At 43.9% G+C, this 211,901-nt stretch overlaps 3 protein-coding genes, 1 long non-coding RNA gene and 1 pseudogene across 18 annotated transcripts; 4 read left to right on the top strand and 1 right to left on the bottom strand.

The window, feature by feature from the left end:
* Nucleotides 1-16,548: 16,548 nt before the first annotated feature.
* On the top strand, nt 16,549-72,675 carry ABCA5 (ATP binding cassette subfamily A member 5). 6 transcript variants are annotated; one of them, XM_043448758.1, is made up of 40 exons: nt 16,638-16,656; nt 21,125-21,228; nt 27,604-27,723; nt 28,763-28,967; nt 29,723-29,884; nt 31,138-31,226; nt 32,722-32,951; nt 34,525-34,666; nt 36,239-36,427; nt 37,825-37,972; nt 39,320-39,488; nt 40,818-40,876; nt 41,504-41,614; nt 42,990-43,165; nt 43,906-44,025; nt 45,057-45,195; nt 45,711-45,801; nt 46,222-46,361; nt 47,522-47,641; nt 50,261-50,462; nt 51,011-51,180; nt 54,565-54,692; nt 55,098-55,235; nt 55,995-56,108; nt 57,493-57,663; nt 58,667-58,780; nt 59,735-59,869; nt 61,255-61,329; nt 61,836-61,927; nt 62,806-62,932; nt 63,358-63,475; nt 63,578-63,669; nt 65,191-65,366; nt 65,777-65,852; nt 65,948-66,042; nt 66,723-66,842; nt 67,436-67,585; nt 67,957-68,036; nt 69,675-69,730; nt 70,244-72,675. In XM_043448758.1, exons 3-40 carry the CDS (start codon nt 27,622-27,624, stop codon nt 70,349-70,351), a joined length of 4,929 nt encoding a protein of 1,642 aa, XP_043304693.1. In that variant the 5' UTR covers nt 16,638-16,656; nt 21,125-21,228; nt 27,604-27,621; the 3' UTR covers nt 70,352-72,675. The 6 variants fall into 6 exon arrangements, with proteins under 6 accessions (XP_043304619.1, XP_043304693.1, XP_043304845.1 ...); XM_043448626.1 differs by lacking the exon at nt 16,638-16,656 and adding an exon at nt 17,285-17,327; XM_043448841.1 differs by lacking the exon at nt 16,638-16,656 and adding an exon at nt 22,754-22,966 and having other exon boundaries at nt 21,128-21,228.
* A 6,001-nt stretch (nt 72,676-78,676) lies between these two features.
* On the top strand, nt 78,677-135,737 carry ABCA10 (ATP binding cassette subfamily A member 10). Of its 2 annotated transcripts, none has more exons than XM_043448498.1 (39): nt 78,677-79,080; nt 80,991-81,092; nt 83,709-83,916; nt 86,238-86,402; nt 86,739-86,842; nt 88,499-88,725; nt 89,296-89,437; nt 89,643-89,828; nt 90,908-91,055; nt 93,371-93,539; nt 95,407-95,465; nt 96,507-96,617; nt 96,981-97,156; nt 97,357-97,476; nt 97,715-97,853; nt 99,523-99,613; nt 100,096-100,235; nt 100,977-101,096; nt 102,444-102,642; nt 104,823-104,989; nt 105,754-105,887; nt 111,257-111,394; nt 113,019-113,120; nt 114,264-114,431; nt 114,634-114,747; nt 120,183-120,299; nt 121,388-121,465; nt 123,540-123,631; nt 124,326-124,446; nt 125,087-125,204; nt 125,574-125,665; nt 128,109-128,287; nt 128,552-128,627; nt 128,737-128,831; nt 129,555-129,674; nt 129,758-129,898; nt 132,372-132,451; nt 134,446-134,501; nt 134,619-135,737. In XM_043448498.1, the coding sequence occupies exons 2-39, from the start codon at nt 80,997-80,999 to the stop codon at nt 134,715-134,717; spliced, it is 4,887 nt and encodes a 1,628-aa protein (XP_043304433.1). In that variant the 5' UTR covers nt 78,677-79,080; nt 80,991-80,996; the 3' UTR covers nt 134,718-135,737. The 2 variants fall into 2 exon arrangements, with proteins under 2 accessions (XP_043304433.1, XP_043304360.1); XM_043448425.1 differs by having other exon boundaries at nt 121,385-121,465.
* On the bottom strand, nt 106,837-111,041 carry LOC122441434 (annotated as a pseudogene).
* A 5,605-nt stretch (nt 135,738-141,342) lies between the features above and the next one.
* Nucleotides 141,343-142,308, top strand: LOC122428500. The gene is made up of 3 exons (XR_006265746.1): nt 141,343-141,732; nt 141,966-142,078; nt 142,182-142,308. It is a non-coding gene; the product is annotated as an uncharacterized LOC122428500 (long non-coding RNA).
* Nucleotides 142,309-146,465: 4,157 nt separating this feature from the next.
* Nucleotides 146,466-207,344, top strand: ABCA6 (ATP binding cassette subfamily A member 6). Of its 9 annotated transcripts, none has more exons than XM_043447874.1 (41): nt 146,468-146,625; nt 147,075-147,158; nt 147,668-147,768; nt 149,845-150,049; nt 151,696-151,857; nt 154,458-154,564; nt 154,941-155,167; nt 162,377-162,518; nt 163,499-163,684; nt 163,963-164,110; nt 165,426-165,594; nt 167,955-168,013; nt 171,247-171,357; nt 171,765-171,940; nt 172,272-172,391; nt 174,174-174,312; nt 175,572-175,662; nt 176,565-176,704; nt 178,483-178,599; nt 180,077-180,260; nt 181,266-181,432; nt 182,131-182,264; nt 183,780-183,917; nt 187,070-187,177; nt 188,515-188,688; nt 188,915-189,028; nt 192,060-192,179; nt 193,829-193,906; nt 195,086-195,177; nt 196,776-196,893; nt 197,943-198,060; nt 199,616-199,707; nt 199,935-200,113; nt 200,928-201,003; nt 201,077-201,171; nt 202,292-202,411; nt 202,809-202,949; nt 203,804-203,911; nt 204,975-205,054; nt 206,599-206,654; nt 206,787-207,344. In XM_043447874.1, exons 3-41 carry the CDS (start codon nt 147,673-147,675, stop codon nt 206,886-206,888), a joined length of 4,989 nt encoding a protein of 1,662 aa, XP_043303809.1. In that variant the 5' UTR covers nt 146,468-146,625; nt 147,075-147,158; nt 147,668-147,672; the 3' UTR covers nt 206,889-207,344. The 9 variants fall into 9 exon arrangements, 8 of the variants coding, with proteins under 8 accessions (XP_043303727.1, XP_043303809.1, XP_043303635.1 ...); XM_043447700.1 differs by having other exon boundaries at nt 206,584-206,654; XM_043447792.1 differs by lacking the exon at nt 147,075-147,158 and having other exon boundaries at nt 146,467-146,625; nt 206,584-206,654.
* Nucleotides 207,345-211,901: the final 4,557 nt, after the last annotated feature.

The following is a 211,901-nucleotide window of genomic DNA, read 5'->3' as shown; positions in this document are numbered from 1 at the left end:
CTGGTGCTGGGAAAGATTGAGGGCAGGAGGAGAAGGGGACAACAGATGATGAGATGGCTGGATAGCATCACCGACTCAGTGGACATGGGTTTGGGTGGACTCCGGGAGTTGGTGATGGACAGGGAGGCCTGGCACGCTGCAGTTCATGGGATCGCAAAGAGTCGGACACGACTGAGCAACTGAACTGAACTGAAGCATAATATTATAATGAAAAGTACTGGATTTCTCTATCAGGGAACATTAAATTATTATTTCTTGAGAACTTTGATTGTCTGTTTTCACTCTCTGTGTAAAACATGATCAGCAAAGGCGTTAACAAATTTCCAGGCCCTTTTTTTTGTTTTAACCATAAACCATTTGATTTCAGAAATATTTATAAGAATATACTTAGACATATTTAACCTAGGCTAGGCTCTGCGCACTTCTACTTTGAGAAATATTCCTGTGCAACTCTTCCTATTGTAACACATCAAACAAACTTAATGGAATTATTTCTAGCATCTGTTTTCATAAAGTAATAGACCTTTGTGCTTTTCCAGAGGCCCTGTAGGAAATGTCAAAGATAATTTTATTATAAAAGATAGCCTGAAGTTTTTTTAAAAAGAATCTATATATTTCATATCCAGGTGTGGGAAGGCCGTTAAAAATGTTGTCAAAAGAAATTTGAGGATTTAATTAAGATAGAATAATGGGAGCCTGAGAAGCTAGTTAATCAATGGGACAATATAACATTTAAAAATAAGCACAGATGGGAATTCCCTGGCCGTCCATTGGTTAGGACTGTGCGCTTTCTCTGCATGTCCCAGGTTCAATTCCTGGTTGGGGAACTAAGATCCTGCAAGGTGAAAAAAAAAAAAAAGAAAGAAAAGCAATAAAAAAATGGCCATCTCTGAACCAGGAAGTGGCCTTTCAAAAACACAGTATGTGGGAAATTCATTTCTGTTTTTTATTAAATAACTAAATACATTTTTAAAAAGCATGGACGTAGCATTATGTATAGAACCTTAGCTCTTTTGTAATCGAGGATCTCTGTGTTTCTTTTTCTTGAATGATGAGTCCATAATAAAGTCAATAAAAATGAAGAAAAGCATTTCTGTTAGACACAGACTCTGCTTTGTAGGCAGATTGCGTGTGTACCAAGTGTGTTTAGCTGCTCAGTCGTGTCCGACTCTTCGCGAACCAGTGGACTGTAGCCCACCAGGCTCAGTCCATGGCAGACTACACAATAGGTAAACAAAAACTCTGATATTGTAGGTGAAGGTGATGGGTAACCCAGAGAAGCTGGCCCATCAGAACTGAGACAATGTTGTTATAATTTTTAACATTTTGTAGCTTTTATCGAGACTCAGGTATAATAAAGCAGATAAATTCACTTTCAAAGTTTAGTGCTTAACTATACTCTGGAACAAAATGACATTTTCAGATAGTAGTTTCTTGTTGTTCAGTCACTAACTCGTGTCTGACTCTGTGACCCCGTGGACTGCAGCACGCCAGGCTTCCCAGTCCCTCAGCATCTCCCGGAGCTTGCTCAGACTAATGTCCATTGAGTTGGTGATGCCATCCAACCATCTCATCCTCTGCCACCCCCTTCTCCTCCAGCTCTCAACTTTCCCAGCATCAGCGTCTTTTCCAATGAGTCAGCTCTACATTTCTTAGGGTATAATATCAAAATAATACTCATTAAACTAGCATGATGTTAATGTTAATATGCAATGTGTTCATTATTGCTATCTTTAAGCCAATCAAATAACTTTTCAGTATTTCAGTTTCCAAAACATTAAGACTTGATTGTTATAACTCAAAGAGACAGAAGTTCTTTAGGGTACCCACGCAGTCCTAAAAGTGTAAAGTAACTCAGAGACCAAAAAGCCTACAGATTATTGCTTCAGAACAAAACCACCCTTTTCTTGAAAAATGCAAGCATGATGGTATTTATTATGCAAGGGTAAAACATAAAATAATTTTGGAGTATTTGCAATTATCACTTGCCAATGCAAATACGTAAAACTTATTTCTGAATGTGCTTCTATAGGAAGAGATGAGGAACAGAGGCCTCAGATCAAAGAGAGACCAGTGCAGGAGAGCAGACGTCACATTTTAGTTTCATGCCGAATTTTTCGTCATCCTGATGAAACTTTAATTTCAGAAGGGACCGCGTCCAGCTTAAGGATAGGAGCAGGAAGAGTTTCCTCCAGCTGTAGTAAATCAGGTGCGTTTTTATTTCCACTGAAGCCTGAAATTCAACCGTGTTTAGAAAATTGGAGGATCCCAATGTCAGAAATAAGGCAAAGCATAACATGTTAGATGTGACCCAAAAAAAAAACAAAAAAAACGGCTGGTTGTGTGTTCCATTCAGCAGCCCCAGCTGAATAAATTAGATTTATGTAGACACAGGTTCAATCCCTGGGTCGGGAAGATCCCCTGGAGAAGGGAATGGCAACCCCCTCCAGTATTCCTGCCTGGAGAATCCCATGGACAGAGGAGCCTGGGGGCCTGCGGTCCACAGGGTCACAAAGAGTCGGATACGACTGAGCACACACGTGCACACACACATAGGCTTTCTTCAGTGTAAAGCCTTGACCTATTTTGCAAGAAAAGATGTCTTTGTGTTAGTAAAGAGTAACATAGAAGGACTGTCACACAGAAACTACACTCTTCCTCAGTCACTTTTTATCAGCTTTTAAACAAAGCCCTGACTAGCAGAGCGCTCTCTTCTTCAGGTGTTAATGTTCCCTGTACAATAATTGCCTTTCCTGCGGCTTACAGTGAAAATCAGTAACTTAAGAGAGGGGAACTGAGAACTAAATTCGCTCTTCGCCTACTTCTATGCTGAGAACATCATACCATACTCCGCATGGAATGCAGGCCTTCACAGCCTAAGTTAGTTTACTGTTAAATAGTTTGCTATTAAATAGGAGCAGAAAGTTGCCAGTGCTTGCCACGGACAGTTTTTCTTGAGGATGGATTCACGATGGTGTGACTTGAGTCTGACTCACTTTTCCATTCTGCATTTGTAACTCACCTGTTCCACCCAGGATTACCTTACAGTACACTGTGCCCTGTTTCCCTGACTTTGCCTGGAGTTGGCACCAAGTGAGTGCAGATGAAAATATCTTTCACGTCAGTGGAGCTTCATAACATTCTCAAGCTGTTTTCCCCATTTTAGCATTTCAAGGGCAGTTCTGCCCCGCTGGGCCCTCTCGAAGCTGTTTGCATCTCTGTGGAAGGGTGGCCTGTGGAGCTGATAATCCAACAAAGAAAAGAGAAAATCACATTCACTCTCACATTCACTCAGGTTGACCAACCGAGTGAAAGAGAGTGATCCAATATCAAAGGATATTTCGAAAGTCAATCTTAAGGGACTTTTGTATAGAAAACCCAGCTAGAGATGCCCTCAGCTCAGAAGGATTTTTTTAAGAGCTTTGTATTTGTATCTTAGTGGTTCAGATAGTAAGGAATCTGCTTACAATGCAGGAGACCTGGGTTCGATCCCTGGGTGGGGAAGATCTCCTGAGAAGGGAATGACAACCCACTCCAGTATTCTTGCCTGGAGAATCCCACGGACAGAGGAACCTGGTGGGCTGCAGTCCATGGGGGTCTCAAAAAGTCAGACACAACTTAAGCAGCTAAGTACACACAGAAAGTTTTTCTTATGAGCTTTGAGTTTGTATCTTAATGTTATTTTTATACCATCAGTACTGGTTTTCATATGCCATAAATAGAAACAACAATAACAGCAAACCTCTGAGTTGAGGATGCTAATTTGAGCAGAGTGATGAGCGGGCAGGGTATAGAGTAAAAATTCCAGTTCTTCATATAGAAGAATGTGCTATTTCAGGAAAAAAAAAAAAAAACACTCTTGTGGTTCTTTAAAAAAGTCAATTCAGTGATGCTTGTTTTGTTCAATTTAGAAGTGTAGGTATAGCAATTCTAATTTCTTAAATGTCAAATGCTGTTTAGATTGAACAGGAAAATATATAATTAAGTATGTAATGTACTTGGAATTAAATTAGGCTCAAATTTAATTCTTCCTCTGTGCCCACTGCAGTGTGAGAAATGCCAGTTTTTTTTAACAGTCATAACAGTCATATATATATATATATATGGGCTTCCCTGGTGGCTCAGACCGGAAAGAATCCGCCTGCAATGCAGGAGACCTGGGTTCAATCCATGGGTGGGGAAGATCCCCTGGAGAAGGAAATGGCAACCCACTCCAGTATTGTTGCCTGGAGAATCCCATGGACAGAGGAGCCCGGCGGGCTGGTCCAGGGTCACAGAGAGTCGGACAGGACTGAACACACGCACATACACATGTTTCTCTCTCCTTAGTGGCATGCCAGTAGGGAATTCTCCTGATGCAATGGAAGCTTCCAAGGTCACTACCAAGGGGTTTGCTCAGAAAGGCTCACAGAGCAAATTAAGATGTTGGAAGCCCATGGCTTGCTGAATCCATTTAAAGCCAACAGCAAGAGGCAAGGGAAAAGAGACAGTATGTCCAGGGTGTCCTTAGGGAGGGCTGCAGTCGAGATGGAAGGACCAGGTTAGGAATCCTGTGTTAGGAAATGTTCGTGCGGCCCACCTCCCATTTTTCTGCATCATCTTTCTCTGCTAACGTTGTGGCTGGGAGGACCAGTGTTGAGGAAGAGCAGATGGAACGTGTCTGGAGCCAATTCATACTTTCTCTACCAGACTTAGCAACTGGGATGTCTAGCTACAGTTGTAACCCAACGCTGATAACTTGCTGAGCATCCATGGATTTTTATCCAACTGGCTTGAGCAGAGAACCCATGGGACCAAAGTAAATCTTCATGGATTTTTGGTGTCTTGTGTGTCTCATGAATCTACTTTCCTTGTCGTTCCATCCCTTTCTGTTTCTGTGTTCAGTATCCATATATTCTGTGGCAACACATCTTTGTATCTATTAACTGTGTCTTTCATTTTCTATTAAAGAATTGAATGCTCTTAAATGTTGCAACAAACACACATAACAGGCAACTATAAATTTTTAACTTGCATACTTGGTTTTACAATATCCGAAATTAATCAGTGATTGAACCTCCTCTCAGAAAAACCAGAATTGAGAAACACAGAATGTTTCAACTGCAACCTCCCTTTTTTTCATGTCACAACATTTTAATTTTATTCGTTAGAATGCATTATTTCTTAAATCAATATTCTCTTGCATCAGTGATCAAAGTTATAATGTATGATCAAAGTTGGTTGAATCAATATATTCATTTATTATAGTTTCCCCCAACATGTAAAATTGGACCTCCTAAGACTGGGACTTGGAATTTTCATGGGAACAATTACTTTCCCGACCCAACCGAGACTACTAGACAGAGAATGAGCTTGGCAACATCCCGAGCCTTCAAACACTGAAAGTCTCTTTTGGGTCCTAATTTATACAGGAATTTCATCTCCAGCTTCTCGTTAAGTGGCTCAAGGGGCACATCGACATGGAGTTAAAACCTCAATGCCTGGACCTTTTTACTACTGTGACTTTGAATTTCTTCATTTCTAGCATCTGAAGCTATTGCTTTGTCTCTTTTGAGCTCAGCTTTATGTTTTAAAATAGTTACACTGCTCCTGTCATTTCTAACACATTGGTATCTCATGTCATGACTGTCATTTCTAGATGGAAAGATGATTCGGCTCCTCATGTCCTGCTAATGAACTTTATCCAAATTATTCAAGAGACTGTCACGAAGAATCATCATCTCACTTTGATTCTTAGAGTTCTGGGCAATGAAATGTATGGATATTGTTCAAATCAACTCAGTAAATAAAACTGTGCTAAATACTTCATGAGGGCTTCCCAGGTGGCTCAGTGGTAAAGAACCCGCCCGCCTGCCAGTGCAGGAGATGCAGGTTCGATCCCTGGGTCGGGAAGATCCAGAGGAAATGGCAACCCCCTCTAGTGTTCTTGCCTGGAAAATCCCCTGGAAAGAGGAGCCTGGCGGGCTGCAGTCCATAGCACCGAGCAACTGAGCATGCACATAAATACTTAAGGAATATAAAGATGACTGAGAGAGTCTCCACTTGCAAGAGGCAAATATTTTATAGCCCAGAGATGAAAAACTGTTCATAAATAATCGTAAGGCAGAAAATCTTTACGTAAGGCAGAGAAGTGCATATCACGGTGCAGTGATGCGTGCTACATTTATTATTAAACAAAACAGTAAGCTTGCTAAAAGAGGGGAAACGGAACCCAAAGAAAGCATCTTCTGGCAGTAGTGGCAGGATAGCGTCCTGGAAGAGAGGCCACTTGAAGTGTGTCTGGAAGAAGGAGTGGGGTTTCTAAAAGTATAACAGAGATGGGGGATTAAGAGGGAGGGAGTGGGGGTTCTGGATGGACAGAAAAGCCTCCTTTTAGACAAGAAGATGGGAGGGAGGGAGGGGGCACACAAACAGAGATCAGCAAGTTGTGCCATTTGCCAGGTGGCTCATTCGTGTCCAACTCTGTGACCCCATGGACTGCAGCCCGCCAGGCTCCTCTGTCCCTGGGATTCTCCAGCAAGAATACTGGAGTGGGTTACCATGCCCTCCTCCAGAAGAATCTTCCCAGCCCAGGGATCAAACCCAAGTCTCTCGCCTTGCAGGTGGATTCTTTACCGGCTGAGCTACTGGGGAAGCCCACTTGCCAGGTTGGGATGTTACAAAACGGCATATTACTAGAATGTCAAAATAAAAGAAATGAAAATACAGCTTGGGTCAGGAGGAGGTGATACAAGATGGGCATGTATTTTAATTTAAAATTTCTTACTGTCCTTACTTTCCTGAAGGAAAGGAATATGCTTGCTTTACTTTCTTTTTAATTTAGTTTTTCGGCCAAACGGCAAGGCACACCGAATCTTAGCTTCCTGACCAGGGGTGGAACCTGTGCCCCCTGCAGTGGAAGTGTGGAGTATTAACCACTGGACTGACTGGGGCGTGTCCAGGTTTACTTTTTAAGGATGAATTTAACAGCCAGGGTCACCTACAATTCAGTTCGGGCTGTTGCCTCTTCTTGCAGTCCTGATGGCTCGGTTTCCAAGGTAAACGGAATCAGCACTTTTGTCTCTCAGGCATGCAAGCGCCATCTAGTGGCCAAAGAAGATAACGGCCGGAACGAAACTCCAAAACAGAGAATGTGTTTATTTTTCACTTGTTAATGGAGAAGACTCTTGAGAGAGTCCCTTGGACTGCAAGGAGATCCAGCCAGTCCATCCTAAAGGAGATCAGTCCTGGGTGTTCATTGGAGGGACTAATGCTGAAGCTGAAACTCCAATACTTTGGCCACCTGATGCGAAGACCTGACTCAAATTGGAAAAGACCCCGATGCTGGGAAAGATTGGGGGCAGGAGGAGAAGGGGACCACAGAGGATGAGATGGCTGGATGGCATCACCGAGTCGATGGACATGAGTTTGAGTAAACTCCGGGAGTTAGTGATGGACAGGGAGGCCTGGCGTGCTGTAGTTCATGGGGTGGCAAAGAGTCGGACACGACTGAGCGACTGAACTGTATAATGAGTGAAGTGAAGTCGCTCAGTCCTGTCCGACTCTTTGCCACCCCGTGGACTGTAGCCCGCCAGGCTCCTCTGTCCATGGGATTCTCCAGGCAAGAATGCTGGAGTGGGTTGCCATTTCCTTCTCCAGAGGATCTTTCCAACCCAGGTCTCCCACATTGCAGGCAGATGCTTTATCCTGTGAGCCACCAGGGAAGCTAATGAAAGTGCCTAACTAGATAGGGAAGTCAAGTATTCAGAAATAACTTTGATCGTTGATTTAAGAGAATGCGGGGTTGGAGAAACACGGATGATTGACAAAGGGCTTCTCAAGTAGGAAAACTTTGAAAATTTCACATCAGGGAGTTGACATCAGATTGTCTTTTGGAAGGAACTTTGAAGCAGGATCTAGCTGAGCTTGTAGAGAGAGTCGAGGGAAGGAAAAATGTAAAGAAGGAACAGGCTGAAATACTGAAGGTACCGGTATTCTAGAATGTTCTCTCTTTCCCTGAGCCTAACTCCATCTTTACCTTCAGATCTTATTAATAATGTACAGTGACATCTTCTGGACCAAGATCCTTGACTTCTCAGGTCTGCACTAGATGAATCCCTGAAGGTCCTCTCACCACCGCCCTCTCCTCCATGCTCTGACCACACTGCCCTGCCACTTCCCGTGTTTGTCGATAGACCTCGTTACAGTTTAAACTCCTGAACAGGTGGTCCACGCTATCGGTGTTAACTTTGCTATCCCTAGCGCTTAGGGATATATGATATGTACGTGCTATATAATAGGCACCCCACATGTATTATTGACAAAATGAAGGGACGGATTCATGAAAAGAAGAACGTGGTGGAAATGTTCAAGGAACAGATATTGAAAGTTAATATCAGTAAAGCTTAAATGAAAAAAGAATATTTTCAGGAAAATTACTAGCAGAGGGACTTCCCCGGCGGTCCGGTGGTTGGGACTTTGACTTCCACGCCGCCGGGTTCGAGTTCCATCCCTGGTCCAGAGCTCAGAGCACACACATGCCTCTCAGCTAAAAACAAAAAAACAGAAAGCAATATTGTGACAAATTCAATAAAGACTTTAAAAAAATAGTCCACATTAAAAAACATCTTAAAAAAAAAAAACAGTGCTAGTAGGATAAAAAAAGCTTTTTGTGGAGGGGGAGGGGGGCTGTGGAATCTGGTTCCCTGATCAGGGATCGCTCCTTGCAGAGGAAAGTGCAACGTCCTAACCCTGGACCACCAGGGGAGTCCCCCTGCTTCAAACACTTTTCTTTCTTTTTTTTTTTTTTTTCAATTTCTCCTTTATTTATTTATTTATTTTTTTTCCCCAGTGGGTTTTGTCGTACATTGACATGAATCAGCCATAGAGTTACATGTATTCCCCATCCCGATCCCCCCTCCCACCTCCCTCTCCACCCGATTCCTCTGGGTCTTCCCAGTGCACCAGGCCCGAGCACTTGTCTCATGCATCCCACCTGGGCTGGTGATCTGTTTCACCATAGATAATATACATGCTGTTCCTTCGAAACATCCCACCCTCACCTTCTTCCACAGAGTTCAAAAGTCTGTTCTGTACTTCTGTGTCTCTTTTTCTGTTTTGCATATAGGGTTGTCGTTACCATCTTTCTAAATTCTATATATATGTGTTAGTATGCTGTAATGTTCTTTATCTTTCTGGCTTACTTCACTCTGTATAATGGGCTCCAGTTTCATCCATCTCATTAGAACTGATTCAAATGAATTCTTTTTAACAGCTGAGTAATATTCCATGGTTTTTATGTACCACAGCTTCCTTGTCCATTCATCTGCTGATGGGCATCTAGGTTGCTTCCATGTCCTGGCTATTATAAACAGTGCTGCGATGAACATTGGGGTGCACGTGTCTCTTTCAGATCTGGTTTCCTCGGTGTGTATGCCCAGAAGTGGGATTGCTGGGTCATATGGCAGTTCTATTTCCAGTTTTTTAAGAAATCTCCACACTGTTCTCTATAGAGGCTGTACTAGTCTGCATTCCCACCAACAGTGTAAGAGGGTTCCCTTTTCTCCACACCCTCTCCAGCATTTATTGCTTGTAGACTTTTGGATAGCAGCCATCCTGACTGGCGTGTAATGCTACCTCATTGTGGTTTTGATTTGCATTTCTCTAATAATGAGTGATGTTGAGCATCTTTTCATGTCAAACATTTTTCTTCGTTGTATGTTGACTCCACCCGTGAAGTCCATTTACTTGTCATCTCTGGTGCGTTAGCATTTGCAAGTCCTTAGCTACTTTCTACCTTAGTGGAGGAAAAATACTAAGTCTTTGAAATAGTAAATGTCTAGGTATTTTTAAAATATTTAAACAGTAAGTATTTTAAAAATAGAGGAAAATAACTCAACATGTTGTTATAGAGATTAAAAAAAGACTGCATGTAAAGCACATCAACCAGGGTTAACACATTGTATGTGTTTAATAGCTGACTTTTTTTTCAAACTCACCTCATCCCATAAGCTCCTTGAAGCTACCCAAGAGAGTCAAAGAAGGTAGGTATTTTAAAATTCTTTTCAAGGGATGAGAAAACCGGTGATTAGAGATATGCGTATGTGATCATGGACCCCCTCAGTTATGAAGTTTCTGAATCCACACTAAGTAATATTCATCGTCTCTTCTTTGTCACCGTGATGCTTATCTGCAGCGACAGAGAAGAAAATAAAAGACTTTTGGTTGCTAAGTAATCACAGGGTAGAGAATGAAAATAAGTTGTAAGGGGTGTTATCTTCCTCCTGCTGCTCTAACAAATTACCTCAAACTTAATCACCTTAAGTGATTCTTCCAGGTGGCGCTAGTGACCCTGAATATTCATTGGAAGGACTGATGCTGAAGTTGAAGCTCCAATACTTGGGCCACCTGATGGGAAGAACCTACTCACTGGAAAAGACCCTGATGCTGGGAAAGATTGAGGGCAGGAGGAGAAGGGGACGACAGAGGATGAGATGGTTGGATGGCATCAGCGACTCGATGGACATGAGTTTGAGCAAGCTCTGGGAGATTGTGAAGGACAGTGGAATCTGGTGTGCTGCAGTCTATGGGTTCTCAGAGTTCGACACAACTTAGCGACTGAATAACAACATTTTTTCCAGTTGGGAAAAAAATAGCTGCAGAAACACAAAATAGGCTGGACGCTGGTGTAGCCTCGTCAACACCACCCAGAGGTGTCAGTATCTGCCCAGTGGGTGTTTACTAGTCCACTCGGGGAGATGACCGTCACATCTCTTAACACTTCCCTTGCTTCACCTGAGGATCCTTTCCCCAGGCTCCCCCTTTAAATTCACCTGCCCCTGGAATAGGCAGAATAATGCCCCTGTCCACCCAAAGACATATGCGTCCTGATCCCCCGGAACCTGTGAATAGATTACTTTATGTGGAAAAAGAGGATTCTGTTTGCTAATCAGCCTGCCTTAAAATAGGGAGATTATCCTGGATCATCCGGGTGGGCCCAGTGTAATCTCAAGGATCCTTAAAAGTAGAAGGGGAAGACGGAGTGCTGTCAGCAGGCTGTGCCCTGAGGACCCGACCCCCCACTGCTGGCCGTGAAGATGCAGGAAGGAACACAGGAGATGGGACACAGACTGCCCAAGAGCCTCGAGCAGGGCGTGCAGCCGGGCCAGCACCTCAGGGTTCGCCCAGAGGGACTGTGTGCTGGGCTTCTCACCGGCAGGACGACAAGCTGTCACACTCGTGTCACACTGTTCGTCGCTATTGTTCAGTCATTCAGTCGTGTCCCTCTGCAGCCCACCAGGCCTCCCTGTCCATCACCATCTCCCCGAGCTTGCTCAAACCCATGTCCACTGAGTCGGTGATGCCATCCAGCCATCTCATCCTCTGTCGTCCCCTTCTCCTCCCGCCTTCAATCTTTCCCAGCATCAGGGTCTTTTCCAATGAGTCAGTTCTTCACATCAGGTGACCAAAGTATTAGAGCTTCAGCATCTGTCCTTCCAATGGATATTCAAAGTTGATTTCCTTTGGATTGACTGGTTTGATCTCCTTGCAGTCCAAGGGACTCTCAAGAGTCTTCTGTATTTCTGTTACATGTTATATTTTAGGTTTTGGCTCAGTGTTAAAATTGTTAAAATAATTTTGTTCCCCAGTACTGCCTTCAGTCTGGTTTTTTATGCTATATAGGTTTTGTTTCATACTGTGATTTGACCAGAAAGTGATTTTCTGTATCCTAACCTATTTAAGTTATAAAAAATTATCAACAAAAATTGGTTACAGTTATCCAACAGACTTTGAGTTTACCTAATCATAATTATGTTGAGTCCTAATTATAATTACGTTGAGTCCTTATTTTGGCTCAGATGGCTCAGTGGTAAAGAATCCGCCTGTCAATGCAGAAGTCGAAAGTTCGATCCCTAGGTAGAAGATCCAGAAGGAAATGGCAACCCACTCCAGTATTCTTGCCTGGAGAATTCCATGAACAGAGGAGCCTGGTGAGCTACAGTCCACGGCGTTGCAAAAGAGTCAGGTATGACTTAGCAAATACACAACAACAACCTTATTTTAGAGTCTCATCCACAGATATCATGAAGGAACAGATTAAATGCTTTGAAATTCACTTACGTCATAACTATATCATCCCCATTTTTAATGTGAGGGTCAAAAAAGAAGAATAGTATGACTTAGCTTTAATTTAGTTATTCTGATTCTTAGTGACCACTCTCTTCTAAACATTCATAAAATATATTTAGTGAAGGACTCTGGAGTTTTACTTTTCTGTTTTCAAGTTTTCAGTGTCTTTTAACCTTTTTTTTTTAGATAGCTGATGATCTATTATTTTTTCATTTTTTACAGTTTCACTGAGCTTATCAGCAATGCAGTAAGTCTCAGGTTACCTATAAGCAGCTGTGGGATGTAATTTGTGCCCAGAAACATGAACTTGTTTGAAATAGATAGGTGCTCGCTGTCTCCTCAGCCGTCTGGAGTTTCAGCTGTCTTCCTGTACTGTTTTGCCTTCACCGCTCAAGTCCGTTTTTCTTACTGTAGAGGGAGAGAACACACAGATTGAGTCATCTCTTCTTCAGCGTATGTAGTATTCTTTGGGTAAACTGATAATTCGGAGCTTATAAAAACCTATGCAGGCTTATTTCTCTGTGCCCTCTGCTGTATTCTCCACTCTGGTTAAATTTATCTGCCCATCTTCCCCTCCGGAGGCACCCGGTAACCCTAGCTCTCATTGACTTTTTTCTGTGGTACTTTATCGTTTGCACCACATGGTTTAACAATGGAGCAGATGCTCCTCTTTTATTATTATTATTATTTGGTCATAGAATAATTGTTGATTTGTTGACATTTTTTGTTCCCCTGCAAAGTTAGGATTCTTGCTAAGCAAGACAATGAGCCACTCCAAAGTTAACTGTTGGTTGACTGAGGTTTTACGTATCAAATTTGGCTAGGTCTTCAAATATTTATCTTCTTGAGTAATTTTCCCATTAGGAAAAACACAGAGAAAGATTATAATACTTGAAATCCTTCTCAAGGTAACAAAAACAATGATAGTAATTGGTGATAATAGCAAGTATTTAAAAGCCAAATGATCTAAAACTACCTTTGGAAGTCATTCCCTTGTCTGACCTTCCACCAATCATTAGTCACTTCCCTAAGCCATGTATTAACAATCTCAGCCCCATTTCAGATGGCAGTTTGGGGACTTCCCTGGTGGCCCAGTGGTTAACGCTTTGCTTTCCAACTCAGGGGGTGTGGGTTCAGTGCCTGGTCTGGGAGCTAAGATCCTGCACGCATCATGGTCAAAAAAACACCAAAACAGAAAACAGACAATATTGTACAAATTCAATAAAGATGTAGTTTGGAAGTCTATCATTCAAGACTATCGTTAAATCTATTGTTAAAGAGATTCTCTTTCAACTTCGTTGGTCAAAGCTGTGTGTCTTGATTTGTCTTGCTGTACTCTAGAAAAAACTACCAATTTGAAATTCTTCGAAGTTACACCTAATTTAAACCCTAACTTTAGAAACCACATCACTGTCTTGGCACTCTTTTTAGCTTGTAGAAATGGTAAGTGCTTAAAAACAAATAATAATAATAAATTGTGTTTCATAGTAATAGATTTAAATAATGGTTTGTGTAATTTTCAGTGTACTGATACCATGCAAAATAATGTGCTGATTTTATGTCAGAAAAAAAATGCCCTAACAACTTAGCAGTTCTGTCCTTAAATTTGAATAAAAGAGCATGAAAAAGCCATGAAGTAAGGCTTTGGTCTCTAGCAAGTAAAAAGGCAACATAAATAGAATCCTTTGTTCAGCACTAGCAGGTCTGGTGTTCAGCAAGCAAAACAAATTCTTTTTCTCTACATTAAATGCACGAAAATTGTGCATGTCCTCATTTATTTTCTTTCACCAGCAACCTGTTACATCTCGGTCTCCGACTTCTACGCTCTGTGTGTTCCCATGGGACTTATTTGTCTAGAAATCTATTAATGAGATATGGGCATTTGGGTTGCCACCATGACAACCAAGCAGTATAGCTTGTTTGCTATTTCCTAGACACAGAGTCTCAGAAAGGAACAGCATCCCTGCAGTTACTGATTGAGTCCTGGGACCTGGTAACCATGGAAATGTAGATCAAGATGATGTGAATAAATTGTTTACAAGGTACACGCAGGCTGATAAGCAGCTGGCTCAAAGAGACAGTGGAACATGTCATGACCAGTGCATTACTTTGCAGTCGTGTTTTTATTAAAAAGGTCTTATTTAGTATTCTCTCTGTTATAGGATTCCACAAACCATATTATCATCATAACTTTTCAACCATCCCTGAGAGGAGTTTAATGTCTTGCTTTTATTAGGTGGATTTTGTGCAGTGCATGGTGACCTTTTGTGGAAATACTAATGGCAATGTTTGCATGCTGTTGGACGTGTTTTCTCATCAGCAGGGTTAGCCACAACATTTACTGCCCACTGTTACCATGCACAAGACCTGGGGATTTACGTTGGCACGAGAAACAGCTGTTAAATGTAAACCTGTGGCTGATCCATGTTGATGTATGGCAGAAACCAACACAATACTGTTATCATCCTTCAATTAAAAGTAAATCAAGAAAAAGAAAGCTGGAAAAAAAGCTGTTAATCTCAGACTGTATCGATACAATTGAAGGGACAGTATATAAGTAAAACGACGTGAACAAGATGGTAGCATGTGTCTAGTAGAGGAAAGTGAGATCATTTTGTCTAGGGTGATGAGATTTTTAGGGTTTTGGCTGTGTTATCTTGAAGCAAGAGTAGAAGTAAGAGCAGACTCAATGACAGAGAACATTGCAAGGATAAGAAACTAGGAAACAAATGTCTAGAATAGTGGTAGAAACGATGCCTAGACTTCTGACGTTAAAGCTGGTTGAAGCTACTAATGAGAAGTACAATTAGAGAATTGGTGTGAATATATATTTTCAGTAGTACATTTTCAGAAGTAGGTTTATTTGTTTATTTAATAGATTTATTTTTGACCTCCATTTATTCACTTGCCCACAAATCCTGGGCCATTAAGAATGTACTCTTCTGAATTTGCAACTAGAATGTCTTAGATATTTCAAGAAAAAAAAAAAACATATCACGTATAGTTTTCACTACTTGTCCTCTTCAGTTCTCTGATGTCCTAGATCCTAGGACATTCTATCTCCCTTCTCCCATCTCTCACTGCCAGGTTTTTAATCAACATGGATTTCACTATAGTTTTTTGAATTTCCTATTTAATGCATATTAAATAGGGGAAATAACATTTGTTTTCTTGACATATACATATGCACACATATATTTATGTATTTTTTGGGTAGAACTTAATAGAGTGGCTGTGGTGGAGATTTGGTTTAAATTCAAGAAGCAGAAAAACTAAGATAAGATTTTTAAAAATTACTCGATGTATACAGGATCAAGGGAACTTTTTAGAACTCACATTCCCCAAAAGTGAAAAACTGTGCCAAGAAATGTGACCCTACAGAAATCTGGGGGGACAAAGTCTTGTGAGCTTTTCTATCCTTTGCAATAATTTTGACCAGCATTTAGGTCACTTTGGGCAATAAAACTCAGAACACTAGTTTACACTTTCAGCAAAAATAACTGCAGTGGAGAACCTCCCACAGATGCCATATGTCTCAGGCCATTTGGAAGAGTCAGGATCCGCCACATGCCAGACTCTCAGGAGGATACATCCTTAGCGTCCAGATGTCCTAGGTCTGGGTCTGGTGGGGCCAGGGGGACCCTGCACCCCACGCGGGCGGCGGGAGGGAGAAACGGGCTGCTGGACGCAGATCTGGGAGCATGGGTGAGTTCTCAGTCCTGTCCGACTCTTTGTGACCCCGTGGACTGGAGCCCTTCAGGCTCCTCTGTCCATGGGATCCTCCAGGTGAGAATACTGGAGTGATTGCCATTTCCTCCTCCAGGGGATCTATTCCACCCAGGGATCGAACCAGCGTCTCCAGCGTCTCCTGCATTGACAGGTGGATTCTTTACCACTGAGCCTCCTGGGAAAACCTAAGAGAGGACCATTCAAAAGCCGGGAAGCACAAAATAAAAGAGTCTTGAAGTAGATGTGATTGGGGAGGTAGATAAGAAGAGGGCAGTGTGGACCAAAGTCACCCGCCAGGAGGCTGCAGGGTTTGGGCTCAAACCGGAGGCCCTGACCTCAAGCCCGTGGTTTCTGCCTGAGCCTCCAGGGGAAACGGAGCGAGTTCTCCGCGGAGGAGGCACAGCCCAGGAGCAGAGACCCCGGGGACGCGCAGCCGGGCGGGCCCACTGGCCCTGCCTCTTAACCCCGCCTCCTCATGGTCCCGCCCCGTAACCCCGCCTCCTCGTAGCCCCGCCCACACGCCGCTAGGAGAGGAACCCACTCGCCCCGCCCCCGTAACCCCGCCTCTTCGTAGCCCCGCCCATACACTGCGCGGGGCCGAGCGGCGGGAGCGCGCGCGTCCCCGGGCGGTGTCCTCGGGCAGCCCCGCCCCCAGGTGCGTCCGGCGCGGGGCGGAGCGCGACTTCCGGCGCCGCGCCCGCCCCGCCCCGCCCAGCCCCGCCCCTCGCGGGCCTGCGGCGTCGGGGGCGCGCGCGCGGCCGCGCTCTCGGATCCAGTTGGGAGCTGAGGTGCTCGCGAACCCAGCGGCCCGACCCTGAGGTGAGGCGGGCGCCAGGGGCTGTGGCATGGGAGGTCCCGCCCGGGAGCTGTCACCCCTCGGGGAGGCGTGAGGGCTCGAGGAGGGGCGGCGGGCGAGCCGGGGGTCCGCGGCGCGGGGCGGCGGAGCGGGCGCTTGGGGGCAGGATGGGCCCCGAGGCTCGAGGGTGCGTCCTGTGGGGGTGCCGCTCGCTCCCCTCCAGGGCTCGGGGCGTCCGGCCGCGGAACGGCCCCCGGGCTCGGCCGGACGGTCTCCATCCTCCGGCGTCGTGAGGAGGGGACGTGTGGAGAAGGACGGTCCTCTGACCCGGCCCCGAGCGGGGTCCCCTGGGGGCTTGGCTGCCCCCCACCCCCACCCCGCGCCTCAGGAGTACTGCGGAGAGTTGCGCAGAGCCCGTGCGCGTTCAGGGGAGAAACACCCGATTCTCATTCCGAAAGCGCCAAGACGGGCTCCAGGTGTGAAAGTACTAAAAATGCGAACGCTCAGGAGGCTGGGGGCTCTCGGAGCTGCAGTAAGGTTGCTCCTGGCTCCCAAGGCGTGGATAGGCGTTTCTAAATAAATAAGTCTGGAAGAATAAAGAGAATCATGTTTACTTTCCAGGGAGGACGTCCTGGTTCTGCAGGAGCAGAAGGGGAGTCAGAGAGTGTATGTTGGACTCCCGGCCGCAGGCGAGGTTCGGTATTATCTCTCTCAGTCTCGCCTGCATCCTTCTGAGGTCGATGGGGTTTTATTCTACGGGGCAGATGTGGAAAACGATCCCCGCAAAAGGTTAAGTCACTTATTTAGGTCCCAACTAGCAAGAATGGCTGAGATTCCAACCCAGGGATGCCAGACTGTAAATTTTCATGCTTGACCCACTGTATTTTGCTTCCATCCAGGAGAGCAGTAGTACATGTTTTTAGGGAAGACTCCATACAAAAGGACATTATTAAGGCAGTTAGGGCTTTTGGGGTATTTGGGTTAAACGCTAACTTGTAAGGCATTATTGTTGTTGTTCAGCCGTTAAGTCGTGTCCGGGCTCTTTGCACCCCATGGACTGCAGCAAGTCAGGCTTCCTTGCCCTTCACCACCTCCCGGAGTTTGCTGAAACTCATTTCTGTTTAGTCAGTGATGCCATCCAACCATCTCATTCTCTGTCGTCCTCTTCTCCTCCTGCCCTCAAACTTTCCCAGGCTCAGGGTCTTTTCCAGTGAGTCGGCTCTTTGCATCAGGTAGCCAAAGTATTGGAACTTCAGCTTCAGCATCAGTCCTTCCAATGGATATTCAAGGTTGACTTCTTTCAGGAAATCAATTAATCCTGGAATATATGCTGTTTAAGTGTATTTTCCTTCAGACAGGATTTAGCATAGGGAAATCTCACATTCAGGGCAAGAGCAAGTTTATTAATACAGGTTTAATTGAGTGTCTTTTATATTCCAGATACTAAACTATGTGCCAGAAATACCAAGATGAATACAATTTGTAACCTCTGCCCTTGAGTTTGAGAGGATGATTGTATAAAAGAATTTCATAGTATTCTAATAAATTGGAATCTTTGCTAGTATGTGAATTAATCAGTTTAGAATAGTTTTAAGCACAAGTTTTTAGGAACGTGTTATGTATAAGAAAGGGCTTCCCTGGTGCCTCAGATGGTAAAGAATCTGCCTGCAGTGTGGGAGACCCAGGTTCAATCCCTGAGTCGGGAAGATCCCCTGGAGAAGGAAATGGCAACCGACTCCAGTATTCTTGCCTGGAGAATTCGAAGGACAGTCCATGGGGTTGCAGAGTCGGACACAACTGAGCAGCTAACACTATGTATAAGAACACTATGTATGTGACTTATCATGTGGGTCAATTCATGTGGGGACCTTGGCATTATTTTCCCACTCACTGAGAAATACTGTCAAAAAATTTAGGTTAAATCATATCGATGGTTATTATTTTCTTTTATCATTACACTATCTTCAGTAAATTTTAAAATGCTAGAGAAGAGAACATTTATAATTTATCCCCTATTAAGAGGCTTGATTTCAGTAGTGCTTTTATTTTATTAGTTGAGAAGCCAGTGATATGTGTAGCGGGGCAGGAATTTCTTTCAAGTCATCTGCCAAAGATGTTCTTAACCTCTTCTTCCAAAATTTAAATCTTAAAGGTACCATTAATACCAGATTCCATTTAGCCTTTATTGCTCAGAGACCTAGTGGAAACAGAGTCTCTAGTTTAGGCAGAAATAGCACCTCACTGAAATGGGTTACATTGCCTCTGGCATGGCTGTAGGTGGGTGGATAGAAGGGGTTGTGGGGCATTTAGGAAATTTCTGCCAATGGCTTCAGTTGCTCAATGAAGTAGCAGTCAAGGTCATAATCTGCGGGTGGTGCCGTGGGTGGAAGTTTGAGGTCTGGAGGTTAGAGGGAAAGGGCTAGTGAAATATGGGATATTGCGGTAATTAAACAGTTGTAACTCAGATATGAAAAGTGAAGTCAAGGAAGTAGCAATGAGCAAAATAAAAGTATTTAACTTTGCACACAGGGTTCTTGACCATCCGTGTCCTGGGCAGCGTAGCAGCAGCATCTAAAGGGCACACCTGCCCCTTTGACCCCAGTTCACTTTGCCCGGCTTCTGCCTTCTTGGCAGTTCCTCCTGTTCTTTACACGGGGCTTCCCTCGTGGCTCAGATGGTAAAGAATCCACCTGCAGTGCAGGAGACCTAGGTTTGGTCTTTGGGTGGGGAAGAGCCCCTGGAGAAGGGAGTGGCTACCCACTCCAGGATTCTTGCCTGGAGAATCCCATGGACACAGGAGCCTGGTGGGCTGAGCGACTAACACTTCCACTGTTCTTTACACAGGTCAAGCCACTTTGCTAGGCCAACTTTTTCATTCTTTTTTCTCCGCCTGGAATTTGCATTCCACTCTTTCCCAAGCTCTTTCCCCAGTTGCACTTATCACATTATATTAAATTTTGTCTGCAAAGTCAGTAACAGTGTCTAACAGTCCTTTTTTTTTTTTCAGATGTTTGCTGAGTAAATCCCTCAGTAAATGTTTAATGAGTATGCCACTTTTCTTCCTCCTTTAATCTGTAAACAGCGGTCAGCAGACTTTTCCTGTAAAGAGGCAGCTAGTAAATACTGTAGATCTTGTGGACTGTACCGTCTCTCTCTTCACTACCTGACTTTGCCATTATCACACAAAAGCAGGGGTAGGCAGCATAGAAACAAGTGAGTGTGGCTCCGTTCCAAGAACCCTTTATTTATAGACTCGAGATTTGAATTTCATATAATTTTAACATGTCACAAAATATTACTGTTCTTTGATTCCCTCCCACTCCAACCCCATACATGTAAACAAGTGAAATGCAGGCTTAGCTCCCAGGCTGTACACACGCAGGCTTTGGGCTGCATTTCACTCCCGCATCCTCCACTGTACTTTGCAGACCTTTGATCTGTAGAGACTCAGGGAATCTTGATAGAGGGATTTGCAGTGAGATGATACTGGTTTTAGTATTATCGTTAGTGGTAGAGAAGCAAAGATAGAGAAGGCAGTCTTCTTTGTCAAGGATTTCATGGTCAAATTCAAGATTAAAATGTAGACAGATAAGGATGACACAGTATGGTAACTGCAATTACAGTTTATTGATTGGAATGAAGGGGTCATAACTAATTCTGCTTGGTTGGATCAGAAGTCACATCTAGTGGTCCTCTGTTGGGGACTTGGGAACATTTTCAGCTAAGATCCTTTCTAAGAATCTTTGCAAACTTCCTGAGAAGGTAACTGACCACTTCTTTTGCCAGGATGGCTATGAACTTCAGGATGACTGAATTCCTCTGTTTTGTAGGATATAATCTTCATTTGTTCTTCTCAGAAATAAAATTAATACATTCCAAATGATTTTTTTTCCTAAGGTCATGCACATTTTTTATTGCTTTATTTCCAAAGTTATTTCTAAAGGTCATGTACTTTTTTTATTGCTTTATTTCCAAAGTTATTTCCAAAGGTCATGCACATTTTTTCTTGCTTTGGAAAAGGTGAAATACATTTCATAGCACATCTAATGTAGTAATCAATGTTTGTTTAATACATTAATGAATTTCTGATACTGAATTTTGGGCCTTGTAACATTTAGTCCTTAAGTCAATTATTAATGCATTAGAAAAGGAAGATGGCTTTAGTTGGCTTTCAGTTTCCTTGCTACTTATTAGATTTACTCTGAGTCATTTCTCTCTGGGAGAAATATATGGCTTTTAGCATCATTGATGTCATCTTGTGCCACTATAGTCGATCCCGTGCTATCCCCTCCCCGACCCAGGACTGAACTGTGCAGAGGGTCACTTCTCTGCTGTTAAGGGCTTTGCAGTTACTAGAAAGTGTTTAATAATCAGGAGGATCAGGTGCCCTGTGCGGTCTATTAGTCCATGAGCCTTGTTACTGATTCTTGAATCTTGACTTAGAAATGCTTGTTTCATTATCTGAGCACCTACCTCCGTTCTCTTCCCCAGGAGATCTTCCCCATCCAGGGACCAAACCTGAGTCTCCTGCATCTCAGGCAGATTCTTTACTGACTGGGCCGCCAAGGAAGTCCCACCTACCACCATACTCTAGGGTAACTATAATATTGTCCCTGTAGCCCCAGGAGTGCAGATTGCAACTGCAAATGCTTCCAAGTTGTCGCCCCCCACTCCTGATCCCAGAGCCACCCTGTGAGGAAGTTACCCTGAAACAAACGGATCCACTACGACCCAGAGCTTCCTGCCTCGTTTCTTGGCCTCAAGACAGCTTTCTCAGTTCTGCAAGCACTTTTCATCCCCTCCAGCCTTCAACAGGAAGTTGAATGTTTGATTATATCTTCAGGGATACTAGGTGTTTGAAACATGAACTATCATTTCATGCTCTATAACAAATCAATACATTCCCCAGACATACTGTGGAGCAATGGAAAGTAACTTCAGAGGTTTTTAAAAATAATTTTGTGCCCTTATTTTCTTGTCTTTGTCGTAGTTCTTTTAGCCAGTTCTTTTTTAGTTGAGAATTTGCCTTTGTTAGAGTTCTCAAGGTACTGTATTGGAAAGACTTGGAAACTGGATCAAGTATTATGAGTTTTCCAAAAAAGTACAATTTGTTAAAAACATGCCAGGAGAAGCCTTACTGTCCTTTAATTGTCAACTTATGCTTCTAAGGATCATCTTGTAACATATGTTGCAAAAGAGAAGGTCTTAAGTGTGTTGTCTACTCAAAAAGCTGTGTTCTGTGGTTGTCTGGTTCTCACTTTAGGACGTCTGGGGCTTGTGGGAACTGTGTTCCTAGTTGGGGGACTTCTGGATGTTGGCTGTCTGATTCTCTTCCACTTACAGCCAGTGAAAAATGGGGGAGAGGCCAGGCATCTGTCACTCCCTGTCTCTTTTGTCCTTTTAAAGGCCACCACATAGACTGTGGGCTTCCAAGGTGGCTCAGTGGTAAAGAATCCACCTGACCAATGCAGAAGACTCAGGTTCCTGGAGAAGGGAATGGCAGCCCACTCTAGTACTCTTGCCTGGAGAATCCCATGGACAGAGGAGCCTGGCGGGCTACAGTCCACGGGGTTGCAAATGAGTCAGACGTGGCTGAGTACACACACACACACACACACACACACACACACGTAGGCTATAATGTTTTAAATAATCAAGGTGCATCATAGTGTAGAAAGAGGAGGAGCTTAGAACTTGATGCTAAACACAGGTTTTCTTTGGGACCAAGAACAGGCGCAGCACAAGTTTTAAAGCTTTTACAGACATCCCCTCGCCGGCCACGCCTCGTTGTAGCTTTGCAGCCCCCTTTCCAGCTGTGCCCTCCTGTCAGAAGAACCACTTTCATGTCCTCTCTGCGGGGAGGATCCCCAGCTTTCAGGAAACCTCCCTGCCCCACCCACCTGTAGGGCTTGGTTTCAGCTCAGACAGGTCTCTTTATCTTTGGCCCAGATCTTCAGTGTAGACAGCCCTGCCTTCCCACACCCCACCCCCACCCCGAACCCTCTTTCCTAGCCCTGCTAAACAGTGGGGACAAGGGGGCACCCTGGGGACTTGTGATGATCCTGCCAGTGTAGCATAGGCTCCCCTCTTCTGTTGTTTTTCCTTCTGTCCTCTTGACAGAAGGAAACCCCCAGAGATAGAGTGGGCCTCAGACTTGAAGCAGCGGCACAGCGTCTCCCCACAGCTGTGACCGTGGCTGTCACGGTCCTTTGGTGCTTCGCATCCTGATGCAGAGCCGCCCGCCCGGGTTGACCGCCCTCCCCACCCCGGCCCTTTTCACGGTGCACCTGATTAGACCGGCATGGCCTTGCGTGTGGGCACAGGGGCGGGCAGGTAAGATCAGAGCTGTGTCAGCTCTCAAAAACCCGACTCCAGCTCTGAAGTTCCCGGTTAGATGCACATGAAAAGTTAGTTGCCATTAAGAATATTTCTTTTGGGTTTTCGAACAGCCCAGCCAGCCATTTCATATCTCAAAGAAAACAAGCAGTCAGTTGATTTTCCTTCTTTAAGAGTTTTGTTTTCATTCTCAGAGTAGTGGGTCTTTTTTCAGGCTGCTACAAAGAAAGTAATGTCAGCTGGTTTATAAACCACCAAAAAAAAAAGTTTTATTTTATTTTTGTTTGTTTTTGATGTTTCCTTTTAATAACTTGAGTAGGTAGAAGGTCAAAGTTATTGACATTCAACATTTTTCACTCGATTAGAGTTTTAGAATATGAGAACCATGGGTTTTTCTTGTTGTTGTTCAGTCACTAAGTCATATCTGACTCTCTGCGACCCTGTGGACTATAGCCCATCAGGCTCCACTGTCCGTGGGATTTCCCAGACAAGAATACTGAAGTGGGTAGCCTTTCCCTTCTCCAAGGGATCTTCCCGACCCAGGGATCGAACCCAGGGCTCCTGCATTGGAGGCGGATTCTTTACCACTGAGCTACCTGGGAAGTCTCGCTCCCTGAGAGACCCGAGCCCAAAGCAGGGAAGGGCGTTCTGGCTGAGGAAGAATGATGAGGAAGGAAAGTCCACTTGGAATGGAGCTCGGGGCACAAGGACAACAGGATGAAAGCACCTTCTGCTGAAGAAGGGACTCTGTGTGTGTGTGTGTGTGTGTGTGTGTGTGTGTGTGTGTCTGGGTCTGTGGGATGACAGGATGAAAGCACCTTCTGCTGAAGAAGGGACTCTGTGTGTGTGTGTGTGTGTGTGTGTGTGTGTGTGTCTGTGTGTCTGTGTGTGTGTGTTTGGCTGCATCAGGTCTTAGTTGTGGCATGCAGGATCTTGTTCCCCAACCAGGGAGGGAACCCGGGCCCCCGGCACTGGGAGCACACAGTCTTAGCCACCCAACCGCCAGGGAAGTCCTGGGACTTCGTCCTCTGGAAGAAAGGAGGAAATAGGCTGAACAGACACCAGCATGACTTCTCTGCTTAGTCCTGTGTCATCTTCTGCAGAGATGCTTCCCTGTTAACCTTACTTTCTAAGCCACTTGAAAACCTTTGCATCAGCAGTCCTCAGCTTTCTGCCGCCCTGCGCGCTCACACCCGTCAGTACCCATGGGACCCTGCCCTTCGTGGGTGAGGAGGCAGGCAGGCGTGGAGCATCTCACTGGGTTCCCGCCGTGCTTCACTTGGACAATCTCGGTTACCCTTGGGAGCGTCCTAACCACGGAGTTAGGAGCACATTATCCTGTTACGCTGGTTGAGTCCATTGATACCAGAGACAGGAACTATCTGGTCTGGCTGCCTTCAGGGAAAATGAATACTTTAGGTGGGTATCAGGGCATTTCACGTACTCCAAGGAAGAAGAATCAAGTTTTGGGCACAGTAGGTACCAAACCTTAGGGTAAAACTTGGTACCAAGAATGTATGAACTCTCTTAGATGTTCCTATTACTCTGTTTCCATGACCCCAAGCCCTGGGTCTCTTAGGTAAAACTTCCATGCTGCCAGAAGATTTAATTGGTACAGTTCAGTGGCAGTAGGGATGATAGTGATGGTTTAAGAAGCCCTGACTGGGGTGGGCAGGTGCAGAGGTTCCTGGACTTCAGGCAAGGCCATCAACTCTAATTGAGTTCAGGGAGCACTTCTCAAAGGAGGAAAGATCCTGGGAGTCCATCCGCTGCCTTACGAGGGGCCCGTTCTCTAAAACCGAAGAGCTAAGTGTGCAGCGTTCAATTCAAATGAATAATTGAGGGGCACCCACTACACTAAATCAATGTGTTTTGCAGAGAACTTGAGGCTGTTCTTGCTGCTCCGCTGGTTAGTGTTTCTGTTTGTTTTGTAGGAAGTCATCCTTGGACAAGTGTGATCCGTCTGCCTGTCCCCCTCCCAGCCCCCTCCTTCCTGTCTTCCTTTCTTTCATCAGCCTTGAAAAGATTACCAGTTCTTTACAGAATCTGATATGACATCCATGAGGCTGTTAGAAGAATTTATTTTTAGTGTATCCTTTCCTGACTGCTTTAAGTTTGTGTTTTTTAATTTACTCATTTCATATTTTTATAGTATGTCTAATTGTGTAATTTGTTTTTCCCCCCACTGTCTAAAGAACACATATTGATGGGAAAATAGAAAAAAACACAAAAGTTGTCTGTAATCCAGTCGTTAACTTAAAAAAATAACCCTTTTGTTTTTCTTCTGTACCTGTAAAGAGGATGTTTATTTGATCCCAACTTTAGTTATGTATATTGACATTTGGGAGTTAAGACAAGCTGCCTCTAAAAAGTCACCTCCTTTTTCATCTAGGAGGAGATGGCCAGGCAGCCTGGAATAGATGGTGTTTGTTGTGGACAGGAGTCACCCAGGGGCTCCCGTCAGACGCCTTTATATAAAACAAGGCAGTGAATTCTGCCCCGGAAGGAGGCTCAGCAGAACCGTTTTGGTGTCTCCCCCAAGCTACCTGCTCAGTGCCTTCCGGTTTGCAGGCATTCTGGGTTCCTGGGGCAAGCAGATGGGAATAGGGCCCCTGGAGGGTGCCGGTGGGACCCCGGCCACTCTGATTGCTGCTTTCCCATAGCCTCTTTGAAGAGCGGAGATAGTTCCAAAAGAGGTCCACTCCCAGAAGGGCCCCCAGAGGGTTAGCTTACCCTGGGAGAGGGATACTGCACCTGTGATGCAGTGGTTTAGGTCATACAGCTCAAAAAAAAAAAAAAAAGAGGTGAGGTTTGTTTCTGTCATGCCAGAGTAAAACCCCTGACTCATTAAGCACTTTCACCCATTCTGCTCTAGCAAGCAGCCGTCCACATTCCACTTCTGTGGATTTGTGTGTTCTGGAAATGTCTTGTGGGTGGACTCAGGTTTGACCTTCTTACATGCTCCCCGTGGTCTTCTGGAGACCATTCCGTGTTGTAGCCCGTGTTGGTGCTGCCCTCCTGGTTGTGGCTCAACAGGGAGTCCCCGCGTGTGTCCACCCCCTCCGTTTGTCCCTCCCTCTGTGTCTGTGTTGACAGACATTCAGGCTGTTTCCGTGTCTTGGCAGTTCTGATCCCGTGTGCACACGCATTTATCTGTGCCCCTGTTTGCAGTTCTTTTGGGTGAATACCTACAAGCGGACTAGTGGAGTCACACAGGAATTCTGGTTTCACCTCGGGGACCAGCCACAGTGTTTGTCTCAGCAGCTGGACCTCTCTGAGCCCCGCCAGCTCTATATGAGGACCCCCCTGCCCCTGCCCCCCGTTAGCCCCGGATTTTCTTAGGAGAAATTTGCTCTCATTCGGAGCATTACTGCCCTGTAGGAAAGCACATGGTTAATATCTAACTGCTTTCAGGATTTCTCTATCACTTTTAGCAGTTGGATTATGCTGTGTCTCAGTGTGGATTTCCTTTGGTCTATCCTGTATGGGCTTCATCAAGCTTCTTGAAACTCTTAGGCTTTTCATCTCTGGCCAAATCGGGGAAATTTTTAGCCATTAATTCTTTAAGTATTTGTCCAGCATTAACACACTTCTCTCTCTCTGGTCATTTGAGTGTTAGACTGTTACTTTCTCAGTTCTCTGAGAAACAATACTGTTAATTGTTTTGAAAAACAAAACAAAACACAACTTTTTCTTTTTTTAAGATTGAATAGCTTCTCTTGTTATGTCAAGTTTACTGACTGTTTTCCTCTTGTCTCCGTTCTGCTGTTGAGCCCCTTCTGTGAGTTTTCTTTGTTACTATGTTTTCCTGTTGTGAAATTACTATTTGGTGCTGCTTTAAAAGTGTTGTTTCTTTGCTGACACTTGGGTTGTTTCCGAGAGTGAAATGAGTGTTTTCTTTCATTGTCTTCTTAACACTGTTTGCTGGAGCACCTTTTAAACAGCTGCTGTAGAGTTTTTGTCAGATAATTTCAAAATTTGCATCACCTTGCTATTGGCATCCATGGGTTTTCTTGCCCTAATGGAGTTGGTGTTTTCCACACGCCTCCTGAGTGGAATGATGCTGGGTGTGTGAGACCTCGAGTTTTGTTTTCATCCTGCAGACAGCATTGGTGTCTTCTGTGAACATGCTGTCCACCTGATTAGGTTCGGGTCTTAAGTTTCTACCCACATTCTGTGAGCTGCGGGTCTAATTTCAGTTTAGTTTTCAGAAGCCTCTGCAGTGCAGCTGGGATCTGCCCACATGTGCCCCCCAGCCACCTGTCTGCGTCTGGGCAGTGGTCTGCGTGTCAGCTCAGCTGCTCAGGTCTGTGTGTCCAGACTGGGGCTCAGTCCAGGGCTAATGAACAACCGCACCGCGCTGCTTCCCTGAGCTCTTCTGTCCATTTGCCCTCCCTGCCGCTTCAGATTCCCGGCGGGCCCCTCGCTGGTTTCATGTGCTGCAGTTTACCTTTCAGAATCTTCTCATCTCCATTCAGTGCATCCTGTCCAGGTAGGAGAGACAGCATGGAGTAAGCTTAACTATCTGATCTGCGACTCAGACATCTGTCTGTCTGTCTGTTTTTAGCATTAAAAATGGCCTAGACTTGACTGTGTGGCTCCACGTGATTTTTCCTCTACTCTCCCTTCTCTAGTAAACTAACCTAGAAAACATGGCAACTACGGTTCGGGAAGACGGGGTCTGGAGGCAGACGAGAACGCTGCTCCTCAAGAATTACCTGGTGAAATGCAGGACCAAGAAGGGCAGTGTTCAGGTGAGCCCGCGGCTGTCGCGTGTTACCTCAGTGTACTTTGCCTTCATACGTCCCATCTCCAAGAGAGGCTTTGTTCTGCCGGATGCATTTTTGTTATAATTTTGCTTGCGAAGTGAAAACTTATTGTGTTAGCCTCAGAAAAAAATACTTAAATTATCCAGTGTTTTCTAAATGTCAAAAATGTTGATAAGTTTCCAAATTTAGTTAATTTTTCATATCAGTGCTTGATTTTTGAACCTCAAGGCATGTATTTCCTGTTTCATGAGGTGAAAAATAAATTCTGCAAATAATTTTCTGGAACATTGTTCCACATTTCCTCCCCATGGCCTCCCATCTTTCGACTCTGTGTTGAGTTGGCCAGGATTGCTACAATTATGTCACATATCTGTCCCTGCAAGCATACATCACTGTATTATATATTTATTTGTTTAGCATACATTGGTCTAAGAGATAAAAGGAAGTAAGAACTCTGGCCGACCAGTCAATAATGATTTTAAAGGATGGAATGGTATTATTCTTTTGAAACCAGCAGACCAAGTAAACAGCAAGATGAAACAGTAAATAGTTCATCCCCATTAAAGTCAACTATTGAATGTAACAGTATAGTTTTAGAAGTAGAAATTTAGGTATAATTAAACATAAGTTTTAATTCACACTCAAAGAGATTTTTATGGTGTCTTTGAGTTACAGATAATTAGTAAGTTACTTTAAAGTCATATATGAATAAATTTATTATTATATTTTATATTAGTAATCTCAGATGTTTAAATACTAGCTTTTATGTCATTTAAATATATTATGGTGACTTGAATTTTAAAATATTTTAGTGAAATTGAATGTAAAGGAAAAATTATTGCTGTTGAGTTTGGTTCAGCACAGTATTTCTTTTAGGATAGAATTGCTTTTACTTTGTGTGCTTAAGAAAGGAGACCCAAGTTCTTCATGTTTTTTCTTAGTATTAGTTATATTCATAGAAAGCTTGATTATTTTTGCTGCCTTTGTTATGCTTTGTAATCATTTTGTTTTCCCTTTGTTGCAGGAAATTCTTTTTCCACTGTTTTTTTTGTTTTGGTTAATATTAATTAGCATGATGCATCCAAATAAGAAATATGAAGAAGTGCCTGATGTAGAACTCAGTGCCCTGGACGTGTCCATCCTTACCAACGCGGTTCTTGGATTCACGCCCGTGACTAACGTCACGAGGAGCGTCATGCAGAAGGCATCTGTGGATCACCTTCATGACGGTACTGTGAGCTGGTGTGGGTCCTGTCTGTTACAGCAGCCTCTTCTGTGTTGTGCTGTTTGCTTTATTGAGTACATACCGTTGTTAACATTTAGGTATATATCCTTTAACCGTAACAGAGTTTTATAAAAATGTTAATGTCATTTGATTCTGCTGGCCTTATGTTTCTTGTGAAACTTTCATTTATAGCATACTTTATGTTTTAATATTTTATATTTAATTTGTGGGTCATTTATAAAATAAGCATATTTGTATAGGATAAAAGAAGCAATATTAGGTTTAAATGTCAATTTTTATTCAAAGAAGAGTTGTGTCATAGTTACTAAAATACGTACTTATTTTCTGACAAGGATTGTGGAGTTTTCTTCCTAAGAAGGAATATTTGAAAATAAAATATCCATTTATTTATCAAGGAGTTATTTCATGGTTTCACTTTGAGATAGGTAAATGAACTACATATACTACATGTAAAGTATATGCTCTAATTTGTCATGTTAATAGCTTATGTGTTACACTGACACATAACTTATGTATCGTCAAGTGAGAGCTAAGAAATAGTGTCTGTAAAATTGCACCACTTTAATACCTGTTACTTTTTAGTTTGGTTTTTAGAAGAGCTGTATTCATTTTCTAAGAAGTTAGAGCATTCAACAAATGCTTATAAAATACTACATCAAGTATAATGGTAAATTTGGTCTGTTGTATTATAATAAACTATTCATGTATTTGAGCTAATTTTGTTGTAATATTTTATAGTTGTAACTATTGAAGAATATGCAGATGAAAAAGAATTGGTAGCATCCAGTCTTTCCAAGTCCAGCACCTTTGTAGGCATTGTGTTCAAAGACTTCATGTCCTATGAGCTCCGGTTTTTTCCTGATACAATTCCAGTATCTTCTGTTTATATGGATTCAAGAGGCAAGTAGCCCTAAATAGTCAATGAAAATCAATTAAATGCATGTTTTTATTGCTCTTAGTTCAAATGCAAAATCTGATGGTGTCCTACATTGACATTTTCGACTATAATTATTCAGATCAGAAGACTGCCAACTCTAGTCTCAGAACATGTGTGTCTGTCCACGGCTCATGTATAATGTGAAGTGTAATTTACACTGTGCTTCCCCACTGGCTCGGTGGTTGAGAGTCCACCTGCAGTTCGATCCCCGGATTGGCAAGAGCCTCGGAGAAGGGCATGGCAGCCCGCTCCGGCATTCTTGTCTGAATTTTACCACGGACAGAGGAGCCTGGCAGGCTACAGTCTATGAGGTTGCAAAGAGCCTGATACTACTGAAGTGACTCAGCAGTCATGCACGCGTAATTTATATTAAACAATTTTATCTTGAGTTATATGACTTTCTAAGTCTATGTTCTTTTCTCCACATAATTGTTTTTGTACATGATATGGTACATATTTTAAAATCTCAAGTTCTTCCACCAATAAACTTTATTAATTCTATGTTTGAAACATGGAAAACAGCCTTCAATGCCTAAGCCTCTGAACAAATAATTATCAACCAAAAACATTTATTGAAACAATGTTACAGTCACTATATTAAGTATTATATTTGTGACTTGATTCCAAAAAGCCTTCAGATAATTTTTCTTTTTTTCTGTGGACCTGCCTTTGCATCTGGAAAGCTTTTAAAGCTGATAATTCATTGTAGAATGACTTACCTTAAGCCAGAAAAGTGGTTTATTTTAAAAAACCTCATTGGAAGAGACCCTGATGCCGGGAAAGATTGAAGGCAAAAGGCGAAGGGGGCAGCAGAGTATGAGATGGTTGGATGGCATCACTGACTCACTCAATGGACACGAGTTTGAGCAAGCTCCAGGAGATAGTAGAGGGCAAAGGAGCCTGGCGTGCTGCAGTCCATGGGGTCGCAGAGTGAGACACAACTTAGCGACTAAACAGCAACCATTAATTTCTCTACTTCCATTTGTGTGCATTTACTACTCAGTATCCTAACACATGTAACTCTTTGATTTCAAAAATTTCAAATGAACAGTAAGGGATGTGATAGACTTTGCCTTTGGAGGGCAATTGCTTCTTTTCTTTGCTTCTGTTAGAGATGGATCAGTTGAATCACTCTGGTAACCCTCTGGGTGCTGTCTCTAAGGAAAGCACTCGTGTATCGTGCTGAACCTTACCTCTCACGTTGTTTCCTCCGTAGCTGGCTGTTCCCCATCCTGTGACGCTGTCCAGTTCTGGACCTCAGGGTTCACGGTTCTGCAGGCCTCGATAGACGCAGCCATCATACAGGTAACGGTGCTGAAGGAGGGCAAGGGTTCATACCGTGCCCTGAGTCTTTACCATCAGAGTTCATTTCACTGCTGTCCCATGTACCGAATTATATCACTCAGGTCAGCTCCTTTACAAAACAAGAGACGGAAGAAGTCATATTTTCTGATTTAATTCTTTTGAAAGCCGCTTTTGTTTCATGGTCTCAGGCACGCTGTTCAGTGCTCTGTGCCCCTGTGTGATCCTGTCTGTGCTGTCTGCAGGCAGTATTTATGGAAGGTCTGTGTTTGCCGACTTTTCCCCTTGAATAAGAATAACTTAGTTTAAAGACGTTACCTATATTATCTTAATCATAGTGATAGATTTTATTTTTTAACAGATATTTATCACTTGTCTGCAAAACACTTTCTCCATTGTGTACTAGTATCAGCCTGTTTAGTCTTAACACTTGGTGCTGTTGTTGCCTGCATTTTATTCATGCACGTGAAACACAGGAAGATGAAGTGACTTTCCAGACCTCAGTTGATTAGCGGCAAAGCTAATTCAGACTGTGGCTTTTGGGCTCTCATTTCTGTGTTTTAGTAACATACTGCCACTAACATTGTGTATAAATGTTGTATTTGCACTCTGAAGACCTGACCCAGTGTGTCTCCTTTCAGTAGAAACGAACAGCAGACCTTGGGTGGGAGCCCTGTTGCTGTTGGTTGTCAGAGCGCTGTGCACACAGTGACTGCAGAGTGATGCTCACTTGACAGGGTCGTTGTTAGAACCACAGGAGGTGATGCGCAGAAGCGTCCTACAGGCTCTCACAGCGTGGTGTAAACGTATCGTAGACACAGTATTCAGTCACACACAAGCTCAGGCTAATGCCGGTGAAACAAATACAGGGCATATTGCATTGGTGGTGCTGAAGTACCTATTTGTGTTTTGGCCAAAGACCTTAGCTGTCCACAGCCCAGACCTCACCACATGACCAGGCGGAGCAGAGCTCCTGGTAGCCGTTCATGTGAGCATTAGGTGGAGTGTGTCATGTGCATACATGGTTCTATGATCCTGTCTCTAAACACGCTGCATGTGTATATTTTTTTTAAACAGTAGAAGAACCTACTACCTAAAAGAACATTTTTAAAAAAGAGAGTTATTCTTTCATGGCACTTGTCATCATCCTTTAACTCCTCAATTTTATAAACAGATATTTTTATTAAGATGCATATAGCTGTCACTAAAGATAGTTATTGTACAGTTTTATTTTCTTTAACAAATTATTTAATAAAAATGTGTGTACTTCCCAGTTTCAAACTTGAAACTTTCTGACATGCTTCCAGAAGGAGTGAAAGCAGTGTTCTGTGCAGTACCATGATACTGGGGTCGGCCACTTTATTTCTGGTGTGTAGTGTTTTGAGGGTTCTGTTTGCAGTGGGCTGTGGACTAACTTTGGGGATGTGATTGTCTCAATATTTCAGGGACTGCTCTCAGAGCTAAGTTAACTGAATGTGTTTACATTTTCTGATTGTAGATGAAGACCAATGTTTCTTTTTGGAAAGAGCTGGAGTCAACTAAAGCTGTTCTTATGGGAGAAACGGCTATTGTAGAAATAGACACCTTTCCCCGAGGAGTAATTTTAATATACCTAGTTATAGCGTTTTCACCTTTTGGATACTTTTTGGCAATTCATATCGTAGCAGAAAAAGAGAAGAAGTTAAAAGAGTTTTTAAAGATAATGGGACTTCACGACACAGCCTTTTGGTATGTTACTAAAACTTTGTTATTTAGTGTGGCTAATAATTGTGTAAGTTCTGCAGATCTTCAGTACTGCAGTCTTGTTGCTCACCAGACTCGATGAGGTCCTGAACCTCTCTTTTTGCAGTTCCCACCTTTGTCATGGAGTTTGAGACTTGTCACAAAGCTCCAGCAGTTGATTGGCTTGTTCAAACATAAGGGAGGTGGGATTTGGGAAGCCCGTGTCAATATTATATATTTAAGTTTTATTTTGTATTTTGTTTGATGAGGCATGCTCCATGTATTTCAGTATATTTCCGTGTATAGAAAAACAGGAGATTGTAGAAAGTTAGAAATTAATCTCTGTTACAGTCCTCCTCAAATACCGTAGCACGTTCATGTTGTTATGTTCATATACACAAACTGAAGTTTGTGTATATGGGCTTTTCCCCCCCTGGGAAAAGTTACTTTTGTGAATTTTTTAGGATGAAAATATGCAAATGATTGTTTCCAGAGAAACAAATGAAAGAATTTCAGCAATGAGCATGTTAACATTTTTGTACAATGATAATTCTATAGAGGCACGCGGTTTTATAAACAATTCCGAGTATGTTTTCTCTACTTGCCCCCCTATGCAGTAAGAACATTTATTTTGACCTCACTTTGGGGGAGACGTTAGTACTGTCAAATGTGAGTTGTTATTATCAACCATTTTATTCCATTTAGCTCAGTGCAGCAACTAAACCACTTCACATAGTGGGGTTATTCCGTGTGACTTCACCTTTGCTCACCTCTTCCTCCGAGGGTTTTGCTGGCAGTTGGCCCTGAGCCACGCGGGACATTAGATGTTTGGGGGAGACAGAGCTGGGGATTTAGGCAGGCCAGTTTCTCAGTGCCTCATTGCTGCCTCTGGAAAAGGATGGCTTTACTTTTGGTAGTTTAGGTATCTTTTAGTCCTCTTTTGGTGGTTTTTATGATGCCGTACATTAAGTTACCTGCTAACTGGAAAAATAAAAGCAAAATAATAAACTGTGGGGCAATTCCCCTGAGCTCCGATTTGAGGAGAAACGTTGAGTCCTGTGATGAATCTGTTGTTGATCTTGGTCTCACGTAGAGTTGAATAGTAATAACATTGTTGCCTCGCAGGGTGGCCTTTACAACCATCTAAAGTACCAAAAGCCATCACAGTTTAACTGTCGTGTGTACCATAGAGAAAATCACCAGTCATTAAACTCTTTTGTATTTTAAGAAAATCAGAGTTGTGCATTTGTTGAACTTCTGAAAGTACTAGATTTAAATGAATCGTGATTTGCTATAAATCTGTAAGTTTTTTTTGACTCCTGGAAAGATAATCACCATTTTATCTCTATATGAGATGATAACTGGATAATTTTATCTACAGCTTAACCAGTACTATACTTTTCATTACGTACAAGAGCTTTAATTTTCAGTACATGAGCATACATAGAAATGAAGCGATTGGCTTAATTTTAAGAATGAAACAGCTAAAATAAAGCTGAAGTTTTGTTTAAAATGATTTTTTTTTTAATTGTTAAGGCCTGTGTATTTAGCCATAACTGTGTCTGTGTTCCCCTTTTAGGCTTTCCTGGGTTCTTCTCTACGCAAGTTTCATTTTTCTCATGTCCCTTCTCATGGCAGTCATCGCAACAGCATCTTCCTTATTCCCCCAGAGTAGCTGCTTTGTGATATTTCTCCTTTTTTTCCTCTATGGCTTATCATCTGTAAGTACTTTTACTTGAAATGGGAATAAAGAACTGTTAAAATATTTGATTAGTACAGTAAAGTCTTATTTTTTGGTTTACTTGCAGTCGACTTCCCATGCAAGACAGGATTGTTCCTTGGTTAATTCTGATGCATGAGTTGTATCATTGTACCTCCTCATTTTTAGGAAAGTTACAAAATATTCTCAAGTTTAAATTTAACTAGTTTTCACATGATGTATTCCACACATATTTCCTCTGAGTCTGTCTTTTATGATCTTCATATAACTGCTTATACACCATTAAGATGGTCTTGTACTAGACTCTATTTTTTTTTGTTTTCGTGAAATCCTAAACATTTCCAGGTAATATTTTTTACAGGATGATGCTGCGTAAAGATGTGTCTTTGTAAATTTAATTCTTTGACAGTGTTGATACAGGTTGGGTATTTGGTTGAATGCTGGTTGTTCACGACCAGCTTTTGTTTGTTTTCTTTAAATATGTATTTGGCTGTGCTGGATCTTATTGCAGCCTGTGGGGTCTAGTTCCCTGACCAGGGATCACACCTGGGCCCCCTGCATTGGAAACATGGAGTCTTAGTCACTGGACCACCAGGAGAAGCCCCCAACCTGTTTCCTGTGGTCCTAGTTCCCATTCTGATTGGCTCACGTGCCCATGCTGTATCAGTTGTGAAATATTTTGACTATCATCTCTGCTCTTTAACATGATAATTTGTAAATAACTTGTATGTTAAAATGAATGTTGCTCAGTTGTGTCTGGCTCTTTGTGACCCCATGGACTATACAGTCCATGGAATTCTCCAGGCCAGAATACTGGAGTGGGTAGCCTTTCCCTTCTCCAGGGGATCTTCCCAACCCAGGGATCAAACCCAGGTCTCCCGCATTGTAGGTGGATTCTATACCAGCTAAGCCACCAAGGAAGCCTGCCTCAAATAATGTGTATGCTTCTCTATATAGTTGCGTGGTTTTTAACGGACTGTTTCTTATCAACACATTAAAAGATGGATTCTCTATTTAAAAGCTTGTTGAGTTATTGTTTTGTTCATATTCAAACATATCTAACTGCAGAAACACCTAGTAGTTTTTGGTTTCTGTGGGGTTGAGATGATCATGTTTGCCTATTACATAGATAAAGAGCAGTTTTAAATCTTTGTCAGTTTATATTGTTAACGTATAGCATTGTTTGTATGAAAATTAAATATCTCAGCATGACCTTTAGAAATTTGTTCTTTTTTAGTTACTAAGACATGTGTGTCTAACTCTGTGGGACCCCAGGGACTATAGCTCACCAGGCTCCTTTGTCCTTGGTATTTCCCAAGCAGGGATATTGGAGTGGGTGGCCACTTTCTCCTCCAGGGGATCTTCCCAACCCAGAGATCGAACCCGTGTCTCCTGCATTGGCAGACGGATTCTTTACCACTAAGCCACCAAGGAATTAATTAGAAATTAATTGAATTTTAGGGACTGTAGTTTCTAATGAAAATAGCTTGCTCTTTCACAAGCAAAAATTTAATCTTCTTTTCACATCAGTGTATATGAACAATGCATTAACATTAACATTTGTATCTTACAGGTATTTTTTGCTTTAATGCTGACGCCTCTTTTTAAAAAATCAAAGCATGTGGGAATAGTTGAATTTTTGGTCACGGTGGCGTTTGGATTTGTTGGCCTCTTGGTGGTCCTCATGGAAAGCTTCCCCCGCTCGTTAGTGTGGCTCCTCAGTCCCTTCTGTCAGTGCACCTTCCTCATTGGCGTCTCACAGGTACGTGAAGTGTGTATCTTGCTTTCCCCAGATGCTTTCTTTCTCTCCACTTCGATGCAGCGCGTTTACTACCATGAATCCTACCTTTGGTTTGCAAAAGTTATTTTACAATAAGCAAAAGGATGCTATTTGAAAACCGAAGTACTTTTATATTGATTTCATTTATATTTTCTCCATTTTTAGACTTTTCATTGTATGACCTTTTTAATCAACAAGCTCTCCACTTTTTGCTTTAGTGAAATTCAGTAGTCTGTTTTATTGGAGCAACTCAGCTTGTTAGAAGTGACTGCTTAAAGCACCAGGTGGCTCAGTTGTCCAGAATTCACCTGCCAACACAGGAGACACAGGTTTGATCTCTGGGTTGGAAAGATCCCCTGGAGGAGGAAATGACAACCCCCTTCCATCCAGTATTCTTGCCTGGGAAATCCCATGGACAGAAGAGCCTGGCGGACTACAGTCCATGGGGTTGCAAAGAGCAGGACACGATTGAGCGACTTTCTTTTTCACTTTCATTGGTGTTTATAATGTGGTTTTTCTTAGTTTTTATAGAGCAGTGAGGTTCTAAGAGGAAAATTCTTACAAGAAACTGCTTTATATATTAGAACATAAATTTGGTTAATGTGTAAAGAAGAAAAAAGTGTGATTACTTCATATAAGAGATTACTCACACTGGCTGGATAGACTTCTGATTTGCAGGACTCGAATTGTTTGTGAATTTCAAGTCTAACGGATGTGAATTATTTGAGACCCAAAAGCCGGTGTTGCATGTTCTTAGTGTCCACTGTGTCCCCCTTCATTGAGGAAGACAGGATTATAGATTCAGGGGTTTGTGTTGAGTGGGAGGGACTTTCAGTGCCACTTGACCCACCTTTGTTTCACGGGTGGGGATGCTGAACTCTCCGAAGTGCAGTTAGAGTCTTCCCCTCGTGGCGGGCCTGAGACAGGGCGAGACCTCAGTGCTGCTGTCCTTGCCCCACTCTGTCAATACATGTGCTTTGCATAATTCAGTAGCGGTGTTAATTAGTTACAGCATCTTCTCCCTTTTCAGGATTGAAAGGTGCTGACCATAAGTTTATCCTCTGATAACTTGTTTGACTTCTCTGGACCGTAAACCCTTTTGCTAACATCAGTTTTCATTTCATTTGATAGCCATAGCACTAAAAAGACATGCTGCAAGAACTGACACACAGCTTTAAAAACATGATCAGAAAGGGTTGTCGTGATAAACTCGTATTTTGGTCAAGTTTTTATTGTTTTCTTTATAAGTTCATATTACTCATTTGGCTAGACCATTTAATCTCCTAAGCAGCCCAGTTTCTTGACTCTGGACATTACTGTTGGCTTTTGCTTGTTTTTGACCACTTTTGTATTATCGGGTGGGCATTTCTGTTTTTCAGGTCATGCATTTAGAAGACGTTGATGAAGGTGCTTTATTTTCTAATTTGACTGAAGGCCCATATCCTCTAATTATCACTCTTATGATGCTGATACTTAACAGCATTTTCTACATCCTCTTGGCTGTTTATCTTGATCAAGTCATTCCAGGTATGCAGATAGTTATTGAATTTTACTTGAAAGATTTTTCAGGTTTTTGTCCACATAAAGTTACCTTAATATTTTTTTCTTACAAGATTAATGGTTTATTGTTTTTGAGTTTTTTAACTCAGTTAGATTATGTTTACTCACTCATGTAACAGAGGACCTTTTTAATTGTCTTAAACGAGAAGGAAATCAATGGCTTCATTCAGAGTCCGGAGTGAGGGTGGGCTCCCAGTTGGTTGCCTGGCTTGGCTGTGTCATCAGGGTCCCACCTCTCCATGTGGCGGCTCCTGTCTCAGAGTCTGGTGGATTTACCTCCTGCTGCCGCATGGGGTTGTGCTTCTTCATTCATGTCCAGTGGGAGAGGGACAGGGGCCTGTGCCCAGCAAGCCCTTCGCTTCTCTCTAGTTGGTACCTGTGCATGGCTGGAGCAGAGGGGTCACCAGAGCCTGCACGGTGCCCATCGGGTCCACTGGACTCTCTCTAGTTGGGAGCAGATCCCTCTGAAACATGGTCATGGGTGGGGGGGCGTGTTAGAAGGGATGGGGAATGTTGATTCCTTGGGGAGAACGGGAGAAAGTCCATCCGTGCCGTGGGCAGCCAGACCGGAGTCTCCTGTTCGTCCTGCCCTGTTACTCTCCTGCTGCTAAAAAGTCCTCTCTGTGAGCTGTAGCAGCCTTTCCGAATACTGCCTGCTCCCAAAAGCCTGAGGTGATGCTGACTGAAGCTTCAGACACCCCAGTGTGCTCCCTTCACCCTCTGAGCCCTGGTGAGCACTCATGCCTCACGTTGTACGCGGCATGTTAGCCTCAGGTACGTACAAGTCCTCGTAATGAGGGAAGTCTCTAAGGCGGAACATGTGCTTGGCTCACCTGTTACATTCCGCGGACTCGCAGCAACCCTGAAACTTTATGGACAGGAGTTGTCTGTCAGTAAGACTTCTATTTTTCCCACATTGTTGAGTTAGTAATTTATGTCTAAATTTTAGGCAGTCGTGTCCCACCCTTGGTGCCCCCATGGACTGTAGCCCGCCAGGCTCCTCTGTCCAGGGGATTCTCCAGGCCAGAATACTGGAGTGGACAGCCATGCCCTCCTCCAGGGATCTTCCCGACCCAGGGGTTGAACCCAGGTCTCCTGCACTGCCAGCAGATTCTTTAGTGTCTGAGCCCCCAGGAGGCAGCGCCGGCACCTGCCACCGGATCAGTCGCTGCGCCTGGTCACTAGTCACAGCGCAGACGGGGTCTTGTCCGCTGTGGCAGAGTCACAGACTGCCTTTCCGATTTAAACACTAGTTTTCAGAAATAATTTGTTAGGATAACTCAGTTTTTGTTTTTTTCTCTCTCTGTTTTTCAGGAGAATTTGGCTTACGGAGATCATCATTTTATTTTCTGAAGCCATCATATTGGTCAAAGAGCAAAAGGAATTATAAGGAGTTATCGGAGGGCAACATGAATGGGAATGTCAGTTTTAGTGAAATTGTTGAGCCTGTTTCTTCAGAATTTATAGGAAAAGAAGCCATCAGGTATGATTTCATCTCTGGCAGTTTAGGTCTTAAGAACTGCTCATGGGACATGCCACATGTAAATCCTGTCTTTTATGTAATATATGTAAGCATGGTATCTTAGCAGATTTGGTACACATTTTGTGATTTTTAAAACAGTACCAAGGGCTAATTCTCTTTTAAGTTTTTATGTTCTTTGTAACCATTGAGAATAAATTTGCTGCTAGGTTTGACACTTTACATTTGAATAGAAAATTTTTTAAGTAATAAAATCTAGTATTTATAAAATTAAGCCATTTTAAAATTTCTTCATTATGTAAATTAAGAGGGATTCCCTCATAGCTCGGTTGGTAAAGAATCTGCCTGCAGTGCAGGAGACCTGGGTTCAGTTCCTGGGTTGAAAAGATCCCCTGGAGAAGGAAATGGCAACCCACTCCAATATGCTTGTCTGGAAAATGCCATGGACAGAGGAGCCTGGTAGGCTATAGTCCATGGGGTCGCAAGAGTTGGACACTACTTAGCTACTAAAACCATGTAAATTGAAGCAATAGATACTAGTTTTCTATTTTTATTCGAGCTACATTGTCTGAGACGTGCCAGACATTAAATTGTACTGTTAATTTGATAGACCCTTAGAAACTGTGACATAATTAACTTGTCACACCAGCTTAATTTCAGAGAACCAGAGAAATTCATAACTATTCCTTACTAGTTCAGTCAAAACCAAATTTAAAAAAAGGAGAAAGGGAAAAGAGAGAAAAGTGAAAGAAAAACTGGAGTATAGTTTGTGTTTTTTAAATTCAAGAAAAACATACACATGCAGAGGAGAGTTAGGTATTTAAGATGCAATCAGTGAACTGGTGGTAGACCTTCTTAAGAGTAAAAGTTAAACTAATGAGCAAGACCATTAATTCTTTAAAAAATAATGTAAAACATTTAAAGTGCAAGAAGAAAATCACTTCAAGACAGTTTGAAACGTGTACCGATGTGAAAAAGCATCTGATTTTTAATCTCCCTTAACTGATATGATAAGTATTAATTACAAATCGAAAAGAATCAAATATGAAATAAAAATTTGCTTGAGTCAAATGTTTCAGTTTCTTTTTATAGGTTGGCTTATCATGAAAAATGAATGAATTACACTTAAAATGGAGAGAAGTAATATACTCTTTTCTTGTAGTTTCTTTAAAATACTTTTACTATTGTTGCCAGGTTTCTTTGGTTTATTGTTTTAGTAGGAAGATACTTTATTCCCATTAAATATGACAGCTTTGATTAAAAATATCATGCACAGGGACACACACTTGGAGATTGCTTGAAATACTTAAAGTAGTAACTGGTGTTTTTCAGAATCAGTGGTATCCAGAAGACCCACAGAAAGAAAGGTGAAAATGTGGAGGCTTTGAGAAGTGAGTAACTCCTAGTGTTCAGTCTGTAGGATTAGGGTACAAATGGGAAATTTAAACCCCTTTACCACAATTTTCTATCTTTCCTCTAGAGATACTTTCTTTATGTGATTAATGTTCAGAATAAAAGTTAACAATGTCAAGGTAGTAAAAGAAAAAAGTAATATCTACTAAGATGAAAAGTTGTCAATTCTTAAAACAAATCCATGTCCTTTCTAATTTTTTTGTCATGCATGTGTATGCAGGGCTTCCCAGGTGGCGCTAGTGGTAAAGAACCTGCCTGCCAATGCAGGAGGCATAAGAGACTGGTTCTTAATACCCTCGGGAGTTCCCAAAAGTGGGTACATGGAAACCCCCCTCCCAATATTTTGTGCCCCCTCTAACTCTGTCAGTGTGACAAAAAAATAAAAGTTTATTTTGTGTTACCTTTTCTTACTATTCATACTGTTGACTATAAGAAAGAATTATTGTTGTGTTACAATATTAAATCTTACATTATTAAATATGCTGGTAACTTCTGTCTTTAAATTTATTGACTTATTTCAAGATTGCTCAAGTATTATGATTTATCTTATTGTGCAAGACTCAGCAAATGAAGATCAATTTGAGCGTCCTTTTTTCCCGCACCAGGTCTGTCCTTTGACATATACGAGGGCCAGATCACTGCCCTGCTTGGCCACAGCGGCACAGGGAAGAGCACCCTGATGAATATTCTGTGTGGGCTGTGCCCGCCCTCGGATGGTAAGAGTTTTCTGACTTAAGGATCTGTTAATTCGTTTTATTAGGGTTAGTAACTAAGGTACCATGGTCATTTACTTATCCTTGAAATGTGTACTGATTGATTTTTGTCAGTGATTTGGTATTAACTTCTGTGTTCGTTTTTTCTCCTTTTTATTACACTCATTTATTCTTCAGCAGAAAATAAAGATGATTCAGTCATATTTAAGTAAAAATGATCTAATTTTGTACCTGTTTTATCAGCTATTTTACTTGTGTTTATATTTATTGTTCATTTTCAAGGAAGGATAAACCAATTAATTGGAAATTAAATGAGGCCTATAGACGTTTTGGTTGAGAAAATGAAGATTTCTAAGTGAGCACCAGTAAGTTCAGAAGGAAAGAATGACAGATGTCAGTACACTCTCCTTAGAATTTTTAGAGCGATCCCTCAAACGTGTAACTGCTATATGTGGTTGCCGTATGTGGTTGTAGGTGAGAATTCAGTACAGCAGCTCCCGTTTTCCAGAACCACGTGGAGCTGCAGGGCAGCAAATATTTCACTTTAGGAAAGGGCTGAGTTTCCGTGTATCGGTTCTGCATCTTTTTAGATGTGGTTTAACTTTGTTTCTAACTGGAGGATAACTGCTCCACAGTATCGTGCTGTCCTCTGCCACATATCAGCAGTGGTTTAACTTTTAAAATTAGTTTGATTTTGTCGCTTATCTCTGTGTTACTCTCTGATGGTAATTATAATATCTTTCATTCATGTAAGGATTTATTATTTTTGGTACAATTTTCCACACTATCACATTGATTTAATAGTTCTTAAGTAAAGTGGTATATATTAATATTCAGCTTATAGGATAAGAAAGCTCAAATTTAGATCAAGTGATTTTCCCAAAGTTACGCAGCTGGTCAAGGGTAAATTTTAACTTCTTTGTTCTCTTTGCCACTGCATAGTGCCTAGAAATAGGGGAAAATTGTTGCTGGAATATTATTAATAGTGTAATTCATGCATCAGTGGATAATTATACTTAATGTTAAACCTCTGATTCCTTGCTCTCTCTGCTCTGTAATACGCCCTGAAAATGAAGGACAATTATAGGGAATATAAATGAGGCTGGAATATAAGTGGAAGCAGATCACCATTCGTATAGAAATTAGGGTGTGTTGTGTTTTCCAGATGTATACTAACTCTTATTTTATGTCTGTTATTAATACATACAAATAACTAAATTGTTAAATTATCATACGTATTGGTATTTATACTTGTTAGTATTTAAATAAATATCAATAAGTATGTGATATTGATATTTATTGATATTTAATATATTTAATGTAAATATACTTATTGATATTTAATGTATTTAATGTAAATGTATATTTTGCTTTTTAGGGTTCGCATCCATATATGGACACAGAGTCTCAGAAATAGATGAAATGTTTGAAGCCAGGAAAATGATTGGCATTTGTCCACAGCTAGACATACACTTTGATGTCCTGACGGTAGAGGAAAACCTGTCCATTTTGGCGTCTGTCAAAGGAATACCAGCCAACGCTGTCATACAGGAAGTGTGTTATCTGTGTAGAAACCTTTACTCTTATTCACTATAAATTAGTAACCTTTTGCAGTAATCTGTGTAATGAAAATATGCTTGAAAATGTAAATATAAAAACCTCCTCTGAGCCAGTGAGCAGAAAGTCATCTTAAAGAATCAGATGGAACTTGGAGCAAAAGTTGCAGCACATAGAAAAGTCCTCATTCCGTCTGGAGGACTCGAGTCTCTCCATGTGGGTGATTCTTTTCTTTTCACTTCCACCCGCTTCCCCTGCCCGACAGACACATACACACGGAGCCTTTGCACTGGCCCCCTTTTCCCCACCAGCCAGGGGTCACCGAAGTAAAACAGGCCCTCCCATCAGCAATCTTTTTTATTTCAAAATTATTGGTGGGTATGCGTCAAAACTGGGCTTCTCCTAGTGGCTCAGCAGCAGAGAATCCGCCTGCCAATGCAGGAGACACGGGTTCCATCCCTGGGTTGAGAAGATCCCCTGGAGGAGGAAATGGCAACCAACTCCAGTATTCTTGCCTGGAGAATCCCATGGACTGTGGCCCACCAGGCTCCTCTGTCCGTGGGATTGCAGAGTCAGACGTGCCTTAGTGACTAAACAACAGCAATATGTCAAAATTAAAGTCTGTACCAGGAGAACATTTTAAAGGTTGATATTAAATTGGAGCACTTAAAAACTAGTGTTGATAATTATGTACATGATGAGATGTAAAAAACGTTTATTCACACTTTTCTTCATAGGTGCAGAGAGTCTTACTGGATTTAGACATGCAGGCTATCAAAGATAATCAGGCTAAAAAGTTAAGTGGTGGCCAAAAAAGAAAACTGTCTTTAGGAATTGCTGTTCTCGGGAACCCAAAGGTGAGCAGATAATAGTGTTGTTGATGAGATAGTTTTAAATTAATTTGAATAAAAAAGCAAGTTGTAGAAATATATACATAGACACAGTATATGAAACATACATAAAATGCTATACATTATTATGAATGTAATTATAATAATAAAGTTTTAAAACTGAAGTCAGAAAGATACACAACCTCTTGAAGACAGTGGTCATCTCTCAGAAGGGGAAGGGGTCAGATGGACTCCACTTACGTCTGCAGTGTTTTATTTCTCTAAAAAAAGATCTGAAGTAAAATAACATGTGTTAAATTTCAGTGGTGGCTGTAAAAGTACTGTTCTATTACTCACTGCAGTCTTCTGTACATTTGTTACAGTTATAGTGATACTCTAATAATAAAGACAGAACAAAGGAATCGCTGTCTCTCACTGTTCTGTGGACTTGCTTTGTCTGTGTCTGTTCTGCACTGTTCTCAGTCCTGTGGAAGCTGAGCAGGGCTGGGCCCTGTGTCAGAAGGCTGCCAGGTGCTTGCCTGCAGCCAGGAGTCCCGGGGTCCCCCGCCCGGCCCTGTTAACCCCGCCGCTGTGGCCCGGGGGGAACCCGGGGTCCCAGCTGATGGCAGTCGCTCTTCCAGTCCCCACCACCATGTTTCTGAAGTGAAAGATAGTCCTGAACTGCTTTCCTTGAGCTAATGTGGAACATAATTCTCTAATGAGCAGTTGTCACCTCTACAAAATTTACCTGTCTAGCCAAAAGCAATACACCCAGTGTTGTTTTTCAGTGTTTTGTTTCTGTTTATTTATCTGATTGTTATTATACTTAGGACTTATATATTACAGACACTAGTCTTTTAAAATTAAAACCTAAGAAAGGAGTCACATGCCAAACTGATCACTTTTTAAGTTGATGCTAAGTCAGGTGTGAGTGGAAAACTCAGACCTAGTGCATTTTAATACAGTGACTAAATGGGGAGGCATTTCGGGGCCCACATAGATTGTACATACCTTGGTTTTCCTGAGGCTTCCCCATCTCCCCACCCCTTTGCATGCAGGTGCTCCTGTTGGATGAGCCAACAGCTGGGATGGACCCGTGCTCTCGTCATATTGTCTGGAATCTTCTGAGATACAGAAAAGCGAACCGGGTGACAGTGTTTAGTACTCACTTCATGGATGAAGCCGACATTCTCGCTGGTGAGATTTTTTAACTTGGTTTTTTAAAGGATGAGGTCTTGGGCCCAAATGGGAATTAGACATAGAAATGCTAAATTCTGAGGAATAAATACATTGTGCTTTCTTCACCAAAAAGGTATTATTATACTGCTTTTAAAATCACATGTTTTTGTGTTGGGGGCGAGCCCCTGACCCTCCAGGTTCGGTAATCGCCACGAAAGCTCACAGGCCCCCTCACAGTCCCACTCCTGGCATGAGTGACTGCGGACCCGGCGCAGGGCAGGGTCGGCAACGCGCAGAGGCTTTGCCCGCCCAGCGTGGGAGCCAGACGCACTTCCGGGGGCCCCTCCCACAGAATCGCCCAGGGTGCACTCAGTTGTTCCCACGTGTGGGAAGTTGTTGTAATAATGTAGTGATAATTAATGTGATAATTTACTGTATTAACATTGGTGTCTCATAGGATAATCCAGAAAATGTAAACACGTTATTAATGCTGTCACAGATGGTAAAATTGAAACGCCAATCTCTTTTTGCAGATAGGAAAGCTGTCATATCACAAGGAATGTTAAAATGTGTTGGTTCTTCAATTTTTCTCAAAAGCAAATGGGGAATTGGCTACCGGCTGAGGTATTGTTCCTTTTTTTTTTTTTTTAAATTATTTTTATTTGTTTATTTAATTTTTGCTGCAGGGTCTTCCCTGCTGTGCGGGCTTTCCCTATTTGCGGCAAGCAGGGGCTACTCTTCACTGCGGTGAGCAGGCTTCTCATTGCCGTGGCCTCTCTTTTGCAGAGCGCAGGCTCTAGGGTGCTCAGGCTTCAGGAGTTGCGGCTCCCAGCCTCAGTGCAGGCGCCTTAGTTGTGACGTACGTGGCTTAGTTGCTCCCGGGCATGTGGGATCTTCTCGGATCAGGGATCGAACCCGTGTCTCCTGCTTTACCACTGAGCCAGCAGGGAAGCCCTATGGCACTTGTTTTGCTTAAAGCATTCAGCATTTACTTTGGGCTGTTCAGAGTCATTGTGAGAAATCATGGTTTTGGGTTTTCTCCAGCATGTACGTAGACAGATGCTGTGCCGCAGAATCTCTCTCTTCTCTGGTCGAACAACACGTCCCTGCGGCCACCGTGTTACAACAGAGCGAGCAGCAGATAGTGTACAGCTTGCCTTTCAAGGACATGGACAAGTTTTCAGGTATTCCCTCTTCTGGCTTCATGGTCACTGAACTCGGGTCCCGCTTGGGGGACCAGCTCTCTGAATCTACTTGGTGTTTTACTTGGTTTATTTTCTGTGTAACATTTACACGCTTCCAGGTACCCAGAGTTAATATTCTGTTTCTGCTTTATTTTACTTTTAGAAACCAGAAATGCTGTAAGCCAGCGTTTCTTTTTTTTTTTGTATAAATGTCGTGTAAGAAATTCCTAACTAGTATGTTAACTTACATAAATAATTGTTTGCGTTGTCAGGAAAGAAACTGCCCCCTTTGTTTGTAGGTCCCCTGGGAATAAGAATATAAATACACACACATATATATATACACACATGCACACAAATACGTACACACATACATACACACATGCACACAAGTGTATACACACATATACACACATGCACACAAATCTGGACACACATATACACACATGCAAATGTGTATGCACACAGATGTATACACACATACCCACACACACACACAAATGTGTACACACATATACGCACATGCACGTGTGTATATACACAAATGTGTACACATACAGATATACACACAACACACACACATACATGGTTGTGTAAACCCTCAAGTGCCTTTCCAGTTTCATGATTTCATAATGAATTACATTATTATACAGTAAATCCTTGAATTATCTTATTTGTAGCCTTAATTTTCTGCATTCTGATGAGGAACTCAAACTCAGTCTCCTTTATCTGTTGAGGGATCTCTTAATAACCATAAGGATATTACTGCTGAAGATAAGTTATACAGAAATCCCATAGCATTCCTATAATTATATAGAAACTTTCTATGTTAGCTGAATTAGGTTGAAGAAAAGGAATCACTAATTAACTGAAGTATACATGTCAACTTAGTGTACTCTGCCTATCATTCTGTCTGTAAAACATTCCTTAGTTTAAATTTATGTCATGGTTCACATCTAATAGGTACATGTCCCCAACAAGCATTCTGTGGGGTCGTCAGCAATTTCTAGGAATGTTGAAGGGGTTCTGAGACCAGAAAGTTTGGGAACCACAGTGGCAGCACAGTAAATTCAGTCGTTTTCTACTTTTAAAGGACGTTTTAGAATCATTCGTGACAGTATGCTTAGCTATACAAAGTTCTTTCATTTTTTTCCTTTTAGGCTTATTTTCTGCTCTAGACACTCATTCAAACTTAGGTGTTATTTCTTATGGTGTCTCCATGACGACTTTGGAAGATGTATTCTTAAAGCTAGAAGTTGAAGCGGAAATTGACCAAGCAGGTAAAAACAAATAGAACAAAACATTTTAGGCGGTGATCCCGACAGTGACTGTGTAAGCATGTGGGGTGTATGTTTGGGGAAGGAAAGGGCAGGAGTAAACAGGTAAATAAGTAGCTCAGATGTTTGTGGACAGTGGTAGGCGCTGTGAAGGAAACAGTGGGGCAGTCTGGGGAGGCAGGTAACTTAAATTGTATCTCAGGGGAACATGAGGAGATGATACTTAAAGTGAGATCCAGAGGCAGGAAAGATAAGGTTTTACTGAAGAGTCTTCTAGGAAGAGGGAGTTGCTGCCCTAGCGATCTTGACTGAGGACTGGGTTGGATGTTTTTGGTGACAGAGGAGGGCTGCCAGAGAGCCAGGGCGAGCATGGCCGTGAGGAGCTTGGAAGTGCAGGCCAGGGAAGGACATGTGTAGTCTCCAAAGGTCTGCAGGAGCATTCCGTTTGTCTCTGTACTGTGTAATGTGAAGCATGCAGAGAGTTCTAGAGCAAAGGGGTGACATGATCTGATGCATATTTTCAACAAGCGCGTTCTGGCTGTTGGATGACTGATGGATTGTGAAAGAGGTCTGGAAGCAGAAAGAGTGGTCGGGAAGCTGTTACCGCTGATCCTTGTTTGAACTTGGATGGCTGTGAAAACTGGGAAATACGAACAGATTTGGGTCGTGTTAGGGGCACTGGTGGTGACCTGCTGCTGGGCTCGTGTCTGGGGTTGGGGGAGGGCAGAGTCAGGAAAGCATCTAACCTTTGAGCCTGAGAACTGGAAATGGAATCGCTGTTTCCTGACAAAAGGGGAACAGCCAGTTCCTGGAAGGAAGGATTCCAGGTGTGATTTCTGTTGTGTTGTTTGAGATGCTTGGTAGACATCCCCGTGGAGCTGCCCGTGGGCTGTGATGCACATGCTTAGAGCTAAGAGAGGGTGTTAGGGCTGAGGACACACACTCTGTGGTCACTTGTGTACACACGGCCCTGGGGGGTCAGGTGTGGCGCCTTAGACACAGTAGAGGGGCCGCCCGAGGGTGCGCGGTGAAGGGCAGGAAGCGCTGGCCAGGAAGGCACCATTATTGCGCTTTCTTTCTTCACGAGAGGAGAGGCGGGAGCCAGGACCACATGGTGTTTAAGGAAAGAAGGCGGTCACTTCTTGCGGATCGCTGTGAGAATTGGGTGATAACAGGAGGGGTGATTTTGGTAACATAGAAGACAGAGAAACCTGGAAGTGTGGAAGCCAGTCATGACCTTGAGGTACCGTCAGTGGCGTGGCTGAGATGAGTGTGTCTCAAGGTGAGGCTGAGAGTGGAGGGTTGATGGGCTGCAGGGCGGGCGTGTGGTGGTCCCCGGAGTGAAGGAGACAGGCGTGGTCCTCTTGGTCATGGAGGAAAGTCACTTTATGAAGAGAACATGGTGTCAGACTGTAATCTTGTTTATTTTTTAGTTGGAGGAAAATTGCATTACGGTATTGTTTGTCTCTGCTCTACGCGAGGTAGATCGGCTGTGAGCGCATGTGTACCCTCCCTGCCTCTGCGTCCCACCCTCTCGGTCGTCACGGAGCCCTGAGCCGGGCCTCTGTGCTGTGAGCGTCTCCCACTCGCTGCCTGTTTACACATGGCAGCGTGTACACGTCCACGCTGCTTTCTCATTCGTCCCTCTCTCTCCTCCCCCCACTGTGTCTGTAAGTCCGTTCTTTACACTAGATTGTGATTAGGGAAGGAAAGCGCACAGGAAATCTCAGATCTCAGACACTTGGAGGGGTGCGGGTATGCGTCGTGTGATGGAGTGGAGTGGAGACACAGGTGTGGGAGCAGAGGAGACAGGGACGTCAGGATGCGGTGCGTTGTCGTGAGCAGGTGTGGGCCTGAGGCTGACAGCGTGATGGGGAAGGCGCTTGTGTGTGTGGCGCTCAACATCTTGAGGGACACGACACAGCTTCCAGAGAACGTCTGTGTCGTGGGAATGAAGCTGAGGCCTGTGCCCTGCTCAGGTATCAGTGGCTTTTTCTACAGCGCCTTTAACTCCTTCTTCATGCGGAAGCCAGTTTTCATCTCCTTTTATTATTTTTCACCTCTTTTAAGTGGAATCACTCTTTAGAAAGTCACATATCTTGATTTTTATCCCCATCAAGTCGTTTCACCTGGTTTCAGTCTATTGGCATCAACCATATAACGTGTCTCTTAATTATATATATTCTGGTTTCTTTTACTTAATATGATGCTGTAAGATCAAGCTATTATAGTTATACAATAGTTTGTTCACTTCCATAGCTTTACACTGTTCTGTTACAGGTAAGCTTCATGGCTTTTTATTCTTTGACCTGTTGACAGACATTTGGGTTCTGTCCCACGTGTGGCTGCTGGATAGGGCACTGGCTACGGATGTTCTTGTCCGTGTGTTTCTGTGAACCTTTGCACCTCGTTCTGTTGGGCTCCTACCAGAGAGGGCACGTCCTGGTCATGAGCTGTGCACACGTTCAGTTTCGATCATGTTGACAAAGTCCGTGACAGCCCCTCCGTCCCGTGTCGCTGCCCGCCAGCTGTGTGCTTCTGTGAAGTTTACATGCTTCAGGAAGGTTTCCATCTTCCTAAGGGCGATGACGTAACTTTCCATCCTTCTGTTTCGGCACATAGATTACAGCGTGTTTTCTCAGCAGCCGCAGGAGGAAGAGTTGGATTCAAAATCCTTCGACGAGATGGAGCAGAGCTTGCTTATTCTCTCCGAAAGCAAGGCTGCCCTGGTGAGCACCAAGGGCCTCTGGAGGCAGCAGGTGTCCACCGTCGCCAGGCTTCACCTCCTCAACTTGAGACGCGAAAGCAAGTCCCTGAGATCTGTGTAAGCCAGTCACTCTCCTGCCTGAGGAGCTGGAGTGTTTATTTTTTTTCTTTTTTATTTTTTTAATTGGAGGAACATTGCTTTACAGTGTTGTACTGGCTTCTGCTGTACAACAGCCCGAGGCAGCCCTAAGTGCACATAAGTCCCCTCCCTCCAGGCCGCCCCTGCATCAGCCGTAAAAAAGAGCACAGTCACTTCTAGTGAGGCGGGTGAGCCTGCAGCCTGTCACGCAGAGCGAAGGAAGCCTGAAAGAGAAAAGCAAGTAACGCTACTAACACATGTCTGTGGAATGCAGAGACATGGGACAGATGGACCTACTTACAAGGAGGGGATAGAGACACAGACGCAGAGGACGGGCCTGTGGACACAGGGGGACGGGGGGCGAGGGGAGAGATTAGCCTCGACATCACGCGCTCCCGTGGGAAACTGAGAGCTGTGAGAAGTGTCTTTTTTAAATGAGTACCTTTTAACCGTCACGGGAAGGAAGATTATTTTGTAGATTTACATGTTAATATGCCTTCAACTGTATATTTTTTTTTTCCTTTCAGGTTGCTTCTACTTTTAATTTTTTTCACAGTTCAGATTTTCATGTTTTTGGTGCATCACTCTTTGAAAAGTGCCGTGGTTCCCATCAGACTTGTTCCAGACTTATACTTCCTTAAACCCGGAGATCAACCTGATAAATACAGAACCAGTCTGCTCCTTCAGAACTCCACTGGTGAGAGTGTGTGCAGGCTTGTGAGCCTGTGCTTGTCGGGTCCGGGGTGAGGGGTGGACATAGGTCGGAGGTTTGGGTTTTAGAAATGTACCAAGATAAAGGCATGGTCTGTCTGCACAAACCTACGTTAAATAAAACCCCTCACTGATGCTGAGTAATAGATTAATGAAATTCTGGTTTAAGTGTTCAGTTCAGATCAGTCGCTCAGTCGTGTCCAACTCTTTGTGACCCCATGAATCACAGCATGCCAGGCCTCCCTGTCCGTCACCAACTCCCGGAGTTTAGTCAAACTCATGTCCATTGAGTCAGTGATGCCATCCAACCATCTCATCCTCAGTTATCCCCTTCTCCTCCTGCCCTCAATCTTTCCCAGCATCAGGGTGTTTTCAAATGAGTCAGCTCTTTGCATCAAGTGACCAAAGTATTGGAGTTTCAGCTTTAACATCAGTCTTTCCAGTGATAAAATATTTTGATTTATGTTGTTTATACTCATAAAATTTCCTTTTTTAAGAGTAGTGGCATTATTCTCAGAGCAGTGTAATTCATCTCAAAAGTTTATAATGAGCAAAACAAACTTCAGAACTTGAAAACTCTTTACAAAGAGTTACGGCATATAATATTTAATGCAGTTACATATCTACAAAGAAGTGTTTAAACAGTTTTTAAGGACTATCTGAAAAATTAGAATAAAGGACAATTGTCATGGAAATCTCTATAATCAAATACATTATTTGTAGTGGATATTTTTGGATTTGTTATTGATTATTTTTAATCACATAAGTGTCAAATATGAAAGAAAACTTAAAAGCCATGGCTTTGAGCAAAGCTCAGAATAAAACTTTTAAAACCTGATAATAAGACTTTGGTTTTCAAAATGTTAAAACCGAATTCAGAATTTGACATGAATTAGATGTTTCTACAACATCTCCTATCTGTGTAGATGGTTTATAGTCCCAGGGTTCTTGAGGAGGAAGTTAAAGTGAGCTAACAAAACAAATTTTCAGTAAAACACAGGCCGCTTCATTGCTTATCTTGCTGAAACACGCTGGAGAGTTGCATTTCTTGTATCCCTCCTACACTCGCAGATCCTCTGTAGTTTAACACTTCCCAGCACTTCACCTATATTCTAATATCTTTTCTTTTTGATTCACTATCAGCTGAAAACTTATGCCCTGCATTATAATCACAGTTTGGAATGATTACAGATGACTGTTAAAATCCTCACTCCTAAATTCTAGCTCTCTGTTTATGATGTAACCTCTCTTCTTTTGGAGGAAGAAGGTCTGTAGTGATAGAAAACACACTTGAGTAGAAAACGTTATGTTTTTTCATTTCTTTTATTAAAATTCTTATTTTGGTTTTAATATCCATTTCGTGTTGCTGAAATGCAGTACCACATGGAGCCTTATACTCTGACGTTGTGACCATTTTTTGGTATTTGAGGAATCATGTGTCATCTCAACTATTTCTGGCTGGATTTCACTCTTACTGATCTCCAAAAATTATAGTATTTTCAAGGTTTTGTCCCATTTGATATTTTAAATATATCTAGAATTACTTACTCCTGTCTTATCAGTCTACCTATCTGTCTGTCCACGTATCTGTCCCTCCACCCAGCCATCTATCTGTTGGTCTATCTCGCTGTCGATCTCACATCTCCCAGGCCTTGCCGTTGGTCCTAAAGTTTCATTTCCTCTAGGAATCACGGCCTCTGAGTCTGTGTATTGAGGGGTACCCTACCTTCCTCACGAGGCTTTCTATATCACAGGTGATGCAGTGCTGTCTCGAGAAGACAGAACCGCTCTAGCACTCAGAGATGGGAGGTGGTTAACACACTGGAGTAGAGACCGTGTCCCTGGAAGCACCCATCTCTGACACTAAAATGCGTGTGATTAATGCAGTGGATTAGAGAAGAGAACATATCCCTGGAATTGCCTGTCTCTGTGACACTGAAATGCGTGTTGTTAACACACTGGATTAGGAGTAGAGAGTATATCCCTGGACGTGTCTGTGTCTCTGACACTAGAACACTTACTATTAACACACTGGATTAGGAGTAGAGACCGTGTCACAGGAAGCGCCCATCTTCCTGACATTGAAATGCATGTTGTTAACACACTGGATTCGGAGTAGAGATCGTATCACAGGAAGGGCCCTTCTGTCTGACTCTGAATCACGTGTTAACGCATTGAATCAGTAGAGACCGTGTCCCTGGAAGCACCCATCTCTCTGACACTAAAATGCGTGTGATTAATGCAGTGGATTAGAGAAGAGAACATATCCCTGGAAGTGCCTGTCTCTGTGACACTAAAATGCGTGTTGTTAACACACTGGATTAGGAGTAGAGAGTATATCCCTGGAAGTGTCTGTGTCTCTGACACTAGAACACTTATTATTAACACACTGGATTAGGAGTAGAGACCGTGTCACAGGAAACGCCCGTCTTGCTGACACTGAAACGCATGTTGTTAACACACTGGATTCGGAGTAGAGATCGTATCACAGGAAGGGCCCTTCTGTCTGACTCTGAATCACGTGTTAACACACTGAATCAGTAGAGACCATATCCCTGGAAGCGCCCGTCTCTGACACTAAAGCGCGTGCTGTTAACACACTGGATTAGGAGTGGAGACTGTATCCCTGGAAGCACCCGTCTCTGACACTAAAACACTGAGTCTGAGTGGCTGAGTCTGAGCCACCAGCCAGACCGCTCAGTCACCCATAGCGTTTTCCTTTGTTTGGTTTTGGTTCTTCTCAAATTCACACTCATTTTCCTTGAATCCTGGCCTTTCCGGTGATGGACAGAGAACTGTTCCCATTCCCCAGGTGTTATGGTACAGGCTAGGCTTCGGGTGGGACTCAGCATCTCCCTTTGGCTCCCGGCATCCTGAAGACTGTAGATGGAGACCTGCGTCTGAGGTCACTGTCTGAAGGCCATTGACGTCCGTACAGTCTGTTCAGAACACACAGCAGCCCCCAGGTGGGGTGTTACTAACCCCGCCCCTGGCTTCTGCGTCTCTGAGCTGGCAGGTTACCTTGTTACATAAAATCACCAGGTGGGTTTTTGTTCTCACAGAAGTCTGGTTGGAGCAGTCATCAGCCGGATTGCTTGCATGATGGGGCCACTTGCAGCGTGAGTCACGGCAGCAGCAGCAGCAGCTGAACGTGGCCCCGTTGCTGTGTTGGCCTCTGCTCTGAGGTCTGTGCACATCTGTGCAGGTTTGAATTCAGCAGCCAGGCTGCAGAGCCAGTGTTCTTACTCACGTCTTAGCTAACTGAGGAAGAGGAGGTCTTCAGAAAGAGCGCTCTTCACCATTATTAAAAGCCCATGTCTGTTTCTCATTTAAGCTAATTGTTTATCATTTGCTTCTTTTCTGATACCAGACTCGGACATCAGTGACCTTCTTAGCTTTTTCACAAATCAGAACATAATGGTGACGATGTTTAATGACAGTGACTACATGTCCGCCGCGCCCCACAGCGCAGCTCTGAACGTGGTGCGGTCAGAAAAGGTGAGAGCAATGCACGTGATTGAAATCTTTCCTCTAAAATTAATCATTTGCTGATTGACCTTATGAGTTGGAGATTAAAATTTACTTTTGGAAATAGCTTGCTGTGTTTACTTGTAATATATTTTATGCCATGATGGAAAACCAATATATAAAGCTATGACGAATGTAATTATATTTATCGTATTTTTTTTTGTTTAAAATATCAAAATATCTAGATTCCAAACTAGGTTATTTTTATCTCTTATTAAGTATTATTTCTATGATTTGTTGCATCAGTTTTCAATATATATATTGTGAGAATTAGTTGGTGAGAAAAGCAATCATATATTCATATGCTTGGTACATAGCAACCATATATTCATTTACATATATACTATGTATAATAACTCTTTTTTTTAATTGTAGGACTATGTTTTTACTGCTGTTTTCAACAGTACTATGGTTTACTCTTTACCCGTGTTGATGAATATCATTAGTAACTACTATCTTTATCATTCAAACGTCACTGAAAGCATCCAGGTCTGGAATACCCCATTCTTTCAGGTAAGCAAAGTTGGAAGTGTGTGTGTGTGTAAAATAACTATTAAAAGCCAATGATAACGACAAATGAAACCTACAGACGTTCATCCTGTCTCCTCTTCTTAAAACTTGAGCTGGGGATGTTCACGTCCTGCGTCTAGGTTCTGCCGTGGGACCAGCTCAGGTCGGAAGATGGCCTTGCTGAGAGTGGTTCTGGGTAGTTTGTTTGGGGCACCAGGTGGTTACCAGGTTGTCTGAAGCATCTGCTGTCTGCACCTAGATCCCTGGGCCTGAGGGAGCCACAATCCACCCTGCTGGGAATAAGAAGCGCCTGGCTCCATAGGTAGCTGAGCTTGGGCATGACTGTTGCTAGTGGAGGAGAGGAGTCTCCAAGATGCCTGCTGGCTTATAGTCCAGGCGTCAGTGACGGCATCAAGATCTTCCTGAGAGTCACGTTCATTGCTGGAACCACTCATGCACAGGTTAACTGCACTTCATGTGCAATATCATTTTTAAGTAAATGGTGAATGTTAATTAACATGCCATATTATCCTGCGTACCTCTGTAAGAACACAAAAGCACAGTCGTTTGCCCAGGATCACAGCGCCGAGCTGGCACTGTGGCCACTGCATGTTAACTGCTGGGCACCCGTCTCTTCACAGGCGTTGTCCAGGGCCGTGCCCCGATGCATTTCTTCAGCTCTGCTGGGCTGTTAGAAAGCGTTAAGTGACTTGATATGAAGTGATCCTCCGTTCTGTTTCTCACTCTGAGCTTGTCTTTCAGGAAATCACGGACATCGTTTTCAAAATCGAGCTGTACTTCCAAGCAGCTTTACTTGGGGTTATTGTTACCGCAATGCCTCCTTACTTCGCCATGGAAAATGCAGAGAATCACAAGGTAATGACTCAGTTAAAAATCACAGGTGCAGTTGACTGTTAAGAATTCTGAGACAAAAAAAAAAAAAAAGAATTCTGAGACAAGAAACTGAACTTTTCTGTGTGAGCACAAGACTTACGTGCAGCTGTTATTTCGAGAGTAAGTAAATGGAGCATAAATATATTTATTACAGTAAGAGTAACACCTGTCACTTATTATTTGAGTGCTTGTCGTGCGGTTTAAAAGTGTTCCAGGGTGTGTATCTGAATTCTTTCAGCTTTGACTGTTGTGACTTAAGCTGCTCTGGACATTCGCTGCGGGTTTCTGTGTGAACATGAGTTTTCTTTTTTCTGGCGTAAACACCCATGAGTACACTTGCTATGTTGGATGGTGATTGCTTGTTTAGTTTTATAAGACACTGTTGATCTGTTTTTCAGGGTGGATAAAACCCTTTTACACTCCGACCAGCAGTGTATGAGTGACAATAACATGAATTTTCAAAAAATGATTGTATTTGGCATGCTTTATGTTTTTATGTGTATACTGGAATTGATATTTTTGTTCTTGTGTTCATTGAACACAAATGTTGTCCAATTATGAAATCATTTCTTCTTCTTAACTGATCTTTATATCCCTCTTTCATCCTCTGTGGCCAGCTCTTTCATATCAGACATTGAATTACTAGGAGTAGATTTTTTTTTTATTATGAGTAGATGTTTTTATAGATGACAAAAATCACCTGAATAAGATGGGTAGGTATTTGCATTTATGGAAGATCTTAAAATTTCAAATTATATAATGAGAATATTAGGAAAACAATGATTGTTTAAATTTTCACCTGTTCACATGGGTGAAAATGGTATTCCCTTGTGGTAATAATCACAATTAACACTCTTGTTCTATACACGAATGCATAAGAGGTTTTCAAATGCATCCAAGTACAAGTTTTGCACTTAAGCTGAAAGCCCTCTGTAAGTCCGATGATACTTAGCCATTTATTAGTGTTTCCATGAAAGGTCAATGTTTAAAAGTAAGCATCCTTTTTTCCTAAACATAATTTTTCTGTTCACAGAATTTCAGAAACAGTTACGTTTCGGCGGCTTATGTTGCACAGCTACAAGCCCCACGGCCCTGTTACTTTATTTTAGTTTTGCGTTTCTTAGCAGCACTGCTGTGTTTTGATGCTGAAAAATACTGTTGAAATTGGTATGCCTCAGAAATAATGAACCAGATTAAAGGCCAAATGGAATTTATATTTAGCTGTCAGAGGGCTTTTTTTACCTACTGATGGAATGTGACCCTTCTTGTTGATGTAAAATTAGGAGTTCTGCAATCATTTGCTAGAGATTTTTGTTTGTAGTATGTTTAAAATTATAATCAATTTTTCCTTTTTTTTTTTTTTTAGATCAAAGCTTATACTCAGCTTAAACTCTCAGGTCTCTTGCCTTCTGCATATTGGCTCGGACAGGCTATTGTTGACATCCCCTTATTTTTTGTGGTCCTTACTTTGATGTTAGGCAGTTTGTTTGCATTTCATTATGGATTATATTTTTATGCTGTCAAGTTTCTTTCTGTGGTAAGTTAACATCAGTTGTGCTCATGCTATTTATAAATAAAATGTTATCTTAAAAAGCTAAATGTTTATAAATGTGGCAGTCATCTGATTAAGTAATTATGATGTCCCAGAAAATAGAACCAGTGTTTATTTAATTATTGTATATGGTACCTATAACCAGTGCAGCTCATATTGCTCTAAGTGGCTTTTAAAAACAATGATTTCACCATTATAAAATAATTCCTTGGAGCTGAGGTGATCCTTCATGTAGAAGGCCTACTAGTATGTCATCAGGAATACGTAAAGTTTTTTCTTTAAATATCTCCTTTGTCTCTGTGCCTGAGAATAATTTCATGAAGAGGAAGCTCTTTTATCCCATAATTTAAAATATGGCTTAAAATACTACGGAAGAGAATGATTTGGATTCATATTTGTATGTCAGTGAATGACTGATCCTAGATAATTTACTGTGAATTATATTAGGAAAAAGGGAAGACAGAGGTTGGTAGGTTAGATTTGCTGAAAATAAACATGGCAGCTTTAACCAGAGAGCATACTGACCTTGCATGTTAATTTCTACCTTATAAATTAATAAGGTAGAAATTTGTAAGCTTTTCTTACAAATTTATAAAATGCATTAAGGTGCTGTACATTAAAATAGAACCTAATAGTTTATTTGAGATAAATAAACTTGTAACTCATTATGCTTGCTTTTTATAATAAAATGATGAAATAGTATTTTACTTGGTATAAAAAAGAACGACAAATAGTATTTGTTTTAAATGACTTATTTAAGTTTGTGTGAACAGTTGAAAACATGAGGTTTATTGATTTAGGAGAACTGTGGATGGGTGGATGGTAACACCTTAGGTTACCACAATTTCAATTATTTTTTGAGCAATTTGTAGAGCAGTAAAACTTGAAAAATAGTTATTCTTTGATATTTTAATGTGATTGGTATTTTACATCATATGTATGGTTAGCTACTCATTTTTAAATAAAAATACAAATTTCTGTTTTCCAGGTTTTTTGCCTTATTGGTTACATTCCATCAGTTATTCTGTTTACCTACATTACTTCTTTCACCTTTAAAAAAATTGTAAATACCAAAGAATTTTGGTCATTTATCTATTCTGTGGTAAGTCACATTTTATACTATTTTGTCTCAGCTTTTCACAGCACATAATTTGAGAGTCACAAACTCTTTTCCTTTTTGTGATTATACTCATAAAGCTTACTGTGTCTTTTCTAAGCACAGAACTTAGATAGCTAGCGGCAGTGTCTGTCTGTGTCTGTGTCCGTCTTCAGCCCCGTCCATTCCAGGACAGGCTGGTGTTTTGTTGCATTCAACACCTAGCGTGCCCAGGGTCGCCCGGTGTGAAGAGCCAGCTTGTTAGAAAAGACGCTGATGCTGGGAAAGATTGACGGCAAAAGGAGAAGGGGATGACAGAGGATGAGATGGTTAGTCAGCATCACAGACTTAACGGCTATGAATCTGAGCACCAGGCTCCCCTGTCGTCCACTATCTCCCAGAGTTTGCTCAGATTGACCATAATGGCTGGTTTCTAATAAGGAAAATAGGATTTTAAAAGAGAGTTATAAATCAAGTATCTATCACTAAATGAAAGGCAGTATACACCTCATATTCATGTCATAAGAACTATATTTCCTAATGAGGGGTACTGTACAAATAAATATCCCATTTATGGCTGAAATAATGGCTTACTCAAAAGTGTGTGTTGGCACTCAGTTGTGTCCGACTCTTTGTGACCTCATGGACTGTAGCCAACCAGGCTCCACTGTCCATGGGATTTTCCAGGAAAGAGTACTGGAGTGGGTTGCCATTAGGTGGGGATCGCAGAGAGTCAACAATACAGACTTATACAGACAGATTTAGCAATTGAGCAACAGAATGGCCAAGGTGCCAGCCACAAACAGCTGGTACCAGCTAACTGGTGCTTCCTGGCTAAGCATCTCCTACGGTTCCTTGTTTTATTTGAGGAATAAAGGCTCAGTTAACGCTGAGGCACACAGGAAGTTTGTGTGAAATTTCTGAACATCTGTTCACCTGTTCTCTCTTCGTTCTCTCCAGACAGCATTGGCTTGCATTGCAGTCACTGAAATAACTTACTTCATGGGAAACACAGCTACAATTATTCTTCATTATATCTTTTGCATTACCATTCCAATCTATCCGCTTCTCGGTTGCCTGATTGGTTTCATAAAGGTAGGTCTCTTAGATGTTTGAATATTTTTAGAAAAGCATAAATAAATACTGCCTAAATCTTTGGGATCTTAATTCTTGTACTGAAATAATTAAAAAAAAAATCAAGTTAGCTGCTACTACTTGATTTAAATGTTATTAATGCAGCAGTTTAAAATGACTAGAATCTTTTCAAGCATGTATTTTAGGCTTTCAGTTCTCAAAGGAGAAGGATTGTATTCATTATTATGAGGTCTTTCATGCCTCAGACAATGTACCTAAATTAGAATGATGATCTGACTGCAGTCAGTATTTGTCTGGGATGTGTTTTTCAAAGATTAAACATTGTATTAAAGGGGTGAGAGAGAATTTTTCTTGAGGAAAAATATATAAAAATTTTATTAAGCCTAGTTAATTGAATACAATTACTATGTGATTAGAAAAAAATTAAGTGATGAGTTCTTAGTTTAGGATGATTGCTGATTAATTCTGCCCATGTATCTACTTCCCTCCTCTCCCCTTTTTTAGCTTCAGTTTATAGGTTTAATTTATATATGCCCTGACAGGCATATTTTGGGGTGAGGAAGATTTTAATCTAACTACAAAACATGGCTGTTAATATGAACAGCTAGCTAGTTTATAGAGGAGACATGTTTGCTATGAAATACATTTTAAAAAAAATTTCAGTCCAACTGTTTCTACACATTGCAGCAAAGAAAATGGTGTCCTCCACTCACAAGGCTCTGACACCAAACGTGGGCTTTTCCCGGGCATGCTGCAGTTCTGACACTGAGCAGTTAGTGCAGACTCGGGGGTCGAGGGGTCAGTCCTACAGGCGGCCCCCATTTCAGGTTCCAGACACAGGTTGTGGGTGCCCCCGTCACCCCGCTTCTGTCTGACTTGGACCCCTTCTTGGAGGTTCGGTAATTTGCCCCAGCGGCTCCCAGAACTCGGGAGCACTGGATTCCCGTCCCAGCGTGTCACAGTGGACCCCCAGGAGACACCAGGGACCGAGGCCGCAGGGCAAGGGTCCTGCCGCCGTGCCGCTCACGGTGAGCCGCCCCCGCCGGGGGTGCTCCCCGCGCCCTGGCTCAGAAACTGAGCCCCGTCCCTTGGCGAGGAGGCGGTGATGAGTCTCCGGGCCCTCCTCCCTCTGCGGCGGTGGCCTGGACTGGCTGTGCCAGCTCTGGGGTCTGGCTGGCTCCTCTGGCAGTCAGCCTGCGTCCCCTGAGGGTCCCGTCAGGAGCAGAGACTCCAGAGCGGGAGGGGGCTGGTTCCCCTCACCGGTCACTCAGGAAACCCCAAGGGCTCTTCTAGAAGTTTTGTGCCAGAGACTGTGGACAGAGACCAAATCGCATTGTATCACGGTGTTACAGCTGCATACAAATTTCCAAACATTCTCGTCTCAGATTACTTGGAAGAATCTTCAGAGAAATGAGGACACCTACGATCCGTGGGATAGCCTTCTGGTGGCTGTTATATCGGTAAGAAGTCACTTGACCGTAGTTTGGTCAAGAGGTTTGTAACCCTCTGTTTAGTTGTTATCCCGTTGCATAAAAACAAAGGCACGTGAGAAGTCAGGTGTGTGAGTTACTGCTACCGAATGTGTGTTTTGTGTATTGCATACATCCATTTTAATATACTGGCTTTTTGACATGTCACTAATTCTATTTAACAATAATTCTGGCTTCCATAGAAGTAAAAAACAAAGCTTTTTAAAAAAAATTTATATAATTTACGAAGCTGACAACAAATGAACTTTACAGCAGTAGAAAAATATGCAGAGATCATTACTAAAAGTCTGTCTTGGCTTATATTAACATTTATTTCTACCTCATTGTATGACATGCAAAAAAATAAAAAAAGATGATGAGTTTTTTCAGTGATGGTGAGGAACCTGATGTATTGATAGTGATTTTTTGGTTTGGTTGGTACAGGCAGGGGAAAAAATAACCAAAAATGTTCTAGTCATGAGCTGTTTTTCTTTCAGCCTTACCTGCACTGCGTGCTGTGGGTTTTTCTCCTGCGGTACTATGAGAAAAAATATGGTGGCAGATCGTTAAGGAAGGATCCCTTTTTCAGGTCAGTTTTTAATTTTCATGTTTTTTTTAGTACATTGACAGAGTTGTGCAACCACACCATCATCTAATTCCCTGATAGCTCAGTTGGTAAAAAATCCGCCTGCAATGCAGGAGACCCTGCTTCGATTCCTGGGTCGGGAAGATCCGCTGGAGAAGGGATAGGCTACCCACTCCAGTTTTCTTGGGCTTCCCTTGTGGCTCAGCTAGTAAAGAATCTGCCTGCAATGTGAGAGAGACCTGGGTTTGATCCCTGGGTTGGGAAGATCCCCTGGAGAAGGGAAAGGCTACCCACTCCAGTATTCTGGCCTGGAGAATTCCATGGACTGTATAGTCCGTGGGGTCACAAAGAGTCGGACACCACTGAGCGACTTCCACTTCACTTTCTCATTTCCATCACCCCCCAAAAGAAACCTTGTACACATTAGTAGTCACTTCCTTTCCCCCCTCAGCTCTCTATAAGCACTAATCTGCTTCTTGTCTATACATCTGCCAGTTTCACAGTCATATAAATAGAATTACACAAGACGTGGCCTTTTCTTGTCTGGCTTCTTATACTTAGCAAAATGTCCTGAATGCTGAAGCAGGTGGCAGGACCTCATTACCTGTTTGTTTTTGCCAAGAGGTACTCCTTTGTAGAGGCTTCCCAGGAGGCTCAGCAGAATAGAATGCAGGAGACACAAGAAATGCAGGTTCGATCCCTGAATCAGGAAGATCTGCTGGAGGAGGAAATGGCAACCCACTCCAGTTTCCTTACCTGGTTCACAGAACTCTCTCTTAACATCAGAGCTCAGGTTGATGTGTTTTTTTTTTCTCCTGTTCTTTTCTGTACTTAGTGCTTGAATTTCTTACTATTACCTGAAAATCTGTTTATACTTTTAGGACTCTATCAACAAAGTCCAAACACAGAAAGTTCTCAGAACCACCCAACAATGAGGATGAAGATGAAGACGTCAAAGCTGAAAGGCTAAAGGTCAAAGAGCTGATGAGCTGTCAGTGTTGCGAGGAGGTGAGTTAGTCTTTATTGCTGGGTCGTCTGCAATGGTCAGCAATGGTTAGCTCCTCGCGCACAAGAATTAACCTGGAAAATAGTCCTCTTTCATATGAACCAATCTGGAAAAAGTCCTGTCTTTGAAAAACTATTTTTGTCCACCTAATGGCAACCCACTCCAGTACTCTTGCCTGGAAAATCCCATGGACAGAGGAGCCTGGTCCGCTACAGTCCATGAAGTCACAAAGAGTCGGACACGACTGAGTGACAACACACACTTTTGAGTAAGCCATTATTTCAGCCATAAATGGGATATTTATTTGTACAGTACCCCTCATTAGGAAATATAGTTCTTATGACATGGACATGAGGTATATACTGACTTTCATTTAGTGATAGATATTTGATTTATAACTCTCTTAAAATCCTATTTTCCTTATTAGAAACCAGCCATTTTGGTCAATAATCTGCATAAAGAATATGAAGACAAGAAAGATTTTCTTCCTACAAGAAAAGTAAAGAAAGTGGCAAATAAATATGTCTCCTTCTGTGTGAAAAAAGGCTGGTATTTAATTATTTTTCTCTTAAATAACTTTCCCAGAAGAGTAATTGTCATTTTTCAGTTTGATTTGCATTTGATGACTTTTCTTCTCATTCCCTCAGGAGAGATCTTGGGACTGTTGGGTCCGAATGGTGCGGGCAAAAGCACGATTATTAACATCCTGGTTGGTGACATTGAGCCGACTTCAGGCCAGGTATGGTCTAGGATGTGGCCTATACTGAATATGGTTTGCGTTTTTTTCCCAGTAGTCATGCATGGCTGTGAGAGTTGGACTATAAAAAACGCAGAGCATCAGAGAACTGATGCTTTTGAATTGGTGCTGGAAAAGACTATTGAGAGTCCCTTGGACTGCAAGGAGACCCAACCAGTCCATCCTAAAGGAGATCAGTCCTGAGTGTTCATTGGAAGGACTGATGCTGAAGCTGAAGCTCCAGTACTTTGGCCATTTGATCGGAAGAGCCGACTCATTGGAAAAGACCCTGATGTTGGGAAAGGTTGAGGGCAGGAGGAGAGGGGACGACAGAGGATGAGATAGATAGCATCACCAACTCAATGGACGTGAATCAAGCAAACTGTGGGAGATGCTAAAGGACAGAGGAGCCTGGCGTGCTGCAGTCCATGGAGTCGAAAAGAAACAGACACGACTTAGTAACAAAACAACAATAACAACAGTGACAAATGGGATTTCAGTGCTCAAATTTTATGTTTTTGGTGTTAATTTTTTAGGAGAGCTTGATCAGATCACGCTCTCTGTGAGAATACTGTACACAGTGAGATTTCCGTGCACACATGCAGAGCACACACGTGCACAGTGTTCCTGTTTTGTGCTGACTACAAGCCCAGGTGACTCGTCCCCTGACTTAACAGTCACCCCTGTGTTGACCTCAGGAAGTGGAGGAGCTGATCCGAGCCTGCCCTCAGCCAGCCTTTGGTGACGGGCGCATCTCTCAAGCTCTTTGCAGGAACTTTGCACAACTGTCCCGATCCTGCCTCCCGCCTCCTCCACACCAGCTGCTCTGGCTCATTCCTTTCCCAGAGAACACCCAGCACTTTACTCTCTTTCTGTTTCCTTGGGTATTGCTTATGTTGACTATTCCTTACCCAATAGAAAACCTGATAATCAAGTTCACTTATTTCCTTGGCCCAAATAGCACCTTTCAGGGTTTCCCTGGTGGTTCAATGGTAAAGAATCCGCCTGTCAATGCAGGAGACACAGGTTTGATCTCTGATCTGGGAAGATCCCACGTGCCGCTGAGCACCTAAGCTCACACGCTGCATCTGAGTGTGTGCTCGAGAGCCGGGTAGCCACGTTCCTGAGGCCCGAGTGCCCTCAAGCCGGCGCCCCACAGCAAGAGAGGCCCCCGCGGTGAGAAGCCTGCTCGCCGCCACTGGACAAAGGCCACTGCAGCAACACAGACCCAGCACAGCCAGAAATAAGCGTATAAATGAATAAATGAACACGTACAATTAGCCCCTGATCTTCGTGGTTAAGTCTGAGCCTCTCTTCCCCCCCAGCCCTGCATCCCTGGTCCCCCGTTTCTGACCAGGTCACTCACCTCCAGCTCAGCAATATAGGTCCTGTCTTCCTCAGAAGGGAGAGTCTGCCCTCACGTTATCCTGACTCTGGGAAGGAGTCTGGAGTAATCCACCTGCCACTTCCTTTATGACGTTAAGTGAAGCAAAAGCAGCCCTTGCACTGTTTGTCTTTCTGCAGGTCTTCCTAGGAGACTACTCTTCACAGCCGGCTGAAGACGACGACTCCGGGAGGTGTATGGGCTACTGTCCCCAGATCAACCCCCTCTGGCCGGACATCACCCTGCAGGAGCACCTCCAGATCTACGGAGCCGTCAAAGGGCTGAGAGCCAGTGACGTGCCGGAGGTCACGGATCGGTAAGGCCCTGCCTTCAGCGCCCTCTGTCACCTGGGGGAGTCACGGTGCACAGCTTTAAAAGTTCACAACAGACATAAAATAAAATAAAATTTCACAACAGGCATTTCCCTGGATCATAGCTTTCGTGGAAAAAGATCATTACTTTCCATATATTCTTTTACCAAATTATGACAGCTATGAAAATGAAAACATTTCTATTTCTAAATACAGAATAAATGTACTTATGAATTGCCATGAAACCTATTTTAATTTAAAGCGAACCTTTTAGTCAAGATGTTGATTTATTTGAAATGAGCTTCTACCACTTAACTGTTCTAGGAAAAAAAACCGCGTCAGGGATCACAATCTGTACTATTAACTGTATCTCTGGGTATTGTGGCTTGCTCATTTCATGCCATCTCTTTTGCAGAATAACAAATGCCCTTGATCTAAAAGAATACCTCCAGAAACCTGTAAAGAAACTTCCCGCAGGAATCAAGCGCAAGGTGCGTTTGTCAGACCGCGCGCGCGTGTCCAGTCCAGCGCCTGGCACTGCGCCGGCCGAGTGTCTTACAGCCCCCCGTGTTTGTCGTCCCCCCAGCTGTGCTTCGCCCTGAGCATGCTGGGGAGCCCCCCGGTCACGCTGCTGGACGAGCCGTCCACAGGTATGGATCCCAAAGCCAAACAGCACATGTGGTGAGTATGAGGCAGGGACGCCTGAGACCCTCCACGCTGTACCGTCGTCACTCGGGTTCCTGTTAGTTACAGATACATATTCAACGTCCTGCACTGAAGGAAAAATTGTAATTAAGGATTTCTAGAGATCCCCTTGAACTTAATCATATTTTTCATGAAGTGTTAACAATACATTGTGTATTCTGGGACCAAAATGAGAATACTATTGTCTGAATAGTGTTTTTAATGGTTTTCTTCTTGTCTAAAGTAACATACATAACCGTACTGTCTAGAATGTTCATTATGTACACTGAAACTCTCTGCTAAGTAGTTGACAGACTCTTTGAGCCTAGGTTTCCATGTCTATAATGTGAGGTTTGGGTCAGACACATGTTAAGATTTCCCTGTGATTCTGTGGCTATTTATGTTCTAACATGAAAAGCCTTCAGTTTGTATAATTGGTTGGTTAATACACTTTCAACCCATAGGGACACTTGAAATCATGAACTTTTCTTTCCACTTGACAAGCTTTCAGAAATAAGGTAAATTAGGATAGAGGAATCATAGTTGGGCAGAGTATAATAAGTATAGCAGTTGATATTTGGTAAATCTGTTAACCAAAGAGCTGGATTTTTAAAAACTCCGGTGTTTTCATTAACGTCCAGGTGCCATCTTCCCTTCTGTTCATTTGTGTTTTGTAGGAGAGCGATTAGAACCGCGTTCAAAAACAGGAAGCGCGCCGCCATCCTGACCACGCACTACATGGAGGAGGCGGAGGCCGTCTGCGACCGCGTGGCCGTCCTGGTGTCGGGGCGGCTGAGGTGGGCGTGGCCGGTGGGAGGCGGGGGCGCGGGCGGGGGCGGCCTCGTTTCAGAGACGTCTCTGATGCGAATCAGTGTAAGCGCTGAGAAGTGCTTCCTTGTTTGAGTGCTGAATCAGCTTTCCATAGAATTGCTTGGAAATGTGTTCCTTTCTCTCCACAACTGGCCAGCCGTTCTGCCTGCGGAGACTCCGTGTTCTCTCTTACCTTTGCAACTTTCACATAAATTGGCCAAGGACTCCAGCATGAGAATTTTACTCAGCCATTCTTTTCTCTATAATGTACTTTATTTTCGGTTGCGCTGGATCTGTTGCTGTGAGCAGGCTTCCTCTGGTTGTGACGACGGCGGGTGTGGGCTTCTGCCTGCGGTGGCTTCTCTGGTGGGGGTGCATGAGCTCCAGGCACGGGGGCTTCAGCACCTGCGGCCGCGGGCTTCGTTGGAACAAGACCGGGTACTGAGCTCATGTCCCCGGCGTTGACTGGCAGACTAACCGCTGGGCCTCCACGGAGTCCTACATTATCCTTAAGTGAGAAACCACCTTTGAAACTGTCAGGTTCTTTCATCCCTACACATTCTTCTAAAATTCACTGCAGGTGTATTGGGACAGTCCAGCATCTGAAGAGTAAATTTGGAAAAGGGTACTTTTTGGAAATCAAATTAAAGGATTGGATAGAAGACCTGGAAGTAGACCGTCTTCAAAGAGAAATTCAGTGTATTTTCCCAAATGCAAGCCGTCAGGAAAGGTAAAGTTTTTAAAAATGTAGTTGCATTTCTTTATAGAGCAGTAATCATGAAAATCGGTTACTGTATTAAAGATTGGGGGGGAATGCTATCATTATTGGACTAATGTAGTTTGATGAATGACCTTCATGTCTAACTTATTTTTAATGTTAGATCTTTCAATATGTGATAGTACTTAAAGTTTTGACAGCTTTTGTTTGGTAGTAAGGAAAGAGTTATTGCGCATGGAAATATTTTAAGATTTCAAATGATTTTTATCTAAGTGTCAAAATAAATTATTGGAGTTTTATTTTGAAGTTTTAAAGTGTTGAATTTTGTCTTCAGAACACACAGTAGTAGTCACTTCTGAATTTTCCTTCATCTTTGCTTTCAGTTTTTCTACTATTCTGGCTTATAAAATTCCTAAGGAAGACGTTCAGTCCCTTTCACAATCTTTTTCTAAGCTGGAAGAAGGTGAGTAATAATTTGAAAAACACTGTGAGGTGGCTTTCAAATTATGAGGGAATTTTATGAAAAAGTTTAGAAGTTGGGTCTCAGTTTACTGCAGAAACTACAGTTAGTAAGAAGATGACCTTCTGTTAATTGAATCTAAGCTATAGGAAAATACAGCCTGGGATTTTGTCGATCAGCTTTGTTGTTGCGTGAGCCTTTCACCCTCCTGAGTGGACGTCACCCCAGTTTTTCATGTTATGTCTGAGAAAGTTCAGTTTAGTTAGCTCCCACTACTTCAGTCCAGAAGCTGGAGCGTTGGGTTTCTTGAGTCCTCACTTTGTATTAGGCCGTGGAAGGAGCCGTGGGAGCAGGACTCCAGGGGCAGCAGGAGGAAGAGGAGAGCTCGCGGTGCAGAAGGGTGGGCCTTCCTGACCCAACCTGTAGAGACGTTTGTGGGATCTCAGCCTTTTAAAAATACATGTTAGGTGGGAGGCAGACACCTCACCAGGAGAGAGGCACCTTCTGGACGGGGCATGTGTTCAGGTCTAGGTCATTTTATAAAAAAGCATCTGAAAACCATGAAGTAGCCTGTGTTTCCTGGTGCTTGCTTTATGATTAAAGGGGACATTAGAAGTAATGTGGGAGAATTAAAGGAGTGAATAGAAAACCAGAACTTTGATATTGGATTAGATTGCAAAAGGATCTAAAATAAACATAAAGAAGTATATGGACACAGGGCCATTATCTGGAATCTAGTTGCAGAAGTCCGGGACAGACTGTGCTGGAATTGTGGGGGTGGGAGGTAGAGAGCAGGGATCAACAGAAGCATGAACCAGAAGGAGTAACGCGGCAGAAGCTCGGGGGAGGGGGGCAAGGAGCTGCTGGGAGAAGGGGCAGCGGGACGCGGCCGTGAGCCAGCGCTCAGGGCTGTGGTGCGGCCCGTGACCCTGCGCGAGCCCGCGCGCCCCCGTGACCCTGCGCGCCCCCGTGAGCCCGCGCCCAGGGCTGTGGGGGCGGCCTGTGAGCCCGCGCGCCCCCGTGAGCCCGCGCCCAGGGCTGTGGGGAGACCTGTGAGCCCGCGCGGCCCCGTGAGCCCGCGCCCGGGGCTGTGGGGCGGCCTGTGAGCCCGCGCGCCCCCGTGAGCCCGCGCCAGGGGCTGTGGGGCGGCCTGGGAGCCCGCGCGCCCCCGTGAGCCCGCGCCAGGGGCTGTGGGGCGGCCTGGGAGCCCGTGAGCCCGCGCCCAGGGCTGTGGGGGCGGCCTGTGAGCCCGCGCGCCCCCGTGAGCCCGCGCCCGGGGCTGTGGGGGCGGCCTGTGAGCCCGCGCGCCCCCGTGAGCCCGTGCCCAGGGCTGTGGGGCGGCCTGGGAGCCCGTGAGCCCGCGCCCAGGGCTGTGGGGAGACCTGGGAGCCCGCGCGCCCCCGTGAGCCCGCGCCCAGGGCTGTGGGGCGGCCTGTGAGCCCGCGCGCCCCCGTGAGCCCGCGCCCAGGGCTGTGGGGCGGCCGCGGGCGGGGGAGGGGAGGCAGGTAGGGGGTGGCGTCACTGACCGCCTGCAGCCGATCAGAGAGATGAAAAAAGCCCATTTTAGCCGCTCGGTAGGTATTGCCATTTGATTATTAAAAAATATTACTAAGTGAAATACTATTTTTTATGTTGTCACAGCTAAACATACATTCGCCATTGAAGAGTACAGCTTTTCTCAAGCAACGTTGGAACAGGTATCACACAGTTAACTGTTAAAAGTTCTTCTGTAGAAGAAAGGGTGAAGTATCTAAGTGTTTAGGTTTATTTTGGAGAGGGAAGGAGATTGTGAGCCAGAGACCGGTTCCTGTGGAGTGTTCCTCAACTGTGTGAATTTTAAACAACTTTAGGTTCTCCATCTGCTTATTTCGAATAGCTCATTTTTTTTTTTAGTTTCAAGAAAATAAGTCATGATGGATGGCATTCATATTAGCACATCTGAAATTACATTGCTTAAATATTTATAAATTACCCTTTACCACAGTGCTACTTTATCAGTCAAAAAACAAATGATCTATTAATCCTCTAAAATGATATTCATCTATATATGGGATTAGTGGGGATCATTCTCTTTAAATAACATTAAGTGTATCTCCTGATACTTGAGTAGTTCGTGTATTTAGGTACAGTCTCATGCCACTGCTGACTTATTCAAAATGTTCCTAGGATAATTGCAGTGCAGAATACCGTACTCATTTATTTCCATGTAGGTTTTTGTGGAGCTCACGAAAGAACAAGAGGAGGAAGACAACAGCTGTGGCACCCTCAACAGCACACTCTGGTGGGAAAGAACACAAGAGGACAGAGTCGTGTTTTGAATTCATGCTGCTCGCCCCGCTTCCCGCGTTTCTTTCTCTCATGATTTAGTTTTGGTTTAACAGTTTACAGCTTGAACAATAATGGAAGAGCTGAGAAAGCACTTGGGGTTTTCCTGGCTCCCTGCACTGAAACGCCATCAGCTGTGTGTCTCGCTTTTCTTCAAATAAAACTTGCGCACAGCGGCGTGAGCCTGCGTGTTGGCATCTGCAGTGTGTTGTGCTGGAGTCTGCACGTGAGGTTGACTATGTCCTTGTTCACTTTTCAGAAGCAGTGCTTGTGAATTTGTGGTTTGAAGACATAGGATAGAATCATTTTGAGCAGCTATCTGTAAGTTTATACCATCTAGTTACATAAGTATGTAATGCCCCAATCTAAATAAGAAGACAAATACGTGGAACAGAGATATAAAGCAAAAGTCCGCTTCTCCTTTTTATTTTCTAAAAGAAACTGGAAGTTGGCCTGCTAAAAAGCTCAACACTGGACAGGCTCCTGGCAGAGAGAGGTTTGCAGGCTGTGACATTCACTGGGTGAGATGCATTAGCCGAAATAACTGAAAGGAGACTTTGTTCTGTTAGGTGATTGTAGACATAAGTAACTCAGGTACAGTTCTTTTGCTTAGGGTAAAATTCAGAGATGTTTCAGTTATTGTGGAGGACTGAGTCTAGAATCTTAGGATGTAACAATCTGATTCTTCGGTGGCTTGGGGCTAGAATGACAGACATCTATAGGGTTGCAAGAGTTAATCCATACCTTCCCTTCCACCCCGATGGGAAATGGAAATCTTTTGTCCTCTTCATTACAAAGAATATGTTTTATTCTATAAATGGACTTTATGATTTGAAAATCTCTCCTTTGTAGAGTTTTAAATATATCACTGTGAATTTAGTTATTCACCTCATATTCACTTTGGAATATGATGGAACATAGATAAACTTGTGGTCATTAAATTAAGGAAAAGTAAATTCTACACAGTTCTCTTTAGTAAGAAACCAGTTTCCTTCCATGACAGAGTTGGAGATTTTGGTTAAGGTATCCATCCGTACAAATACTTCTGTGTAGATCCCGTGTGTGGACTGTAGGGCTATAACATCAATCATCCTGTGCTGTGAGCTCAGTCGTGTCCAACTCTCTGCGACCCCCTGGACTGTTGCCCGCCAGGCTCCCCGTCCATGGGCTTCTCCAGGCAAGGACACTGGAGTGGGCTGCGATGCCCTCCCCCAGGGAATCTAACCAACCCAGGGGTCAAACCTGGGTCTCTTGTGTCTCCTGGATTGTCAGGAGTGTTCTTTACCACTGTGCCACCTGGGAAGCCCCAGTTCACATTATATCTCAACCAGATGAATGAAAATTACCAACTTTGGGAAAACAAGTATATTAGGGGTGTGATTATACTGTGTGACAGAGGGTCTTAGAGAAGAGCCGTCACAACAGGGGGTTTGGTACCGAGTTCTCTAAAGATGCAAACCCTTTGATGAGGCTGTCACCTCAGGTGGCGAACCTGGACTTCTCGCTGTGCCGTGCGTTCAGACGGCCGGGAGTCGGGCTGCGCCGCTGACGGCAGAGCGCCTTTCTCAGCCTCGACAAGGTGCGCGACTGGCATTTCCCTCTGCTGATCCGTCACGTTCCTAAGGATCCAGGCGCCTTGCCTGGGGGCTCAGGCCTGCCTTCTAACTAAACAAGCTGTCTCAGGGCCTCCGCTGGCATCTGCAACCCGCATCAAAGTTATTTCTCCTCGTAGGATTCAGTTGGCACTAGAGTCTAACCTCTTGTTACCACGGCACTCGCCTCCCTCTACAAACCTTTGGTTCTGCACCTGAGAATCTCACTCTTAGAATCTTTAGTAAAAGCTGCCACTTTTCAACTGTAGCACTGCATGATGAATACAAGTCCAGAAACATTTGAGGGAAAATCTTTCCCTTTATAGATGAATTAATAAGCAACACACTGTACTTTCTAAGCAAGTCATGGCAAATTGGTTGCTGTAAATTTAAAGAGATATCTTTTAGTGTCTAATATTAACATAACACCCGGGGCTTCTCTTTGGGGATACGATTTTGCAGCTGTGCTCACTGATCATAATTCGCATCTATCAGGTTCATTATTGTACTGTTACTGTGCTCTTGTAAGCATTTTTTAAAAAAAACTCATCAGAAGTTTAACTACTAAGGAAAACCAGGGTGAGCGGAGTAGGAAGAAAAGGACACAGCAAGTCAAATATGGACTTTATCTTTACTGACTATACAGTTCAAATGTCTTAAATTATAACCTCAAAGCTTTTTTTTGTATCAATGCAAATAAATATATATATTAGGAAGAAGCTAGGGAAAAACCACACCCCCTGGCTTATGTTTTCCATCCACAGTCAGATTTTAACAGTCAAGGTTGGACTTCACGGAGTGACGGTGGTCAGTGACCAGCATGGCAAACGTCCGTCTGCAGCCTCAGGAAGGAGGAGGGAGAAGCAGAGAGATGAGCAGACTTCACACTGTCCCTTCCTGAGCCTCTATCTTTCTGGCCGGTTTATTCTCAGTAAAAGTCTGCAGGTTTCCCTAAAAGCCTTCTTTCCTTTAAATTGCCCCAAACTATCTAAAATCAGCATTTTTATCATTTAAATGTTTTTAGAGTAATTTAATTCCACCGACATTTTCGTGATCAAGTTTCAAGCGGTGGGCCTTTGGATAAAACCGTAACTATCCACTTTGGCCTTGAAGATCTTACAGTGTAGTAGGAGGACGTTAGACACTTGGGTTATTTAGCACTCAGTCGTGTCCGACTCTGCGGCCCCATGAATGCAGCCCACCAGGCTCCTCTGTCCATGGGATTTCCCAGGCAAGAACACTGGAGTCGGTTGCCATTTCCTTCTCCAGGGGACCTTCCCGACCTAGGGATGGAAATTGCATCTCCAGCAGAGGTAGGCCTGTTCTTCACCACTGAGCCCCCAGAAAAGCCCCCAAATACTTGGGTCCTAATTCTAATACAATGTGATGATGCTTTGCTGGCTGTACAAACGATATTTTATTGGGGCACAGTTCTACTGAGGGTTAGTGTTGTCCTGCTTTTGTTGTTCTGTTGGCTACACATTTTCTTCTGATTGTACTAAGAATCTGACAAAACATTATGCTGTATTTTTATGTAATGCATTAATAGATGTTCATCTTTTAAAAATAGAAATGCTTCTATCTAATGTATTTGTAATATTGCTAAATTATTTTTCATTTTCTTTCCTGAAACATGTTACATAAAATGAAAAAATCTATTCTCAGGTGAATAATTTTTATATCAGCTATTCTTATAAGGTAAAAGTTTACTTATTTTTTATTCATAATGCATTACATGTAATTCTCAATGCACCCACTTAAGAAAAGTAAATATGATAGTATTAGTAATAAGCTTTAAGAACTGAAAATTTAGCACAACTTTTCATTTTGTATGAAATGGATACTTTGTTACTTAGTGTATATTAAAAATGAAGGAAAAACCTGGCACTGAAATTGTTAGTAATTTATTTTTAGTATCTGTTCAGTGTTTTCAAGAATGTTCAAGAAGGAACATTGATAGTTGTTATTACTCAGTTGCTGTGGTGTCTGACTCTTTGCAGCCTCACGGACTGCAGCACGCCAGGCTTCCCTGTCCTTTACTCTCTCCCGAGCTTGCTCAAACTCATGTCCATTGATTTGGTGATGCCATCCCACCATCTCATCCTCTGTCACCTGCGTCTCCTGCCCTCGGTCTTCCCCAGCGTCAGGGTCTTTTCCAGTGAGTCAGCTCTTCACATCAGATGGCCAAATTATTGGAGCTTCAGTTTTATCATCAGTCCTTCTAAAGAATATTCAGGGTTGATTTCCTTTAGAACTGACTGGTTTGATTTCCTTGCAGTCCAAGGGATTCTCAAGAGTCTTCTCCAGCACCACAGTTTGAAAAGAAGCAATTCTTTGACACTTAGCCTTCTTTATGGTCTAACTCTCTCATCTGTACACGACTACTGGAAAAACCATAGCTTTGACTATTTGGACCTTTGTTGATAAAGTGATGTCTCTGCTTTTTAATATGCTGTCTAGGTTTGTCATAGCTTTTCTTCCAAGGAGCAAGCGTCTTTTAATTTCATGACTGGAGTCACCATCCACAGTGACTTCGGAGTCCAAGAAAATACAATCGGTCACTGTTGCCTCTTTCCCCCCATCTATTTGCCATGAAGTGATGGGACCAGATGCCATGATCTTTGATTTTTTAATGCTGAGTTTTAAGCCAACTTTTTCACTTTCCTCTTTCACCCTCATCAAGATGCTCTTTAGTTCTTCATTTTCTGCCTTTCGAGCCGTATCATCTGTGTATCTGAAGTTGATGATGGTTCTCCAGCAATCTTGATTCCAGCTTGTGCTTCATCCAGCCCAGCATTGACAGTTACCTGTGTTTTAGTTCACATTCATATTTTAAATTTAAACTAGACATTCTTGTAGATCTTTTTTATCTTAAATCTATTTTGTAAAAATATAAAGCAATCATTTTTGCTTACATTTTATTACATTTAACAGATTAAATTATTTCCAAATATTTAATATTTATCATTTTCCTTAGAATATTTAAATAGATTCAAACTTAGATAAGATTTTAAATTTAATGAACCAATGTTTCTCAAGGACCTAAGCAGCTCTTGCAAATCTAATTAATCAAATGGTTAATTTTACGCAGCATAAAAGCAGACAGCATACACAAAACTACATGATTAGAAGTCTTGCTGCCACTCTTGAATAAATGCAAAGACTTCCAAAGGATATCAATAAAGTAATCTAATTATTTCCCCCATGTCTAAGCATGGACCTCGCCAGGGTCAAGGCATTTGCTAATTAAAGGGCCATCTAAGGTCACTGAAGTCCACCTCTGGATAACCTGAGACAGACGGATGATGCAGGTGAGGCGGCTGGGCAAGGATCGGAGCTTCTCAAGGGCGAGAAGCGGAAAACCGTCTCCCCTCAGAGTAGGCTGGCACCCGCCCCGGGGACTGTCTTAATGTTCGTGCTTTGACCTTTGGGGCTTTGGCTGTTGTTCAGTGGCTCTGTCGTGTCCGACTCTCTGGCCCCGTGGGCTGTAGCCCGCCAGGCTCCTCTGTCTGTGAACTTCCCAGGCAAGAACCCTGGAGGGAATCTTCCTGACCCAGGGGTGGAACCCGGGTCTCCTGCATTGGCAGGTGGGTTCTTTTTTTTTTTTTTTTTGGCAGGTGGGTTCTTTACCGCTGAGTCACCAGGAAAGCCTGAAGCGCAGCTTCCAACCCCTCAAGTTTCCAGCCACCTGGGCGGTGAGAGCCGCCCCGCTCGCGGGAAGCGGCTGGCGGAGCCGGCGAGACGGGAGCGCTTTCGGCCACCAGGTGGCCCCAGCGCGCCGTGCCGGAGAGGGCCTGCGACGCAGGACCCCCGGGTTCCATCCCTGCGGAGGAAGATGCGCTCCAGGGTTCTCGCTGGAGAACCCATGGACCGAGGGGCCCGGCAGGCTCCAGCCCACGGGGTCACAGAGCTGGACACGACTGAAGGGACTTAGCACGCACGCGTGCAGGAACACGACCGAGCCACTACACTAACGCCGGGGCCCAGGAAGAGCCCAGGCTGGAGCCAGCAAGTCAGCCTGGAAGCTGGAGGCCGCATCCCGCAGAGTGAACGGGTCATCCTTAGGCTAGTTCACGTGGGAAGAGGCGACAGCAGGGTTCAAAGCGTCCGAACAGAGGACAAGAAACGCCAGGGAGCCGGAAGGCGCCCCCCGCATTCGTCAGAGGGAAGGGGCGCACAGCCAGGGCGGGAAGGACCCCACTCCCGTGCGGCCCAGCTGGAGGCCGGGCTTCAGTTACATCCTCAGCGTTGATTCCCCTCCTTAGCTTTTCTCTAAGGAGCCGCCAAATCAAGCCTTCCCGGTCCTCCGGGCAAGGCAACCAGTGCTGTGTTAAGACACCCCAGTCGTGTGTGACCCACTCTGCGACCCCATGGACTGTAGCCCGCCAGGCTCCTCTGTTCCTGGGATTCTCCAGACAAGAGTACTGGAGTGGTTGCCACTTCCTTCTCCAGGGGATCTTTCCGACCCAGGGATCGAACTGGAGTTCTCATTGCTGGCAGATGCTTTATGTCTGAGTCATCAGGGAAGCCCTGCGGGGAATCCTCTATCATTGTCTCTTAAACAAAAGTGAATTTTATTGATAACTGGAATAACTGGGAGGCAGATGGGCAGAGACCCAGAGACCATAAAACACCTCCAGGAAATGAGTTCTGGGGGAGTCATTGGTAATAAAGATATGATCATGGTCTGATTATTACTGCTTCAAATAGTAAAACTAGTGATACATACTTGAGAAAACTCAGGGGTTTTTTTTTCCCATATAAACGAGAACTCAGGGATGTCCGTGATAATTTTCAGATGGGAGAAAGCATCAAGATGAGTCAGAAGTGTCACTTTATTGGAATATTTTGATTGTTTAAAAATTTTGTTTATTTGGCCATGCCAGGCCTTAGCTGCAGCTCTAGGGATCTGGGATCTCCAGCTGCAGCAGGAGGGCGCTAGTTCCCAGAGTAGGGATCCAACCTGGGCCCCCAGCATTGGGAGTGTAGAGTCTTAGCCGATGGACCACCAAAGATCCTGTGATCTACTTTTGCATAACAAATCACCCCAAAATGAGGCAACTTAAAGCAATAAAGATTAACCAGCTCACAGTTTCTATAGGTCAGAAATTTCAGCATAGCTTAGCTGTATGCTTTTAAAATTAATGACCAAACAGAAAAAAAAAAGGCAATTTGAGGTAAGGGGAGACTGAGGAAGGGAATATCAAGGATAAAAGATACAATTAATACAGAACCATGAAAGGAAACAGGAGATTACAAAAAATAGAAGAGTCTGAGGATGAGACCTATATCATAAACATTTATTCCAGGAATTCAACTTCAGAGAATTGTAAGGATTATTAGAAAACAGAAATCATAAAACATTAGAAAACAGAAATCGTAAAACTGAGTCTACACAAGTGAACATATTGTTTAGGAAATTCAAAAAAATCTCCAATGATAATAAATAAAAGAGCTCAACAAAATTCAAAGTGAAAGTTAAAGTTAAGTCGCTCAGTCGTGTCCGACTCTTTGCAACCCCGTGGACTGTAGCCCACCAGGCTCCTCTGTCCATGGGATTCTCCAGGCAAGAATACTGGAGTGGATTGCCACTTCCTTCTCCAGGGGATCTTCCCCACCCAGGGATCGAATCCAGGTCTCCCACATTGCAGGCAGACGCTTTAACCAAAATTCAAAGTAACATGCAAAATTAATCCTGCTCCTCTAGACGGGCAGCAATTAATTTGTTTAGTCACTTGGTCCTGGCCAACTCTTTGTGACCCTATGGGCTTCAGCCTGCCAGGCTCCTCTGTCCCTGGGATTCTCCAGGCAAGAATACTGGAGTGGGTTGCCATGTCCTTTCCAGGGGATCTTCCTAATCCAGGGATCAAACACATGTCTCCTGCAGGGCAGGTGGATTCTTTACCTCTGAGCCACCTGGGAAGCAGTAACTAATTAGAAAATGTTAAAAAAAAAAATCCTATCATGTTAGTAATGGAAAGTCTACACTAGGTACCAATACATCTTGCTTGGTAGCAGTGTGGGTATGTGGTCCATCGGGAGGAGGTGACTGCTGGTTGACCCCAAAGCTGGATCCAGCAACCTCAGGGGCCCTGCCCCTCACACGCCCTGGAAGGTTCTCTGCCCCTGCCCCAGGGTCCCACCTCCCCGGGGAGCTGGTGCCCAGGGCGCGGCCTCCAGAGGGGCTGTTCTGTCTGCTGAGCCCGTCGGGACTGACATGGGACCAAACCCGGCTGAGGCGTCTCCATGAACTCAGGAGAGTCTCCTGTTTCTAATCTGTGAAATGTGTAAAAGTATCTTTACCCACCTCACGGGTTTGCTTTGAGTGTAAACGAAATAATTCATTGTAAACCCTTAGCATACTTTCTAGCAGCTTCCCAGGGGACGCAGTGGTAAAGAATCTGCCTGCCAGTGCGGGAGACATAGAATACGAGGGGTCAGTCCCCGGGTCAGGAAGATCCCCTGCAGGAGGAAAAGGCAAGCCACTCCACTCTTCTTGCTCGGAATCCCACGGACACGGGAGCCTGGTGGGCTGCAGTCTGTGGGGTGGAAAAGAGTCGGACACGACGGAGCGCGCTTGCACTGCGTGCATACTCAGCGCACAGAGGAACCAGCCAGCAGCAGACACCACCTCGCCACCGTGCGGGAACGTCTCTGCTCACGTTTTTCCTGTATAAGTTACTCTCATTTCTGAGGTCATTCCCGCAGCCTCCGTTCAACTTCCCTTTTTTTAAATCTGTTCTCTTCTGTGTTGGCTCTTGAAGTTTTAATCATTCAAAGTTAATGGAGACTTACTCAGGCCTGGGTTTTTAAGAATCCCTTTTGGAATCTGATTGCTGTTTTGCCGGTGCCAGAAAGATAGAGCAATAAACAAGCACACGTCACAGGCTCAGGCACGGGCCGTGGCTGCAGCCTCCCTGTGGCACAATTGGACGGAAGAAAGCAGCTTCCCAAGGAGGGAATGTGTCGGGCAGGCTCTTTCCACACAGACCATGGCCTGTTTTTAGAAGCCAGACTGAACGAAGACAGCCTTAAAGAAAGCTCTTGAAGGATTCTTTAAAGTCTTCTGAACAGAAAGAAACCAGGGCATCAAAGGTGCATCTCCGTTCTTCACTCTTACTTTCCTAACAGTAAGTTGAACTTGTTTTTACCTTTCGTTCCACGTAAGGTAATCAGGCACAAAGGGCAGAATCAATGGCAAGCATCTTGGTTGACATGGTTAAAATCATTATATAGTTGTGACATTTCTAAATTATTCTGCTTTATACAGGAGACCTAATGAGGAGTTTCATTTTCTCAACTCAGTAAAATGATATTAGAGTGTGATTGTAAAGTGGAAGGTAGATCCAGAAACGTGCGTAAATATTATTCTTTTCCTGTGTCAGATTTGCGCTTCTCTGGTTGGCCACCTGAGGACTTGCAGAGTTTTGTTTCTTGGGACTGTGTACGCAGCAGGACAAGTTGCTTCTCCTCATGGGTTTTTTTTCTTTCTTTCTGTTTTCTTTTCATGAAGATGAATGTTTTCCCTTAGAAACTTTCCCAAGTTAGAATTTAGAGATTATTTTGGCATTTGGTAGCTTTACCTTTTCCTTTTATCAAGCAAAGGAAATCCAGCAAGTTATATAAATACTGCAGTTTGTATGTAGCATCAGCATTTATTCGAGTGCATTTAAGTCACCAGAACTATGATACCAAACGATCATCTCTGGAATTTTAAACTGAAAACACAGGAGAGCCCTCTGACACGCGTGGTCATCCACACACATCTGTCCCTCAAGTCACACTCGCCAGCCGAAGCTTTTGGTTTCTGCCTGTGTATCTGACAGACTTAATTCCTAAAGGGGAACCCGTGAGTTTCAAGGGTAGAAATGTGCTCTGGGTTCCTGAGAAGGACCGTGCGGTGATTCCACCTGCCTTCACCCCTTGGCTTCCTCTGTGTGTGTGCTCAGTCGTGTCCGACTCCGTGTGACCCCACGGGCTGTGCCCTCCAGGCTCCTCTGCCCACGGGATTCTCCAGGCAAGGCCACTGGAGTGGGGTGCCCTTTTCTCCTCTCAGGCATTATTCCCCACCTGGGGATTGAACCCACGCCTCTTACTTCTTCTGCGTTTGCAGGCAGATTCTTTACCACTCAGTCAGTCGTCAGTTCAGTCGCTCAGTGGTGACTCTGTGACCCCATGGACTGCAGCATGCCAGGCTTCCCTGTCCATCACCAGCTCCCACCGTTTACTCACATGCGTGTCCATCTAGTCAGTGATGCCATCCAACATCTCATCCTCTGTCTTTACCACTAGATGTCATCAAATCAGCCTCCAAAAGCATGCCTTTCAAAGTGTAGATCTCCCGTGGACAGGAAACCGGAGGCGGTTTTATTCCTGTTATACATTTTTAAAAAGTACTAAGTCAGGGCAAATGTGTTTAGGATTCTAAACATTGTTGTTGTTCAGTCACTAAGTCGTGTCTGACTCTTTGCGACCCCAGGGACTGCAGAACACCAGGTTTCCCTGTCCTTCACCAACTCCCGGAGTTTACTCAAACCCATGTCCATTGAGTCGGTGATGCCATCCAACCATCTCATCCTCTGTCTCCCTCTTCTCCTCCTGCCTTCAGTCTTTCCCAGCATCAGGGTCTTGCATTGCTAACATCTTATTCTCTGATTTAATTTATTTTTACTGGAGTACACTTGATTTACAATGTTGTGTTAGTTATTTGCTTTAGATTGTTGCAAATCAGGATGTGGCAGGAAAACTTGCTTTTGAGACAAAAAGGAAAAGACCTCCCACACCATAGCCCTTACCTTGTTCATAACCATTGAGCCTTCAGAGAAAGGTCAGCTGGCAGGACATTTTGTATTTGTTACCACTTTATACTCTTTAAAAAAACTGCATGTGTGTTAACGGGAATGTCAAATGAGGCATTCGGCCAGGGCCCCTGGGACTGTGTGTTCAGGAGCTTTATTTTAACTTTTTTTTTTTTTTTTGCCCTTTTCTTGCCTGGCTATTGCTGTGTAATATTGATTTTGTCTTCTCTGTCAATGAACAGGACAAAATGATTAAAAAAGAGAGGAGCGTGTGTCGACAAACTCAGGCCCTTCTGCACAAGAATTTTCTTAGAAAATGGAGAATGAAAAAAAAGAGCGTGTTGGTATGGTTCACAATATATATCTTTCCATATTTGGTGAATGAAAGTCTGTCATTTAATATTATGCCATTTTTATTGCCTTTTTATGTTCACAAATTCTGTGGGTTAGTTGATTTGGAGTTGCCAAGGTAATGTTTTGCAGATGTCGCACAATAGCATAATATTTATGGCAAAAGATGCAGGCTCATATGTTTGCTCCTAAAAAGCAAAGTAGATAACTTTTCTTTGAACATAACTAGCCGTTCACCAAGTAAGTAATCCACTTGAATCTTGTGGAGTTATCCTGGTTTACCCCAGGCCAACTTTAGTGTAAGAAAAAAAGCCGGGGCGGGGGGGTGTTGGGGAAGCAAAATGAAGTAAATTTTAAAGGGGTGAACCATAGTACTCTACTGGGGACGTTTAGACAAGATTCTGTGAATTGTTTTTTGTTTCATCACGAAGTCCTGTCTGACTCTTTGCAACCCAGTGGGCTGTAGCCCGCCAGGCTCCTCTGTCCATGGGATTCTCCAGGCAAGAACACTGGAGTGGGTCGCCACGCTCTCCTCCAGGGGATCTGCCCGACCCAGGGATCGAACCCGAGTTTCCTGTGTCTCCTGCACTGCAGGCAGATTCTTTACCACTGAGCCACGAGGGAGGCCCTTGTTAATTCATAGGACTGGGGAAATTGTTTTTGAGCAAGAATTTGGGAACTTGGGGGGATTTCTTTTGAAGATTATGCTTTTGCAAACTTGGAGGAGTTTCAGGGAGCCGGGTCACTGACTGTCAGCATCTTTGCCCTCTGTTTGGTTTCTGGTATAAGGTCAAGGCCATCAAGATGAGGATATTTGCTGTATGTTCTCACGAAATACACCTGGAGCTGCCTTGGCCACACAGAAGCTGTGTTCTGTTGAAAAATAGCAGTTCTTTTCTTTTTTCCTATTTTTTAATTTTTATTTAAATTTTTTATTTTTATTTTTTTGAAGCACATGGATCATCCTTAGCTCTTGAAGCATTCAGTTCTAATATTTTAGTTGCTGTGTTGATAAAGGGTAACCTTTACAGTGATCGTCCAAGTCAATTTTTGAAAAGCTTACGAAAATGTTTAAAATCTCAAACGTAGAATGACTGGCCCAGTGAACTCACGTCCTGTCCAGTTCACCTACAACCGGGATTTGACACCTGTTAGCATCTGCCGCTGTGGCTTCATCTCTTCATCTCCCTCAGCTCCTCTCTTAACACATATGACAAGACCGCTGAAGGCTTCCGCTAGCATCCTCGAAAACCAAGGACAGGCTCCTTCGTAACCATGAGTGCGCTTTGGAAGGTTTGCAATAATTGTCATCTAATTCCATGTTGAGATTCAGTTTCCTAAAATTTCCTCTAAAATATCTCTTAAAATATTTTTTTGACCGTGTGGCCTCTGGCATCAAAGTGGGCACTAGCGCCTGGCCCCTGAGGAGATGCACGCGGCCTCAGCCTCTGAGCCCTGGAGAGCTCCCCGGAATGCCCCTTAATGTTGGTTTGTCCAAGCCTGCGAGCCCACAGCTGCCTCCCATTGAATCCCGTCTTCTGTGTTGCCTGGTGCTATTCATGCTGTTAATTAATGCGTCCCTTTACCACCTGCATTCCTTTTTTTATTTTTTAACTTTTCTAATTAAAAAACTTTTACGGAAGTAAAGTTGATTTACAATAAGGGCTTCCCTGGTGGCTCAGTGGTAAAGAATCCGCCTGGAATGTAGGAGACCTGGGTTCGATCCCTGGGTTGGGAAGATCCCCTAGAGAAGGGCATGGCAACCCACTCCAGTGTTCTTGCCTGGAGAATCCCATGGACAGAGGAGCCTGGTGGGCTACAGTCCGTGGGGTCGCAAGAGTTGGACACGACTGATTTGCAGTCATCTGCATTTCTTGTAAACAGTATTTACATTAAAAAAATAGATTTTTAACTTCAGGTTAAACCCTTTGACAAAAGTATCTCTTATGGGATGCTGTGTACTTATATTTTATCCATATAAGAGTGAATAATCGGGAGTATATGAGGGGTGCTATGATTCTAGGTTAAGATTAATGGACATACTTGGTGTTATCTCAAAGCTATATTTGGAGATAAATCCATCCCACATTTGCTATATACTTCAAAGCTTTTTGGGAGATTAAGAGCTTTTTTTTTAACTGATGTATAGTTGCTGTACAATATTACATAAGTTATTACAGGTGTCCAATGTGGTGATTCACAATTGTAATGCTCCACTTGTTACAGAATATTTGCTCTATTCCCCGTGTTGTACAATATATCCTTGTAGCTTATTTTACTTTATTTTTAATTTGTTTTCATTTGAAGGATAATTGCTTTATAGTGTTGAGTGGGTTTCTGCCGCACACCCACCTAGGTATACACGTGCCCCTCCCGTGTCAGCCTGCCTCCCGTCCTGCCCGGCCCGCGCCTCTCGGTGACCCAGGGCGCTGGGCTGGGCGCCCTGAGTCAGGCTGCCTGGCGTGGGAAATGGCGGTCTCCTTACCAGGCGGGTAGTAACTGAGAAAGGGGGCGCGGGGCGAGTGACGTGAAGCCGAGCTCGGAGACAGTGCTCCTGCCTGTCTGAGAGCCCGCGATGACGTGGCCCCTTTCTCTTTTGTGCGCTGGAGGAGTGGGCGATGGTGCTGCTCCCGGGGCTGGCTCTCTGCCTCTTGACGGAGTTCTTCAGAGCTATGCATTTCCTGGAACAACCGCCTCAGGTCCTGGGACGTGTGGATGAGTTTAATGACTCCGACCCGGTGTTGGTGGCCTACACCCCGGTCACTAACATGACCCGGAGCATCATGGATAAGGTGGCTGCAGCCTCCTATATGAAAGGTATGTTGTTCAGTGGCCCACGCTTCATTATTATGCAACCTATCCGCATTTAATTTGAAGTCTGTTTTGCAAGTTGAGTTTATTTACCCAGCCTGTGGGGCAGTGGTTTTCCACTGGGGCAGGATCCTCATTTCACACGGGGTGGAGGGCTTGGTGTAGAGCTCCAAGGAAGGGTAGGTCTCAGAGGAACAGAGATTTTGTTGTTCTTGTTCAGACACTTTCATGTCTGACTCATTGCAACCTCATGAACTGCAGCACACCAGGCTTTCAAGTCCTTCGCCATCTCCCAGAGTTTACTCAAACTCATGTCCATTGAGTCCATGATGCCATCCCATCATCTTATCCTCTGTCTTCCCATTCTCCTCCTGCCTTCAATCTTTCCCAGCATCAGGGTCTTTTCCATTGAGCTGGCTCTTCACATCAGGTGGCCAAAGTATTGGAGCTTCAGCTGCAGCATCAGTCCCTCCCATGAACATTCAGGGTTGACTTCCTTTTGGATTGACCGGTTGGATCTCCTTGGTGTCCATAGGACCCTCAAGAGTCTTCACCAGCACCACAGTTCGAAAGCATCAATTCTTTGGTGTTCAGCCTTCCTTATGGTCCAGCTCTCACATCTGTACATGACTACTGGAAAAACCGTAGCTTTGACTATATGGACCTTTGTTGGCAAAGTCATGTCTGTTTTTTAATATGGTAGACTCATTCGTTATAAATGTTATATGAGTTTAATTCTTAAGACAGTGTTCTTGACTCCAAATAGCCTGGGTGGGTTCTAACGTTACCTCTGATTTTGAACTCTGATTCTTCGTGTGCCGTTTATTACTTCTGGCATACTATTTTCATAGGATAGAAATCTGCTTATAATTTGGGCAGAGAAAAACCCACCAAATTCCAAAGCATTTCTACTGGTCATTTAAATTATTTTTAATTTTAAAATTATTTTAATTGCAAAAGTAACAGCCAGCCTAAAACAAGTTAAGCAGTACAAACTAGTCTGAAGCAAACAATGAAAGCTCTACCTTCATTCAAGCCACCACTTCCTCCTCTAAAAATTTCTGTGTATCCTTCTAGGATAATATATACACACACACACGGTCACATATGTAGACATGTGTGCACATAGGCGCACAAATTCAGTTTTCCTTGGCTTCAGTGAGGATTATGATTATGCTAAATTATTGGGAACTACTTTGCATACAGGGAACCAGGGTTCGAAGTCTCTTAGCTAAGATGTTCATAAGCGGCAGAGGAGTTGTGTCCAGGCAGACTTAACTCTAGGCTCTTTGCCCTCAGCTGGCATTCTCAGATTTAAAGATGCTAAGATGAAAGGAGCCAGATGCTTTTTCTCCCTTAGTGAACTCAATGATTTGATTTACCCCAACCAAGGCCCCACTCTGTCTAACTGAGGACCGGGTGCTGTTCTGTTTCTGCCCCAAATTCAAGTCCTGGAGGATCGTCAGAGCAGCAGCCCTCTGGGCCATAAGGTTAGGGAAGTAAATCCTTAGACAAAGAAACAGGCCCGGAAGTTGATGCTCCCAGACATCACTAAACCCCGTAGCAAGCCAGGACAGTTCTTGTTTGGAAAACACCATAGACAGAGGAGCCTGGTGGGCTACAGTCTGCGGGGTCTCAAAGAGTCAGATACAGCTGAGCACACACACAACTGCTTTTTTAAAAAACCATATAGTTGACCCTTGAACCTCCGTGGGGCTAGAGGAACCTACTCTTCAGGAAGTTGAAGATCCGAGTAATTCCTCGTTGGCCCCTGTGTCTGTGTTTCCTCAGCGTCTGAGCTTCCTCCATTCAGGGTTCTGCGGCCTCACATTCACCAGTGCCTGGACGGTGCAGTAACGCAGCATTTACTTCGGGCAAAAATGCACACTTGAGGGGTCCCGTGCAGCCCAAACCTCTGCGGTTCAGAGTCAGTGGCATATCGTTCACATCTTCTCACGTATTTACATGGAGCCTTAAGCAATAGGAAAGACTTTCAGCCCTCAGAGGCACCTGCTTGGTGGTGCCATAACATGGCAGCAGTGGGCTACCCCGGAGGCTCAGACGGTAGTGCGGGAGACTCGGGAAGATGCCCTGCAGGAGGGCATAGCCACCCTCTCCAGTCTTCTTGCCTGGAGGACCCCGTGCACAGAGGAGCCTGGCGGGCTACAGTCCGTGGGGTTACAAAGAGTCGCAGGCCACTGAAGCAGCTTAGCACACAGGCACCCATAGCACCAATAATTGCCTGGGAAACCTAAATGATTGCTATTGGTCTTGTGTCCTCTAGTAGTAAAGTTTATGTAATCAGTCCTATTTTTCACACCTGGCAGGAAGAACAATCCTTGGGATCCCTAGTGAAGACTCCATGGACAGAGTAGATCCAAGAAACGACTCTGAGATGGTGGGGATTGTGTTCAACGACACTTTCTCATACCGGCTGAAGTTCAGCTGGGGACACAGAGTCCCGATCATGAGAGAGAACTTCGAGTACTCAGGTAACCACCGGGAACTGGTTGCAGTCGTCTTTGCTGCCTCGTCCAGTCCTCTATGGGAAGTGCCTGATGGAAACGTTAATAAGGTCAAGAAAAGAAGCAGTGTGCTTTTCATTTCTGAACTTCAGGATGTTTTCCTTACAGGATGAGTCTCACTGTTTTGTCAGCCGTTTAAGATGTGCTCCTTTGTTGCAGTTTTGCTTTAAAAATGCTCTGGATTTTGTCATCCTGGACTTTGAACGGACTCTCAGAGAGTTCACTTTAGAACCAGGGTTAATGTTTTCATTCCATTCATTGATTTCCGTTGCGTAATGATGTGCATGTTTTTCTTCTTTAAAGACCACTGTTTGGCTCTAGAGGATGAAGCTTTCTGTCTCCTGTCAACATACTGGGAAAGCGGGTTTGTGGCTTTTCAAACTGCAATTAATGCTGCAATTATAGAAGTAAGTGCCCAGCCTCCAAGACCTGATTTAAATCTTCTGTACTTCTCCCCCATGTGTCATCCCTGCCTCCTCCTCCATCCTGCCCTCCTAGGAGAGGCTGCTCTGTTTCCTTCTCCAAGAAGACGGAAGCTGTCGGAGGCATAGCCTCCCGCTTTCCAGCATGAACGATGTGGAACCACAGACCTGCCCCCTGCACCCGCTCTCCCTCCCCGTCCTTCCTGCCCCTCCTCAGTGCCAGGGCTGGAAACACGATCCTTGCCCACAGTACCAGGAAGGTTGCACAATGGGTTTTCTCGTCCATGACCTCTTTCTTCAGCTTCCCCTTTTCAACGAAATTCTCTTCAGTCCTTAAAATGATCAGTGTCTTTCCTTCTTATCAAGACCTTCTCCCATTCACGGTTCCTCAAACACCCTCTTTCCCCTTAACATCTTTACTTCTTGAAAGCATTGCTTCCTTTAAGCTCAACTCAACTCAATAAAATTCCTGTTCCCACCATGCCACCAAAATGATTTTTCTGAGGTCAGTAGCAACACTCATGTCCATTAACACGTGGCATTTTCCTTCCTTATCTTTCCTGGTCTTCTAACTAAATATCACAGCATTCACCTGGTTTTCCTTCACTTTTTGAGCAATTCTTCTCAGTGTTCTTGCAATCTTACGCATCGTTGCACTCCCCAATCTGTAGTTATACAAGGTTTTATTCAACGCGTTTTTCTCCATACTTTCTCGACACGGTGTCATCCTTTACCATAAATTTATTTACAGTTTGCATGCTGATAACTGTAAGAACTCTGCTTTAATTGTTGACCAGTAAACTTGTCCTTTAAAGGACCAGAGAGCAAGTATTCTGCGGTCTGGGGGCCAAGCAGTTTCTGTTGCAAATACTCAACTTTCCATTTTTAATGTGGAAGCACTCATAAACCAATATGCCTGACTACATTGCAGTAAAACTATTTACAAACACAGGTGATGGACAAGGTTGGTACCACTGTAGTCCTGAGTAGCTGACTATTTACTTTGATGCCCCATAAACAATTCAGATTTGTATGTTCAAAACTGAATGTGGGCGTTTTTCTCTACACATGACCGAGCCTTTAAAAAATTTTCTCTATCTCATGCATGCATGCTCAGTCGTATCCAACTCTTTGAGACCCCGAGGACTGTAGCCCACTAGGCTCCTCTGTCCATGGGGATTCTCCAAGCCAGAATGGGTTGCCATCTTCCTGACCCAGGGATTGAACCTGCATTGCAGGTAGATTCTTTACCCACTGAGTCACCTGGGAAGCCTTTTCTCTATCTCCAGTGAATGCCAAAGCCAGTCACTTAACTGGGGAGTTATCAGGGATCACTTCCTCTGCTTCACCGTTACTCTTCTCTCTCATCCAGCCCTGCTAATTGTAAGCTCAGCTCTACTCACCTCTCTTCAATTCTGCCACCAGCGCGTATTCAGGTCATGGTCATCTCTTGCCTGAACTGTGAGAGTCATTTATGTATCCAGCCTCATCTTTCTCCCTCCACCTCTATCTCACCATATTTTAAGCTGCTAGAAATATATAAATTCTTCTATATGAAAATGAAAAAAAAAGACTGTGGTTTTCTAGTCTATTTCTTCTATAGTTAACCTAATGCATTTGTTTGTTAACATCCCAATTTAGGTCACAACGAATCATTCTGTGATGGAAGAGTTGACATCAGTTGTTGGAATAAATATGAGGACACCCCCTTTCATTTCTAAGGGAGAAATTGTAAATGAATGGTTTATTTTTATTTGTATTATTTATTTCTCCCCTTTTGTGTATGTTGCATCATTAAACATTACAAAGGAACGAAAAAAATTTAAGACGCTGATGACAGGGATGGGTCTCCGACAGTCAGCATTTTGGTGAGTTACCTGTGTATCCCACGTTAATACCTGGGGGGAACTCATTGGAAAGGGCCCTCATGCTGGGAAAGATTGAAGGCAAAAGGAGAAGAGGGTGGCAGAGGACGAGATGGTTAGATAGAATCGCTGACTCAAAGGGCACGGGGCTGAGCAAACTCCGGGAGATGGTGGGAGACAGAGGAGCCTGGTGAGCTGCAGTCCATGGGGTTGCAAAGAGTCGGACACGCCTTAGCGACTGATCGGCAGTGATAATGTTAATTTTAACATTCGTTGTGTGTTTGTTAAGATAATTTTAATAATTGCTAGGCTAAAGTCTTCATGGGCATTATTTCATTGAATCCTCAGAACAACCGTCTGAGATAGTTAACACAGTCACTCCCATTTTACAGATGAAGTGAGAAGAGAGACTTGCCCCCATCACACAGCTAGAGAGCACAGAGCCACGCGTTTATAGCCAACTTGACCCCCGTCTGTTCGTTTTCGGAACGTGTGCTCTGAACTCTTGTATACCACCTCTCACGTGTTTGCGTACGTGCGACATTCTGAATTAATTCTTTGTTTCTACCGTAGGCTCTCCTGGGCATTGATGTATGCTGGCTTTGTCTTTATTGCATCCATTTTTATGAGTCTGGTCATAAAATTATTCCAAATGATTATCCTTACTGGCTTCATGGTGCTAGTCACGCTTTTCACTCTGTATGGCCTGTCTTTGGTGAGTTGGCAAAACATGCTTTTCTCATCCTACAAGTCTCAGATATATAAGCCAGTAACCATGTTTCTTCAGGATATAGGTAGCCTAGAGCTTCTCATTTTGTATTCTGGTTTCTGTATGTTCATGTGATGAACGAGTGAATATTGCTATTTGTGATTCTCAGTGGAAAAAATATACCCCCTGGAACTTTTCTTCCTTCCTTCAGATAGCACTGGCTTTCCTTCTCTGCGTGCTGATAAAGAGACCCATCCTGACCGGCGTGGCTGGCGCTCTCGTCACCGTGTTTTGGGGCTGCCTGGGCTTCACTGCATTGTACAGTCCGCTCCCGCCGTCACTGGGGTGGGCTTTATGTCTGTTCAGCCCTTTTGCCTTCACTGCTGGAATGGCTCAGGTAAGAACGCAGCCATCTAGTGACTATTTATTAGAGTTTCAGCATTATTGAGACAGTTTGGTACTTCCTCAAGCTTAATGATCAATCACCCTGCATTTTAAGAAATTATGCTATTGAAAAGTTAAATAAAAAATCTTATCGGGACTTCCCTGGGGACCCAGTGGTTAAGACTTCACCTTCCAACGCAGGGGGTGCGGGCTCCATCCCTGGTCAGGGAGCTAGGATCCCACAGGCCTCTCGGCCAAAACCAGAAAAGCAAAAAGAAAGCATAAAACCGAAAGAATATTGTAACAAGTTCAATAAAGAATTTGAAAATGGTCCACATCCAAAAAAATCTTTAAAAAAGATCTTATCAGAGTTACCAAACAGATCATTTGTAAACTCTTAGGAAATTTAAATGAGAAAAATAATTGCTCACGGTCTGAGCGGGGTGCGGGCCGGGCCCCATGGGTTAGAATCAGTCCTGTCCCTTCCCGCTGAGTCCCCCTGGGTGGGTCACCGGGCTTCTGGGGTTTCTCATTGCTCGTCTGCAAAGTCAGGATGTTGGAATCGAGCTCATGGGTAATTGTGCTGTTATTTATGTATGAGGCTAGAACAACGCAAGGTGAAGCTTAGCTATGATCTTCATCATCTGTTTTATCTTTATTACCCTTAAAATCAACCTCCTCAAGTCTTCAGTACTTATCTAATGTTTGAACACGTCTGCAACATGCGGATTTTCATACTTCCTTCAAAAGGCCTCTCACTTCCCTGCCCTCTCTGGGTTTCTCTTCCCAGAATATATTATTTTTGGTTGCTTTCCCACTTCTCTAAATCCCCTTCCTGAAGATTTCTGATTAATGAATCAATTAAGTTTCTGTTCTTCCATTGTCCTACCTTCTCTTAGAGCATTTCCCACTCGGTGACAATAATTTTGTTTGTCAAAAGCAGCGTTGCTACTCACAACTTCACCATGCATTTTTTTAAGGAAAAGGAATATTAAAATTAAAATTGTATTTGCTTATGCAACATCATTAAAAAAAACTTCAGTTTTGTAGGTTTACCTAACTTTGACTGTATTATATTCTTTGTGGTCTCAGATTTCACATCAGGAGTATCACGTGAGTGCTGTTGTTTTCCCTGATCCCTCTGGAGAGTCATACACAATGATAGTGATTTTCTTCCTTCTGGCATTTGACACTCTGCTCTATTTGACGTTAACATTATATTTTGAGCATGTTTTGCCTGGTAAGTAATAGTGTGATGTCATTAGAGTTGAATTTAAAGTAATTCTGTGTCTTGAAAAGTGGTGTCCATTTGTTTGTTGACTTGTCATTTTAAAAGCATTTCTGATTGCAGAGGAAAGGAAAAACATCCAAAACAGTAATTTCCTCATTTTCATCTATTTAATGATCTGAATGGAACTATTTTGTTGAGACATTTTAATGAAAAACCACTTGCATTTCTGTTGGTTTATATCTTTTATAAAAGTAAGAAGTAAAGAGTGTGTGTGTGTGTGTGTGTGTGTGTGTGTGTGTGTATTAACTGGGGAGAGGAAAGGAGACACTTATATCAACCATTAGAGAATACTGCTTTTTAGCACTTGAATTCACAGCCATAAGATAAGATAGCTCATTACATCATTCCTGCTAATATTTGGCTCTAGTAAACTTGTTCTTCTGCATCTCAAAATATTAACATTTACAGTGCAAAGTTAATGGATAACTTCTTCTCTTGTTCCTTTTGTGAAAAAAATCAGTCTAACGGGAATGCTTTATATAATGTTCTACAAATAAAATAATAAACTCTACAACCAACTTTTAAACAATTATTATAAAACTCAAGTGTAGTCTACACACACAATCCCAGGAACTAATACACCTGTATTCCCTTTTGTGTGTGTGCTCAGTTGATAAGTCATGTCCGACAGTTTTGTGACCCTGTGGACTGTAGCCCGCCAGGCTCCTCCATCCATGGGATTCTCCAGGCAAGAGGACTGGAGTGGGTTGCCATTTCCTCCTCTGGGGGATCTTCCCGACTCAGGAACTGAACCCAGGTCTCCTGCGTTGCAGGCCGATTCTTTACTATCTGTGCCACCAGGGAAACCCCTTGGTGGCATGGGCAATTTAACTATGTGAAAAAGCTTGTTCTCCAGTACTTCCATCTAGAATTTAATTCCTGTTTTAATTGGCAGCATTTCTATTCTTTCTTGTTAAGTCCTCCACGTGTTCATAATTAGTATGCTTTTCTTTTTCGAGTAAAATGAAGACGCATAAAGATCCGTGTCTCTCCCAGTTTTTATTTCCGCACTTTTCACAGCGCGGCTTCCCTTTCTGACCAGCTCGCCGCTGGCTGTTCTCAGCTCAGGTTCATCCTCGAGCCTGTCCTCTTGCCCACATTCAGTTTCTGAAGCCTCATCGCACTCTTCTTTTTGTCTCTCTCTTCAAAGCCCCTTGTTTTCCAGCTCTGGTTTTCCCTTATGTTTCCCTCCACGTCCCCAGCATCTTTCTTTTCCTTCGGGCAGTTCCATGTTGTGTCCCCCACATCAGTTCCTCTCTTGGCGTGGCCCTTGTTTGAGCTTATCCCCTTGTATCTGCTTACAGTGATGGCTTGTAATACAACATGACACGTAGAAACTCTGTGTTGCTGTAATTCTCCTATAGTCTCTGGAAAAGTCTATTGAATTTCCTCTTCTTGTCACCAGTAAATTCATGTTTCGTGGATATATCATTAAAGTTCCACCTCATTTTATTTTCTCTGATGCTTTAGATCCATAGCTGCCCTTTCTTTTAACTGTTGCTCTATATTCTCATTTCTTATCATTAGAATATAAGTTCATTTGAATGTCAAATATTTTAATTGACTCTACCCTTCACATACAGGGGTATATGGAGGTAAGAACTTTGCTGGTGGCTCAGTGGTAAAGAATCTGCCTGCCCATGCAGGAGATGCAGGTTCGATCCCTGGGTTAGGACGATTCCCTGGAGCAGGAAATGGCATCCCACTCCAGTTTTCTTACCTGGGAAATTCCGTGGAAAGAGGAGCCTGGTGGGCTACAGTCTATTGGGGTCATAAAGACTTAGACACGACTTAGTGACTAAACAACAAAAATAGCAAAATGGAGGGATATGGAGAGAAAATTAGAAGAAGGCAGTCGAGAAGTACAAAATTCCAGTTATAAGATATATAGTGTCCATGCACACGTGACGACTGTAGGTAACATGCTGTGTCATATGTGGAAAAGCTGCTAAGAGAATAAATCCTGAGTTCTCATCACAAGGAGAATTTTTTTTCCTTTTTTCATCCTATCTCTATGAGATGAAGGATGTTAGCTGAACCTGCTGTGGTCATCATTTCACACTTTTTGTGAATCAAACCATTATGCTGCACTCCCTAAACTTATATAATTATTTATGGCAATTATTTCTCAATAAAACTGGAAAAAATGAATAGGAGTCATTAACGTGTAGAAAAAATTGCTATCAAGCTACACTGTGACAGGTGCAGTTCTTCACTGATGCTGTTTGCTTGATTCAACATGGAATCATGTCTTTATGGCTCAGATGAAAATGGCCAGCGGCATTCACCACTGTTTTTCCTGAAGTCTTCCTTTTGGTCCCAACACAAAAACACTCACCGTGAGGTCTTCGGGAATGAAATGAATTCTGAGCTCTCCTGCGATGATTCTTTTGAGCCAGTGTCTCCAGAGTTCCACGGAAAAGAAGCCATAAGGTGACTAACAGTTTATGTGGCTCTGTGCACGTTGAGGTAAAAGTGTGATAAATTAACTTGCCGCAAGGGCAACCACTGGTCAAATGTTATGGATGATGTGGTTTTTAAAAATTTATTTATTTTTAATTGGAAGATAACTGCTTTACAATGTTCTGTGGGTTTCTGCCATACATCAGTGTGAATCAGCCACAGGTGCACACACGTCCCCTCCCTCCTGAACCTGCCTCCCACCCCATCCCACCCCGTCCCACCCCTCTAGCTTGTCACAGACCACCGGTTTGAGCTCCAAGTCAGGCAGCAAATCCCCATGACTCTCTGTTTCACAAAGGATCGTGTGTGTCAGAGCCTCTGTCAACACGTCCCACCCTTTCCTTCCCCCAGTGAGGCCACAAGCCTGTTCTCTGTGGCCGCGCCTCCCTTGCTGTCCTGCAGATGGGCTCATCAGTACCATCCTTCTAGATTCCACACATACGCGTCAACATGCGGTATTTGTCTTCCTCTTTCTGACTTACTTCACTTTGTATAATAGGCTCTAGATTCGTCCATCTTGTTAGAGCTGCCTCAAACACAGTCCTTAGAGCTGAGTGATATTCCATTGTATGTATGTACCACAACTTCTTTATCCATTCTGGATGATGTGTTTTCATTCTTTAAAAAAATTTTTTTTAGTTAAGAGTATAATTACTTTATAGTATTGTGATGGGTTTTGCCATACATCAACATGAATCTGCATTAGTTGATGATGTGTTTTTGAAAGTTCCTTTCTTTCAGATATTTTTGCTTTCATCCTGAAAGATTTAATAATTAGTATCTTCGTGACTTTCTGGTAAACTCTGAGCTCTCCAAGCCTCATTTCTTCCCAAGAAATTCCACAGTACAGTGACTTCTTCTTGAGTCAGTGAGATAATTAAGCAATATGTCTGTTACATAAAAGGAGCTGTGTATATGTCAATTTATTATCCATTTGGATTTGATATCCATGTACGGATATATAATAGAAGGCTGTGTTTGTAAATCTGAAGCTTTGAAGAAAGGTCTAAAGACACAAATCTGAGAATGAGAATTTTGGTAAGAGAGGAAGCAGAAAGAGGGGGTGATACTGTATGGCAAAGATCTGAGAATAAGAAAAGTAGTTGGTCAGTATGGAGTCCATAAGGAGTCCATAAGGTATGCCCAGAAGGAATATTGAGAACGAGGTGGAACCAGAAGGGAACAGAGCTAAGGACAAGAAGACAAGGGTGTGCAATTGTCAAGTCAGTGATGAGGTTTATGAAACAAGGGCTGAAAAGTGACCGCTGGACGTGCTGCTTGGGACGTCATGGGTAACTTCATTGAGAATGGCTTCAGTAGCGTGGTGGAGTCCCGGGCTCTGCGTCTTAGGTGGGGAATGAAGGTGGGGACAAGAAATGAGACAGAGAGCAGAAACTACTATTATTTTGATAAATTTGCCCGAGGAAGAGGGAACGATTGAATAACCAAGAGAGGGAAGCCTCCCTCCGCCGCCCCCCTCCTTCGCTTCTGGCTGACTCTCTTCCCACGGTAGCGCCCCCTCATTTGCTAATGCAGCCGGAAGGCATGAAATGCCCGCGTGGTGCGATCTGAGCCTCCGTGGAAATCCCTCTGGGCATGGCAGGGGCTTTTCCCTCCTCTTCCCGTTAAGATGGATCCTCTTACCAGTTTGCTGGAAGCCGATCCTGCCTCCATCCCCTCGCTCAGCCGGTATTCCCACCATGCTCCTGAGAACTCGGACAATAAATCTCTCCTTTGGTGAAGTTTAAGGTCAATCATGAGTGGTAGTGTTGGCAGGTAGCGTCATCTGTGTCATTAGAAACTGTATTCACCTCATAGTTGCTTAATCTTCTTTCAGAATCAGAAATCTTAGAAAAGAATATAAAGGAAAGCCCGAAAAAGTAGAAGCATTGCAAGGTAAAGAAAACAGCTTCAAATTGTTTTGATGTTTCTAATTTAAAATGTTTTTCGTTTCTTAAAAATACAAATAGTCATAATGGAAAATTAGAGAACGAATATAAATAAAAGGAAAATTTTTTTAAAATTTCTACTATGAGGCATAATCACTAATACATATTTTTCTATGTATGGATGAGACATTCTAAGAAATCGGATTGTACTAATCATGCTGGTGTATAATCTTTGACTCTAGCTTGGAGCATCACCAGATTTGTTGGTATTAATATTTTCATAGGGCTTTTCATCATCTGTTCTGGGCTGTGTTTTGCTTTATTTTTGATTCTCTCACAATTTAACCCCACGATTTACGTCTTCAGGGAGTCCCTTAAAAATTCTGGGATGCTCATAGAACTCTTTGCTGTTTCTCAATGGCGTTAGATAATTTTGCAAATGCTAAAACATTGTCAAGTTGTAAGCATGCATGTGTGAAGGTGCCTGTGACGCCTGCTGGATCCCAGCAGCCTCGCTGAGACCACATCCACACTGGTGATAGATCAGAGCTGACTGGTGCCAGGCAGGCTTGAGCACCTGTCCTTACGGACCCCCTCCCCTGCTAAGATAGAGTAGACGGCATACGCTGCTCCTACGCCTCTGGATCTGGCTCTGGGACCCTCAGCGAGACTGCCTCTTAACAGAAATGGAGACTTGCCTTTGTCCAGGAGGTATTAATACATACTCTGCTTCCTTTGTTTTATCCTCATATCTCTGGCTTTATTCTCTAACATTAATGTATATATCCCTTGACCTTCAAAGTATTTGTGGTAGGGAGAAAGTGGGAATTTATATTCCCAGTCTTGATCTAATTTATTCAGAGGAAGTGATGCTTTGTCTTCATAAATAGACACAAGTAGATATATAATTATAAAGAAGTCCTATTAAAATACAGTGAAATGAAATGAAGTGCTGAGGTACACTTTACTCTTTCAGTTTTTTTTTTTTAAGGCCCACTTCTTTGGAGTATAATCCAAAGTCTAACTTTCACATTTTATCCTGAAATAGGCATATGTCTTGACATCTATGAAGGCCAGCTCACGGCAATTCTTGGACACAGTGGAGCTGGTAAATCCTCGTTGCTGAGCATACTTAGTGGCTGGTCTGTTTGCACCGAAGGTGAGAAGAGAATTTCACAAACCAAGGTGGCTGATATAACAGCTTCCTCACTCTGATTATGTGAAAGACAAATGTTTCTCTGAAAGAGGCTTTTTGCAAAGTTGAGCCATTTAAAATGGGAAATATTTATTTCGTGTTTGCATAAATTAGAATGCTTGTATCTCTTTTTCACTATTATTTGTCATTCCGTGTATACTTCGCATTGCTCTGGACAATAGTATTTATGTCGAAAATAATCTGCATCTTTTCAGTGTATTAATTATGTAGCTATAAAATGGGAGTTTCTTCAATGAATATCCTATATTATCACTCTGCATAGAGTTAATATCCTGGTGTTAAAGACCTACATTTTTTTATCTATAGGATCTGCCACTATTTACAACACCCAACTCTCTGAAATAATAAACATGGAAGAAATCAGAAATTATACTGGATTTTGTCCACAATTTAATATCTACTTTGACTTTTTAACTGTGAGAGAAAACCTCAGGCTATTTGCAAAAATAAAAGGGATTCCACCAAAAGAAGTGGAGCAAGAGGTAGATACATGTGTTAGAATTGATGACTTTGTAAATAATTTACTTAGTTTGCTCCTGATCATATTTTTGTTCAACTATTACTTTACTCTTTGATAAATAAAAATTAATTAATGGGGTTCTAGAATAAATTCCTTCTAACTATTAGCAAATTAAGACTGCTTCAGGTAAAATATTTTCTATTAATGTGGTGTTTTTGATAGGTAAAAGGAGTTATAATGGAATTAGACATGCACAATATTCAAGATGTTATTGCTAAAGACTTAAGTGGTGGACAGAAGAGAAAACTCACATTTGGGATTGCCATTTTAGGAGATCCTCAGGTAAGAGATAAAAATATCTTTGAGATTAATTTGGATCGAAGGGTGTAAAATGATTATTAAAGTCCAGACTGCATTCTAGTTGCCAAACGTGAGAGAAAATTTATAATAAAGGGTCATGCAAGCCCGTTAGGGATCTGATGAAGGACTGTTTGAATGCAGACGTCATACTGGGTTCCGTGTTGTTTTCTGAAGAGCCTCTCTCTAAACGGAAGATGCTCTAGCGTGCTCTCCACTGCAGGTTTTGCTCCTGGATGAGCCAACTGCTGGACTCGATCCTTTCTCAAGGCACCTCGTTTGGAACTTCCTGAAGGAGAGGAAAACTAACCACACGATCGTGTTTAGTACCCAGTTCGTGGACGAGGCTGACATCCTGGCTGGTGAGTCTTGGTTTCTTTATACTGACTCGGTATTCAAGGGCTTAATATGAGAGAGATTCTCTCTAACTTCTGTTGGAAAGAAGAGAACCTCATTTGCCATGCCGTTGAGAGAGGACATCCGGAAGTGGCACTTGGCCTCCAGGGCATTCTGACCGCCAGTGAGTTCTCAGACTCACAGTTTATGTATCTTCCTGTCTGTAACTTTCCGGGCTGTTTATATCAATCACAAGTGCGTATTTTTAAAGATTTGAAATGCCAGTGTTACTTCTTTATGTATGTGCGTGCGTGCTAAGTAGCTTCAGTTGTGTCCGATTCTTTGCGACCCCATGGACTGTAGCCCGCCAGGCTCCTCTCTCCGTGGGATTCTCCAGGCAAGAGTACTGGAGTGGGTTGCCATGCCCTCCTCCAGGGGATTTCCCCGACCCAGGGATCAAATCCACGTCTCCTGCACTGGCAGGCAGGTTCTTTACCACTAGCGCCACCTGGGAAGCTCTATTGTGTATATGTGTGTGTGTGTTTGTATATATGGGTATATGAAAATATGTGGCTTCCCACTGAAGTGACTTAGCACATGCATATACAAGAGTATGTATTTTTTTGTTGAGTAGAAAGGAACATTTAGCTGGGAAAAACTCTTTTTTTAAATTTGCAATCCTTTGGTGCCCTTCTACGGAGATCCTTATTTTACTGAATGAGGTGTTGGGAGTGAAGATTGGAGAATTAGAGATACAGCAAACACTCTGCCTAGGAAATCTTGGCAGGTGGGGAGGACTTGTTTCAGTGAGGCAGGAGATCATGTAGAGAAGGAATCTGGGAAAATGAAGTCAGAAAGGGTCTCAGGGAAGGGAGGGAAATTTTTGCTGTTGATGTGCCTTGTAAGAGTATCTGAAGTTTCCCCCATGAAAGTGAGGTTAGATAGACTTTATCTCTTGTGTCTGTTATCTCCTATCTCAAAAGTGCTGCCACAAGCCATCTTGAAGCTCAGTGCCTTAATCAATAAGCATTTACTTGGTCCATGTATTGGAGAGTTGGCAGTTGAGCTGGGGGTTGGATGACCATTGGCTTTTGTTGTTGTTGCTAAGTCATGTCCTAATGTTCGTGACGCCATGGACTGCAGCACGCCAGGCTTCTGTCCTCCACTATCTCCTGGAACTTGCTCATATTCATGTCCATTGAGTCAGGGATACCTTCCAACCATCTCATCCTCTGTCGTCCCCTTCTTCTGCCCTCAATCTTTCCCAGCATCAGAGTCTTTTCCAATGAGTTGGCTCTTTGCATCAGGTGGCCACAGTTTTGTAACTTCATCTTCAGTATCAGTCCTTTTAATGAATATTTAGGATTCATTTCCTTTGCGAGGGTAACTTAGATAACTCAGCCCCCTGTAGGTGTATTACATCTTCTAGGAGTCATAGTCCGGGCAGGTTCTCATGGCACTGAGTGAGCCTTGAAAGTGCAAGACCCAGTGCATAAGTCCATTTCAAGCCTCTGTGTGCCCAGGTCACCACTGTCAGTCACACGCTGGAGGCTGGGGGCAAGTAGCAGCATCTAGGAACTCAGTGGTACCAAGGTTGCATTCACCCTGAAAAATCCAGCCAGTTTTGGTCTCCAGAGTAGAGAATGTTCTATATAAGGAATTTGCAAAATTTATTCTTTCTCTCTTTCTACTCAGATAGGAAAGTGTTTCTGTCTAACGGGAAGCTCAGATGTGCAGGGTCGTCTTTGTTTCTGAAGCGGAAATGGGGTATTGGATATCATTTAAGGTAACGTATTCTGGGTGTTGTTGTTGATAAGACTGTATCCACAAGAGAGGTGATCATATTGTAATTCCATGTAATCCTTTAGAGCTGTAAGAAAAGTCAGCTTCACTTGGGGAGGGGATTGATTTACAAAAGACACTACGAAACATCTCCCTCTTTAACATTTTCTTAAAACACCTTGGTTTTAAGCATGCAAATTTCTAAAAATGTCTGTATCTTTCAATACAACATTTTTGACAATATTTATATAGGAAAAATCTGCAGTTGTGTCCCCCTAAAAGCAGTTGATCATTTTTAATAAAAAGGTTTGTCTTAAAAGTCTAAAATTGTATTCCAAATCCACTTCCTAGAATGTCAGAACCGGTTACTGATGTTAGCAGGATATGCCTGTAATGTATACAGACTGTTTAACCAAAAACTGTCTTTTCGTGAGCAGTCGTTTTGGAGACGGACTTCAAGGACTCATGCCTCTTTTGAAAATTTAGTTTACACAGGAATGAAAGGTGCAATACAGAGAGAATCACATCCCTCATCACACAGCACATCTCAGACGCCAAGTTAACCGCAGAAAGTGAAGAAAAACTTGTGTATATGTTGCCCCTGGAGAGAACAGACAAGTTTCCAGGTAACAGACTGTGTGATCACACAGAATACAACCACTGGTCCACGATGACGCTGACTGCATTTTCCGTAGTTCTCCAAGTTGTGCTCTAAAGCTTCTACATGAAAGTATTCATAAGTACTCTCCCTCCCATTTCTAATGTAATGGAGTGTGTGACTTAGACCTGATTTTGATGAGAGAGCAGCTAAGTTTCCCTGAATGTAGTCCACTGAGAAACTCGGGTTTGCTGTCTTCATCAGCATTAAACGAAGCTTCGACTTGTATCTTTTCGGAAACAGCAGAAACCTTTTATTTCTGTTTGAGATACAGGCTCAATAAACCTTATTTTTAAAACACTTATAAGCAGGTCTGTAGTTTCCTGGTAAATTATAATTTTAATTATGAATGTCAGATACTGATTATAAAAAAAACTTGGAAAGTACAAAGAAGAAAATTCAGTTTACTCCATGCCTCCTGAATTTTTATTTTGAATTTTCTTGAGTTTTTAAATAGACATACAAACACACACATGGCCATAGCATTTCAGGAGATTTTAAATTTATGGAACTACAATAGAGATGTACAATAACAAAAATGATTTGAAGGACAAGAAAACACCTTATAGGAATGTTTTTCTTGAATTGCTGGTATCCCTAATGTGAAAATATTTTCAGATTTATCTATCTTGAGTAACTGTTAGAAATTAGTATTTTAGTGTACTCTTTACCAATACTAATTGCATTGTTTCATTACTCTGCTTTTTAGATCTTTGCAGAGACCTTGAAAACTCTTCTGACCAGGGAATAATGAATTTTGGTGTTTCCATGACAACTCTAAGTGAAGTATTCTTGAACCTAAAAGGCAGATCGGCAATTGATGAGCCAGGTATAAAAATGTGTGTCTAGCAGGAAATTAAGGAAAAAGAAAATGACCATGAGTTAATTCATATTTATAGATTTTTCTGTGGAATTCTAACTAGAAGGTGAATTAGGCATAAGGGGGGCCATCCACCTTTTAAGGTATGGTAAATGTTTTACAGTAACATCTTCAGGCTTGGGACCAGACCCATCTCCTTGTGACCCTGTGCACGTCCCCTGTCGGTTCTCATCTCTTCCCTCTGCGATGCCCACCACTGTCCCTCCGTAGTTCTCTGCTAACATCCTAAATCCGGGTTTTGTCTCTTTCTTGCCATTCCCTGTAAGAATGTTCTCTTGCCTAGCTAACCAACTCATTCTAATTAACATATTCATGGCAGATAATTAAATAAGATGTTATCTTCCCTTTTTATAGTAATAATAATTTGAAGAATTTAGAAGCCTACTATGTACCAGCCATAGTGCTCAACTGTTGGATTCTGGTTTTTTTTTTTCTTTTAAACCTGATTTTATTTTTATTCTTTAAAAGTGTTTATTTATCTATGGCTGCACGGGGTCTTCGTTGCTGTGTGTGGGCTCCCTAGTTGTGGCAAGAGGAGCCTGCTCTCCAGTGTGGGGCATGGGCTTCTCCTTGTGGCGGCTTTTCTTGTTGCAAAGCATGGGCTCTAGGGCACAGGCTTAGTTGCCCCAAGGCTTGTGGGATCTTCTCGGATCGGGGATAGAACCCGTGTCCTCTGCATTCCAAGGCAGATTCTTAATCACTGGCCCACCTGGGAAACCCAGGATTCTGTTGTTCTTAATCCCCATAAATGACTTTATATTATGACGTAGGTGAGAAAGTGAGATTTACACATTTGAGCAATTAGCCACAATCATACAGCTCACGTGTGGCGTGGTAGGACTCAAACAGGAGGTCTTCATGGACTTTCTCTAACTTAACACCATGGTGTCCTGAAAAAGTCACTGACTGTCAACCATCAGTGATAAACTGATCCTCTGGAGGAGATGAAGGAAGGAGGAGAATTTTTAGGAAATTCGGCTGTAGAAATTTATCATGGCGTTTTTGCATAAGACACGCTCTGCAAAATTCCCTCAGTGAAGAGCTTTCGCTACAGATACAAATGAAGTCATGCTTCTCTAGACGCTGAAACCACGTCCTCAAACTGACTCACTCCCTCACCAAAAGTGCATCCATTACATTTGTTTGAAGGAAAGATTTGAATGCAAAAGTTATGGATATCAGTAGCTGATGTGTTAGAAGTGTTGTTTCAAATAGTCTAACATCATTTCTCAACAGTTTCTAAAGAGAAAATGTAAACAACGTAACCTCTTGTAATAGTTTATCACATGGTTACAGATCCCGGTGTCGGGGGACCGGCAGAAATCAACGTGACCCCAGACCCCGGCGTCGAGTCTGCAGCCCAGCAGGCTCTTTGTTCCCTTCCTGAGGTGAGAAAGACCGTCAGCTCTGCAGCTCTGTGGAGACGACAGGTCTGTGCGGTGGCGAGACTCCGCTTCTTAAAGTTGAGGAGTGAGAGGAAGATTTTCCTGTCCTTGTGAGTGTCACACTTTTTAAAAAATGTTTTTGTTGTTGTTGTTATTTTTAAAATATTTACTCCCCTGCTTACTCTCGTCTGCGTGGGGTCCCAGCCGCAGCCCGCGGCCTCTCCCTGCGGCCTGCTGGCTGCTCTCTGGCTGCAGCACTCGGACTCAGTTGCTGCAAGGCACGTGGGATCTTAGTTCCCCGACCAGGGACTGAGCCTGTGCCCTCTGCATTGGAAGGTGGATTCTTAATCACTGGATTGCCAGGGAAGTCCTTATCAGACTCTTCAAGTCTCTTTAGTCCATATATGCAAAAAAGGTCCTATGCCAAGAAAATAAGTCTATTGATTTCTTCATTCATGTAACAGGTTTCTTTTGAGTGCCTGCAGGACCGTCCTGCAGTGGTAAATGCCACTGAAAAGGCCTTGAGACGTACGATCTGTCAGGGGGAAAAGCACCAATTAAGTAACTCCCTAATAACCATGCTGTTTGTTCAGTACAACACACATCTTTACTGAAGCCTATGAACTGTTCTACAGTTGTTCTCCTTGCTTCGTTTGAGTAAGATCTGTGTCCTTTTGGTAGTGTTTACCTTCTGACTGGGGGGAAAGGTAAAAAGTGATAAATGTAAAAACTAAATGCATTATATAATAGTTTATACAAAGCAGAGTAGACCAAGAAGCTGGGGAGGGAGTTAGCGTTCATTCCCAATAGGTGGGTCAGTGTTGGTCTCATTGAAATGGTCACCTTTGAGCCAAGACTAGAGAACGTGAAGGGATTAGCAAACAAGTGGTGGAGAATGACGGCTCAGAACCAGAAGCATCTGTTTTATTTGGCAAAAGGGAGGTCCTTCAGGTTTTACGAAAAGAAAGCCTGAACGTAGATAATGCTTGTGAGGTGCCTGACCACAGAGGGAATTTCTGCTGTTCTTTCTATGACCAGTAGCTGAAGGGAGACTGCAGTCAGAAGGAAATTTCATTATTTCTTTATGAAGAGAGAACATGCTTCAGTGATGATGGGAATGAGCCAGTAGCAGGAGCGTCACGGACGATGAAGGAAAGATGAGCTCAGTGTGGGAGGTCCCGGGAGCAGCGAGGAGCAGGTCCAGAGGAGCATTGAGGCCCGGCCTCTGATGTGAGCCTTGCCCGTGATACCAGAGGGGTGGAGTGGGGCCTCGGGCACGTCCCTGGATCTGTCTTCTTCATCGTTGATAAGACCAGAGGGAGGTTCTCTCTGGTGGGCTTCATCGTTCTTTCTCTAGGAGCTGCGAGGCTGACAGAGTCTGAGGTCTGACAGGAAGGGGATTTTTGAAAAAAGTGGACGCACATACTTGCTAGCGAAGCAGAAAGATGGCTTGGAAGTGTTCACTCATGGTTGGTGAAGTGAGCTCTAGGATCTGAAGCTGGTGTATTCAGTATTGCATCTAGTTTCATCAAAGTTAAGATACATGTCAAGCAACAGCGGGCAGAAGGTCAAGTTTTACTCGAAATCATGCATGTGGCACGCTTGAAGCCACAGTGTGAAACACGGCTCCTTGCCCTTCAGAACTCCCGAGATGGGCCCTCTGAATCCATCCCGCTGTTTTATATCAGATAAATCTTTATTATGTTGAATTGGCTCATTGTTCTTTTCAGGTCTACTGTTAATATATCCTACTTTGCTGTTTATTCTTTCTATTAATTTTTGAGAGTTTTAATACTGAAACCCAACTAAAAATCTTAATTTATCTAAACAATAATTGTAACGTATAGTGGAACTATATGTCACTTTGTATTTTCCAAGTCTCCTGTAAATGTGTTATTATACTTTTATAATTTAAAAAATAAAAATGAAAGAAGAAAAGAATAAAGCAACAAGAGTTAAAAGACATTTTAAAAACAGTCCCTAGGTAGGCTGTCTGAGGCTCCGCAGACTCTTCCGCACGTCCTTGGTCCGGCCAGCACGCCCGCGGAGGAACCCTCTGGATCTCACCTTCTCCGCTGGTCCTCGGTCCGCCTCGGACACCTAGCAACGTGATAGGAATTATGCAAAAATGTGGGCCCACTTTCAGATTAATCTCACTCTAGGTTCCATTTTGTGTAACTAAATGTCATATCTGTGTGTTGAATTTCCATAGGTTGGCCTTTAGAGTGTATCTGTGACTTAATCAGAAGGAACATGTTTTAGATTCACGTTTTCATTTTCTTTGACTTAGGTTAGTGGTGTTCGGAATTGCTTTAATCCCCACTATCTTCGAGAAGATCATGTATTCAGTGTTTTTTCATGATGATCGCTGGGAGTTTTCACCCGGAATGTACTTCCTTTCTCTGGAACAGCTCCCTCAAACTCCTCTGACCAATCTATTGATCATCAACAATACAGGTGAGAAATAGACCTTCAATTTAGTCTCAAATTTTTTTTTTTTTGGCTATGCCATGCAGCTTGTGGGATCTTAGTTCCCTGACCAGGGACTGAAGCCACGCCTTCAGCGGTGAAAGCGTGGAGTCCAAACCACTGGCCCACCAAGGAAGTCCGTAGTCTCAATTTTTACTGTCAAACAGCTTTGAGGAGCGCAAACCTGTCTTGACAACAACACGAGGGGTGAGAGCAGTGCTTGTCTAGCCTGCCGCATCTTCAAGTTGAGGAAACTGAAGGACTCGTTTTCGAATCACGAGAAATAACGGACAGAATAGAAAATGTCAAGCTCGCTTGATTTCCTGCCGGTCTCGTGACCCGGTCACCAGGCTGTCAGCGTCGTGCTGAGGTCCCCGGGCCAGCAGGACTGTTCGCGTCACCAGAGCAAACACGTCTGGGTCCTGAGGGGGGGATTTTGTGTGTATTACTTGTAATTACAGACGTTGCGGAGTTCTGAAAAGTCTGTACAATTCACTGATGGAATGTTTTATTTCCGTGAGAATCACGAGTCTCTCAGGAAATGACTAAGAACTGCCAGAGAAAGGAGTTCCTGGAGAGGGTGGGCTGGAGCCTGACGTCCCGGCGACAGGGCGCGCTTCCTCACGCTCCGAGCGTGACTGGGGGGCTCCACCCGGTCAGGCTACTCCTCCTTCACCGAGGGGAAACTCATCTTAAAGCTTTGACATCGATTTTCCTGCTCTTGTGCTGCCCTTCTTCACGGGCTTCTTCAGGATCCGATATTGAAGACGTTGTGCAGTCCCTGAAGCGTCAGGGTCTCGTCTTGGAAGTAGATGATGCTGGAAACAGAAACGGCTCAGACGACCCTTCCTACAATGGAGCCGTCATCGTGTCTGGTGGCCACAAGGTACCTTTGCTCCCATGTACTTTTTAAACACGATTGTGGAACCAAATTCTATTTTTAAATAGATTTTATTTTAAAGGGGGAGGAAAAAAAATCTACTTCTGTTTACCACTCAGTACATTTGCCTAAAAGACACACACATTCAACAATTCAAATTATAATTCCAAGGGAAATGATAGGTCTGAATATTTTTTTTTTTTTTGCTTCCATGTACTTTTTATCATGCATGGCTTTTTGCCACATCCAAATAATTATGAATCATAGAAAAGCAGCTCAATTACTCTATAATCAATATAACCTGAACACTGCTTTGCCGCTTTTTAGAAGAAGGTATGAAATTTTAATCCTCTACAGGGCACATTTTCCACATTCTTTAATTTTTTTTTTTAACCTGTTAAGGAGTTTATTAAGAATAGTTATTCAGGGTAGAGATAAAAGAGACTTGGACTAGAGTGGAGGGCAGAAGTGATAAAAGCAACAGGTCTGCATTGGACAAGGAGAACAAAGGAATCAAAGGTCTGGTTAGAACCACGTGTCTAAACGAGAAAGATCAGGGTGGAGGTAAGGGGAGTTAGGGTGAAGAGTTCCATTTTGGATAGGTTCGTTTAGATGCTGGTGAGCCATCTAAGAGATGATATCAGTAGACAACCGACTATGCAGGATGAGATGACCATACATTTGAGCTGTAGATGTGTCGATTCCTTGGGGGAAGAACGTAGGTTAATAAGCAAAGGAACACTTAAGGAGGCCGGCGAAATTTCCACCCCATCTGGCCATCATCACTTAGGAAACTACAAAGATACCTAGGCTCCTGTGGGCTAAGGACGGTCCCAAAGCGAAGTTCCCAGAGCCAAGTATAGCACAGACCCGTGATTCTTTATTTCCTGGGTCTGCGACCCATATCTAATCTGGTCAAGTAAACGTGAACACTGCCAGAATGCCCAGAGTACTCCTACGGAAGCAGGCGGTCACTGAGCGTGAGAGGAACCGGGGAGCGCAGCCTGCAGGGAATTGTAGGCTGACGGCCGCGGGCGTTGGCGCAACCTCCTTGACAGGCCTGCGGGAACGGTGCGCCAGGTAAATTGAGCCTGCAACAGCTATTGCAGGACCGTAGTAGGAAAATGTAAATCTGACCTTGCTTTCTTGCTTGTAATTTGGCGAGGACGAGTTCTCATCACTCAAAGGATAAATTCATAGTTTAAGTAACATTCAGTGTCTTTTTCATCACAATTTAGTACCCATGGTAGCCTTAACATTTCCTAATTATTCTTCAAGACGATTCTGGACGCTTCCTCCGAGAAAGGGGCTTGCATTGAACCTCTCTTTTCTGTGCTTCCACAGCACTATCTTATAGTTCTCTAATATCATTTACAATCACGGCTAGGTTTCCCGAGCGCTTACATGGTCATTCTAGCCTAAACTATTTACCCTCACCAGCTCCTCAATTTTCACACAACTGTCTGACAGAGACAGTTGCTATCAGCCCCATTCTGCAGATGAGGAAACTCTGGCCTAGAGACGTTGGTTCACTAGTCAGGGACAGGCTCCCACTAGACTACGAGTTCCAGGCTGGCACCGAAGGACTAGCTATTTGCTTTTCTGCGGGCCACGCCCTGGGGCGGGGTCTGGTGACGACACCGCATCCCGTGGTGCTTTGCGCGCGAGCGCTGCCATTGGCCCGGCCAGTCGGCTCCTTTTTAAAAAGTGAGGTGCGGCGTGGTTGCTTGGTTTCTTGGGACGGAGACTAGGCCCGTGACTGGAAGGCTCGGGCTACTGAGGGGCAGACACCACAGTCAGCCATGGCCCTTGGGCGACAGCGACCCCCGCAGGCATGCCAGCGCCCAGCAGGGGAGGAGGGCACCCAGGTCCGTGCCCCACGGCGCCCGAGTTCGTGACCCGGCCCTCCCAGGGGACAGCCATGGCACCTCAGCCGAACCCGTCCGCGAAGAAGAAAGAGGAAAAGGGGAAGAACATTCAGGCGGTAGCGAGACGCAGATAGGGCGAGCTTGCAGGGTTCCGAGCCCTGGGCTTTGTTGCCGGTCTCCTTCCTGTGAGGTCCGAGGAGAGGGATTTTGTTTGCAATTTTCTGAAGAAACCAGACCTTCCTGTTTCATAGTTTCCTGCGTTTGCCCTGTATTTTCTTGAACACTGCTAACTGGTATCTGGATGTTTTTACAGTTTTCCTCCAAATCACAGAGTCTCTCCTCCCAAAGACTGATTAACTGGTAAAGTTCCTATGAATGGATTTTCTTTGCTTTCTTCACGTCTTCAGTTAAGTTTTCACACACCTTCTGTGATTCAGCCAAGGAAGAAACTGTATTTTCTTTTAGTTCATGTAGATTGTTCCACAGTGTACTAAGAAAGCCATCCATTTTCTTCTGATCTTCTATCTTATTAGCCACAATTGATGAAGTCTTGAAAATATTCTTCCATTGACTGTTGATTTCCAGTATAGATACCACTGCTGCTGCTAAGTCGCCTCAGTCGTATCCGACTCTGTGCGACCCCATAGACGGCAGCCCACGAGGCTCCCCCATCCCTGGGATTCTCCAGCCAAGAACAGTGGAGTGGGTTGCCATTTCCTTCTCCAATGCATGAAAGTGAAAAGTGAAAGTGAAGTCGCCCAGTCGTGTCTGACTCTTTCTCGACCCCATGGACTGCAGCCTACCAGGCTCCTCCATCCGTGGGATTTTCCAGGCAAGAGTACTGGAGCGGGGTGCCATTGCCTTCTCCAATAGATGCCACAGTGGGGGATAAAGCTGTTCCCAGTGAACTGAGGAGGTCAGTCTTAAGTACATTAATCAATTCCTGAAGTACAGTTTCACTTTCTGCTGCTAATGACTGTTCTTTCAATATCACTAGACATCTGAGAAACAAGTGTAGACAGACACATTTTCTGGAATCGATGTGAGAGATCCAAGTGCTGCTGCAGTAACAGTGTCTAGTGCAGAGACACTGGACGTCAGCAGGGTACCAAACAAAGTTTTGTGAACTTCTAGCATGGCCTTTTGTTTCTTATTGCCATCCTTAATTAATTCTTCTATATTATTAAACAGACTATTCAAGTTTTTGCCAAAAGCATCTTGAGCTTCTGCATTATGCTGATCAACTGCCTTCTTACGATCCATTTTATAATGGAGACCAAATACATCTTTTGTAGTTTCTTCAACTGTATTGAGCAACCTGTTGGCAGCATCATGAAGTCTCTCCTCAGTACTTTCCAAAGCTGAGGTGATATATTCTTCTTCAACAAGCTGTAATTTTGTTTCCTGCAAATGTCTTTGAGTGGTTTCAAGTGCTGTGTCTTACTTTGCAGGTCAGATTTGCACTGGTTAAGTTCATTTTTACTATCCATAAACAATTCTGTAACCCTATTTAGCTCTTCCTCAACAGCAGCAATTTTTTTCAACAAATTCTACAATTTCTTCCTCTTGAACAGTTAGTTTTCCACTCATAGCTCTAAAATTTTCCTCAGTAATGTACACTCCATTTTTTTCATGAGTTGCAGCAAGATCCTGTTTCAAACGCTCTATCTCTTCTGTATATTCCTTAATCAGAGCTTTCTTGGTGAGTTTCTGGTTAACCTCAGGCTTATCGAGTATGCTCTTTGCTCTATGAGCATATTCCAATGTACTCAGAGTTTCCTCCGGATTGAGAGATGCAGGAGAAACTGTTCCAATGATAGATGTTCTTGTACGTCCCCCAAGAGAGTCCTGGAGGATTTTAGTCAGTTTAGATTCTCGATTAAGGAACATGAGATGTTCTTTCTACAAGAGCAGTAATAACCCTTCCCAGAGTCAACAGGGACTGATCAACATTTCCGGCTTCCAGAACTCTCTTGTCAATTGCTCCAGAACGGCCAGTGTTCTCACTGCTGTCAAGATCAACCGAGTTCAGCTTTCCAATTTTAACAAGCTCCTCTCCATCAACTGTGGTTTCTTTCATATGTATTGTAACAGAAAACTGAGTGGGATCGACTAGAGTGGGCGTTCATCAATGTTGCTGCAGTCGTCCTTTTCGCTGCCCCCTTCTCCAAAATTTGATAGACTTCATCCTTGTTGTGTACTGTAATTTCTTCTAAACCTTTGATTATTGCTCCTCTTTTGCTATGGGTATCATCAAACATCTGCAGTCTCAGAAACATCAGAAGACAGATTAAGGAGATCAAAGAGCTTGTCATTATAGATTTCCAATAGCGACACTTTCACTGGAAATTCAGTACCATTATCAGTAATTTTCTCAAAAATCTGATGAAGAGTACATGGACTTATACCAGCCAAAGGATCCTCCTCTCAAGTATACTCTTCATTAGGGGACCTTTCACCTTCCATTGTAAAGGTTTTTCCAGTACCGGTTTGGCCATATGCAAAAATAGTGCACTTATAGCCCATAATAACTTCATCCAGAATTGGACAAACAACACTTTGGTAAATGTCAATTTGTTTAGTATTTGCTCCAAAAACCATATCAAAAGTGTATGTTTTCCTTGAGCTTTTGTCAGAAGTGCATGACTTAAGGGGTCTTAGTTCCCCAACCAGAGATTGCACCTGGGCTGTGGCAGGGAAGGCACCAGGTTTTAACCACTAGACCACCAGGGAACTCCCACTGCTATGCACACTCTGAGTGTTTTAAATAACCTCAGTTTTATTTGCCAATTATACCTCAGTAAAGCTTCCTTGATAGCTCAGCTGGTAAAGAATCTGCTTTCATTGCGGGAGACCTGGGTTCAATTCTGGGTTGGGAAGATCCCCTGGAGAAGGGAACGGCTACCCTCTCCAGTGTTCTGGTCTGGAGAATCCCATGGACTGTGTAGTCAGTCCATGGGGTTACAAAGAGTCGGACACAACTGAGCGACTTTCACTATATCTCAATAAAGCAGAAAAAAGCAATACTGTTTAATAGACTAATTCAAACATTACTGGAGTATGTAACATAGAAGGTAAAATTCTCTTCATAATTCCACTTGTTTTTTCATATTATATTTATGTTAATGCATTTAGTGATTATCTTCTACACTCTTTTCCTTTATAAAAACACAACTCACTATATCTAGAATGATCTCACATTCAGAAATATATTTTCTAAATTGAAATCATATTAGACAAGTCCTACGACTTTCTTTGTCACATAGAATCTAGATCTTTGACATCTTTCCATGTTCGTGAATGTTCATTTATTTCATTTTTAGAATAAGTCACTTAAATTACAAAAATAAGGCATTCTTGTACCAATTCCAGTAGGGAGAAGTGTCAAGGAAAAGCTAATTGTCTCCTTCTTATTCTAATTCCACCCTAATAATTTACAGACTATGCAATAAGGAGATTTACTCTAATTTACAGCGTATATTTGTGTGCCTTTTTTTTTTTTTAAAGGATTACAGATTTTCAGTTGCATGCAATACCAAGAGGATGAACTGTTTTCCTGTTCTTATTGGGATTGTTAGCAATGCCCTGCTTGGAATCTTTAACGTCACAGAGCTTATTAAGACGGAGAGGAGCACGTTTCCACTCGTAAGTAGAGGGGTAACTTCTGTGAGAGGCAGTTCAGCTGGGAGGAAGGGGCAGGGTCTCTGGAGCCTGTGCCTGAGCTTGCAGCCTGCTCCCTGCGAGCCCTCCTGCTTCCCGGGCCTCTCCTGTAAGAGGGGGACGTCCTCGGACCTCCTGTACATTAAACTGTGGGGATTAAGTGAGCTTGTCAGGCGCCTACAACAGAGCCTGGCACGTACCGTCTTCATCATTCTGCAAGTATTTCTTGAGTATCTGCCATGACCTGGTGCTTCTAGATGCTGGAGATACAGCATACATGGCACAGGGAAAAAAAAAATCCGACCTTAGGGAGTTATACTTTTGTAAGGGGGAGAGTAAGCTTTCAATACATGCTTGCCATTATTCTGAAAGATAAAGAGTTTTTCACCTCACCTAATGTTTAGCTTCATTACTATTTTTTAAATTTTAGTGGAAAAATGTAAATGTATAATAGAATTCTGGTAAGTCCAATGTACCCTATTGTTTTTGACCCTTTATGTGGCTCTATTTTTTCCATTCATTTACCACCACTTAATACACTATCAAGTCATGTTTTATCAATGGCCCCACTCTTGTGTCTGGTTGAAAAATTGTGTCTGGTTAAAAATCACAGCCAGCTCCTTAAGACATAGAACCCGAAAAAACCAAGATCCTAAAGGACACGGAAACATTGAAAATGACAGAGAACTGTTAAAGAACAATGTTAATAATTTGGGCTTTTTTTGGTTCATAGTCAGGAATAGCTTTTTACACTTCTTAGGTACCCAATACATATTTTCTGAAATTAATGAATGAACAGATTGTCTTGGAAAACCTAGAACACCCAGAGAACCCTCCAACCCAAATTCTTAATTTATGTCAGATTTCCCTGGGGGAATTTACTGAGCATTTCACAGTCACTGATTAAAGCAGGTGTGGAATGTATGGTCTATCCCTCAACTTGTGATTATTTTTAAGTTTTAGTGTTCTGTCACTTTATGTATTACAGTGTCCTTTGGGGTCTTGGTTGTTTTATCTTTTATATCTTGTGGAGTGCAGTGCAACTTTTGATAACACATGATTTTAATAACCACTTCTCAGCCTTCAAATGTTTCCTAACAGAAGTGTTTGATTATGGTAGATATGGCGCTAGTGGTAAAGAACCCTCCTGCCAGTGCAGGAGACATAAGAGACACAGGTTCGATTCCTCCGTCGGGAAGATCCCCTGGAGGAGGAAATGGCAACCCACTCCAGTCTTCTTGCCTGGAGAATCCCATGGACAGAGGAGCCTGGTGGGCTATAGCCCATGGGGTCGTACAAGAATCGGACACGACTGAAACAACTTACCCGCACACACCAGATACAGATAAACAAGAGAACCTGCTGTCTGTCTTCTTAACACAGGCATGTAAAATTAAGATTTTAAATTTCTTTTGAAAGCATGCAGTTCCTGGGAATGGAACCTGCCTTTCAGGGTAGCAAACATGTTTGCTCTTTGTTTGCTTCTTAAATCAGGTATATCCTCCCATTCGGACGTTTTCACCCTTTCCCTAAATGTATTTGGTCCTTGTGTTTGAGTGTGTGGTTGGTAACAAGCGCGGTAGCTTACGGATGTGTTTGGAACTTGCAGGACGAGCCAACATGGGCAGTTGGCATTTTGGATTTTCTTCTGTTGCTCGTTGTAAACTGCCTTTCTCCGTACATTGGGATGAACAGCGTCAGCGATTACGAAGTAAGAGCCTGGATGAGAGGGACGGGGCGTGTGGGGGGTGGGCGGAGGAGGAGAGATGCTTCTATCTGACTTCAGTAAACTGGGATTTTATTGTCTTATACACACAGGATAGCCCTTCAAGAAAAATGTTTACACATGAATTGTATTACTCTAATCTAAGTATGCATTTTTATTAAATGGTTCATCGTGATGTCAAAGAGGTGAGAAAGTTCATGATTGAACACAGTAAAGTAACCTTGGTTTTAAAGGGACTCACCCTAGGGACTTTGCTGGTGGTCCAGTGGCTAAGACTCTGCACTCCCAATGTAGGGGGCCCAGGTTCGATCCCTCATCAGGGAACTGGATCCCACATGTTGCAACTAAGAGCTTGCATGCTGCAACCAAGACCCAGCACAGCCAGATACATACATATTTTTTACCAAGGGAATCACTTCACGTCAGGTTCACCGGTGGAAAATGCACTCCTTTTTGACTGTGTGTAGTTAATCTACAATTCTAAAGGGAATTTTTTAGTGTGAAATATAAGCTATATCACATTTCCTGCTTTTTGACTCCATTCTTGTAAAGGGGGCTTTAAATCAGCTTGAGGCATAGGTCAGACGTTTCCTGCAGTGTCAATGGCCTCCCCATCCTTCCCGCCCCCTCGGGGTGTCAGGTGATTTGGAAAACGCTCTTTCTGGTCACCTGCTCTCTGTGTTCAGTCATGTCTGACTATTTACGACCCCGTGGACTGCAGTCCGCCATGGTCCCCGGTCCATGGGATTTCCCAGGCAAGCATGCTGGAGTGGGCTGTCCTTTCCTCCTCCAGGGGATCTTCCCAACCCAGGGACCAAACCTGCGTCTCTTGTGTTGGCAGGTGGATTCTTGACCACTAGCACCACCTGGGAGACACACTGTTTTCTTTGGAATAGTATTAGTGTCTTAGTTGTCCTGTGGCCTGCTTCCTAAACCCAGGCTAGCAAATTCCTGAAGGTCGGATTTGCTATATAAAAGAACATAGACTTTTCAAAAAAAAAAAAAAAAAAAAAAAGCTGCTGAATACTACTTCTAAAATTTACTAAAAATTAACGTTTTCACAGAAACAAAATACCTCTTTTACCCAAGGTTTCAGCCTCACCCGTATCCCTTGTGTTTCTTCGCCAGCAAAAAGCTCAGTCTCAGCTACGGATCTCAGGCCTCTGTCCGTCAGCATGCTGGTGTGGACAGGCCCTGGTGGACATCTCATTTTATTTTGGAATTCTTTTTTCGATACATTTAATGTACTGCATATTTTTGGAATTCACGATTGTATTAGAATTCGTGTTTGCTCTGGTAAGTGATCATCTTCCCCCAAATTCCCCAAATATAATAATAGAATTAAAACAAAAAAACTCATTTTTGTTAACACTTTGAGCTTAACCAAAGGCATGTACAAGAAAATTGCCTTTGGCAGCTTTGTGATCCGATCCTCTGCCTGCCCGTCACCCCGCCCATGACCCTGTCTCTAACCTTGCTGTTAATGCTGTGTTGTCAGGCGGTTTGCGTGGCCGGCTGTGCGGCGTGTCTCATACTCCTCACGTACGTGATTTCACTCCTCTTTCCCATGGGAAGAAAAAATAACGGCTTTTGGTCTCTCAGCTTTTTTCTTGTAAGTATCTGAAAATGTACACCCATGCATATTTATATGAAGTTTCCCTGAAGTTCCTTTTCTAAAACTGGACAGTTAAGCGTAAATACTTGGAAGTGGGACTACTTCCTTAGCACTTTGGTCTTTGTTTGGCCATGTTCATGGTTTAAGGTTTCAGTTCATTTTCTTTCTTTTTTTTTCTGTTCTCAAAAGTTTCTTTTTGGCACTTCTGTTTCTTTGGAAAGAGATGAAACAGCTATAAAAATCCTGACCTGCCCTAGCTGAAAGGCTAGATCATTGGGGTTAATTCCCTCATTTATAGAGCGGGGAAAATGTTAAAGGATGAGACCTGAGCCCAAGTTTCTCAACTCAGGGGGGTTGCCTCCTGAATAATTAATTCTCTTTATTAAAAAAAAAAGTTGTGCTAGGTGGCCATATTGACAAATAACATAAGCAAGCAAGTAAACAGAGAAAAGTTTTATTAAGAAATAAAATTATTTATTACTTTACACATATTCTGCTGCATCTCCTTCCCCAGGCCTTGCTGACATCTTGAGCAGGCTCTCATACCTTTCTGACCATTTCGGATATTAACATAATCTTGTTTCTTTCATTAAGATTTGCTTTAAGTACTAAAAAAGGGCCAGTTGAGTCCAAAACGTAACTTTAATCTTATAAACAATGAAAATTTTCTTCTCTAGCTGCATTTCAGGAATGCCTTTAGTTTGAGGACCCTTGGTGAGAAAAGGAAAGATGTTCTATCCTTTCTCTCTTTCTTATGAACTTGCCTTTCTCCTGTCTGTTTTGGGGACATGGTGGAGGAATTAGGGTCAGGAGACCAAGGTCTTACTTCTCTAAGGCTGTGAGAGTTACGCTGGTGGTCATTGTGGGTGGTATCCAAAGATTGGGTTTACTGTGGGCAGAAATGTCATAAATGCAACCAGTTCGCGAATTCATTGCAACAGTAGACATCCTAAAGGTGATTAAGTTGCTTCTTAGCTTCTAAATCTCATCCCTGTATACCTGTAATTCTGAGCCAGTTTTATTGGTGGTTGTGATATGATGGTTAAATGTTATAGCAAGGTAATATCTCCTTAACCATTGGAATTGGTCTTGATCTAATTCTTTTTTCTCATGCATCCCAATAGACAGGTAGATTTGTCAGTTTTATTCTCTAATTTTGCTTTATATGTTTTGAGACTATTCTTTTGGGTATGTTTCAGTCTGGAAACTATGTAGTGACCCTGTTTATTCTAACAGTGGCTTTATGACCAAAAACCATTCAACTGTGTCTAAATTATCTTTAATCTTTGGCAGATTTTTAAAACCTCAATTTTGCTTTTCAGAACTCTGGTTCTGTTTCAAATTTGCTGAACTGTTCCTTACAGCCTTTTGCTACTAGTTTGTGTTTTTCTTAGTTCCACATGTAATTTACATGTGGAATTTAATTTACATGTGTACATTTAATTGAAATATTTGCATTTGTTGTTTGATGATTCTATTAGCTAAAGTCTTCAAATAGTTTTAATCTGTAGTTTTCCCCCTTCTCTACTCACACTTAGTAGATTGTTGCCTTGTAGGTTTGATTTTTTTTCTTAATTGAGAGTTCATATTTGGTTGACCTTTAAGTATGGAATCCTAGGACTTCCTTGGTGACTCAGATGGTAAAGAATCCACCTGCAATGCAGGAGACGAGGGTTCAGTCCTTGGGTCGGGAAGATCCCCTGGAGAAGGGAAAGGCTACCCGCCTTGAGTATACTTGCCTGGAAAGTCCTGTGGACAGAGGTTGTAGCTGTTGTTGCTTGTTGGAAGGAAGAGTTGATGGAAGGATTATTTTAATTTTTCTAATGGGTTAGAAACGATGGATGAGCTAATTTGTACGATAAGTAAGACAAAAAGAAAGGGGCCTTTCCATGATTAAGAATTTGCCTTGCAATGCAGAGGGCGCAAGTTCAGTCCCTGGTCCAGGAACTAACATCCCATAAGCCACAGGGCAACTCAGCCTGTGCAGCACAACTAGAGAGTCCCTCAGCCCCAATTAAGACCCGATGCAGCCAAATAAATAATTCTTTTTTAAAAAAAAAGGTGAAAGAAAGGGATGGAAAGGAGGAAGTAGGGTGGTCAAAGATAAGTTCTTTTCCTGCACTGTTAGATTTAGAAAGCTTAGCTTCAGGTTTCTGTGGGACTGAAGCTACACTAACACACATCTTGCTAAAACAATACCTCTCATAACCATAATGGTACAGCCAGTGAACCTTTGAGGAGATTCTGATTAAGGTCCTAAAATACGCTGATGAACCCTCAGATTATTTCAGTTTATGTTGCTTTTTCTGTGAGAAAATATTTCTTGTGCTTGTGGAGAGAACACTTTAAAGAGTTTTTTAAATTCTGTGATTAGTTTCATATACGTAAGATCTTGGTACCTGACACATTATAGGTTGACTCATTGACTGGATGTACGGACAGCTGACTCACACAATATCTCCTTATTTTTTTTAAACTTCTGTTATTCAACTGCTCAGTCGTGTCCGACTCTTTGTGACCTCATGGACTGTAACACACCAGTCTTGCCTGTCCTTCACTATGTCCTGGAGTTTGTTCAAACTTATGTCCGTTGAGTTGATGATGCCATCCAACCATCTGATCCTCTGTTGCCCCCTTCTCCTCCTGACCTCACTCTTGCCCAGCATCAGGGTCTTTTCCAATGAGTCATCTCTTCAGATCAGGTGGCCAAAGTATTGGAGCTTCAGCTTCAGTGTCCTTCCAATGCATATTCAGGGTTGATTTCCTTTAGGGTTGACTGGTTGGATCTCCTTGTAGTCCAAGGGACTCTCAAGAGTCTTCTCCAGCACCACAATTCGAAAGCATCAATTGTTTGGTACTCAGCCTTTTTTATGGTCCAACTCTCACATCTGTATATGACCTTTGGGAAAACCATAGCTTTCACCATACGTACCTTTGTTGACAAAGTGATGTCTCTGCTTTTTAATATGCCGTCTAAGTTTGTCATAGCTTTTCTTCCAAGGAGCAGGCGTCCTTTAATTTCATGGCTACAGTCACCGTCCACAGTGATTTTGGAGCCCAAGAAAATAAAGTCTGTCACTGTTTGCATTTTTTCCCCATCTATTTGCCATGAAGTGATGGGACCAGGTCCCATGATCTTAGGTTTTTGAATGTTGAGTTTTAAGCCAGCTTTTTCACTCTCCTCTTTCACCTTTGTTACCAGTGTAAGTTTGATGCCTGAAGCAGAGCCCCCAAACCACTGCTCTGGACAACCCAGAGGGATAGAGTGGGGAGGGAGGGGGAAGTGGGGGACACATGTGTACCTGTGGCCGTTTCATGTTGATGTATGGCAGAAACCATCACAATGTTGTAAAGTAATTATCCTCCTATTAAATAAATTAAAAAAAGAAGAGGCTCTTTAGTTCTTCTTTACTTTCTGCCATTAGAGTGGTGTCATCTGCGTATCTGAGGTTATTGATATTTCTCCTGGCAATCTTGATTCCAACTTGTGCTTCACCCAGCCCGGCATTTAACATGTTGTACTCTGCATGATGGGGCTTCCCTGGCAGCTCCGATGGTAAAGCGTCTGCCTACAGTGTGGGAGACTGGGGTTTGATCCCTGGGTTGGGAAGATCCCCTGGAGAAGGAAATGGCAACCCACTCCAGTATTCTTGCCTGGAAAATTCCATGGACTGAGGATCCTGGTAGGCTACAGTCCACGGGGTCACAAAGTTGGACATGACTGAGCGGCTTCACTTCACTTCACTCTGCATATAAGTTAAATAAGCAGGGTGACAACATACAGCCTTGAAGTACTCCTTTAGCACTTTGGAACCAGTTCATTGTTCCATGTCCAGTGCTAACTGTTGCTTCTTGACCTGAATACAGGCTTGTCAGGAGGCAGGTGAGGTGATCTGGTATTCCCATCTCTTTAAGAATTTTCCATAGTTTGTTGTGATCCACACAGTCTAAGGATTTAGTGTAGTCAATGTAACAGAAATAGATGTTTTTCTGAAATTCCCTTCCTTTTTCTACAATCCAACAGATGTTAGCAATTTGATATCTGGTCCCTACCTTTTCTAAATCCAGCTTGTACATCTGGAAGCTCTCAGTTCATGTACTGTTGAAGCCTAGCTTGAAGTATTTTGAGCATTACCTTGCTTATCATGTGAAATGAGTGCAGTTGTAGGGTAGTTTGAATTCTTTGGCATTGCCCTTCTTTGGGATTGGAATGAAAACTGACCTTTTCCAGTCCTGTGGCCACTGCTGAGTTTCCCAAATTTGCTGGCATACTGAGTCCAGCACTTAGCAGCAGCATCTTTTAGGATTTGAAATAGCTTAGCTGGAATTCCATCACTTCCACTAGCTTTTTTCGTAGTAATGCTTCCTAAGGCCCACTTGACTTCGCACTCCAGCACGTCTGGCTATAGCTGAGTGATCACACCACTGTGGTTATCTGGGTCATTAAGGCCTTTTTTGTACAGTTCTGTGTATTCTTGCCACCTCTTCTTAATATCTTCTGCTTCTGTTAGGTCCATGCCATTTCTCTCCTTTATTGTGCCCATCTTGGCATGAAATGTTCCCTTGGTATCTCTAATTTTTAAAAAATACTTATTTATTTGGCTGTGTCAGGTCTTAGGTATGGCATGTGGTATCCTCAGTCTTTGTTGCAGCATGCAGAATATTACATTGCAATTTGTGGGATCTAGTTCCTGGGTCAGGGATTGAACCTGGACCCCCTGCATTGGGAGCGGAGTCTTAACACCTCCAGGGAAGTCCCCAACCTCTTCTTATATAAGTATGGAGGGCAAGAACTTAGGCTCTGGAGTCAGACAGCCTAGGTTTGGATTCTAAATCTGGCATTAAATAGCTGTAAGATATTGGGCGAAGTGACTTCAGGTTTCTGAGGTTTAGTTCTCTGAACTCAGAGAAGATGTATATAAAGCAGTAGCACTTTACAGGGTTAGGACTGAGTCTCTCCAAGAGCATTTGCTATCACAATGCTGGTAAATTGCTCATCAAAGTACTTGGTAAATAGTATTCTATAGATGCTAAGAGAAGTTTCTATTCCCTTCTTTATTCTTTTGTTATTCCTAAAACTATGGTACTACAATACCATTCGACAAGAGGTTAATTGTATGCTAGTGCTGAAAGCATATGAGGATTTATGTTCATAAAGTAAAATAATGGCATAGTCCCTTTTTTTAATTGTTGCTGCATATCCGTGCCAGATAGTACAGCATCTTTTAGATGTTTATGTCAGACTTTAATTGTAATCATGTCTTTCAGTTGTAATGACACTTTGATGCTTCCTAAAGAGGCAGTCCTCTCAATGTTGTTGTACTTAAGCTGAAAATTGAAAATGAGAATATCTTTCTAGGAAAATAGATTACTTATAGAAAACATATTAAATATGACTGAGCAAATTATATCTGTGGATTTTTTTCCTTTAGATCTCGTTATTTATGCTCATCCTCCTGGGACTAACTCATTCTGGAAATATTATAATTATATGTATAATTTTAATACCTTCGTGCACTTCAATTTTTTTTCTTTCTGAAATGATAGAGGTAAGCAGTTTTACCTATCTTATTTTTGACTTTGACCATGTAACTTGTTAATTAAATCTTTTCTGATATGGGAGCAGGTACATTTAATAAAATTTCAGAAATTATTCAATTGCTGGTAAATTCTGAAAAGAAAACGTGAAAAAATTGTATAGAGTTGAAAGTTGCAAATACCCTGAACCCATTATTCATACCCGGAAGGAAGCAGGTAAATCCATTTAGAAATGCAACAGGAAACCCAGCTGCGGTTTATGAATTCCAAGAGGGAATTGTAGGAAAGGACTATGTTTTTCCCACTGTTACAGAACTCTCTCCTCACCGTGAAGTGGAAGTTTCCCATTTCAGTTTTGGTAAATATCTGAAAATTACTTTTGTGCTTAGCTCTACCTTCCCCTGTAGCAGAGGGCTGCGGGGAAGATGTGGTGTTTTATGCTCTTTGTACCACTAGTGTCCGTAAATTGCTCTGGGCGTGCGTGATTGGTGCAGGAAGGAAAACAAGATGCTATTAGGAACTCCTGGGAGAGTCCAAGTACCACTGAGAATTCTGGGGACATGATAGTGAATCTCAACTACTTCACATTTGTATGTTTAGTCACTTCCACTAAAAAGGAACTTGCGAATCCCTACTGCACAGAATTGGGGCTTCCCAGGTGGCGCTAGTGGTAAAGGTCCTGCCTGCTAATGCAGGAGATGTAAGAGATGTGGGTTTGATCCCGAGGTCAGGTAGATCCCCTGGAGGAGGAAATGGCAGCCCACTCCGGTATTCTTGGCTGGGAAATCCCATGGACAGAGGAGCCTGGCGGGCTGCAGTCCTGGGCTCACACAGAGTTGGAGACAGCTGAGGTGACTTAGCACACACGCACTCACGCGCTGCACAGAGTCAGGATGCAGAAAGCATTGGAGACTATAACCAAGGAAAGGTGTCACCTCCCAGCAGATTTTAGTGTCGGAGAACAAGTCTTGTCCCAATTCACAGAGCATTCCCTAGTGCCCTGTGGAACAGCAAGTCATAGGATTCAGGCGTATTTAACATAAGAACGTTCTATTCGTGATGCAGAGAAATTTCATACAGCCCTGTTTTTCTTCAGCAGTTGTATCAAAGAAGGTCCAGAAGTCAGGACTCTGAGAGAAGTGGAATTGTTGAAATCATTCTCCTAACAATCTTCATAGTAAGAAAATATTTCTACCTAAGTATATACTACATGGGATTTATAGCCACATGATATACTTGTTCTTATTCAAAAAATGGCAAATTGAAATATTCCCCCAAATACCTGCTCTTACTGTTTTCTACGGGCTTCCCTGGTGGCTCAGTGGTAAAGAATCTGCCTGCCAATGCAGCAGAAACCCACTCCGGTATTCTTGCCTGGGAAATCCCATGGACAGAGGAGCCTGGCAGGCTACAGTCCATGGGCCCCCAACGAGTCGGGCACAACTGAGCAACTAAACCACTACCATCACCACCACTGTTTTCTATAATCAATGTAACGGTAACGAAGTGAAGTTGCTCAGTCATGTCCAACTCTTTGCAGCCCCATGGACTGTAGCCTACCAGGCCCCTCATCCATGGGCTTTTCCAGGCAAGAATGCTGGAGTGGGTTGCCATTTCCTTCTCCAATAATGGTAATACCTAAAAGTATTTTTCTATATAGAGTGTATGCTTAGTCATTCTGTCATGTCCGACTCTTTCAGACCCCATGGACTGTAGGTCACCAGGCTCCTCTATCCATGGGATTTTTAAGGCAAGAACAGTATAATATATACCAGAAATTCTAAAGACTAGATTGCTGTTATTATTGCTATTACTATACATTGCTGATACACGTATCCAAAGAAAATTTGAGGTGGTTTATAAGAAATACCAAAGGTGCTGTGTGCCTAAAAATCATTTCAATGTGGATTTAAAAAGAAGCTAATTTGAATAATGAAGAATAAAGAGAACAAAGTAAGTGGAATTTTATACTGGGAAAAAATACTGAAGCAAAATGTAAATATTATTTCTGTGCATTATAGTAAATGAGGAGTAAGGGGGAAACAGTGGACAACAGGCTTCTTGTTTTCTCTTTTTGGCAAAAAAAAGAATTTAACAAGGGAGAAAATTTTCTAAATTTTTATAAATTCATAAATGTATAAAATATATACATTTCACACAGACGTTTATATACTGAATGTTTGTTCTTTTTATTTTATTCAGTGTACATAGAGATGTGTCATACATGGTGGTTTTCTGCTGACCATGAATAAATGCTAAAGTTATACAATTGTTTAACCTCCACATGTTTGTGTTTTTTGCAACTTTTCCCCTTATAGTTGATTTCTAGTCTCAGAGAGTCATGGTTGAAAAGGACGCTTGTTGTGATTTCAGTTTTCTTCAATTTCCCAAGGCCTGCTTTTTGGCCTAGCACATGTCTGTTCCAAGAATGTTCCATGTGCACTTAAAAGGGATATATTCTGCTGCTTTGGGATGAAATTTATATATAAAATCCAGTTGATCTAATACATCACTTAAGGCCAGTGTTGCTTTATTTACTTTTTGCCTAGATGATCTGTCCATTGATAAAAGTGAGACATTAAAGTCTCCTGCTACTGGGGATTCCCGGGTGACACATTGGTAAAGAATCCACCTGCAATGCAGGAGATGTAAGAGACATGGATTCAATCCCTGGGTTGGGAAGATCCCCCAGAGAAGGAAATGGCAACCCCCACCCCCCGACCCCGGCTCAGTATTCCTGCCTGGGAAATCCCATGGATAGAGGAACCTGGCAGGCTACAGTCCATGGAGTTGCAAAGTCAGACATGACTGAGCACGCATGCATCACACATCACTATTAATGTATCACTGTCAGTTTCTCCTTGTATATCTCTTAATATTTACTTTATTTAGGTGCTTCTACATTGGATGCATGTATATTTACAGTTGGTGTCTCTTCTGGTTTGATTGCTCCCTATGTCATGAATATCCTTCTTTGTCTCTTGTCACAGTCTTTGTTTAAAGGCTGTTTTGTCTGATGTGAGCATTGCTCCTCCAGCTTTCCTTTCATTTGCATTGCAGGGAATACCTTTTTCCATCCCCTTACCTACAGTCTGTGTCTGTCTTTAGATCTGAAGTGATAAGCATTTTATAAGATTTTTATCAAATTATGAGAAAATGATCAGATCTCCTATGACAGAAGGCATATATTTCCCAGGGAGCTTGAATCCCAAGATGATGCTAATATTCTATTCATTTTTCATTGCCTTTAGCCGTACCTTCAGATGATCATTTTTCTTTTTATTATACGGTGCCTGGAAATGAAGTATGGAAAAGGAACAATGAGGAAAGATCCATTTTTCAGGTTGGGAGAACATTAACATCTGAATATAATTTAAACATTTAATATGTATAGCAGTACATTTAACATCATTTGATTAGTATGGATTTACTATCCAAACTCTTGGCTAGGCCCACTGGGAAATATTATTCTGAAAAAAAAAAACAAAAGCAAAAAAAAATGAGAATTACATTGAATGCAGTGAGTACAGTTTCTAAGACATGGGTCTTGTGATTTTAGGCAAGTTGGGTATTTATCTTGTGCACTGCACACATAGTGGTTAAGCATCAAGTGTTGTTTTTCTCCTGCTTATGAGAAGTACGGGTCTCTGAGTAGAAGATGCAGTAATGAAAAATGAGTTCGTCGTGAAATGTTTGAAAAGGCAAGAGAGGCCAGTTATAGGGATCGTTTATGATGCAACGTGATGATGACCTAGATGGCGACAGACTGAAGACTAAGTCTGTATTTGAGAGGCTTTAGAGAGCTGGTCGACTGGTGAGATAAAAGGTTTTAAAGAGAAGAAATAGTCAAAGAGTATTTCATGGGACTTGGCTACTTGAGGGAGTTATTACTGTCAAGGAGAATCTTACAGGTCATTAAGTAATCATTTATATTCTTGTAAAACAAAGAAAAAGAATTAAATCATTGAAGCCATGTTCTCCTGGTAGTGGTTGTACAGTGAGAATTTCATTTTAATGTTATTTTATTTTCTCTGTAGAATCTCTCCAAGGAGAAGGGAATATCGTCCAAACCCAGAAGAACCGGAAGAAGAGGATGAAGACGTTCAAGCAGAAAGAGTGAAAACAGCGAATGCACTCACTGCTTCCAACTTGGACGAGGTAAAAACAAACGGCTGAGCCTCTGATGAAGCACTGAGATAGTCAGCTTGTCTTGTACAGTGGGCAAAGTGTTGGTTTTAGTGTGAAAACTTGGTATTGCATCTGTAATCCTTCCATTTGTAGTTCATATTCAGGTCATTACCTTTTGAAGAATTTATCCAGTCATCACTCTTAATTTTCTCTTCTTCCATTTTTTTTGGTGGATTTTAATCTTCATTCATCAAAGCAGTTCAAGAATTCTGATATTCTTTCTCAATTTTTAACAAAATCCCACATCTTGAAGAGTTTCAATTCCATTTTGCCACATATTGAAATTGTTATGTCAGTAATTCTAAATAGTATATGAAAAAAAGCAGGTGAATTTATACTGCATTAAAATTAATAAGAAGGCCAATTAATGCAAAAGGCAAGGTTAGCATAACACAAAAGAAATATGTTTGCTTAAGAATTAGTTTCATAAGAAGTTAATAAAGAAGTCCTCATTCGTAAATGTACATTTGAGAGTTTTATTTGAAACAAGAGGCTAAAGTACTATTGGCCCAAAAATCTGGTTAAATTCCTAGCCTAGGAAATGAAAGGTGAAACATGAATGCACAAAATACGCAATAAGAGGAAAATCATGCTCTCCCATGTTTTCTAGAAGCCAGTAATAATGGCAAGCTGTTTACACAAGAAATATAAACAGAAAAAGAAAAGATGCTTTTCAGCCAGAAAGACGAAAACAGCCATTCAGAATGTTTCCTTCTGTATCAACAAAGGTTTGGAAATGTTTTGTTTTTTAGGATGTTCCTTATTCTCTAGTTTTAACACTATGAAGGGAATGATTTTCCATTCTTCCAGTCTGTTCATAGATCTCAGTTAACATGTAATTATAAAAATACTTGACTTGCTGGCAGAGAGACGTTTTTATTTCAAAATCCTGTCCCAGATCAAATGTCAAAAAAAACCAGCTGATCTTGGATCCAGGTGTCCAAATTCTTCTCATGTAAATCCAGTCTTTTCACTAATGCAGATATGACAAAGGTGCTGTCTGAAAATGCTATTTTATTTCAAAACATTCCTGATCTAAGTGATTTTAGGTTAGTCGACTCTTTAAGTACAAAAAGTGATGGTGAACCTTTTTCCAGGTGAAGTGTTGGGATTGCTGGGGCACAATGGAGCTGGGAAAAGCACTTCTATTAAAATGATAACTGGAGACACAAAGCCGACCGCGGGAGTGGTACGTGGCGTGGGAGGCGGCCGGCTCACAGCCGGGGGGTGTCCTGTTCCGCGTCAGTGGCTTCTCCGTGGTGTTCTCATCAGCCAGTCCCGTGGTTTCTGTTTGACTGAGTGTCGCTGGTTCTCACGCTGTGCCGGGGTCTGCCACGCGGCAGTTCCGCTCCGTTCCGTTCCCTCTCGGTCGTGTCTGCCCCTCTGCGGCCCCGTGGGCTGCGCACGCCCGGCTTCCCTCTCCAGCAGAGGGACTCGCTTATGCACGTGTATGCGTTCTTTGTTTTTGACATTCTTTTCCATTATGGTTTATCACAGGGTGTTGTATATAGTTCCCTGTGCTCTAGTAGGGCCTCGTTGTTTATCCATCGTATATATGTGTTTATATGTATATATATAGTTTGCTTATACCAACCCCAAACTCCCAGTTCACCCCTCCCTCCCCACGTCCTCCTTGGCAACTACAAGTCTGACCTGTGTGTGAGTTTTCTAGATAAGTTTATTTGTGCCATATTTTAGATGCCACATATATGTGCTAATGTGCGATATTTGTTTTTCTCTTTCTTACTTCACTTAGTAAAATAATCTGCAGTTGCATCCGTGCTGTTACGAATGGCATTCTTTCATTCCTTTTAATGGCTGAATAGTAGCCCATCGTGTGTATGCGCCTCATCTTCTCTTTCTGCTCCTCTGTGATGGATGTTCAGGCGTCTCCCTGTCTTGGCTGTGTGAATCTCTGTCTGCCCCTCTGTGGTGAGTGTTCACGCTGTCTCCCTGTCTTGGCTGTGTGAATCTCTGTCTGCCCCTCTGTGGTGAGTGTTCACGCTGTCTCCCTGTCTTGGCTGTGTGAATCTCTGTCTGCCCCTCTGTGGTGAGTGTTCAACCTGTCTTGGCTGTCTCCTGTCGTTGGTGTTCTGTCTGTCTTGGCTGTGTGAATCTCTGTCTGCCCCTCTGTCTCTGTCTTGGCCTTCCTCTGATGGATGTTCACGCTGTCTCCCTGTCTTGGCTGTGTGAATCTCTCTGCCCCTCTGTGATGGATGTTCACGCTGTCTCCCTGTCTTGGCTGTGTGAATCTCTATCTGCCCCTCTGTGGTGAGTGTTCACGCTGTCTCCCTGTCTTGGCTGTGTGAATCTCTGTCTGCCCCTCTGTGGTGAGTGTTCACGCTGTCTCCCTGTCTTGGCTGTGTGAATCTCTGTCTGCCCCTCTGTGATGGATGTTCACGCTGTCTCCCTGTCTTGGCTGTTGTGAATCTCTGTCTGCCCCTCTGTGGTGAGTGTTCACGCTGTCTCCCTGTCTTGGCTGTGTGAATCTCTCTGCCCCTCTGTGATGGATGTTCACGCTGTCTCCCTGTCTTGGCTGTGTGAATCTCTGTCTGCCCCTCTGTGATGGATGTTCACGCTGTCTCCCTGTCTTGGCTGTGTGAATCTCTGTCTGCCCCTCTGTGGTGAGTGTTCACGCTGTCTCCCTGTCTTGGCTGTGTGAATCTCTGTCTGCCCCTCTGTGACCAGTGTTCACGCTGTCTCCCTGTCTTGGCTGTTGTGAATCTCTGTCTGCCCCTCTGTGATGGATGTTCACGCTGTCTCCCTGTCTTGGCTGTGTGAATCTCTCTGCCCCTCTGTGATGGATGTTCACGCTGTCTCCCTGTCTTGGCTGTGTGAATCTCTATCTGCCCCTCTGTGGTGAGTGTTCACGCTGTCTCCCTGTCTTGGCTGTGTGAATCTCTGTCTGCCCCTCTGTGGTGAGTGTTCACGCTGTCTCCCTGTCTTGGCTGTGTGAATCTCTGTCTGCCCCTCTGTGGTGAGTGTTCACGCTGTCTCCCTGTCTTGGCTGTGTGAATCTCTGTCTGCCCCTCTGTGATGGATGTTCACGCTGTCTCCCTGTCTTGGCTGTTGTGAATCTCTGTCTGCCCCTCTGTGACGAGTGTTCACACTGTCTCCCTGTCTTGGCTGTTGTGAATCTCTGTCTGCCCCTCTGTGATGGATGTTCACGCTGTCTCCCTGTCTTGGCTGTTGTGAATCTCTGTCTGCCCCTCTGTGACGAATGTTCAGACTGTCTCCCTGTCTTGGCTGTTGTGAATGGTGCTGCTTTGGACACAGGGGTGCGTGCATTTTTTCTTTTTTTTTGATAATGGTTTCATCTGGGTATATGCCCAGGACTAGGATTGCTGGACCACATGGTAGTTGTCTCTTAGGTTTTCTGAGGAGCCTCCACACTGTTTTCCATAGTGGCTGTACCTGCTTGCATTCCCACCAGCAGTGTAAGAAGGTTCCCTTTTCTCCACACCCTCTCCAGCATCAAATGATTAAAAAAAAAGAATACACAGATGAATTTATAAAACACCTCTTGCATGCTGAAGAAGGGCTGTAGCTGAGTGGTCGTTTTTATCTCCTTCAGAAGTAGGAGGATTGCAGAGGAAGGCAGATGTGAAGCTGACCTTTGTTGCTCGATGCAGGTGGTTTTCAGTGGCAGTGGGACAGCTCAGACGCAGCAGGCAGACGACGGCTTCGGGCGCCTGGGTTACTGTCCGCAGGACGACGCACTGTGGCCTGACCTCACGGTCCGAGAACACCTGGACTTGTACGCAGCCGTGAAAGGCCTGGCCAAAGAGGAGGCTGTTCTCAGCGTCTCCAGGTGCGGAGCGAAGCCTCCAGCATGCTGTTTGTAGCTGGAGGAAGAGAGGACATAGAACTTATTCATGAAATGTGGAAAGGAGATGATGAACCATGCCTTTAGCTTTCATGCAAATAAAATGACTGCAAATCTGAATGAGAACCAAGTCAAGACATGTATTATTTGGGACCCTGTGAAGGAGGCTTTGTGCACTCCTCTCTGCTTGGAAGTGCTGGGGTGCCCTAGACGTTCTAGGCACGGACATAATCAGAGTGCTTCCCGCAGGCTGGCAGACGCCCTGAAGCTGCAGGACCAGATGGTGCTCCCCGCCAAGGCCTTACCCGAAGGGGCGAAGAGAAAGGTAGGATGGGGCGAGGCCAGGCTCCCCCCGCGCGCCCCCAGGCTGGCACCAGGGCTCCTTGCCCCGCGCGCCCCCAGGCCAGTGCCGACGCGGCTCCTCTCCGTTGCAGCTGAGCTTCGCGCTGAGCATCCTGGGGAGCCCGGCCGTGCTGCTTCTGGACGAGCCAACCACGGGGCTGGACCCCGAGGGGCAGCTGCAGATGTGGTGAGGGGCGTCACGTTAAGTGTCAGTGTCAATCGTCTAAGTCTAGAGTGATGGCTCATTGAGGTTTTTTGTTTTCTCCACTAACCTTTGAGGCTCAGACCCTCTTTTGTTTGATTCAGTAAAACTTAATATATTGATAGCTTAGACGGTAAAGAATCTGCCTGCAATACAGGAGACCCAGGTTCGATCCCTGGGTTGGGAAGATCCCCTGGAGAAGGGAAGGGTAACCCACTCTGGTATTCTTGCCTGGAGAATCCCATGGACAGAGGAGCCTGGCGGACTGCAGTCCAGCAGGGTCACAAAGAGTCGGATGTGACTGAGTGACTACCACTCACTCACTCAGATTTCCTCAAGGAAGGAAAAAATTGACATTTTAAGAATCAAATGGACTCTCAAATGCATTCGATTGACTTTTCTTTCTCTTACTAGTCCTCCCCTGCTTCTTTCTTCCTCTATTTTATTTTTCAGTTGTTGAAAATCCTACAGTGTGGTGTTTTCCTGTTCTTCAAAACAAACACCAAGTTAGTCACACTTTTCAGACATCTGCTTTTCATTCTGTGAAGCCTGTTGATGTGATGATATAATTACCTAACACAATTTTTCCTCTTTCTCTCCAAAGATTCTTTTTTTCCCAGCATTCTCTGTTTAGGCCTCCTTGTCATTCCCATTCATGTTTTCCCAGATGACTTTCGAAGTGCAAACAGTCCCTTACTCTGTCTCTAGGCAGGCAATCCAGGCCATTGTTAAAAACACAGCGAGGAGCGCCCTGCTGACCACCCACTCCATGGCCGAGGCGGAGGCCGTGTGCGATCGTGTGGCTGTCATGGTGTCCGGGAGGCTGAGGTGGGTGCCCGGCTGATGCAGGGGCAGGAGAACCCAGGAGGTGTCTCTTTTCTTTCAGTTCTTCTTTCCCTTCCCTGGACCAGGTGTATCGGTTCCGTTCAGCATCTGAAAAGCAAGTTTGGCAAAGACTACTTACTGGAGGTGAAGGTAAAGGCGCTCACCCGGGTGGAGCCTCTGCACATGGAGATTCTCAAGCTCTTCCCCCAGGCCGCTCGGCAGGAGAGGTGAGGGCCGCCCCAGGCGCGAGGCCTCCAGCACCCACGGCCTCGTCTCGTCCAGAAGGGCGGCAAGAGGGCGCCCCGGCTGCCTGTGGGTCGCAAACAGGCTGTGGAGGGGCCGCTCGGAAGGAGGGAGGGGCCTCCCTGACCGCCCAGCGGGAGGCCGCCTGGGATGCAGGAGAGCGGGAGTGATCACTGGGTCGGGAAGATCCCCTGGGGGAGGGCATGGCAGCCCACTCCAGTGTTCTCGCCTGGGGAATCCCATGGACAGGAGTCCGGCGGGCTACAGTCCACGGGGTCATAAAGAGTCAGACACAACTTAGCGACTAAACAACAAGGAAGCATAGAAGGTTAGACAACAATTGAAAAGTTCTCAGTGAGTGTTCCATATTGAGAACAGGTGGACAGTGTGTGTGTCCGGTGTGTGTGTGTGAACTGTGGAATGACAGAGATGAGGGGGGACAGTATAAGCTTGATCATCGATTGAATGGGTTTTTTTTAAATAGCCAATGAAAATTCTGTATCAGTCTATAACATTTTACCAAAGATGAAGTTATACCGAGACCTCGGACCGACGCCCATGCTTCAGAAAGGCTGACTTTACCGTAATGGGGTTCAGGATGCCGTAATGGGGTTCAGGATGCCCCTGGGGATTCTGCAGGCAGGAGCACTGGAGTGGGCTGCCGTCTCCTGCTCCACAGGCGGTTTGGCTTTGTCTATCCCACTGACTTCTTTGGCCCCATCAGGGCTGAGTCGCAGCCCACGGGCTCTTCGCTGACTCGCGCGGGCTCTTTCTCGTGGCCCACGGACTCTAGCTTTGGCGCGTGGGTTTACTTGCTCCTCGGCATGTGGGACCTCAGTTCCCCAATCAGGGATCAAACCAGAGCCCCCCTGCATTGAATGGTGGGTTCCTAACCCCTGGACCACAGGGAACTTCCCTGACTCTATCTTAAATTAATTGATTAGAAATCATTTGATCCTCCCTATAGTTCCTTTGGGCTCCCCTGGTGGCTGAGACAGTAAAGAATCCACCTGCCAGGAAATCTGGTTTCGATCCCTGGGATGGGAAGATCCCCTGGAGAAGGGAATGGTTCCTTTAGAGTCGTATGAGGTCAGCTGTGAGTTACAAATAAAGATAAGCAAACCCATGTGAACAGCAGACTGAGCCAGAATTTCACTGAAAGGTGTACGGTTTTCTTACACACTACTACTCTTTTTAAAAACTATTACTTTTGAGCACGTGTCGTGCTGGAGGCTGGAGGCTGTGTATGGACTAGGCAGTAGATAGACAAGGTTCTTACGGTGCTTGAGTCCTTCTGAGGAAAGAGTACTAGCAAAGGAAGATGCGAATGAATGAGGGAATGACATTAAGGGTGGACTTTAAGGCTGAGCGGGTTTGGCCAGTGGAAAAATGCGGATAAGAGTCACTCTTTTGAGAAAACATCACGTGTAAATGCTCCAGTCAAGAATGAGCTCTCCGCACAGAGGATGGAGAGAAAGCTCACATCCATGATGTGTAATGAGATGTCTGTACATTTGTTCTCTACCTGTGTCCCTGTTTCTGCTCTGCAAATAGCTTCATCTGTACCGTTTTTCTAGATTCCACATACAGGCATTAATGTAAGATGTTTACTTTTCTCTTCAAGGGGGAAGGGGCTGTGGGTGAATCAGGGAGATTGGGATTGACGTGTACATTACTGATAGTGTGTGTAAAATAGACAATTAATGAGAACCTACTGAAGGGGAGCTCAGTGCTCCGTGGTGATCTAATGGGAAAGAAGTCCAAACAAGCGGGGCTAGTGTGTTTATCTATATGTGGCTGACCCATCTTGCGGTATAGTCGAAAGTAACACAGCCTTGTAAAGCAACTATGCTCCAATAAAAATTAATGTAAAAACCCCAAAGCAAAGACATAATAAATAATAAAAAGGAGAAAGTTATTAAGTTTGTGTGAATTTTATTTAATTCTTTTGAGAAGTCTAAACAAGAAGGACCAAACAATGTTCATTGAATTGTGCAACATGAGGTCCTGGATGGTGAACATATTTGGGAAGGTTAGAGGTCAAGGAAGAATTTTTTAAAGGGAGACAGCTCTACAGTAAGTTTTAATTCTTGTACAAAAGATTGAAAAGAAGAAAATTTGATTAAAAGGTTCCAGGGAGCATAGAAAGATTGGCTTTTGAGAGAAAGAAATAAAATACAAAAGAAAGACACCACAGCCTGAGTATGAAAGCTTATCAGAGCGATTTTTCAGAATTTATCTTGAACAATAAATTAGGGGAAAGCAGATTTTTCTTGTAAATAGATTTTTATGACTAAAGATAATTTTTTGGCCCAGGTTCATGCTTTATCAAGTTGAACTGTTTGCTTTTTATTTAAAGGAAACTTTTAAAAAATGCTTTGGTTATTTTTGCTGTCAAGTCCTTCCCAATATTGTAATGTTGAAGGATTAGTAACTCTCACCCTTTCCTCCTCCCAGATATTCGTTCGTGATGGCATATAAATTACCCATAGAGGATGTTCACCCTCTGTCTCAGACCTTTTCCAAATTAGAGGCAGGTGAGTTTAGACTGTTCAGACTTAATGTACTGTAAATATTTTCATGTGGAATGCATATCAGATAACTTCAAGTACAATCCGTCAAACCTTGGAAAATTTCCACTTGAATAAAAATCTTAAAGGGAATGCATGGGCGACCCTAGACTTGGCTTCACACCACCCGATTCCCCCTGTCCTCCCAAGGAAATAAGTCAGAACACTGTGTCCTGGTTCCCTTGCATACCAGTGGAGCATAATTATCATTGTGACATCCCAAAGAACACCAAGGTGAGCTGCTGGCAGCTCCAAGTTTGTCAAAGTCAGAGGCACAGGGAGCAGAAACGTGGAGCCACGGGTCCAACCCAACTGTCCAGACGCTCCCACTCCATTGATCCGTGTGTCTATGTCAGTGCTGGGACGACTGAAAAACACCGGGATGAGATGCGTCACGGTCGGAGAGGCGGTTCTGAACTGGTTTCAGAGATGCTGACCACAGCTCATACTGGGTGTTTATGGTACCTTGACGTGTAAGAAGCGTGGCGTTTACTGAACAGGGACCAGCAGGGAATTTACTCCATGGATCTGTAAATACAGACTGAAGGAACAGAGGATGAGATGGTTAGATGGCATCACAGACTCACTGAGCCAATGGGAGACAGTGAAGGGCACGGAAGCCTGGCGTGCTGCAGTCCACGGGGTTGCAAAGAGTTGGACACAACTTAACCGCTAAACAGCAACAACAAAGCAGTGCTCAGCAGTTGATTTGGAGACCGAAGCATACAGGTACAGAGACTCAGAAGGCTGAATACTGAAGTAGGACACAGTTCGGTTCAGTTCAGTCGTTCAGTCGTGTTTGACTCTTTGCAACCCCATGATTCACAGCACGCCAGGCCTCCCTGTCCATCACCAACTCCCGGAGTTTACCCAAACTCATGCCCATCGAGCTGGTGATGCCATCCAACCATCTCATCCTCTGTCGTCCCTTCTCCTCCTGCCCCCAATCTTTCCCAGCATCGGGTCTTTTCCAGTGAGTCAACTCTTCGCATGAGGTGGCCAAAGTATTGGAGTTTCAGCTTCAGCATCAGTCCTTCCAATGAACACCCAGGACTGATCTCCTTTAGGATGGACTGGTTGGATCTCCTTGCAGTCCAAGGGACTCTCAAGAGTCTTCTCCAACACCACAGTTCAAAAGCGTCAATTTTTTGGCGCTCAGCTTTCTTCACAGTCCAACTCTTACAGCCATACATGACCACTGGAAAAACTATAGCCTTGACTAGACGAACCTTTGTTGGCAAAGTAATGTCTCTGCTTTTTAATATGCTGTCTAGGTTGGTCATAACTTTCCTTCCAAGGAGTAAGCGTCTTTTAATTTCATGGCTGCAATCACCATCTACAGTGATTTTGGAGCCCCAAAAATGAAGTCAGCCACTGTTTCCACTGTTTCCCCTTCTATTTCCCATGAGGTGATGGGACCAGGTGCCATGATCTTAGTTTTCTGAATGTTGAGTTTTAAGCCAACTTTTTCACCCTCCTCTTCCACTTTCATCAAGAGGCTTTTTAGTTCCTCTTCACTTTCTGCCATAAGGGTGGTGTCATCTGCATATCTGAGGTTATTGATATTTCTCCCGGCAATCTTGATTCCAGCTTGTGCTTCTTCCAGTCCAGTGTTTCTCATGATGTACTCTGCATAGAAGTTAAATAAGCAAGGTGACAATATACAGCCTTGACGTACTCCTTTTCTTATCGGGAACCAGATTCCAGAAGTAGGTTCTGGAAGTAGGACACAAGGTTCTCTTTAATGAGAAGGAGGTTTACAGGTCATTTATACATGAATGCATTGCTCTTTTGATTAGCCATATCAGCACTCTTTAATGTATCCTTCAAGAAAATTCAATTTACTTGGCCCATATCTTAAAATATCTCCTGGATTCGAAGTTGCTGTTAATGTTGCCAGCTTTGAAAATACTTCTGATGACAGATGTGCAAGCCACTAATGTCAGCCCCTTTACACGCAGTGAAACAGACCTTCGACCTGGAAGAATACAGCCTTTCCCAGGCCACCTTGGAGCAGGTGAGGTTTTCAACCTGCAAGCATCAACCCAGGGAATCTTTGTGTGAGTCTCTGGGTACACCTACCTTTCAGAAACTCCCTGACATGTTCATTCCCTTCTTTATTTTTCCGACTTAGGTATTCTTAGAACTCTCCAAAGAGCAGGAGCTGGGGAATTTGGATGATGACATTGATACGACAGTCAGATGGAAACTTCTGCCACAGGAAGAGTCTTAAGACCCTGAACCTCCTCATGTCTGATGTTAGCTATCACTGCATCCTTAGTTTCCATAATTGTAGAAGAAGCTTTCATATTACTGAAGTTAACAGAACATTCAGTAGTTTAAACATTCGATAATGGTTACGTTTTTTAGATTTTTTTTTTTTTTTTGATGTGGACCATTTTTAAAGATTTTATTGAATTTGTTACAGTATTGCTTCTGTTTTATGTTTGGGTTTTTTTTGGCCATATATCATGTGGCATATCCGCTCCCCGACCAGGGATGGAACCCACACCCCTCTAGTGGAAGGAGAAGTCTTAACCACTGGATCTCCAGGGAAAGCCCATGATTAAGATTTTATATGGTTTTTTAAATTTTAGAATGGAGAGAAGAGACAAAGATAAAGAAATGTAGCAGACAGCATTAATGCAATCAGACGTTATATTAATCACTGGTTAGGCCTATTTTGTGTTTAACTCAGAAATCACCTGATGTTAGACAAGTGCTGTGTTGTTCAGTAAGGCTGGCTGCTCAGCGCGTGTCACAAATAAAACCTTGCAGGCTTTTTAACCCTGGAATTTAAGTGTGTCATCTTTCTAAAGCGTTATTTACTCAAGTACCAACCTAATGTGACAGACTGTCAGAAGATCTAAAAAGTTGATGGGTGACAGTATAACTTTTAGATTTAATCACATAGTGTGATTATAAAGTAAATGCTAGCTTCAGGGTTATGGAAACCATGTGAGTGGAGATAACAGGGACCTGTGGTAAAACCACAGTAAGTATTTTGGCTGACCTACATTCAGTGTGCTTTTCAGGAGTACTTTTTCGAAGTTGGTATGAGTGAGCCTAGTAATTCTTTATATTTCTCACTTACCATTTCCGGGACGTCTCCCATGTCATTATAACCCTTCTGTGTTCTGTAGCAGCTTCATGGCATTCCTCTGATGTTCTACCACGTTAGCCTTTTTACTGTTGCCTGACAGTCTGGTCCCATGCACATTTATAAATAAAGCTGTGATGAGCTGCTTTGAAATCTTGTTTGATATGGTCTTAAGAGTACGTAGCTCAGATATCAACTCTTAGCTCTCTGCTCTATGAGACTTTGCCGACTGTTCTCTGACCCGTAGAAAAAGTCAGTGTCCATCCTCGGCCTCTGAGTCAAGGAAGCAGCAGGAACGTTTCGTCTCAGGCTCTTTGTTGACTCTGACTTTGCTCATCTGCTGACGTCTCTTATCTGCTCTGTGATCAGCTCCTTTGTCTCCAGCTTGGCGCAGACTGAGAGGTAAAGATTTGTCCCCTTACCTAGACTGTTCCAAATGGCTCTTTCCACCTCTACTGGTGGGGCGGGGGGTTGTTTCGTGGCTGTGATGGATCATCACCATCAAAACAAGGGGCTCAGTGAAGAGCAGCCGCTTCCTCCTGACCCAGGAGAATGCTTGAAGTGTGCATAAAAACGTGACACATTATTTCAAGCCAGATATTATTTCATATACATTACAGTTAGTCCCCTGGACATGAACGAGTTCCATTCCAAGACCATGTTCGTACGTCTGATTCGTTCAAAAGTCCGACAAAGGTAGCCTAGGCACCCAGCCCACACAATCATCTATACAGCCCTGCACTGCTGCAGGGTTATAATACTTTTCACACAAATAATACCTTAAAAACGAACCTAAAGTAAAGCACCTTTAATCTTACAGAACAGGACGCTGAAAAGTGCCGTAGTACGGTCGGCCGCCGTCGGGGAGCGGGGAGCGGGCGGGAAGAGTCACGAGCTGGGGACAGAGGTGGGGACGGCGGCGTGAAGGGGCGCCGGCAGCAGGAGGCAGGGCGAGCTGCAGGCTCGCGCAGGCCTGAGGTTGGTGGCTCCGCGTCTAGTTCCTTTAAGGAGGGCCTCGGTGAGAGGCAGCACCTGCCACTTTCCACAAGCGGCCTCACTCCAGTCGGACAGGAAACGGTCAGACGGCGGCAGGCTCTGCGATTTCCTCGGACGCGGCTGTTTGCCAGCGCACACCGTCAGCTGTCAGAGAAAGTCTCCTCCCCTAGCAGATTTCTTTAGCTGCTTTGAGCAGGGCGCCCTGGACTTTCCCTTTGTAAATTTCCTGCTGCTGTAAATGGAGACCATGCAACTCTGCTGGGCTTCATTCCTTTCACCCTTAAAATGATGGCTTTCTGGCTGGTGCCCATGGCCACAGAGAAGGCATGGTACGACCACCGAGAAAGCACCGTTTGGGAATAATAGGTAGAATTTCTCCGTGTTTTCAGCATGATGTCTTAGCTAATTGCAAAATCCCCACATCCATGGGGATTTCGTATTTCACAAATCTCTATAACTGGTAGCATTTCCTGGGTTCCTGGGCTTTCTCCAGTGACAAGAACTAGACTCCACTTGCTGACTCAGGTAAGGAGGGGCTTGTTGTAATCCCAGGCATAGCCCAGAATAGCAGCAGGCCTCTGAGAGCCGGCGTGAAGTTCTTCCTGGAGGCAGATGCCCCCGTGTGTCCCTGACCTGGAGCGTGTGCGGCCTCAGTGGCGCCCCCAAGCGCTGCTGTGCGTCATGACAGGCCGACCTCCTCCTCCTGGGACCTGGCTCAGGGCGTCTGGGCCCAGCTGTCTCCTTCCGCTTCAAGCCCTGCTCACTTCCAAGTCTTGCCCAACACCGCGGCCGCCTCCGTCCCTCCTGCCTCCTCTCCTCTCTCCGTGGTCCTTGGCTTCCTCCGCTTCCCAGTTCACGTTCCGGAGAGCTGAAGCTTGAGATTGGCTTTGCTTCTGCTTGCACTATCTTTATAACCAACAGCACACAGGCTAAATGCGAGCTCTTGGATCCACCATACAGATGATGGTCAGCCCTCTGTTGAGAACAACCCTGGGGCCTTCCCTGGCAGTCCAGTGGCTGAGACTCCGTTCTCCCAACACAGGGGGCTCAGATTCCATCCCTGATCAGGGAACTAAGAGTTTGCACGCCGCCACAAAGATCAAAGATTCTGAGTACCGCAACTAAGAGCCGGAGCAGCCAAATAAATGAATAAATAGATCTTTTTTAAAAAAGAAGTGCCCTGGCCTCGTCCCTCCAGAGGGCAGTTCCCCCTGAAGCAGCTGTGAAGCTCTGCGTTCATTGTGTTCAATGAAACCCATCGGAGTTTGACTCCTGCATAGAGTGTGTCCTTCCACACAGCCCTCCCTCCCGTTGCAGATGCATGAAATTTCAGGTAAAATAAGACAAAACTACTTCAATGCCTTAAGTTCCATAAGCTTCAGCCTGAGTCGCAGGGGCCCAGCATCATACTGAACCCAGATATCAACCCCTAAGAGTGCAAATGGGATGTGTGTGCCCACCTGAGGTGCGGTGGTTTATTGTGGGTGAGAAGCAAGGATTTAGGACAACGATTCTGCATGAAGCTGGCTCCTGTGGAAGGCCGCTCAGGCTGGGGCAGGAGACACCCACTTCCTGGGAAGCTGGTCCAGACACTGGCTTGGAAAAAAGTCTGAGCTGTGCTTTAGTGGCAGGACAAGAATTCTATCCATGTGGTCCAGGAATCCCAACTGAAAAAGTCAACCCGTGTCATCAGAAACACGAGATAGCACGTGTTGGCGAGGGTGTGGAGAGACAGGAACACCTGTGTGCTGTGGTGGGGTGGCAGCGGGTGCAGCTGCTGTGAAAAACAGGATGGGGTGTCCTTGAAAAGCTAGAAATGGAACAATCGTGTGATCCGGCAAGCCCCCCAGAGGTTATATATCCAAAGGAACTGAAAACAGGATATTGAAGAGGTATCTGCCCTTCCCCATTCACTGCAGCGTCATTCACAAGAGCAATGATGAGGCAACCACCTGAGTGTCCTTTGGCAGATAAAGAAGGTCTCACACACACACACACACACACACACACACACACACACAGGAACACTACTCAACCACAAGAAAGCGGGATATCCTGCCATGGGTGACAGCGTGGAAGGACCTTGAGGGCATCATCCTGTGAACTTAGAGAAAGACAAAATTGTATGATCTCACTGAAGTGTGGAGTCTAGGGAAGCCAAACTCAGAAGCCGTAGAGCCGTGGTCTCCGGGGTGGAGGGTGGGAGAAATGTGGAGACACTGGTCAAAGGATGTAAACTTCAAGTGATAAATGAATACTCCTGGGGATCTAATATGCATGAGGATGAACTTCGTTAACAATATTACATTCTTGACAGTTGCTAAGAGGGTAAATCCTAAACAGTCTCACCACAGAAAAGAAATGGTAATTATGTGATGTCTTGGCAATTGCATGACGTTGTGTTCCCTAACACACGTCATCATTTTGCGATATAGGAGTGTATCAGATCAACACTTTGTGTATCTTAAAAACTTACACAATGCTTTATGTCGGTTATATCTCAATAAACCTGGTGGAAGTCAGTCTAAAAGGGGCCAGTGGAACAGCTGGGAAGAACAGGAGATCAGACAGACAACAAGGTCAGGCACACAACAAGGTCTGTGCAAAATGTGGCTTGTTCCCAAAGCGGCAGGAGAGCCGACCGACACAGAGGCCACCCTGGAAAGCATCAGAGGCAGCAGAGAGATGGCAGGCTGGCCGGAGGCAGAGCTCACGGGCGTCGCCAACACCCAGATGTTCGTAACACATGGCGTTAGAAGCAGAGCAGATGCTGATGGGTTGAGTACAGAAGCCAGTGCCTTGGATGACGCACGGGATAGCTCTGGATGGGACTGAAAATGCTCACGGTCTCCACGGAGTGCTGAGCTGAGCTCTGGGTGCTGTGAAGGCTCCCGCGGCTGCTTCACGCGCGGCGGTGCTCACACGTCTGGGGGCGAGGGTGGGAGGGAGCCCCACGAGGGAGGGGGTGCGCGCATTCACATCGCTCACTCACGTCTCTCTACCGCAGTAACTAACACGACGTCGTAAAGCAGCTCTACGCCAGCAAAGAGAGAAAACTGACGGCTGCAGACAAAATGAATGGACACTTCTTGCCCAGAAATTCTCAATGTCGCAGTCCATCCGGTTTTTAAAAATTGTTGTAAAATATATGTATAAGATTTGCTTGAAATAAACTAGACACAGGTATTGTATGAATAGGAACATTTATAGAAAATATCTAGAATAGGCAAATTCACAGAAGTAGAAAGAATAATAAAGGTTCCATGGGCTAGGGACAGGATGAATGGGGAGTTTATAGTTTCAGATTTCCTGTTTTGGATAATGAAAAAGTTTTGGAACCAGATAGGGATGATGGTTGCACAATATTGTGAATGTGATTAATGTCATGGAATTGTACGCTTAAAAATGGTTCCAATGGCACATTTAATCCTTTCTGTTTTCTAAAATATAATTTAAAATAATTCTGACATAATACATGATTGCTATAAAAAATCATACAATGTAAAGCAGTCTAAGCTATGGACATTCTCTTGCTTAGTTAATACATTTTTCTGTCCTATACACATAGGATACTAGCAAGTCACTTGTTTTCAAATTGTCTTATTTAACAGCATACTATGAACATCACACCTCCTCGTTTGATTATATTTGTATGTCATTGATTGTGATGCCTGTGTGTTATTTCAGGGTTTGGATGTACCCACAATATTTAGTTGAAAATTGATTGAAAGATATTTAGGTTCTTTCTAAACCTCCCTTTTGTCAATAATGCTGCAACTGAGGCAGTTGCACGTAGGTCTTTGGTGACCACCTGCCTGCTCCCGTGGAGTCCGTTGCTGGGATGCCTGGGTCAGGGGTTCTGTCCGTGCCTGGGCTTTCAACGTGGGGCTCCCTGAGTATCTCGGGCACTCTGCAGCCAGGGGCCCGACTCGCCATGGAGGTCAGCCCCTCTGCAGCAGCAATCTCCCGATGAAGGGATTCGAAGCTGCTGGCAATCAGGACAGCTCAAGTGCCCATTTCCAGAGTTCACTTTACTGCATTTGTTGTTGTTGTTGTCTAGACGCTCAGGCGTGTCCGACTCTCTGTGACCTCATAGACTGCAGCCCGCCAGGCTCCTCTCTCCATGGGATTCTCCAGACAAGAATACCGAGTGGGTTGCCATTTCCTTCCCCAGGGGATCTTCCTGACCCAGGGATCAAACTCAAGTCTCTTGCATTGGCAGGCAGGTTCTTTACCACTGAGCCACAGACCTTGATTCTATTTGCTATCGATAAAATGAAAAAAAGAAACCAAAAAAGATGGCTTACATAGATCGCCCTCTCCGATGGATGAACAGTGTGATCGGTGGGAAGGGAGTGGAATTTGAAAACCCCCTGTTCTGTTCTCCCTCCTCAGGGGGGAGTCCTGGAGGCATGAGCAAACTGTGGGGACGTCTCACCTGGCACTGAAGAGAAGTCCAGGGAAAAAAGGTTCATTCTCCCAGGGACATGATACTGTATTTCTCCCTCCTCAGAGCCAGGTTGAGGGTCACACGGAGTGAAAAAAATCGTCTCATCAGTTAACACCGTCAATGTGATGACCACATAGGACACAATGGAAGCTGCAAAAAAAAAAAAAAAAAGTAACATTGACCAAATCGGCTTCCAAGAGGGTCCATGACAACTGACCGCTCTGCTGAGCGGTCTAGACCTCTGTGTGATATGGAAAAAGTTATTGGCCGGAAGAAGAGAATTTGACTAGAGAAAGATTGAGCCTTAGTAGAAGAGCCAGCAAAGCTCTCTACAGAGAGGAACACAAACTCCAGAAGCAGGGACATTCTTAAAAAGTGCCGTTTTGAACTCTGCGTGAGTTACACTCAGAAGCGCTCGTTGAGCTCACGCCGGTTTCCCCTTCTGCGGGGCTAGCTTATCTCCTCGCGTCAGGCTCACGGGCTGGGCCCCGAGCAGCTGTCCCTCCCCCATGTGACCCCAAACTGAGGATAACAGCAGCCTGGAGCGGTGCCGAGCCCAGCCAGCTCCCCCAGAGGGCTGAGTGAGAGCCGACACGCTGGCAGCTGGGGAAATTTACAGACACGAGCTCCTCGTGCTGAAAGTCTGTCCTCGGGCAATGCTGTTACAATCCTGACACTTGATCCTAGAGATTCGGGCCGCAGGTAGGTGTCTGTATATGTTCTTCATAAAGCAGTTAAGCAAAATGTGGAAGCTTGTACGAGAAAAGGCAAAAAAGAGGAAGAAGTAGATGAATGGCTAAAGCGACTGCTGCAGCTAAAATTCCAGAAATCTCGTGGCTAGCAGTAACATGCTGCCAAGCTGCTGAGCTCTCGTTTACTCGAAAGCTTCTTTAGAAAGTGAGTCATGACCACGTGTTTTGTTTTGCTTCATTCAGGTTTGTTTATAGCCAGGCCACGCAAAGTCCACCCTCTTTCTGAACACGCCAAGAACACTCTCTGCTGTGGACCTGAAAGCTTAATCTAGGAGCCAGCGGACCAAACCACGCTGGTAAGAGAGAAGTGGTATCAACCGTCTCCATGTGGGGGTCCTCCGTGAGGAGACCCTTCCTCGTATAGACCTTCAGTGCCTGACCTCTCACTCTTTATCACAGTTGCCCGGCAACACCCCAGTTTTGGTTAAACCTGTATGAAGGCGATCAGCACTGGGAGAAGACGTACATGAACAAAATGAATAAAAGGACTCTATTTTTTGTACTTATCTATTCATTCATTCATTTGACCATGTTGCATCTCGTTGCAGCAGACAGGATCTTTCACTGCCACGCGTGACTTCTATAGGTGAGGTGCCTGGGCTCGGTGGTTGCAGTGAGTAGGTTCTCCACAGTGGCTCACGGGCTCCGGAGGGCACGAACTCTGTAGCTCTACGGCATGTGAGATCTTAGTTGCCCACCAGGGATCGAACTGGTGTCCCCTGCCTTGCACGGCAGATTCTTAACCACTGGGCCACCAGGGAAGTCCCCAAAAAGTCTCACTGTAAGTGGATGAACATGACTTCAAGTGGAGCCATAGTTCTGCCTGCCAACTCTACTGCATCCCCGACATAGTCACTCTTTCACTGAATTGGATAACCAACTCAATGCCGTAGTCAAATACATTGCTTCTCAGATTGTCATTCTTTTCTTAAACTCTCAGGAGAAGACCTTGCATTCCTCTTGACTGTGAAATGAAAGCAATTAAAAGAGAATGTCTTCATGTACTTTCACAACCTCAGCATCCAACCAGGTTTCACTGGGCTTCCCTGGTGGCTCAGATGGTAAAGAACCCACCTCCAATGCAGGAGACTCTGGGTTCAATCCTTGGGTCGGGAAGATCCAGTGGAGGAGGGCATGGCAACCCACTCCAGTATTCTTGCCTGGAGAATTCCATGGACAGAGGAGCCAGACAGGCTATGGTCCATAGGGCTGCAAGGAGTCAGACACGACTGAGTGACTAAACACAGCAGAGCACATAGACTTTCTTCCCATTAACGTGAATTTCATTCCCATTTGTGTGGTGGAATAACATTCCTCTGTATAAGGCCAAGATCCACACCTGTGCTCCTGGTCCCACCACCATTGCCGCCCCCGCCCCACCTTGTTCAGTTCAGTCTGTCAGTTCAGTCGCTCAGTCGTGTCTGGCTCTTTACGACCCCATGAATCGCAGCACTCCAGGCCTCCCCGTCCATCACCAACTCCTGGAGTTTACTCAAACCCATGTCCATGGAGTCGGTGATGCCATCCAGCCATCTCATCCTCTGCCGTCCCCTTCTCCTCCTGCCCCCAATCCTTCCCAGCATCAGGGTCTTTTCCTTATTCAAGCACATTCAAATGCCTGCCCACCCACAAGGGCTGCTTTTTAGGTGAAATGGAGATTTCCAGTGGAGGACAGTAACCTGAATAACTTTGGGTCCTCCCAACAATCTCAGAGGAAAACAATGTCATAATACACACGTGACTTCCTATTATTATCCATTCCCATGTCAAGTTCATTTGTGGTCCCAACTAGCAATTACAACTCTACAAAATCATAGAAATCTTTAAGATTCCTAAATCTCTAAGAATTCTCTAAGATTCTGAATTGCTGGGATTCAGCAGATCTGAAGAAATGTGTAGTGGACCAAAAGCTCTGCTTCCTCTTTCACAAAATTGTTTACAGTAAATGAATACTTTATTGTTGTTGTTCGGTCGCTAAGTCATGTCTGACTCATTGCGACCCCATGGACTGCAGCACGCCAGACTTCCCTGTCCTTCACTATCTCCCAGAGCTTGCTCAAACTCATGTGCATCGAGTCGGTGATGCCATACAACCATCTCATCCTCTGTTGTCCCCTTCTCCTCCTGCCTTCATTCTTTCCCAGCATCAGGGTCTTTTCAAATGAATCAGCTCTTTGCATCAGGTGGCCAAAGTATTGGAGCTTCAGCTTCAGCATCAGTCCTTCCAATAAATATTCAGGGTGGATTTCTTTTAGGATGGACTGGTTTGATCTCCTTGCGTTCCAAGGGACTCTCAAGAGTCTTCTCCAGCACCACAGTTCGAATGCATCAGTTCTTCAGCACTCAGCCTTTTTTATGGTCCAACTCTCACATCTGTACATGACTACTGGAAAAACCATAGCTTTGACTATACACACCTTTGTTGGCAAAGTGATGTCTCTGCTTTTTAATATGCTGTCTAGGTTTGTCACAGCTTCCCTTCCAAGGGGCAAGCATCTTTTAATCTCATGGGTCAGGAAGATCCCCTGCAGGAGAGCATGGCAGCCCCCTCCAGTATTCTTGCCCGGAGAACCCCACGGACAGAGGAGCCTGGTGGGCTGTAGTCCGCAGGGTCACAAAGAGTTGGACATGACTGGAGCGACTTAGCGCAGCACAGCACGTGTTTTGAAAATTCACAGCAAAACAGTTGCTGAATTTTTGTTTGTTTTTAGTTCTGCATAGGATACATTGATTTTCTAATCTGAGGACTCACATCAATTCCACAAAATATCATACCGTTTCTTGTTTATTCCCTGTATTTCCCCTGTTATAAAATGCCTGTTGAGAACTGCACAGTCCTGTGAAGCGTCTAGATTCACGCAGAGGTACGAGGTCCAGCTCTGTAACCTGTGACGGACAGAGTCAAGGTCCCGGGGTATGGATGCACCTCTTTGGATTCGCGTTTCTGACGCAGCATTCACGGTGTTGACTTTTAAGTTCTCTTCTCATTTTTGGCCTGTAACAATGTCCCTCCATTTCTTTCCGTTTCTTCCAATGATTCTTATTTTCCTCTGCCTTTTCTTCTTCCTTTTTAAAGTTTGGTTATATATCTGAACTTTCACGTTTTACTCTCTATTTCGATGTGTTTCTAGCTGGAAGTCGGGCCTTTCCTCATCACAGTAGGTCGTGTTGACGGTGACTGCCTCAGGTTTTAGTAAGGAAAATAGCACCCCCGCCCCAAATAAAAATAAATCAGAATAAGGATGTCAAGAAAGAGGAATAGAAAGAACACTCAAGAAGCAGTGATAAGAAGTGAAACTAGTAAAATATATGTAACTAATTATTGATACTGTGGTTGTAAGTGTAAGTGTAAGAAGTGAAGTGAAAGTCGCCCAGTCATGTCCGACTCTTTGTGACCCCATAGACTATACCGTCCATGGAATTCTCCAGGCCAGGATACTGGAGTGGGTAGCTGTTCCCATCTCTAGGGAATCTTCCCAGCTCAGGGATCGAGCCCAGGTCTCCCGCATTGCAGGTGGATTCTTTACCAGCTGAGCCACCAGGGAGACTATAGGGTCTAAAAGAAGTGTAAGAACAAAATTAATAAAAATCCAAAATATATTTCAAGCCATTTAAAGGAAACTTAGATTTTTTTGTGAGTCATTGACCTTTCACTGATACAAAACTTTTAACAGTGTTGACAAACTTCTACCCCATCCCCCTTCCCTGAGACATTTAGAACATCTGCATTTCTATGTTTTTGCCAGTTTTTACTGTAAAAGACACGTACTGTTTCACTGTTAACTATTTTCAAAACTGGAGCTAATTACCAAGGAGAGAAATGTCTATACAAAATATCATGACTTTAAATGTTTGTTTTAAAATTATACCTCTTTTCTCCAGAACATGTCTCAGCTTCATGAATATTAACATCTGTGCCTTGGGAGCTATGTCAAATATTTGAGATTTCCCAATTCACAGACTTTGGTCTCAGTGGTTTACTTTGGCGGGTCAAGAAAAGTTTGTCACTCTTTACAAAGATAGACGATACAACGGGAACTGAATACATTTCAGTTTTTTCCCCTAGTCTTCACATACAAAAATTGACCTGAATCTTTTCCTAATTTTTTTTTTGCAGTCCTTAGCAATCCACTTACTTTTGTTTTGCTCAGATGCCTTATGAAATCCTGTATCCATGATGCAAGGAGCAGGAGAAAGGAATTCGTTCATAATTCCTCCCTAGTCCGACTTAGATGTTTCTCCAAGGCAGACTATGCATTGCTTAGCTTTTTTAGGGAAAAAGAAAAAACAAAAACAAAACAACTCAGCTCCTATAGTGCAACAACGTTCTGTAGTGCGTGTTAGTCAGATATGTCAACGGCAACCACGTTTAGGCATTAGTAGTGAGAAGAAAAAAAAATGGCAAAGATTTCTCATACAAATTTAACCATTTTGTTTGGTTAGTCACTCATTCATTGCCTTTTATCCCATCTTGGTCTCATCACAGTAGCAGAGCTAATTTTGTTTTCCTTGTTTACTATCTCCCCTGATCCCTGGAGTTAAAAGGCCAAGTGAACAAACCGGGGGCTTGTTTAATTCCTAACCAACCACGGAACAGTCATTTCCCTGCAGAATAATTGGCTTGGGGAAGAAAAGACAGAAAACAAAACAAGCTCATCATGAGCAGCTTGGTCCGGCTCCGCCCCTTCTCAGAAGCCAGCCTCGGTGAGAGCTGCTGGGAGTGAGCCTTCACTGAAGGAATATAGGAAGAGGTGGCCACAAGGACATTTCATTGCTGCCTCAGGCAAAAAGAGCTGTGCTTTGACCCTGTTTCCAGGGCACTTTTTCTCTCATTATCCTGACAGTAAGTAGAGCTCCGTTTTGTTGTGCTGTGACAAATATTCGGGTGGACGCTGTGAAAATCAATCTATTTTCCAGATGTTTCCAAATACTTGGTGTGTTCTTTACTAAAGACCTAACGACAAAATGTTTGTTTTTTCCCAGCCAACTTTCGTTGGGTAGATAATGTAATAGAACATAGGAAAACAGTAGAATTTGCTTCTGTACCAGCTAAGGGAGACTCATCTAGAGTATTTCGATATGAAAACTGAAAGACATTTTATTTGCAAACATTTGGGCAAAATTACTTTCCTGTGTGATTTCTTTCCTCTTTCTCTCTGTTTTTTTTTTTTTTTTTTCTCTTTCTCTCTTTCTTTTTTCCATTTACTTTGTAGTATTTTTTTTCCTCAGTTATTCAAGGACTTTTGAATTCTGAAAATTGAGGTAAATTGTTTTATGCTTCCTGTTTATCAGAATCAAGTTTCAAGTCATTTGAGTCTGGATAATTATTCCATGGCCTAACTCTTTGGATAAAAGTTGCTCGGTTCAATCAGGAAGGTAAATATCAAAAGAAAGTGCTTCCTTGGGATTGCTTCTAATGGACATAATTAATTATTTAGATGAATTTAAGTTATCAGAATTTTTATGCTAGTTTAATTAGCTCTGGAATTTCTTTTCAAAAGTAAAGAACAAAAATTATGAGTCAGATGAGATACTATTCAATTATTCTATTCATATAATTGAATTTCTTTTATAAAATGTCAAAATGGGAAGTATCTTACAGGTTCAGAATTTTATTCTATGTTTTCCAGTGTTTCAATGTTACTGTAAAATTGTGTAAATGGTCCTCTCTACTTCTTTACCAGTACTCATCTCCCAAACAGCATATATTTGATGTAAAATTTTATAATCATGATTATTGAACTAATATTTTAAATCCCTTTTTTTTCAGTTCCTAAAGGTAGGAAATATTTTCCCTCAAAATGTGACCAAGGCTTTTTTCTTATTACACTTATTTTTCTAGCTTATCCTCCACCATGTCTACTTTCTCTTTATTTAATGAACAGGCTAAATGCATATGAAACAGAAAAGTGTATACCAGCAAACTCAAGCACTTCTGTGCAAGAATCTACTGAAGAAATGGAGGATGAAAAGAGAGAACTTGCTGGTATGTTTGACCGTTTTGATTCTTTTCACAGTTAGCAGTATTCTTTTATTTCATTGCCTCATGGTTCTCTTATATTTTAAGTAGCAGACTGCATTTATTTTATTTTGTTTTTTTGAGGAGCTATAAGGATGTATTTCATTTTATTGAATGAAAGATTCTTTAAATTCTATAGGGCTTTACAATTTTCAAAAGGTTCACACACACAATTTCATGTAATCCTATTTGTTGTTGTTCAGTTACTAAGTTGTGTCTGACTCTTTGCGACCCTGTGGACTGTAGCATGGCTTCCCTGCCCTTCACCACTTCCCGGAGTTTGCTCAGATTCTTGTACATCGAGTCAGTGATGCTATCTAACCATCTCATCCTCAGTTGCCCCTTCTCCTTCTGCCTTCAATCATTCCCAGCATCAGGGTCTTTTCCAATGAGTTGGCTCCTATAATAACCCTTTTTTTCCTCTCACCCCTGTATTGCTCCTACCCCCTTCCCTCTCCCCACTGGAAACCACCAGCTTGTTCTCTGTATCTGTGAAAACTGCCTTTATTAACTTTGGATTTCTCTCTAGTTATTGGAATTGAGAGACTCACAATAGTCTCTGAAAAATAACCCAGAACTGCAAAGACAAAGTTTTCCTCATATTTTTTTAAAAAAGGAAAGTAACTAAAATCTAATTATGTGGTAATTAGAGTATAAGCAATTATTGAGCTTCCTAGGTGCCTCAGTAATAAAGAATCTGCCTGCAGATGCAGGAGACACAGGTTCAATCCCTGGGTCGGGAAGATCCCCTGGAGAAGGAAGTGACAGCCCACTCCAGTATTCTTGCCTGGGAAATTCCATGGACAGAGGAGCCTGGTGGGCTACAGTCCTTGGGGTCACAAAGAGTCAGACACGGCTGAGCGACTGAGCACATAGCCACTATTAAAGCTGCTATCATGGGTAATAACTTTAGAGTCAAGAAATACTAACCACAGCATCTGCAAAAACTGAGGAATTTTAATTGGGGGCATTTATTTTCAAGGCCATAAACTTTATATACAGAGATTATTTCCAAAAATTATGACCACGTGACCCCACTGATTGCCGGTGTGCGTTAAAGCCCCGCAGCTCAAGGCAACAGAGGTTTGTTGGTCCCTCTCTGCAGTCCAAGTAAGGCTGTCGGGGAAAAGGACGTGGGTTGGGTGGGTGGAGGGATCCTCCCCACACAGACACACAGGCCCCAGGCTCCTTCATCGAGCGACTCTGCCACTGATCGCGCAAGACTCTGGAGGTGCTCCCTGGACCCTCAGGATGTGGAAGGACTGAGACAGGGAGAAGGGAGGCTTGCGCAGGGCTCCATTAACCAGGCCTGGAAATGGTGTGGATCTCTGCCCACATTCCACTGGCCAGAACTCAAGCGTTTGGTCCCACTTACTTTGGGAAGGCCATCTAGCATCGTGGCAAACAGGAAGAGATGATGAATACCGATGAGCCACTAGACAGTCTCTACCACTCCGCCCCTTCTCATGGATAGGGCGGTGGTGGTAATGGTTTAGTTGCTAAGTCAAGTCTGACTCTGCGACCCCCATGGACAGTAGCCCACCAGGCTCCTCTGTCCGTGAGGTCTCCCAGGCAAGAGTACTGGAGTGGGTTGCCATTTCCTTCTCCAGGGGATCGTCTGAACCCAGGGATCAAACCCGTATCTCCTTGTCCCGGCAGGCAGATTCTTTACCACTGAGCCACAGGGATGCCCGTGGATACGACAGCTGGCAGAATGTTGCTCTTTGCCATCTTGAACTCCTTCTGGGGTGCCCTGCGTCTTATAGACTCTGGGACCAACTGCCCGTGCATATAAGGACTGTTGGGCCTGTTCGCCATCCTGGGGGGCTCTGGAGTGACTTCCGCAGTAGTTCGTGATTTAATGCAGAAGTTTAGTTCCAGCGTTAGAGAGTGACCTGTTGGGTCCCATTGCTCTGAAGAGCCGCAGCAGAGAGAACCCAACTACGTGGTGAAATGGGAATTTGTCTTCAATTGTTCTCTTATGTTGACTGAGCTCCTTAAGGGAATACAATCTAAATTTGTTCTCTCTCTTTTTTAACATAGGAATGGGGGTTCCTGATACTGTTAGCACTTTACATGTGCATATTTTCACATTTAAATAAAAATGTCCGTTTTCCTGGAATGCCTCCCCAGAACCTGGGAAGAGTAGATAAATATAACAGGTCTTTTATGGATGTTGTGTACACACCAGTCTCCAACTTGACCCAGCAGATAATGAATAAGACAGCATGTGCTCCCGTTATGAAAGGTAGGTGTGCTAATGGCCAAAAACTATTACTGGTTTTATTCTTTTATTTTTTATTGAAGTACAGTTGGTTTACAGTGTTGTGACAACCTCTGCTGTACCGCACAGTGACTCCGTTATACACATATAATCATTCCTTTTTTCTAGTCCTTTCCATTATGGTTTATCACAGGATTTTGAATATAGCAATAGAGTAGGACCTTGTTGCATATCCATCCTATATATGAAAGTTGTGTCTGTTAATCCCGAACTCCCTGTCTGTCTCTGCTCCAACACCTTCCTCCTTAGCGGCCACAGGTCTGCTTGCTACGTCTGAGAGTCAGTTTCTGCTTCATAGATAGGTTCACTTGTGTCCTTTTTTTGATTCCACATATAAGTGATATCATATGGTGTATGTCTTTCTCTTCCTGACTCACTTAATAGGATCATCTCTGCATTCACGTTGCTGCAAACGGCATTCGTTCTTTTTATGGCTGACCTGCATTCCATTGTATATATGTACCACATCTTCTTTATGTTTTTTATAAAATGTATGCGTTTTTTATTTGAAGTCACTGTTAACTATGACGTTAATTATCTAGACAGCAAGATAGCAGAACTTTGTCAGTTCTTTCCTCTTGTTTAGCCTTAACTATTAACCTTTGAAACCCTTCTGGCTTGATGAGGGTCTACTTTGGGGAGGCCTCCATTTCTATTGGAATTTAAATAAAGGAATAGTTTTATAATTTCAGATTTGCAGAATACTGCCTAGGAGGAATATGTTATTGGTGAGTGTGGGTGTTTTTAACATAGAAATATAATGATTAATATTTATAATTTAGGAAAAACCATATAAATAAAAATTAGGTATGGTTATTACAACATTAATTTCAGAACTATGAAAATTAAGGGTGAATGATCTAAGGATATTCTGTCTGCATATGGTATAAATTATGAACATCTTTAAAGTCCTTCATTCTAGATTTTTGCTGTTTGGCTACACCATGCAGCTTGCGGGATCTTAGTTCCCAGCCAGGGATCAAGCCCATGCCCTTGAGTGGAAGCACAGAGCCCTCACCACTGGACTGCCAGGGATGTCCCTCAGGGCTTTCGTCCTAAAGGAGGCCTCTGCGTAACTAATAGAACCAAAATGTGCCTCTCACTCGTGGGCGGGCTGGCTGCAGCCTGGCTCTCGACTCTTAAATTCTGGGTTTGCACAGGCAGCGCCGCTTGCTGTTAGTCACACTGTGCTCTTGGTCCCTGTAGACGGCAATGACCATGTGAAGTCCGTCTGCTTAGTGAAGCTGAAGTCTGGAGTCCTCTGACCACATAATAGCTGCTTCAGTTACCTATATTTCTGTACCCCTATTCTCTAATACATACTTATTTCTTGGCATAATCATTTTATACACCTAAAATTTGCCTTAATGCCTGCCATTATGAAGGAAAGAAGTTAATTCTCATGCATATCTCCCGATTCTAGAATCTAAAATGACAACAAAAAATTCCTTTTTTGTTTTTGCCTTTTGGGATAAATTTAATTTAAAGGTAGAATGATTTTAGTTGATTCCAATGGAAAACAGGTGATGGCAAAGTTGAATATCACATTCTGTTTTGGTGAAACTCTAACAGTCCTCTGTGTCTTTTTTTTTTTACCATACAATTCACAGGAAGAAGAATCATTGGGGCACCAGATGAGAAAGCCATGGATGAAATAATGCTAGACACTTTCTCATACAGTGTGGGAGTCATCTTTAATGATTCTTTCTCTTACAAGTTCAAATTTTATCACAGATATTACGTTCCAATTTTGAAGGAGGATTTTTTGACAGGTGACTTTCCATATAAAGTGTTACTGTTGCATTTTTCATGTTTTTAACACAAGCACTAGGATGGGACGGGCGGCAGAGGTGCTCGCGCTAGCACCAGATTAAAGAGACGACACCCCCTGCTGACCCTGTTCCAAGCTCGTCTCTTCCCCTGGAGGACGGCTCTCAAAACCCCAGTGAGTCATCCAGCAGATACTAGTGAATTCCCAAGGGCATGTTGGAAAGGGTGCAGGGGCCATCGAGACTGAGGTCCCAGCCTCAGGTGCGCGTCCAAGGTTAGCAGGACAGGCCGCCGGCGAGCAGTTAATGACCAGCGCGAGGAGAGGTGCTCGGGGCACTTAGACCGGGGCTCCCGAGACGCCCTGTGATGAGAGAAGCGCTGCCTGGAGACGTGAACCGCGGCCGGGAGGCGTGTGTGGGGAGCCGGGGTCCTCGCCTTCCAGAGAGTGAAGGGGGCTGTGGACCGGGCGCTGGGGCGGGAAGGAGCAGGCGGTGCTCAGCGCGGCGGAGGTGCAGTCCCGTGTAAGTGGGCAGAGCGCGCAGACGGGGCGCGCTGGGAGGAGGAGGCTGGCGCTGCCCGAGGGCTGAGGCGGCCCTGCTGAGGGCTGAGGCTGGCGCTGCCCGAGGGCTGAGGCGGCCCTGCCCGAGGGCTGAGGCTGGCGCTGCCCGAGGGCTGAGGCGGCCCTGCCGAGGGCTGAGGCTGGCCCTGCCGAGGGCTGAGGCTGGCGCTGCCGAGGGCTGAGGCTGGCGCTGCCGAGGGCTGAGGCTGGCCCTGCCGAGGGCTGAGGCGGCCCTGCCCGAGGGCTGAGGCGGCCCTGCCCGAGGGCTGAGGCTGGCGCTGCCCGAGGGCTGAGGCGGCCCTGCCCGAGGGCTGAGGGCTGAGCGGCTGCCGAGGGCTGAGGCTGCGCTGCCGAGGGCTGAGGCTGGCGCTGCCGAGGTGAGGCTGGCGCTCCGAGGGCTGAGGCTGGCCCTGCCGAGGGCTGAGGCTGGCCCTGCCGAGGGCTGAGGCGGCCCTGCCCGAGGGCTGAGGCTGGCCCTGCCGAGGGCTGAGGCTGGAGCTGCCCGAGGGCTGAGGCTGGCCCTGCCGAGGGCTGAGGCTGGCGCTGCCGAGGGCTGAGGCTGGAGCTGCCGAGGGCTGAGGCTGGCGCTGCCCGAGGGCTGAGGCGGCCCTGCCCGAGGGCTGAGGCTGGCCCTGCCGAGGGCTGAGGCTGGCGCTGCCCGAGGGCTGAGGCGGCCCTGCCCGAGGGCTGAGGTGGCCCTGCTGAGGGCTGAGGCTGGCCCTGCTGAGGGCTGAGGCGGCGCAGAGGCATCAGGCGCTTCGATCGGGGCAGGCGCCGTTAGATTTCGCGACCTGAGGGAGACCTCCAGATTTAGCCCCTCAGGGAGAATGGGTGAAATGTACTAGTAATGTTTCAAAATGAGACTTCCTTTCTCAGCGCTTGCTTTGCTTCTCCCCACTTATATATTTCCTGGCGCTCAGTGTTACAGAAGAGAGAGCAAAGTGTAGGGTTTGACGGCCACGATGGGTCTGCCAGGTTCAGCCTCCGGTGAGTGACTGTTACAAGCAGTGAATAAACAGAGGAATTCTGAAGCATGGGGAGCCTTACTGCTTCAGAACACCGTGATTTAAGCTCCACGCGTTGCCCAGACCGCAGTGCAGATGTGCTAGTTCTGGGGGCCAGGAAAGGCCCGTGTGCCGAGTTCACCTTTGTGGAGAGACCAGAAGGAAAGGAGCGAGTGGCCGTGGCCCTCCTGCAGGGAGAGCGTTTGGGCACAAAGCCAGTGCTGGTGCTGCAGCGCCTTTGGCGTCTGGAGCCAGAGCGAGGTGCCCAGGATGGGCCAGGCAGAGTGTTCGCTTCCGTCCTCCTTTTGTTTTCTGAGACAGCCTGTGCATGCCACGGTCTCCACGAGTGAAGTGGCCTTCTTCAGAACTTTCATCTGCTCCTCTTTCCTTTGGTTAGAAGTCCTGCCTGTTGAACACTGGGGTACACGTGGCTCTTTCAATTCTGGTTTCCTCGGTGTGGATGCCCAGCAGTAGGATTGCTGGGTCGTATGGCAGTTCTATTTCCAGTTTTTTAAGGAATCTCCACACTGTTCTCCATAGTGGCTGCACTAGTTTGCATTCCCACTCAGGATGGGGGACACATGTACACCCATGGCTGATTCATGTGTATGCATGGCAAAAAAACCACTACAATACTGTAAAGTAATCAGCCTCCAGTTAAAATAAATTAATTAATTAAAAAAAGAAAAACCAAAAAAAGTCCTGCCTGGTGAAGGCTCCTCTAGAGCATTTTCTCTTGGATTCTTGTATCTTATTTTCCAATCGCCCTACTCCCATACTGTTGGTTCTGCTTTTTCCTTTTATTTATTTATTTTTTTGAGCTAACAGCTTATCGCTCCCCCTCCTTCTCATTTCGCTCAGTTGTGCCCGACTCTTGCGACCCCATGGACTGTAGCCCACCAGGCTCCTCCGTCCATGGGATTCTTCAGGCAAGAACACTGGAGTGGGTTGCCATTTCCTTAGCTCATTGCTAGAGTACAGATACTAGTGACTTTTCCTTCCATAACGTTGGTTCTTCTTTCTTTGTGTGTGATTATAGCTTACTGCCGGGGTACAAATATTAATGACTCTTCCTGTGCACTGGAGAAATACTGGAAAGGAGGATTCGTGCCTTTACAAGCTGCCATTAATGCTGCTATTATACAAGTAAGAAAAGTCCTAATAATTGAAGTGAGCTAATTCCAGAGGCATCAAGGTTTGGTAAAAGATGGTGTCTACTCAGGGCTTCATGTGTTTATATAATGAACTGTGTATCCAAATGGTAAAATTGACATTTAGGTGAAGGAGTACATTTTGTTTTTAACTTTAAATTTTCAAGTAGTTTTAGAAAGTTTCAAAAACAATATACAGGGAGGCACCCACCTATTCTTCATCTAGTTTCTCCTAAAAGTAACATCTTGCATAACCACAGAACAGTATGTTCACAAAACAGGAAATGTACCGGGGCACAAGCTCCATAGTTTATTCAGATCTCAGCAGTGTCTATACTTTAATGATTTTGTTCATTTGAATTCTTCTTTAGACGACAACAAATCACTCTGTGATGGAGGAGTTGATGTCAGTTACTGCTATAAATATGAAGACGCTACCCTTTATCTTTAAGGAGAACCTTCAAAATGAGATGTTCATTTTTTACTGCTTGCTTTACTTCTCCCCATTTATATATTTCCTATCACTCAATGTGACAAGAGAGAGAAAAAAGTACAAGGATTTGATGAACTTGATGGGTCTGCAGGATTCAGCCTTCTGGTGAGTGACTAATTCAAGTAGTGCAAGTGAATAAACAGAGAAATTCCGAAGCAATGGAAAAGTATTACTATTTTAGAACACCGCAACTTAAACTTGATGCCTTGCCTACTGTGTTGTTGTTGTGACTTTTTTATTTAGTTCTTATTAAATTTTGCTATGCACGGTAGTGATTATAATTTTCTGGGCCGTTTTTCAGTGCCATCATATATTAAGCCAACGTTATGCTAGAGGTACCATTAAGATCACAGAGAATAAAAAAGAATTACCCAGTGGCAGAAGGAAGACGTGTACCAGACCAGGTGGTCTAATCTTTAAAAAACTTTCATTGGAGTGTAGTTGATTTATAGTGCTGTGTTAGTTTCTGCAGTACCACACGGTGCATCAAATTACACATGAACACAGATCCACTCTTGTTTAGATTCTTTTCCAATATAGGCCATTACAGAGTCTTGGGTAGAGTTTCCTGTGCTGTACAGAGGGTCCTTATCAGCGGCCTATTTTATATATAGTGCATATATGTCAACCCCAGTCTCCCAACTTCTCTCTTCCCCGCCATCTGCCTTCCCCTCTGGTGACCATAAGTTTGTTTTCTATGTCTGTGAGTCTTTCTGTTTTGTAAATAAGTTCATTTGTACCATTTGTTTTTAGATCCCACATATAAGCAATATCATATGTTCTTTGTCTTTCCCTCTCTGACTTACTTCACTCAGTGTGATGATCTCTAGGCCCATCATGTTGCTGCAAATGGCATGATTTCCTTCTTTTTATATAACTGAGTATGTTTCATGGTGTATACGTGCCACACGTTCTTCATCTGTTCCTCTGCTGATGGGCACCTAGGTTGCTTCCATTTCCTGGATACTGTGAACCCAGGGGTGCATGGATCATTGTCTGTTGTCTCTGGAGGTGCGCCCAGGAGTGGCGTTGCAGGACCGTATGGGAGTTCCATTTTTAGCTGTTTAAAAGGAATCTCCACACTGCCCTCCGTGCTGGCTGCACCGCCCGACATGCCTGTGAGAAGGGTAGGAGGGGGCCCTTTTCTCCACACCCTCTCCAGCGTTTATTGTGTGTGGACGCTTTGAGGATGGCTGTTCTGACCAGTGGGAGGTGCTGCCTCATTCTGGTTTTGATTTGCCTTCCTCCGATAACGAGTGACGCTGAGCATCTTTTCCAGTGCCCTCCTGCCTGGCCCACCCAGGGTTATCACTGAGTTTCTCCCCACTTCCTCCTGTTGAAGAAAGTGTAGGCCTATAATGGCTAGTTTCTGTTCAGAGATTGAGTACCAAGGATCTATTTTTTTGAGCAACTAAATGCCGTATATTGGAGTTGAGATTGCCTGTAAGGGTGCCCAGTCCAGAGGCTGGCAGGTAGGAAGCACTTGGTAAGAGCACTTGCTTCTTACATTGATATATCATATCCTACCCCATTTCACAAATGATTTAATGTGATTTTAAAATTTATATTTCAACATGATTATCATATATGTATGCATGTCTCTATGTGTGTATATATTATAATAGCAAATAATAATTGAGGAGTAGAAACAAAGGTTTAGCAAAATAATGAGTAGGTAAGATTAACAGATAAATATGCAAATCATACAATCTGCATATTAAAAAGCAGAGACATCACTTTGCCGACAAAGGTCCATATAGTCAAAGCTATGGATTCTTCGGTATTCATGTACAGATGTGAGAGTTGGACCATAAAGAAGGCTGAGCACCTAAGAATTGATACTTTTGAACTGGTGCTGGAGAAGACTCTTGAAAGTCCCTTAGACAGCAAGGAGATCGAACCAGTCCATCCTAAAGGAAATCAGTCGTGAATATTCATTGGAAGGACTGGTGCTGAAGCTGAAGCTCTAATACTTCGGCCACCTGATGCGAAGAGCTGGCTCATTTGAAAAGACCCTGATGCTTTAAAAGATTGAGGCAGGAGGAGAGGGGATGACAGAGGACGAGATGGTTGGATGGCATCACTGAATCAATAGACATTAGTTTGAACAGCCTCTGGGAGATGGTGAAGGACATGGAAGCCTGGTGTGCTACATGAGGTCATGAAGAGCTAGACACGACTTAACGAGTGAATATAATCTCTAAACCTCTAAGAGGCCAAGGCTCTTAGAGAATTCTGTGATAACATCAGTTACAAAATTCATACTGTCTAGGAAAAGAAAAATAATCTGTTTGCTTTACCCTAAAGGAAATTCAGCATTTTTCAGTGTTGAGTCCTGGGAGATATTTCTCTGTATACTCCCCATAGCAACAAAATGCTGTTTATGGGTATAGTACTTATCTGGAATGGATGAAGGACTACTTATTGGACAGCTCTTTACAAGACACTTATTAGCTGAAATAAAATTAAGGTCTAGGAAATTTAAAGTTTCCTATGAAGTATATTTTTTTAACAGTAAGAGTTTTAATTCTAATATAACTGAATTATGAAATAGTAAAAGGGGAGAGTGGGTCTTGAAATTTAAAAAGGAAAGTAGCGGTTGTTCAATGACACCTTGGGAAATACAAAGTAGTAAACGGTGTTTGTCAGGAGGAAACAGAGAGAGGAACTCTGTGCAGATAATGGTTCCCTGCAGCCGCTTTAGGACGGGGAGGCACAAGCCAACTCTAGACTAAAAGCAGGAAGGTACTGGTTATTTAGACCTGGATTCATTCCCAGGGTAAATTAGTATGCATGTAACCTAAAATTTTGCAAAATGGATATATGTTCCTAAAACTAACAAGGAAAAGAAAAATCTGAAATGTTCTTAAGAACAGAATGTCTAGTGGTAATAAGTTTTACAACACTCCCACTTTTTTTTTCTTTTACAAAGGCAATAAATGTGAAATGCAGTCAATATTTATTCTAGTGATCTCTGAAATTGCTTCGTTTTATCATGAAGTTTTTCGTAGATATATTAACATCCCCCCCAACTCCACCCACAACTCCTTGCTATAGATTCCTTTTCTAGAAAGGTTTAACTTCCTTCATGCATAGTCCCCACACCCTATGGCTTTTCAGTTCCTGCCTAGAGCAGTTCCCTTCTACACTCAGGAAGTGGATTCAGTAGAATGAGGCGTGCCTCTCCGAAAATGCTGATTGTCTAGCACAGTCCGAATCCTTGTAATGACATAGAAGTTCAAAAACAAGTCAAATATGCAGTAATTAAACATGCTCTGATACACAGAGAACCTGATGAACTATGGACAGAGGTTTGTGACATTGTACAGGAGACAGGAATCAAGACCATCCCCAAGAAAAAGAAATGCAAAAAAGCAAGGTGGCTGTCTGAGAAGGCCTTACAAATAGCTGTGAAAAGAAGAGAAGTGAAAAGCAGGGGAGAAAAGGAAAAATATTCCCATTTGAATGCAGAGTTCCAAAGAATAGCAAGGAGAGATAAGAAAGGCTTCCTCAATGATCAGGCAAAGAAATAGAGGAAAACAATAGAATGGGAAAGACTAGAGATCTCTTCAAGAAAATCAGAGATACCAAGAGAACAATTCATGCAAGTTCAGTTCAGTTCAGTCGCTCAGTTGTGTCCAACTCTTTGCTTCCCTTGTGGCTCAACTGGTAAAGAATCCGCCTGCAATACGGAAGACCTGGGTTCGATCCCTGGGGTGGGAAGATGTCCTGGAGAAGGAAAAGGCTACCCACTCCAGTATTCTGGCCTGGAGAATCCCATGGACTGTATAGAACATGGGGTTGCAAAGAGTCGAATACCAATGAGCGACTTTCACTTTCAGGAGTTTCTCAGGACATAGGACAGTTGGTCATTTCATGCAAAGATGGGCTCAATAAAGGACAGAAATGTTATGGACCTCACAGAAGCAGAAGATATTAAGAAGAGGTGGCAAAAATACACAGAAGAATTGTACAAAAAAGATCTTCATGACCCAGATAATCACAATGGTGATCACTCACCTACAGACAAACATCCTGGAATGTGATGTCAAGTGGGCCTTAGAAAGCATCACTATGAACAAAGCTAGTGGAGGTGATGGAATTCCAGTTGAGCTCTTTCAAATCCTAGAAAATGATGCTGTGAAAGTGCTGCAATCAATGTCAGCAAATTTGGAAAACTCAGCAGTGGCCACAGGATTGGAAAAGGTCAGTTTTCATTCCAATTCTAAAGAAAGGCAATCCCAAAGAATGCTCAAACTACCGCACAATTGCACTCATCTCACATGCTAGTAAAGTAATGCTCAAAATTCTCCAAGCCAGGCTTCAGCAATACGTGAACTGTGAACTTCCAGATGTTCAAGCTAGTTTTAGAAAAGGCAGAGGAACCAGAGATCAAATTGCCAACATCCTATGGATCATGGAAAAAGCAAGAGAGTTCCAGAAAAACATCTATTTCTGCTTTATTGGCTATGCCAAAGCCTTTGACTGTGTGGGTCACAATAAACTGTGGAAAATTCTGAAAGACATGGGAATACCAGACCACCTGACCTGCCTCTTGAGAAACCTGTGTGCAAGTCAGGAAGCAACAGTTAGAACTGGACATAGAACAGACTGGTTCCAAATAGGAAAAGGAGTACGTCAAGACTGTATATTGTCACCCTGCTTATTTAACTTCTATGCAGAGTACATCATGAGAAACGCTGGGCTGGAAGAAGCACAAGATGGAATCAAGATTGCTGGGAGAAATATCAATAACCTCAGATATGCAGATGACACCACCCTTATGGCAGAGAATGAAGAAGAACTAAAAAGCCTCTTGATGAAAGTGAAAGAGGAGAGTGAAAACGTTGGCTTAAATCTCAACATTCAGAAAACTAAGATCATGGCATCTGGTCCCATCACCTCATGGCAAATAGAAGGGGAAACAGTGGAAACAGTGGCTGACTTTATTTTTTGGGCTCCAAAATCACTGCAGATGGTGACTGCAGCCATGAAATTAAAAGATGCTTACTCCTTGGAAGGAAAGTTATGACCAACCTATATAGTATATTAAAAAGCAGAGACATTACTTTGTCAACAAAGGTCTATCCAGTCAAGGCTATGGTTTTTCCAGTGGTCATGTATGGATGTGAGAGTTGGACTCTGAAGAAAGCTGAGCGCCAAAGAATTGATGCTCTTGAACTGTGGTGTTGGAGAAGACTCTTGGGAGTCCCTTGGACTGCAAGGAGATCCAGCCAGTCCATCCTAAAGGAGATCAGTCCTGGGTGTTCATTGGAAGGACTGATGTTGAAGCTGAAACTCCAATACTTTGGCCACCTCATGCGAAGATTTGACTCATTGGAAAAGGCCCTGATGCTGGGAAAGATTGGGGGCAGGAGGAGAAGGGACGACAGAGGATGAGATGGCTGGATGGCATCACTGACTCAATGGACTTGAGTTTGGGTAAACTTCGGGAGTTGGTGATGGACAGGGAGGCCTGGCGTGCTGCGGTCCATGAGGTCGCAAAGAGTCAGACACGACTGAGCGACTGAACTGAAGTGAACTGAAACATGCTGTACTGGGACATATTCATGCAAATTCCTGATTTTAATAATTTCACTGTTTTCTCCAGCTGTTTCAAGGAAGAACTCTGACCTGACTGAAAGCCTAGAGCTGCTCTCTCAGTTCTGTTACTGACTTACTGTGGCGACCTTTACCAGGAAGAAGAACTGCCATTTATTCATCTGTAAAATGAGAAGCTTGGGCTAAAATGCTCTTCAGGTTTCCTAAATCTAAGACTGACTGCTACTTCTAATACCCACTTCATAAAAATGTGAACACCAGCACATCTAAAGCAAGGCAGTGTGAACGCGTAAGGGTGTAACCATAATCTATGTTCAGTCATGTCCAGCTCTTTGTGACCCCATGGACTATAACCCACCAGGCTCCTCTGTCCATGGGATTCTCCAGGCAAGAATACTGGAGTGGGTTGCCGTTCCCTTCTCCAGGGGATCTTCCAGACCCAGGGATCAAACCCGTGTCTCCTGCATTGCCGGGGGATTTTTTTTTTACCACTGAGCCTCCTGCGAAGCCCACCATCACCTGAATCAGTTTTCAGAAAGAAACGCTGAACAGGAGCAGCAAGCATGCACTGGGCTCAGGGCAGTTATGAGATTCCAACTTCCTACAGGAGGGAAGGCGGGGTTGCTGCTGGCTGCGGTCCTCAGGAGTGACCACATCATCGGTTGGCCTCGAGTACAGCCACGGTCATTGATGGACCAGCAGCTGTTGTTTCCTTCCAATTTTATAATGAGGACACTTTGGTAATATGTAATAAAGCTGAAAACACCAAATGCTTATCTCCTGGAATTCAGCAATCTCACCTTAAAGAAAAATTGTGTGCACTTTGCTCCAAAAAGGCAAGTGCAAGAATATTCTTAGCAACGTTGCATTAGAAAGGAGGTCTGGAAACAACCTATATGGCTATGGACAGGAGAACACTGAGTTGCATTCACACAATGAAATATGATACGCCAGTGTATAATGTTTACGTGTTGTGAACAAAGGCAAGTTTCAAAAGAACACATGCGAGGTGACACTCCTGATGCTTGTTCATATTAGTTACACAACGTGAATACCGAGTCAGTATGCAGGGTGACACCAGCAGAGCCGTGGTAATGTTTTAGTTCATTGTTGTGCAGTCGCTAAGTTGTGTCTGACTCTTTTCCATCGTATGGACCACAGCACGCCAGGCTTCTCTGTCCTTCACTTATTTGCTCAAACTCATGTCCATTGAGTCAGTGATGCCATCCAACCATCTCATCCTCTGTCACCCCCTGCTCCTCCTGCCCCCAATCCCTCCCAGCATCAAGGTCTTTTCCAATGAGTCTGCTCTTCACATCAGGTGGCCAAAGTACTGGAGTTTCAGCTTCAGCATCAGTCCTTCCAATGAATATTCAGGACTAATTTTCTTTAGGATGGACTGGTTGGATCTCCTTGCTCTCCAAGGGACTCTTAAGAGTCTTTGCCAACTCCACAGCTCAAAAGCATCAATTCTTCAGCACTCAGCCTTCTTCATGGTTCAACTCTCACATCCATATGTGACTACTGGAAAAACCATAGCTTTGGCTATACAGACCTTTGTTGGAAAAGTGATGCCCTTGCTCTTTAATATTCTGTCTAGGTTTGTCATAGCTTTTCTTCCAAGGTGCAAGGATCTGTTAATAGGTGGCAGGTACAAAGGTAGCCATTGTGCTATTCTTTAAGTATTTTTGTGTGTCTTGAATATTTCATAATGAAGTTAAAACAACTGAAATATTGTTTATCTTTCTTTAGGCTCTCCTGGGGTTTAATCTATGCTGCCTTCATCTTCGTTACTTCCATAATCATCACAGTCATCATAACATCTACTGAAATCATCATCCTGACGGGCTTCACGGTCATATTTACTCTATTTTTCTTGTATGGCTTATCCTTGGTAAGTTCATATGTTTGCTACCATCGTCCCTGCTTTCGGCCTTGGTTACATGTAACAAGAATCAATGTCTGAGCAGGCTACTATAGCCACTTTTTTCATGTTGTGTGTGTGTGTGTTTGCTTGAGAAGTCTTTATGAGTATGAGAAAATGATGTAACCTAAATAAAATTGAAACTCTTTTTTTTTTTGCATAAAGGTCTGAATTAATGAAATGATGCATCAAAAAGAAAGAAAATTGTTTTGACTCTAAAAAATACCTAAGATTTTTATAGATTGATGAGAATGTTCTTAACGGCTGAACCCACCATTTTTCCCCCAAAGATTCCCTATCAGATGGTAGCTTTTGTTATCTTATCTCCTTGTAACCCCCCACCCTGGTCCAACCACCCATGTCACTCTCTCTTCCTTCTCTGAACAGGCTCCTCTGACTTCTTCCACCTTCCAGGGGGTTTTCTGCAAAACACAGTAGACGCTCTGTGTTAATATATTAGTTTAGTTTCTTTCCCTCTTTCCAAGGCTGCAGTTTTATCCTTTTCTCAGCTCTTCCTGCAGGTTTTCCAAGTAGACAAGTGGTTAAGAACCCGCCTGCCAGTACAGGAGACATGGGTTCCATCCCTGGGTCGGAAAGATCCTTTGGAGGAGGGCATGGCAACCCACTCCAGTATTCTTGCCTGGAGAATCCCATGGACAGAGAAGCCTGGCAGGCTACAGTCCACGGGGTCTCAAAGAGTCGGAACAGGACTTAGCCGCTATAGAGCAACAACAGCTCTTCCTGCGGCCTTTCAAGCCCAGCATTTAAGTAGGCAAATAAAGATTCTCCTTACAAGGAGGTTGAGAGAAGCATTGAGCATAATTATCCCTTAATGTTGCTCATCACTGTGTCTGTGGTAAATATTTATGTTATGGTACAAAGGTCCTTATTTTGACCTTTGTCAGTGGTACCACTGACCATCGGTCTGTGTAGTGTCTTGGCTCTTTCAGATCGCTTTGGCCTTCCTGATGACTGTGTTGCTAAAGAAAACCATCCTCACCAGTTTGGTTGTGTTTCTCCTCACCCTCTTCTGGGGGGGTGTGGGATTCACTGCGTTTTACCAACAACTTCCTTCACCTTTGAAGTGGATTTTCAGCATCTGTAGCCCCTTTGCCTTCAGTGCTGGAATTAACCAGGTGAGATCAGAGGTAATCCTAACATTGTCATCATTCCTAAGAACCTGGAAAAGACTCTCTTGAAAAAGAACGGCAACTTAAATTTCTATTATTAAAACATTATATTTTTAAAAATCAATGTTCCCTTCTTATACTGCTTCGATTGCTGTAAAATAAAAAGTTTCCCTAAGAGCTTCATTATGTGGGTTTCTTAGAAAAACTACTTAATAAAGTGGTAGTTCTTGCTGCTACACTGAATTATTTTCAAGTATTTATTATTATTTTTGTTTGAATCTTAGATTATCCACCTGGATTATACTATGAATGGTGTTATTTTTCCTGACACTTCTGGAGACTCATATATAATGATAGTGACTTTCTCCATATTGACTTTCGATGCCCTTTTATACTTGGTGTTGGCATTATACTTTGACAAAATCCTACCCTGTAAGTAACTGCAGTTTTTTCCTACCTCTACTGGTACTGATCACAGTAAAGATGCTTTTCTTAAAGTTATATATTTTAAGAAATAAGGAATGACAAGCATTTCACATCACAGACTGAATGATTTCTTTTTCTCTGCTTCATAGCTTTAACGGTCTAAAGGAATTGCTACCTAAAAATAATTATTCTTCTGAATGTGATATAGTGATACACATTATAAATATGAAATGATGATCATTTTAATGCACATTATAGTTATATTTTAAATAATGTTACATTTTTCAAAGATCACTGAAAGTGTTTTCAAAGAATGATATTAAGGGTTTATATCAGGACAGGTGAAAATAAATTAGTCTTAAGATGGTTTTGGTTAGCATAGGGATATTGCATAGTGAAAGTGCCTCCTAACCTTTGTCATATATTGCTCGTATTTATAGAAATGATCCCCTGGAGGAGGGCATGGCACCCCACTCCAGTATTCTTGCCTGGAAAATCCCATGGATGGAGGAACCTGGCAGGCTACAGTCCATGGGGTTGCAAAGAGTCAGACACGACTGAGTGACTTCACTTTATTACCCAGTTAAAGTTTCTTTATCTTGAAAACAACTAAAAATTTCACATAAGTCTGGAATTCCTACAGACATACTAGAATCAGCATGCTTTTTTCCCTTGCATGATCCTATTTATATATTTTATTTTTTATGTTTCTTCCACTTTGACTGGATTTAAATTTGTTCTTTATATTCCTGTGTATTTATTTGTATGTATGTCTGTCTCTTTATCACTTCTGGTTAATATCTGAAGACCGTTAGTAGTAACAAATGCTATTCCATTTTTTAAAATCTAGAGAATGACCATATGTTCATCCTGAACAAATTAATTTCTCCAAGTACTTTTCATTCATGTACCATATAGATTTCAGTATCTTGCTCAATCATACTTTTGAATCACATGATTTCTTAAGTTCACAAACATATTTAAAATTATTTTTATGTGCCATGTTAAGGCTTTTCCTGCTCAATATGTGATTTAATCATTATTCTAAACAACTTTTAGGAAGCACTTTATTCAAGTCTTTAATTTATATTTTATCAAGGTTTCTATTATATTGTTTACTTGTCATAATAATATGTTGTTTCTTTTTCATTTTCATTATTTCTTTCACTCTCAAGATTTCTTCTCGATAATAGGGAGTTAGAAAGCAATTTAGTTATGATGCTTAAAAGTCCGAGACATTCTGCACTGTTCTAAAGAAGGCTTGTGTGCTCATTGTTTTCATGGTACTAAACAAATGTTTTATCACCTCTTGATTAATTAGATGGAAATGAGTCCCATTATTCGCCATTATTTTTCCTGAACTCATCATGTTGTTTCCAACACCGGAGGACTGGTAGTCATGTCGCCGAGATAGACGTGGACCCTGAGCCCCTCTCCGATGATTACTGTGAGCCCATGGCTCCAGAATTCCACGGGAGAGAAGCCATCAGGTAGTCACACGTATCCTGATACCTGGGTGCAAGGAAATGAGTCTATTTAAAAAGTTTATTAAGTGTAGCTGGCTTATAGTGTCCTATTGATTTCTGCTGCGCAGTCAGGGGGTTCAGTTATATATCCTTGTCCACGGCGGTTTATCACAGGATCCTGAATAGAGTGCCCCGTTCTGCATAGTAGGACCTTGCTGTTTATCCGTTCTGTTTGTGATAGTTTGCCTCTGCTAACCGCAAACTCCCAGCCCTTCCCACCCCTCCTCCTCGGCAGCCACCGTCTGCTTCTGTCTGTGAGTCTGTCTCTGTTTGTGGGTTTGTTCACTTGGGTCATGTGGGAGGTTCCCCACGTAAGTGACGCCATGTGGTGTTTGTCTTTCTGCCTTACTGCACGTAGCCTGATCATTGCTAGCTGCATCCCTGCTGCTGCAGATGGCAGGCATTCCATTCTCTCTTAGGGACGAGTAATGTCCCACGTGAACGTACCACAGCTTCACCCACGCATCCGTCGATGCACATTGAGGTGTTTCCATGGCTTGCCTGTTGTAAACAGTGCTGCTCTGAACACTGGGGTGCATGTATCCTTTTAGATTAGGGTTTTCTCTGGATATATGCCCAGGAATGGGATTACTGGGTCATATGGCGACTCTATTTTTAGTTTATTGAGGAATCTCCATACTGTTGAGGGCTTCCCAGTGGCTCAGATGGTAAAGAGTCTGCCTGCAATGTGGGAGACCCGGGTTCAGTCCCTGGGTCGGAAAGATCCCCTGGAGAAGGAAATGGCAACCCACTCCAGTATTCTTGCCTGGAGAATCCCATGGACAGAGGAGCCTGGCAGGCTACAGTCCATGGGGTCGCAAAGAGTCAGACACGACTGAGCGACTTCACTTTCACTTCCCATACTGTTTTCCATAGTGGCCAAAATAAATGAAATATTAACCAATGGCAGCGGGTGAACCTGAAGCAGAATATTAAAGAGCAGGTTTGTAAACGTCGCTTTGAGCTCCTCCACTATCGTCACCTACAGTGTCTCCTACGATCGTGAGAGTCCCGTCTGCTCAGCACCGTGCAGTGTGGCCGCCTCACCCTCTGTCTAGTCTCCCCCCGCTTCTGTCCGCCCCCGCCTCTGTGTTTCTGCTGGTCTTAGGATCTCTGAATCCTTTTCTCTGTACTTTTGACCGGCTTCTACTGTCAAATGGAAGAAGTAAGAAATTTGGAATCAGCGTGTCTGCTCCAAACATTGTGGTTTGTCATCTTGAAATCCAAAAACAATCAGCTTTTCCCAAGTGGAAGTTTATATATTAAAATAAAATGCTGAAGTCCCTCGCCCCTGGGGTCCCACTATACCCAGAAAGGCAGAAATAAAGTATCCTCTTGGATTCAGCAGCTTTGACGCCTTTTCTTTTAAATCTCCAGACTCTTTGCTCTACCCTGCCACCGCCAGCATCCTGGTTGATAAACGTCCTTCCCTTTATTCTCGTTCAGGGTCAGAAAGGAGGGTGAAGCTTCCCTTTGAACTCGAAGATGCATTGTATGTGGTCTTATATGGTCCTGACATGGCTCATTTGTCTGAACTTGATTCTTGCTTTGCCCTGTATCTGTCTCCTTTGAAATTTTAGTGTGTGTTCAAGCTTGGTGATCACGGATCTAGAAGTGTGTCTGTGTGTGTGTGTATTTGATGAAACAATCCCAGGTGACACAGTGCTAAAGAATCCGCCTGCCAATGCAGGCGATAAAAGGGACGCGGGTTTGATCCCTGGGTCAGGACGGTCCTCTGGAGGAGGAAATGGCAACACATCCAGTATTCTCACCTGGAGAATTACATGGGCAGAGAAGCCTGGCGGGCTACGTCCATGGGGCTGCAAAGATCGGACACGCCTGAGCACACACACACATTTATTTGGCTGCCTTGGGTCTTGGCTGTGGCTTGCAGGATCTTTCTGACCTTCTTTGATGCATGTGGGATCTATTGCTGTGGCGCGTGAACCCTTGGATGCGGCTGTGGGATCTAGTTCACTGACCAGGGATCGAACCCAGGCCCCCTGCATTGGAAACCTGGAGTCTTACCCACTGGAACACCAGTGCACGCTCAGTCGCTAGGTCACATCTGACTCTGCACTCCCGTGGACTGTGGCCCCCCAGGCTTCTCTCTCACCCTAACTGTAACTTTCTAAAGGGGCTCTTTCATTTTCCCCCTCAGGGGAAGCGTTTAGTCAGAAATAAGTCTTGGTCTTCCTGAGTAGACTGTTACGTCTTCTTTTTTCACATAAAGCTGGCTGCCTCTCTAACTCAAGTCATTCGTGATCTGCACAATTTTTACTTTTCTACTGGGTACCTAAGCACCCATTTTTTTTTCATTTCAGAATCAGAAATGTTAAAAAAGTATATAAAGAAAAGACTGGAAAAGGGGAAGTATTGAAAGGTAAAGAAAAACTTTCATTGTTTCATTGACTTCTTAAAAAATGGAAAAAGTTCAGTGTAAAAAATTACAGATTATAGATAAGCAAAACAGAAAACGATACAAACAACCTACCTCCGCTACCTAGAAATTCACCACGATTAAGAACTGGACGTAAAAATCCTTCCAGATGTTTCATGGATCTACTTATCTACAAAAATGGAAGCATACACAGAAAAATGCTACTTCATTTTTAAAGATGAATTTGCTATTAGCAATATTTTATTATATTTGCACTATAAGGAAAGAATGTCTAGACTTAAAATGGATAAATTTTTATACTAGTCAGGGAATATTCATAGTTTATATGTATTGGCAAGATTAGCATAAGACGAATAACACCTTTGTTGTTGTTGTTGTTTGGTTGCTAAGTCTGACTCTTTGTGACCCCATGGACTGTATCCCACCAGGCTCCTCTGTCCATGGAATTTCCCAGGCTAGAAGACTGGAGTGGGTTGCCATTCCCTTCTCCAGGGCATCTTCCCGACTCAGGGATTGAACCTGGGTCTCCTGCACTGCAGGCAGATTCTTTACTATCTGAGCCACAAGCCAGTATCCTACAATAACCATAGTTTATAATTGCTAGTGAACTGATGTATTTGAAACCGAGTATTCTCACAAATGTATTTTTCTATGACAAACGTTTAAGCAAGCATCAAAGTTAGTGGTGACATTTCATAGAGGACAGCTTGCTGTATGGATGATTATTTTTAGGAGGAATATATTTTTGAAGGGACAGAAGCCTTAACAGCTAAAAACGGAAGAGCCGTCAACCCTCCCAAGGTTGCGAGTTCTTGGTCCACTTTGCTTACGTTACATTTATTTTCTAACAAATGCAGATCCCTCAGGTCTCATCCTTTGAGAGTATGTCTTCCCTTTGAGAATTTAATGTACTTGTGTAAACGTGTTGGGTTTTTTCCTACTTGGTGAAAACTGTTATTATTTATATTCCCTTCTGCACCTTTTAAAAATGTCTCCTTATATTATGCATTTAAGATGGATAAATGGAAAGACCCCCACATGTGTTTCTTCCTGACAGTTGAAGTTTATTTTTATCCAATACCATCTAGACATGTGGTTTCTTTTTTAAATTATAGCCAAAGACACATTAAAGTATTTTTAAATATTTCAATTTTCAGAGCTCAGTATGAACCACTTTTGCCCTCATCAATATGTCTAAATGTTCCAACTTCTGCAAGGATTTGTTCTATTTTTAAAAGTAGCAGAACCTTAAAAAATTTTAAAGCAGCAAACATCCATAGGTGTAAAAATATATGAAACAAGCCCCTGGAGTTGCTCTTCGGGAAGTAAAGACGGTAGCTGTCCCTCTTGTCTTTCTCCCCCGGAGGCAGCGGGTTCCTGCGGCCGCTGGGAACACCTATGAAAACATGCCCTTGACGTAGCTTGTCAGCAGTGAAGGCAGGGAGGCCTGGCCTGCTGCAGTTCACGGGGTCGCAAGGAGGCAGACACGGCTTAGCGACTGAACGACAGCCGCAGTCTAATAGCTGAATAGTTAAATGGCATTCCCTTCTGTGGATACCGTGGCTTACTTAACTCACATACTAGTGTATGAAATTCGCTTTGTTTTCAGGTTTTTCACCATCCTAAAAACACTGCAGTGAACATTCTTGCTCAGTCTTTGTAAAACTAATAACTTCCTGAATAAAAATTTCTAGAAACAGAATTATTCAAATGGGTCCATAATTTTAAGATTCTTGGTTCATGTACCAAATCATTTCCTTCCAAGATTATAAAAATTCATACTCCCACAAGCAGTTATGAACAACAAAAATAATAGTAGCCACAAATACTCAAGGTTTATTGAGTACCTAGTGTGTGCTGAGAGCAACGCTCAGTGACAAGCCTGGACTTTTTCCTTTAACCCATAAGATCCTCACTTCTCTTCCACTTTACATGTGAGAAAACTGAGGCTTCCGTTTCTTTTTTCAGATCATATGTATAATTTTCAAGATAACTAGCGTCACTTTTATCCTTGAAAACACTGCTCTTTCCCCTTTAAAAACAGCAAGCGTAAGATGTGTTAATGTGATTCTTTAGTTTTCTCAATAGTGTTTATTAATTAACTCATCTTTTTGACAGATTCGAAAGCTTGTTTCATTGATTTTAATTTCTTATCTTGACTTTGGTCCATTTTAGATTTCTTTCTGATTCTATTGGTCAGTGTATTCTGGACCAATAATATATTATTTTGTTAATTATATTTTCTCCACTGGTATAACTGTATTACTAATATTTTAATTATTATGGTTCTCAAATATATTTTAATATCTTGCAGCCAAGACTGATCTCTTACTATTCTGTAGATTTTCTTAATCATTTGAGTTTATTTTTCCAATGACCTTTAGAATCTTTTAGTCAATTTGCAAGTGAGGGTTTAATGGATTAGATTACAACAGGAAGAATTTTGTCTTATAATTACTTTTACTAGTATATTTAATAGTTGAGTAAACTGGCCTTATAAAGTTTTGTCTATCATCCAGATAGAAAATAGATGAACTGAAATTTTGGTCCAGTCATTAAATTCAATATTACTAGAAAGCAGGTCACTTATTTTAATTGAAAGAACTTGATCATTTAGATATAATGTTTTACAAGATTCTAAAGAATTTCATCTTGCTGTGTTCAACAACTTTCTGTAATGAAGTTTGGATTTCACATGGTGGTAAAGCAAATAAAGAAAAAATAATATCTCAAAGAATTTTTAGTTAAATGATTTTTCTATTGACATGAAAACACAACACTTTTAACAAAAGAATAGAAAAATGGGGTTAGGGCAAAATACAGATTTTTGGTGAATGTGTTTTAAAAGATAATTAATGCCATGAAAAAGGTTTATGATTAAATATTTGAAAAGGCAGCCTATAAAAAAATAGAGTACAGCCAAAGTTTATAAATATATTTACATATTCATATGTGCAAATATGCACATGATGCAAGTGTATTATAATGTGGCTATTTGGAATTATGGTTGATTTTTATCTTAAGTGATTGTATTTATTTCTCAAATATTCTACAGTAAAGGTGTTATTTTAGCAACCAGGAAAATACTGAATATAATGTATTTTAAACTATTGAAATGCTTCAAATACACAATTAAAATAAATTGTTCTGTTTTTAGAAACGACCCTATCTATTGCCCTCTTATTTATAATGCTGATGTTTTATTCTGAAAATAGGCTTGTTCTTGGACATCTATGAAGGTCAGATCACAGCAATTCTGGGTCACAGTGGGGCTGGCAAATCGGCGTTGCTGAGCACCCTTAGTGGGTTGTCTGTTCCGACAGAAGGTGGGCAAAAGATACTTCCCAGAGGCAAGAAGCCCGATCGCAGAATGAGGCCATGTGTGCCTTACTTGTTTTCAGGTTTAAATTTAACTGCTTAGAGGAAATAATGTTCGCTTATCTAAAGCTGTTTCCCAGAACTACACGATTTTATATATATGTTCTATTTCCCAAGTTTTCATGAAAATCCTGGTCCTCATTGCTATGTGATATTTCAGGGGAGATATTGTGTATACACTAATCTCAACATCTATTTACGCTGAGAGTAGTTAGTGGTTGTTAATAAATTATAAAGTCATCATTTTAGATAATAATTCTGAATATATGCCAATATTTTCCTAAATAAGATCTACAGACATTAATAAAATGTATTATCTCACCAATGTTAAATTATTTTTAACTTCTATTCTTAGGATCAGTTACCATCTATAATAAAAATCCCTCCGAAATGCAAGACTTGGAGGAAATCCGAAAGATAACTGGTGTTTGTCCTCAATTCAATGTTCAGTTTGACACGCTCACTGTGAAGGAAAACCTCAGGCTGTTTGCAAAAATAAAAGGGATTCGGCCAAAGGACGTGGAACAAGAGGTACACGGGTGTGCTCAGATTCTCTGAACTGCGGAACATTTGCCAATTTAAACCAGTGATTCACTGCTCTGCCATAAATGAAATGCATGCAATGAGGTCCTTTAAAATATATATATATATATACATATATATATATATATATGGGCTTCCCTGGTGGCTCAGCTGGTAAAGAATCCACCTGCAATGTGGGAGACCTGGGTTTGATCCCTGGGTTGGGAAGATCCCCTGGAGAAGGGAATGGCTACCGATTCCATATACTGCTCTAATGGATGGTCAAAATGCCATAATATGAATCATGTTGGATTTAAAGTTTTGTATATTTCTTGTCTAGGTACAAAGAGTTTTACTGGAACTGGACATACAGAACATTCAGGATAATCTTGCTACACTTTTAAGTGAAGGTCAGAAAAGAAAGCTGACCATTGGGATTGCCCTTTTAGGAGAGCCTCAAGTAAGTGAAATCATACATGAGGAGGATTGCAGAGTGAGCATCAGGACGAGGTCCAGCTCGTGTGTGTGTGTGTGTGTGTGTGTGTGTGATAAAAGCATTTTACTGTATACAGATGATTCCTCCTCCTCCTCCTCCTTCCTCCTCTTCCTCTCCTCCTTCTTGGAATGTAACTGACCTACAGCACTGTGTGACTTCCAGCTGCACAGCGTAGTGATTTAACATTTCTATGCGTTACAAAAGGACCACCACGATAAATCTAGCTACCGTCTGTCACTGTGCAAAGTAATTGAAGTATTACTGACTCTATTCCCCATGCCACACACTTTGACAGGGCTTATTTACTTTGTAACTGGAGGTTGCTGCCTCTTAATCTCCCTCCCCTATTTCACTCATCCTCCCACCCCCCTCCCTTCCGGCAACCACTCTTTCTTCTCTCTACCTGTGATTTGGTTTCTGTTTTGTTCTGTTCGCCAGTTTGCTTTGATTTTTAGATTCCGCACGTAAATGAGATCATGCAGCATCTGTCTTTCTCTCTCTGACTTCTGCTTAGCATAATACCCTCTAGGTCTATCTCTGTTGTCACAGATGCAAATGTTCATTCTACGTTTGACTGAGTAATAGTCCACTATATATATATATATATATATATATATCCCACATCTTCTTTATCCATTCATTTATTTATGGACATTTAAGTGGCTTCCATATCTTGGCTACTATAAATAACACTGCAGTAAACATAAGGATGCTTGTGTCTTTTTGAATTAGTGTTTTGGGTTTTTTTTTTTTTTTAATACAGGAGTAAAATTTCTGGATTGTATGGTAGTTCTATTTTTAATTTCAGCTTTTAAGGAAACCCCATACTGTTTTCCATAGTGACTGCACCAATGTACATACATTCCCAGTAACAGTGCACAAGGGTCCTATTTTTCCCACATCCTTACCAGTATTTGTTATTCATTGTCTTTTGGATAATAGCCATTCAGACAGGTGTGAGTGATATCTCCTTGTGGTTTTCATGTGCCTTTTTTTCCCTGATGGTTTGTGATGTTGAGTAGCTCATGTGTCTGTTGGCTATAAATATGTCTTCTTTGAAAAATGTCTGTTCAGATCCCTTGACCATTTTGTAATCAGGTTATTTTTTTTATATAGAATCATGTGAGTCCTTTGTATATTTTGGATGTTAACTCCTTATTGGTCAAATCATTTACAAGTATCTCCTCCCACTTGGTAGGCAGCCTTTTGGGATTGTTGATAGTTTCCTTCCCTCTGCAAAAACTTTTTATTTTGTTTTTATAGTTATTTCAGTTATCTATTTTATCTTAGAATTTATTCTTATTTACTTTTTAATTTTTTGGCCACATCACATGGCCTGTGGGAGCTTGGTTCCCAACCAGGGATCAGACCTGTGCCCCCTGCATTGGAAACGTGAAGACTTAACCACTGGAATGCCAGGGAAGGCCCTGTAAAAGCTTTTGAGCTTGATGTAGTCCCATTCATTTACTTTTGCTTTTGCTTCCCTTGCCTGAGGAGACATAACCAAAAAAATACTGCTAAGACCAATGTCAAAGAACGAAGCTCTTCTTTTACCCCTGAAAGTGGTCGAGTTTTCATTATAACGTATCCAGAGGAGCATACTATGTGTAACCATGAGTGTTAGTCTGCTGGATACAAGTGGTGGACAGTCATTATTTGGCACGGTTTTTATTGATTCCCATGCTCTACCGTGGAGACAGTTAACAAGGACGAGAGAAACAGTGTATGTATCTTCATCCACTGTAGGTTTTGCTATTAGATGAGCCAACTGCGGGACTGGATCCTTTCTCAAGACAAAGAATATGGAACTTCCTCCGGGAGCGCAAAGCAGACCGTGTGATCCTCTTGAGTACCAACCTGACGGATGAAGTGGACATCCTGGCTGGTAACTGTCACTTTTATCTCAGTTTGACGGTGAAGAATTTGGGAGACATTGATTCCCAGGGCAAGATTCCTGCTCTCTTTCCCTCAGTGATTGCACAGGAATCCGGGGGATGACTGCCATCTAGTCCCACCGTAGAACTCCTCACCAGCTCTGCATGTGCTGGACTGTGAGCCCTAATGAAAAACCATGCTGACAGCTTTTCAGATCAGCTCTTGATTAATTTCAGCATCCCAGTCTTCTTTCATGTCTATTTGGTTGAAAAATGTCCACTCATTTTTTATCATCCAGAATAGAAAATACGCTCATGGAGTTTATTTATTTATTTTTTTCAAGAAGTATCAGAAGCCACTGAATGCAGAAGTGGAATGCAGAAGCTCATTTTTTTTTATTAATTTAATTTTTAAACTTTTTATCTTCTATTGGAGTATAGTTGATGAGCAGTTTTCCAATAGTTCCAGTTGCACAGCAGAGAAATTCAGCTAAACAGTTCAGTTCAGTCATTCAGTCGTGTCCAACTTTTTGCGACTCTGTGGACTGCAGCATGCCAGGCCTCCCTGCCCATCACCAACTCCTGGAGCTTACTCAGAGTCATGTCCATTGAGTTGGTGATGCCATCGAACGATCTCATCCTCTGTCATCCCCATCTCCTCCCGCCTTCAATCTTTCCAGCATCAGGGTCTTTTCTAATGAGTCAGCTCTTTGCATCAGGTGGCCAAAGTATTGGAGTTTCAGCTTCAGCATCAGTCCTTCCAATGAATAGTCAGGACTGATCTCCTTTAGGATGGACTGGTTGGATCTCCCTGCAGTCCAAGGGACTCTTAAGAGTCTTCTCCAACACCGCAGTTCAAAACATACACATTTATCCATTCTCCCATGCAGAAGCTCATTTTATTTACTTTAAACTTTATTTTATACACAATAACTTTTAAATTTTTTTAAACATTGAAATCATTTTGTGTTGGGGTATAGTCGATTAACAATGTTGCGATAGTTTCAGGTGAATAGCAAAGGGTCTCAGCCATAGGTATCCATGTATCCTTTCTCCCCCAGACCCCACTCCCTTCCAGGCTGGCAGAAGCTCATTTTAAATGCATCCATTTTAGTGCATGTTTCATGTTTTTAAAAGCCCATGAGATGGAGTTAGGCTCCCACAGGACACTTCTTCCTTGGAAATCTGAGTCCTGGCACCCCCCCCCATGTTTTCCACACAGTGAAGCGATGACGACCCCATCTTCCCTCTCTCACTCCTTTCTGCTCAGATAGGAAAGTGATCCTGTCCAACGGGAAGCTGAAGTGTGTGGGCTCCTCTGTCTTTCTGAAGCGAAGATGGGGTCTCGGCTATCACCTGAGGTAAAGGACCCGGGGTGGCCTGGCTCTGTAGACGCATCGTCAGTGACGGCCTGCGCCAGAGGTGGCCGCTCCGGGAGAGACTCGGTCTCACGCTTCAGCTCGCTCAGCTGGGACGGTCCGCGTCTGCCACGCGCTCCTCTGGATTCTTGGCTCCTGCATCCTCACCAGCACGGAGGACGGGGCAGATTTCACAGGGAGAAGCCCTGGCGGGCTAATGACCGCCTCCCGGATCCCCGTCCAGGCTGAGGTCCTGTGTGGTCTGACCTCCCGGACCCCTGTCCAGGCTGAGGCCTTGGGTGGTCTGACAGGCCTCGCCCTTTTCCTGCCCTGAATCTCCTCAGCTGACCCATGCACTACTCCGGTAGATGGCCACCCTTTCACAGGACAGGAAGTCAAGTCCTTCCAGAAGCTCCCATCAACAGGGAGTAAGTCTGGAGACAAAGAGTGGAGGACGGTGTCTAACCAGCAAGTGTGTCCAGGCCAAACCAATACTTTTTGGAGAAAACCTTGATGATCAAACAAAACATGGCTGAAGGGCAGATTTCCCTATTAGACACTAATTTTCTAACATCTGCACAGTATGGTAGTAATTATTTTCCCTAAGAAATCTCTTCTGCCTAATGATCTTGCCTGCCTCTGTTTCTCTTCATACTTGATATATCATTTTAATTGCATTATTTATTTTTGTGTACTTGCAGTTGTTTTGAGCTGATTCATCTTCTCTGTCCAGATCCTAAGATTTTCCAAACTGATGACATGGTTGTTATTGTTATTATTTCCTCATTTGTTTGCTCCCTAGAGCCAAGTAAAGTAATACATAAGAGCTAGAAATCCAATAAGAGCTGTTTTTGTGGCAGCGGCAGGGAAAACACAAATGAACTGTCTTTCCCTTTACATGTTAGTTTGTGCAGAAGTGAAATGTGTGACCCAGAGAAAATAACATCCCTCATCAATCACCACATCCCTGATGCTAAATTGAAAATGGAAAGCAAAGAAAAGCTTGTGTATACATTGCCTGCGGAAAGGACAAATAAATTTCCAGGTAATTTAAGTATAAGTATGAGGGGATGAGCTTGGGAACAAGTGTTCACACCATTATTACAGCTTTCATATGTGGTGGGTTTGGATTTCGTTTGGGGTCGGGTTTCTTAAGGAGCTGAAGCTGAGATGAGAACTTCCAAGTGGAGCTGTCCAACGGCTAAGGGTATAGTTGGTTATGGGATACAGGAATTCAGAGAGCAGAGTGAGAGCTGAATCTGGGAATCACTGATTCAGTGATTCAGGTTGAATCAATTGAACCTGGGTATTAGATGGGGATGCAAGGGATTGGATTAATGAGAAGGTGACATAGGACTGAACCCTCAGGAGAGAGTGGAGGACGGGTCAGAGGGCGGTGGAAATCAGGAGCCCCCGGGGCAGTTCAAGGAGAAACAAGAGAGTCTGTTTTTATTAACTCAAGGAAGAAAATGTTTCTAGAAGGAGGGTGTAGTCAACGGCTTTGACTGTCACTAAATTTTAAAAAGAGAGAAACCAAGTTAAAAGAATAAAAACAAACAACTCCCCACCCCCCACCAAGAAAATGTATTCATTGAATTAAGAAGAAAATTGGAATCACTGATGCTTGAAAACAGTAGCTTCTGGGCGGGCGGCGGCGGGGGTATAAGGGTAGCATTTGGGTTTGTGTAGGTTATGTGTGAATAGGATGTGACTAATGAAAGACAGCAAAAGAGACAAATCTTTGGAGTAGCGTATGCATTTGTGTGGGAGGAGGAGAGTGTTCCTTTGTTTTGCTGTTGCTTGTTGCATGCACGCACACACGTCTTTGTTCAATGGGTGACCTTACAGCATTTTGGCGTGTGATTTGGGGTGACCCGGTACTTGCAGAAGTTAATGATGCAGGAGAGAAAAGGAAGAGGTAATTCTGGGAGGTCCTTGAGAGTCCCAAAGGGGAAGGAGTTCAGGACCCAAATCAAAGAGGTGATCTTGGGTGAGAGGAGCTGCAGACCATCCAGAAGGAGAGTCAGGAATGGAGGTAGAAGCACATGGTGATTTGTGGGGCAACGGTGATTTGTGGGATGATGGTGATTTGTGGGGTGACGGTGATTTGTGGGGTGATGGTGATTTGTGGGGCGATGGTGATTTGTGGGGTCATGGTGATTTGTGGGGCGATGGTGATTTGTGGGGTCATGGTGATTTGTGGGGCGATGGTGATTTGTGGGGTGATGGTGATTTGTGGGGCAACGGTGATTTGTGGGGTGACGGTGATTTGTGGGGTGATGGTGATTTGTGGGGCGATGGTGATTTGTGGGGCGATGGTGATATGTGGGGTGATGGTGATTTGTGGGGCAATGGTGATATGTGGGGCAATGGTGATTTGTGGGGCGATGCTGATTTGTGGGGCGATGCTGATTTGTGGGGCGATGGTGATTTGTGGGGTGATGGTGATATGTGGGGTGATGGTGATTTGTGGGGTGATGGTGATTTGTGGGGCGACGGTGATTTGTGGGGCAATGGATGATTTGTGGGGTGACAGTGATTTGTGGGGCGATGGTAGAAGGTGGTGCTCTCTCTGCTCATCTTTCCTCAAAGAAGTTTGCAGGCGCATCGTGAGCTATAGGCAGACGATGGATGCAGAGGGTTTGTGCACTGGGGGGAGGCCTCCCTCTTCAGGTCACTGAGGGAGTGCACCCGGGTGAAATTTTGCCTCCAAAGACGTGACCTATACAACATTCGGCATCATCATTCAGATAGGTGTCCATTCACTAGGCTTAGTTGTCAATGTGGTATTTCAGATGTCTCTGTCCCCTCCTGTTGCCTTAGACCTTTTCAGTGACCTTGATGAGGGTTGCGGCCCGGGTGTGATGAGTTATGAGGTTTCCACGTCGACTCTGAATGAAGTCTTCGTGAAACTGGAAGGGAACTCGACGAGTGAGCAAGGTACATCCGTTCGTATACGTCACGGAAGACCAATTTCCAAATGGTCATGTGTCAGCTTAGAGTCTAGAGTGTCTTTTGTGTGGCTCTCAGCAAGGAACGAGACACATTCCAGATCTGATAGTGCTGTTTGGGAAGGGCGGTCAGCCTGTTCCTCACGTCGTCACTAGGACTAAACCCAAGTCCCTTCTTGGTGCATCTCAGACTTCCCTTCAGAAGCGATTCACTTCCTCTTTAAGCTGCTGTCTCCTCTCCCAAAGAATCCCTGCTTGCTGGATGCTCTGACGGTGTCAGAGACTCTCCATCAGGGTCATGAAGTCTGAGTAGATGTTTCTTGTCAAGACTGCCTTTACCTTGCTCATTTGCAGACTGAGCCCTTAATGGGGAAAAGGATTCAATAATCTCCTCAGGTGTGTTTTGGTGGTGGTGGTTTAGTCACTAAGTCATGCCCGACTGTTTGTGACCCCATGGACTTTATGCAGCCCTCCAGGCTCCTCTGTCCGTGGGGTTTCCCAGGCAGGAACACTGGAATGGGTTGTCATTTCCTTCTCCAGGGGATCTTCCCAACCCAGGGATTGAACCCTGGGTTCAATCAATGGAGCTCTCACATTGACAGACAGATTCCTTACCACTGAGCCACCAGGGAAGCCCAGCATGTGTTTTAATGGATGATGATTTTTAAAAGCTGTCATTTTGCAACCTTTATGGCAGACACTTTGATCGACGTGTGGCTATATTGCAGTTACCTTTCTATAATAACCTTTATGGGCTTTCCAGGTGGCTCAGTGGTAAAGAATCCTCCTGCAGTGCAGGATGTGTGGGTTCAGTCCTGGTCGGGAAGATCCCCTGGAGAAGAGACTGGCAACCCGCTCCAGTATTCTTGCCCGGGAAATCCCATGGACAGAGGAGCCTGGCGGGCTAGAGTCCACGGGGTTGCAAAGAGTCAGACAGGACTGAGCGACTAACAAACAACAAAATAACCTTTGTAACAAACACCATGGGCGCACTTTTACACCTGAGAAAATCAGGCCGAACAGCAGTTAAATGATTTGTCCCAAATCATGCTGCTTGTACGGCATGTATCTGGGGATCAGGTACAGATCTGGTGGTTTCAGATCTGACGACTTTTCCACATAGAATTTTAAGTAGACATTTAGGCATCCATGATTGGGTGTTCCTGTGGAAGAAATTTCTTGAAATCCCTCAGAATATTGTCACATATGGGCCCTTCTCTGTCTTTTCAAAGACAGGGCGTACTGTGATCATCTTTCCTGAGTTCCACGTTTGGTATGAATTCACCTCATTTTCCCCCACTGAGTTTATTGAATGCGGGCATCACGCACATAGTTTGTTCCCGGCCTTCTTTGCTTTGTAACCAGGAACATTCTAAAACAGTGTTTAATATTGTTACAAAGAGAAAGCTGTGATGCCCATGATGCTGTTAGTAATGTGTGTGTGTTCTGTGTGTGCGTGTGTGTAGATTTTGAACAAGCAGAGATGAGCAGGGACACGGGACAGCTACATGAAATGGATCCACCTTGCCCTTCTCCCCCTGAGATGCAGAAGGCTGTGAGCGTCGCGGGCCTCTGGAGGCTGCAGTTCTGGGCGATGGCGCGGCTCCGCTTCTTACAGTTAAGACGAGGAAAGAAAGGGCTTCTGACCCTGTGAGTATCAGGGCATGCTGCTTCTTAGACAGTGAGTGTCCTGAGCGGGTTAAACTGGAGTGAATCTGAAACTAGAATACAGTGATATACTCCTCAGCCATAAAAAACTAAATAATGTCATTTACAGCAACAGATGAACCTAGGGATTGTTGTAGTGGGGGAAGAAAATGAAAGACAAATATACCATATTGTGTACATGTGGAATCTTCTAAAAAGGTACAAATGAACTTACTTACAAAGCAGAAGCAGAGTCACAGAAGTAGGAAACAGGCTTACAGTTGGCAAAGCAGGAAGGCTGGGGGCGGCGGGTAAACGGGAGCTTGGGAGGGACACACACACTGCTACATAGAAAGTAGGAACTAGTGAGGACTCCTGTGAGGCACAGGGCCCCCACTCTGTAATGACCTGTGTTGGAAAAGGACTTTTCAAAGAACAAACATTGTTATTGTGGATCTAAAAAAGACAAAAGCAGACAAGCAAACAAAAAACCTGGAACATAGTGCCCCCCAGCAGCATTCCTGCCAGAGGAGGAATAAATGTAGCGTTTGATTGTACCAACAGTGGGAACACCAGATGTTAGGGCTTGAGCAGCCTTCTCCACACGTCTGTTTAATTTTCATAGTTTAGCCTGTGTTTGTATCGCAGTGCCAGGCTTCCCTGGGGGTTCAGCAGTTAAGAACCCGCCTGCCAATGCAACAGACACGGGTTCAGTCCCTGGGTTAGGAAGATCCCCTGGAGGAAGGCATAGCAACCCACTCCAGTACTCTTGCCTGGAGAATCCCATGGACAGAGGAGTCTGGTGGGCTACAGTCCATGGGGTCTCAGAGAGTCAGATACGACTTAGGACTGAGCATGCGCCCACGCATGGCATGTGAAGGTATGACTTTCAAAATTTTAGCACCAATTATAGATGGCACTCAACAAATACTTGTGAAACATCTGGCTGAATAAATAACACTGTTCTGTCACAGTGGCATTCATGTGGTAATATTTCTTTATTGATAGACTGTTCGTGTTTGGAATTGCTATGTTCCCTTTGATTGTGGAAAGCATACTCTACGCATTGGTGAATGAAACCTCTGACTGGGAGTTTACGCCTGAGTTGTATTTCCTCTCTCCGGGACGGCTTCCCCAGGACCCCCGTACCAGCCTACTGATCATCAACAACACAGGTAAACAGAGAAACAAAATTTAAATCCAGAAAAAAGTGATTTTTATTGTTAAATAGCACAGATAGGGGGAAGCAAATTACGAGAGAGTAAAATGTGTATTTTAAACCTCACTTATGGAAAAGAACCTGCGAGGGGCGATGCATGTCTGTGTGACTTTGGAGCTGCTGGGACAGCCGGAAGGAGCCTGAGTCCCCGTGTAACCCATCTGACCCGTCAGCTGATCCTCAGCTCTTCTGTGAGATGGAGACGGACTTCTGCACTCACAGAACCACTCTGTTCTCAGTCTCTGCATCACAGCAGCCTAACCTACACCATAAACGTTATACACGCCGCTTGATAATGTGAAGACGGCATCTTTATATACCCTATGCCCCTCCAACAAAATCTAGGAAGATTCTTTATGACTGATTAGAACCCATGATCTTGTTACCCTAAATGATGGGCGATTGGTTTTGCCTAACTGTTTATTTCAGGCTTCTTCGGTGGCTCAGTGGTAAAGCATAAGATTTGATAACAGAAGATAGTGGAAAGGCTTCTCTTTTATGGGCCAGTACTATTATTATTTTGATGCCCACAGAGACATGCCTTTACATGGTATTCTATAAATCTTGATTTTAAATTGTGTGTCTGGTTTATTTTTAAAAATTGTCACACATGTTCTTACTTTCTATGGCCTTCTTTTCTGGATTTCATGCTAGAATCAGATATTGAAGATTTTATACAGTCACTGAAGCATCAAAATATACTTTTGGAGGTAGATGACTTTGAAAATAGAAATGGCACTGAAGATCCCTCTTACAATGGGGCCATCATCGTTTCTGGTAAACGAAAGGTATGCTTGCCACTTGCCTCTTGTGTTTGCTTTTATGAAAAAAATTTAAAGGCTACATTTTAACTGATTTAAACACTGTGAAAAGTCAACCAAGTATATAGTGACGACTCAAAAACACGTGGGGTTATCATTGAATTAACCGTGACGTTTAAATAAATTGTAAAACATTTTTATCTTAAATTTTGAATTAGAAGATTTTTTACGTTTGAAAGTACCTAGATGTCATAGCATTATTCAGACTCAATAAAATATTAGACCTTCTGAGTGCCAACCCCTATAATTATGAATTTAAGAAACCCCATTTAATGATGAACTACCCAAGTGATATTTTTATATATTGAGAAAATACATTAAATACTATAATAATCACATGAAATCTATGGGAGGAAAGTGCTCTCAGTTTATTATTTAATATGTTTCAATTTGGATAAAAGAGTGCAAGTAATAGAGATCCTTTCACAGGAATAAGACTGTTGAAAATACATCCCAGTCTTAAGTAAAACGCTGAGTTTACATCCCAGTGGAAAGCTGGGGCCAGATTCAGTGAAGCTACCTGCTTCTTTCTTGCTACAAGGGGAATGAAAACAGAGCAAAAGGCACTGAGTTTGTATTCCCGAATCTGCCTACAGTAGGCGCTTGGTAAGATGTGTAATCCCGGTGCCAGCTCGTGGAAACTCTGTTGCTTGTCGGTTGCTTTACCTGCTCCTGATCTCAGGTACTTACTGTGTGAACGGTGGTGATACTGAACGGTGCGTGAACAGTCGCAGAATTTTGTGTCTCTTTGGCTGTGCTGGGTCTTCGCGGCTGTGAGCGGGTTTTTCTCTAGGTGCAGTGAGGGGGGCTCCTCTCCAGAGTCGGTTCTCTTGCTGGGACCCCGTGAGCTCAGTAGCTGCGGCTGCCGGGCTCCGCAGCACAGGCGCAATAGTAGCGGGCTCAGCTGTTCCGTGGAACGTGGGATCTTCCCGGACCAGAGATCGAACCTGTCTCCTGCACGGGCAGCCAGATTCTAAAGAATCCACTGAGCCCCCAGAGAAGCCTGCATGAGCATCTTTACAAACATGAAGAACATAAAGGCGGTCTCAGGAAGTGTGAAAACGCTTCATTGGCAGTGTAACCCCGCGCTTACCTCCTACGCAGAAGGTCAGGGTTCCTTTGCTTGTTCTCTGTAAGCGTACTGTCCCCTTGTCAGGGCCTCTGAAATCCTGGTCGATAAAACTTCCTCGTAAGCAAAACGAGGACGAATGATTTCAAATCAGTAATGCTGATAAAAATGCATACGGCCAGCTGTGCTCTCTGCTCCACCAGAACCTGATGTGCATGATCTCATTTAGGCCGTACCCCAGCCCACTCACTGTCCCCCCCAGCAAAAGAGGAAGGCGACGCTCAGAAAGGCCAGTTTGCTCAGAGACGGTCACACCGCTAGATGCGCCGCTGCTAAGCTCTTAGGTGCAAAGCCTGTTTCTCCTTCTTCAGTGGCACAGAGTCAGCCTCACGTTGTTTGTCTTTGATCGGCAGGACTATCAGTTCTCGGTCGTGTGCAACACCAAGAGACTGCACTGTTTTCCTGTCCTGGTGAGCGTCGTCAGCAGCGGGCTGCTCCGGATGTTCGGTCAGACACAGTGTATTCGCACCGAGAGAAGCGCATACCCTTTGGTAAGCGCTGGGTTTGCTTGCTTACCTTCTTCAGCTATTGAGTGAGTGCTCTGGGTCCTCTGGATCGTCAGTCATAAGAACCATTTCGTCTTAATTTTTCAATCCGGCTATGCTATAGCAACGTATGATTTTTTCCTAAGTTACTACTAAAGAATTTGCATGAGGGGATATTTTTAAGTATTCTGTCATAGTCTCCTAGGGAATCTTCTGAAAAAATACAAGCTTGACTGCAGAAGTGTCTTGGAGACAGAGAGTGAGTGAGTGTGTGTGTTTGTGTGTGTGTGTGTGTGTGTGTGTGTGTACAGCGGGTTGGAAGTCAGGAGCCCTGGTAACCCAGCTTTAGAGTCTTGTAAAGCTGGTATCACTCAGTGGTGGACCCTTCATTGACTCCGCGGGTAACGGATTGACTGCAATGAAGGAGAATCTGCCGGCTCTTGGGCCATCTTCCTTCGGATCCGTCCCTTCACTCACCCATCATTGCTCTGCATCATGAGGGTGTCTGATACCCAGAGCCACGTTCTCAGGGGTCTTTGTCAGCCAGCTCTAGCCTGGATTTAGACAGCAGGAAGCAGGGATCGGAGCCAGGAGGGCAGAAAGGTCGCACACCGTGGGCTCCGATCACATCCCCTCCCCTTCGCCTTCTAACCCAGAAGGGACAATGGCTTCCTCCACTCTTCCCACCCGCGTAACCCATGTGTGATTGACTTCCCTCTGTTTTACGTACTAAGGGTGGTGAAGACTTTCTGGTTAGACCCCGACTGGTGCCCTACAGGGATCTCCCAAAGCGGATCCTGACTGTCCCAAACCAGGAGGTTGGGAGAGCAAGCACCGCGGTTGGAAGTAGAGCCGTCAGAAGCAGGCCGCCCGGTCTGTGACAGAGGGCTGTGCCCACTCTGGGCCTTCACGGCCTTGGGGGTGCCGGGTGAACACACGGGGAACGCGGCACTGACCCAGAGCCGCCACTGGCCTGAGAGCGGGGCGCGGCCGGACCAGGGGGTCTGGAGGGACCCTGCAGACAGGGGGTCGCTGGGTGGACCGAGGGGGCTGCAGCCCCTCTGGGTCATTGAGTTTCCTCATTTTATTGCTTGTTTGTTCAGGATCAAAATGGACCAAGGCCCCATGGTTATTCTCTTAGACATCTCCAGAGATGCATACTTTTCTCCTTTCAGCCATTCTCAGAAAGACAGTGAAGCGCTCTCCCATCTGCTGAAACATTCGAATTTGTAGATGTAGCTTCCAAAGCCTGAAGGAAAGTTTGCGAATGATCTTGAGACAGGCTACTGCCCTGGCCTCCTGTAATTAATCCCAGAGGCAGCCTCGTACCTGTGTGTGCTGAGTCACTCAGCCGTGTCTGACTCTTTGTGACCCCAAGGACTGTAGCCCGACAGGCTCCTCTGTCCATGAGATTCTCCAGGCTAGAAGACTGGAGTGGGCTGCTATGCCCTCCTCCAGGGGATCTTCCCGACCCAGGGACCAAACCCACACCTCTTACGTCTCCTGCACTGGCAGGCGGGTTCTTTACCACTGTGCCACCTGGGAAGCCCCAGCCGTGAGCCTAAGGCCGGACTCAGACACCAATCTGGGGGAAGTGAGTTTAAGTTTCTCTCTTTGACAGTGGGCTTACTGCAGCGAGTTTTCCTTTTAAGTCTGTGCTTCAGAAGCTCCCACTCAGCTACCAGTATCCTCACCTCTTCATCAATAGGTTTACTGAGGAAGACGGTTGCTCCAGACCTGAATTATCTACTTCTCTCATAGTTCCTTAATTATTATTTTTTGTATAAGGGTTTAAAAAAAAAAGCCCCATAACACAAAAACTTGCCATCTAGTCATGCCTTAAAATGTCTTTATTTCTGATGGAAGGATAATCGCTTTACGGGATAGCATTGGTGTCAACACGAAGCAGCCGTCGGCACACATAGACCCCTCCCTCCTGAAACTGCCCCCCGTCTCCCACCCTCCCCACCCTCGAGGCTGTCTCCTCTGTTTGAGCGCCCTGAGGCACACAGCAGATTCCACTGGCTATCATTTCATCTAGGCGTTTTCAAGGGTACACTTGGGAAGTGTTCAGTATAGTCACACTGAGTCAGATCATTTCATCTAGGCGTTTTTAAGGGTACACTTGGGAAGTGTTCAGTATAGTCACACTGAGTCAGATCATTTCATCTAGGCGTTTTTAAGGGTACACTTGGGAAGTGTTCAGTATAGTCACACTGAGTCAGATCATTTCATCTAGGCGTTTTTAAGGGTACACTTGGGAAGTGTTCAGTATAGTCACACTGAGTCAGATCATTTCATCTAGGCGTTTTTAAGGAAATACTTGGGAAGTGTTTAGTGTATTCACACTGAGTCAGATCATTTCATCTAGGCGTTTTTAAGGAAATACTTGGGAAGTGTTCAGCGTATTCACACTGAGTCAGATCTCCGGAACTCTTCTGTCTTGCACAATTAGCACTTTATCTCTGCCAAACAAGACTCCCTGTTCCCCGCCCCTCATGGCCCTCCTGACCCCCGTTCTGCTGCGGCGCTTTCTGGGAATCTGACTCGTGTCAGCGGATCACTTACCAGCACATCTCTCGTGCCTGGCTTCCTTCCCGCTTCCCTCCCGCTTCCCTGACACCCCCTCAGTTCACGCATGTTGCCGCGTGTGACAGGACTTCCTCCTCTAAGGGTGAATGATTCTGCTCGTGCACACCCACTTATCTGCCTGAGGACGTGTGGCTGCTTCTGTCCCTCGGCTCGTGTGAACATCACCGCTGTGACCAAGTGCGGGCAGGTCTCTGCTTTCAGTTCGCTTCGATACGCGCCCTGAAATGGTTTCTAAGTCATTTTTCTCTTCTCTTTTTTCCCCTTGGAGAAGAAGCTTCACGTTAAGTGATCAGCAACTTCTCCCCCGAACCTCTGTGGGTGGAGACTGATGAACTAGATGTGCATGTTTGATTTTTCAGTACTTCAAGAAGCATGTGCTTTTGTGATGGTCGCTATTTCCTTCCTTTTTTACAAATGCTCACTGGTTTTAAGCACTTGACTATATGGATACCGTTAATGAATTGTTTTGTTGAGGTGGGGTCGACTTACACCGTCACATCAAGGTTTTCTGGTGTGACGCTGCGCTGGTGCTCCTGGGCCCCACCAAGCGCGTCTTCTGCTTGCAGGGCTACACGCTGCTCTGGACGGGGCTCCCCGAAGGGTCGTTCTTCTTGTTTATTGTCATGTGCAGCCTGTCTCCTTACATCGCCATGAACAGCGTCAGCGATTACAAAGTAAGAAGAGGGAGGAGGGAAGAAAAACGCTGGGGCCTCAGTCATTATGTGTTAAATGCTATGGGTTTTCTCACAGGAAAACACTGTAACGTGTTCAACTCAGATAATGCAGTTCCATATTACTTCTATCAAGTCAGAAAAGTTACTTCTAAAAGCACAAAGTGCTTGTTACTTCAGAAGGACGAGAAAAGGGCGACAGTCTGGTGGGCACTCCAGTTAACCTAAACCTTCAAAGGGGAATATGATAAAACTTTCGACCACATCATTTCCTAACCACAGGGAAGAAATCACTGATACTGAAATTGAAGACCACAGTCAGGACTTTAGTCCACCTGCCGCTGTGCAGAGTACAGTTTTTCGGTTGTATTTGTGTTGGGTCACGTCCATTATCAAGGCAAGACAGTCATATCAGATTTAAAGAAGTAATATCTTACCATCTGAGTCAGTAATTATCCAGGAGTATATTTAGATAATGGAGAATTTACTGTTCTTCGGATAACAAAATAGCATTTCTTTTGAAGGAGACTGATTCAGGCTTTGATCATTAGGAGGCTACTGTTCTATTTATTCTTCAAACCTACCAGATAAAACAATTCTCATGTTTAAATGTCCATCTGGATGCAATTGGCTCTTTTGTCATCAGTTTCCTAAAAGCGGTGTACACGTTATTAAGATATTGAAAAAGTGAAAGTGAAAGTCGCTCGGTTGTGTTCAACTCTTTGCGACCCCATGGACTCCATGGAATTCTCCAGGCCAGAATACTGGAGTGAGAAGCCTTTCCCTTCTCCAGGGGATCTTCCCAACCCCGGGATCGAACCCAGGCCTCCCGCATTGCAGGTGGATTCTTTACCATCTGAGACACAAGGAAAGCCCAAGAACACTGGAGTGGGTAACCTATCCCTTCTCCTTCAGATCTTCCCAACCCAGGAATTTAATCAGAGTCTCCTACATTGCAGGCAGATTCTTTACCAACTGAGCTATCAGGGAAGCAGATTAAAATATTAAAATTTTAAAATATTAGATTTAAAAAAATTTTAGGGACTTCCCTGGTGGTCCAAGTGGTTAAGACTTCACCTTCCAATGCATGGGTTGAGGTTCGATACCTGGTCAGGAAGCTAAGACCCCGTGTGCCTGACAGCCAAAAAGCAAAACGTAAAACAGAAGCAGTATTGTAACAAGTTCAATAAAGTCTTCGAAAAATGGTCCACTTCAAGACACTTAAATTTTTTTAATTTATTATAATATTAGATCATATTTGCCTTTGAAAATCACCTGGTGTGTTTGTTTTGGATTTGAATTCCAACTGAATCCATGTATCTGCTGTGGTTTTCCATCAGAAGAGAACCAAGGCCCAGCTGTGGATTTCTGGCCTCTTCCCCTCTGCGTACTGGTGTGGGCAGGCGCTGGTGGACGTCAGCCTCTACAGTCTCATTCTCCTTTCCATGTATTTGATTTTCTACCTAGCAGACATGGTGTACATTTATCTCACAAGTCGAGTTATATTTGCTTTGGTAAGTAACAGTGGCACAGGCAATATCTTATACAGCAATTCATAGTAAACGTTCACATTGATATAGTTTCATATAATCATGAAGTTTCCACTTTTAGTTGGTCACAAACCCAAACAGAAACCATGCAGAGTGCATGTGTAATAAGAAACATAAGCAACTCTTGTAACTTCTTCCTCAGTTCGTATCTCATTTTTTTGACTTCGGTATCTCTTTGTATTGTCTTCAGGTTGTCATGACGCTTGGTTATGCAGCTTCACTTGTCTTCCTGACATACGTGATAGCGTTTATTTTTCGTAAGAGGAGAAAAAATAGTGGCCTTTGGTCATTTTGCTTCTATGTAGTAAGTACTTACACAAACCGTTCGTTTTCAAACTTTCAGTGTAATATTAAACATAGTCACCTTTGCCTTAAGCAATGGGGACAATCAATACCTTAAAATCACACCCTCGAAAGGGGAGTGGGTGTAACATGTTACGGAGTCAGTGATGGATGTTCCTGGAGAATTCATGTACGAACTCAACTCGAATTTACAGAGAAGATTTGTGTGCTATGCCTGCTAAGTCGCTACTTTCTATCCGACTCTTTGCGACCCCATGGACTGTAGCCCGCCAGGCTCCTCTGTCCTTGGGATTCTCCAGGCAAGAACACTGAACTGGGTTGCCATTTCCTTCTTCCCGACCCAGGGATCGAAACGGTCTCTCTTACATCTGCATTGGCAGATGGGTTCTTTAGTAGCGCCACCTGGGAAGCCCCTGGGGTCGCAGAAGAGTGGGACATGAATAAGCGACTGAGCATGTAAGATCACTGAAAACTTGGATGGAAATGTTAGTCTAAACTCTGGGGTTGCCTAGTCTCTGCATTTCAGGTGCCTTTTCGCTGAACTCCTCAGCTGCTGGTGGAATGTCTATCTTGCATACACAGCTCTCAGTTCTTGGAGTAGGAGTCTTGAAATCACGAGAGAAACCCAACCAAAGTCCACCTGCTAAGAAAATGCATATGATATCATCCACTGGTTTCTGTAAGGCGTTGGCAGCGGATTGTCCTGGTCAGCAGCTAGCTGTTGACTCACCCTTTGTCAGCGGACAGCGTTCTGATTTGGCATCTCTAGATAGTATTGGGTTGGCCAAAAAGTTAAGATGTTATGGAAACACCCAAGAGAAACTTTTTGGCCAACCCAGTATTTCTCAGTATTCCGCTGGTAGTGTCTGTAGAGATACTTTATTTGGAAGACTGATTTTGAGACACAGTCGTGAACATTTGGTGCACCAAAGTCTTTCCATTCATACTTTGCTGTGGGAACTCTTTTTTTTTTTCCAGCCAACAGACTTAATACTACTGCACAATATAAAACCAGAAGCTGGGTAAGCGGAACAGATGTCAGTCTGACTGACAGTTGATTTCTTTTCAGCTCACATTCTTGGTTAGCATACGTCCGGAAAAGGTGGACAGAAAATTCGTGTGCACACTTTGTGTCTTCTTGTCATTTCGGCTCTGAACAAAGTCTCTTTCGGGGTGGTGTTCGAGCGGCCTCAGGGTTATTGGCCAGCAGGGGCTCCGACAGGTCCGATCCTGTCAGAGTGAGCGAGGACTCCACTGTCCCAGCGTGAGCAGCCTCGGAGACGCTCTTCGAGTTGACTGGTCCTGAGTCAGCAGCCCGGAGTCGTGCTTCCTTTTTCTTTATGTCTTTGCCCACTCGCTCGGCTGGCTCTCGTTGAGCAGAAACCACTCCAGGCTGAGATTTAGTAAATGCACATCTAGACGAACGCCTGCTGCAGTGTGTGGAGGGAGGAGGCAGCCGCTGGGTTACCAGGCGCTCACCACTCACCCTGTCTGCACAGATCCGACGGCCTCTCAGATGAGGACTCGCTCAGCGTCTCCGGTAGAACCGCGCCTTCCCCTCAGCTTTCACTGCAGAAGCAGGCCAGGGCAGGGGCTTCCTCATGGATGTAGCCTCTGCAGTGATGCTTTCAGTTGGGAAAAATGAGAAAGAATTTTCTCAGCAGATTTCAAAGTGTGTCAACTCCAACAGCATAGGACAGCGCTTCCAGAACTCGAAACATCAGACTCTGCCAGAGCGGAGCTTCCGTGTCTGTCCCCTGAGAGAGCAGAGACCATCCCCCGTCTCCCCGCCCCTCGCCAAGTCTGTGCATAGTAAGGCACGAAGGGCTGGTGAGGCAGACTCCCTCCAGCGCCTGGGGGAAGCAGACCTGAGTCTGCACTGTCTTATCGTGAATTCCTCCTGCAGAATTCCTCAGCGGCAAGTGAATAAACGAACGAACAAGGAAACTTGGCTTTGTTGTTTCTAAGTAGAGTCATGATAATACCGAGGCCTTTTCTGTTAGGTTTGTGGGTTAGTATGATGACCAAGACCTTCTCACTATCGTGTGAATAAGCAAGCTTTAGCAAATAAAGAACCACAGCCGAGAACTGAACTTTTGACACCGAAAAACTGCATTTTTCAAATCGAAATATATCTTCAAATGATTGGAGATCTTTTTTTCCCTTTATTGCCAATTAATTTTAAACTTACTATGGGTTAAAATAAGACAAAGCAGTATTGCAAAAACAAAGTAAGTTTTGCAAACTAAAAATTTCTTTGTTCACAATATAAAAAGTACACCATAGTGTTACAGTGTCCTACTTGTTTATATACTTTCTGATTATTTTCTTTTTTCTTTGCATTTGCCTGTTTCATTTTTTTATACCACTGAAAAGTAACCACATATTTATGGAATGTTGAAATATCAGATTTGAAAAATAATGAAGATTATCTAGTATAATTCTCCTCATTTTATGGAGGGAAAAAATTAAGTATTCTGTTTTTGGATTTTTTTTCTTTGATGCTTTAATCCTTTATAATTTCTTTTTTTTAAACTCTTTTATTGAAGTGTGGCTCATTTGCAATGTTGAGTTTAATTTCTGCTGTTCAGCGAAGTGACTGTTACATACACACATTCTTTTCCATTAGGGTTTATCACAGGACCTTGGATGTAGTTCCCTGTGCTGTATAGTGGGACCTTGTTTATCCATCCCGTACACAATCGTTTGGATCTGCTAGTCAAGTAACCTAATTAAAGTCACACAAAAATTAGTGGCAGACTCGGGATAAAACTGAGGTCTCAGTGAGTCTGTTTGAACAGTTTAGCTCTCACCTTCGTCTCCAGATTTTCCCTTTAAGAATTTTCTGTTGGGAGCTGAAGGTCTCTCTCATAACAAACTCTCCTCCCTTCCCTTCTCCCTTTGAAAGGAGAGTGTCCACACAAGGGAACATTCCCATGCATTTGATCAGAACACCTGCATCTTAAGCATGTCCTCAAATATCAGTGTCGCTGAGTGTGTGTGGGGCTGACGTGTCCCCTCTTGCCTTGCAGGTCACAGTCGTCACGTTTGGCATCACGATGATACTTGGGCCTGACGCCCCTGTCCTGATAGCCTGCATGGCTTTAGCTCCCTCAGCAACCTTGAGTGGATTTATAACTTTTTTGCAATTGGTAAGAAATGTTATCAAATTGCCATTAATTTTGAATGCGCAGCCTATTAAAGCACTTTGCCTAAACCTATGAAAACAGACAGCGGGCTGGTGTTTTCCTGGGAGCTGAGGTGGGAACGGAGTGGCATCTCTTTGGGGCGGCAGAAACGTTCCTAAGTTGAATTGTGGTGATGCTCTTGCATCTCTGCTAATTTACTAAAAATCTTTGAATCGCACATTTAAGATGAATGAATTTTATGGCATGAGAATTTAACCACAATAAAGCCATTCTGAAAGCTTTGCCAGGAATTCTCTGGGGGTCAGCAGTGAGGACTCAGCACTTTTGTGGTGGAGGGCCCAGGTTCAATCCCTGGTCGGAGAACTAAGATACCCAAAGGCATACTGGGCAGCCGGAAATAAAAAGAAAAGCTTCTGCCATATGCACTTTATGAAACGTAAACACTGTCAAATGTATTTAAAACGAATGTTAGATGGAAAAATGTTGCCTGATTCCATGGGTATTCATTATCCAGTGTGAGTGTATACTCACATACAATAACACTTACTCATTGAGAAATAGAATTAAACTGATGCTGAAGCGCCAATACTTTGGCCACCTGATGCGAAGGTGGTCATTTCCACTCTTTGGAAATGACCCCGACGCTGGGAAAGATTGAAGGCGGGAGGAGAAGGGGACGACAGAGGATGAGATGGCTGGATGGCATCACCGACTCAGTGGGCACGAGTCTGAGTAAACTCCGGGAGTTGGTGATGGACGGGGAGGCCTGGCGTGCTGCGGTCCGTGGCGGGGCCGGTTTACGCTGGGTCCTGACGAGCGGCGGGCGGCCGGCGGCGGGGGCGGCGGGGGCGGCGGGCGGCAGAACGGCCGAGGCAGGGATGCAGGAGAGGGTGCTCGGGGCACTGAAGAGGCAAAGGCGCTTCACACAGGAAGAGCCAGATGGCGCGGCGAGCGGGAGAGCTTGGCCAGGAGCACGCCGTCTTCCAGGAGGTCGTGGCTTAGAGGGAGCCGCGAGGGCTCCCCTGACCCCGTGTGCTCCCAGGGACCCGGAAAGTCAGCTGCAAAGTGTCCCTTCCCTTCACTGGCACTGCCTGGAATTCCCGACTGCAAACTCATTCCTTCATGCAAAGCCTTTCTCTCCTAAGATGTAAGTCGCCCTGTGAAGCGAAATACACCAACCCACGTGTGTCACACACGGCTGGGGAGGAATGAGTGACTTTCTGAACGCGCCGCTGGTGAAGAAAGAATCCCAGGACGGGACTAATTATTGCGATGGAAACAGTCGCCCCTGGGATCCAGGACGGCTCCTGGGGGCATTTAGGGCAAAGAAGGTGGAGCCCTAGAATCATTCACGGTGTAGACCCCTCTGTCTGTTACACCTGAGTAAACGGTCAGCAAACATTAAACCAAAATATCAAGGAAAAATAGAACGAAGAGATGGACAGACTTGGGTCACCTGCTGGGAGAGGCAGGCAGGGCTGGGTAGGGGTCCTCTCTTTCCTCTGTGGGGAATTGCTTGTCACCAGGGCACAAAGGGGGAATCAAACTTAATGAGGGAAATCTCCAATATGTAAATTTCCCTGTTAATTAAATGCGAATAAGAAAGCTGATGAATTTCCATTGAGCCTTTTTTTTTTTTTTGGTCTTTGCAGAGAATCCATTCATACAGGATGAAACATCAAGACGCGAATTTTGACCTGAGTGCAGCTGACCTTCTAGTGTGCTTAATAGTAAGACAGCTTTTCTACCTCACTGCCTGCTTTTGGGGGCGGGGGGCGGGGCTTATCATTTACTGTAGTAACTCTTTGATCTTGTCTGAAGTGTGCCAACTTTGAAAGTGTTTTTAATATAGTCTTAGACAAAGCAATTACATTCAGATACAATTCTACATTCTAGTTATTTCTTATATGCATGAATGGACTGTGTAAATCCAGAATGCAGTATAAAATTAGATTTTCTTATTTATCCTGTCTACTGCCCCCTCCAAATTTGAGAGTTTGTAAAGAAATCCATGCAATATAACTTAAATCCTTTGCAATTAGAGATAAACAAAGCAAAAGTAAAAAAAAAAAAAAACAATGAAAAGGGAAAATGATTATACTGCTGTATATGGGCTGAAGGAAATTAGTGTCTTTGCATCTGTGGCAGTACTTTTCTAGGCATAGATCAAAAATAGTAGCCCTTGCCCTCATGGGGCTTAAATTCTGATGGAAGGAGGCAGATAATAAACTAAATAAATAACATGGGGTGTGAGATGGATGGACTTCAAAAATAAAAACCCGCAGGAGGCAAGGAAGCGAGCCTTAGGGACATCACAGGGAGGAATATTCCCGGAGGAGGTGGGAGAGTGACCCTGACTTGACCCAGGGTCAGGCAGGCGGCAGGGTAGCCACAGGGTAGAGTGAAGGTCACAGAGGTGACCAAGCTGAGTGTGGATGAACGGAGGGTTGACTGGGAGATCCTGGGTCACGTCCAGGACTTTGATCTTACTTTGTGAGAGCAAGGAGCCAGCGGAGTTTTCAGGAAGTGCTGTGATCTGATCTATGCTCTAAAATATGGCTCCCGTTGCTGTGTTGAGAGTAGATGTTTGGGGCAAGGGAAGAAGAGAGACCCACAGCCAGGGGCTGTGGTGTTACTGTCAGCGATTACTGTCCGGCTAGGGTGGGGGCAGCCCTGAGCTCTGGGTAACTTTGAAAGGAGAAACAGGTCACAGGTGCTGACAGACCGGATGTAGGTTGTCCATCAGGGAGAAAGAAAGGAGGCGGGTTCCCCAAGCTGGATTGTTACTGTAGAACTGATCTGTACGAATGTTTCAGACCTGTTTTATCTGAAGACAAGAGACCCAAACTATGATTCAGATGTTTCTGATGTGAACTCACCCCTCAGTGTAACTGCTTCTTTGCTCCTAGCCTTACTTTCAGGCTTTGCTCTTCATGTTTGTCCTGCGATGCCTAGAAGCAAAGTGTGGAAAGAAAATAATGCAAAAGGATCCTGTTTTCAGGTTGGGATAAAAGTTAATTTCATACTTAATATTGCATTTTAATATTCCTGGGGAGTGGCTGCACCCTCAGCCTCTTAATGCTGATTTATATTGACAGTATAAATAGCGTGATGATTTTCAGCATGGTCAGTGGATTTCTGGCTGAACTGCCAGGAAACGGGACACCTAGGCAGAGGCGTGCATCCCTTGTAGCTCAGTTGGTAAAAGAATCTTCCTGCAATGCAGGCGACCTGGGTTCGATCCCTGGGTCAGAAAAAAATCCTGGAGAAAGAAATGGCAACCCACCCCAGTATTCTTGCCTGGAGAATCCCAAGGACAGAGGAGCCTGGCGGGCTACAGTCAGTGGGGTAGCAAGAGTCGGACACGACTGAGTGACTAAATCATCCCACCAGGCAGAGTTCTGCCATCAGTCAGCTGAAGGGAGCTTTCAAGCTCTCAAAAATTTAATGAGAATTCAAATACTTGTTTGACTTAGTATGAATAGAATGCTAGATTTCTAACTTAAAAAAAAATAGATATTCTGTAAGCAAGAAAGGTTTACTGTATAGCACAGGGACCTGTGGTCAATATCTTATAATAACTAATAATGGAGAATAATCTGAAAAATAATCAATGTGTATACGTGTAACTGAATCACCTTGCTGCGCACAGGAAACATTGTAAGTCAGCTCTACTTCAATAAAATGTATATATTAAGAGAAGCATTTTAATGAGAACTCAAATATGCCCTTTTCCCACTCAAGAGGATCACACATGCCTGACCAGAGCGATAGGATGAGGTTGGCTCGGCAGCACAACTCAGGGTGTTTTAGCAGGGGGAAGACTCCAGCCTCCCCTGAATACTGGGATCCTGGAAGGGGCGGGTCGCCATCTCCTTCTCCAGGGATCTTCCCGACCCGGGGATCGAACCCAGGTCTCCTGCACTGCAGGCAGAGTCTGAGCCACAGGGAAGCCCCAAACAGTAAAGGACGCCAGGCAGATACTGGGTGTGAGTCACGTGGGCTCAGAGTCAGGAGAGAAGAACGCAGGGGACCTGATTTTCAAAGCAGCGGCAGTGCTTGCTGAGAAATTCGAAAGGGTCAGAGACACTCATTAGGAGAACCGCAGCAACACCGAGAAGGGGATTCGGTTGCAGGGGTGGACGTTCCTGGCAGAAGAAGACATGATATTCATAGTCAGCATCATCACCAGTTTGTTGAAAGCACCACGGTGAAATCACAGAGAAGCTCATTTTTTTTTTTAACTTTTTATTTTGTATAATGATATAGCCAATCACAATGCGATAGTTTCAGATGAGCAGCAAACTGCCCCAGCTCTACGTATACCTGTATCCATCCAGGCTGCCACATAACCACGAGTTCCTTGTGCTTACAGTAGGAGCTTGTTGGCTATCCATTTAAAATATAGCCATTTTAAATATAGTCTATGGCGGGGGGAGTGGGAGGGATAGTTAGAGAAGCTGATTTTTGAAAATGAATAAATAAATAAATATAGTCTATGGCGGGGGGAGTGGAAGGGATAGTTAGAGAAGCTGATTTTTGATACATTTTTGATACCTAGCAAAAAGTCATGTGCTGTATATTTCACCTTTTCTGTAGAATTTCCCCAAAAAGCAGAGATGCTCGTTCAAATGCGGAAGAACATGCAGGTGAAGACGAAGATGTTCAAGCAGAAAGAAGAAGAACAGCCACCGCCCTGAACACATCAATAGAGGAGGTAGGGACACAAGTGGCAAAATGAGTTAATGGAATGTTCAGGAGCTCAGGAACAGAGGTTGATTGATGTGCTGGGTTTTGTTTAGAAAGTTTGGGGTTCGGGGTGTGTGTGCGCTCAGTGGTGTCTGACTCTGTGACCCCATGGACTGCAGCCCGCCAGGCCCCTCTGTCCACGGGAGTCTCCAGGCAAGAACACTGGAGTGAGTTGCCATTTTATCCTCCAGGGGATCTTCCCAACCCAGGGATTGAACCTGTGTTGCTTGTATCTTCTGCACTGCAGGTGGGTTCTTTACCACTGAACCACCTGGGAAACCATGCTTTTATGTAATTCCTAAATATGCAGGCACGTCTTTCGAAGTCCGTGATGTTCAAAGAAGAATGCAAATCACACTGGTTTCATCTTTTTTGTTTTTTGAGAAAAGTGGACTTGGATATGTAGAGCTGCAATTTCAAACCCCCAGTTTCATGAGTCAAAGAATTTATGTGAGATTTGTTATAGAATGCCAGATAGAGATTAAGGTTTTAAGGATTACTCTTTGATTTTGATATGGGAGGTGTTCACACGAGTTTAGATACTTCTGTTACTGGAAGGCGAGAAGCCAGCCTAAAATGGTGCTGTTTACTCAGTCCACTGATTTTTTGTTTGTTTGTCTCATAGGTAAATTTGTTTGTGTTATAGTTTAGATTCCACGTATAAGTGACTTCATGCGATATTTGTTTGTATCTTTCTGACTCACTTCACTTACATCACTTACATCATCTCTAGGTCCATCCAGGTTGCTGCAAATGACATGATTTCTTTCTTTTTATGACTGAGTAATATATATATATATGTATATATACATATTCTTTATTCATTCATCTGTTTTTAGCAAGAAGTATGGTCAGCATCCATGAATGCATGTTACATTTGAGACAAGCAATGTGGATTGCCCTCAACACAAATATGGTTTGGTTCATGACAGAGGGCAAGAGAGGCTCCAGGAGGCAGAGCGTAGAAATGAAAAGTGACCGCTGCTTAAGAGGAAGTCACTCTGTCCTGTATTCCAGAAACCGGCCATAATTGCTAGTTGTCTGCACAAAGAATACGCAGGCCAGAAGAAAAGGTGCTTTTCAAGAAGGAGGAAGAAGACAGCAGTGAGAAACATCTCCTTCTGTGTTAAAAAAGGTTTGTAACTGTCAGTGTTTAAATTCGCCATTGTTTTTAGAAATACCCACTGAACATCGAGGTTATTGACACTGTTGTAGTTGCTGAAGCATTCATTCACTCATTCAACATATGTTTTCTTGAGTGCACCAGGGGCTGTTTAAGAAGCTGGAAATATAATTATGAAACAGAGACAAATGCGTGATAGCATAGTTTTTACATCCCCAGAGGGGTCAGTAAACAAAAATGACTTATCAAGAGAAGTTTCAGATGTCACACTGGCAGGTTCTATGGGGAACATTCAAATCTGTGACATGACCTGAGTGACTCGGGGCCACATTCACTTAGGGTTGAAATCTAAAAGCCTCAGTTGCTCAGTCATGTCCAACTCTTTGCGACCCCATGGACTGTGACCCACCAGGCTCCTCTGTCCATGGGATTCTCCAGGCAAGAATAATGGAGTGGGTTGCCATTCCCTCCTCCAGGGGATCCTCCCAACCCATGAGTTGAACCCAGGTCTCCTGCACTGCAGGTGGATTCTTTACCGTCTGAGCCAGCAGGGAAGCTTAGGGTAGGGAAGACTTCTTGAGCAGAGACGTTTAAGCCAAGATCCAGGTGAGAACAGGCCTCAGGTTGGTGTGGTGGTAAAGAACCCACCTGCTAATACAGGAAATACAAGAGACTTGGATTCAATCCCTGGGTCAGGAAGCTCCCCTGGAGGAGGGCATGGGAACCCTCTCCAGTGTTCTTGCCTGGAGAATCCCATGGACAGAGGAGCCTGGCGGGCTACAGCCCACAGGGCCACAAAGAGTCAGACACGACTAAAGCAACTTGGCACAGCTCAGCACTAGGTGATAAGGAGGTGCCAGCGATGTCAGCGTGCAGAGGTAAGAGCTTCCCAGACGGAGGACACAGCGCGGGCTCAGACGCAGGCCTGCCTTTGGCGTGGGTAAGGCGCTCAGAGAGGCCAGCAGATGCTCTGTAAACTGAAGGAATGCTCTCAGAGGTAAGCAGGGCCCGCAGGGTCCAGCGTGAAAAACAGCGAAGTTTAGATATTAGGCCAGTTGAACAGAATGCCACTGGAGGGATTTTGTCACCATTTAATTGATACTTTGAAAAATGTTTCACCCTGGCTATTATTTGTCCATGAATTTGGGTGGTGGACAAGCTAAGAGGCTTTCATATCATTGTACCATCTCAGATGAAAGATGATAATGACTCAGACACAGGTGGTGGAGCTTGAGATGGAGGAAAGGTGCCTGAGTCCCCAGGCCTAGGGATTACTGAGGTGCTCAGCAGGCCAGCCATCTGCAGTATAAAAAATTATGGGCACCTTTTTCACTGGAAAAAGACCCATGTATGGACAGCAAGTGTCAGTCTCTAAGCTTTTTTTCAAAATGTTTTATATAATTATAGGGGTTCAAGAACATGTTTTGGTGACATGGATTACATATATGATAAAAAAAATTCCAAATGGCAATGGAGATGAACACGTATCTCAAGTAGTTGCTGAAGAAGCAGATTTATGTTATTGTTTTACTTCCAATACTGATTCAGGCGGGTGCCTGTCTTTCAGGAGAAATTTTGGGATTGCTGGGACCTGACGGTGCTGGTAAAAGTTCGTCTGTTAGAATGATATCTGGGATGATAACGCCAACAGCTGGAGAGGTAGTGCAAATGAAGATGTGGTTTCCGTTCCCCAAGTAGACACGCTATAATAGATAGAGGTGATGTCCTTGTGAGCCTGTACTGTGAGTAAATAGTTTTCTGCAATAAACATATGGGGTGACTTCTGTAGTATTTCTTCGATGTTCATTAGCCACAAGTCAGTTTCTCGAGGAATCGTGTGGCTGAAGACGAGCCTGCACATTTCTGAAACCAGCGCCCTTTCTCAGGTGGAGCTGACGGGGTACGGTTCGGATCTGGATCAGCAGGGGGACGCCAGCATCCGGTTCCTGGGCTACTGTCCCCAGGAGAATGTGCTGTGGCCCAGCCTGACCACGCGCGAGCATCTGGAGGTGTTCGCCGCTGTGAAAGGGCTGCGGCGAGCGGACGCCCGCGTGGCCATCTCACGGTACTGCGCGCCCATGAGGCTCCTCTGTGCCGTCCTGATACAGAGTGGGGAGTAGGGGGGACAGCTCCATCTTTGGGGAGCAGCAGGGGTGCAGAGGGGATGGAGGCCAGGGGCCAGACCCTGCATCCCCGGCTGGGGAACCCTTAAAAAGTAAATGGCGTAGAATAATAGTCAGTGTTCAGTGATATACAGGGTGTCACTTACACGTGGGATCTAAACTGTGACACAAATGAACTTATCGAAGAAACAGGAACAGAGTCACAGAGAACAGACTTGTGGTTGCCCCGGGGAACCTGGGATACGGGGGGATGGAGAGAGAGCCTGGGCTTGGCCGGCGCAAGCTCTCACACACAGAGTGGGTAAATAACAGAGTCCTACCATACAGCACAGGGAACTCTATTCAGTGTCCTGGGTTAGACCCTAAGGGAAAAGAATATGGAAAAGAATGTGCATACGTATAGCTGATGCAGTTTGCTGTACCGCAGAAATTAACGCAACATTGTAAATCAGCTACACTTCAGCAAAATGGATTGAAAAAATGTTGAATGAATGAATAATCATCTATTTCATTAGAATTCAAGTTAGTTTTAAAATTTTTTTACGAGACGTAAATCTTTCATGTTCAGAATAAACTTTATTCTCTGATGGTTAGATTTTTAAATTTTTTTTTAACTGGGGGAGAATTGCTTTACAATGTTGCGTTGATGGTTAGTTCTGAGAGTGATGGAGCCAAGGAGGGGACCCAGGGCCATAACCCCGGTGTGGGGTTAACCTTCTCCCCACATCCTCTCCTGATCTCACCGTTTCCCACCAGACTGGTGGACGCCTTCAAGCTGCAGGAACAGCTGAACGTTCCCGTGCAGAAGTTACCGGGAGGGACCGCCAGAAAGGTGCGTGTGTGCCGCGGGCTGCCTGGAGGGTGGCGGGCGGAGGCAGGAACAGCCCCGTGTCTCTGCCTTGCAGCTGTGTTCTGTGCTGAGCCTGCTGGGAGACCCGCCCGTCCTGCTTCTGGATGAGCCGTCCACAGGCTTGGACCCCGCCGAGCAGAAGCAGCTGTGGTGAGCGGCGCCCGCGGGGCCAGGAGGCGGGACCTTCTGTGAAAGGAGCGTTTTTAAGCTGACCTTGGAAAAGCAGATCCACTGGCCCCTAGCTGAGCGGAGACAACTCACCGTCCTAGGGAAACCAGGGTTTAACAAGTAGATCCTCTCAGGGGCTTCCCTGGCGGCTCAGCAGTAGAGAACCCACCTGCCAATGTAGGAGGCGGGAGTTCGGTCCCTGGGTTGGGAAGATCCCCTGGAGGAGGGCACGGCCGCCCGTTCCAGTGCTCTTGCCTGGAGAGAGCATGGACAGAGGGGCCTGGTGGGCTGCAGTCCACGGGCCGCAATTGAGTCGGACACGACTGAGCAACGAAACAGCGCATTCTCTCATAGCGCACCATCTTCAAGTGGATTCACCTGGGGTTAGAAAACCCCTCAGTGTCTCACTGGAATTTTAGGTCCTGCGATTTGGAATGTAGATTAATTTTGCCAATTATTGAGACGTCTGTAACTTTTTCCTTAGAAACTATTAGCTTGCGAATATATTTTCCTCCTTTGCTTCCCCCCCCTCCCCCCGCCTTTAGCTAACCTGTTAAATTTGTTGATCTAGACTTTCTTTTAATAGTTTTTAAATTCCTATTGAGGACTTTATATTTGCAGTTATAAAATTCTCCAATCCACTTTCATATTTGTGTCTGCCCAGTATTTTCCCAACTTTTTAGAAGAACTTTGTTATGGAAATTTTATACAAATGGAAAGAGAATCACATGTGACTCTGTTAAGCCAAATGCTCTCTGTGTAAGGCCAATCTTTCTTCATCTTTGCCTCCACCCACTTCCTTTTGCTGCTTTCCAATTATTTTGAAGCAAATACTAGGCAGCGTATCCTTCATTTGTAAACATTTCAGTTAGCTTCTGCAAAAGAAGTGAAATTTTCTTTTTTTTTCAACTTAACCAGAATGCCATTAACACACCTAAAAACTATTATCAAAACCTTCTATGTAATCACATTTTCCTGTTTTTTTTTTAAATTTAGAATTTAAATATGATTCATGAATTGTATTTTAGCCATAAAATTTCCCTTCCGTCTCTCTTTTTTCTCACCCTTATAAAATACGGCATTACTGTTGGGGCTCATTCAGGCAGACGATCCAGACAGCTGTTAGAAACACGACGAGGGGCGCCCTGCTGACCACCCACTCCATGGCCGAGGCGGAGGCCGTGTGCGACCGTGTGGCCATCATGGTGTCCGGGAGGCTGAGGTGGGTGCCGGCCAAGCCTGCCCTCAATTTCTAAACGAGACTTGCTATGAAAGGGCCAGGCTTGCCCAGTGGCTCAGCGGTAAAGAATCCAACATGCAGGTTCGATCCTTAGTTCTGGACGACACCCTGGAGAAGGAAATGGCAACCCACTCCAGTATTCTTGCCTGGAGGATCCCACGGACAGAGGAGCCTGGTGGGCTACAGTCCATGGGGTTGCAAAGACCTGGACACTGCTTAGTAACTAACACAACAATATGAAAAGGGCAAAACCACTGTAACCAGCGAAACTCTTCCCCCCTCCCGCAGGGACCCCTTTCCCTACATCTGAAATTTAAGAATAACAGGAAAAAATCCCAGGGATGAGATTTTCCCAGCGTGCCTTCCTTCTTGTTCACAGATGCATCGGCTCCATCCAACACCTGAAAAACAGCCTCGGCAAGGATTACATTCTGGAACTAAAACTGAAGGAGGCTTCCCAGGGGACGTCGGTCCACACGGAGGTCCTGAGGCTTTTCCCGCGGGCCGCCCAGCAGGAAAGGTGAAGGAGCTCTTGGCTGTGAGGAGCAGGCTGGCTTCTCCCATCCGTGGTTCCTTTTTTGCTCTGTGAGCACTTCAGGGCAATTAGACCTCAGCAGCAAGGGAGGGACCTCAGAAACAGATTTACGTCTTCCCGATTAGAGGAGATGTGTGAGCGTCCCCAGAAAGATGTGTCCCCCCGGGGAGGCCTGGGGACCCCGTCCTGGGCCTCCGCGGCCACCCAAGGCTGGTCCCCAGGTCTGGAGTGGGACTTGGAAAAACAGGAGAGGAAGTTCTGATGACTTGAATCTGCACAAAGCGCAGCCAGCCTGGGGCACCTTCCCGGGGCTTCCCCATAAATATTTAAAATATATAAATATTTACTGTTTTAAAGATACAACTATTTAGGGTGAATCAGCCCCATCAGAAATTGGGATCATCAAAGCGTGTCCCTTTAGTGGCGTTTTCCTGCCTCACAATGAAGAACAGAAGGGGGTGTGTATGTGGGCACAGAGACACAGGGGTGTGGTTTCTCAAGGCGGGGGCAGGGAGCGGGAGCAAGAGCTGAATTTGAAGTTCCTCGGGGGAAGAAGCCACGGAAGAAGCAGGGTGTACCACCCAGTACAAAGCAACGGAATCATCTAAGCGGGGTGTGGGGACACGGGACTCAGTCCCATTCCTGGACCTCAAGCCACGGCTTTGATGTAGACAGGCAGGAGAGCAGGGCTGGGTGAAGACTGGGGTCTGAGCAGCTTCGGGGCGGCCGGGGGCTTCACAGTCTGTTGGGAACGAGCCGCGCATGGGGCCTGAGGTCCCAGCAGAGGGGGACGAGGGGACGGGGGCAGAAATCAACCCTGGCACTTCCTCCCCTTCGAGCTGGGTCAACTGCAGATTGACACAAGCCGTCGGCCTGCCTCCCTCTACAAGGATCAAACCGGGTGCTGCCGCAGCGGCGGGCCTCCAGTGCCCCCTAGAGAGTTCCAGGTAGGGGGCAGGCATGCGGCGTCTGTGCTCCGGGGAAACAGGACCGGTCCTCAGATGGTTAGATGTCCTCAGGAGCCCATTTTGCGAGCCCAACACTTGCACCTCCCCACATCTAGAAAAGCACTAACCGCCTTCGTGGCGACAACGGCCCCTCGTGGTCAGCAGCAACCGTCACGAGACCAACAGAATCCTCTGCAAAAACCACGTGCCTGACTGCATGTACCCCCCTCCAGCAGAATCACCTCCGCACTGACCTTGCCCCGCTGCCTCTTCCGAGCAGCGTCTCAGAGCGATCTCAGGCGCTGTCTCTCAGGCTGCAGTCCTCACTTTGCCCCAAATCAAACTTAACTCACAGCGCTCCTGTTGTGCTTTTTTTAAGTGTAAAGCCATCTCAGTCCCCTCACCACTGTGACCCTCACTCTCAACCACGTGTCTCTTGCCTTCACTTTCTGGTTACAAGGATGAAATATTGGGATTAGCTCTAACTTATTCAAGCTCGGCAAAGGGATTCATTCAGAACGTCTGTGTTCCACGAGGAAAAGGTTTGAATAAACTACACTGAGCATTGTTGTTCAGTTGCTAAATGGTGTCTGACTCTTTGCAACCCCACGGGCTGCAGCACACCAGACGCCCCTGTCCTTCACCATCTCCTGGAATGTGCTCAAGCTCATGTCCATCGAGTCAGTGATGCCATCCAACCATCTCATCCTCTGTCGCTCTTCTCCTGCCCTCCATCTTTCCCAGCATCAGGATCTTTTCCAATGAGTCAGCTCTTGGCATCAGGTGGCCGAAATATTGGAGCATAAATGTAATTATACTGGATCATTTCCAGGAGAATTATCTCCAACCGCCAGCCAACAAAGCCACTGCAAGAAGTATCTATTGAAATTTATCTTATTGTTTCATATTGAAGCCAAATGTTAATTTGCACTAATTTTATTTGTTAATAAAATTTTTAAAAATAATAAAATTTATTTACTAACTTTTAATATCAACTTTTATTTTGATGGTCATTTTCCCCCTTGAAACTCAAGATGAAGTGTGACACTTTTTCTGTCTCCAGGTACTCCTCCTTCTTGGCTTATAGACTGCCTGTGCAGGACGTCCAGCCTCTCTCTCAGGCCTTTCACAAGTTAGAGACAGGTAAGAATGGCCATTTTTAAGTAAAACTTTTGAAGAATTAGTTCTTACCTTAATTGTGTTCATTTTTCAATTGATGTACAGATGATTTACACTATTATATTTATTTCAGGCATACAAAACAGTGGTTCAAAGCTTTTGTAGATTCTACTCCATTTAAAATTATTATAAAATGCTGGCTGTATCCCCTGTGCTGTACAATATATCCTTGCAGTTTTTTATTTTACGTGAGATGCATATTTATACAGCACACCTTCTTTATCCGTTCGTCTGTTGATGGACACTTAGTTTGCTTCCATATCTTAGCTATTGTAGACAATGCTGGTTTTGAACACTGGAGTATATGAATCTTCTTGAACTGGTGTTTTCATTTTCTTTAGCTATACATCCAGGAGTGGGATTTCTAGATCACACCGGAGTTCCATTTTTAGAACAAGTTGCAAGCTAAGAGACATTGGGTAAAGCCACGTAACCCCTGTGTGTCTAGATGGCTCGTCTCTAAGTGAAAGGCAGGATCAGTGGCCACTTGGCAGGGCTGCTGGGAGGACTGAGCAAGTCCATCCGGAAGCGTCTAGAGCGGCGCCCGACTCCTCGTGTTTGAGACGAAAGAAATCTGGTTTGCTTTCTTGCTCTTCCTAAAAGTAGACACACCTGCCTACTCCTGCGCCAGGGCTTCACACTCTACTCCTTCTTCCCGGAATTCTGCTTCTTACATATCCAGGCTGTTCCTCACTTCTTTTAGGTTTATGCTCAATTATCAGCTTGTTACTGTGGCCTTCCTTAAAATCATCCTGGAAAAAGAGCACCAACATATTTCCTAGATATTTCTTTTCTCCAGAGTAGCTACTCTTAGTTACTTTATTACACATGTAAGTGCTTCTTTAGAATGCAGACGGCATGAAGGCAGGGCTTTAGGCTTTGCCCGACCTCTGCTGCTCCATCCCCGGAACCCAGGGGTGGCTTGTGCGCCGAGGATCCTGTGTGTAAACGGTGAGCTGTGGACCCGTGAGTGTGTATGGAGCGCATCTGACGGTAGATTTCCTGGTGGGGAAATCTGGTAGAGATTTCCGGTAGAGAGATGGGACTGCAGAGGAACTGGCTGCAGCACAGTTACGCAGGACCTTGAGGTCTTTTTGAAGGGAATGCGATGGAATTGCAACCTTCCTCATGTGTAAGAATGCATCGGTGAGTTCCTCAGTCCCTCGAGGAACTTAGCTGTCTCCCCAAGATACAGGTACTAAGTAATAGGTTGGCTATGAAGTTCGTTTGAGTTTTTCCATAAGATGTTACAAAGGAACTTTGTGGCCAACCCAGTAATAAACCATATTATCAGTAAGTGATCTGAGAAAATTCTATCAAGATGAGTTTAATATGTATTTATACTGATATTATGACTTTTCACTATTTCATTCTTTCACCAAGCATTTGTTCATTCGGTTCTGTGTTCCATTCATATTCGTTACTGGCAATTTTATTTCAGATGACTTTGAAAAGGTGGTTGGTAATAAATAATTGTAAGCCTCTACCACCAGTCTGTTTTTTTTCAGTGAAACATGACTTTAACCTGGAAGAATACAGCCTCTCTCAGTGCACCTTGGAGAAGGTGAGTCATCCCGCGTGAGCTGGTGTCGTGCCTGTAAATTTCACATAAAAGTCCCATGCATGTTGCCTGTTTCTTTTGAGGCCAATCAACAGCTTGCTCATTGTTTTTCCTTTTTCTCTGCCTCCCACTCAGGTGTTCTTAGAACTCTCTAAGGAGCAGGAGCTGGGGAATGTCGATGAAGAGGTTAATACAACCATGAGATGGAAACTCCTCTGCCCCTCAGAGGGCCCGTGAAGCCTCCAGCCCGATCATTCTCTGTTGATGTTATTTAAGCTCATGTCGCACGTAACAATTAGCAGTATATATGATTTTAAAATGGCTTCCCAGTTGGTGCTAGTGGTAAAGAACCCGCCTGCCAATGCAAGAGACACAAGAGACGTGGGTTCAATCCCTGGGTCGGGAAGATCCCCTGGAGGAGGGCGCGGCAGCCCACTCCAGTGTTCTTGCCTGGAGACTCCCGAGGACGGAGGGGCCTGCTGAGCAGCACAGGGAACCGGTGCTCAGGGCTCTGTGGCGACCTAAACGGGAAGGAAATTCAAGAAAGAGGAGTTGTGTGATTACGTGTAACTAATTCTCTTTGCTGTACCATAGGAACTCACAACATTGTAAAGCACCTATGCTTCAATAAAAATGAATAACAAAGACATAGATTTTATAAAGTAAAACAATAAAATAAAACAGTTAAAATTGTGTAGTGGAAAGGTTGTTTATGTGTGATGTGAAACAGATTGCTTTCCAATTTCAAGATGGTAGTTAGGCAAAAGGTAAGACAGGCAAAACAGATCTCAAAAACCTAGCAAACTTCCAGTAAAAAAAAACTTGACTAGAAGGCAGGCCATATTTGACCAATGTATTAGCTGAAAGTTACCTAGAGCTTAAAAACAGATACAAGTTCTTTGACTTTTTTTTAATGGAAGTATAGTTGGTATATGGGGCGTCTCTGATAGCTCAATTGGTAAAAAAAAAATCTGCCTGCAGTGCAGGAGACCCCAGTGCCATTCCTGGGTCGGGAAGATCTGGAGTAGGGAAAAGCTACCCACTCCAGTATTCTTGGGCTTCCCTTGTGGCTCAGCGGGTAAAGAATCCGCCTGCAATGCAGGAGGCCTGGGTTCGATCCCTGGATTGGGAAGATTCCCCTGGAGAAGGGAAAGGTTACCCACTCCAGTGTTCTGGCCTGGAGAATTCCATGGACTGTATAGTTCATGGGGCCGCAAAGAGTCGGACACGACTCTCACTTCCTTAGAGCTGATGTATAATATTAGTGTCATGTATACAATGAGTGATTCAAAATTTTTACAGATTATACCTCATTTAAAGCTGTGCAAACACTGGCTCTTTCCCTGTGCCGTAGAGCGTGTCCTTGCGGCTTATTTATTTACACACAGTGGTTTGTGCCTCCTGACCCCTTTTCCTTCCCTGCTCCCCTAACCCCACTGGCAACCACTAGTTTGCTCTCTGTATCTCTGAGGCTATTTCTGATTTGTTATATTCAGTCATTTATTTTTTAGATTGCACACATAAGTGATCACATATTCATCCTCTGCTACCCTGCCCAGCAAACCCTAAATTTTAAAATTCGATATGACCCATCGGATGCCGATGTGTTCTTTGTCACTTACAGGTGAGGAAAGGGAAGTTTCCAGAGAAAATCACTTGCCAGCACTGCACAGCCCGTAAGGAGCAGGGCTAAGGCTTCAAGGTCAAATGTGCTGAAGGACGTCCTCGGGGTTGGGAAGGGAGCACGTGTGTCCAGATCAGGCCGTGGAGGGAAGATGGGTGGAGACACTGAGGGTTTACATCTCCCAAGGAGCGTAGGTTCGGATACATTGGCCAGCGTTTCAAGGTGAGCACCAGTAGAACAACATGCCAGGAGGCTCTCACTCAGAACTTTCCAGATGAGAAGAGGACAAAAGAGCAAGGAGAGGAACGGAGGAAAAACACAATCTGTGTAGGATGGAGAAGTGGAAAAGCACAGGCAAGCTTAGTTTAGACACGATCCCGTCAAACGGCCGGATGGGATGCACTGTTGATCCTACGATTTACATTCCTTGTAGAAAGTAAAAGATGTGCAGAAGAGGTGAAAGAAAAATAAAATTATTCTGCTCCATGAGACATCCCAGAGGCAGATGACATTGTTTAGTGGCTAAGCCATGTCTGACTCTTTTGCAACCCCGTGGACTGTAGCCCGCCAAGCTCCTCTGTCCATGGGATTGTCTAAGCAAGAATACTGGAGTGGGTAGCTATTCCTTTCTCCAGGGGGTCTTCCCAACCCAGGGGATTAAACCACGTCTCCTGTGTCTCTTGAATTGGCAGGCAGGTTCTCTACCTCTGAGTCACCTGGGAAGCCCAGGCAGATCATAGAGAGAGGCTAAAAGATACCCAAGAAATGCAACTGCAAATAAGATCGGAGGACAGTAACATGTCATACAAAGGAAGTGGCAACACACAAAAAAAGTTCATAAAGCAGGACCGAGTAAAATATCCTTATTATATTTTTAAGAAACAAGGAAATCTGGGGAGAGTATCTACCAAAACCCAAATGCAGGCAGTGCAGCTTGGTCAGGAAGGGTGAAGGGCAAGAGCAGAGAAGATTCTGGAAAAGAGCAGCGTTCCCCGCCTCTCTCTATCAGGCTTCTGGCCTGCTGCATGCTCTCTTGGCAGATCAGGTCCTTACACTTTGACCTGACGCAGTTTTGAGGGCTGCACACAAGTCCCACGGCCCCAGGTACCCGGTACAAATCGCCAGGAGAGTCCAGGAGGAAGCTTTAGCTCCACGCAAAGGACAGCATCTGACCTCCGGCCCTGGAGGATACCGTTGCAAAACACGGGAGGCAAAAGTCAAGGAAAACTGTAAAACGTGCGCGCCTCCCGTGAGACTCGTGGAGGGAAAGAGACGCAGAGGGCAGACAACACAGCGCTGGTCATCTGAGCTCTCAGGCTGAAGGCGGGGTTTACCCCCGGTTCTGTTCCTCTCAAGCTGTTCGATTTTGTGCAAGTTATTTAAGCTCAGGGACTCAGTCTACTCATCTGTAAAACGGGAGTGATTATAGGAAGGCCTGGGCTTTCCAGTGAAGGGGATACGCTATGCATCGCCCTTTACTATAATTAATGGGGCTTCTTTGAAAAATAAGAATGACTTTCTCGTCACCCCCAGGCGAAGGGCTGGGAGCAGTAAAAAGTACATCGTGGAAAGACACCTTGAAAACAGGATGTTGAGGTACTGCTGTGACTGATGGAAAGCCATCAGTGACGGTTCCCGTCACCAGAGCCTTGAGGGAGTTGCTGAGAAATGGCGTCACTAGCCAAAAAGCTAAACAAAGTCCAGAAAGACCTGAAGGTTTGACACTGAGGACCATGCATTGTACATCTTTATCCCTGATCTGAGATTGTAAAGAACTGATACCTCTAGAGCCGGAACAGGGAAGTAGAAGTTAACAGTAAAAGGCATGCGAGGAGTAGGATCTGGGCTTTTGCCTGCGAGTGGCGTCAGCCCCCTGATCCCCACTGTATTTCTGAGTCTTCTTTTTCTTTATCCTTCTGCAGCTCCGCTCCCTCAGGTCGGTTCGTGGTTGGGCTGGTCCTTACATCCAGGTGGCTCAGAGGTAAAGAATCTGCCTGCCAGTGCAGAAGACACAGCCCTGGGTTCCATCCCTGGGTCGGGAAGATCCCCTGGAGGAGGGCATGGCAACCTCTCCAGGGTTCTTGCCTGGAGAATCGCATGGCAGAGGAGCCTGGTGGGTTACAATCCACAGCGTCTCAGAAGAGTCAGACACAACTGGGCAGGCATGTACACACGCATGGTGATGCCCACCTCATGAGGTTCTAATGTTTATTCAGTATGGCAATTTTTCACTGTGCCTGGCACATAATAAACACCACATGTGGTTGCTTCAGAAGGACATTATGCTACAAAATTAGCGCTATTCCACTTTTGAAATCCCAACTGGGCAATTTTTTTAAATTGGGAAGCTGAAACTAAAGCTTATTCAGAAGAGTGCAGACATGGCTTGATCAAGAAAATATTGAAAAAGAAGATTAATGAGGGTATGCTTGCTGTGTTACAACACTCTAAAGTCAAGGAAGAGGCCAGCATGTTGAAAGAAAAGAATCCAGCCCAGAAGCCAACTGGGGTCAGAAGACATACTCTCTCTCCTAGATACAAAGTTCTTCTGAAAACAAAATGTCCGCATCATATTCTCTGGCAGGTATTATTAAGTATGATGATTTTGTATCTTCTGCAGAAGACAGCAGACACATAGGAACACTCAGAGTCTGTTTGTTTGACAGTCGTAGGCATTAATGAATTCAATCTGCCTCTATTTTGCTGGCCTAGCAATTTCTGGACTCATACAATTAACAAGAGAATAAATATGAGAGAATGGGAGGTAAATGAGGAAGACCTCACGTGATTATCACGGCCCGTAGGGAACAGATGAGTCTGCTTGGTGTGAGGGTTACCCTCACAGGATACCCTCAGGGGCGTTTTCAGGACATAGTTACAGGGGAGGGGAAGTAACAGACTCACGCAGCGGGCAGAGAGACGCTGGTCCCTATTCAACGTTCTCCACGAATTACACTTTCATGAAATTACAATTTCATGCAATTTCACAAGCAACCTTTTCACTTTTTTTTAGAATTGCCCCGTCTTTACCTGAAATGTTCAAAAAAAGACAGAACAGCAGCTCTTACCTGTTCAAAATGTTTCTTCAATAATATGAAAAACAAGACATACTGAAACCCAGCGGCTGCTTACAGAAATACTGGAGTGGGTAGCCATTCCTTTCTCCAGGGGATCTTCCCAACCCAGGGGATTAACCCACGTCTCCTGTGTCTCTTGAATGGGCAGGCAGGTTCTTTACCTCTGAGTCACCTGGGAAGCCCAGGCAGATCATAGCTCGTTGCAGAAACAACGAGCTTGTAGATCTCGGGAGGGCAGGTGCTTGGAGGTGACGTTGCTCTAAGGACCCGCCTACTCCCCACCGCAAGAAAGATGCTGCAGCGTGCTTGCATGCAACACAGCTCAGATGAAGATGAAAACTCAGTTCATTGTGTTCCCTTAAAAAAATTACATTCTACATCGCCATATTTCCACATCCAGATTTTAAGAACTAAATTTCAACGGAAACTTTTGAGTTACTTTCTGGCCTGTTTCTGTATTTGTCTTTTTTTTTCCCAAATGGGTGCATGAGTGCTTCTCACAGGTATCCCCTGGACTCAGGACAGAGTGTGTGTGTGTGTTAGCTGCTC

Source organism: Cervus canadensis, chromosome 1 (genome assembly GCF_019320065.1).
Source record: "Cervus canadensis isolate Bull #8, Minnesota chromosome 1, ASM1932006v1, whole genome shotgun sequence".
Classification (NCBI taxonomy): domain Eukaryota; kingdom Metazoa; phylum Chordata; class Mammalia; order Artiodactyla; family Cervidae; genus Cervus; species Cervus canadensis.
The sequence above is the reverse complement of the archived record's forward strand: the minus strand, read 5'-3'. Positions and strand labels throughout refer to the sequence as shown.

Coding starts and splice junctions, on each gene's coding strand:
- ABCA5 (XM_043448684.1), top strand. CDS start 27,622: ATGGCAACTACGGTTCGGGAAGACGGGGTCTGGAGGCAGACGAGAACG. Junction 31,227..32,721: donor TAGACGCAGCCATCATACAG/GTAACGGTGCTG, acceptor TTCTGATTGTAG/ATGAAGACCAATGTTTCTTT. Junction 63,670..65,190: donor TTGAGCCGACTTCAGGCCAG/GTATGGTCTAGG, acceptor GTCTTTCTGCAG/GTCTTCCTAGGAGACTACTC.
- ABCA10 (XM_043448425.1), top strand. CDS start 80,997: ATGATTAAAAAAGAGAGGAGCGTGTGTCGACAAACTCAGGCCCTTCTG. Junction 88,726..89,295: donor CTCCGACAGTCAGCATTTTG/GTGAGTTACCTG, acceptor TTTCTACCGTAG/GCTCTCCTGGGCATTGATGT. Junction 97,477..97,714: donor CCATTTTAGGAGATCCTCAG/GTAAGAGATAAA, acceptor TCTCCACTGCAG/GTTTTGCTCCTGGATGAGCC.
- ABCA6 (XM_043447792.1), top strand. CDS start 147,673: ATGCATATGAAACAGAAAAGTGTATACCAGCAAACTCAAGCACTTCTG. Junction 168,014..171,246: donor AAAAGGGGAAGTATTGAAAG/GTAAAGAAAAAC, acceptor TTCTGAAAATAG/GCTTGTTCTTGGACATCTAT. Junction 189,029..192,059: donor GGTCATTTTGCTTCTATGTA/GTAAGTACTTAC, acceptor CTTGCCTTGCAG/GTCACAGTCGTCACGTTTGG.